This window comes from Lepus europaeus, chromosome 1 (genome assembly GCF_033115175.1).
Source record: "Lepus europaeus isolate LE1 chromosome 1, mLepTim1.pri, whole genome shotgun sequence".
NCBI lineage: Eukaryota > Metazoa > Chordata > Mammalia > Lagomorpha > Leporidae > Lepus > Lepus europaeus.
The window spans coordinates 4,311,556-4,598,472 of record NC_084827.1 but is presented as its reverse complement, the minus strand read 5'-3'; the positions used below and the strand labels follow the sequence as shown (position 1 = coordinate 4,598,472).

Sequence of the window (286,917 nt, the reverse complement as noted above, 5' to 3'; positions counted from 1 at the left end):
TCTCTCTCTCTCTCACTATCCACTCTGCCTGTCAAAAAAAATTATAAAGAGATACATGTATTTCATAAATAGAATTCTAAGAACATAATGAAATTTTCTTCCTCCTTTCTTTCTTTTTTTTTTCTTTCAATATTTGCAACAACATACTTTCAACTTACTTTATAATCACAGGCTTAATGGTCCACTAAATATAGTGTTCAAAAAGTAAAAAGTAGAAAGAGCACTGTTCTGCTGTACCATGGGACTATAGACAAGGACTGTAACAATAATCAAATCATGAGTCAGGTGTGATTATGGAGAGTCCAATATGGTGCATCAGGGAATGACATACTGTACTAGGCTTGGGATAAGCAGTAAAAAATAATAAGTGCAGGAAGTGCACTCTCAGCGGAAAATTGGAGAGAAAACTGCACAGGAAGTTCTACAAGAGGAAGAGGGATGCCATGGACCTGTGTGAAGGGTGCGGATGCATAGCATGGACATGGACTCAACCAACAACTGCAGCAGCTGAGAGCCAGAGCAGGCGGCAGCTTGAAGATGGAGGTGAGACTGGACTGCGGCAACCATGTTTATATAGCCAGAGGGAGAGCCTAGGGGCTAACTGTTGCTGGTGGTTGCCTGTGGACCAGTGGGAATAGAGGGGACACATTTAACTTGTCCCAACTTCCCCACAACAGTGCCTGCTGCCAGGCTGAGAAAGCACAGGCACCATTTTGGGTTTGGGCAGGAGCTGCAGAAGACTTTGTGCATACACACAGCAACTGACTTAGGTGCCATCTTCTTGACAGTACCAGCAGCAGTGATGGAGAGAGAGCAACACTTGGTCAGTGGTCTTGTATAGTGGTGTGATCCAGAGATTCTAGCAGAGGGAACAATCCACAGTCCCAGTGACTTTGATCCTGGCTGGGGGGTGGCTGGAAAACCATTTAGGATGGTGAGGCATCCACAGCCTCCCAGGATTAAGATGCCCAGGTGGTGCTGTCTTGGAGAACATCTGTCTCTCTGTTGATTGGGCAGGCTGACAGGGCAGAGAGAAACTCTGTACCCAGTGACTGTGGGAGACTTGTGTGCTGAGACCATGGTGACTTGGTGATTACATGAGAAGGTGCAAGGCATGGCTGGGTCTCTGAGCAATCACTGGGTGCAGCTTCACATGCTCGGAGCTCGTTGGTCCTAGAGCAGGTGTGTGCAGTGGTACCTGTGCTCCCGGTGAGGACTGGGCAGATCATTTGTATAGTTCATACAGTAGCATGGAACACACTGGGGGCTAACACCCTGGCATTGAGATCTACCACGCCCAACTGGGGTGTTACTCTGGATACTTGCCCCACCCTGGAGCACTGACCAGAGTTCCCTGGCCACACCCACCACACATCTATGGTATTCACTAAAGTGCAGACATTCAACTAAGCCACAAAGCCATAGCTCATGGGGGAGGTGCTGTGGCGCAGCGGGTTAAAGCCCTGGCGTGCAGTGCCAGTATCCCATATGGGTGCTGGTTCATGTCCCAGCTGCTCCTCTTCCTATCCAGCTCTCTGCTATGGCCTGGGAAAGCAGTGGAAGATGGCCCAAGTGGAGGGCCCAGGGGAAGCTCCTGGCTCCTGGCTTTGGATTTACGCAGCTCCAGCCATTGCAGACATCTGGAGAGTGAACCAGCAGATGGAAGACCTCTCTCTCTGTCTCTACCTCTCTCTGTAATTCTTTCAAATAAAAAAAAATAAATCTTAAGAAAAACCATAGCTCAAAGATAAAAGCCATCAGTGGATAAAAATAAAAATCAACTCCACAAATGCCTAAAGAGAAACACAAAAATTCTAGAAACAAGAATAAAGACTGCCCTCCCCCATAGGAACAGAACATTTCAATATTAGAATGTGAAGATGAAGAGATTGAAGAAATGCCAGAAATGAAATTCAAAAAATATATCATAGGATTACTAAAAATAATCAGAAGCAAATCCGTGAACTAGAGAAAACCATACGTGACATAAATGAAAATTCTTCCCATGAAATTGAGATTTTTAAAGAGAAATCAAAATGAAATATTAGAAATGAGAAATTCAGTAGATCAAATAAATAATGCAGTGGAAAGCCTTAACAGTAGACTTGGTGAGGCAGAAAAAGAATATCTGAACTAGAAAACAAATCTTTGGAAATCTATGGTTAGGGCCGGTGCTGCAGCTCAATAGGCAAATCCTCCGCCTGCGGCGCCAGCACACTGGGTTCTAGTCCCAGTCAGAGCACTGGATTCTGTCCCGGTTGCCCCTCTTCCAGGCCAGCTCTCTGCTATGGCCCGGGAGTGCAGTGGAGGATGGCCCAAGTCCTTGGGCCCTGCACCTGCATGGGAGACCAGGAGAAGCACCTGGTTCCTGGCTTCGGATCAGTGCAGTGCGCCAGCCGCAGCATGCCAGCTGCAGAGGCCATTGGGGGTGAACCAATGGAAAAGGAAGACCTTTGTCTCTCTCTCTCTCTCTCTCTCTCACTATCCACTCTGCCTGTCAAAAAATAAATAAATAAATAAAAAAGAAAAATCTATGGTTAGACAAAGAGAGGGCTGGGGGAATAAAATAGAAAATTTAAAAAGAGTGTAGGAGATTTATGGGATACTATCAAATGACCTGACATAAGGGTTTTAGGAGTTCCTGAAAGTATGGAAATAGAGAATGGATTGAAAGGTCTATTTAGTGAAATAATTATAGGAAACTTCCCTAATTTGGAGAAAGAAAGTGACATCCTTGTAGAGGATGCACACAGAACTCCTAATATGACCAGAAAATGTCTTCACCATAACACGTCGTAGTCCAACTTTACTCAGTAAAACATAAAGAAAAGATTCTAAAACGTGCACGAGAGAAGCACTGGATGATTTTCAGAGGATCTCCAATGAGACTTAGTTTCTGACTTCTCATCAGAAACCCTACAGGTTAGAAGGGCTTGGTGAGATATAGTCCAAGTCTTAAGAGAAAAAAACTGTCAACCCAGAATACTGTACCGTGCAATGCCCTCATTTATGAATGAAAGTGAAATAAAGACCTTCATTGAACAGAAATTGAAAATATTTGTCACCACTTGTCCAACCTTAAAAAAGATGCTTAATGATATTCTACATTGAAAATCATAATGCAAGAATGTTAAGGCAGAAAATCCCCCCAGTAAAATACAAACGCAATCCAAAGTAAACAATAGGAATCCTTATGGAAAAATTATCAGTAGTAACCTTGAATGTAAATGGCCTCAGCTCTCCAATTAAAAGATACAGACTGACAGAATGATTAAGAAACAAGACCCATCTATTTGCTGCCTACAAGAAACGCCCCTCAGCCACAAAGACACGTGTAGACTGAAAGTAAAAGGATGGAAGAAGTTATTCCATGCTAATGCAAAGCAAAAAAGGGCAGGTGTTACCATCCTAATATCAGACAAAATAGACTTTAACATAAAAACTGTTGAAAGAGACAAAGAAGGACACTATGTAATGATTAATGGATCAATTCAACAGAGACATAACTATAATAAGTGTATATGCACCCAATTACAGGGTTATTTAAAAGAAAATTTAATGGATGAAAAGGGAGATGTAGATTCCAATACAATAGTAACTGGGAATTTCAACATCTCACTTTCATCAGTGGACAGATGAACTAGACAGAAAATCAACAAGAAATAGCAGAGCTAACTGCCACTATGGACCAAGTGGACTTAACCGATATCTACAGATATTTTCACCCCCAGTTGCAGAATAGACATTCTTCTCATCAGTTCTTGGAATGATCTTTCTCTAGGATAGACCATATGCTAGGCCATAAGACAAGTCTCAGCAAATTAAAAAAATTCAAAATCATACATGCATTTTTGCCAACCAGAGTGGAATAAAGCTGGAAATCAACAAAACTCAAGAATCTCCAGAACATATGCAACACATGGAGACTGAAGAACATGCTCCTGAATGAACAGTGGATCACAGAAGAAATCAAAAGAGAAATAAGAAATGTTCTGGAAATAAAGATGACAATACATCATATCAAAACGTATGGGATACAGCAAATCAGTGTTAAGAGGGAAGTTTATAGCAATTGATGCCTACATGAAAATTGGAAAGGTACCAAATAAATGAGCTATCAGTGCATCTTAAGGACCTAGAAAAGCAAGAACAAGCCAAACCCCAAATTAGTAGGCAGAAAGAAATAATTAAAATTAGAAAAGAAATAAAATTGAAACAAAATTACAAAAGATCAGTGAAATGAAGAGCTGGTTTTTTGAAAAAATACACAAAATTGATACACCATTGGCCCAACTAACCAAAAAGAGGGACAAGACCAAAATCAATAAAATTAGAGATGTAAAAGGAAACATAACAACTGATAACACAGAAATAAAAGACTCATCAGGAATTACTCAAACAGCTGTATGCCAACAAATAGGAAACGTAGAAGAAATGGATAGATTTATAGATACATGCAATCTACCAAAATTGAGTCATGAAGACATAGAAAACCTAAACAGACTAACAACCAAGACAGAAATTGAATCAATGATAAAGACCCTCACAACAAAGAAAAGTCCAGGACTAGACAGGCTCACTGCTGAATTCTATCTGACACTTAAAGAAATATTAACCTCAGTTCTTCTCAAGCTATTCAAAACAATTGAAAGTGAAGGAATCCTCCCAGACTCCTTCTATGAAGCCTTCCTCACCTTAAATTTAAGCCAGAAAATGATGCAGCAGAGAAAGAGAACTGTAGACCAATATCCCTGTTGAACATGCATGCAAAAATCCTTAAAAAATTAGGTAATTGAATTCAGTAAGATATCAGAAAAATCATTCACCCAGACCAAATGGGATTTATTCGTGGTATGCAGGGATGGTTAAACATTTACAAGTCAATCAATGTGATAAATCACATTAACAAACCAAGAGAAAAAAACATATGGTTACCTAAGTAGATGCAGAGAAAGCACTTGATAAAATACAACATCCTGGCCAGTGCCGTGGCTCACTAGGCTAATCCTCCACCTGTGGTGCTGGTACCCTGGGTTCTAGTCCTGGTGGGGTGCTGGTTCTGTCCTGGTTGCTCCTCTTCCAGGCCAGCACTCTGCTGTGGCCCGGGAGTGCAGTGGAGGATGGCCCAAGTGCTTGGGCCCTACACCAGCATGGGAGACCAGGAGGAAGCACCTGGCTCCTGGCTTCGGATCGGCACAGCACGCTGGCCAGAGCGGCCATTTGAGGGTGAACCAATGGAAGGAAGACCTTTCTCTCTGTCTCTCTCTCACTGTCTAACTCTGCCTGTCAAAAAAATACAACATCCTTTCATGATGAAAACCTTAACCAAATTGGGTACAGAGGAACATAAGGCAGTATATGACAATCCCACATCCAGCATCCTATTGAATGGGGAAAAGCTGGAAGCACTCCCCCTAATATCTGGAACCAGACAAGGAGGCCCATTTTCACCATTACTAATATATATACTCCTGGAAGTTTTAACCAGAGTCTTTAGGCAAGGAAAAGAAATCGGAGTGATACGAATTGGAAAGGACAAAATCAAACTATCTCTATTTGCAGATGACATGATCTAATATATAGGGGATCCAAAAGACTCCACTAAGAGACTATTGGAACTCACAAGAAGTTTGGTAGAATGGCAAGATATAAATTCAAGACATAAAAATCAATAGCCTTTATATACACAATGTCATGGATGAAAAAGAACTTTCAACAAGAGCTCCAAAAAGAATTAAATATTTTGGAATAAATTTAACAAAGAATGTCAAAGATCTCTACAATGAAAATTACAAAGCACTAAAGAAACAGAAGACATTAAAAATGGAAAAATCTAAAAAAGAAATAGAAAAATCTTCCATGTTCATGGATTGGAAGAATCAATATCATCAAAATGTCCATACTACCAAAAGCAATTTACATAGCCAGTGCAATCCCTATCAAAATGCTAATGACATTCTTCACAGATCTAGAAATAATAATGCTAAAATTTATATGGAAACACAAGAGACCCTGAATAGTTGAAGCAATCTTATATAACAAAAACAAAGCCCAATGACATCACAATACATGATTTCAAGACATATTACAGGGCAGTTATAAGCAAAACATCCTGGTACTGGCACAAAAACAGACTTGCAGGCTGATGGAACAGAATAGAAACTTCAGAATCAACTCATTCTATGCATCTACAACCAACTTGTCCTTGACAAAGAAGCCTAAAATCAATTCCTGGAGCAAGGACAGTCTCTTTAACAAATAGTTCTTGGGAAACTGGATCTCCACATGTAGAAGTATGAAACCAGACCCATATCTTACATCTTATACAAAAATTCACCCAAAATGGATCAAAGACTTAATAAATTTATGACCTGGTACTGTAAAATTACTAGAGAAAATTGGGAAAACTATGCAAGACATTGGCATAGGGAACGACTTCTTGGAAAAGACCCCACAAGCACATGCAATCAAAGCCAAATTGACACATGGGATTACATCCAGCTGAGAAGCTTCTGCACTGCAAAAGAAATACTCAGCAAAGTGATGAGGCAACTGAAAGAATGCGAGAAAATGTTTGCAAGCTATGCAACTGATAAAGGATTAACATCCAGAATCTTTAAAGAGCTCAAGAAATTCAACAACAACAAAACAGACAACCTGTTAAAATGGACAAAGAACTTGAACAGGCATTTTTCAAGAGAGGAAATTCAAAACAGCCACTTGAGAAAATGCCCAAGGTCACATCAGGGAAATACAAATCAAAACCACAGTGAGCTTTCACCTAACTCGAGTTAGAATGGCTCTCATACAGAAATCAACAAATGACAAATGCTGGTGAGGATGTGGGGAAAAAGGTACCTTGGTCTACTATTGATGGGAATGTAAACTGATGCTGCTATCATGGGAGATAGTATGGATATACCTTTGAAATCTGAATATAGAGCTACCATATGATCCAGCCATCCCACTCCTGGGAATTTACACAAACCAAAAGAAATCAGCACATAAAAGAGGTATCTGTACACCCATGTTCATCACAGCACAATTCTCAATAGCTAAGATATGGAATCAACCATCAATTGTTGACTGGAAAAAGAAATTATGGTATATATGTATTATGGGCTACTACTCAGCCTTACAAAAAGAAATCCTTTCTTTTGCAACAAGATGAACACAACCGGAAACCATTAAACTTAGTGAAATAAACCAGTCCTAGAAAGACAAATATCATATGTTTTTTGTGATCCAAGGTAACCAATAGAATACCTAAAATGTAGTGTTATGGAGTGAAATAAACATTTTGAGATTCAATGAATGTTTACAGCCCTTGTCTCTTTCATTGAGGAACAGTATTTTTTTTTCTTTTTTCCTTTGTACTATTGGTTGAACTCTTTTACTTAGTGTAGGGTTAACTATATGATCATTAAACTGAAAATTGATCTTTGTAAAAGTTAAGTGTAAAAGTTAAGAATGTGTAGCACAGAACCTGTTTCCTCCCAGATCTGGGAAAAGGATTGGAAGTTTAGGAAGACAGAGTGGCAGATATCTGAAAGAAGCATAGCAGTTGTATTTACTTTACATTCTGCCCATGGACCTGTTCTGCCAAAGCTCAGACTCATGGTTTTAGGGACCTCTACCCTGGCATCAATCTCTGAGACAGATATTCTGTGTTTATTTGTTTGTTTATTTTTTGACAAAATTCACATGTAAATGCATTATGTAAATAGAACTTCCTCAAGCCATTTCTATGTTCACCTTTTACTGTTGTCAATGAAAATGCATAAAAATTTAAACAGACACAACTGAACTATTAGGGCAGTGATGCTCCATGTATGTGACACTTGAAATGCATTAGGACCAGCAATGTGTTGGAAACCGAAAGTTGTGAGGTGTGTTGAGTGTGGAGTTACAAAAGGTAGTGTTATGGTGAAGTTTACAGGGCACAAGTCAATGGTCGTGTGTGCTTTATTTTTTGAGGTTCAGACCCATGATAGTGCTAATCAGGTATGTGCCCTGGAGTGAGGGCTCCCTCTGCGCCATCAGTAGAGAACTGAGGGCACTGACAATGGCTGCCTCTCAGAGTTGTAGGAAGAATGAAAGGAGATAATGTCTGTGGAAGTGTGTGATCAAATTGTTGCTGTTGTGAAGTAGGGCAAGGAACTGCAAGGGAGAAGGATATGTAATTTCTGAGCTTTTTGGCATTGAAGCTATTGTCTTCGGTTGGTGGTGAAGTCAGGGAAGTTGATCTTGATAAGAACTGATGTGAAATTCATATGATTTTGCCATTCAGAATGATGGAACTCTTCTAATAGTGTTCCGTTGCTGTATTTTTTCATTTTTATAAGAAAATATAAAAATAAACATTGTTAATAATATTTTTATCATAAGCACACATATTCTCTGTGTGTTCATGTGTATGTATAGGGATATAATTACTATTTCATTATCGTGCATGTGTTCTCAACTTCTCATATTGGTCTATCCAACTTCTTGATGCTAATGCCCCAGTAATTTTATTTTTTCCAAATGACATGCTTTTCCTACCTTGGCATCCTTCTTTTTTTTTTTTTTTTTTGACAGGCAGAGTTAGGCAGTGAGAGAGAGAGAGACAGAGAGAAAGGTCACTTTTTTCATTGGTTCACCCCCCAAGTGGCCGCTACGGCCGGCGCACTGCGCCGATCCAAAGCCAGGAGCCAGGTGCTTCTCCTGGTCTCCCATGGGGTGCAGAGCCCAAGCACTTGGGCCATCCTCCACTGCACTCCCGGGCCATAGCAGAGAGCTGGCCTGGAAGAGGGGCAACCGGGACAGAATCCGGCACCCGACCGGGACTAGAACCCGAGGTGCCAGCGCCATAGGCGTAGGATTAGCCTAGTGAGCTGCGGGGCTGGCTGACATCCTTCTATAAGACAGAGGATCCAGTGTTTTCATCCAGGGTGATCCAAGGTCAGGGGAGTTCTTACCTTGTTGTCTTTGCTTCTGAATTGTTTGTGTCTAAAGCAACAGATGTCTGACTCATGGCTTACATTCCCCCTTCTCACCCCAGCATCCAGACTCCAAACTTTCAGGGATGCATTAAGCTCTGTGCTCGCAGGAGGGAAGAGAGAGTGCGAGCAATCATAGACCCCCAGAGGGCCCCGTGTGTACTCACTGTTGCTTCCTATCTCCCAGAGTTCACATTGACCGAACTGAGGATGGAGCCAGGATTTGCCCAAGTCCCTGTTCCTTTGCAAAGGAACAGAGAGAGCAGGGGCCCAGGTGAGCTAGATGGTCTCCATCCAGGCATTGTGCTGTGTTTGTTTGCTGCTGATGGCCCCAGTGGTACCCAGTTTGCAAACGTGCCTCCAGGGTCTTTGAGAGGGCCTCCTTTGCCTCAGTCAACCTTTTGTCCTCGCTGTGGTGCCCATTGGGTCAGAGCTGTAGCTCCTGAATTGGCTTGACCTGTTTGTGAGCCCCTAATCTGCTCCCCCATCTCTGCCATGCCACTTGCTTTGTCATCACAGTACTTACTACAGTTTGCCATTGTGAACGTACTTACTGCCCATTTTCCCACCTTTGCTATTCAGCAAGGATTGTTTCTTTTACCTTGTATTCTGAAGCCTCAGCTGTTCCTGGCCCTGACACAGACCACTGTATTTTTTCTGAAAGCAGGACTCCAGTGTTCCGGGTCCTCCTGCTCACTGCTTTCTGGCTGATTTGGGATGCAGCAATGAGTCTCATCATAAGAGAGCTCCACTCTTGTGTGCCCCTCCCTCTTGTGGAGAAGGCACCATACTCTTCCTCCCCTTCCTCAGAGACCACGTCAGGAAGCTCGGCCTTGGCTCCTGCCTGATGCACCTCTTCCCTCTGTTTGAGTCTCCCCAGAGCCCTGGGCAAGTGTCCTAACATGTGGTCCTCTTGCACATTCTTTGTCTGTAATTCTTGCTGCCAGTGTGCTGTTCACCTCTGTCCTCCCCCTGCCACCTACCTCTCAAAGACCTGGCAATAGTCAGGAGAAATTTAAGTACTTTCCTGCCCACTTCTCCGTGCCATGCCATTCCTCACTTCTGCTCACGTGACAAGCTCAGCATGTTTCAGGACACTGATGATGAAAATCACGGCTACAAAGAACCAAGGTGACAGGATTGCTGGGCCCTGTGCATTCTCCTGTATTAAAATGTCATTCTTTGGGGGGTAGGACAGTTGTTTTAGAAGTCAAAATGCACAGGGACACTACAGCCAGGAGAATTGAAAGGGTTGATGTGGAAAGGGAGAAAGTTGCATTAGAAGAGAACTTTCAAGTAGGCTGCAAGGCTTTGGAGAGTTACTGTCTGGGGACACATGAATGACCTGCTATTGGACATTTTAATAGACACCTGATTTGCAAAAGCTGCAGCATGGAGGATTTGTAGAGAGAGATGGATAGAATCTCCTATCAGTGAGACCCTTAATAGGAGTAAGAGAGGGAAACTGGGTGCACCCTGAGAAGTTCAGATGTCAGCTGCAGATAATGCATGACCAAAGCACCAGCGAAGTGGCCAGCCACAGCCATGAGCAGTGTGCTGTCTAATAGCCATAGCTGTGCTTGGCCTGTTGTGATTGCACTGGACTGTCTGCTGACTGGGCACAGTGAGTATCTGACAAGGGCCCCGAGAGAGACAGGGCATGTTCTGTGGCAGGGAGAGGGCATATTACAAGAGCTACCACAGAGTCTGCACTGGGGGCAGCCCATTCTGCAAAGAACTGAGACAGAGAAAAATCTATTCTGCCTTTGCTAGGCTAACTTTCTGTTAAGCAGTCAGTTTTGTGAATGGAAAATGTGGAATGTAAAATTATTCAACAAGTACAAAAGGTGTTAGAGCATACCCACAGGGGGCTCATGCTGAGATTCGTGGGCTCCCAGTGGTTGACTTGGAGCATGGGTGGGTTGTAAGCCAGAGTCTTGACACAGCAGAAAGAGAGACTGGCATGCATCATGGATGAAGGAGTGAGCACCAATGGTCAAACCGGAGAGGGGAGGCAAGATCTAGACCAGGGAGATAAAAGATTAAGGGGGGGGGGAAATCCCTGGTGGCTGGAATAGGGTGGGGAAGGGATTAGGGGTGAGAACATAATAACGAGGACTGTGCTGGTAGCTGGTGTGGAAAGGCTGCTGGCTGGTCTGGTATGGAGCCAGGACTACTGCACTAACTGTAGGGTTATTTATGAACTAATTCTTTGACCTCTGATTCAGATTTTAGGCATTTAAGACTGTAGAATCTCAGGATCTGATGTCAGAAAACCTGTCAGGAACAAAGATGTTGCTCTCTGTCAAAAGGTGACAAATAAAACTCAAAATGGGCGTGTGGGTTGAATAATTCACTCTGGATCAGGGGTTTATAGAACATAAATGAAACACATAAGTATGGGGACAAATGGGATGAGATCACAACCAGGGAAGTGATAATTGGAGAAATGGCAGCCTCTGGAGATCATAACTGATAAGGATTCCCAGTGAGAGACAGTGGGCTGAAGGCTGAGTCTATTTGGAGAAACTGTAATCCTATAATAGCACTGGGGACCCAAGTAAGATCCTTTCTGCCACTCTCCATCTTCTACTTATCTCTGAACATCACCAGATGGTCCTGGGAATTTCCGTGAAAACATTGCTCCAGTTGCTATTCATTAAATACCTTTTCTTTTCATAACTATGAGCAGTAGGATTTGAATCTTGTGTTTAGAGATTGACATAGCACTGTGTTTGATTGAAAAACTTTCTTATTCAATACATTTGAGTTTTGGTTGCAACAAATATGTCTTATCATTGAAATCCTGAAAAATCCTTCCATTTTCTTTTCTTTTTTAAAAACATTTATTTATTTACTTGAAAGGCAGAGTTATGGAGGGGGAAGGAGGGAGAGACACAGGCAAATAGAGAAAGATGGAGAGAAAGGTGTCTTCCATCCGCTGGTTCATTCCCCAGATGACCACAACAGCTGAAGCTGGGCCAGGCTGAAGCCAGGAGTTAGGTGTTTCATCTGGGACTCTCACATGGTGGCAGGGGTCAGAATACTTGGGCCATCTGCTGCTGCTTTCCCAAGTATGTTACCAGGAAGCTGGATCATAAGTGGAGTGGCCAGGACTTGACATGGTGCTCCTAAGAATTGCTGACTTTGCAGGCCATGGCTCAACCCACTGCACCACAACACTGACCACCTGTGATCCAGAGGTAGTAACTATTTCAGTGTGTCCTTATGGCATGGGAACCAATGCACAGGGGCCCTCAGTGGGCAGGGTCTACTCGTTAACATCCCTTGTCCATAATTCTGTGATGAAATGCTTTGAAAATGGGATATTCTTTTTAAATTCTGTGTCATACCAACTAGACAGATAACTCTCATCTAAGCTAATTAATGTGAGGCTAAGTCCAGCCTTTATTTGTCCCATTTTGCGTGAATATTCCTTTGCAGAAACAGTAGTGTGTTTGAGTACAGGGGGCTGTTCAGACCATTTGGAATTGGTCCCACCTTACCTTCCTGATTAAAAATTGTGAAGCTATGATTGCTTTCTACTAAAATCCACAATGAACGCATATAAATAATTTTTAACAAAAATGTGAGTTTCCATTCAACAAAATTTTCCTTCTCAGGAAGGCGTGAAAGTCCATCAGATGTGCTAATCTGTTGCTTAACCAATTTACTGTTATCTACACTGCATAAGACATGTTGCTAGGTATTGTAAAGACCATAAAGATGAAATAAGAGCCCTGCTGCTGGGAAGCTGGGAATCTGGAGTTTGGATCATGATGAGCACACAACTGCAATGCAAGGAAGAAAGCTCATTTCCCTGACTGGGGATCCTAGGCAGGATGACTCCATGTCTGGACGGGGGTGGGACGAGATGGGACGTGACAAAGGAGGGGACATTTGAGAGGGAATGGGTAAGTGATTGTTTATCAGACAAAGATGGCAGGACAGGAAATTCAAATTCAGAGTTAAAGGGAAGGGCGTGAAGGCAGGATGGAAATGACAATATTTGGCAAAAGCAAGTGGTCCTGTTTGGTGGTAGCACAAAGTATGTGGCAAGGAGGAGGTGAAGGTAAGGCTGGAAGGGTGGGTGGAGCCATGGAAAGCAGAGCTCCCTGTAGGGAGTTTGTCCTTGATTTGGCCATCAAGAGAAGGAATGCATACTGTTGTTTCAAAATTATTTTCACTTGAAATTTTTCTAAGACAGTAGATCTTAAGTTTTCTCACCACATGCAAAATGTTAGCTATGTGAGGTTATATATATATTAATTATCTTCAAGTTGACTGTAGAAATCAGTTATCTAGGTGTACATACATCAAAACATGCTTGGGTGGAGTTTTGCTACAGTGATTAAGATGCCACGTGGTACACCCACATCCCATGTCCGAGGGGCTTCCAATTCCAGCTTCCTGCTTACATACACCCTGGAAGGCAGTAGGTGATAGACCAAATTCTTGGCTCCTTCGTCATCTATGTGGGAAACTCTGATGAGCTCCTGACTTCGACCTGGCAGCCCCAGCTCTTGATAATCTGGAGAGTGAATCAGCATATGGAAGATATATCTGTCTGCCAGAGAGATCTGCTTTTCAAATAATAAATAAGTAAGTAAGTAAGTAAATTTTAGGGATGAGTGTTGTGGCATGGTGGGTTAACTTGCTGCTTGGGATACCTATATCCCATATCAGAGTGCCAGTTTGAGACCTGGCTACTCCACTTCCTAAGCAGCTTCCTGCTCATGCACCCTGGGAGAGAGCTGATGATGGCCTCTGATGCTCAAGTAGGAGGCCCACATGGAATCCCTGATTCTTGGTTAAGCCTGGCCCAACTCTAATTGTTGAGGTCATTTGGGGAGTGAATCATTGGATGGAAGATCTCTGTCTCTGTCTCTTTCTCTCTACATTTCAAGTAGATACAAATAACTAAGTAAATATTTTTAAAAAGTTCAAGCTATCATGCTACCTACATTAAATATATCCAATTTCAGTTAAAATTTAAAAAAACCAACACCAAGGGAAGTGGGCATTTAGCTAGTGGTTAAGATGCACCCGTCCCAGCAGAGAGTGCCTGGATTCTGTTTCCGGCTCCAGCTCCTGACTCGTGTTTCCTGTTCATGCCAACCCTGAGAGGCAGCAGTGACAACTCACGTAATTGGATTCCTGCCACCAACATGGAAGATTTGGATTGTATTCCCAACTCCCAACCTTGGCTCTGGCCCCAGCGCCAGATGTGGCAGGCATTTGGAGAGTGAGACAGCACATGAGAGCTCTCTATTTGTGTCTCAAATAAATAAATTATTAAAATTAAATCAAGTTGGCCGGCGCCGTGGCTCAACAGGCTAATCCTCCGCCTTGCGGCGCCGGCACACCGGGTTCTAGTCCCGGTCGGGGCACCGATCCTGTCCCGGTTGCCCCTCTTCCAGGCCAGCTCTCTGCTGTGGCCAGGGAGTGCAGTGGAGGATGGCCCAAGTGTTTGGGCTCTGCACCCCATGGGAGACCAGGATAAGCACCTGGCTCCTGCCATCGGAACAGCGAGGTGCGCCGGCCGCAGGTGCGCTACCGCGGCGGCCATTGGAGGGTGAACCAACGGCAACGGAAGACCTTTCTCTCTGTCTCTCTCTCTCTCACTGTCCACTCTGCCTGTCAAAAAAAAATTAAATCAAGTCCCATACCTAATGATAGCCATTGGTAATATTTTAATGCATCTCCTTGTATTCTTTCTGTGTGCAGGTAGATGGCTTAGTTAGCTCAATAAATTGGACTTTGATAGAGATATTTAAATACATCCACTTTGCCTCTCAGTCTGTGGATATAATCATTTAGACTAAACGTAACAGCAGTACACAGTATCTCCACTATCAGGAAATCTATAAGTAAGAAAGCCATTAACAATACGGTTGTAATGAAGTTCAGAGGAAGCAAATATTGAACTAGGTGGTAGCTATGGAAAAGGAAAGGCAAGCTGAATGGAAAGATAGTACTTCAAGGACAGCAAGCAATTCAGGTAGCTTAGAAGAAAATGAGAAAAACTAGAGAAGCCTACCTGTTTCCAGTCGAGATGACTGGGGAATTGGGGAATCATGAACATGATACAGGTTTTGAGGAAAGCAAAGGTTGTGTGTGTCTTTTCGGACAGTCTGAGGACATCATGAGATCTTCAGATAGTAAGAGATGTGAGCTGGGACTCAGAGAAAGGCCAAAAGCAAATTTGATACTCGCTTACACTTTCACAGTTGCTTTGGTTAAAGGGGAAAGTGAAATTTCTGAAGGAGAGAATAGAGTGATTAAAAAATGAGAAGAGAAATGGTAGGAGGATTCACACATAGAAAAATCACAGAAAGAGACAGAGATGGAGACAGACAAGGAAATATCAGATCTAGAGAACTTATTGAGTATAGGATCCTTGCAGTCAAGGTTGGCAAATGATTTCAAAAATGGATGCATTGTAGCCTGAAATATCACAGAGAATAATAAAATGAGAAGTGAGCACAAAAGGTAAAAAAATGAAGAAGTAATGTGAAAGGTACCCACACAGTTCCTTGGCACAGAGAAATAGCCCAGTAAAGAGCAGCTATTATTTAATCCAAAGATTATTCAATTTGGCAGAAAGGAGTGTTTACCACTTTATCACCTTCCAGAATGACAAGGTCATGGATCACTGAACAAGTGATCCAAAGGCTCCTCCTCAGAGACCCAGCAGCCCACAGAGGAGGGCTGGAGAGCACCTGTCCACTCACAAGGAGTCAGGATGCTCCTTCCAGGTACATGGGCTGGAGCCTTTGCATCTCCTCCTTCTGAGTCTCCCTGGCTTCCTCACCCTCATGTGCATCTCTGCACATACTACAGAGAGCTCCTGGACGTGCACCATTTGAATACCTGAGAGGCAGGTGCCTGTGAGTCAGGGGTGGGCAAGGAATGGATGATTTTGCAGGAGTCATTGAGTGGAAATGGTGGGATCATATCAGTTAATGAGATGTTCCAAATAAACCTCTTAGTACAGGGCCTGGTGCATGGTGAGGTCTCAGTAAATGTAGCTGTTATGTATTAAAATGTGCTATTCAAATCCTTCCCTCCCTCCCCCGGGTTGGCACTGTGATTTTGTTTACATTCCTTTATACTTTGTCTACAGTTTTTACTTTGGATGTGCTCCTCTCAGGACCTTGATTCAGAATCTAGGATAGGCTTCTAATTTTTTTTGAAGATTTATTTATTTATTTGAAAGGCAGAATCACAGAGAGGCAGAGGCAGAGGGAGAGAGAGGGAAAGGGAGGAAGAGAGGGGGAGAGGGAGAGAGGGAGAGAGAGACAGAGAGAGAGAGAGAGAGAGAGAGAGAGAGAGTGAGAGAGAGTCAGTCTTCCATCTGCTGATTCACTCCCCAGATGGCCGCAGTGGCTGGAGCTGTGCCGATCTGAAGCCAGGAGCCTGGAGCTTAGGAAGGGGTTCTGAAAGTAGGAGTGTCTGTAAGAACAGGCAGACCACAGCACAGAAGCCATGTGCCTCTGTCCCTGGCACTGCTCCTGGAGCAAAAACTCCACTCAGTACTCACGGTGCCCTCCTTCCATCTGGCTCCATGCCTGTGGGCCACTCTCCCAGCCTTCTCCCCAAAACTTGTGAGCATTCTTGTTTCCATGCATTCACGAGAGAGGGCAGAGCCGTATTTCCACTCTCAGGCTCCCTGCCTTCTCCTTCACATGAGTTACCACTTCTTTCTCTCCCAGAAGCTCAGATTCATGTTCCATGGCAGGACCCATTACGTAGGCCCTTGGAAGCTGGGTGCCCTGAAAGCCTCCAGGCCAGACTGCCAGGGCCTCTGGCTGGTAAAGCAAACATGGTGGAAGTTAGGGAAGAAGTGGAGTAGGACAGGGCCTGTGGGTGACATGTTGGGAGGGGTGGCCAGGTGATAGAAGTCATTCCTTGGATGTATGTGAACACGTAGGACGCCGTGGGGGAAAAGGCGGAGTAGGAAGAACTCTGGTGTCAGTTTTCTTGCACCAGGTTAGTCTGAACTGGGCTGAGATCAAAGCAGGGTAAAGAACATGTGCAACCTGCCTCTGGTTTCTGAAGCTGGCTCTTTCCCGCAGGATGCTAGAGGAGAGGCCCCGGGCATAATTTGCAGTCTGGATGGTCAAGGCATGGGGGCCACTCCCTGGAGCAACACTGGTAGAAGTGGTGCAGGGTCCAGAGCTTGTTATTGCACTTGGCTTCTTCCCCACTCTCCTCCCCTCTCCTAAGGTCATTTTCACACTCATGGGCCACACCAACGATGGGAAGATACTTCTGATTCTGCTGTAAAGGCCAACAAGGAAAGCCGTTTTTCATCCTGAGAACTTTCCTCCGCCCCTCCGGGGACTAAGTACTGTCCTCCTTGCAAACCTTGTGAACAACTGAAGAGCTGAGTGGGAGCAGTTGCCTCCTTCAGGAACGCAGACCTGTTCCTTTCCCTCCTGAGAGCACACGGATCCACCCGGAGTCCCCCACTGGGGGACGACTTCCACTCTCCCATCTCTGCACATCATCAACAGGCTGTAGCAGTCTAGCACCGCTTTTCACGGTATTTCCTGAGGAAGAGACCCTTGACCAGTCGATTTCTGATCTCCTGGGAGTGTGTCAGAAATGCACTCGCGGGCCCCTGGAGTCAGAATCTGTGCTTTCATAGGATTCCTGGGTGATTTCCAGGGACAGTAATATTTGAACAGCAATGATCCGGCAGTATGCTGTTGGAACTTTCAGTTAGGAAGAGTAAGAAAGTCCTCACCCCAGAATCACAACATGAGGGGTGTAGAAGAGGGAATTTGATTTACTATCATGGAAGCTAAGTAACCTTTATCCCATGGTTGGAAGACCTCTCTCTGTCTCTCCCTTTCTCTGTAAGTCTGCCTCTCAAATAAATAAATAAACCTTGAAAAATAAAAACATCCATACTCCTAATATTTTCATCTCTAACCCTTCCCACTTGAAGAGATAAATGTGGGGTTGGGCTTCCCCTGGGATTTGCACGTGGCAGTGGGGTCTTGTGTTAGCCTTCAGAACTCTGTGTCTTGGTGCTGGGCCTCTACTTCACTGAATCCCTGGGGCTGGAATGCCAGACACAGGGAGTGTGGTTGGGCAGGTATTTTGGCGTAAGTTAGGCATTTTGGTTGTGAAATTCTGCCCCCATTCTCCCTACACTAGTGTTAGTTTTCAGTGTTCTAAACAGCCCTGCCTTCCCACCACCCTGAAATTGTCTTCCAGGGTAAGCCACTTCTGAGTGGTGAGGCCATTGTCTTTAGACAACTACAACAAATGACCTCTTAGAGAGAAGATCAATAATTATCATCTCTCTGGAAATGTGGTATGGTGGCAAAGGGACTGTGTGAATCACTACACAATTAATATTGTACATGAACTGACTAAAACATTCAAAATAAAAATATTTGGCATATTTATTATTTAGTACCTTTGAAATATTTGTGGATGCCATTGTGATAAATATATAATAAGTCTTACAAAATGACATTGAGCCTGTGGTTGCTTTCTGTCACTATGTGTTTCTTTCAAGTGTTGGAAACTAAATATGCAACTACTGTTAGGAATGGGTTAGGAGAAATATTGTTAGATCCTGAGTCTTGGAGGAAGTTGATGTACACATGCTGAATAAGATACTGGAGGAGGCGAAACAGAATGGCTTCAGATTCTGGAAATTCCAACTTTTATTTATTTTTTATTTGATTTAATTTTCTTATTTGAAAGGCAGAGTTAGAGAGGCAGAGGAGAGAGAGAGAGAGAGAGAGAGAGAGAGAGAGAGAGAGAGAGGTCTTCTATCCACTGATTCACTCCTGCAATGTCTGGAGCTGTGCTGATCCAAAGCCAGGAGCCAGGAGCTTCCTCTGGGTTTCCCACTTGGGTGCAGGGGCCCAAGGACTTGGGCCATCTTCTACTGTGTTCCCAGGCCATAGCAGAGAGCTGCATTGGAAGAGAAGCAGCCAGGACTTGAACTAGCACCCATATGCAATGCCGGCATTGCAGGCGGTGGCTTTATCTGCTACACCATGGCGCCAGCCCCAAGATTCCAACTTTTAATCAATCCAACTTTTGATCCAGAAGGAAGTTCCCAGGTTAGGGATATGGAAAAGAGTTTGAGTAACCACTATAATGTCATCCTGCTGGTTTTTTTTTTAAAGATTTATTTTATTTATTTGAAAGACAGAGTTATAGAGAGAGGTAGAGACAGAGAGGTCTTCCATCTGCTGGTTCATTCCCCAGATAGCCGCAATGGCCAGATCTGCACCAATCCAAAGGCAGGAGCCAGGAACTTCTTTTTTTTTTTTTGACAGGCAGAGTTAGACAGTGAGAGAGAGAGAGACAGAGAGAGGTCTCCCTTTTCCGTTGGCTCACCCTCCAAATGGCCGCTACGGCTGGCACACTGCACTGATCCGAAGCCAGGAGCCAGGTGCTTCCTCCTGGTCTCCCATGCGGGTGCAGGACCCAGGGACTTGGGCCATCCTCCATTGCCTTCCTGGGCCACAGCAGAGAGCTGGACTGGAAGAGGAGCAACCGGGACAGAACTAGCGCCCCAACTGGGACTAGAATCTGGAGTACCGGGGCCACAGGCAGAGGATTAGCCTAGTGAGCCACGGCGCTGGCCAGGAGCCAGGAAATTCTTCCAGGTCTCCCATGTGGGTTCAGGGGCTCAAGGACTTGGGCCATCTTCTAGGCTTTCACAGGCCATAGCAGAGAGCTGGATTGGAAGAGGAGCAGCTGGGACTAGAACAAGTGCCCATATGGGATGCTGACACATCAAGCCAGGGCTTCAACCTGCTGAGCCACAGCGCCAGTCCTATTCTGCCATTTCTTTACCAATTCCTTTTTCCTTTCAGCTGTGGTTCCCATACCCATTAAAATATGTCAGAAATATGACTTGGCTACAGTCCATTAATCAGCATCTTCTTTCTGAGCTCTCATCACACTCTCACAGTCAGGAAAACCCCTTATCCAAATGTGTTGGAGTTGGTCATACAGTTCCTTTCTCTCCCTTTAAAGGCTAGTGCTGAGAGGAGTTTTTTTGCTCCTGATATGTGATGAATTGAATTCATATAATTGATTTACTATGAGAGTAAACGCAGATGTAAAGTATATGTGAAAGTGTGAAGGTATTATGAATAGAATTATTCCTTCTAAAATTTTATTTATTTGTATTTATTTATTTGAAAAGCAGAGAGAGATAAGGAAAGAAGCATACACAGAAAGAAGAGATCTCCCACTGACTGACTCATTTCCCAAATCCCCCAACATCTGGGGATGGGGTAGGCTGATGCCAGGAGCTTGAAACTCTATCCAAGTCTCCCAGTGGGTGGCAGAGACCTAATTAGTTGAGCCAGAAGGAGAGCTGGGACTTGAGTCCAGGCGCTTCAGTATGGAATGGGTGTCTCAAGCAGTGTCTCAACTGCTGCAACAAATGCCCGCCTCGGCAGAATTAATGTATCAAACATCCCTTCACTGACTCTCCAAATTCTGTTTTTGAGATGGTGAGCAAAGAATAATTAAAGAAAAAACTCAGTTGTTGCAACAAGCAAACAACAGAGTCATTTCTCTTCCAAGTAATTAAAGGACTAGCAAAATTCTGGACTAGAAACTGCAACTGGGAAGCAAGAGCTAGCTTCTGACTTGAATGAGGGCTGTCCCGGCGAGAATGCAATGAGCTCTCAGAAGGCCTGGGAGAGGAGTACACCACGTAGAAAGGGAGGGCCTGGCCTGAGGTGACCTGGAATGTCCCTCATGGGAAGCAATGGGCCGTTAAATGAGCCACACATCCACCAAGTGAGCCACAATTACTTATCCTGTTTACTTCCTCATGGTCGATTTTATAAAAGCTTGACACTTGCAGTAAATTAGTGGTGGCATTTTTTTGTCTTCAAATAAGTGGGGCTAGAAATGCAGTCTTTCTTGTAGTTTATATACAGCAAATTGGGCCATGTAGTTTGATAAGGTAGAGCATATTGACAGAATGATGTGGCAGAGTAAATTGGGACTGTTTTGGAAAATGCTAGATAAAAGAAAGAGAACACCATTATTCTGAGGTCAGAGCCACTGGAAGATTGTTAAAATTTCAGACTATGGGGGAGGGAAGGGCAGTGGAAGTGATGTTTTGCTCCAAAGGAAATAAGGGACAAAATGGGCTTTCAGGGATTTTATACACTCATACAGACGTGTGTGTGTGTATGTGTGTGTGCATGTGCGTGTGTGTTAAAATCTGTTTTCTATTGTGATTGGACAAAGCAGCTCACTGTGTTTACCACAGGCCAGCCTACAGGCGAACGAATGTTTAATCATGCAGGAGACAAGTTATCTTTCTAAAAACCCTGTCATTGTTTACTCCCTAGTACCCACATAATATCTGCATGACTTGTTCTTACCTCATTTTAAGTCCATTTTTCCATCCCCCCCCCGAAGTAGCTGATAAATTGCATTCTCAGGATGCCTGCCTTGCATCCATTATGTTACCCAGGCGGCCTCCGAAGTGACCCTTGGCCCCCCTCTGATCTCCATGCTGTTCTAACTGAGCTCATAAAACTCCTGGGAATCCACCGTTGCCCTTTCCCTGCCGTGGTGAATATGTCTTTATTATTCCTTCCTGTCACGTGGCAGGATAAGGACCATCTCTGCCTTCTTTACTTTTTTATCCCGCATTTGTTACAGTGCCCGATGCATAAAGTATACTCAGTACTGATGAAAGGAATGAGTAACCACATGAAACATCATGAACTCCAGAGATGTTAAAAAACCAGTGTTTTGTTTTGGTAATATCTGTTCCTCCCCTTGGTCCCCTGTAGTCCCAAGCATGTATGGTGCACACACTGAGCAGTGGGTGCCATGTGGAGAAGTAGACCCTGAAGACCACACATCTGTACACACACACATGCGTGCATGCTGGCGCTGTCACATCTTTTGATCAGAGAGCCCTCTTAGCGTCTCCTCCTGGAAGGCAGAGCCCGTGTTCTTCTATATCTGGAAATCCTTGCAGCTGGATCCTCAGGTTCTGGGCTCCCTTCAGAGTTCTTGCAGCTTCCAGGAGGTATGGGGAGCGCTTCCATGGTGGCCTTTGACAGTTTTGGGCCAGACAGGGTAGCACTGAGGGTTCACTGCAATTAGCCCTCAGAGGCACATAGGAAAAATCCCCAGACATTCAGTAGTGGTGCTCCCTCACATTGGACACTGTCTCCTCCTAGAACTGCCTGCGCCTGGTCAGGTCCCGAGGTCTCAGCACAGTGCTTTGTGAAGGCGTTTCAGTCTCGGCATCCACCCCTGGAGCACAACCTTGACCACCTCATTGTAGAAGGTAAGGATGAAGGGACTGAGGAAGGGGGCGAGGATGGCCATCACCAAGTTTCCACCCTGTTGACGTCCACAGAGTGTGCCTTGCCAGGCCTGCCATATGGGAAGATAGTGCTACTGTAGCTGATGTAGACCAGAGTGAATTAAGACGTACCTGTGGAGAAAGCCTTCTGGCAGCTGCTGCCTGAGGGGATTCTCGGCACAGTGGTCATGATGTAGCCCTAAGAGATGAGGGGCACTAGAAGGGAGCCAGGGCCATCAGAAAGTCCCAGAATTCCAGCAGGTGGTGTTTGAGCGGGACAACTGTAGCAGAGGTATGTTGTCACAGAAGTGGTTAATGATGTGGCCATGACAATAGTTGAGAGTTCCTCTCAGAAGGACAGTGAGGACCATGGCTAGGAAAGGGGTTGGCCAGGCAGCCCGCATCAGCCGAGCTCACACAGCCCAGTTCATCAAAGTACTGTAATGCAGTGAGTACAGATGGCCAGTAAGTGGTCAAGGGTGAAGAAGGAGGTGGAACTCAAGGAAAAGTAAAAGTGGAACTCGACCTTGCAGCCAGTGAAGGAGATGGCTTTGTTGGAGACCAGCATGTCTGAGAGCATCCAGGGTACCACCATCATGGTCACCATGACGTCCAGCAAGGAAAAATTGCCCAGGAAGAAGTACATGGGCTGGTGTAGGTGGGTGTCAGCTATGACCATGACTACGTAGATGGTGTTTCCCATGAAGGAAAGGAGATAGGGCCCACACAGAAGGACCTGCAGTTCCCCGAGGGAGGAGAAGCCCAAGAGGACAAGTTCAGAAGGGTAGCTCAGATTTGCCACAATCCAGGGCTGGGTCCCTGCAGGTACAGGAAACAAGAGACAGAGCAGGAGAGGAAAAGATAGAGAACCACCGACCATCAAACAGGGACAGAGATGGGACAGGGGAGAGAGGCCAGTAGGTAGTTGGTGATAAACAGAACAAAATGGGAACATGTAAGTCATAGAGAGACAGATTGAGGGGGCAGAGATGTGAGATGGTGCAAGCTATTGATAAAGGGAGAGAAAAGCGGAGAGGAAGTGGTTATGAAAGGCAACACAGCATCAAATCTCAAAAATTAGGAGGAAAACAAGAAAGAAACAACTAAAAATAAACAGAGCTAAAGATGATCAAAAGCACGGCAGTTGGAAACAGGGAATGACGGGGGAATGGGCCAGATGAAAAGAGAATTAGTGTTTATCACGTGTGCATTGGTGCTGGGCTCTGGTCTGTGCCATGACCAGAGGCTCTTAGAAGGCCTCTGCAAACCTTTCTGTGCTGTCTCTGAGGACCCTCCCTCCCCAAAACACCCGCTTCCTTCTGTGACTTAATTTCTGGAGCCTCAGCTTATCTGGGCACAAGGTAAAGTTAATGGTAGTACTCAACCCCTAGGTGTACTGTGAAGATGATATGGGCAGGCTACTTAGGACACATATGGGACTTAGTGCTCAACAAATACCATTTATCATGACTCTTACTGTCATCGCTGCCAGTGAGACTCCAATGTTCTTTCTCTAGACTTCCTTAGTGCCAGTGTGTGTGTGTGTGTGTGTGAATATCTTTACAGCTTCATGCAACTCTTTATAGTTTCAGTTCACCAAAGAGATCGTTGAAAACTTTTCAAATGCAGAAAAAACATACGTATTACTACACCGATGGTCAGGAATTTGAGTGTAAAGCTGCGTATTTGGACTTGGCCTTTTCTCTGGCCCCAACTCTAAAATCCATGTTCAGCACAGCCGGACTGCAAGCCCAGTACAGACATAAGTCCTGGGCTCCACGAATACCTGATAAGCACACACTGAAGCCACTCACCTCAGGCTGTGTGCAGTGTCTTCCTGGAGGAGCTGCTGTTGCTTAGACATTCACACCCCGAGATGCCTGCCTGTGACACAAGAGATGGGAAGCATGCAGTTCATGGCCGTTGGTTATTGCTTTGCAGCTGGCTGGGGTGGCAGTTTTGTGCACTGCCAGCAGGCTGACTCTACAGTTTAAACATTTTCAATCCTCATGCTGATCTCCTAATTCAAGACATATTCTGTCTCACTATAAGGTCTGGAGCAGCAATAGTGGTGTGGAGCTGGGAGATGGAAACAGAATCCTTCAGGACACCAGAGGGGAAAGGCACTGCTTCTGCCTCTTCTCTCCCGAGGATCAGTGTCCATGGTTCTCTCTGCTCCGTGTCTCCAAGGCTTTTGTTTCATGGTGATGATTAGAGCTGAGCTTATACTGGATATGAAACTTAGACTCCATAGCACATCCTCCATGGGAATGACAGAAAGGCAAGGAGTCCTCTGGGGACTATGGATATGTTGGTGTTGCTCTTTTTTTTTTTAATAATGTGAAACTTAGAGTGCTGTTATTTATTTCTTTTTTAAAAAAATTTATTTATTTGAAAGAGTTATAGAGAGGAGGTTGGGGGGGAGGTGTCTTCTATCTGCTGGTTCACTCTCCATTTGGCTACAATGGCCAGAGCTGCGCCAATTCAAAGCCAAGAGCCAGGAGCTTCCTCTGGGTCTCCCACTTGGGCCATCCTCACTGCTTTCCCAGGCCATAGCAGAGAGCTGGGTCGGAAGTGGAGCAGCTGGTACCCAAACTGGCACCCATCTACGATGCCAACACTGCAGGCAGTGGCTTTACCGGCTACACCACAGTGCTGGCCCCTGGTGTTGCTCTTTAGGCTAATGAGAGGTTTTCTCTTCTGAGTGGTTAACATTTCAGAAAATATCTGAATGAAACAAGGAGTGGAGAACTACAAACAACCACGTCACTAACTGGCTTAGCATCAGGGCCTCCGCCTGGCTGTTTCCTTCCTTCTGGAAGGGTAGGAATATGAGATCATGAAAACCAAGAGGCCGGTGCCACGGCTCAATAGGCTAATCCTCTGCCTGCGGCGCTGGCACACCGGGTTGTAGTCCCGGTCAGGGTGCTGGATTCTGTCCCGGTTGCCCCTCTTCCAGGCCAGCTCTCTGCTGTGGCCAGGGAGTGCAGTGGAGGATGGCCCAAGTGCTTGGGCCCTGCACCCGCATGGGAGACCAGGAGAAGCACCTGGCTCCTGCCTTCGGATCAGCGCAGTGTGCCTGCCGCGGCAGCCATTGGAGGGTGAACCAACGACAAAGGAAGACCTTTCTCTCTGTCTCTCTCTCTCACTGTCCACTCTGCCTGTAAAAAATAAAACAAAACAAAACAAAAAAACCCAAGAAAAACAAGAAAGCAGTTTCCCAGCTAGGATAGAATGCCAGCAGACTGGACACGTGGCCAGGGCTGGATCCCTTGTTTTCATCTGGAGATTTTTGTGGCCCTTGTAGATCTAGGGTTTCAGGATCTGGGAAGCAGACAAGCAAGGCCCTAAACCACAACACCTTGTTGTCTGGGTTATCCAAAGTGTCTAAACAGTAAGATTAAGAGAAATCTCTACCTCTTGGAGGCAGAGTCCCTGATACACCTTTCAGGACCTGGCCACACTGAAGGGCTTGCCTCTGATTGCTGTGAAGACACACATCTGGGGACAAAGATGAACGGGATACTGCAAGGCCCATTCCAAGGGTCAGCCTTCCCAGTAAGTGCTCAGTCACAGCCCTTCCTCTCCGAGACCTTCAACCTTCCCAGACGACACCAGCTTAATCCCACCCTCGTCTACAAACGGAAGTGATTGTAGATATCAAACAATGATGATAGCATGAATGAGCCCTGAATTTAAGAAGTTGGCCAAGTAACCTTTGTGCAGGACCTGATCCTGGAACTGAGCTTTTAGATCTGTACCTCTGATAGCAAAGACGTTAGGTCATCAAGGAGAGAAATGGAGGGCGATGTGGAAGGGAGCATATGGCAAACAGGGGGCCAGGCAGGCAGATGGGGAGGCTGGAAAAAACTGAACTGGAGGTAGGATATCTTGAGAATCGAAACACAGGACTACAGGCTTCAGGTCTGTGGTCCTCTATGACTGTCTGCGTTTTCTGTGGCTTCTGTAGCAAATTACCACACAACAGGTGGCTTCAGCAATGCGGCATTACCATGTGATGCGCTCTGCAGGTCAGAAGGCTGACACGGGCCTCAGGGTGTGTTTTCAGTGTGGTCTTTCTTTCTGGAGCCTCCTTGCTTATTCTGGCTTCTAGAGGTAGCCTACATTCCTTGGCCCATGGCTCCCTCTCTCCATCTTCAAGGAAATCAACGTTGAACCTCTCTGACCATGGCTCCACCATCACACACTCCTTTACCTGAATTTAGAGGGAGGTTTCTGGGAAAGTTTCTCCACTTCTATGAATCCGTGCAGTTGGGTTCAGCACACCTGGATAATCCAGTACAACCTCCACACCAGAAGTTCCTTAATTCCATCACATTTGCAAAGTTCTTTTGCTACATAAAGCAACATGTTCGCATATTCCAGTGGTTAGGGTATTGGCACTTTTGAGTGGCCCTTATTCTGCCTCTCACAATGGTGTCTGGTAAACCAACTTGCTGGTCAGATTCATGCATCATTCATTAATAACTCTGTTCATCAAGAAATGTATAATATTGACTCTGTCAAATGACCATAGCATGAGGCTCCTTCCATAATCTGGGAGCATAATCCTGAATCTGTCCCCATTCTTCTTTTTCTCTCTGGCTTTTCCAAAGAAAAAGAGCTAGCATTGAATGAACTAGTGGAATTATTCTAGGGCCACTGCTTTCTATCTCTTGCACTTCCTTGGCTTTGAAAAATCATGTCTTTTTTTTAACTTCTTCCTTTACTTGACAAGATTAATGGGAGATGCAGTGGTTCTAATGGTAGTGGTAGCTGCTAAATCTCCCATGGGTTTCTTCCTGATTCACCTCTCCAGTTCTTGCTCATAGTTAATCTTTTCTTCCCTCCCATCCTCCTTCTCCCTTCCCTCCTCACTCCCTCATTCCCTCCTCCCCCTGCCCCCTTCATTCCTTCCTTTGTTTCTTATTTCTTTCTAATGATTTTCTTTAGTTGAAAGGCATGGTAATGAAAGAGAAAGACAGAATGAGAGACAGAGAGAGAAAGATCTTCCATCCACTGGTTCACTCCCCAAATGCCCACAACAGTCAGGGCTGGGTCAGGCCAAAGCCAGGAGCCTGGAATTCCATCCAGGTCTCCCATGTGGGTGACAGGAAACCAAGCACTTGAGCCGGTACCTGCTGCCTCCCAGGGTGTCCATTAGCAGGAAGCTTGATCAGAATCTGAGGTGGTACTCAGTCCCATGCTCTGTGATATGGAATGTGTGCATCCCAAGTGGCAGTTTAACCTGCTATACCACAACCCCCAACTCAGTTCGTCTTTTTCTTAATGGATGCTTTCATTATTATTGCTTTTTTAAATCACAGTTATCGATTCTAAAGACAACATAATCTCCACTGCCCCTCAGCCTCTGACTGAAAGAAATCCTAGTTGTTGTTCTCACTTCAACTTCACCTGCGTTATGATCAGATACAGTAGCTGCTTTTCCTGATGTGTGAAACGCAAGCTAACGCAGGCAGCTGAGTACAAGAAGGTTTCCTTGTTGATTTTCATGGAAGCCTCCTTTTAAAAAAAGAAAAGGCTTATTTATTTGAAAGGGAGAGAAAGTGACTGAGCCAGAGTGAGAGAGTGAGTGGGAGAGATCTTTCATCCATCAGCTCATGCCCCAAATGGCGCGAGGCCAGGCCAAAGCTAGGAGCCTGGAACTCCATCCGAGTCTCTCATGTGGATGGCAGAGGCCTGAGGACTTGGGCCATCTTCCACTGCTTGCTCAGGTGCATTAGCAGGGAGCTGGCTCAGAAGCAGAGTGGCTGGAACTGAAGCCGTCACTCTTATGGGACTCTTCTGCTGTTGGCAGTGGCTTAACCCACTCTGACACAGTGCCAGCCCCAAGGATCCCTTTCCTGAACTTCTTCACTTTCACGCTCTGAGATAACAAAGTCAAAGAACTCCTTTGGGATGTTGTGGACATGGTTGTCAATTTTTCTTGTCAACTAGCTCTGACTTAAATCAGTTTTAGGTACAATCCTCATCATGGATGCTAAAATAATCTAGAAATTATTAACAAAAGTGTAAAAGTGTTTTATTTTCATTGTCAATTAGTATAAAGCCATTTCCTTAGAAGTGAGAAAGACACACACACACACACACACTTGTCAGTTACTGATAGTCTAAGATACTTCCTGTTATAGCCATTTTGTAATGCAATTATTGTGTTTTTGAAAATCTACAGGAATAAAATGCTTAAAGTGAGGCAGAATCTCGAGGAAGGAGATGTACATGTTCCCAGAGGGTGTGAGATTACACCATAATCTGCTCTAAATGTGCGTTTCTAGGAGAGAAAGAAGAGAGTCTGGTATCTTTGCTCTGTTTCCGCCCTATCATTTGCTGGGGTCCCTTGACATTTTTGATTACACTCTCAGACTCAATCTCATTATACTGTGCCTGGCCGTACAGACACAGATAATTCTCTGGTGCACTCTTCTCGGATGTGCAGCACTGAATCTTGTTTCTGTTGTTACTGCAAAGCATCTGTGTTTTTCTTCATGTTTTCACATACCACCAAGTTGAAGAAGCACAAGGGCAATATGGTGGGGAAAGGTTGGAGAGAGAAGATGAACATGTTTGGTGGTAGGAACAGAAGTATCTATGATCAAATTAAGTGACTACTCCACTTGTTGTCTTTTTGTTATTGATGAAGGAAGGAGATGAGTAAGGACTGAATGACTGACTCTAGGTGCCTGTATGTTATCTTTTCACATGCAGCAGGGAAACTTTGTCTTCAGGATGTCTTTTGGGTCCTGAAGCTCCATATTACTGCTCTGTCTCCTGATACCGTCTTGTTTGTCTGCCCCTAATCTCCAACTGTCTCTCAGCACATCTCTAGATTTTCACTGCTGGTAGAATGAGAATGGGAGTTCACCCCCTCAGTCCTGACTCACTAACAAATTAGGGAATAGAGTGGCTGCCTATTTATGCTGGAGAATATAAGATTGCTGAAGCTTCAGACTGACTACAGGAAAACATTCTCTCACATGATGATAACTGTAGGCTGTAGGCTGAAAGCAGAGAGGACATGGAATTTTCCTGAGGGTGGATGTGGTGTGTGGATGGGGACAGGAATTGAGTCCAAGCCGCTGAGTACAATTGTGTGACTCTGTACTGCACAAAGGTGCTGAATGACTGAGGGGGATGCATGGAGGCTGAAAACCTGCCTGTAACTATGTCAGCCATGGACTCCAGTCAGGAGCTATATCTGTTTGATGGAAGGACACCTTGTGCACAAAGAGACAGTTAATTCTCAAGGTTCATTCTTATCAACTGTGTTAACCCAGAGGGAAACATCTTCCTAATACTGGGGCACTGGTGTGTGAGGCACTGTGTGGAGTTAGCGAGGAAGAGCTGGAAGTTATTAGGAGGATGAGGATCCAGCCCTCAGCCCTTCCCTCCAGTCCCTTAGTAAATTACAACTCTGCATATTCTTCCATCCCATTGTCCCTGTCACCTGCCGTCGTCCGCCCTCTTTGACCCTTGTTTTTATTTTCTTGCTGACACTTCCTTCTCTGTCTACTTTGTATTTATATCTCCTTTTCTTTTTCTTTTTTAAAGATTTATTTATTTATTTGAAAGATTTACACAGAGAGAGGAAAGGCAGAGAGAGAGAAAGAGGTAGAGGGGTAGAGAGAGAGAGAGAGAGGTCTTCCATCTGATGGTTCACCCCCCAATTGGCCACAACGGCTCGAGCTGCGCTGATCCGAAGCCAGGAGTCAGAAGCTTCCTCTGGGACTCCCAGGCAGGTGCAGGGGCCCAAGGACTTGGGCCATCCTCTACTGCTTTTCCAGGACATAGCAGAGAGCTGGATTAAGTGGAGCAGCCAGGACTCGAACCGATGCCCATATGGGATGCTGGCCTTCAGGCCAGGGCATTAACCTGGTTCACCACAGCACCGGCCCCTTCTTTTTTATTTTTTAAATTACAAAATTTTTTAAGGCAAACAAATTTCATGATTATAATATATACAGACTTAGGAGCATAGAGATACTTTTCATTTTACCCTCCCTCCTGCCCACACTCCCACCATCCCTCCTTTTTCCTTTCTAATATGTTCTTCTTTTTTTTTGACAGGCAGAGTGGACAGTGAGTGAGAGAGAGAGAGAGAGAGAGAGACAGAGAGAAAGGTCTTCCTTTACCGTTGGTTCACTCTCCAATGGCCGCCGGCGGCTGGCGCCCTGCGGCCGGCGCACCATGCTGATCCAAAGGCAGGAGCCAGGTGCTTCTCCTGGTCTCCCATGGGGTGCAGGGCCCAAGGACCTGGGCCATCCTCCACTGCACTCCCGGGCCATAGCAGAGAGCTTGCCTGGAAGAGGGGCAACCAGGACAGATTTTTTTACAGTTATCTACTTTCAGTTTATTTTATACCCATAAGTTTAAGCCTACACTAAGTAAATAGTTACAAGAAAAAAAATTACAACACTGTTACTCAACCATAGAGAAAAGATGTGTAAACAATAGTTGAATCTCAAAATGTTAATTTCATTCAAATATATTACAATTTTTTATACTCTACCAGTTACCACACATCAGAGAAGACATATGGTATTTGTCTTTTTGGGACAGACTTATACTTCATTGATAATGGTTTCTAGTTGTATCCATTTTGTTGCAAAAGACAGGATTTCATTTTTATGGCTGAGTAGTATTCTATAGTGTATATATACCACTTTTTTTATCATTCATTATTGATGGACTTCTGGGTAGTTTACATACCTTAGCTATTTTGAATTTAGCTGCAATAAAAATAGGGGTACAGATGACTCTTTCATATGCTGACTTCATTTTGTTTGGGTAATTTCCCAGCAGCAGTATTACTGGGTCATTTGGTAGCTCTATTTTCAAATTTCTGTGATATCTCTGTACTGTCTTGCACAATGGCTGCATCAGTTTACAATAGATACCTTTCTCACCACATCATCACCAGCATTTATTGTTTGTTGATTTTTGTATGAACTGGGGTGATGTCAAATCTCATTTTTTAAATTGTCATTTCTCTGATGGTTGGTAATCCTGAGAATTTTTTCATGTGTCTGTGATCATTTGAATTTCCTTTTTTGAAAAATGCCTGTTCAATTCCTTTACTCATTTCTTAACTGGATTGTTTGGTTTTTGTTGTTGTTAAGTTTCTTGAGGTCTTTATAGATTCTGGATATTAATCCTCTTTCAGTTGCATTGCTTTCAAATATTTTCTACAATTCTGTTGGTTGCCCCTTCACTTTGTTGAGTGCTTCTTTTGCAGTGCAGAAGCTTCTTAGCTTGTTGTAATCCCATTAGTCTATTTTGCCTTGATTGCCTGTGCTTCTGAGGTCTTTTCCAAGAAGCTTTTAACTATGCCAATGTCTTTCACAGTTTCCCAAATGTTTTCTAATAATTTTATGGTATCAGATTGTAGATTTAGATCCCTCATCCATTTTGAGTTGATTTTTATATAGGATATAAGGTAGGGGTCACGTTTCATATTCTGATATGGAGATCCAATATTTCCAGCACCATTTGCTGAAGGAAACTATCCTTTCTCCAGGGGTTTAGCTTGATTGTCAAAGATCAGTTGGTTATAGATGTGTAGATTGATCTCTGGGGTTTCTATTCTGTTCCATTGGTCTACATGTCTGTTTCTGTGCCAGTACCAGGCTGTTTTGATTGTAATTTTCCCGTATTATGTCTTGAAATCTGGTATTGTGATGCCTCTGGCTTTGTTTTTGTTGTTTAAGATTGCTTTAGCGATTTGGGGTCTCTTGTGTTTCCATATTTTTAACATCGTTTTTTCTAGATCTGAGAAGAATGTCCATGGTATTTTGATTGGGATAGCATTGAATCTGTAAATTGCTTTCACTAGTATGGACATTTTGATGATATTAATTCTTCCAATCCATGAACATGGAAATTTTTCCACTTTTTGTGTCTTCTTCTATATCTGTCTTTAATGTATTATAGTTTTCATCATAGAAATCTCTTGTCTTCAGTTAAATTCATTCTAAGGTATTTAATTTTTTTTGTAGCTATTGTGAATGGGATTGATCTTACAAGTTCTATCTCAGCCATGGCGTGTCTGGGTATACAAAGGCTATTGATTTTTGTGTGTTAATTTTATATCCTGCAGCTCTGTCAAATTCTCTTATGAGTTTCAATAGTCTTTTAGTGGAGTCTTTTGGTTCCCCTATGTATGAAATATTATCTGCAAAGAGAGATAATTGGATGTCCTTCTCCCCAATTTGTATCTCATTGATTACTCTTTAGTGCCTAATGGCTCTGGTTAAAACTTTCAGGACTATATTGAACAGCAGTGGTGAAAGTGGGTACCCTTTTCTGGTTCTGGATCTTAGTGCAAAAGCTTCATTCTTTTCCCCATTAAATATGTGCTGGCAGTGGGCTTGTCATATTTTTTTTAGTTTGTGTTGAAGAATGTTCCATATATACCCAATTTGCTTAAGGGTTTTATCATGAAAGGATGTTGTATTTTATTAAATGCTTTCTCTGCATCTATTGAAATAATCAAATTTTTTTATTCTTCAGTTTGTTAATATCATGTGTTACATTTATTAATTCATGTATGTTGAACCATCCCTGAATACCAGGGATAAATCTCACTTGGTCTGGATGAATTTTTTTCTGATGTGTTGCTGGATTCCATTACCTAGTATTTTGTGAGGATTTTTGTATCTATGTTTATCAGTGATTTTGCTCTTTAGCTTCCTTTCTTTGCTGTATCTTTTTATGATTTTGGAATTAGGGTGATGGCCACATAAAAGGCGTTTGGGAGCTTTCCTTCCCTTTCAGTTGTTTTGAATAGCTTTAAAAGAATTGGAATTAATTCATTAAAGTACAGTAGATGGCCAGCACTGCGGCTCACTTGGCTAATCCTCTGCCTGTGGCACCAGCACCCTGGGGTTCTAGTCCCGGTTGGGGCACCAGATTCTGTCCTGGTTGCTTCTCTTCCAGTCCAGCTCTCTGCTGTGGCCTGGGAAGGCAGTGGAAGATGGCCCAAGTGCTTGGGCCCTGCACCTGCATGGGAGACCAGGAGGAAGCACCTGACTCCTGGCTTTGGATTGGCACACTGATGCAGCGGCCATTTGGGGGGTGAACCAACGGAAGGAAGACCTTTATCTCTGTTTCTCTCTCTCACTGTCTAACTCTGCCTGTCAAAAAAAAAAAAGTGCAGTAGATTTCAGCAGTGAAGCCATCCAGTCTTGGGCTTTTCTTTGTTGGGAGGATCTTTATTACTGACTCATTTCTGTCTTGGTTATTAGTCTGTTTAAGTTTTATATGTCTTCATGATCCACTTTTGGTAGATTGTATGTGTCCAGAAACCTATCCGTCTCTTCTGGATTTTCTGATTCGTTCGCATATATCTGTTTGTACTAATTCTGGATGATTCTTTCTATTTCTTTTTTTTGTTTTGTTTTGAGAGGCAGACAGTGGGAGAGAGAGAGAGACAGAGAGAAAGGTCTTCCTTTCCATTGATTCACCCCCCAAATGGCCGCTATGGCCAGTGCACTGCGCCAATCTGAATCCAGGAGCCAGGTACTTCCTCCTGGTATCCCATGCAGGCACAGGGCCCAAGCACTTGGGCCATCCTCCACTGCCTTCCTGGGCCACAGCAGAGAGCTGGACTGGAAGAGGAGCAACTGGTACAGAATCCGGCGCCCCGACTGGGACTAGAACCCGGGGTGCCGGTGCCACAGGTGGAGGATTAGCCAGGTGAGCCGCGGTGCCGGCCCTTTTTATTTCTGTGGTATCAGTTGTTCATCTCCTTTTTCATCTCTGATCCTATGGATTTGGGTCATCTCCCTCTTTTTTTATGCAAAGTTGGTCTAATCATGTATCAGTTTGTTTATTTCAAAAAAACAAGCTCTTCATTTCATTGCTCTTTTTTATTATTGTTTTGGTTTCAGTTTTGTTTATTTCTTCTCTAATTTTAATTATTTCTTTCCTCCTACTAATTTTGTGTATGGTATGTTGTTATTTTTCTAAGTCCTTGAGGTATGATGATAACTCTATTATATGATGGCTTTCCAACTTCTTGATTTAAGCACTAATTGCCACAAACTTCCCTCTTAACACTGTTTTGCTGTATCCATAAGTTTTGATATGTTGTATTGTCATCTTCATTCATTTCCAGGTATCTTTTTTATCTCCCTTTTGATTTCTCCTATGTCCCACTGTTCATTCAGTAGCATATTTTTCAGTCTCTATGATTCTGCTATTTTCTTGAGAGTCTTAAGTGTTATTTTCCAGCTTCTTCCCATGTGGTCAGAAGAGATGCATGATATGAGTTCAATTTTTTAAAATTTGCTGAGACTTTTTTTATGGCCCAGCATATGGTCTATCCTAGAGAAGGTTCCAAGCACTGATGAAAAGAAGGTATATTCTTAAACTGTGGAATGAAATGCTCTGTAGATATCAATTAGATGCATTTGGTCCACAATGTTGATTAGCTCTGTTGTTTCTTTGTTGGTTTTCTGTCTGGTTGATCTATCCTTTGCTGAAAGTGGGTATTGAAGTCTCACATTACTATTGTATTGCAGTCTACATCTCTCTTTAGATCTATTAACATTTGTTTTATTTTTTAAAAAAGATTTATTTATTTATTTGAAAGGCAGAGTTATAGAGAGGCAGAGACAATTGACAGTGATAAACACTTTCTCACTGCCAAGTTTGATAGTCTTTGGATTAAATAATAGCTGCTCTTTATTGAACTATTTCTCTGTGCCAAGGAACTGGGTAGGTACCTTTCACATTCTTCATTTTTTACCTTTTGTGACCATTTCTCATTTTGTTGTTATCTGTGATATTTCAGGCTACAAATATACATTTTTGAAATCATTGCCAACCTTGACTGGAAGGATCCTACATTCAGTAAGTTGTCCAGGTCTGATTTTTTCTTATCTGTCTCCCTCTGTCTCTCTCTTTGCCATTTTCTAAGTTTGAATGACTCTACATTTCTCTTCTTGTTCTTTTTTTAAAAAAAGATTTATTTATTTATTTATTTGAAAGGCAGAATTACAGAGAGGCAGAGGCAGAGGCAGAGGGAGAGAAAGGAGGGAGGGAGGAAGGGAGGGTAACAGGGAGGGAGGGAGAGGGCGAGGGAGAGGTCTTCCATCTTCTGGTTCACTCCCCAGATAGCAGCAACAGTTGAAGCTGTGGTCTGAAGCCAGGAGCCAGGAACTTCTTTTAGGTCTCCCACACAGGTGCAGGGGCCCAAGGGCTTGAGCTATCTTCCATTGCTTTCCCAGGCCATAGCAGAGAGCTGGATCAGAAGTAGAGCAGCCAGGTCTCGAATTGACGTCCATATGGGATGCTGGCACTGCAAGTGGCACCTTTACCCACTACACCACAGCACCATCTCCTTAACATTTGTTTTAAATAGCTAGGTGCTGTGGCGTTGGATGCATATATATTTTTTATAATCACATATTCCTGTTGAATTGATCCCTTAATCATTACATAATGCCCTTCTTTGTCTCTTTAACAGTTTTTGTGTTAAAGTCTATTTTTACCCCAATATTAGGATTGTTACCCCTCTCATTTCTGCTTTCTGTTAACATGGAATATCTTTCCATCCTTTCACTTTAGTCTGAGTGTGTCTTTTTTGGTGAGGTGTGCTTCTTACAGGTAGCAAATAGAGGGGTCTTGTTGTTTTCTTTTCAGTGATTCAGTCTGTATCTCTTCATTGGAGAATTTAGGCCATTTACATTCAAGGTTACTATGGATAAGTAACAACTTTAATTCATAAATGCGAGCTTTGTAGGGTACACTACGCTGGGTTGATGGGATTTTTTTTCTTTTAAGACTTGTACTGTGTCTCTCCGTTCTCTCCTAGCCTATAGGATTTGTGATGAGAAGTCAGCTGTGAGTCTAGTTTCAGATCCTCTAAGGGTAATCTGGCATTTATCTCAGGCACATTTTAGAATCTTTTCTTTATGCTTTACTGTGTAGTGTTTGACTACAATGTGTTGTGGTGAAGATCTTTACTGGTCATGTGTATTAGGAGTTCTGTGTACTTCCTGTATTTGGGAGTCCCTGTCTTTCTCAAAATTAGGGAACTTTTCTGTAATTATTTCACTTAAAGGCTTTAGTATACCTCATTCTTTCCACTCCTTCAGGAACTCCTAAGACCCATGTGTTGGGTTGTTTGATAGTATCCCATAAATCTCAAACACTGTTTTTAATTGTTCTAATTTCTGCTGATTTTTGGTCTGATTGTGATGTTTCCAAAGTTTTGTCTTCTTGCTTGGCTATTGTTTCTTCTCTCTCATCAAGTCTGTTGTTATGACTTTCCACTGTGTATTTTATTTGATATATTGAGTTCTTCATTTCTAATATTTCAGTTTGATTTCTTTTCAAAATCTTTATCTCACAGGAAAATTTTTCAACTATGTCATGTATGAATTTCTTTGACTCATGATTTTGCTTCTCATTGCTTCTGAGTAATCCTATGATCTTCCTTTTGAATTCCTTTTTAGGCATTTCATCAATCTCTGTCTTCACATCCTAATATTGAAGTGTTGTCCTGTTCCTTTGTGGATGTCATGTTGTCTTCCTTATTCTTGTTTCTTGTATTTCTGCATTTACTTTTAGGCATATGTGGACATACTTGTTGGTTTTTTCCTCTGATGGCTTTTTTCTTTGAACTATGCCTCTGTGGCTTGATGGAGTGTCTTCTCTTTCAATTAATCCCCAGAAGCATATGCTGGCTGGTACCAGGGAACTCTAGTTAATGCACAAGTATGAGAAGACAATCCAGGGTGACACCAGAGTTGAGCATGGTAGGTCTCTGTTATCAGCAGGAGAGAGGGCATGATCAGACTTCTTGGAATAATCAGAACCTCTTCTCCTCCTTTCCAAGGGGATCGGTGACCAAGGTTAGCCCACAGTGGTCACATCCCCCATCTATGCTCCCACATGAACTGCACAAGGATCTGTGTAGCCTTCAGCGTGAACATGAAACCTTCTGCAATGACACACCCCATGCCATCAGTGATCTCTGAACCTCTGACAATAGACACAGTGTTTGCCCAGAGACCCAGCTACACTTTACATCCTAGCATGCAGTCACAGGATCCCAACAATCACAGCACACAAATCTCCCAAAGTCACAGGATGCACAACAGCTGCTCTGCGCTGTTAGCCTGCCCCATCCACAGAGAGAGCAGAGGCATTCCCAGAGCCAGCTGCCTAGGGGTGCTCCACCTTGGCAGTTTGAGCCCGGCAGCCTGTGATATGTTGACAGGATGGGACACCTCAAAGTCCTATGTGGGTGTCCAGACCATTGTCAACCCTCCCAGTCAGACTCAAAGTCAGTGGGGAACATGGATTTTTCCCCCTGATAAAATCCCCTAGCCACACACATCAGTGAGAGCCACTGCAGCATCTACTGGTGTCAAGATGGCACTTTCTTCCTCCCAGTTGCTGGTTGCCTTTATGGGATGGAGGATTGGAGAGAAACTAACATGCTTTTCTTTTACTGGATTGGGTAGGTACTGGCTAGGGCTCCAGATGGACTCAAAGTCAGTGTGGCCCACAAGTTACTCTCTCAGGCAATATCACCAGTGGCATGGCTGCCACTGCCTGCTCTCACCTCATCTCAAATGCTGGCATTTCCCCCAGCCCCCAGCTTTGGGAGTCGTGTGTGATGTCCCCGCTCCCTGCTGTGTGTCTGCACCTTCCACACTGCTCCATGGCATCCTTCCTCCTTCTGTAGAATTTCCGCTGCAGTCTTCTCTCCAACTCCTCCTTGGGAATGCACGTCCTCCACTTCTCTTCTGCTATTTTCCCTTGGTCAAAAGCAGCATGTCTTGTCCCTATGCAGCCATCTTGGAACCCCCTAATTAATTTTATTTTTTCCTATATCTCCTTTTCTTTCCCATCTCCCAGATTCCCACAATTTTCTCAGCTTGGCTCCTGTGCCCCTATCTATCAAACCATTTGGTTCTACACAGCCTGTGTGAACCTGTCCTTTCCCACAATGCCTCAATGTCAATATTCTCGTGTTCGTCCTTCCACTCATTGTCCTCAAACAACTCTTAATCTCCTCTTTGTATTTAAAGTGGTGCAAGATTTAATATTTTCCTTTTAAATATTGCAGGAATCTATTTATTTACAGAAGGTTGTCATACATGAGGGAAGAATAGACCTGGTAAGGTAGAGTCTTGAGGATGGCAGGTAGACAAGGTTCTAGGTTAAGGGGAAAGATGTGATTTTTCAGTTAACTCTTGCTTACTACTGCTACACCAAAACTTAGTGACTTGAAAGAACTATGACTTTATTGTGTCTGAAAAATGTGTGAGTGTGGAATGTGGGAAGAGGTCATCTAGGTGATTCTTAGATTTCAAGTGGCCTCATTCAGTGGTTTCCATGGCAAATAGGCTGATCTGGAGGTTCTAAGATGTCTTTGCTCACATATGGGATGCCTTGCAGCAGAGGTGTGGAAGCTAGGATTAGCTAGGACTGTTGATTTTGTGAGCTTACCAGGTTGGTGATTTCAGAGTAGTTAGGCTCGTTACATAATGGCTCAGGGCTCCCAGACCAGGCACTTCAGCAAGAGGTTGATGGTACATGGCCTTCTGTATCCTAGTCTCAGCTGTTGCATAGTGTAGTGTTTGCCTTACTTTATTCATGAGGCAATGCACACTATGGCTTAAGTAGGATTTGCTCCCCAACTCATGCAGATGTTTCAGTCCTAAAGCTATAAGTTTATGTAACCAGAGAGGATGGAGGCTCATTCCAAATATGTTATTGGGAAGATGGGCCTAGTGGGAGATCCTTGCATCACTAGGGGCGTGAAATGGAAGGCAGGTCTTGAGAAAGTGTTGATTATATGAGCCAAGTTCCAACTGGCTCCTCTGCTTCCTGGCTCACACATAATTGTTCCTCAACATAAAATCCACTGTTGCCGACCTCCACACTCATCAGTTGCCAGTCTAATAAGTCTGCTCAATCTTGCCCAAGAGAGCATTTCAGGCATGGAAAACCAAGACACTGCGGCAAAATTACCTACATGAAGGATCTCTGTGAGTGAGATCCTGGTGGAAAGAAGGGGCCATCAAAGAAGGAGGTACCCTTCTCTGAAGGGAGGACAGAACTTCCACTTTGACTATGGCCTTGTCTAAATAAGGTTGGAGTTTGTGAACTCAAGAGGCTTCCATAGCCTTGGCAGCTCATGACAAGAGCCTCAGGTGATCACTGACGTCATAAATAAGAGTGTTAATTGTTAAATCAACAACAGGAGTCACTGTGCACTTACTACTCTCCATGTAGGATCTCTGTCCGTAATGTGTTGTACTATGTGAATTAATGTAAAACTAGTCTTCAAACATTTCTTTATACTTTGTGTGTCTGTGTGGGTGCAGACTGTTGAAATCTTTACTTAGTATATACTAAGTTGATCTTCTGTATATAAAGATAATTGAAAATGAATCTTAATGAAGAATGGGATGGGAGAAGGAGTAGGAGGTGGGATGGCTTGGGGATGGGAGGGCGGATATGGGGGGAAGAACCAGTATAATCCAAAAGTTGTACTTAGAAAATTTAAAAAAACCTGTGGTGAGTAAGCTAACAAAATCCTCGTGTTTGATTGCTTAAGCTATTCTGCTTGGAATTTCATTCTGAATGAAAGACATGTCACTAAGCCACTTTCCTCCCTTTACATCTCTTTACTCAAAAAATAGGAGGCTGTGATGTCTTTCTCCTTTCCCGGTCTGGTTATAAGGAAGGCAGACATACTACCCCACTGTGGGAACTGGGTACACTGTGTCACCTAAGCAGAAACAGCCAAATGCTGACTCCTCTATTATTAGTATTTCAAGGCCTTAAATACATCTTGCTTTGCCCAGTTTTACCCTCAGGACTGACCCCAGATGTAGTCTGTTTAGTTTTCTAAAAACAAATATTAATTATCATTTTTAATCTACTTGTCATATGAGCTTAACAACCAGAGAGCACATTCTTGATTTTTCATTTATCGCAATGCATCACTTAAAATGTGTGATAACTTTACTTGTCTAAAACATTATTCTGTAGAATTAATGCTTATCTTTAGGGTCACCTTTTTGCTCTTCAAATACTAGAAGAAAAAACATTGGTTTCAATAAGAAACAAGACTCATCTGTGAAGGTTTTCCTATAAGAAAGTGCAAAAGTTTCCCACCGCATGCTGTTTTTCCTTTCCAACACCAAACTTAAAGAATTGTTTGTGTGATATAAAAATTGATTTTCAAAAGATCTTTTATTGATGTTGTAAATTATCAGAATGAGAAAGATGCAGAGCCAGACAGGTAAATAATAAATGTATTGAGTTCTGATGTCAGCCATCGCTATACTGATGTTCTCACAGCTCACTTCAGTTCTCAACCATGTGGGTAAGAGCTACTGAAACTGGCCACTACCTGGCAGAGTTTGAATTTGAGTCAGGTATGATCCTAATGACTCTGCTCTCAAATTTTTAAAATTTTGGTTCATCAAGCTAAATTTAAACAAATTTTATATCATTTAGTTGACTGCTATTTATTTTTTTTTATTTGAGAAGCATATATGTTTAAATAGAGAGAGAGAGAGAGAGAGCGCATGCGAGGGAGATGTCTTCTATGCCAGAATGTCCACAACAGCCTTGGATGGGCCAGGCTGAAGCCAGGATCCTGGGACTCCATCTGGGTCTCCCATGTGGGTGGCAGGGAACCAAGTACCTGAACCATCCACTTGTGCCTCCCAGAGTACACATTGGTAGGAGGCTTGGAATTGGAAGGAAAAGCAGTACTGTATCAGGCACTCTGATATGGGATGTGGGCATCCCAAGTAGTGGGGTCTTAACCACTGTGCCAAGCACCTGCAATAATTACTGTTTATTTAATATTCTACTGCTGTTGACTCTGGAATTCACCTATGAGGGAAGAATGACTATATTCATTTTTAAGATAAGAACATGGACTCTCACAGAGATTAAGTAGCACCCAATGTCTCCAGCATTACATGTTGGAACTGAGACTGAAGTTCTGGTTTCACCAAGTTCATAGTCTGTGCTTTTCATATCATGACAAGAATGTAACACAATGGCTGTTTCAAATATTCTATAGCTCAGGGATGGCAGAACTGTGTGACTTAAATTACCCACCTTCTTTGTCAAGTTAAACTTCAGATTCGTGAGGAAGAGAAAAGTAAAAAAAAAAAAAAGGTACTATTGATTATCCATGTTTATTGCTCTTCCTGGAGGTGACTCTTCTGATAGGAACACCATGTATTTTTACTTCACTAAACTCAAGTGTGGCCAAGTGACTTGCTTCGGCTGGTGAGATGGGTGGAAGCAACGTGAGTCTCTTCTGAGCAAACACCTTTAGAGCCAGTATTTGATTTTTACCATTTTCCATTTCCTTGCTTTTGTGATTGTGGAAAGATGTGTTACAATGCACTTCTGTTGGTCTGTGTCCCTGAGGAGTAATCAGCAGAATCTGCTCTGGGCTCACAGTGAGAGACAGAGCATGGCTGAGAAATCAAGCTACTTGGGATAAGCCGCTGAAACTTGTGAACTGTTTGACTCCAGTATGCCTGCTGTAGCAGATGTTGTTGGTATTCCACACAGATCCCCTGAGCTCCATTTTTACCTTTTCAGTATTACACTCTGCTTACCTTTACAGTCAGAGTTGGAGAAAGGCAGAGGATTACAGGAGAGAGTCATAAAGAGTGAGCAAAATGTATTGTGAGGACTGTAAAAGCAGAGTGGGAGTTAGAATAGCAGTGATGGGGAGAGAAAAATGGAGAGAAACAGAAGATCCAGAAAAGCAGAAATAAAGCCAGCAGGGGATACAAGGCAGTTGGAGAGATGGCTAGCTCAGGTACAGGGATAGGAAAAAGCAGGAAATCTGAGGCTGAAGAAGGGCTATGAGGCAGGAAGAGTTAGAATTAATGGAGTCCCCAGAAGTCCCCAAATACGAGCTGGAGTGCCAGGATCCAGCATGGCCCTGAGGCTGAGTGCGGGTGCAGTCTGAGGCATCCATTTAAGGGTCAGCAGCTGCATTTGGGCTGAGAACTCCAGTTCCTCAACCATCAGGGAAGCTGGTCAGCAACTAGGAGGGGCAGAGCAGGGAGGCCAGGGTAAGAGTCCCATCGGGTGATATTACTGTGCATTAACTGTGCCTAGAGACTTAAAGCACACCAAGACATCCAAATTCAGGTCACAGAATCCAGGCGAGATCCATCGGATGCTGCTGCTCTCCCAATCCCACACGTAGGGACGTGTGGGAGTTTCACCGGGCTTCTGAAATGAGAATGCAGCATTGCACTACACACTTCTTCCTTGACATAGCTCTGTCTGGTACGGGGCTGACAGGATGTACCTTGCATAATTTGATTTAAATCCTGGCTCTACTAGTTGCCAGTTGTATGACCTTAGCCTTCTGCTAATCTTTTTGGAGCAGATTTTTTTTCTGCTGTAAAAGGAAAAAAAAAATGTCTCAGGCTCTATGTAATTAGCATCAAACTGGGTGGTGGCTGCCGCATAAGAGTTCAACAGTAAGAATTTTTGCTATTGTTATTATTGTCATGGAAGCTTCATTATCACTGACTGTCCTTACCTAATCACCCTTCTTTAAAGTGAAAGCATTGTGTTGTGTGCGTACAAGAGTGTTTATTTAGTTTATTTTTTTAAAGCCTTGCTCATTGATGGAGACTTTTTAAAAAAGATTTATTTATTTATCTATTTGAAAGGCAGAGTTACATTGAGTCAGAGGCAGAGAGAGAGAGAGAGGAAGAGAGAGAGAGGTCTTCCATTCTCTGGTCCATTCCCCAAAGGGATGCAATGGCCGGATCTGGGCTGATCTGAAGCAAGGAGCTTCTGGGTCTCCCATGTGGGTGCAGGGACCCAAGCAGTTGGGGCATTTTCCACTGATTTCCCAGGCCATAGCAGAGAGCTGGGTCAGAAGTGGAGCAGCTGGGACTCGAACCAACACCCATATGGAATGCCGGCACTGCAGGTGGTGGCTTTACGTGCTATGCCAACAGTGCAGTCCCATTTCTATAGTTCTGTATGTGCACATCATCATCTTTCTTTCTGGCTATATATTTTAATTACAGTTAACTGAATGGATCCTTTTATTTTTAAATTTTTATGTATCCATTTGAGACAGACACACACATTTGGGGGGGGGGAGTGAGAATGAGAGAACACTCGAATTTCTGGTTCACTCCCCAGATATCCACAATGGCCAGAGCTGCGCAGCCTGGAATTCAACCCAGGTCTCCCATGTGGGTGCAGGGACCCAATCACCTGAGCCATCAACACTGCCTCCCAGGGTGTGCTTCAGCAGAAATTGGCGTCAGGAGCAGAGCCAGGAATCACATCCAGGCATCCAGTTGCATGCAGGCTAAGTGCCTTCTCTGAATGGATATTTTAGATACACATGCACACAAAACAAAGCCAATCAGAAATGAAAGCAATAAACTTGACAGTAGAGCAAATGAAGCCCTAAGGACATACACTCTAGCTGTCTCTCCATAACCATGGTTGTTTTCCCAGAGATGTGGCCAGATCCCCAGCAGTGACATTCAATTGCAGAAGCATATCTGTCTCCCTCGATGGCAATCTTCAACCTTCTGACAAACCTTAACAGCAAGTTCAAAGCCTATCCACCCTTGAATGTATCTAAACCCAGTCCTTCTATTTTCACTTCTTCTAACTCATTAGATCCCTAGACATGGCCAACCCATCTTAGTTCATAAAGACAATGAACTTCTCTTGAGACGCTTACATTGGGTCATCTGTAGCCTCATGACTGTGGTACCCAGTTTTTGACATGCAGAAATCTTTAGGACTAGAGCAAGCAAGCCTGACACTGCTGGACAAGTGACTCCACAAGCAAAAATGTGTCAAAACCTTACACTGAGTCCCTGATGAAAAGACTTAGCATTTCCCTATATCAGTATCTAGCAGCAGAGTCTAGGATTGAAAGAGAATGGAGTCTTCAGGAAATAGATGAGAATGGTCCTCCTGGTGTCCTTTGTTCCCAAGGATTAAAGTTCGTAGTGCTGTTCACCCTCTCTATTTCAAAACCTTTGGAGTCTTGCTGATTTTTCAAACAGAGCTAAGCTTTAGATGAGAAACTTTGAACTCCAGCAGGATCCTCTTTGCAGAATGACAAGAAACCCTCAGGGTTCATATGATGTTGCTTCTGTGCTTAATCTAGCAATGGGTCCACTCTCTCATCCAGAGACACATGGGAACTGGGCCAGCCTTTGTCTCCAGTAGCCCACAGAGCTTATGTGTCTATGGCAAGACCCTCTGGAGTTAGGCTTGGGGTTCGAAATCTAACATTTATAGTGTGTTGAATGAATGCATCCCAGATAAAAATCTGGAATTTGATCCCACAAAAGTATTCCTAATGTCATAAGGAATTCTGATGCCTCCCTTATATATTTGTTTCCAGAATTAAATGAAGAAATCTTACATTAAGCACAACTGAGAATTTTCCTGGAACATAAAAGAGGAAAATAAACGTTAACAAGTTGAGAGCAGCAAGGCAAGCTGTGCTTAGTGGAAGATGTCCTTCCCTTGGCCTCTTCTGTCCTCTGGCAATTCTGGGCCATCTATCCCCATGTCACAAGCTGCATGAAATTCTGAACTTCAGGATCCCCAGTGTGAGAGCGCCTTCCCCAGGACACCCATAGTAGCTTATTGCCAAGAAGCTAAGTTTCATGGAGCCAATGTCCATCACATCCAGAGGAGCATTATTGCTATTGATGAGAATAATCCACATTCATTGCTGTAGTATTGAGCATAGGCTTTGTGCCAGGAAGTAACTAATTCAGCTTGAAGTATCTGCCTTTGATCATGCCATCTTTGTAGACAGAGTGATCTGCAAAAGCATATTTTTGGGTCTTAGAATTTCAAGTTTGTAGGATCCTTTGAGGTTACTCTAACCAGTCCTCTACCCAGTACATGAGAACCTGCTGGAAACAGCTTTCTCCACCCTGTAGAAGGCTGATTTGGGAATCAAGACTCCCTGGTCTCTCCAGCCCTGGTTGGCTGGTAAACGGCTACATCACCTTAACAAGTCACTCAAAGTGTCTGAGAGTCTGGCTCATTATATGTAATTATATGTACACATTATATTATATATTTACATATATTATATGTAAAATGTAGTGTTAGCAGTTCTGGCCATTGTGGCCATCTGGGAGTGAACCAGCAGATGGAAGTCCTTTCTCTCTCTTTGTCTTTCTCTTTCTCTCTCTCTCTGTCCCTGCCTCTCTGTAACTCTGCTCTTCAAATAAATAAATAAATATTTTAAAAAATAAAAAAGTAGTGCCAGAAGGCATCATCTTCCACTGCTTTTATACTCTAGCCCTTATTAATATTACTAGTCACTTTAGTCTGTTTGTTCTCCACATCTAAATACAGCACTCTCATTGCCCCAGTCCACACTGAGGTGGTATTTTTGCTTTGGTGGGTCTCCAAGACTCCAAGTTTTTTGTCCTTTTCTTTTTTTTCTGTTTTCTCTCCCTTCTCTTTATACTAGAACTATTTACTGCATTCACAGAATATCTGGAAAAACCATAATTCTGGATCTATACTCCATGCCTTCAAAAAGTAAAATTCCAGATGGCTCAACCAGATTTGAATGTAAAAAGCAACAAATGGGAATTTTTCCATTTTAAATTACTTTGGAGCTTTCCTAAGGAAAACACAGATCCAAGAGACTAAAAGACTGTTCAGTGTAACTACATAGGAATGAAATATTTATGCATGACAAAAACAAAATATAAAAGGAAAAATGCATGAAGTAAAGGTTTGTTTGATTTCTACATAAAAGTCTCTTACAACATACACATTCATTAAAGAGAAATAGGAGTGGTTTTTAAAAATATGAAGAGTTCAAGCTCTCTCAAAATCAAAGAGTGATAATTGAATAAGGATAGGTAGGTTTGAGTAACAGTCTATTTTCAGAGACTGTTCTGAAGATGCAGTAGTGGACAGAAAGAAGATCTCTCCCTGATGGAGTGCGTTTGATGACGACTGATATCACTGTGCATTATAGAAACATACATATATATATATACATGTTTATGATAGTGAATTATTTTGGGAAAGAAAATACATAGTTACCTTAGGTCTTGGAGTGACCCTTGAAAGAGGACCTGTGACTGTGAGTGCTATAGTGAGACTGAGTCTGGGGCCAGCACGTTGGCAGATGCGTCCTGCATTAAAACATGGGACTGGCGTCCACACAGCTGCATTATATAATTTGCCTCTGGTTGTAAGTTGCTTCAGAGGAAGAGCTATAATCTTGAGGGAGGCCTTTCTCTTTGACTAAGGCAGTTTCTAGGGAAGCTCTCAGCTGTGGGCTGAGGGAGGGAGTGTGTTGTTCCTGAATGGGCTTTGGAGTATTGAACACAGCACTCCCTGGATGCGTATGTGCCCAGCATCTGTTAGGGAACCTGCCATGTCTAGGGAGTTTGGGGCGGGCATCTAAAGGCAGCAGTCATTAACTGACCTCGGAGAACTAGGTGGGAGGTGGAACAAGCCCACTAAGAGATGGAGCCACAGGCACTAAAGCCCTAAAGAAACTGAAAGAGCTTCAAGATTTATTTTGTTACGGGCCCACAAGGGAGGGGTGCAAGACGACATCCAAGGAAAGCAGTTCTGGAAATCATGTAGGACCTTTTGGGGCCTGGAGCTTAAACATGGGGGCAGTGGGAAAGGTTTTAATCAAAAGAAAGACTTAATATAAATGGTGTTTTTAAAGATCTGACAGAATGGGAAAAACTTTTGCAAACTACACATCTGAAAAAGGATTAGTACGCAGAATACAAAAGGAGCTCAAGAAACTCGACAGTAACAGAACAAACAACCCAGATAAAAATGGCAAAGGATATAAACAGGCATTTTTCAAAGGATGAAATATAAATGGCCAATAGACACATGAAAAAATGCTCAGGATTACCAGCTATTAGGGAAATGCAAATAAAAACCACAATGAGGTTTCACCTCACCCCAGAATGATTATCATCCAAAAGTTGAAAAATAACAAATGCTAGTGAGGATGTGAGGCAAAAGGTACCCTAATATACTGTTGGTGGAAATGTAAACTAGTAAAACCATTATAGAAAACAGTACGGATATTCCTCAGAAAACTAAAAATGGATCTACATTATGACCCAGTTATCCTGCTCCTGCCCCCATGTTTATTGCAGCTGAATTCACAACAGCTAAGATATAGAATCAACCCAGATGTACATCAGCTGATGATTGGATAAAGAAAATGTAGTGTAAATACATGACGGACTATTATTTGACCGTAAAAAAGAACAGAATCCTGATATTTGCAACAAAATGGATGAAACTGGAGATCATTATGCTAAGTGAAATAAGGCAGGCTCAGGAAGACAAACATCACATGTTTGCCCTTATTTGTGGAAGTTAGTGTAGAGTATAAAAGTTGTGTGAGTGTTATATCATTTGGTATATAGTTATAAATACTGCTTCACCGAGTCATACCTTGTAGATAAAATATACCTTTCTTTCCCCATGTGATGATCATTTTCATGAATCTCTCATTTTGTGATATTAGTATCTCTGTTTTCAAGAAAAATAAAATAAAATGAAAAAGAAAAGTGTTACTCAGGATGCCCTGGGGAGAGCAGGTTAGAAGCATAGAAAGAAATCTTTCAGGAGGCTTTTGAGGACTACAAGTAAGGAGTGTTTCTTCTGGTGCCCTCCTTTGTGGATAGGATTATTATCCTTGGGATAATAACCACATCTGCAGTTTTATACACATAGAGAGACATGCACACACAGAGACTGTTAACAGAGTCACAAATAAAAGGGTAATCACCCCATCTATTCTGCCATGTCACTAACACAGCATCTCCTTTCTTTGCATCCTGATGGCTCTCCTCTTACCTGTGTTACATATGTGTTCATATGTGTGTTCATATGTTCAAACATGTGCCTGGGATGATTTTTGAGCTCAGAGGATGCTCACTCAACAGTTTTACTCACCTGTAAATTTGGTAATGTAGGAAATATCTATGTACTGGACCTGGTGTGGCCCTCAGTGGCCCATGATGTCATTTAGAGAGCTGATTCATGTGTTAGCTTTGTAGAGGGATCCGTTACAGGAATGAGTAGTTGGAAGATTCCATGGAGGCCAGAAATGCGCAGGCTACCATGAGCAGAAAACAAGGACTCACTCCACTTCTGCTCCTTGACTTTCGGCAAAGTCGAGTTGGAAGGAAAATTGCATATCATTTACATTTATGCCCTCATATTCCCCAAGAGAGGACCAAACCCAGAGGGACAGAAGTGCACACTGAACACACACAGCTGGTAAGTGTGAAAGGAGTGAGCATTCGTGTTGTCTGACTCCACTTTCCACAGTTAATTCATGACCCAACATTGCGCTGAAATACTTTCACTTCTGCCCAAAATGTTTGCACTTCCACGTTGTGCTCAGTGTTCAAGGCCCTGCAGATGGAGACACCTGTCTTTCTGTGAAGAAAATTCTCAAGGCCCTTACGAAAGTCACTCAAGAATACTTTAATGAACTCGACTGAAGAGACATCTGTTTAGGACGAGGGTCAGAGTTACTTGTCACACGCTGATATCAATTAGGGTTGCATAAGTTCTTTCCTGCAGGTTTCTCCTTATCTCTCCCACCTCCATCTCCTTCGCCACCCCACAGCCAGATTCTAGCTACCTCACTTTGTCTTGTTACTCTGATCACGTTCTGATCCACTCCAACATTATCTTTATCCTTCATCTGTCTTTATCTCACTTCTTTTCCCATCAGGCTCCCAGTGATGAACTAGAGCATCTGTTAAATATTTTTTATTTATTCTTAAGAAATATTTTCAGCTTCATTACATTTTTTTAAAATTTTTATTTATTTTGACAGAGTTAGACAGTGAGAGAGAGAGAGAGACAGAGAGAAAGGTTTACCCCCCCAAATGGCTGCTACAGCCGGTGCTGCACTATCTCCGAAGCTAGGAGCCAGGTGCTTCTTCCTGGTCTCCCATGTGGGTGCAGGCGCCCAAGCACTTGGGCCATCCTCCACTGTCTTCCTGGGCCACAGTGGAGAGCCGGTCTGGACGAGGAGCAACTGGGACTAGAACCCGGTGCCCACATGGGATGCCTGCGCTGTAGGTGGATGATTAACCTAGCGAGCCACAGCGCCGGCCCCAGCTTCATTAAATTTTAAATAATGATTGCAGCCACTCAATGAGTTTCAACCAATTTATACATACATCTGATCTCCATCAAAAATTATAGGACATGTTCATCACCTGAAATACTTCTTTGCACTCCTTATGAGTCAATTTTCAATTCTAACCTCAACCTCAAAGCAGCCATTTGCTTTATGTAACTGTACATTGTATCTTTCATTTGTTAAGTTTATTAACAGAATAATAAAGCATTTGGCATTTATATCGAGATTCTTTCACATAATGTAACATTTTAGTGTCTCATCCCAGCCCCATGACAATGCATCTATCAATAGTTCATTTTTTCTGTTGCCTAGTAGTCCACTATGTGGATATAGCAAAATTTATTTGTTCATTCATCTCTTGATTATCATTTGAATTGAATAAACCGATATCACTCTCTTAAATGTGTGTTTTGTGTGGCCATATGTTTTGATTTTTCTTAGGAAAATACCTACAGCTAGAATTACAGGTTTGTACGGTAGGTGTGTGTTTGACTGTTATTGTTTGTACCATTATAATTCCCAGCAGCAATGTATGAGTTTTCCAGTTGCCCTCTGTCTTCAACAACACAGTGTGGTTAACATCAGTTGCAGGGGGTGACACTGTGGCACAGCAAGCTAAGATGTGTTTCCAGGCTGACTTTATCCTGGCCCCACCACAGCAATTGTGGCCACTTGGGGAGTGAAATAACAGTTAAGAAATTCATGTTCACATTCTCTCTCTCCTTCAAATAAATAAATAAATCTTTTAAAAACTCAGTTGAAGCTCTATACTTGGGTCTATGTCTGAATTGCTTATTTTATTTGTCTGTATGATCATTGGTTTAGATGATATTATGCAAAAATCCCACCATCTTGATTGCTGTAACTTTATTTTAAGTCTTAAAACCAGGTTTCATCAGCCCTCCAGATTTCTTCTTCTTTTTCAAAATTGTTTTGACTACTCCAGGATCTTCATATTTGCATATAAATGTTAAAGCCAGCTTTACAATGTTAAGAAAAAGCCTCCAGGGATTTTCACTTAAATTGCCTATAATCTGTAGACTAGGAAATAATTGACATTCTAACAAAATTAAACCTCTGTTTCATGAAAATAGAATATGAATACTTCACCATCTATTTAAGTCTTCCTAATTTCTTTCAGCAGTGATTTGTTTTAAGTTTATAGTTCTTACATCTAATTTATTAAATATATCCTCTAATTTCCTTCATTTATTTATGTTATTGAAGTTGTATTTTTTATTTAATTTTAATGTAACTTTTATTTCATATTTCAATAGTTACATTTTAATGTAACTATTTTATTTGCTCACTGCTAGTGTATAACAATACCATTTTTTATAATAGATTATAATAGATTTTTATATGTTTATATGTTTATGTGTTTATGTGTTTATATGTTGGCCTTTTATTCTGTGACCTTGATAATTATACTTATTAGTTCTATTGGAATTGGGATGTTCAACATACAAGTTTATGTCTTTTGCAAATAGCAGATTTTTTTTTTTGACAGGCAGAGTGGACAGTGAGAGAGAGACAGAGAGAAAGGTCTTCCTTTTGCCGTTGGTTCACCCTCCAATGGCCGCCACGGTAGGCGCGCTGTGGCCGGCGCACCGTGCAGATCCGATGGCAGGAGCCAGGTGCTTCTCCTGGTCTCCCATGGGGTGCAGGACCCAAGGACCTGGGCCATCCTCCACTGCACTCCCTGGCCACAGCAGAGAGCTGGACTGGAAGAGGGGCAACCGGGACAGAATCCGGTGCCCCGACTGGGACTAGAACCCAGTGTGCTGGTGCCGCAGGAGGAGGATTAGCCTAGTGAGCCGTGGCGCCGGCCGCAAATAGCAGATTTTATTTCTTCATTTCCTAGCTGTGTTTTTAAATTCATTTTCTTGCTTTATTTCATTGGCTATGATTTCCAGGACATATGTAATGAAAGTGGTGAAGCTGATCTCTTTATATTTACCCTGTTCCTCATCTTAGAAGGAAAGTATTGATTGTTTCATCAGTAAGTTTGATGATACTGTAGGGTTTTTGCCTATATCCTGTTTATCCATTTGAGGAAGAATCTTTTTGTTCCTAGTTTCCTCGGGAGTCTTTTTTTATTTTAATTTCTTAATTTATTTGAAAGGCAGACACACATGTGCATGTGTGCACACACACACACACAAAGAGGGAGGGAGAGAGGAAGAGAGAGAGAGAGAAATCTTTCATCTGCTGGTTCTGTCTCCAAATGCCTGAAATAGTGAGGGCTAGGCAAGGCTGAAGCCAAGAGCCCAAAATTCAATAATAGTCTCCACGTGGGTGGCAGGAATCAAACTACTTGAGCCGTTATCTACTGCTTGCCAAGGTGCACATTAGCAGGAATTTGGATTGGAAGCAGAGGATCCGGAACTCAAACCAGGCACTCTGATATCAGATGCAGTTGTCCCGAGTGGCGTCCATCTGCTACACCAAATGCTTACTCCTTGTTGTTATTTAATAAATGGATGTTGACTTTTGCCAAATGCCTTTTCTACCCCTATTGGAATGATCACACAGTTTTTTGTTTGTTTGTTTGTTTGTTTGTTTTTTTGACAGGCAGAGTGGATAGTGAGAGAGAGAGACAGAGAGAAAGGTCTTCCTTTTTGCAGTTGGTTCACCCTCCAATGGCCGCTGTGGCCAGCGCACTGCAGCCGGCGCATCGAGCTGATCCGAAGCCAGGAGCCAGGTGCTTCTCCTGGTCTCCCATGGGGGTGCAGGGCCCAAGGACTTGGGCCATCCTCCACTGCACTCCTGGGCCACAGTAGAGAGCTGGCCTGGAAGAGGGGCAACTGGGATAGAATCCGGCACCCTGACCCCGGGATTAGAACCCGGTTTGCTGGTGCCACAAGGCAGAGGATTAGCCTGTTGAGCCACGGTGCAGGCCTTTTTTTTTTTTTTTTTTTTTTTTAGTTTTTTCTGTTTAATTCTGTACCATGGAGGCTTATAATGACTAATCTCCCAATGTTAAAACAAGTTTGCATTTCTTAAGAGCAGCAAGATGGCAGAATAGGAAGGTAGCACACTATTAGTCCGGGGGAGAGACACTTTAATAAAAGTGGAGATACTGCAGGGTCAAGGAAGAGTAGGGGAAGAAGAAACAGCAGAGGAAACTCTTCCGGAACTAGTGATTCACAGTGGACCTGCGTGGAGACGTGGGAGCCCAAGTTCGGGACACCAGCGGCAGAATCAACGCACCAGCGCTGGAACGCGCGGTGAACCGAACCTCAATAGCCCGAGACACCAGCGGGCAAGTGGAAAGAGGAGACTAGAGGGAACGAGGCTTGAAACTCCGTGGGGAAAAGTTCACCAGGCTAACTAGAAGAGAGAGAGGAAAAAAAAAGTGACCGATATGGACACAAGTTTCTCTCTCTCCGCTCACCTCTCAAAGGCGAGCAAGACAAAGAGCAGGTGCCATTTTGGACACACGTCATAAGCAGGGCGACCTCAGGTCTGCACCGGCCCTGAGCCTGGCAGAAAAACCTGACTCTGGGGGGAGGTGTGAAATAACAGGAGATTAGCATCTAACTTGGCAACCCAGTGGGAGACTGCAGGAGAATTGGAGCCCACACCGAGGGCAGCACAGATTCCCTGAGTGGTCCTTGGGAAAGAGCTTCCAATCTCTGGCTCCTGTGGGTATATCATTTGCCTGCTAACTACCTCCAATTCCGTTCAGCTGTGCGGAATTACTTCCCTTTTGAATCAAAAAAAGAAAGAGAGATTTACCACGCATAACCTGGGAGTGTCATCTTTGACACACCCTCAGCCCTGAGGAACCAAACACAGCTCTCAGTCCACACTCATCTCAAGCCTCTAAGGATCCACTGAAAGCAGACAGTCCACTTAATATAGAGCCATAGTGTAACAAGAAAAAACAGCACAGTGAAGAAACCAAATATCTCCAACATGCCATACAACAAACGCAAAAACCGAGGTAACAAGAACAAGGAAACACCATGACGCCCCCAAATGCAAAAGACACCCCAATTCAAGATTATGAAGATGATGAAATCGAAGAAATGCAAGAAGCGGATCTCAAAAAATTGATAAGAGCATTAAGAAGTTCTCAAAAACAAATTCTTGAACTACAGAAATCCTTAATGGACAAGATAGAAAATCTCTCTCGTGAAAATGAAATCTTAAGGAGGAATCAAAATGAAATGAAACAACTAGTGGAACAAGAAACTGTGATAGTGACGAGAAATCATAATGAAATGAAGAGTTCAATAGATCAAATGACAAACACATTAGAGAGCCTTAAAAACAGAATGGGCGAAGCAGAAGAGAGAATATCAGACTTAGAAGACAGAGAACAGGAAAGGAAACAGGCAAACCAAAGAAAAGAAGAAGAAATTAGAAATCTAAAAAATATTGTCGGGAATCTACAGGATACTATTAAAAAACCCAACATTCAGGTTCTAGGAGTTCCTGAAGGCATGGAGAGGGAGAAAGGATTAGAAGGCATTTTCAGTGAGATACTAGCAGAAAATTTCCCAGGTTTGGAGAAGGACAGAGGCATCTTAGTACAGGAAGCTTATAGAACCCCTAATAAACATGACCAAAAGAGATCCTCACCACGACATGTTGTAATCAAACTCACCACAGTGAAACATAAAGAAAAGATCCTAAAATGTGCAAGAGAGAAACGTCAGATTACTCTCAAAGGATCTCCAATTAGACTCACAGCAGACTTCTCATCAGAAACCTTACAAGCGAGGAGGGAATGGCGAGACATACCCCAGGTACTAAAAGAGAAAAACTGCCAGCCCAGAATATTATATCCTGCAAAGCTCTCATTTGTGAATGAAGGTGAAATAAAGACTTTTCATAGCAAACAGAAACTGAAAGAATTTGTTGCCACTCATCCTGCCCTGCAAAAGATGCTTAAAGATGTGTTACACACAGAAACACAGAAACATGGTCACCAATATGAAAGAAGGTAAAGGAAGGAAACCTCACAGCAAAAGATCACAGGAAGCTCAATTTCTCTTTGACATAGAATTAAACTCTGATGCTGTGTTAAAGCAATGTGTTAAAGTAATCTATTATGTTCTCTTGATGTCTGTTAAATTCTAATTGGTCAAAAACAGCTGAATTTTTATTAAGCTATGAGTTATTTAAATATGTGCTTATTTTCAAAGATTTGAATAATCACCTTGTAACAATGATCAAATTTGGTCTATGTTATGTCATGATTTTAAGAAATCTTATTTCAACCAGATATTTTGGATTTTGAGCCTTCTTGGCATTCTTGACAGGCATTCAAAAAATCAAAGTTTCAAACAATCTGGTCTCTAAAATTTCCAGTAAATCCTGGACTTTGGTTTTTCTAGTTTGGGCCCAACTGAAAAATCGAAGGACCTATGTCTCTCATCTTATAGAGACACCAACTAATCAGGCTATTTGGATTATATTAGAAGTACTGTCAGATGTGATGTGGTACCAAACTTTAAGTTTCTATAATGGAAAATGCTATTAATACAAATGTTTGAGAATTAAAAAGTCTAATGATCTTGTGTTACTAGACATGATAGTTATCTTAATGAGAAAGCCCCAGAGGCCTAAAGGGTTAAATACTTGTAAAATCCTACAGGTGCTTTCAAAAATACTGTGAAGTAAGCAAGTGCCTCTTGTTGGTTGATGAGTTTATAATTTTAAACATGGCGACTTAAAGTCTTTTGTCATCCACAGTTATATATGATGTGCTGCTCATAAAACTAAAGCATTGTTGGTTCTGTGTTTAGCTGTCCTCCTATAGGTTCCTATGGACTTTTTCCAGCCACTTCTATTGTATTCAGTACTTTGGGATGGCTCTGTAAACAGATGAAGCCAATAATGTATTAACAGTACCAACTGAGAGAAAGTATGGTTAACTGAGGTTACTAAAAACAAAAAGCAATTCAAATCAATTGGCAATCTACAAAAAGAGTTAAAGATTTTAAAAGCTATTATTAAAATTCCTATATTGGTCTACTATACTATGTTATATGTGTTGTCATATTGTATGTCCACATGGGGAAATTTTATTAAGAGTTTTATTTTAAATGGCTTATAGATAAGATTGTCCATAAATTTAAGCTGCTAAAATCAATCAAAGATACATTTTAATTTGTGTGACCTGAATCTCTGTATCATATGTTTTAAACTTGTTGGTAGAAAGAAACTAAAAACATTTTATATGGTTGTGCTTAAGTTTACTGGCTAAACAAACTACACCATGTTAGATATTTAAGAGGTGTTTTCAAATACATGATTCTTAAAATTTATAGAAGGCATTGGACCTTCTGGTAAATGTTTTCTTAAGTTGTTATCTAATGGTTGAAACTGTTTGCTAAGTATTCATGTGATATTGCTATTGTCAGTAAGCGATCTAGGACTTGCTCCCTCATTTCTCTATTCTAAGCCCAACTTGTTCTTTCATTTCTCTATTCTCTTCAAGGTAGGAAACTAATTCTATTATAAAGGAATCTGTAGGACGCACAATTTAATCTTTAGACCTTATAAAAGAGATGGCTAACATTTTTCTGTAATAGCATAGCCAAAATAAGAACTTAAATAATAATCTCATAGCTAGATTCACTTCGCCATCAGCGAAGTATACAGTAAGTAGAAAAAACCTCCCTTTCAGACCAAAGGGAAAGAAAGTTTTAAAGTGAGAATATAATTTTCCTCATGGGCATTGTCTACCTTAGAAAAACTACTACAGAACATGCCTGTGACTATAGACTTGTAGTTCAGGCCACCGAAGATTAGAGATGGGACACGGGCACTCCCTTGACTTGCATCCTCTGGTCTGCTTTAACAAAAAACCAGGAGGAAAAGAAAGCTAAGCATCAGAAGCAATGGGTGGCAGGCCTATTAATGGCTGATCTGTACAGTGATCTGCCCTCAAGGAGACCCAACAGGCCAGTCCACTGCAGTGGCTTTCAATGTGGTAAGCCTGGGCTTCAGCAGAAGTCAGCTTGTGAAGAGCCCTGGCAGCTCTGCCAAAAGTTGGATCACTGGAAATGGACCTGCCCTGGAGTCGAAGGATGCCCAGGTCAGAGCCATAGATCTTATTGGCTCTAAGCTGAAAAGCCCTTCACTCAGCCCAACTTCCAAAGTGACCACCGCAGCTGAGGGGATGGTCAAGTAGGGTCAGCAACATTGCAGGCAGAACTGTAAATTTCTTGTTAGAGATGCCCCCTGCCTTTACCTGGCCAGCTCTCCTCCCAGGCCAGCTAAGTAATGAAAGTCAACAGAGTGCCTTCCCCTAGGAGGTTCACACCTCCCTTAGGATATACCCCATGTGAAGAGATAGATAGGTCTGGGCCTCTGAATTTACAAGGCCTAAAGCCCACCAGATTATTATCAAGCCCCTTCTATCAGGTTCTATTTGCCTCTCAATCAGAAAACTTAATTGTAGCTTAGACAGCACCTTTCTTAGCTCCTCTAATAATGACTCTGTCCTTTGTTCTAGACCCTGTCTAGCACACTTGGGCCTCATTCCTTTGTAATCATAACCTCTACTCTACCACCAATGGCTCTACTCCCAACCTGGGTGTACTGATGGTCCTCTTCCCCACTTAATGCTGTATAATTGTTCAAACCTGGTAAATGCCACTCTTAGGATCATTGGTTACTATCCTCACCCTGTCTTTTATGACCTTGTCTAAATATGATCAGAGTCGGCAAACTTGGAAGGCTTCCATAGCCTTGGCAACTCATGACGACAGCCTAGGGTGGTTACTGGCGCCATAAACTAGAGTGTCAATTTGTTGGGTCAACAACAGGAGCCACTGTGCACTTGCTCCTCATGTGGGATCTCTGTCCTTAATGTGCTGTACATTGTGATTTAATGCTATAACTAGTTCTCAAACAGTATGTTTCACTTTGTGTTTCTATGTGGGTGCAAACTGTTGAAATCTTTATACTAAATTGATCTTCTGTATATAAAGAGAATTGAAAATGAATCTTGATGCAAATGGAAGGGGAGAGGGAGCGGGAGAGGGGAGGGTTGCGGGTGGGAGGGAAGTTATGGGAGGGGGGAAAAAAAGTTTGCATTTCTTAAAAAAGTTACCACTTTGTTGTGGTATATTATAATATCCTCCTTATATACGAATAGATTTGGCTTTTCTAACATTGTGTTTAGGAATTTTAAATCTACTTTCATAATCGATATTGCTTTTTAGATTTATTTTTTGTGGTATCTTTGTTGTCAAAATGATTCTGACCTCATAGAATGAATTGAGAAGTATTTCCTTCCCCTGAATTTTCTAGATTTTGTGTAGAATTGGCATTACTTCTTCCTTAAATGTTTGATGGAATATACAAGTAAAACCATTTGGATCAGGATCTGTAGTTTTATTATGTGGGAAGGTTTTTCATCATGAATTCAATGCTTTTAAGCTATATGGGAATATTCCGTTTCATTTAGTTTGAGTCAGTTTAGGTAATTTTTGTCTTTCAAAAGATTTCCATTTCATTAGGTTGGTCAGTTGATTTTTAAGATGTCTTTTTTTACTTTCTTCAATTTAAAATTAAAATAAAATTTTAATTAGAAATTCTGTTCATGGTAGGTCAGGAAATCAACAACTCTCCTATCATACTGCCTTAGTGATAGTGTAAATCAATCTAAAATCTTTGGAGATTAATTGATGGAAATAAAAAGCAGTGGCTTTAATGCATTTAAAGCTTGACCTAGAAATTCCAACTTTAGGGATTTATTCTAAAATATAATCATTCATTATAGTTATATATGAATAAGTATTTGTAACATCATTTTTCATAATAAAAAATAAAACAACAGAAATTTATCAGTGGACGTATCTGATAAAGAACACACATTCATATCATGGAATACTTTGCAAAAAGAGACAGGGCATGGCATGTGTATTGATATGGAAGGGATTTCTTTTTATGTTGGTAAGTGAGAAAGAGAAGGTTGCAAAACAGATTTTCACAGCATTTTCTTAAAATGAATATGGAAATACATGCTTAGAAAATTTCTCTAAAATTACATGGCAAGCTACTTTGGCTTGTGCAGTTTAAGAAATTGGAAAGAAGAAACTTCCCAATTTATACCCTTAGCCACCAGTTGACATTCTCATGTATAACAGGTGTGCTTAAAATAAAAGCCAAAATCTAGATAAATGTTTTATAACTCTCACTTTTTGTCTTACTCCAGCATCAAGCAGATTTCCAATTTATATGCTTTCACTTCTTGCAGGCTGTAAATATAACTGTCCCTCTGTTCCCGCACTTCGAAGTAGCCCAGCTGGTATCAGGGACACGCCATAGGAAAAAAGTGGCAGGAAGGATCTTGCTTATGCATAAGATACACGTATGTTCACAGGCGTGGAAACCTCCAGCAACACCTCAAAGCAGAGTGAGATTCGGGCACAGACTGCTCTGCTATATCCTGTGGGGGCCACGGGACTAGGAGAATGAGCCTCTGTACAATGAGTGAAGGAGTAATCAGGATTCAAAGGGATATTTGGGGAAGTTAAGGCTTTGAGACCAACATGTAGACTTCTGTGGGTGTTGGTGCAAGTTTTAAGGGGGATTATTGTATCTTCTATTGGGAGAAAAAGTTTAGTTTTGGCTTCAAACAACTAAGTGAATCCCAGGAAGAGCGTTGGCTGAAGGATGGAAGTGAACTGCTTTGAGTCTGAGATATTTTATGGAAACCTAGACTTAGGACCTTGGGGAAAGACAGCCCTGGTCCCTGGTATTAATAAGTTTCTGGCTGGTAAGATTCCAGGTTTTCCCACTAAACAAAAACTTTCAAAAGTTCTAAAACTTAATTGGTTAAAAATGGGAATGACTAAAAGTCTGTTCTTTTTCCTGGCTGATTGCTTAGGGGTTCCCTGAACTTGAGCTAGTTAAGAAGAGGTACCTCAGTGAGTAGATCCCCTTGGGAAAGAGGGGAGAAGGATAGAATGAGAAAGGGAGGGAGACCTTCAGCTTGCACAACACAGTAGCATTGCTATTTCTGGACTGTTTGCTAAGCTCCTCAGTGAGGACAGTTTCCTTCCCTACCACGAGTGGGGACAGCAGCAGGTTGCTCTGCTCTCTGTGCATGCCTCAGGACTGGGCTGCAGGTGTTAGCCTCAGCCACACCCCAGAACAGTAGAAATGAGTGAAGTCCCTCCATACTGGTGACTGTCTTCCCCACAGTTCTCTTCTGTGAAGGAGAGAATAGGAGATGAAGTGAAACGGAAGTGCTGACCAGGGCTGCCTTCTAGCACAAGGACAATGGGAGTGTGAAGAGAGGACTAGGGGAGTAGCAGAAGGCACTGGCTCATCCCCAGATCCCTCCTCCACAGCAGAGTACTTTCAGCTCTCTTTTGCCCCAGTGCTAGATAGATAGAGACATGGGTTTGACCATGGCTAGGACAAGTATCATTTAATCCCAGGTCATGCATCCATCATTCCCAGTTTTTCATCACTACTTACTTTTTTTAAAAAAGGTTTTATTTATTTGAAAGGCAGAGAGAAAGGCCTTCCATCTGCTGGTTCACTCCCCAAACATCTGTAATGGCCTGAGCTGGGCCAATCCAGAGCCAGAAGCTTCCTCCAGGTCTCCCACATGGGTGAAGGGACCCAAGCACTTGGGTCATCATCCACTGCTTTTCCAGGCCATAAACAGAGAGTTTATTGAAGAGGAGCACCTGGGACATGAACCGGCACCCATATGGGATGCCAGCGCTGCAGGTGGAGGCTTAGCCTACTACACCACAGCGCTGGACCCACTACTTACTTTTCTCAAAGAAAAGTAAATATACATACTTTTCCCACGCCAATCTCAGAATAAAGGTTGAATAAGACATATGCTTGCCCTCATAAGGTATATATGCTCATGTTACAGATGAATCAGAAATTAATGAAATAAAAATCCTATCCTCCCAAACTTTAGTTTTTCTGTTTTTTTCCTCCAGGACATGATTAATAAACCAGTATCTTACATGCCTTACTTATTGTCATGTGTATGGATAGCATCTGTACTCCCCTTGAACATACACTGCACAGGGTAGGTATTTTAAATGGTTCTGCCCCTGGCTACGATTTTTTAAACATAAATGAAGGTATAAAATAAACAATTAAGCATATGATATTAGGTATGACACGTGCTATGAAGAAAATTTAAGTGTAGTAACTAGTGTGCCTTTCCTGTTCCAGGGGTAGTTGGCAAGTGTCCTTTGAAGAGGTAATGTCTGAGTAGTGGGTTAAATGGAGAGAAAGGGAACCAGATATCCCTGGTAGCTAATGTGTTTGAGTCTGTGCCAGGTACCATCTCCTCCGAGGGCTATGCATGGGAAAGTGGAGTTAAGAGAAGAATGGATCTGGAAAATTAGAGTTTTCATCTGGAGATCTTAAAACTCTTTCTGTTTTTAAAGGTTTATTTATTTATTTGAAATGCAGAGTTACAGAGAGGCCAAGGCCAAGAAAGAGAGAGGGACAGAGAAACAGAGAGAGACAGAGAGAAAGGTTTTCTATCCACTGGTTAACTCCCCAGATGGCTGCAGTGGCTGGAGCTACACCAATCTGAAGCCAGGAGCCAGGAACTTCTTCCGGGTCTCCCATGTGGGTGCAGGGGCCCAAGGACTTGAGCCATCTTTCACTGCTTTCCCAAGCCATAGCAGAGAGAAGGATCATAAGTGGAGCAGCTGGGACTTGAACTGGTGCCCATACGGAATGCTGGCACTGCAGGTGGCTGCTTTACTCACTATACCACAGTGGCAGCCCCAGATCTTGCCACTCTTCAATATGGATTATGGATTTTTAAAATCTTGAACTAGTAGGGAATGCTGGTCTCATTTTTTCTTTTTTTTTTCTGATTCCATGGTGGTTTATGCTCCACCATTACAGATGAAGCCTGGAGCTCAAAGTCCCATCCTCTGAACATCATCTGCAATATCTTTGTTACCTAGTATATAATTCACCTAAGAGAAGTGAAGCAATCCCAAGACCAGAGGGGCCTCATTGACTCACCATCAAAACTAGACTATACAAAGGGTGTGAGCCTCTGCTACTTGTGAGAAAGCCCACTCAGTAGGGGAAAAGATAAGGAATGTGTTCCTCCCATCAGTAGGGAAGAAGGTGTCTTCACCCGTGCAGGGAGCTAGTTCCACCATAGAGCAGGAGACTCATGTGTGGACTTGAGGTGACATCCTTTAGCTCTGGCTGTGTGTGCAGCACGGTGGCAGGGGCATATCATACTGCCTGAACATCAGGTTGGAAATGGTTCCACATTCCAATCTTCCTTCTCTCTTGGGAGTAGCTCTCCTTTGGTCTCTAAGTTTCACAAGAAGCAGAGCAGGACTTGATAATGGACAGTCATTCAGGTGCCACTGAGTTCTGCCTTCTAGGCCTCCCTGCATCCCATGAACTCCATCAAGCTCTTTTCACTTGGTTCCTGTTCTTCTATTCAGTGACATTAATGGGTAACAGGGTGATCATCATCATCGTGTTGATCATCATCTGAATTCCTCTTGTATGTTTTCCTCAGCAACCTCTCTGTCCTGGAGCTCCTTGTCAAAACCATAATCATCCCTGTGATGCTGTGAGGATTGCTGCTCCCTGGCACATAGACAATATCTTTGGCTGGATGTATTGTCCAGCTCTTCCTGTACCTTTTTGGGGGGACCACAGAGTTCAGACTACTTGGAGCAATGACTGAGAAGTGTTGTGTGTCTATCTGTAACTCCTAGAGATAACTACATCATCATTAACAGCTGTAGCTGCATCTGGGTGGTCATTGCATCATGGGCATTTAGGTTTCTCTCTGAATTCTGGCCAGTCTATGCCACATTTCAATTTACCTTCTGCAAATCAAATCTGTTAGACCACTTTTACTATGATTGGGGGCAGTTACTCAAACTATCCTGTGATGACACTCTTTTTACAGAGTTTATTTTTTTCTTAAGGGCTGTTTCCATTATCATTGATTGTGTGATCTCACTAATTGTCTCCTACACCTATATCACTTCCACCATCCTCAAGATCACCTGAGCCTCTGGCCAGAAGAAAGCCTTCTCCACCTGTGCCTCCCACTTCACCTTTGTCATGATTGGCTATGACAGCTACTTGTTTCTTTTTTTGTTTGTATCTCAAAAATAAAACATTAGGAACACAGTAATTCTTCCCACCATACCTGCCCTCCACCCATTCTCCCCCTCCTTTCTCCTCCCTCTCTTATTTAGTTTGAGCAGAAAAAGAAAAAGAAGGAAAAAGAGAAAGAATGTAATAAAAAAACTAAGAGAACTGTTCCTCAATAGTCTAGACAAGGGCTGTTCTATGTTATTGCTTCTTGAAGGTGATTTTGCTCTCCCCTTCCTCTTTTCCCTTCCTTTCTCCTCCTTCTTTCTTTTTAGAAACCTAATTGTCTTTAATGAAGAGCCCAAGGATGATACATCTTTTGCAAGTTCTTAGACATAACTATAACTTAGAGATATAATAATATCCTCCATTTAATACACTAAAAGGAAGTGATTTTTGAGAACAGATTTTACTATTATGTCTCATGATACAACTCTTTGGGGACAGAGGTCCTGCACTGGAAATTAGTGCATAGTGATTCTTGTTTATTTAACAAATAACACTCTTATGGATGACATCAGTGATAACCCAAGGCTGTTGACCTGAGCAGCCTAGGTTCTGGAAGCCTTTTGGAGCCACAGATTCCTACAGTATTCAGAAAAGGTCATAAGCAAAGTAGAAGTTCTCTCCTCCCTTCAGAGAAAAGTACATCCTTCTTTGGTGGCCACTTATTTCAACTGGGGTCTCACCCACAAGGGTCCTTTATGTAGGACATTTTTTTGCCAGAGTGTCCTGGCATTCCATGCCTGAAACGCTCCCCCTGGACTTTTCAGACAGACCAGAATGCCTCAAGGACTGATTCTTTTTATTTATTTATTTATTTGACAGAGTTAGACAGTGAGAGAGAGAGAGAAAGGTCTTCTTTCCATTGGTTCACCCCCCCCCCACACACACACACACACAATGGCCGCCACAGCTGGAGCTACGCCAATCTGAAGCCAGGAGCCAGGTGCTTCCTCCTGGTCTCCCATGCAGGTGCAGGGGCCCATGCACCTGGGCCATCCTCCACTACCCCCCCAGGCCACAGCAGAGAGCTGGACTGGAAGAGGAGCAACCGGGACTAGAACCCAGCGCCCATATGGGATGCTGGCCCTGCAGGCGGAAGATTAACCAAGTGAGCCATGGCGCTGGCCCCAAGGCTGATTCTGAGGACAGAGTGTTACTTAACGCTTAATGCAATTGTCATTCTATGAGTCTTCTGTATGTACTGCTTCCCATGTTGGAGCCTTCACTCCTTTTTAGTTGTTTATTATTGTTTCCAAACACTTAGTCCTATTTATATGATCATTTTAACACTTGATCCTATCTATATGGTCACTTTACCACTTAATCCTATCTATTTGATCTTTATAACACTTCAGCTGCTATTTTTACCAGCCAGCTTAAGGGAATTTGGGTCCTATGGCAAGTTGTTAAGCTGTGCCCTTAGAAGTAAGTCCGTAGGAAAGTATGCAGGACTATGCTGCTTTGCAGTTACAAACTTCATACATTTCACAATTGCAACTTTAGGATCTTGATAATTCTTCTCTCCCACCCCCTTCTTCCCTTTCTTATTCTCATTTTTTACTAATATCTATTTTCAATTACCTTTATACATATATGGTTAACTCTGTGTGAAGTAAAGAGTTCAATATTTATATGAAAGAAAAAAGATAAGAAAAATATTATGAAGGAAAAGAAAAGATAAAATATAGACTAAAAAGCTGTTCCTCAATACTCAAGAGAAGGGCTGTTTAAAATCATTGATTCTCCAGTCCACACAGCAGACTCCTAGAATGACATTCACTGTAAATAACACTCTGACTTTAGAATCAACCCTTAAGGCTTCCTGGTCTGGCTGAAAGGCCTGTGAGAGCATTTCAGGCGTGGAAAGCCAAGACTGTGGCAAAAAATATCCTACATGAAGGATCTCTGGAAGATCTCAGTGGAAAGAAGGGGCCATCAAAGAAGGATGTACTTTTCTCTGAAGGGAATAGAGAACTTCTACTTTGCTTATGGCTGTGTCCAGATACTGATGGAGTCTATGGTCACAAAAGGCTTCCATAGCCTTGGCAGCCCGAGCAAGAGCCTCGAGTGATCACTGACGTAAATAAGAGTGTTAATTGTTAAAGTAACAACAGAAGTCACTGTGCACTTATTCCCCATGTAGGACCTCTGTCCTTAATGAGTTATACTATGAGAATTAACTGCAAATCTTGTTCTCAAACTGTACTGTACATGTTGTATGTATGTGAGGGGATGCAAACTGTTGAAATCAGTGCTTAACATAGAGTTGGTCCTCTGTATATAAAATCAACCGTGGCTCAACAGGCTAATCCTCCGCCTTGCGGCGCCGGCACACCAGGTTCTAGTCCCAGTCGGGGCACCGATCCTGTCCCGGTTGCCCCTCTTCCTGGCCAGCTCTCTGCTGTGGCTAGGGAGTGCAGTGGAGGATGGCCCAAGTCCTTGGGTCCTGCACCCCATGGGAGACCAGGAGAAGCACCTGGCTCCTGCCATCGGAACAGCGCGGTGCGCCGGCCGCAGCGCGCTACCACGGCGGCCATTGGAGGGTGAACCAACGGCAAAAGGAAGACCTTTCTCTCTGTCTCTCTCTCTCACTGTCCACTCTGCCTGTCAAAAAAAAAAAATCAACCTAAAAATGAACCATAATGAAGGGGATGGGAGAGGGAGAGGGAGGTAGAATGAGAGTCGGGGTGGGACGGTGGGTTTGAGGGAGAGAACCACTTTATTTCTAAAGTTGCACCTTTGAAAAATGGATTCATTAAATGAAAACTTTAAAATAAAAAAATCCAAAATCATCGCTTCTTAAAAATCAATTTTATTTCTACATGATGCCTTTTAGGTGCTCTGTTAGTTAGAATTTGTGCTTTTGGGCTGGCTTGTTTCACTACATATGATGTTTTCCAGTTTCATCCATTTTGTTGTAAATGACCGGACTTCATTTTTTTATTGCTGTGAGTATTCCATGGTGTACATATCCCATAATTTATTTATACAGTCTTTAGTTGATGGGCCTTTGTGTTAATTCCATGTCTTTATGATTGTGAATTGAGCTGCAATAAACATGGATGTACAGATAGCTCTTTTATATGCTGTTTTCATTTCCCTTGGGTAGATTCCCAGGAGTGGGATGGCTGGGTCACATAGTAGGTATATATTCAGACCTCTGAGATATCTGCACACTGTCTTCCATAACACCTTTACCAGTTTAAATTCCCAACAACAGTGGATTAGAGTACCTTTTTCCCCACATCCTCACCAGCATTTGATGTTTGTTGATTTGTGTATGTAAGTCATTCTAACAGGGGTGAGGTGAAACCTCATTGTGGTTTTGATCCATATTTCTCTGATTGCTAGTGATCCTGAGCATTTTTTCATGTGTCTGCTGGCCATTTGGATTTCTTCTTTTGAAAAATATCTAGCTCCTTTGCTAATTCTTAACCAGATTGTTTGGTTTTTTTTTTTTTTGGTTTAGTTTCTTGATCTCTCTATATATTCTGGTTATTAATTCTTTATCAGTTGTATAGTTTGTGAATATTTTCTCTGATTCTGCTGGTTATTTCTTTTCAGTACAGAAGCTTCTCAATTTGATGTAATCCCATTTGTCAATTTGTGCTTTGATTGCCTGTGCCTCTGGGTCTTTCCAAGAACACTTTGCCTATACCTAAGTCTTATAGGGTTTCCCCAGTGTTCTCTAATAAGTTGATGGTGTAAGGTCATAGATTTAGTTCTTTAGTCCATTTGAGTAGATTTTGGTGAAAGGTGTCAGGCAGGGGTCTTGCTTCATACTTCTGCATGTGAAAATCCAGTTTTCCTAGTACCATTTGTTTAAGAGATTGTCCTTGCACAAGGGATTGGTTTTAGCACCTTTGTCAAAGATAAGTTGGTTGTAGATTGTTGGTTTGATTTTGGGTGTTTCTATTCTGTTCCACTGATCTATCCATCTGTTTTTGTACCAGTACCAGGCTGTTTGATTGTAACTTCCCTGTAGTATGTCTTGAAATCTGGTATTGTGAAATCTCTGGCTTTGTTTTTGTTGTATAAGACTGCTTTAGCTATTTAGGGTCTCCTGTGTTTTCATATCAATTTCAACATCATTTTTCTATATCTGAGAAGATTGTCTTTGGTATTTTGATTGGTATCACATTGAATCTGTAAATTGCTTTCATTAGTGTGGACATTTTGATGATATTGATTATTTCAATACATGAACAGAAAGATTTTCCATTTTTTTGTATCTTCTATTTCTTTAATGTTTTATAATTCTCATCATAGAGATCTTTGACATCCTTGGTTAAATTTATTCCAAGGTATTTTATTTTTTGGTAGCTAATATGAATGGGATTGATCTTAGAAGCTTATTTTCAGCCATGGCATTGTCTGCATATACAAAGGCTGTTGATTTTTGTGTGTTGATTTTATATCCTGCTACATTTCCAAACTCATCTATGACATCCAATAGTTTCTGAGTGGAGTCTTTTGGATCCCCTGTGTATAGGATCATGTCATCTGAAAATAGGAATATTTTGACTTCTTCCTTCCCAATTTGTATCCTCCCTTTGATTTTTTTCTTGCCTAATGGCTTTGGCTAAAAGTTCCAGGACTATATGGAAAAGCAGTGGTGACAGTGGGCCCCCTTGTCTGGTTCCAGATCTTAGTGGGATTGCTTCCAACTTTGTCCCATTCAATAGGACATTGGCCATGGGTTTGTCATAATTTGCCTTGATTGTGTTGAGAAATGCTCCTTCTATTCCCAATTTTCTTAGAGTTTTCATCATGAAAGGATATTGTATTTGTCAAATGCTTTCTCAGCATCTATTGAGATAATCATATGGTTTTTGTTCTTCAGTTTGTAATGTGATGTATTACATTGATTTGTGAATGTTGAATCATTCCTGCATACCAGAAATAAATCCCACTTGTCCAGGTGAATGAACTTTCTGATGTGCTGTTGGATTCAATTGGCTAATATTTTGCTGAGGATTTTTGCATCTATGTTCATCAGAGAGTTTGGTCTGTAGTTCTCTTTCTCTGTTTTATCTTTTTTTTTTTGAGTTTAGGAATTAAGGTGATGCTGGCTTTGTAGAAAGAATTTGGGAGGATTCTTTCCTTTTCATTGTCTTGAATAGCTTGAGAAAAATTGGAGTTAGTTCTTCTTTAAATTTTTGGTAGAATTCAGCAGTAAAGCCATCCTGTCCTGGGCATTTCTTTGTTCGGAGGGTCTTTATTACTAATTCACATTCTTTCTTGGTCTGTTTAGGTTTTCTATCTTCATGGCTCAATTTAGGTAGATCATATGTGTTCAGGAATCTATCCATTTCTGCCACATTTTCCAGTTTGTTGGCATACTACTCTTTGTAGTAATTTCTGATTATTCTTTTTATTTCTGTGGTGTCTGTTGTTACATTTCCTTTTTCATCTCTGATTTTATTAATTTGGGTCCCCCCACCTTTTTTTTGGTTAGTTGGGCCAACAGTGTGTCAATTTTATTTATTTTTTCAAAAAACCAGCTCTTCATTTTGCTGATCTTTTTTTTTTTTTTTTTTATTGTTAATTAAACTTTTATTTAATGAATATAAATTTCCAAAGTATAGCTTGTGGGTTACAATGGCTTCCCCCCTCCCATAACCTCCCTCCCGCCCGCAACCCTCCCCCCTCCCGCTCCCTTTCTCCCTCCATTCGTGTAAAGATTCATTTTCAATTCTTTTTGTATACAGAAGATCAGTTTAGTATATATTAGGTAAAGATTTCAACATTTTGCCCATATAGCAACATCAAGTGAAAAAACTACCATTGGATTACTAATTATAGCATAAAATAGCAATGTACAGCACATTAAAGACAGAGATCCTACATAATTTTTTTTCAAAATAATTAATTTTCTATGCCATTTCCATTTTAACACCAGGTTGTTTTGTTTTTTTTTTTCATTTCCAATTCTCTTTATATACAGAAGATCACTTCAGTATATAATTAGCAAAGACCTCATCAGTCTGCGCCCACACAGAAACGCAAAGTATAAAAATACTGTTTCAGTACCAGTCGTAGCATCACTTGGCTTTAGACGACACATTGGGGACAGATCCCGCATGGGGTGTAAGTACACAGTGACTCCTGTTGCTGACTTAACAATTTGACACTCCTGTTCATGGCGTCAGTAATCTCCCTGGGCTCTAGTCATGAGTTGCAAGGGCTATGGAAGCCTTTAGGGTTCGCTGACTTTGATCTTATTCCGATAGGGTCATAGTCAAAGTGGATGTTCTCTCCTCCCTTCGGAGAAGGGTACCTCCTTCTTTGATGGCCCCGTTCTTTCCACTGGGATCTCACTCACAGAGATCATTCACTTAGGTCTTTTTTTTTTTTTTCCCATGGTATCTTGGCTTTCCATGCCTGCTATACTCTCATGGGCTCTTCAGCCAGATCTGAATGCCTTGAGGGCTGATTCTGAGGCCGGAGTGTTGTTTAGGACATCTGCCATCCTATGAGTCTGCTGTGTATCCCACTTCCCATGTTGGATCTTTCTCTCCCTTTTTGATTCTATCACTATTAGCAGATACTTATCTTGTTTGTGTGATCTCTTTGAGTCTTAGACCTATCAGAGCTATCAATTGTGAGCTGAAATTGATCACTTGGACTAGTGCGATGGCATTGGTACATGCCATCTTGATGGAATTGTGTTGGAATCCCCTGCACATTTCTAACTCCCCCATTTGCAGCCAGTCCGATTGAGCATGTTCCTAATTGTTTACCTCCTCCCTCTCTTTTTCCACTCTTAGATTTAACAGGGATCACTTTTCAGTTAAAATTTAAACACCTGAGAATAATTGTGTGTTAATTACTGAGTTCAACCAATAGTACTAGAACAACAACAACAACAACGAATACTAAAAAGGATAGAGTATTACATTGTACATCTAAAGTCAGGACAGGAGCTGATCAGTTCATTGTTGCTTATAGTGTCCATTTCACTTAACAGGTTTTCTCTTTGGCGCTCAGTTGTCACCGATCAGGGAAAACAAATGAAATTTGTCTCTTTGGGACTGGCTTAATTCACTCAGCATGATGTTTTCCAGATTGCTCCATCTCGTTGCAAATGACTGGGTTTCATTGTTTCTTACTGCTGTATAGTATTCTATGGAGTACATGTCCCATAATTTCTTTATCCAGTCTACTGTTGATGGGCATTTGGGTTGGTTCCAGGTCTTAGCTATTGTGAATTGAGCTGCAATAAACATTAATGTGCAGATGGCTTTTTTATTTGCCAAATTAAATTCCTTTGGGTAAATTCCAAGGAGTGGGATGGCTGGGTTGTATGGTAGGGTTATATTCAGGTTTCTGAGGAATCTCCAGACAGACTTCCATAGTGGCTTAACCAGTTTGCATTCCCACCAACAGTGGGTTAGTGTCCCTTTTTCCCCACATCCTCTCCAGCATCTGTTGTTGGTAGATTTCTGAATGTGAGCTATTCTCACCGGGGTGAGATGGAACCTCATTGTGGTTTTGATTTGCATTTCTCTGATTGCTAGTGATCTTGAACATTTTTTCATGTGTCTGTTGGCCATTTGGATTTCCTCTTTCGAAAAATGTCTATTGAGGTCCTTGGCCCATCTCTTAAGTGGGTTGTTTGTTTTGTTGTTGTGGTTTTTCTTGATTTCTTTGTAGATTCTGGTTATCAATCCTTTATCTGTAGTATAATTTGCGAATATTTTTTCCCATTCTGTTGGTTGCCTCTTCACTTTCCTGACTGTTTCTTTCGAGGTACAGAAGCTTCTCAATTTGATGCAATCCCAAATGTTAATTTTGGTTTTGACTGCCTGTGCTTTTGGAGTATTTTCCAGGAAGTCTTTGCCTGTGCCTATATCTTGCAGGGTTTCTCCAATGCTCTCTAATAATTTGATGGTTTCGGGTCGTAGATTTAAGTCTTTAATCCATGTTGAATGAATTTTTGTGTAAGGTGATAGGTATGGGTCTTGCTTCAAGCTTCTGCACGTGGAAATCCAATTTTCCCAGCACCATTTATTGAATAGACTGTCCTTATTCCAGGGATTAGATTTGGATCTTTGGTCAAATATAAGTTGGCTGTAGATGTTTGGATTGATTTCTGGTGTTTCTATTCTGTTCCATTGGTCTATCCATCTGTTTCTGTACCAGTACCATGCTGTTTTGATAACAACTGCCCTGTAGTATGTCCTAAAATCAGGTATTGTGATGCCTCCGGCTTTGTTTTTGTTGTACAGGATTGCTTTGGCTATTCGAGGTCTTCTGTGTCTCCATATGAATTTCAGCATCATTTTTTCTAGATCTGTGAAGAAGGTCTTCGGGATCTTGATGGGTATTGCATTGAATGTATAAATTGCTTTTGGGAGGATAGACATTTTGATGATGTTGATTCTTCCAATCCATGAGCATGGAAGATTTCTCCATTTTTTGGTATCCTCTTCTATTTCTTTCTGTAAGGTTTTGTAGTTTTCATCGTAGAGATCTTTAACGTCTTTGGTTAAGTTTATTCCAAGGTATTTGATTGTTTTTGTAGCTATTGTGAATGGGATTGATTTTAGAAGTTCTTCCTCAGCCGTGGCATTGCCTGTGTATACAAAGGCTGTTGATTTTTGTGCATTGATTTTATATCCTGCTACTTTGCCAAACTCTTCGATGAGTTCCAGCAGTCTCTTAGTAGAGTTCTTTGGGTCCCCTAAATAAAGAATCATATCATCTGCAAAGAGGGATAGTTTGAGTTCTTCCTTCCCAATTTGTATCCCTTTAATTTCTTTTTCTTGCCTAATAGCTCTGGCCAAAACTTCCAGAACTATATTGAATAGCAGTGGTGAGAGAGGGCATCCCTGTCTGGTACCAGATTTCAGTGGAAATGCTTCCAACCTTTCCCCGTTCAATAGGATGTTGGCCGTGGGTTTTTCATATATTGCTTTGATTGTATTAAGGAATGTTCCTTCCATACCCAGTTTGCTTAGAGTTTTCATCATGAAAGGGTGTTGTATTTTATCAAATGCTTTCTCTGCGTCTATTGAGAGAATCATATGGTTTTTCTTCTGCAGTCTGTTAATGTAGTGTATTACGTTGATTGTTTTGCGAATGTTGAACCATCCCTGCATACCGGGGATGAATCCCACTTGGTCTGGGTGGATGATCTTTCTGATGTGTTGTTGCATTCTATTGGCCAGAATTTTATTGAGAATTTTTGCATCTATGTTCATCAGGGATATTGGTCTGTAATTCTCTTTCAGTGTTGCGTCTCTTTCTGGCTTAGGAATTAAGGTGATGGTGGCTTCATAGAAGGAATTTGGGAGGATTCCCTCTTTTTCGATTGCTCTGAATAGTTTGAGAAGAATTGGAGTTAGTTCTTCTCTAAATGTCTGGTAGAACTCCGCAGTGAATCCATCTGGCCCTGGGCTTTTCTTTGTTGGGAGGGCCTTTATTACTGTTTCAATTTCTGTGTCAGTTATTGGTCTGTTTAGGTTTTCTATGTCTTCCTGGCTCAATTTAGGGAGGTTGTATGTGTCTAAGAATCTGTCCATTTCTGATAGATTTTCTTGTTTGCTGGCATACAAGTCCTTGTAGTAATTTCTGATGATTCTTTTTATTTCTGTGGCGTCTGTTGTTACGTTTCCCATTTCATCTCTGATCCTATTGATTTGGGTCTTTTCTCTTCTTTTTTTAGTTAGTTGGGCCAATGGGGTGTCAATTTTGTTTATTTTTTCAAAAAACCAGCTCCTCGTTTGGCTGATTTTTTGTAATGTTTTTTTGGATTCAATCTTGTTGATTTCTTCTCGGATTTTAATTATTTCTCTTCTCCTACTGGGTTTGGGTTTGGTTTGCTGCAGATTTTCTAGATCCTTGAGGTGACTTGAAAGCTCATCTATTTGGTGCCTTTCCAATTTCTTGATGTAGGCACCTATTGATATAAACTTTCCTCTTAACACTGCTTTTGTTGTATCCCATAGGTTTTGGTATGTTGTGCTGTTATCCTCATTTACTTCCAGAAAATTTTTGATTTCTCTTTTAATTTCTTCTATGACCCATTGTTCATTCAGGAGCATGTTGTTCAATCTCCATGTGTTTGCACGTGCTCTAGGGATTCCTGAGTTGCCAATTTCCAATTTCATTCCTTTGTGGTCTGAGAAGCTGCATGGTATGATTTTAATTCTTTTGAATTTGCTGAGACTTGCTTTATGGCCTAGTATGTGGTCAATCCTAGAGAGGGTTCCATGTACTGCTGAGAAGAATGTAAAGTCCTTAGATGTAGGATGAAATGTTCTGTAGATGTCTGTTAGATCCATTTGGGCTATAGTGTCATTTAAATCTACTGTCTCCTTGTTGATCTTCTGTCCTGTTGATCTGTCTATCTCTGAGAGTGGAGTATTGAAGTCCCCCAGTACTATTGTATTAGGGTCTAAGTCTCCCTTTAAGTCCCTTAACAAGTCTTTTAAATAGGCTGGTGCCCTGTAATTAGGTGCATATACGTTGATAATCGTTATATCTTCCTGTTGAATGGATCCCTTAATCATTATATAGTGCCCCTCTTTGTCTCTCCTAACAGTTTTTGTGGTAAAGTTTATGTTGTCCGATATTAAGATGGCTACGCCTGCTCTCTTTTCATTTCTGTTGGCGTGGTATATCTTTTTCCAGCCTTTCACTCTCAGCTTGTATGGATCATTGTTGGATAGATGGGTTTCTTGTAAGCAGCAAAAGGATGGGTTTTGGTCCTTAACCCAATCGGCCAATCGGTGTCTTTTAACTGGACAGTTCAAGCCATTAACATTCAATGTGACTATTGAAAAGGAGTAACTTTGCCCTGCCATTTGCCAAAGATATTTTCTAATATCTGGTTTGAGCTTCTTGTGATCTTTTGCTCTTAGGTTTCCTTCCTTTACCTTCTTTCATATTGGTGACCGTGTTTCTGTGTTTCTGTATGTAACACATCTTTAAGCATCTTTTGCAGGGCTGGACGAGTGGCGACAAATTCTTTCAATTTCTGTTTGCTGTGAAAGGTCTTAATTTCACCTTCATTCACAAATGAGAGCTTTGCAGGATATAATATTCTGGGCTGGCAGTTTTTCTCTCTTAGTACCTGGGCTATATCTCGCCATTCTCTCCTGGCTTGTAGGGTTTCTGATGAGAAATCAGCTGTAAGTCTAATTGGAGATCCTCTGAGAGTAATCTGGCGTTTCTCTCTTGCACATTTTAGGATCTTTTCTTTGTGTTTCACTGTGGTGAGTTTGATTACGACGTGTCTTGGTGAGGATCTCTTTTGATCATGTTTATTAGGGGTTCTCTGAGCTTCCTGTACTAGGATGTCTCTGTCCTTCTCCAAACCTGGGAAATTTTCTGCTAGTATCTCACTAAAAAGGCCTTCTAATCCTTTCTCCCTTTCCATGCCTTCAGGAACTCCTAGAACCCGAATGTTGGGTTTTTTAATAGTATCCTGTAGATTCCTAACAGTATTTTTTAGATTACTGATTTCTTCTTCTTTTTTTTGATTTGACTGTTTCCTTTCCTGTTCTCTGTCTTCTAATTCCGATATTCTCTCTTCTGCTTCATCCATTCTGTTTTTAAGGCTCTCTAATGTGTTTGCCATTTGATCTATTGAGTTCTTCATTTCATTGAGATTTTTTGCCAGTACTGCAGTTTCCTGTTCCACTAATTTTTTCATTTCATTTTGATTCCTCCTTAATATTTCATTTTCACGGGAGAGATTTTCTATCTTGTCCATTAAGGATTTCTGTAGTTCAAGAATTTGTTTTTGAGAACTTCTTAATGTTCTTATGAAATTTTTGCCATCTGCTTCGTGCATTTGCTCTAACTGTTCCTCTTCATAATCTTGCATTGGCGTGTCTTGTTCACTTGGGGGCGTCATAGTGCTATCCTTATCTTTGGTACCTCCGCTTCTACGTTTCTTGCTTGGCATGTTAGAGATAGTTTGTGGTGTTTTTGTTTTTGTTTTTGTTTTTGTTTTTGTTTTTGTTTTTTTCTCTCGTTATACTGTGCCTCTGAGTGAGCTGTCTGTTTTGTTGGAGCCTTAGGGGCTGTGATGGGTGTGGCTAGAGAGCTATGCTTGTTTCTTGAGGTTTAAGGCTGTGTAAAGAGCGACTCTCCCGGATTACTTGCTCCTTGCTGGGACGCTCTCTCTCTCTCTCTCTCTCTCTTTTTTTTTTTTTTTTTCTTTTGACTCAGTTGGGTGTGGAGTTGAGGGTAGTTGAAATCTAGCCTCTGTGGGTATTCGTTTGATTTATGCCTGGGAACATACACAGGGTTTATGCAGCCCTCAATGTGTTCTCCAGTTTCGCTAAAGATACTGAGTTTGGCTGAGCTTTACATATGTAAAATCGCGGTGCTCTTTGTTTTGCTTGGTGAGTGAAGGGAGAGGCCTCTGTTCCCCCTCCCCCCAGTGTCTCGGACTTCTCAGGTCTTTGTCTTACCGACCTCCGTTCCCGCGCTGGCGAGATTCTGTGGCTCTGGCTCCTCTCCCGCTCGACTCGTCTCGGTTGGTTTTCCACGCGGTGGGTTCCCTGTAAGTCCTCCGTGTCTCATCCACAAGATCCGGAAGCGTCTCTCTGCAGTTTTTTTTTTTTGAGTCTTTTCCTGAGGCTACAGTAATTCCACTTTTATGAGAGTTTATTTTCCCAAACTAAGGCACACGTCCTCACTATCCGCCATCTTGGCTCCGCCCCCCATTTTGCTGATCTTTTATATTATTTTATTGATTTCAATTTTGTTGATTTCTTCTCTAATTTTAATTATTTATTTTCTCCTACTAGTTTTGGGTTTAGTTTGCTATTGTTTTTCTAGGTCCTTGAGATTCATTGATAGCTCATTTACTTGGTGCTTTTCTAGTTTCTTGATGTGGACTCTGATTGCTATAAACTTTCCTATTAACACTGCTTTTGAAGTTTTGATATGTTGTATTGTCATCTTCATTTATTTCCAGAAACTTTGATTTCTCTTTTAATTCCTCTATGACCCACTGTTCATTCTGGAGCATGTTGTTCATTCTCCATGTGTTTGCATATGTTCTGGGGATTCCTGAGTTGTTGATTACCAGCTTCATTCCACTGTGGTCACAGAATATGCATAGTATGATTTTGATTTTTTTGAATTTGCTGAGATTTGCTTTATGGCCTAGCATGTTGTCAATCCTAGAGAAAGTTCCATGCACTGGTGAGAAGAATCTGTATTCTGTGGCTGTAGGATGTAAAGCTCTGTTGATATCTGTGAGGTTCATTTGGTCTATAGTGTCAACTAACTCTTGTGTTTCCTTGCTGATTTTCTGTCTTGTTGATCTGTCCATTGTTAAAAGTGGGGTACTGAAGTCCCCCATTATATTGTATTTGAGTCTATGTCTCCCTTTAAATCCATTAACATTTCTTTTAGATAGCCAGATGCCCTGTAATTAGATGCATATGCATTTATAATAGTCACATCTTCCTGTTGAATTCATCCCTTAACCATTATATTGTGCCCTTCTTTGTCTCTATTAATAGTTTTTGTGTGAAAATTTATTTTGTCTGCTATTAGGATGGCTACACCAGCTCTTTTTTGGTTTCTGTTAGCATGGATTATCTTTTTCCATCCTTTCCCTTTCAGTCTGCATGCATCTTTCTTGGTGAGATGTGTTTTTTGTAGACAGTAAGTAGATGGGTTTTGTTTCTGAATGCATTCAGCCAGTCTGTTGGTTAACTGTACAGCTGAGGCCGTTTATATTCAGGGTGACTATTATTATGTAATGTCATTGCCTGCCATATTTCCATTAATAGTCCTATTTTTTTACTTTGGGTTTCCTTTGTACTTTTACTGGGGGATTTTCTGCCTTCACCTTCTTTCATAGTGATGTTCCTGTTTCTTTGTTTCTGTGTGTACCACATCCTTGAGCATCTTTTATGGAGCTGGTCAGGTAGTTACAAATTCTTTCAATTTCTGTTTGTTATGGAAGGTCTTTATTTCACCTTCATTCACAAATGAGAGCTTTGTAGATATGGTATTCTGGGTTGACAGTTTTTTTTCTCTTAAGACTTGAAATATATCTCACCATTCTCTCCTAGCCTGCAGGGTTTCTGATTAGAAGTCCACTGTGAGTCTAATTGCAGTTCCTCTGAATGTGAGCAGGTGTTTCTCTCACACATTGTAGAATCTTTATGTTTTGTTGTGGAGAGTTTACTACTATGTGTTGTGGTGAAGATCTTTTCTGGTTGTGTCTATTGGGAGTTCTGTGTTCTTCTTGTATTTGGATGTCCCTTTTTTCTCCAAATTCAGGAAATTTTCTGTTACTATTTTGTTAAAAATGCCTTCTAACCCTTTCTCTCTTTTCATGCCTTTGGGAGTTCCTTACCCAGACCCATATGTTAGGTCATTTGATAGAATCTTGTAGATCTCTAATAGTGTTTTTTAGTTTTCTAATTTTTTCTTTTTTTTGTCCAATTGTAAAATTTCCAGAAATTTGTTTTCTAGTTCAGATGTTCATTCTTTTTCCTCACCTATACTGTTGTTAAGAATTTCCACTGCATTTTTATTTGATCTATTGAATTCTTCATTTCTAGCATTTCAATCTGATTTCTTTTTAATATCAATTTCATGTGAAAAATTTTCATTTAGTTTGTGAATTTGCTTCTGAAGGCTTCTAAGTAATCTGATGATTAAATTTTGGAATTCCATTCCTGGCATATTCTCTTTTTTTTTTCTACTTTTTTTTTTTTTTTTTGGTTCTGGCTTATTTCTTTTTTTTTTTTTTTTACTTTTATTTAATGAATATAAATTTCCAAAGTACAGCTTATGGGTTACGATGGCTTCCCCCCTCCCGTAACTTCCCTCCCGCCCGCAACCCTCCCCTCTCCCGCTCCCTCTCCCCTTCCATTCATGTAAGGATTCATTTTCAATTCTCTTTGTACACAGAAGATCAGCTTAGTATATATTGGGTAAAGTTTTCAACATTTTGCCCATATAGCAATACAAAGTGAAAAAAAACTACCATTGGATTACTAATTATACCATTAAATAACAATGTACAGCACATTAAAGACAGAGAACCCACATGATTTTTTTTTTCAAATTAATTAACTTTCTATGCCATTTCCCCTTCAATACCAGGTTGTTATTTTTTTTTTTTTCATTTCCAATTCTCTTTATATACAGAAGATCACTTCAGTATATCATTAGTATAGAGCTCATCAGTTTGTGCCCACACAGAAACGCAAAGTATAAGGATAAAGTATTACATTCTATATCTAGAGTCAGGACCTAAGCTGATCAGGTCATTGTTTCTTATAGTGTCCATTTCATTTCAGCAGGTTTCCCCATTGGTGCTCAGTTAGTTGTCGCCGATCAGGGAAAACAAATGATATTTGTCTCTTTGGGACTGGCTTAGTTCACTCAGCATGATGTTTTACAGATCCCTCCATCTTGTTTCAAATGACTGGGTTTCATTGTTCCTTACTGCTGTATAGTATTCTATGGAGTACATGTCCCATAATTTCTTTATCCAGTCTACTGTTGATGGGCATTTGGGTTGGTTCCAGGTCTTAGCTATTGTGAATTGAGCTGCAATAAACATTAATGTGCAGATGGCTTTTTTATTTGCCAAATTAATTTCCTTTGGGTAAATTCCAAGGAGTGGGATGGTTGGGTTGTATGGTAGGGTTATGTTCAGGTTTCTGAGGAATCTCCAGACTGACTTCCATAATGGCTTAACCAGTTTGCATTCCCACCAACAGTGGGTTAGTGTCCCTTTTTCCCCACATCCTCTCCAGCATCTATTGTTGGTAGATTTCTGGATGTGAGCCATTCTCACCGGGGTGAGGTGAAACCTCATTGTGGTTTTGATTTGCATTTCTCTGATTGCTAGTGATCTTGAACATTTTTTCATGTGTCTGTTGGCCATTTGGATTTCTTCTTTTGAAAAGTGTCTATTGAGGTCCTTGGCCCATCTCTTCAGTGGGTTGTTTCTTCTGTTGTTGTGGATTTTCTTGATTTCTTTGTAGATTCTGGTTATCAACCCTTTATCTGTAGCATAATGTGCAAATATTTTCTCCCATTCTGTCGGTTGCCTCTTCACTTTCCTGACTGTTTCTTTCGAAGTACAGAAACTTCTCAATTTGATGCAATCCCAAATGTTAATTTTGGTTTTGACTGCCTGTGCTCCTGGGGTCTTTTCCAAAAAGTCTTTGCCTGTACCTATATCTTGCAGGGTTTCTCCAATGCTCTCTAATAATTTGATGGTTTCGGGCCGTAGATTTAAGTCTTTAATCCACGTTGAGTGAATTTTTGTGTAAGGTGAAAGGTATGGGTCTTGCTTCAAGCTTCTGCATATGGAAATCCAGTTTTCCCAGCACCATTTATTGAATAGACTGTCCTTATTCCAGGGATTAGTTTTGGGTCTTTGATCAAATATAAGTTGGCTGTAGATGTTTGGATTGATTTCTGGTGTTTCTATTCTGTTCCATTGGTCTATCCATCTGTTTCTGTACCAGTACCATGCTGTTTTGATAACAACTGCCCTGTAGTATGCCCTGAAATCTGGGATTGTGATGCCTCCGGCTTTGTTTTTGTTGTACAAGATAGCTTTGGCTATTCGAGGTCTTCTGTGTCTCCATATGAATTTCAGTATCATTTTTTCCAGATCTGAGAAGAATGTCTTCGGTATCTTGATTGGTATTGCATTGAATGTATAAATTGCTTTTGGGAGAATAGACATTTTGATGATATTGATTCTTCCAATCCATGAGCATGGAAGATTTCTCCATTTTTTGGTATCCTCTTCTATTTCTTTCTTTAAGGTTTTGTAGTTTTCATCATAGAGTTCTTTAACGTCCTTGGTTAAGTTTATTCCAAGGTATTTGATTGTTTTTGTGGCTATTGTGAATGGGATTGATTTTAGAAGTTCTTCCTCGGCCGTGGCATTGCCTGTGTATACAAAGGCTGTTGATTTTTGTGGATTGATTTTATATCCTGCTACTTTGCCAAACTCTTCGATGAGTTCCAATAGTCTCTTAGTAGAGTTCTTTGGGTCCCCTAAATAAAGAATCATATCATCTGCAAAGAGGGATAGTTTGACTTCTTCCTTCCCGATTTGTATCCCTTTAATTTCTTTTTCTTGCCTAATAGCTCTAGCTAAAACTTCCAGAACTATATTGAATAGCAGTGGTGAGAGTGGGCATCCCTGTCTGGTGCCAGATCTCAGCGGAAATGCTTCCAACTTTTCCCCATTCAATAGGATGTTGGCCGTGGGTTTTTCATATATTGCTTTGATTGTATTGAGGAATGTTCCTTCCATACCCAGTTTGCTTAGAGTTTTCATCATGAAAGGGTGTTGTATTTTATCAAATGCTTTCTCTGCGTCTATTGAGAGAATCATATGGTTTTTCTTCTTCAGCCTGTTAATGTGGTGTATTACGTTGATTGTTTTGTGGACGTTGAACCATCCTTGCATACCAGGGATAAATCCCACTTGGTCTGGGTGGATGATCTTTCTGATATGTTGTTGCATTCTATTGGCCAGAATTTTATTGAGGATTTTTGCATCTATGTTCATCAGGGATATTGGTCTGTAATTCTCTTTCAATGCTGCATCTTTTTCCGGCTTAGGAATTAAGGTGATTGTGGCTTCATAGAAAGAATTTGGGAGAATTCCTTCTTTTTCGATTGCTCTGAATAGTTTGAGAAGCATTGGAGTTAGTTCTTCTTTAAATGTCTGGTAGAACTCAGCGGTGAATCCATCTGGTCCTGGGCTTTTCTTTGTTGGGAGGGCCTTTATTACTGTTTCAATTTCTGTGTCAGTTATGGGTCTGTTTAGGTTTCCTATGTCTTCCTGGCTCAATTTAGGTAGGTTGTATGTGTCCAAGAATCTGTCCATTTCTGATAGATTTCCCTGTTTGCTGGCATACAAGTCCTTGTAGTAATTTCTGATGATTCTTTTTATTTCTGTGGTGTCTGTTGTTATGTTTCCTTTTTCATCTCTGATCCTATTGATTTGGGTCTTTTCTCTTCTTTTTTTAGTTAGTTGGGCCAATGGGGTGTCAATTTTGTTAATTTTTTCAAAAAACCAGCTCCTCGTTTGGCTGATTTTTTGTAATGTTTTTTTGGATTCAATCCTGTTGATTTCTTCTTTGATTTTAATTATTTCCCTTCTTCTACTGGGTTTGGGTTTGGTTTGCTGCAGATTTTCTAGATCCTTGAGATGACTTGAAAGCTCATCTATTTGGTGCCTCTCCAATTTCTTGATGTAGGCTCCTATTGATATAAACTTTCCTCTTAGCACTGCTTTTGTTGTATCCCATAGGTTTTGGTATGTTGTGTTGTTATCCTCATTTACTTCCAGAAAATTTTTGATTTCTCTTTTAATTTCTTCTATGACCCATTGTTCATTCAGGAGCATGTTGTTCAATCTCCATATGTTTGCACGTGCTCTGGGGATTCCCGAGTTGCTAATTTCCAATTTGATTCCTTTGTGGTCTGAGAAGCTGCATGGTATGATTCTAATTCTTTTGAATTTGCTGAGACTTGCTTTATGGCCTAGTATGTGGTCAATCCTAGAGAAGGTTCCATATACTGCTGAGAAGAATGTAAAGTCCTTAGATGTAGGATGAAATGTTCTGTAGATATCTGTTAGATCCATTTGAGCTATAGTGTCATTTAAATCTGCTGTCTCCTTGTTGATCTTCTGTCCTGATGATCTGTCTATCTCTGAGAGTGGAGTATTGAAGTCCCCCAGTACTATTGTATTGGGGTCTAAGTCTCCCTTTAAGTCCCTTAACAAGTCTTTTAAATAAGCTGGTGCCCTGTGATTCGGTGCATATACATTGATAATTGTTATATCTTCCTGTTGAATGGATCCCTTAATCATTAAATAGTGTCCCTCTTTGTCTCTCCTGACAGTTTTTATGGTAAAGTTTATGTTGTCCGATATTAAGATGGCTACGCCTGCTCTTTTTTCATTTCTGTTGGCATGGTATATCTTTTTCCAGCCTTTCACTTTCAGTCTGTATGGATCATTGTTGGAAAGATGAGTTTCTTGTAAGCAGCAAAAGGATGGGTTTTGTTCCTTAACCCAATCAGCCAATCGGTGTCTTTTAACTGGACAGTTCAAGCCATTAACATTCAATGTGACTATTGAGAAGGAGTAACTTTGCCCTGCCATTTGCCAAAGATATTTTCTGATATCTGGTTTGAGATTCCTGTGTTCTTTTGTTGTGAGGTTTCCTTCCTTTACCTTCCTTCATATTGGCTACCGTGTTTCTGTGTTTCTGTATGTAATACATCTTTAAGCATCTTTTGCAGGGCTGGACGAGTGGCGACAAATTCTTTCAGTTTCTGTTTGCTGTGAAAGGTCTTTATTTCACCTTCATTCACAAATGAGAGCTTTGCAGGATATAATATTCTGGGCTGGCAGTTTTTCTCTCTTAGTACCTGGGCTATATCTTGCCATTCTCTCCTGGCTTGTAGGGTTTCTGATGAGAAGTCAGCTGTAAGTCTAATTGGAGATCCTCTGAGAGTAATCTGGCGTTTCTCTCTTGCACATTTTAGGATCTTTTCTTTGTGTTTCACTGTGGTGAATTTGATTATGACGTGACGTGGTGAGGTTCTCTTTTGGTCATGTTTATTAGGGGTTCTATGAGCTTCCTGTACTAGGATGCCTCTGTCTTTCTCCAAATCTGGGAAATTTTCTGCTAGTATCTCACTAAAAAGGCCTTCTAATCCTTTCTCCCTTTCCATGCCTTCAGGAACTCCTAGAACCCGAATGTTGGGTTTTTTAATAGTATCCTGTAGATTCCTGACAGTGTTTTTTAGATTTCTGATTTCTTCTTCTTTTCTTTGATTTGCCTGTTGCCTTTCCTGTTCTCTGTCTTCTAATTCCGATATTCTCTCTTCTGCTTCACCCATTCTGTTTTTAAGGCTCTCTAGTGTGTTTGCCATTTGATCTATTGAGTTCTTCATTTCATTGAGGTTTTTTGTCACTATCTCAATTTTATGTTCTACTAGTTTTTTCATTTCATTTTGATTTCTCCTTAATATTTCATTTTCACGGGAGAGATTTTCTACCTTGTCCATTAAGGATTTCTGTAGTTCAAGAATTTGTTTTTGAGAATTTCTTAATGTTCCTATCACTTTTTTGAGATCTGCTTCTTGCATTTCCTCTATCTCTTCATCTTCATAATCTTGCTTTGGCGTGTCTTTCTCATTTGGGGGCGTCATAGTGTCTTCCTTGCTTTTGTTACCTCGGCTTCTATGTTTATTGTTTGGCATGTTGGAGATAATTTATGGTTTTTTTGTTTTTTGTTTTTGACTCAGTTGGGAGTGGAGTTGAGGGTAGTTGAAATCTGGCCTCTGTGAGTATTCGTTTGATCTACCTCTGGGACCACACCAAGAGTTTATTCAGCCCTCAATGTGTTCTCCAGTTTTGCTAAAGTTATTGAGTTTGGCTGCGCTTTAGATATGTAAAATCGCAGTGCTCTTTGTTTTGCTTGTTGAGTGAAGGGTGAGGCCTCTGTTTCCCTCCCCCCTCAATGTCTTGGATTTCTGAGGTCTTACCCTCTTCCGTTGGTTCCCGCGCTGGCGAGGTTCTGTGGCACGGCTCCCGCCGCACACGGCTCCCGCCGCACACGGCTCCCGCCACACACGGCTCCCGCCGCCCGGCTGGCTCCCGCCGCACACGGCTCCGCTTCCGCCGCCCGGCTGGCTCCCGCCGCACACGGCTCCGCTTCCGCCGCCCGGCTGGCTCCCGCCGCACACGGCTCCGCTTCCGCCGCCCGGCTGGCTCCCGCCGCACACGGCTCCGCTTCCGCCGCCCGGCTGGCTCCCGCCGCACACGGCTCCGCTTCCGCCGCCCGGCTGGCTCCCGCCGCACACGGCTCCGCTTCCGCCGCCCGGCTGGCTCCCGCCGCACACCTTTTTTCTACTTTTATTTAATGAATATAAATTTCCAAAGTATAGCTTATGGGTTACAATGGCTTCCCCCCTCCCATAACTTCCCTCCCACCCGCAACCCTCCCCTTTCCCGCTCCCTTTCCCCTTCCATTCATGTAAAGATTCATTTTCAGTTCTCTTTGTATACAGAAGATCAGTTTAGTATATATTAGGTAAAGATTTCAACATTTTGCCCATATAGCAACATAAAGTGAAAAAACTACCATTGGATTACTAATTATAGCATTAAATAGCAATGTACAGCACATTAAAGACAGAGATCCTACATTATTTTTTTTTCAAATTAATTAATTTTCTATGCCATTTCCATTTTAACACCATGTTGTTTTTTTTTTCATTTCCAATTCTCTTTATATACAGAAGATCACTTCAGTATATAATTAGTAAAGACCTCATCAGTTTGTGCCCACACAGAAACGCAAAGTATAAAAATACTGTTTCAGTACTAGTTATAGCATCACTTGGCTTTAGACGACACATTAGGGACAGATCCCACATGGGGTGTAAGTACACAGTGACTCCTGTTGCTGATTTAACAATTTGACACTCCTGTTCATGGTGTCAGTAATCTCCCTAGGCTCTAGTCATGAGTTGCCAGGGCTATGGAAGCCTTTAGAGTTCGCTGACTTTGATCTTATTCCGATAGGGTCATAGTCAAAGTGGAAGTTCTCTCCTCCCTTCGGAGAAGGGTACCTCCTTCTTTGATGGCCCCGTTCTTTCCACTGGGATCTCACTCACAGAGATCATTCATTTAGGTCTTTTTTTTTTCCATGATATCTTGGCTTTCCATGCCTGCTATACTCTCATGGGCTCTTCAGCCAGATCTGAATGCCTTGAGGGCTGATTCTGAGGCCAGAGTGTTGTTTAGGACATCTGCCATCCTATGAGTCTGCTGTGTATCCCACTTCCCATGTTGGATCTTTCTCTCCCTTTTTGATTCTATCAGTTAGTATTAGCAGATACTTGTCTTGTTTGTGTGATCTCTTTGACTCTTAGACCTATCAGAGCTATCAATTGTGAGCTGAAATTGATCACTTGGACTAGTGCGATGGCATTGGTACATGCCATCTTGATGGGATTGTGTTGGAATCCCCTGGCACATTTCTAACTCCACCATTTGCGGCCAGTCCGATTGAGCATGTTCCAAATTGTACATCTCCTCCCTCTCTTTTTCCACTCTTAGATTTAACAGGGATCACTTTTCAGTTAAAATTTAAACAGCTAAGAATAATTGTGTGTTAATTACTGAGTTCAACCAATAGTACTAGAACAACAACAACAACAACAAATACTAAAAAGGATAAAGTATTACATTGTACATCTAAAGTCAGGACAGGAGCTGATCAGTTCATTGTTGCTTATACTGTCCATTTCACTTAACAGGTTTCCCCTTTGGCGCTCAGTTGTCACCGATCAGGGAAAACAAATGATATTTTTCTCTTTGGGACTGGCTTAATTCACTCAGCATGATGTTTTCCAGATTGCTCCATCTTGTTGCAAATGACTGGGTTTCGTTGTTTCTTACTGCTGTATAGTATTCTATGGAGTACATGTCCCATAATTTCTTTATCCAGTCTACTGTTGATGGGCATTTGGGTTGGTTCCAGGTCTTAGCTATTGTGAATTGAGCTGCAATAAACATTAATGTGCAGATGGCTTTTTTATTTGCCAAATTAATTTCCTTTGGGTAAATTCCAAGGAGTGGGATGGCTGGGTTGTATGGTAGGGTTATGTTCAGGTTTCTGAGGAATCTCCAGACAGACTTCCATAGTGGCTTAACCAGTTTGCATTCCCACCAACAGTGGGTTAGTGTCCCTTTTTCCCCACATCCTCTCCAGCATCTGTTGTTGGTAGATTTCTGAATGTGAGCCATTCTCACCGGGGTGAGATGGAACCTCATTGTGGTTTTGATTTGCATTTCTCTGATTGCTAGTGATCTTGAACATTTTTTCATGTGTCTGTTGGCCATTTGGATTTCCTCTTTCGAAAAATGTCTATTGAGGTCCTTGGCCCATTTCTTAAGTGGGTTGTTTGTTTTGTTGTTGTGGATTTTCTTGATTTCTTTGTAGATTCTGGTTATCAATCCTTTATCTGTAGTATAGTTTGCGAATATTTTTTCCCATTCTGTTGGTTGCCTCTTCACTTTCCTGACTGTTTCTTTTGAAGTATAGAAACTTCTCAATTTGATGCAATCCCAAATGTTAATTTTGGCTTTGACTGCCTGTGCTGTTGGAGTATTTTCCAGGAAGTCTTTGCCTGTGCCTATATCTTGCAGGGTTTCTCCAATGCTCTCTAATAATTTGATGGTTTCGGGTCGTAGATTTAAGTCTTTAATCCATGTTGAGTGAATTTTTGTGTAAGGTGATAGGTATGGGTCTTGCTTCAAGCTTCTGCATGTGGAAATCCAATTTTCCCAGCACCATTTATTGAATAGACTGTCCTTATTCCAGGGATTAGATTTGGATCTTTGGTCAAATATAAGTTGGCTGTAGATGTTTGGATTGATTTCTGGTGTTTCTATTCTGTTCCATTGGTCTATCCATCTGTTTCTGTACCAGTACCATGCTGTTTTGATAACAACTGCCCTGTAGTATGTCCTAAAATCAGGTATTGTGATGCCTCTGGCTTTGTTTTTGTTGTACAGGATTGCTTTGGCTATTCGAGGTCTTCTGTGTCTCCATATGAATTTCAGCATCATTTTTTCCAGATCTGAGAAGAAGGTCTTGGGGATCTTGATGGGTATTGCATTGAATGTATAAATTGCTTTTGGGAGAATAGACATTTTGATGATATTGATTCTTCCAATCCATGAGCATGGAAGATTTCTCCATTTTTTGGTATCCTCTTCTATTTCTTTCTGTAAGGTTTTGTAGTTTTCATCGTAGAGATCTTTAACGTCTTTGGTTAAGTTTATTCCAAGGTATTTGATTGTTTTTGTAGCTATTGTGAATGGGATTGATTTTAGAAGTTCTTCCTCAGCCGTGGCATTGCCTGTGTATACAAAGGCTGTTGATTTTTGTGCACTGATTTTATATCCTGCTACTTTGCCAAACTCTTCGATGAGTTCCAGCAGTCTCTTAGTAGAGTTCTTTGGGTCCCCTAAATAAAGAATCATATCATCTGCAAAGAGGGATAGTTTGAGTTCGTCCTTCCCGATTTGTATCCCTTTAATTTCTTTTTCTTGCCTAATAGCTCTGGCCAAAACTTCCAGAACTATATTAAATAGCAGTGGTGAGAGAGGGCATCCCTGTCTGGTACCAGATTTCAGTGGAAATGCTTCCAACTTTTCCCCATTCAATAGGATGTTGGCCGTGGGTTTTTCATATATTGCTTTGATTGTATTAAGGAATGTTCCTTCCATACCCAGTTTGCTTAGAGTTTTCATCATGAAAGTTTGTTGTATTTTATCAAATGCTTTCTCTGCGTCTATTGAGAGAATCATATGGTTTTTCTTCTGCAGTCTGTTAATGTAGTGTATTACGTTGTTTTGCGAATGTTGAACCATCCCTGCATACCGGGGATGAATCCCACTTGGTCTGGGTGGATGATCTTTCTGATGTGTTGTTGCATTCTATTGGCCAGAATTTTATTGAGTATTTTTGCATCTATGTTCATCAGGGATATTGGTCTGTAATTCTCTTTCAATGTTGCGTCTCTTTCTGGCTTAGGAATTAAGGTGATGGTGGCTTCATAGAAAGAATTTGGGAGGATTCCCTCTTTTTCGATTGCTCTGAATAGTTTGAGAAGAATTGGAGTTAGTTCTTCTCTAAATGTCTGGTAGAACTCAGCGGTGAATCCATCTGGCCTTGGGCTTTTCTTTGTTGGGAGGGCCTTTATTACTGTTTCAATTTCTGTGTCAGTTATTGGTCTGTTTAGGTTTTCTATGTCTTCCTGGCTCAATTTAGGGAGGTTGTATGTGTCCAAGAATCTGTCCATTTCTGATAGATTTCCCTGTTTGCTGGCATACAAGTCCTTGTAGTAATTTCTGATGATTCTTTTTATTTCTGTGGTGTCTGTTGTTACGTTTCCCATTTCATCTCTGATCCTATTGATTTGGGTCTTTTCTCTTCTTTTTTTAGTTAGTTGGGCCAATGGGGTATCAATTTTGTTTATTTTTTCAAAAAACCAGCTCCTCGTTTGGCTGATTTTTTGTAATGTTTTTTTGGATTCAATCCTGTTGATTTCTTCTCTGATTTTAATTATTTCTCTTCTCCTACTGGGTTTGGGTTTGGTTTGCTGCAGATTTTCTAGATCCTTGAGATGACTTGAAAGCTCATCTATTTGGTGCCTTTCCAATTTCTTGATGTAGGCACCTATTGATATAAACTTTCCTCTTAACACTGCTTTTGTTGTATCCCATAGGTTTTGGTATGTTGTGCTGTTATCCTCATTTACTTCCAGAAAATTTTTGATTTCTCTTTTAATTTCTTCTATGACCCATTGTTCATTCAGGAGCATGTTGTTCAATCTCCATGTGTTTGCACGTGCTCTAGGGATTCCTGAGTTGCCAATTTCCAATTTCATTCCTTTGTGGTCTGAGAAGCTGCATGGTATGATTCTAATTCTTTTGAATTTGCTGAGACTTGCTTTATGGCCTAGTATGTGGTCAATCCTAGAGAGGGTTCCATGTACTGCTGAGAAGAATGTAAAGTCCTTAGATGTAGGATGAAATGTTCTGTAGATATCTGTTAGATCCATTTGGGCTATAGTGTCATTTAAATCTACTGTCTCCTTGTTGATCTTCTGTCCTGTTGATCTGTCTATCTCTGAGAGTGGAGTATTGAAGTCCCCCAGTACTATTGTATTGGGGTCTAAGTCTCCCTTTAAGTCCCTTAACAAGTCTTTTAAATAAGCTGGTGCCCTGTAATTAGGTGCATATACGTTGATAATCGTTATATCTTCCTGTTGAATGGATCCCTTAATCATTAAATAGTGCCCCTCTTTGTCTCTCCTAACAGTTTTTGTGGTAAAGTTTATGTTGTCCGATATTAAGATGGCTACGCCCGCTCTCTTTTCATTTCTGTTGGCGTGGTATATCTTTTTCCAGCCTTTCACTCTCAGCTTGTATGGATCATTGTTGGATAGATGGGTTTCTTGTAAGCAGCAAAAGGATGGGTTTTGTTCCTTAACCCAATCAGCCAATCGGTGTCTTTTAACTGGACAGTTCAAGCCATTAACATTCAATGTGACTATTGAGAAGGAGTAACTTTGCCCTGCCATTAGCCAAAGATACTTTCTAATATATGGTTTGAGATTCCTGTGATCTTTTGGTGTGAGGTTTCCTACCTTTACCTTCTTTCATATTGGTGACCGTGTTTCTGTGTTTCTGCATGTAACACATCTTTAAGCATCTTTTGCAGGGCTGGATGAGTGGCGACAAATTCTTTCAATGTCTGTTTGCTGTGAAAGGTCTTTATTTCACCTTCATTCATAAATGAGAGCTTTGCAGGATATAATATTCTGGGCTGGCAGTTTTTCTCTCTTAGCACCTGGGCTATGTCTCGCCATTCTCTCCTAGCTTGCAGGGTTTCTGAAGAGAAGTCAGCTGTGAGTCTAATTGGAGATCCTCTGAGAGTAATCTGGCGTTTCTCTCTTGCACATTTTAGGATCTTTTCTTTGTGTTTCACTGTGGTGAGTTTGATTACGATGTGTCGTGGTGAGGATCTCTTTTGGTCATGTTTATTAGGGGTTCTATGAGCTTCCTGTATTAGGATGTCTCTGTCTTTCTCCAAACCTGGGAAATTTTCTGCTAGTATCTCACTAAAAAGGCCTTCTAATCCTTTCTCTCTCTCCATGCCTTCAGGTACTCCTAGAACCCGAATGTTGGGTTTTTTAAGAGTATCCTGTAGATTCCTGACAGTATTTTTTAGATTTCTGATTTCTTCTTCTTTTCTTTGATTTGATTGTTTCCTTTCCTGTTCTCTGTCTTCTAAGTCTGATATTCTCTCTTCTGCTTCGTCCATTCTGTTTTTAAGACTCTCTAATGTGTTTGTCATTTGATCTATTGAATTCTTCATTTCATTATGATTTCTCATCACTATCACCATTTCTTGTTCTACTAGTTGTTTCAATTCATTTTGATTCCTCCTTAATATTTCATTTTCATGAGAGAGATTTTCTATCTTGTCCATGAAGGATTTCTGTAGTTCAAGAATTTGTTTTTGAGAACTTCTTAATGTTCTTATCAATTTTTTGATATCTGCTTCTTGCATTTCTTCAATCTCCTCATCTTCATAATCTTGAATTGGGGTGTCTTTTTCATTTGGGGGTGTCATAGTGTCTTCCTTGTTCTTGTTACCTCGGTTTTTGCGTTTGTTGTTTGGCATGTTGGAGATATTTGGTTTCTTCACTGTGGTGTTTTTTCTTGTTACACTATGGCTCTATATTAAGTGGACTGTCTGTTTTCAGTGGTGCCTTAGAGGCTTGAGATGAATGTGGACTAAGAGTTGTGTTTGGTTCCTCAGGGCTGAGGGTGTGTCAAAGATGAGACTCCCAGGTTAGGTGTGGTAAATCTCTCTCTTTTTTGATTCAAAAGGGAAGTAATTCTGCACAGCTGAATGTAATTGGAGGTAGTTAGCAGGCAAATGATATACCCACAGGAGCCAGAGATCGGAAGCTCTTTCCCACGGACCACACAGGGAATCTCTGCTGCCCTCAGTGTGGGCTCCAATTCTCCTGCAATCTCCCACTGGGTTGCCAAGTTAGATGCTAATCTCCTGTTATTTCACCCCTCCCCCCAGAGTCAGGTTTTTCTGCTAGGCTCAGGGCTGGCGCAGACCTGAGGTTGCCCTGCTTATGACGTATGTCCAAAATGGCGCCTGCTCTGTCTTGCTCGCCTTTGAGAGGTGAGCGGAGAGAGAGAAACTTGTGTCCGTACCGGTCGCTTTTTTTTTATTTTTTTCCTCTCTCTCTTCTAGTTAGCCTGGTGAACTTTTCCCCACGGAGTTTCAAGCCTCGTTCCCTCTAGTCTCCTCTTTCCGTTTGCCCGCTGGTGTCTCGGGCTATTGTGGTTCGGCTCACCTCGCGTTCCAGCGCTGGTGTGTTGAGTCTGCTGCTGGTGTCCCGAACTTGGGCTCCCACGCTCTCCACGCAGGTACACTGTGAATCTCTAGTTCCGGAAGAGTTTCCTCTGCTGTTTCTTCTTCCCCTACTCTTCCTTGACCCTGCAGTATCTCCACTTATATTAACCTGTCTCTCTCTCCGGACTGATAGTGTGCTGCCTGCCTATTCCGCCATCTTGCCCGCCCCGGCATATTCTCAATCTCTTCATCTTCACCTTCTACAGTTGAAGTATTATACTGTTTAGGATTTTTTTATTGTCTGGTAGTTTTTATCTTGGTTTTTGTCTTTGTGGCTTAGTGGAATGTCTCACCAAGAGGTGTGTGCTGGGTGTGCCTGGGTGCCCTGATCAGTATTCCAGGGTGGAGCAAGTATCCAAGGTAAGGCCCTCATGGGGCTTTGTAGCTCTCCTCTAGTTATCTGGATGGAGGAGGGTGTGTGACCCGCCCTTCTCCTCACAGCTGCAGAATGCCCTGGTGTTAGTCCCTCATGTGTTCAGCACTCGTTCTCACTGCTTAATGAACTACACCTGTGATCTGTGGAGTCTTTCTTGGGCACATGGTTCCCCCTGTTATGAGTTGCTATAGGTCTGTAGGTATTGGATGAATATGCAGTGTCCCTGCCTACTGGATCTTGGCTCACTCCTCGTGGTGGGGGGTGGGCATGAGCTTCCCATAGGTGGTGCTGCCAATTGCTGTACAGCTTGCATTGGTGGTGGTGGGGAAGGAATTATTCTGAATTGCGTGGCCCTTGCTGTTTGGAGGGGGGGGTTGAGGCGATTCCTGCTATTGCTAGGCTCGCACATGGGAGGCAGGGGTGGCAACCACCTGCCAGCGTCCAAAAAACGAACAAAGGAGCAAAATGGCTTTTCCTGGCAGGCTACAGGTCTCTGCAGGGTGGGAGAGTGGGGAGGACGGAGGGGTTCCACCTCCTTATTTATTCTTTTACTTGTGTGGAACTTCAAAGGCAGTTCACCAAGCTCTCCCTCCCACTGCTGTCCACAGCTCCATGGGCCCGTGGATTCCCATCTCACCTGATCTGCCAGGGCAGGCATTTTCTTCCTCAGGTCTGAGCTTCCACTCTGTTTTTTTTTTTTGATATTTTATTTATTTATTTGAGAGAGTTACAGACAGTGAGAGGGACAGACAGAGAGGAGGGTCTTCCATCCGTTGGTTTACTCCCCAGGTAGCCACAATGGCCGGAGCTGTGCTGATCCGAAGCCAGGAGTCAGGAGCTTCTTCCCAGTCTCCCATATGGGTGCAGAGGCCCAAGGCCTTGGGCCATCTTCTACTGCTTTCCCAGGCCATAGCAGAGAGCTGGATTGGAAGAGGAGCAGCCGGGACTAGAACCGGCGCCCATATGGGATGCTGGTTGCCACAGGTGGAAGATTAACCTACTGCACGGCACTGACCCTCCTTTTTTATATATATATGCTCTTTCAGTGTGGACCTGGACCATCTCTGTGGTTTTTGCTGGGTTTCCTGCTGCAGATTTCCCATGGCTTTATCTTAGACTTGTAGTTTCTCCACCTCCGACCCCCCCCCTTTTTTTTTTGCCAGGCAGAGTTAGATAGTGAGAGAGAGACAGAGAGAAAAGTCTTCCTTCTGTTGGTTCACCCCCCTAATGGCCTCTATGGCTGGTGCTACGCAGATCTGAAGCCAGGAGCCAGGTACTTCCTCCTGGTCTCCCTTGCGGGTGCAGGGACCCAAGCACTTGGGCCATCCTCCACTGCCTTCCCAGGCCACAGCAGAGAGCTGGACTAGAAGAGGAGCAACCGGGGCTAGAACCCGGGGTGCCAGCGCCGCAGGTGGAGGATTAGCCAAGTGAGCCACGGCGCCAGCCTGTTTCTCCCCTTTTTAAATATTAATTTTGCCTTGTTTGATTTGGACTGTCCTGTTCCTATTCCACCATCTTGGAACCAGCTACTTGTTTCTTTACATGAAACCCTAGCAAACACAGGCAGCTGATTACAACAGGATAGCATCACTGCTGGTTTCCATGGTGATCCCTTTCCTGAACCCTTTCATCTTTATTCTCAGGAGTGACAAGGTCAAAGAGGCCATTTGATATGGGAGTGGGATGTTGCTGTCAACTCCTAAGAGATAAGCATTTCTGCATCAGTTTTGGTGGTGTGGTTCTCACTGTGGATTATTCTGCAAGGGAGAAAACCCTCATTCCTCTCTTCCATTATCATCACTGCAGAAATTAAACCGTATGCCCAAGTTCCAATTACAGCAGCCCAGCGGGTAAGGCAGGGGAAACTTAAATTCTCTGCCCACTGGAGTCTCTTAACCTTAGTTTCTGCTTGTTTCCAATCTTGAACCCATGGAGGCATATTCTTAGGATGTGGGAGGTACTAGTAAAAGAAAACACATACATGTTTATAAGAGTTCTGTTAGCCCAATTAATTTGTTTACAGTCTTGCGCTGAACCTGCATTTCCTGGGGGAAGAGAGGAAGTGGGTCTCCACATCAGAGTAATAGGTAGAGATGAGCTCTGGTCCTTCATTAACTGTTGCTTGCTTGTATGCTTTGTGCAGTTTTTTTAAAAAGATTTTTATTTATTAGGCTAATCCTCCACCTGCAGCACCGGTACCCCAGGTTCTAGTCTCGGTTGGGGTGCCAGATTCTGTCTCAGTTGCTTCTCTTCCAGGCCAGCTCTCTGCTGTGGCCCAGGAAGGCAGTGGAGGATGGCTCAAGTGCTTGGGCCCTTCACCTGCATGGGAGACTAGGGGGAAGCACCTGGCTCCTGGCTTCAGATCGGCGCAGCGTACCCGCCATAGTGGCCATTTGGGGGGTGAACCAATGGAAAGGAAGACCTTTCTCTCTGTCTCTGTCTCTCACTGTCTAACTCTGCCAGTCAAAAAAAAAAGATTTTTATTTATTTGAAAAGCAGAGTTACAGACAGAGATGGGGGAAACAGAGAGAAAGGTCTTCCCTCTGCTGGTTCATTCCCCAAATGGCTGCAATGGCCAGTGTTGAGCTCCCATCTGAAGCCAGGAGCCAGGAGCTTCTTCTGGGTCTCCCACATGGGTGTAGGTGCCTAAGCACTTGGCCTTCCCCAGGCCATAGCAGAGAGCAAGATTGGAAGAGGAGCAGCTGGGACATGAACTGACACCCATATGGGATGCTGGCACTGCAGGCAGAGGCTAAGCCCACTGTGCCACAACACTGGCCCCTGCAATTTCTTGAGATGAACATAAATACTTTAAGACTCCTTTTTTTTCTGGCTGTTGATTATATGATCTGGACCCCATTATGATTTGTTTTTTTTAAAGCTTTTATTTAATGAATATAAATTTCCAAAGTACAGCTTATGGATTACAATGGCTCCCCCCCATAACTTCCCTCCCACCCGCAACCCTCCCCTTTCCCGCTCCCTCTCCCCTTCCAATCACATCAAGATTCATTTTCAATTCTCTTTATATACATTAAGTAAAGGTTTCAACAGTTTGCCCCCACATAGCAACACAAAGTGAAAAATACTGTTTGAGTACTAGTTATAGCATTACTTCACATTGGACAACCCATTAAGGACAGATCCCACATGGGACGTAAGTACACAGTGACTCCTGTTGTTGATTTAACAACTTAACACTCTTGTTCATGGCGTCAGTAATCTCCCTAGGCTCTAGTCATGAGTTGCCGAGGCTATGGAAGCCTTTAGGGCTCGCCAACTTCGATCTTATTCCGACAGGGTCCCATTACGACTTCAAAGTAAATGTAACATCTTCTACAATTTGCTACGAAACCAACATAGGGTATTTTATGGGATCAGAATACTTGTAATTCAGCAAATGTTGGTGGCATTTAGTTAAAAGTATTTGGGAATAAGGGGAGGGAAAAGTTTCCTTTAAACTTTGGATTATTGCTTAAACCGTCTTATTTGTAGCAGGTGCAAGGACATGCGTAGAGAGAATTAAATGATTCATTTCAGAGGCAGCATTCTGTGTGCTATAGCTGCTTAAAACATGATTTCTGTTTATGCTTTTCTAAGACTTCAAACTTCATGATATATTTGGTTCTGTGTCTCCCAAACTCAGCACTATCAATATTCTTCTGTATCTCTCTTCTGTGGACAGAATTTTTTACATGAGATCCTATCCTTTTCACTCCCAGATCTTTAGAAATTCTAGGACTTGGCTATTTGGCAATGTAGTTGTGAAAATTTCACATACTCTGAAAACTGTCACCATGACTGAGTAGTTTGTGAGGTTAACAGCACCAAAGTGGTGAATGGGACCTTAAACTCAGCCAGCTCATGCTTTTGGAGCCAAGCATTCGGCTCTGATGGGACTATATTGGCTGGAGAAAGGGAGGGTTTTCCTTAAACAAAAGCACGCCTAATTTCCAGGAAGATCTCTTATGGTGATAGGAATACCATTTTTCTAGTTCCTTAACCAAAAGAGGGAGGCTTTTAAAAGATAAACAAACAGAATCTCAGAGAGGTTAAGTAACTGCTAGAGTTTACTTAGCCATTGGCTTTATTTCACAACTATCCAAATGGAAAAAATAAAGCTGGAGTACTGAGTGTTGGCATGAATGTTGGAGAATAGGAGCTTTTACCTGTTTCTGACAGAAATACAAAATAATATGGCTCACAAAGTTAGAGAGGAGCAAACTTAATAAACATAAGCTGTGCATATCCTATTTGCAAGCTTGTTAACTCATTATTCAGTTGTGTTGAGTGTACTGATGATTCCATGAAAGGAATCCTATATATCATGTTTTTTTATTTATAGCATTTTCATTAGATTTCATTGGATTTTTATAAAGGTTTGTGTCTCTGACAAAATTCCTCTCATTTATATATACTTTGCACCTTTTCCATCACATCTTTTAACATCACATTAACAAACTGAAGATCAAAAATCATATGATTATATCAATAGATGAAGAGAAAGCATTTGATAAATACAATGCCTTTTCATGATGGGTATAGAAACAACATTCCTCCACACAATCAAGGCAATTCATCACAAACCCACAGCCAGCATTGTACTGAATGGGACAGGGTTGTAAGCAATCCCACTGCGATTCGGAACCAGACAAGGATGCCCATTCTCGCCATTGCTATTCAATATAGTCGTGGAAATTTTAGCCAGAGTCATTAGGCAGCAAAAAGAAATCAAAGGGATTCAAATTGGAAATCCGGGGCAAGAACCAGTATATAAAAACCTTTCTCTCCCTTCCTTCCTCCCTCCCTCCAACAAATCTTTACACAAGCAAAAAAAAAAAAAAAAAACCTGTGACAAATTCACAAGAGGAAAAGCAGGCAACAGAAATGATATCTGAGAGAACAGACGTCAAATTTAACTTTAAAGTAGTCTCCATATGCACAAAGAATTAAAGGAAATAGTGCTTAAGAAACAAACCATGATGACAACGTTTCTCTGCATAGAGAATACCAACAAAAACACCAAAATTATTAAAAAGCCAAATGAAAATTCTGCAGTCCAGAAGCACAATAAATGAAATAAAATTTTACTAGATGAGTTCATCAGTTTATTTTAACTTCAGAAGAAAGAATTAGTACATTTGAAGATAAATCAACAGTAATTGAACCCCATGAATCAATGCAAATAATATGTGTCAAACAAATTTCAAATAAAAAGAAAAAGTGAGAATCAGAGACTGTATCAGTCCATCTTCTGTTGCTATAACAAAATAACTGAGGCCAGTGCCGTGGCTTAACAGGCTAATCCTCCGCCTGCGGTGCCGGCACCCTGGGTTCTAGTCCTGGTTGGGGCACCGGATTCTGTCCCGGTCGCTCCTCTTCCTGTCCAGCTCTCTGCTGTGGCCCGGGAGGGCAGTGGAGGATGGCCCAAGTGCTTGGGCCCTGTACCCGCATGGGAGACCAGGAGAGGCACCTGGCTCCTGGCTTCGGGCTGCAGCTACTGAGGGGGGGGGGGTGAGCCAACGGAAAAGGAAGACCTTTCTCTCTGTCTCTCTCTCTCTCACTGTCCACTCTGCCTGTCAAAAAAAAAAATAACTGAGACTGAGTACTTCATAAAGAAAAGATATTTATTGAACTCACAGCTCTGAAGATTCAAGAGGCACTGGATTCTGACTCTGGTGAATCTCATAGTGGATGGCATCAAAAGGGTGGGAGTGCATGTGGAATAGGTCACATAGTGAAACAGGAATCAAGAGAGACTAAGGGGGAGAGAGCTAGAGAATGCTAAGACAGCCAGATTGCTTTATAACCAATCATTCTCATAAGATTTAATCTAGTCTGAATAACCAGCATTAATCCCTCCCAAGGATAGTACCATGACCTAATTACCTTCTACCAGGCTCCCCATTTGAAAGACTCCACCACCTCTCACATTGCCACAGTGAGGACCGAGCCTCTAGCACGTGAATCTTTGGGGTGCACACTCATGCCATCTCCAAACCGTGGAATTGGGCCCTTTGATACCATTTAAAGAGAATTCCTTCCCTGAAGTCAAAGGGTAGTCAAAATGAAGAACAAACTTAGAAATTCACTGTAAAATAACAGAATTCACAGAAGATTCATTCAGCCTACCCAAGACTTCTACACCGAAGTCAGGCCTCTGGTGAGAACGAGTGAGATCCTTAGTCTAGATATGAAGACTTCTGGGTAAACAAAGTGAGGACCTTGAAAACTCATTCTTCTGAACAACCTTGGTTATAGAAATGTCTCCTGTTGAAAGAGACAGCCCCTACTCTTAGATTAGGAAGGCACAGAGAGGTCAATTAAGGAAGGAGCCTTACAAGACAATGCTCGGGCCGGCGCGGTGGCTCAACAGGCTAATCCTCCGCCTTGCGGCGCAGGCACACCGGGTTCTAGTCCCAGTCAGGGCACCAAATTCTGTCCCAGTTGCCCCTCTTCCAGGCCAGCTCTATGCTGTGGCCAGGGAGTGCAGTGGAGGATGGCCCAAGTGCTTGGGCCCTGCACCCCATGGGGAGACCAGGAGAAGCACCTGGCTCCTGCCATTGGATCAGCATGGTGCGCCGGCCGCAGTGCACCAGCTGCGGCGGCCATTGGAGGGTGAACCAAAGGCAAAGGAAGACCTTTCTCTCTGTCTCTCTCTCTCTCTCACTGTCCACTCTGCCTGTCAAAAAAAAAAAAAAAAAAAAAAAGGACAATGCTCGTCTTCTTCAGGATCTGTGTCCTCCTTATCTTCATCTACCAGATTCATGCCCAGGATTAAATCTCAACATAAACTGGAGGAGCCGCAGCTGCTATCAGAAAGCAGGTGTCACACACCAGATTTCCTACACCAAAACTAACATGCGTCAGCAGCACTGGGAGGGGATCCAGAAAAGAGTAGATCAAGGGGTGGTTGGAATATAAAGCTGGATAAAGGAAAGCTGTTGATAAGGAGCCACTCCCAATCATCCAAAATTTAACACTCAGGCAAGGAGACTGGAAATGAGTCTAATATATGGTATTTGCTGATTCATGGAAGTTTGGATAAAGTGACAGCATTCATTAAATTAACAGGAATGCCAGAAATTGCTTTGGAAGACTATGAAGGAAGCAACCAAAAGGCTTAGAAAAGTGAAATGCTATAATGGCTCTGCTATTGAAGACTAAAATACCAACCAGCTGATAATATTTCTACAAATCCTTGAGGACACTTTGCCTAGAAAGGTGATAAAAGAAAAGAAAAAAGAAAAATTAAAAAAACCATGAAATCATGTGTTGTTAAAGAGTGTATTGTTTCAAGCAACTCATATTACAGGACTGAGGTCCCCAATAGCAAGGGGACGCAGATAACCAGAAGAACAGAGGCCAGGTGTGAACACTTAACTGTAAGGTGCAAAGTGACCATGCTGACCCTGGTAGGCAGAAGAGCTGAAATGGCAGGTAGAAGGAGTCTGAACTGCATGATGTTTGGAGATGGCTAGTAGAACATGGTGTCCACAGGACAAGACATAAGGGCGACCAGCAAGATTACTGCTTCGTATACATATTTGAAAAAGATCAAGAAGGAACAAGACGGCTGAGGGCAGTCCCTCCAATGGAAAGTCTCCTGAATTGAGTCAGCTCTCAGACTTAGTATCTATCACATGGAAAGGAAGCTGGGGCACCAGAAATTAAGACCCAATGATACCGTGACAAGTAAATCCAGTAGTAACTGCCCCAGTCTTTCCCCAAAAGGTCTACCATCATATTCACGGGTAGCCATTACTGGAGAAGGAGAGGTGTTCAGACATTTTAAGGGCTATGCGACATAGTATGAGTGGAAACTACTACCCAGGAACCAGAGACATCATTAAAACACCCTTCTAATGAGAGGAACACAGGACAGTCAGGTAATCAATGGAGCACCGATATAGGCCCATCTCAGAGGGTTCCTCCAGGGCCTCTATTTTGCACTTTTTTTCTCTCCCTTTTCCCCCCTTCTCTTTTCTCTTTTCCATTCTGCTCCTATCCCCATTCCGCCCCATTCCCTCCTTCTCTCTTTCCTTCTTTCTCTGTCTCTGTTAGACACAGCCATACACCCACGCACCAGCTCATTCTGCATCAGGCCCTATGCTAGGTCCTCAGAATTCAGAGATGAAATGCAGGCTTGTTCATCAAAGAGCTCAGTTAGGGAGGGAGAGGGACAAGTCAGTGAGCGGCTCATTATCATAAGTTCCCCACCCCTAGAGTTGAATATTTGGGGTACAACAGCTCTGAGAAAAAACTTGTAACTCAACCAGGAGGGGGAAATAAATAACAGTTTCTCAAAAGCAGTGAAATTTGACTTCTTATTTGGAAGAAAAGTAAAAGTGTTATCAGGCAGAAAATGGAGACTCCCCTGTGTTTTTCTGCTCATTTTCAACTGGGACTTGGCTTTGCTCATGGTTAATTTCTTAGCATGTATTTCTAGTCATGTTAAAAAGACATTTTGTAGAAGACCCAGCTGGTGTTAAACCAACCATGAGAACATTCAGAAAGCTATCTTATGAGCAGAAGCTTCTCCCTCAGGAGTTTGGATTCCAGAAGGTAACACTTATGCCAGGTTATTTTACTTTTCTCTCACGGATGAGCTACCTTTCTGAAGTTAACCAGAATACTCTAAAATACAAGCACAGTGCTACCCTGTGGTTAGAGAAGTTGAACATGTGGAACAGTATTGCTGTTGGCCCAGAGACTTTCCCCTGAATTTCAGTGGCTCTTGGAGAATGGTTAATTAAAAGCAGGAATTTACAGTTAGATTTAGACTGAAACTCAGTTCTGACCTTAGGTTGATATCCAACCCTTCTGAATCTTATCATAAGCTGGAGAACATTTAAGCATAATATTTAAAGGAACAGGTGAATAGCAAAATAGGCTTCACGGATTTCAGAAGTGGAATAGCCATCTAAGACCACCCATCATTTTCTTTACATAAATCCTTGTCCAAATTCACATTATTAGCATCTTTGCTAGAATTTAAACTGAGGGTATACTGAATAACAAAAAGAAGGTGGACTGGGGAGGTAAAGGAGCAAGGGAGAGCACCCACATATTTAATAGGCAAGCTGATGGTAAGAAACACTGCAAGTGTGTTATAGTGTTCAGGGAACAATCTGAAAAGATTCATGGTCAAATTCTGGAAAGAATTTTCTTTTTCTTTTTTTTTAAAATTTATTTGAAAGGTAGAGTTAGACAGTGAGAGAGAGAGACAGAGAGAAAGGTCTTCCTTCTGTTGGTTCACTCCCCAAATGGCCTCCACAGCTGGCACGCTTCAGCTGGTGCACTGTGCTGATCCAAAGTCAGGAGCCAGGTGCTTCCTCCTGCTCTCCCATGCGGGTGCAGGGCCCAAGGACTTGGGCCATCCTCCACTGCCCTCCAGGGCCACAGCAGAGAGCTGGACTGGAAGAGGAGCAACCAGGACTAGTACCTGGCGCCCCAACTGGGACTAGAACCCGGGGTGCCAGTGCCACCAGGCGGAGGATTAGCCAAGTGAGCCATGGCACCGGCCCAAACCTTTTTTTAAATTAAAGATTTATTTACTTATTTTGAAGAGTTACACACACACACACACACACACACACAGAGAGAGAGAGAGAGAGAGAGAGAGAAAGGGAGAGGGAGAGAGGGATCTTCCATCTGCTGGTTCACTCCCCAATTGGTTGCAATGGTCCGAGCTGTGCCAAACTGAAGCCAGAGCCAGGAGCTTCTTCTGGGTCTCCCATGTGGATGCAGCAAGCACTTGGGCCATCTTCCATTGCTTTCCCAGGCCATAGTGGGGAGCTGGGTTGGAAGTGGAGCAGCCAGGACTCGAACTGATGCCCATATGAGATGCCATCATTGCAGGCTGGCTTTACCCACTATGCCACAGTGCCGGCCCCTAAGTATCTATTTTTTATGAATTACTTGCTCTTGGGTATTTTGTTATAGCATCAGAAAACAGCAGACCCAAAATGTTGCTGTAAAGATTTTTGTACCTCTCAAGAGAGAGAGAGGTAGTGTTTATGGTGATTGATGCTTCCAGAATATTCTGTAGGAGGGAGGAAGACAGGGCATACGTGATCTGGATACGTTATCACTGAGTTATTAGATGAAAGGAGTCAGTGTTATGAAAGGATTAGGTGTTAGAGGAAGTTCACAAATTAAAAAAAAAGAAAATTAGGAAAAGTTGACTATATCCAATGACATAAGTTGGCCAATGTCTTATTTATTTAAGGATTATATTTATAATCCTTTTCCTTAAGTTAAAATAAACACATTATGTTTTGGTGTAAATTTGAAATGTAAACTGGACTGATGAGGAAGGAGTGGGACACTAGACGGTGAATAGATATCAAGACAACTTGTGACTGTGGAATGTGTAGTAGAAAGAAGACTTGGTAACTGAGTAAAGATGGAAGGATAAACAGTCCTTGATTTAGAATGGTTTGACTTAAAATTTTTCAACTTTGTCGTGGTGTGAAAGTGGCGTGCTTTTAGCAGAGATGTATTTTGTATTTTAAATTTCGATCTTTTCCTGGGCTAGGAATCTGCACACCATACTCTCTTGTGATGCTGAGCAGAAGCAGGGAGCCACAGCTCCTAGTTAGCTGTGAGATCTCCGGGGTAAAACTGATACCCTATGGTGGGTTGGGTGGCCAGTGGGTTTTGGACATTATGTTTTTGTACTCCATCATGTCTACAAAATGACCACTTGTGTGTATCCATGAGATATTCAACCTTTTATTTGAAAACAGGCTTTGTGTTAGATGATGCTGCCCCACTGTGGGCTAATGTAAGTGTGTGTCCGAGTATGTTTAGGGTAGACAAGGCTAAGCTGTGACACTTGATATGCTAAGTGCATTGAATACACTTTCCACTGAGAATAGATTTATTGGGAGGTAACTCCACCATAAGTTGAGGAACATCTATACTTGATATTAGAAATGATGATTCTATTTAGAACAGAATTAGAGAAAACTTGAGAAAATAAAGGGAAGATTCATGGAAGCAGGACTTAGGGAGTGAGGACTGTAGGCTCAGTGGGGCTAGTGGAGCTGGGAGAGTTCATGTATACAGAGCTCAGGGGATGACCAGCTGAGCTGTCTGAAAACTCAGAGTCCAGTAGGAACAGGTGGGAGCATCTCTGAGCACCACAGATATAGCCAAATGCCCAGGTGTGAGATTTAGCTTTCCACAATAGCTACCACCATTGCCAACAGCATGATGAGCCTTCAACTTCAAAACATTGCCTACCTTGTTTCTAACACTAAAGAGATTATCTCCATATTCCAGTTGGAGAATATGAGGCCCACAGAGTTAAGAAACGCTATGAATGTGACCAAAAGTTAGATTAATTGGATTTCAACTAAAGTGTGGCTGACGGCAAAGCATCTTTCTGGTATGTTCCCACCGTGGTTATTGTAAAGCATTGCCACTAAAAATTGCCAACATACTGACTAAAGAATTGTTTAAAGGCACATAGTTGACACTCTGATGAATGAAATATGTTCTCATTGAAAAAATATTGTGATTTTGAGTGAATGTTCTCAACAGGGATATCAAAAGGATCCATTTTAGAACTTTTAGTGTCAAGTAGGGGATTCTCAGAATGCATCAGCATTAGAAAGGGAGTCCTGTTGTATAAAGAAATTTGGTAGCCATGGCATGCTGTCTATTCCAAGCCAACCACACCCTGCATCCTACTAGCCCATGTTGTGTATAATCTGCAGGCAAATATCATGCTCAAAGTAGACACTCCAAGGACCTCCACTGTGTGCAGAAAGACATTGTGCACTTTATGCAGATGCGTGGCTACAAAGCACACAGAGACCACATTATAAAATGAATGAGATGAAGCAGAGACTGGGCTGAGCCTGGGAGGTCAAACGAGAATCTGTGCCCAAGATGAAGCCCCTCTTCCTTGGATGCTCCCACTGCAGTGACCCAGAGGTAATAGGGAAAAAAGTTTGCTTACGATAGATCCTGCTCTCATGATATTTACTGCATTTTCCCAAGTTAATTATTATCCTTAAACAATTATTGTCAACCATCTGTGCTCCCAAATAGGAGCCTACAGAGGCCACATGGCCAAGTCATAGAGGTGTGTGTGTGTGTTTTCCCAGAGGTGGGTCTCCACCTCCACCTAGTGGCAGATCTAATTAATGCAGCAGGGATACCTGGGAGCTCCCAGGCGGCAGAGGGGGAAGTCAGACCCAGCAGGGATGATGTCAGAGGAAAAGAGAACCATAGCATATGCTCCTTTCCGGAGTGGGGAGAGGAGTGAAAAAAACACTAGAAAATGTTGGAGACATTTGGAAAACTTTAAGAGAAAATAGACAGTTCTGAAGCAGATTGAATTTCTAAAAATTGTTCGAAGGGGATTCATGAACAGAGACTCATTTCCTGAGATAATAATGGTTTATTTCCATGAATAGGAAAACACAATCTGACTGATTCTAGAGGTGGATTGAACTGTGGTCTTTAGAAGAATAAGTGAAGGGAATTCAGCATTGCATTGATTCCTCCTGGAAGGAATAAGAGCCGGGGCAAAGGTAGATGAAGTGGTTGGCACTGTAGAATCCAGTTGCTGTGCCTGGAGAAGTCAGGTTCGCAGATATGTTTGTAATCCGGAAATTGTATCAACATCTTATCTCTGTGGGGATTGTGTTATCCATTAAGCTGCCTTTACTGAATATATTGAGTGCTACCAATAGTGTGGCCACAGTTTGCACACCACAAGCCATGGAGTAAGTCAGCCAGAGGGATTTTAACTTGCTTTGTCTTCACCATAACCATTAAGTTAATTCTTCCTCGTGTTAAGGATAAGGAAGACAGCAATCCAGAGATATACAATCACTTGCCCAAGTTATCCTCAGTACTCAAAAGCAAATGTGAGATTAAAATTTAAGTCTCTGATTCCAGACCCTGATCTTTTCACTACTTCACACTTCTTTCTTTTGAAAAACATGCATTTAAAATTTAATTTTAAAGTTTATTGTAGGTCCTGCACTGAGGCATAATGGGTGAAACCACTGCCTGTAGTGCCAGCATCCCATATAAACGCCAACTCCAGTCCTGGCTGCTCCACTTCCAATCCAGCTCCCAGCTAATGTGTCTGTGAAAGCGATGGAGGATGGTCTAAGTGCTTGGTCCCCTGCCATCCACCAAACCCTCTGTCTCTCCACCCCTTTCCCTGTAACTCTGCTATTCAAACCAATCTCTCTCTTTTTAAAGTTTACTGTATCATTCAGTTTGGGGTGGGTGTTTTGTGCAGTGGTTAAGACACCACCCGAGATGCCTATATTCTATACCAGAGTGCCTGGTTCAAGTCCTGGCTTTACTTTTGATTCCATCCTCTTGTTAGTGTGAACCTTGGGAAGCAGCAGGGAGTATGGCCCCTGCTACCGACATGGGATACCTAGACTGAGTTCCAGGCTCCTGGCTTAAGCTTGGCCCAGCCGCAGCTGTTGTGGGCATTTGGAGCGTGAACCAGCAGACCGAAGTTCTTTCTCTGTCTTTACCTCCACCGCTGCCCTGTATTTCAAATAAAAGTAAATAAAATTGTAAACTACATTTATTTGTTGAACGATTAGTAAATTCATATGGTACAAAATTTTAAAAAGCATAAAGACATAACAGCAAGTTAAAATGCAGAAGGAGAAAATAACAATAATCTCTTCTCCTATCTCTAACCATCTAATTCCCTTCCTTGAGGCACTTCTCTTACGGAGGCTTGTAATCTTTCCAGAGCGTATCATCCATGTTTATGACTAAGACATGCTGTGGCTCTTGCTCCTGATTCCAGTTTTCTGCTCCTGCAGACCGCTGGAGCCAGAGGTGATGGTTGACGTGAGTGAGCTGGGAGACCCAGTTTGGGTTCCTGGCTCCAGCTCTGACCCGGTTGGCTATCGAAGGCACGCAGGGTGAACCAGTGGGTGGAAACTCTGCCTCTCTGTCTGCATATCTCTTTCTGTCTCTGTCTCTCAAATACATGTAGAAATTTAAAAAGCCTCCAATACAATAAGAAATTTTGTTTTTACACCTACGGTGGAAAGTCACAAGAGATTAATTAGTTTAAACTTCAAAATCAAAACTGCATTTCTTGTTCCAACAGAATTTCAAATTCAATCAAAAGATAAGCATAGAGGAATTCCAAAAATAAGAATGTGGTAATTCTCCAATCATTTGAATAGTTTTGCAAAGCTTTAAAATGTTTGCTTAAAATTTCCCTAAAGCTTATATGCATTCCCAAAACCCTGTTGGAAAGCGTCAAATGGTCCAGCGCCTGTATTCTTTCTCTTTCTTTTATTAAAAATGTTATTCTTATTCCCAGACCCTTTTCTTGGTTATTACATTGACCCTTAGCCAAGGAAGTTAATGGTGGCTAGACAGTCTCATCAGAAATGCCTGGCTGGACCTTATTTCTACTTGTGGGCAAGCTAGGTGGCCATTTCTCTAACGAGAAGCCAAGAAGCTTTAAAAATGTTCCCTAACTCTGCCCACATGTTGTTTTGTCATTGTGAGTCCAGTTTTCACATGCAAAGTGAATCAGCTCTATCACACTCAGTTTTAAGTACATTTTTGCGAGAGGCCCCATTTTTAGCCAAGTCACAGCTGAGCTTTACTTTCAACTAATTAGTACTTGTTCTTAAATTGGGCAGCTCTAACCCATGCTAGGAGATGAGATGCAATTTACTTCCTCTCTACTCTCCTAAAATTAACTGAGCTGTAAAATGCGTGTTCTCTTTTTTTTTTTTTTTTCCCTTTGTCTACCCCAGGCTGTGGTTCCATCATAAAGAATGCAACAGAAGTCAGAATATTTTAACCAAATTTATTGTTCAGATTTGAACAATAATGAGGTACTTCTTTTTAAAACCACAGCTCTTTGGTTGCCATGCCACCATTAATTTATTGCAAGCAGCTAGATTTAAAATTACTTATGAAGATTAAATACAACAATATTCTTTCCATGCTCGAAAATGTATACACTCCCAAAAAATAATCATAAGGAGTGCCTCTTGAGACTAGGAGAAGGGTTCTGCCTATTTCCTGGTGAGCTGTGTAAGAGTAGACTAAGGGAATATAGGCATCTATAGGTGTTACACAACTTGATTCCACACAATTGGAGAAGTCCCAGATACTGAAGATCCTTGTCCCTAAAGAGTGACATGAACTGGGAATGAGGTATAGGGTCCCTTGAAGGGCCCTGATGTCACTTCCATTCCTGTTGCTAGGCTGTGCCAACTTAATCCCTCTTTGCTATGTGAGACATGAGAAAATGTGTGTAATCGCTTCTCGGCCTTTTGGCTAAGATCAAGTGTGAGAAAATGTGTGTAGTCAGCTTATTAAATGAGCTAAACTTGGTGGGGTAGAAACAGAAAATGTTCAGTTTTCATTTAACCATTACCTCCAACACACTCCATCAAAGCTCCCTTCCCTTTTATTGTGTGACATACAGAGGAGATCCTGTGCACACAAGGACACTTCAGAAAGTTCATGGGAAATGGAACAGAAAGATGACTTTATTTTGATGCAAAAAAATTTTAAATCCATGCAAAGTTTCACATAATATGCATTTCCATGAACTTTTTGAAGAACTTGTGCATTAGAAATGTTGATATTACATCTAATTTATTTATTAGAAAGCTTTTATTTAATAAATGCAAATTTCACAGGTACAACTTTTGGAATATAGCAGTTCTTTCCCCCATACCCACCCTCCCACCCCCAAACTGTCCCACTCCTACTTCCTCTCCCATCCCATTCTTCATTAAGATTCATTTTAAATTATCTTTATATACTAAGTAAAGTAATTATATTTATATATTAAGCAAAGTAATTATATAATGAGTAAAGATTTCATTTAATTTAAGGAGTTTCTTCTTCCCTGTCCATATCTTACTGGCAACTTAGAGACCTGCAAATGGAAAGCTTTTACTCCTCCTTACTGATTTACTTGACGCTCTGGGTCTTACGATGTTAAGACATAGAAAGGAGATTAAGGGGGAGGGAGTAATGTCTTTCTAATGGCTTGGAGCTTTTTAATCCTTGGATTAGCTCATGTGGTTTGTGGCACAGGCACCCAAATGGTTTCTCATTGATACATTTGTAGATTCTTTAGATATCCTATGAGGACCCCTGCTTTTCACATTGCTTTGTGGTTGCCTTCACTGGCCATCTACCTTATGTCTTCTCAGTGCTGGGCTCTCCTCATTTGAGGGCGTAGCCTCTTGTGATCAAGAACTTTCAAGATGGTAACCTACCTTCCATGGCATCCTCTTAGCCCCTTTTGCCTGATAAGTGGTGGGAGTGAGACTTGCCATCCTTCCCACTATTATTAATCTTTCAGTCACTGGGGATGGTTGCACATTGCTTCCCAGGACTCTCTCATCTGCTGTTCCTCTGGTGGCACCAGAATGGGTCTGTGGGGCTTTGAATCCAGGGACTTGGGTAGTGTAATACCTAAGCTCCATGGGGTAATTAACAATGTAAATCTTGGGGCCAGCCTTGTAATGTAGCAAGGTAGAGCAGTAAAGCTACTACCTGCAATGCTGGCATCCTATATGGGTGCAGTTTGTGTCCTGGCTGCTCCTCGTCCTGTCCAGCTCCCTGCTTATGACCTGGGAGAAAGCATGGGAGGATGGCCCAAGTATTTGGGCCCTGTACCCTTTTGGGAGGCATGGAGGAAGCTCTGGGATCATGGCTCCTGGCTTTGGCCCAGCCCACCATTGGCTGTTGTGGCCATCTGGGGAGTGAATCAGCAGATGGAAGATCTCTCTCTGTCCCACTCTCCTTTTCTCTCTCTGTAAGTGAGTTTCAAATAAAAAATAAATATGTTTTTTAAAAAGATTTAAATCTTTGAGACTGCCTTTCTTGCCTCAGGAATGTGGGAGAGGAGCTGGGGTCTCCACTCCTGTGAATTCTGTCCCTCGAGTAAGCATGGTCCTTTGTCATTGCAGCCTGGGTGGGTGATAGTGAAGGTCAGTGGGTTTGCATGCCCTTTTAGCAAGTCTTGCAAGATTGCAACTGGGATTTTTTTTAATAATTTGCTGATTACTAAACACATGCTTCTTGAGCTTTGGCCTTTGAAGTTCTTTGACAATTACAATGTCTGTATGTCATTATAGAAGCAGCCCTAAAATGAATGACATTTCAACAATAGAAACAAAACCCTAGAGTATGATAACTGCTCTTCTTGGAGTCCATTGATTTTGCTCAGATGACCTTGTTTTACTTAGGTTGAAAACTGATGGGAAATCTGAATCAGAACAAGATCAAGGGTCATTTCAGGAAGACAAAGCGAGAGGAAGATGTGGTCAAGCATCAGGACCTGTAACCTGCAGACAAACTCTGGGGAGGAACCTTCAGGAGAGATGATGGGAAGGAAGGCATTTTTCTCCCATCTCACTGTTACAGGTGAAATGGCAGCAGAGAAAGATGACCTCGTTTCTTTGTTTCACATGAAAGAAAATCTCCACACGGACAAGGCAGAGAGAAAAATAAGATTTATTTAAGTCAGAAACCTCCTGCCACAGTGATCAGGAGGGAGATTTCAAGAGAGGGAGACCTGGCCAGCACCTTGGCTCACTTGGCTAATCCTCCACCTGCGGCGCCGGCACCCCGGGTGCTAGTCCCAGTTGGGGCGCCGAATTCTGTCCCAGTTGCTCCTCTTCCAGCCCAGCTCTCTGCTGTGGCCAGGGAGTGCAGTGGAGGATGGCCCAAGTGCTTGGGTCCCTGCACCCTATGGGAGACCAGGAGGAAGTACCTGGAAGTACGTGGCTCCTGGCTTCGGATCGGCGCAGTGTGCTGGCCATAACGGCCATTTGGGGGGTGAACCAATGGAAAAAGGAAGACCTTTCTCTCTGTCTCTCTCTCTCTCTCTCTCTCTCTCTCTCTCTAACTCTGCCTGTCAATAAATAAATAAATAAAGAGAGGGAGACCCAAGGAACTGTGAGGGTCCGGTCTTTTAAGCATACTTTTTTTGGGGGGGGAAAAAACCCGGAAGAGCTGTTAATCAGTTAGAGGGTGGAAACAAAACCCATCAAAGCCAGATTTGTAATCTTGCCTGTTCTGTCTAGTTTGCTCATGATAAAACCAAAAAACTATCAGAAGGCTGGGGTTGGTAAACTGAGAACTCAGAGTGGAACCACTGTGTGGTTGCTGTTCTCATGATAAAACTAGAAACTCCAAAGGAGTGGGATAGGCACTTTTATCTTGCTAGAGGTAGATTCTGGGGAGAAGCTGGCAGTGGAACTCAGCACTTCCATCTTGCTAAAGACAGCTTCTGGAGAAAGCAAGCACTTTGTACCCTCTTTTCTTCTCCTCATTCCAACCAAGGACCAACCAACCAAACTGCCTATTAGTCCATTTGACTGTCACAGTATCTTACAATTCTTCTCAAGGCCTTTCTATTTTATTCTAGGCTGGGTCCTCCAAGAAGCAGAGAATAAATGGGATCCTAAGTCCAAGAAGTTGCTTAGGAGAGATGCTGAGAAAGGGAGGGAGCCTGGGGCTATCAGGTCTCGGATGAATATGTGTGAGAGTTGGGAAGGACAGAGGGAGGTGTGAGGATTGGGTGGATGCCATTCGAAGTTCAACAAAGCCAAGGAGTTGTTCTGGATTCCGTTGCTCATCTTAGCCACCCCTGTCGTCTGGGAGCAAGTGAAGGATCTCAGAGCACAGCAGCTGGGACTGCCAGTTACTCCCTGCCAGCAGACCAATGAGAGGAGCATTTGCATGACCATCACACACCCTAAACAGTGAATGAAGGATGAATGCCTTTATGCATTTTCATTGTCTTAACCATTAAGTTACCATCTAAAACTATCTCTCCTTCCCAGCCAAGTTTTCTGAAATCCAAGAACATACCCACTGATATTACTCTATGCTTTCCACTTACTTCTTCATTCACAGCAAGACAAATTCTTCTCCCCCTGCCCACTGAAACTGCTGCTGCTAAGGCCATTGGCGACTTCCCAGTTGTACTATATCCAAGGAATGGTGAGTTTGGACCTCAGAAACGTGGTCCGTCAGGAAGAGAATTGTGAATGTAGGCATGTTTGACTAGCCAAACACGTAAGGAGGGAAGCTGGACAGATTTGAAAGTTTTATGCAAGAAGGAAGAAAAGAAGGAAACAGAGAGTTTAAAGAAAAGCATGGACTTTAAAAATGCCTTGTGGAACACTGAAAAATCATTTCTGACAGGTCGCCCAAGACTTCCTGTCCACATTAAATTGAAATAGAACAACAATCAGTCAAATCTGCCGTCTTCTACGTGGCTTCAGGTTTGCCAGAAGAGGTCAGCAAAGACATTAATATCCGTCTTTGCCATCTGAGAAAAGGTTGTTAGCTGGAAGGTGGTTTCTGCCCCCTACCGGGCCTTCAGGGACTCGAATGTCCAGATTTCTGCCTTTCTCTGGTCCTCCTCCCAGAGCTGAGCAGCTGCCTGTGCTCCTGGTGAATGGATGGACCAGTCAACCTGGACTGCACCACTGCAGGTTATGTGTCCGTGAAATGACAGCTGTTCAGCTTAAATTGGTACGCAAGGACACTTACAAATGTTTGTGGAAAACGGAATTAAAGTTTAAGGGCAGCCATTTGGCCTAGCTGTTGGAGATCCCGCTTAGGATGCCTGCAAACCACACTGGAATTCCTGGGTTTCAATGGGCTCCAACTCCTGATTCCAACTATCTGGTAATGCACACTCAGAGAGGCAGCGGGTGATAGCCTATGTTCTTAGGTTCCTGACAGCCACTTGGGAGACCTGGATTGAGTTCCCAGCTCCTAGCTTCAGTCTGACCTAGCCTCTACCACCACCCCCTCCCCCTGCTGCACTGCAGGCATTTGGGAGTGAGCCAATGGTTGGGAGATTTCTGTCTGTCTCTGTGCCACTCAAATAAAACCAAGCAGTCAATCAGTAATCTTTAAAAAGTTTATTTTGGTGTCAGAACTTTTCAAAATCTCTAAGTTCTGTCACTTTTTCATAACACAGATTCCTCATAAATTATTTGAAATCCCTTGTACTTTCTCTTTAAGTCTGAGTAAATTAATTTAAAACTTATGGCATTTTAGCCAGTGTGATTAGAGAAGAGGAAATAAATGTAGATATAATATTTTTAAAAAAGATTGTTTGAAAGGCAGAATTACACAGAGAGAGAGAGAGAGTGACAGAGACAGAAAGATCTTCCATGTTTTAGTTTTCTACCCAAATGGCTGCAAAGACCAGCCATGGTTGTGCAGGCTGAAGCCAGGAACGAGGAACTCCATCCGGTCTTGAGTGGGTGGCAGGGGCCCAAGTGCTCAGGTCATCTCCTGCTTTTCTGGGCACATTAGTAAGCAGTTGGATCAGAAGTGGAGGAGCCAGGACTTGAACCAGTGCTCATGTGGGTTGTAGGCATTACAGGCGGTGGCAACAATACCAGTCCCTGATGTGTTATTGAAAAGGAAGAAAAGATGAAATTAACTTTAATTCCAAATAATGTGTATATCTGGAAAACTCAAGAAAATATCCAAAAGACAATAAAAATAATTTAATAATGTGGCTGGGCACAAGATTTATATTCAGAATCAAAAGCCTTCACAGATAGAAAGAAATTCAATTAGAAAAATAAGGAATGGAAAAGACTTCATTTACAAAAGCAATAACAAAGAAATATAACATTATTAGGAAGACATTTAACAAGGAAAGATTTACATAAAAAAGCTTCACAATGCTCTTGAGAGGCACAGAAGACCTGAACAAATGGAAAGTGTAAAAGGATTCAGCTAGAGGAAATTGATATCAGTTCTCCTGTAAGTATCCATAAAAATGATTCAACCACAATTAAAAATATCAATAGCATTTTTAAAGCAAGACAAGCAGATTAAATTTTTATAAGTAAGAATAAAGTCAAAATATTCTGAAGGAGAAATATCATAAGGAAGAACTGTATCTGCAAAATAGATTATATAGCTCCAGTGAATACACTCAGGTATTTTTATTAGGAGAACAAAGATTACTTAGTAAATGGTGAAACAAATTAGGTGCCCATATAGGGAAAAATCAGTTTAGTCTGTTGCTGCAGGTATTATGCTGGATACATTTCAAATGAGTCAAAAAATTAAATGTAAAAAAATAAATTATAAATGTAATGTAAGAAATAAAGTAACATATGGGAAGAGATAAGAATTTTGAGTATTACATAAAACACAGACGTGCAAAAGAAAAGATGGACAAATCTGACTTATTGAGAATTTAAAAAAATCGCTGTGCTTAATACAACCCCAAAATAAATAGATAAATGAAAAACTGGAAACATGTTTAACCCACACCACAAAAAGTTAATTCCTAATGTATAAAGAGCTCTAAGAAGCAATAATGAAAACATAACTACACAGTAGAGAAATGGGCAAAAGACAAAAGTGCAGGAGAATATCCTCATCTTCATTTACAAGAACAATGTAATTAAAATTATATCAATACCATTTTCCACTTATCAAATTGTTAAGTATCAAAAGTTTTTAAATAGATTGTGGCAAAATAGACAATATAAAATGAAATGAAGGGTGATTCTGTAGTATCTACCAAAGTTATAAGTGCTCATTGGCCTAGCAATTCCTCTTCCAGGAAATGTCATTTAAATATTACAGGGAAGTAATCTGTGTACTTGATTATTAAATGCATTATTGGTTGAAAAAGCAATGGATTAAAGACAAATATATTGATTAGTAGGGAAATAGTAAACTATGGCACATTAATTTGGTGGAATAATTTGGAGCCATTCAAAAGGAAAAAGAAGGATGTCTTATGTATGGCTATAAAAAGATTTGCACAGTATAGTTTAATATAATATCATTTGTACAAAAAGGAAAATGTGTGTGCATTTGTTTATTCATGCTGTAATATCTCTGAAAAGACACATAAGAAATTGATGAGAGAGGTGGACATTTGGTGCAGTGGTTCAGCTGCTACTTGGGACATCCCCAGCCCATCATATCAGAGTGCCCCATTCTTTTTTTTTTTTTTTTTTGACAGGCAGAGTGGACAGTGAGAGAGAGAGACAGAGAGAAAGGTCTTCCTTTTGCCGTTGGTTCACCCTCCAATGGCCGCCGCGGTAGCGCACTGCGGCCGGCGCACCGCGCTGTTCCGATGGCAGGAGCCAGGTGCCTCTCCTGGTCTCCCATGGGGTGCAGAGCCCAAGCACTTGGGCCATCCTCCACTGCACTCCCTGGCCACAGCAGAGAGCTGGCCTGGAAGAGGGGCAACCGGGACAGGATCGGTGCCCCGACTGGGACCAGAACCCGGTGTGCCGGCGCCGCAAGGCGGAGGATTAGCCTGTTGAGCCACGGCGCCGGCCAGAGTGCCCCATTCTATGTCATATCCAGCGTCCCACTGGTATGCATTCTGGAAGGCAGGATGGCTCAAGCAGTTGGATACCTCTACCCACATGGGAGATCCAGATGGAATTCCTGACTCCTAGCTTTGATTTGGCCCACCTCCAGCTGATGTGGGCATTTAAGGAATAAACCAGCAGTTATAAGATTCTCTCTCTCTCTCTTTTCCTGTCTCTCTCTCTCTCTCTCCCTCCCTCCCTCCCTCTCCCTCCTTCTCCCCCTCTCCCCTTCCCCCTCTCCCCTTTCCCCCTTCCCCCTCTCCCCCTCCCTTCCCCCTCCCCCTCTCCCCCTCCCTTCCTCCTCCTCCCCCACCCTTTCTTTGTCTTTCAAATAAATATAACTAAATAATGAACTTAAAAATTGATAACTTTGGTTGCCTTAGGGTGAAGGAATGGGGGAGAATCAGGCAGTGCTAGTGGACAAGTGGGAAGAAAAGTGTATAAAAGCACTCTTTTATTCTGAACTACATGAATTCCTTATGATTTAACGCTTTAATATTTGGGTATGGGTTATATAATCCTTCGACATTCTGGTACTTTTAAAATGTCTGTTTGAGATACTCTATGAAACTAATTCCTCAACTATCCTAATGAAAATAGATATGTCTTATTCATCTTATTCATCCAAGATTCAATTATATATTCTTTCTAGAACATAGCTAAGAATCAGAAAATAGCAAAATAAACCAGCAGAGAAACAAAATAGATGTCACAAAGTCCAAGAACTACATAAAGCTTAGACATTTCATTCACAGGAAGTCTGTTAGACTTCCTTCAATCTCTTTACTTATTGGAGACAATTATATCAATCTTGATAAAAATGATATATTCATAGAAAGTAGATAAGAAAGGGTAGGGCATCCTGAGAACCAGGAGCAATGTGTGAGCCACAGTTAAGTCATGTTCATGGGTGGGGGTGGGAGGACTTTACAAAACCCAGCAAAGGACTAAAGATATACATGTAGTGCAGAAGCAAAATTTCTCTATGATGATTTCTGTATGCGCCTGATGTCCTGATGTTTGTCTTAGAGCATGAAGACATTCAGATGTGCTCAATAGGATCTATTGAGACGCTTCATGGCTGACATCTGAATTAAATAGAAAATAATTTGAGGGTTAAAATTCTAAAACTGAGGCTTTATGGAAGATAGGATGATACATTTAAGATTAGTGTTGTTTTAGAGTGTATTTTAAAAACATTAAACTGAAGATATCACCAATGGTGCAAGAACAACTTGTCAGAGATTTCATTTTCAAACCAATAAAATACTAACACAAAGGCTCATCAAATGAAAACATCAGCATTGGAAATTGGTAGTTGCTATGTGAAAACAAAGGAAAGAAAACCATTCTTATACAAGAAAACAATTTCAGAACATGTAGGAATGCCAAAGAAATTTCTAAATACTCTGCAACTGAATAATGCTAAAAATCATAATCAATATATAAAGAATTTATACTATCTGTTGACTAAGAAGTGAGAGGAATTGTAGTAGTCATGAATCCAGGATTGGTTAAAATAAAAGAAATGGTAATATAATGTTTAACCATAATAGAGTAATTAAGAATTATTTTGGCATACTCCTTGACCCAGCAATCCACTTCTGGGAGTTGTACTTCTAGTTATGCTTAAGTAAGGATAGATAGATAGATAGATATAGATATAGATATAGATATAGATATAGATATATAGATATAGATATGCAAATATATACCTTTACTGGATGTATAAATGTCACTTGCTTAAGAATAATGAGAGTGGAAGCAACTTAAACATCCAATAAAAGGGTACTGATTAAACAAATCCTGTTATAACCATACATTAAAGAAAAAGAGGGAAGACTGTATATGTGAATATATAACATGGATTACTTTTAAAATAATAAAATTGTGAAATATCACACACAATATTATATATTTTTTAAAAAATCCTGTGTGTGCATGCATATGTATTGTGTGTGTATGTGTGTGTGTGTGTGTATGATTGAGAAAAGGGTTAAAAATGGTACACAGCTTGGGATTCCAAGATGGCTTATTAAGGAAGACATGCTGATTTTTGATCACTGGAAAATACCAGAAAAACAGGGGAGGATATGTGTTCCTGAGAGATAGAGAGAAGTTTTCAGTGAAAAGCCTACAGAAAGAAGGAAGACTCTGTGGAACAGCAAGGATTGTCAGAAATGCAGCAGTTTGTGGGACACCATCAGCTCCTCCTGCAGCCATTGGTGGTGGGGAGGCCATCTTCCAGCGTGAGATGAGCGGAATCTGCAGAAGTTCTATGTATTCCATTGGTGATCTTGTCTAGGGAAGGGATTCATGGTCCTCACTGACTCTGAGTCTAGGAGGATGAGTTGGTCGGAAGCATTTTGCCCATAACTCTGTGAATGAGGGCACATTGCTTCTCTCCCCTTTTCCCACCAGAGTATCCAGCAATCATCTTCCCAAGATAAGGCAAGTGAAGGCTGAAGTAGCCAGTGTGCTACCAGTGGATTTTGTCAGAAGGAGAAATCTGTGGTCCCCACTGACTTTGAGTCCAGGTGGATGAGATGGTAGGGGAAGGTTGCCCACTTAAGTCTGTGAACAGAGGGTATATTCCTTTCCTATCCTCCCCCACAACCAAGGTACCTGGCTCAAGGACATCTTTTTTGGATAGGGAGCCTTGTGGGGTAGAGAATGGATCCCCTGAAGCCAATGAACTTGGCACTCTGACTGGGGGAACCCTGTGACTGTGTGATGGGCTGGAAAGTCAGTAAGGGTATATGGTATGGCTGGGTCTTTGGGCAATTACTGAACCTGACTCCACAAGCTCAGAATTCCCTGCGTTCTGGGGATGGACATAGTGGAGGGGCTCCATGCTTACACTATAGAGCATATAGACTTTTTCTATGGTTCATGCACCTGAGTGAGTCGGGGAGTGCAGGCACAGAGAGGACCACCTTGGCACAGAGAAGGGCAGAGGTAGTAATCCTACCAACCAGGACGATCATCCCATCTCTCCTCCTGACCACAGAGGAGAGCAACCAGGCATAATTCGAGTGTTACCCTGGACCTTTGTCCCACCTACAAATGCTGGCCAGAGCTCCCTGGCCCCAGCCAGCACACACCTTGGATGTCCCCAAAGGTGCAGGCATCCCACTGTGCCTAGAGATACATTCTAAAGAGCAAAGACCTCAAAGAAGATATCAAAAAATGTTTCTCCAGATGTGTAAAAATAAGTATAGAAATACAAGAAACGTGGAACAAGGAAGACAATAAAACTTAAATATTAGCCTGAATGAAAAGAAGAAATCTAAAGAGAAATTTAAAAATTCCTTGATACAAATGAAAATGACAACATGTAATACGTGATATAACAAAAGCAGTATTAAGGGGGAAAGGTTAGAGCAATTAGTGCCTACATTAAGAAATTGGAAAGACATCGAATAAATGATCTAACAATGCATCTCAACCTAAGAAAACAAGAACAAACCAAACCCTGAATTAGTAGAAGAAAAAAAATGATAAAAGTAGAAGAGAAATAAAATTTAAACTAAAAATGCCATACAAAAGATTAGTGAAATGAAGAGCTGATTTTCTTGAGGTAAAAAAACAAAATTGATAAACCATTGGCCCAACTAAACGCACACATAAAAGGGAGCAGAACCAAATTAAATCAGAGATGAAAACAATTGTTACAACTGATGCCAGTTAAATAAAATGAATCATTAGGACTTATTAAAAACAGCTTTATGTCAGCAAATTCAAAAATCTAGAAACTTGGGATTGATTTCTGCATACCTGCAGTTTACCAAAATTGGTGCATGAAAACCTAAATAGACTAATAACCAAGATGGAGAACCAATTAGTAATAAAGATCTCAATGAAGAAGAGCCCAGAACTGAATAGTTTCACTGCTGAATTCTACCAAACTTCTAAAGAAAAGCTTTTTAAAGAAGACGAATTCCAATTCTTCTGAGACTGTTCAAAACCTTTGAAATGGATGGAATCCTCCCAAACTCATTCAATGGGGCAAATGTCAACTTAATTCCAGAACCAGAAAAGAAACAAAAAAAGAGACTATAGACCCTGATGAACATTGAAGCAAAAATCCTCAAGATCCTGGCTAACCAAATCCAACAACACATCAGAAAGATCATCTACCTGGACCAAATGGGATTTATACCAGGGTTGCAGGGATGACTCAACATGTACAAATAAATAAATATGACACACCACATTATACATTGATAAATAAAACCACACGATTATCTCAATAGATAAAATACAACATCCTTTCATAATAATAATAAAAAAAAAAACCCTTAAGCAAAGTGGATAAAGAAACAACATACCTCAACACAATCAAAGCAATATATGACAAAACCCACGGCCAATGTCATTGAATGGGGAAAAGCTGGAAGCATTTCCACTAAGATCTGGAACCAGACAAGGAGGCCCACTTTTACCACTGCTATTCAATGTAGTTCTGGAATTTTATCCAGAGCCATTAGGCAAGAAAAAGAATCCAAAGGGATACAAATTGGAAAGGATGAAGTAAAATTATTTCTGTTTGCAGAGGACCTGATTTTTATATAGGGGAACTAAGATTCACTAAGAGAATATTTAACTCATAAGAGAGTTTGGCATAGTTGCAGGTTAGAAAAATCAACAAAGAAAAATCAATAGCGTTTGTAAACATGAACAATGCAGTGGCTGAGAAAGAACTTGTAGGATCAGTCCCATTCACAATAGCTACAAAAATTTTAAATAACTTGGGATAACTTTAACTCAGGGTGTGAAAGATCTCTACAATGAAAGTATAAAACACTAAAGAACAACATAGAAGACACACACAAAATGGAAAAAACCTTTCACGTTTGTGAATTGGAAGAATTAATTCAGTGCAATCCCAATCAAAATATCAAGGGCATTCTTCTTAGATGCTAAATTCATATGAAACAGAAGAAACCCCAAATAGTTTAAAAATCCTAAACAACAGAAACAGAGCCAGAGGTATCACAATACCAGATTTTAAGACATTCTATAGAATAGTTATAATCAAAATAGCCTGGTACTGGCACAAAAATAGACATGTAGACGAATGGAACAACATAGAACCCCTATAAATTAATCCACACATCTAAAATGAGCTAATCTTTGACAGTCAAGCTGAAATCAATCCCTGGAGCAAGGACAGTCCCTTCAACAAATGTTGTTGGGAAAACAGATCTATATATGCAGAAGTATGGAACAACACCCCTACCTTACACTCTATACAAAAATCAACTCATCATGGTTAAGGGATCTAAATCTAAGACCTGAAACCGTAAAATTACTAAAGAAAAACATTAGGAAAACTCTTTAACACATTGGCGTTGGCAGTGTCTTGGAAAAGACCCCAGAAGCACAAGCAATAAAAGCCAAACTAGACAAGTGGGATTACACTAAGCTGGGAAGCTTCTGCACAGCAAAGGAATCACTCGACAAAATGAGGCGGCAACTGACAGAATGTGAGAGAATATTTGCAAACTATGTATCTGATGAAGGATTAATATCCAGTATCTATAAAGAGCTCAAGAAACTCAACATTAGCAAAGCAAACAATCCAGTGAAGAAATGGGCAAAAGACATAAATAGGCATTTTTCAAAGATGAAATAAAAATGGCCAACAGACACATAAGAAAATACTGCAGATCACTAACATCAGGGAAATGCAAATAAAAACCATAATAAGGTTTCACCTCACCCCAGCTGGAATAACTCTCATCCAAAAATCAAAAAGCAATAAATGCTGGTAAGGATGTGGAGAAAAAAATATCCTAATACATTCTTGGTGGGAATGTAAACTTGTATAACCATTATGGAAGATAGTGTGGAGATTCCTCAGAATCTGAAAATAAATCTACCATATGACCCAGATATCCCACTTCAGGGAGTGTACCCAAAGAAAATAAAATCAGCATATGAAAGGGTTATCTCTGTCCCCTTGTTTGTAGCAGCTGAATGCACAGTAGCTAAGATAAGCAGTCAATACAGAGGTCCATCAACTGATGACTGGATAAAGAAAATGTATACATACACTATGGAATATGACTCAGCAGTAAAAAAAGAATGAGATACTATCTTTTTAAACAAAATGGATACAACTGCGACCATTATGCTTAGTGAAATAAGCCAGACTAAAAAGGAAAATGTTTTCTCTGATATTTGGCAGTTATATAGAATACAAAAAAAGTATAAGAATGAAACTGATATATTATAATTTGATTATTGTTTTTAGCCCTTGCCTATACTTTTGTGGAACAGTGGTTTTTCTGTTTTTTACTTGTTGAGTATTATGTTTAGTGGTAGCATTAAGCCTGTGATTATAAAGTAAATTGAAATTGTTGTAAAAATCAAAGGAAAGAAAAAAGAAGAAACGAGCAGTGATTGAGGAAGGGATGGAGGGAAGCATGGGTATCTTCTTAGAATTCTATCTATGAAACTCATAAAATCTGTTATCTTTTTATTAATAAAATTTTTAAAATATATACATCAAACTCATATCAGTTGACTGAAGGTTTGAAGAAATGGTCAAAAGGCCAGAGCATCACATTACCTTAAACATAGGAGCATTATTTGATTTAAAACATTTTTAAAAACACTGTTTATTTGAAAAGAGGTACAGAGGGATGCAGAGATTTGCCCTCTGATGGTTTACTCTTCAAATACCCATAACAAGGGAATGGCGGGCTGCACTAAGCCAGTGCCAGGAGCCAGACATTTAATATGGGTTCACCCATGTGTGTGTCAGTGATCCAAGTATTTGAACCTTCACCATTGCCTCCCAACATGCAATTAGCAGGAAGCTGGAGTCAGGACTGCTGCCTTGACTTGAACACAGGCACTAGGGTATGGAGTGTGGGCATCCCAAGCAGCATCTTTTACACTGCTCCAAGTGCCTATCCCTTATTTTACTTAGTAAGAATTATTTTGTAAATGCTAAAAAATCTTGTTGTTAACTCTGAAAAGTTAATTGAACGGATAGACCAGGAAATCAAACCCAAAGTATAATTGGATCAAAATGAAATATTAAAAATGCCAGAAGTTGAAAATGGTGTATTACAAGCTGTTTTGGTTTAATAAAAATTTAAATAGTTGTCAAACAAACAAAAGTTATTATAACGGAATTAGGGCTTATTGATTTTTCATATAACTCCTTCTGGGTCAGCACATGCTTTCCTTGGGAAATGCGGATTTCCCCTTTGCAGCATTTGGCTTAATGTGTATTTAATTTTCTTTACAAGGATATGCTACTTGCCAAAGGATAGGCCTAAACACAAGCATCTGTCCCAAATGGGGCCAACTATATCAGCACCGTATTGTCTCCAACATAATTGATGATGTAATTATCTACCTGACCAAGCAAGACCAATCACAACTCTTACAAACTGGATGTGGAAAAGGAGAGTTATTATTTTCATGATAGTGGCACTGAAAGGTTCAACCCTAGAGTTGTTACCACCTACTTGGAGGAAGCCACATTGCAAAGAAAATGACACAAATATTAGAAAAAGTAATAATGAAGAGATGGAGAGCAAAATCACCTGGCTATTCCATTGACCACTACCCTTCATGCAGTTGTATGAGAGAATAATTCTCTTTTTTGACTAAATTAGTTCAGGTTGAGTAGCTATTGTTTACAACCAGAAACATTCTGACTAGTAATAGAAGAAAATGGGAGAGTAGCTAGCACATCTATTTGCTTCCCACGTCTTTTATTCCCCTAGAACCGCCCCCCACCCAGGGTCAAGCTTTTTTCCCCTCAAAAAACCTTTTATTTCATAAATACAACTTTAGGAACATAGTGATTCTTCTCATGCTACCCACACTCTTAACTTTCTTCCTTCTCCCTCTCCCATTCCCATTCTTATTTTTTACTAAGATCTATTTTCAATTAACTTTATACATGTAAGATGAACTCTACTAACTAAATATTTCAACAGTAGTATGAAAAAAATGTTCCTCAACAGTAGAGACAAGGGTTGTTTAAAGTCATTGCATCTCAAAGTGTCAATTTCACTTCTATAGATTACTTTTTAGGTGCTCTATTAGTTACCATAGAAGGGAGAACATATAGTATTTGTTCTTTTGGGACTGATTATTTCACTAAGTATAATGTTTTCCAGTTGCATCCATTTGTTGCAAACAACAGGATTTTTTTAACCACTGTGTACATTTCCATGATACATTTATCCTATAATTTCTTTATCCAGTTTTCAGTTGATGGGCATTTGGGTGGTTTCCATATTTTAGCTATTGTGAATTGAGCTGCAATAAACATGCAGGTATAGCTAACTCTTTCATATACTGATTTATTTTGGTTTTGGTAAATTCCAAGGAGTGGCATGGCTGGGTCATGTGGTAGGCTATTTTCACATTTATTTCTTTTTTTTTTTTTTTCTGCCAGGCAGCGTTACAGTAAGAGAGAGAGACAAAGAGATAGAGTTATAGACAGTGAGAGAGAGACAGAGAGAAAGGTCTCCCTTCTGTTGGTTCACTCCCCATGTGGCCGCTACTGCCAGCACTGCACCGATCTGAAGCCAGGAGCTGGGTACTTCTTCCTGGTCTCCCATGCGGGTGCAGGGACCCAAGCACTTGGGCCATTCTCTGCTGTTCTCCTGGCCTACAGCAGAGAGCTGGACTGGAAGAGGAGCAACCAGGACTAGTACCCGGTGCTCCAATTGGACTAGAACCTGGGGTGCTGGTGCTGCAGATGGAGGATTAGCCGAGTGAGCCATGATGCTGGCCCTATTTTCACATTTCTGAGGTATCTCCATACTATCATCCACAGTGGTTGCACCAGTTTACATTCCCACCAACAGTGGATTAGGATACCCATTTCCCCACACCCTAATCAGAATTTGTTGTTTGTTGACTTCTGTATGAAAGCAATTCTAATGGGGCTAAGTTGAAACCTCATTGTGTTTTTGATGTGAATTTCCCTGATGGCTAGTGACCCTGAGCATTTTTTCATGTGTCTGTTGGCCATTTGGATTTCTTCTTTTTGAAATTGAAAAATGTCTGTTTAAGTCCTCTGCCCATTTCCTAAATGAGTTGTTTGTTTTGTTGTTATTGAGTTTCTTGATCTCTTTATATATTCTGGTTGTTAATCCTCTATGGTTGCGTAGGTTGCAAATAATTCCTCCCATTCTGCCAGTTGCCTCTTCACTTTGCTGAGTGTTTCTTTTACAATACAGAAGCTTCTCAATTTGATGTAATCCCATTTGTCAAATTTACTTTGATCACCTGTGCCTTTGGTGTCTTTTCCAAGAACTCTTTGCCTATGTCAATGTCTTGCAGGGTTTCCCCAATGTTCTCTAATAATTTGATGGTAGCAGCACATAGATTTATGTCTTTGATCTATTTTGAGTGGAGCTTTGCGTAAGGTGTCAGGTAGGGGTCTTATTTTATAATTCTGCATGTGCAAATCCAGTTTTCCCAGCACCCTTTGTGGAAAAGACTTTCCTTGCTCCAGGGATTGATTTTAGTTCCTTTGGAAAAATAAGGTGGTTGTAGAAGGGTGGATTGATTTCTTGAGTTTCTGTTCTGTTCCATTGGTCTACACATCCATTTTTGTGCCAGTACCAGGCTGTTTTGATTATAAATGCCCTGTTGTATGCCTTGAAATCTGGTATTGTGATGCCTCTGGCTTTGTTTCTGTTGGTTAAGATTGCTTTAACTATTCAGGGTCTCCTGTGTTTCCATATGAATTTCTGCAACATTTTTTCTATATCTGAGAAGAATGTCCTTGGTATTTTGATTGTTATGGCATTGAATCTGTAAATTGCTTTTGGAAGAATGGACATTTTGCTGATATTAATTCTTTCAATCTATGAACATGGGAAATTTTTCCATTTTTTCTGTCTTCTATTTCTTTCTTTAATGGTTTGTAATTCTCATCATAGAGATCTTTGATGTCCTTGGTTAAATTTATCCCAAAGTATTTGATTTTTTTGGAGATATTGTGAGTGAGATTGATCTTAGAAATTCTTCCTCAGCCATGGCATTGTCAATCTGTGTTTACAAAGGCTATTGATTTTTGTGTGTTGGTTTTATATCCTGATACTTTACCAAATTATCTTAGGAGTTTCAGTAGCTTCTTTGTGGAGTGTTTTGGATTCCCTATATATAGAATCATGTCATCTGCAAATAGGAATAGTTTGACTTTCTCCTTCCCTATTTGTATCCCTTTGGTTTCTTTTTCTTGCCTAATGGCTCTGGCTAAAACTTCCAGGACTATATTGCATAGCAGTGGTTGGAGTGGGCATTCTTGTCAAGTTCCAGATCATTGTGGAAATGCTTCCAACTTTTCCCCATTCAATAGGATGCTGGCCATTCTCACTTCTTTCCCATGACAATGCAATGGTGATATATGCATCTAAAATGAACTGATTATATTAAAGAGGGTATAGATAAGGATATCGACAACCTTTGGAAGCTAAATAATAAAATCCTGGAATAGGACAATATTTGTAAGTTTTTGAAGAAAACCTAGTTTCCCAAAAACTATTTTTCCAATTGTGAGACCATTTATTTTGAAAGACTAAAAAAGAGAAAAAATTTTTTAGAGAATGAAAAGCCCAGAGAGAGTGAGATTTATTGACCATATATCACATCTCCTAATATTTAAAAATTATTGTTTAATTTAAAAAAAATTTTGATTGACACATAATTATACACATTTATAGGGGTACAACCTGGTGTTTCTATATGTGTATACATTGTATAATTATCAGAATAAGTAATTAGCATGTCCATAACTCCATACATTTATCATTTCTTTGTGGTGAGAAAATTTAAAATCTTCTAGGTATTTTGAAATATCCAATACATTGTTAGCTATAGTCATCCTACTGTGCAATAGAATATGTAACTGTTTCTTCTAAACATGACATTAAACCTATTGACTAAGAAGTATATGTGTAAAAATGGCATATTTGTTAAAGCAAAATAAAATGAGAGACAGAAAATATTCAATAGCTTAGATTTCAGCCTTAATGACTATTTCTTAATAAGATTTACTTGTCAAAAAAAGTCTCATGCTATATTTAAAAGCAGGACCAATTTATAATTCTTAAAAATAGAAGGTCAAAAAAATAGAAGATAAGACACTATGAAATTAAGAGTGTAAGTGGTATTCCAAATAGAAGTCAATCCATAAATTATTAGCTCTAATAGTGACTATATAATGTAATGAAAATCACAATGAAAAAGAAAACAATTTTGCATTCAGTTAAAACTGCAACAGTAAAACATGCTATTGGAAAGCTGGCTAAAATAGAGAGGTCTGGCAGTCATCTGGGTGCTGGGTCTTGAAATCCATCAGGCTGCTCCTGTGGGATCTGAGGCCCAACCCATTCCCGGAGACAAGAGATTCCTCTGACTGCAGCTTAAACTGGAGACTGCCCAGTGATTCTCCCAAGACTTCTTAGACTGTGTGCTGGCCTGGAGAGCTTCCACTCACCTTCTCTCCCTCTGTGTTTCACACTGGGTCAGACTTGCCTTGTGGCTTAATGATTCTTCCCAGCCTTCCCTGGTCCCCTCCCCATACTCCTTCACGGCATTTCCCCTAAAAACATTTGCGTGGTCAATCTGGTTTTGACAGCTGCTTCTCTGAGGTCTGGAAAAACAGGAAAAATAATGCAGTTGGCTTGAGAGATTGGGGCTGCACTGTGTTAGCATGTGTGCAGCAAGATCAGGTAGCACACGTACTAGCGCCTCACCATTCCAGGTGCCGCAGGAGAAGGCAGGCAGAAAGAGACTCAACAGAACGACTCCTCAAGTTGGGTATCTCCCAGTGACATCCTGAATATTTTTGACAGCATTAAATGTGACTGAGAAGCTACTGAATAGTGGCGTCTCAAATGCAGGAGGCATCAACACCAGGCAGTAACTGAGGATGCACAGTTGTGGGTGACTCGTCACGTCATCCAGCTGCTAGGGATCAGGGAGCACAAACTGCCAGGGAAAGCAGTGGCACCAGTGGGTCTGAGATCCAGGGCTGGAGAAATTACAGCCAGCAATGGATGCTGAAGTTCTATGGCATCAATGTGGAGGTCATGGTAAAAAAAGAAAAGGAACAGTAATTCAGGACATTCATGCAGCCCCTACAATAACTTATCAGATCAGAACTCATCACAGACCCTTTGTACTAGGGACCCTGAACCCCTTGATGTAACTCTTTCTAGCCAAGCTCACCTCAAAAAGAATGGTGACTCTCGGGTGTGAAAAGCAGGGACAGACAACATCAACATGAAAAAACTAATTAATGAAAATATTGAATATTTAGATAATCTAGTTACTCTGGCAATTTTAACAAATTGTGAAATTAGATGACAAAAGTTGAAAATATATCTGTGTATAACTGTCGCCAAAAAAAAAATCCCAAGTAGACCATAAAAGTATTTTTAAAATATCAACCGCCAACCTCCTAATAGCAGGAATTCTGCCCAACACATGCTTTAATCATAACACATTTCAAGAAAAGATGAATAATGAAAATATTAATGAATTGCTTGATTTCTGGGTATATTAAAACAATTTTATAAGTAAAAATTGGCTTAGGAAAGAAATTAAGAATGCAATAAAAATCTATTTTCAAGTAATAATAAACACTGATCTACATATAAAAATGTGTTGGATTGTGGCCAAAACAGTGTTTAGAAGAAAATGTACTTATTTAAAGGTCTTTAGTAAGACATTTAAAAATATATTAATGAAAAACTAGTACAGTGTAAAATTATAAAACATAATGAAGTATTAATCTAAAGCAAAACAAGAAAGTAACATATGCGCATAAATTCATAACCTGAAAAATAAGTGGTATAACCAGAAAATTAAAAGGTGATTATTTGAACAGAAGAAAATAAACCCCTAATAGATATAATTTAAAAGATACCGGTTAACCTAATGCATACAGATTTCTTTATGGATACCCCAATGTGATATTTCCAATTAAATATCAATGCAACTCATGTAGACACATGTACACACACACAGATAAAAATCCCAACATTGCCCAAATAAATTTTTGCTGTTCTCTTTTTGGCCATCAAGTGTTGGAGGGTCCATAAATCTCCTGGTTCCTTGGCTTTAAAGATAATCTAAGGCTGGCACTGTGGTGTGTGTGCCCTTGTCCTCTCCACCCTTTCTACTGTTCTTTATTCAGAAATGACAGCTTCCAGATGACCTAGGCAAGAAGGCAGGGTGGAGATCTGGAGAACGCAGTGCATTGTCTGAAGCTTTGCTCAGAGACAGGCGCAATAAACACAGGATCACAGTTTTCACTCAGAACTGAGAAGAACCTAGAATTGAAACCTGGGCATTAATGAATACCTGCTGGAAATGAAGATGAGACCTGGAGGATATACCTGCCATTTATAAATATGAGAGTGAGAGTTGAAGGTCAGTCTACTTGCGTTATATTTCTACTTCCAGGGTGGAAGTGGGGTAATCTTTATTTCTCTGAATCTCAAGGTCTGAATGAAGCAGGCTGGTTTTAATCCATCTCTCCTCACAAGGAGGATCTCATGATAAAAAAGGATTGAAGTTACTTGGCTTGTCACTACTCCAGGCACAGCATGGAAGGAAGTGTGGGAGAGAAGCTGGAGGTCCATCATGGCAGCCTGTGGCCCTACAAGGAAACTGGCTGTCTTCAGGGCCAGTCCATGGAAGAACAGCATGTTTAGCCGGATTGCCAGAGACTCAACAGTAGTGGTCTGGACAAGTGCATGCCCCCTAGCTTCAGGCTTTCATAGATGGATTGCCTCTGTGTCATCTGTTTTTGGGTATCAGAGTGTGGTTCTGCCCCTTATCAGGAGCGGTTAGGTATTCCAGGTTCAAAGAACCCACCAGTCTTTTAAATATAGATAGCATAAATCCAATCACACTCTTAACATTTCAATCCAGCGTTGGCACCCAGATTCAGACTGCTGTACTAAAATCAAGTTACATCCGCCAGTTCTATATTTATGGACCACAGGCTTTCAGAAACTCAGAGGACAATCTGGAAATCAAAGGAAGGAAATTTCATTTCAAAGTAAGATTTGCTTGAAAGGTGGGTGTTGTGGCACAGTAGGTTAAGCTGCCACTTGGGGCACCCATATCTCCTATCAGAATGCTTGCTTCAGTACTGGCTACTTAGAGCTTCTAAGCTAGCCCTCTGCCTATACACCTGGGAGGAAACAAATAATGGACCAAGTACTTGATTCCTGCAACTCACACGGGAGCCTGGCTGGAGTTCTGGCTCCTGGCTTTGACCTGGCCCAGCCCTGGTTGTTGGGGACATTTGGAGAGTGAATTAGCTGAAGGAAGATTTTCTCTCTCTCTCTCTCTCTCTCTCTCTCTCTCTCTCTCTCCATCCATCCCTCTCTCCCTCTCTGTCACTCTGATAAATACATTTTTTAAAAAAATATAAGATTTTCTTGGGAGATTCCCAGTCTGGAGATCCTTTATCAAGACAGTCACACACATGTAGATCTAGAATAGATTCAGAGGTAAAATATACATTTTCCTGTTGTCAAATGAAAAATGTGTGCAAATCTTATTTTGTTCAGCTAAGTAGTGAAAACAGTACCCTGGAACTGATCTTTGAGAATCTGACCTTAAAAAGCAGGGGGCTGGTATTTGGCAGATAAGTTAAGATGCCACTTGGGACTCCTACATATTATAACACAGTGCTTGGGTTTGAATTCTGGCTCCATTCTCAATTCTGGCTTACTTCCAGCGCATACTTTGGGAAACAGTGGTGATGGCTCAAATACGTGGGGACCTTGCTGCCAGTGTGGGAGACCCAGTTTGAGGACCTGGCTCCTGGCTTTGCCTGGAGCCAGGTTTGGCTGTTGTAGGCATTTGGGGAGCTGGCCAACATATGGGAACTCTCAGCCTCTCAAATAAAGGAGAAAACAAATCTTTAAAAGTAAGTAATTTATTTACTAAAAAGTATAGCATTCTACCTGCAGTGATATGTGTTTTTTTAAGATTTATTTCTTGACTTGAAAGGTAGAGTGACAGAGAAAGGAAGGCACACACACACAGAGAGAAAGAGAGAGAGAGAGGGAGGGACAGAGAGAGAGAGAGAGAGAGAGAGAGAATCTTCCATCTTGTGCTTGACTCCCCAAATGGCTGCTACAGCCAGGATTGGGCCAGGATGAAGCCATGAGACTGGAACTCTATTGGGGTCTCCCAAATGAGTGGCAGGAGTCCAAGTACTGGAGCTGTCATCAGTGATTTTCCCAGGGATATTAGCAGGGAGTCAGATCAGAAACAGAGCAACCAGGTTGCAAACCAGTCCTCTGATAGAGGATGCTGGAATCACAAGTGGGGCCTTAGCCTACTGCACCTCAATGCCAGCCCTTACCAGTGTTTTCTGAACATCTTTCAATATTTGGAGAATTTCCCATGCTATAAACCCACTTGTCGGAGGTGGAAACCAGACCCTGCTCCCCTAGTCAGGCTCCTTTGCAGCCAGGCACCGGCTGTCACTTGGCTGTGTTGATCCGATGCACCTTCACTAGATTTCATTGCAAAGTGGAAGACAGGGGAAAGAGTGTGTAGTGTGGATCAGTTTTGGCAAACACGGTGCCAGGGCCTCTGGTTACTGTTCCCCCACGTCACTGAGAGGAGTCACAGAGTGTGGGCAGTGGTGACAAAGCCAGGGTGCTTTGACAGGAGCATGCTGTGATCCTGGCACTTTTGCTGTAGTAGTTCTGATTCTTTCTTTCTACCTGTCACAGATACTGTGAACTTTGAAATTCCCTTTCTTGCTAAGCTATCTAGGATAAAGAGTAGGCTAATGCATTACTATACTGATACTAATGCTAATACTATTACTGACCCATGCTCTTCACTCCATGGAGCAATTATGGAGCTGGTCTTGCAACTTGAAAATCCTTTCTTCAGTAAGCTTTTAATTTCCACATATTTGAAGAATCTCCGGGCAGTTATAAGGAATAATACAGGGAGACTTGCATACTCTACTGTTTTCCCCAGTGGTAAACTATAGCACAATTCTACAACCAGAATATTGATGCTGATACAGTCACAATACAAAACATTTCCCCGAGCACAAGCATCTCTCATGCTGCCCTTTTCATAGCCCCGCCCACTTCAAACCTATCTCCAATCCCTTTGCCTCTGGAAGCCACCAATTTGTCCCCCAGTTTTATACTTTTGACTTTTAAAGAATGTTGTATGTATTAACCCTACAGTAAAACACTGTTTGGATTTTTTTTTTTTCACTCAGCATGATCCTCTGCAGGTGGTCCAAGGTGTGTGTTTTTAGAGTTCATTCCTTTCTATCTCTGAATAGGATTCTGCAGAGCGGACGATCGTGGTTAGCTGAACCATTCACAGTTGAAGAACACAGCAATCTTTCCAGGTTGTCTATATGAACAACGCTGCTACAAACTGCTTTTGTACAAACTTTGAACATAAGCTTTTCTTTCTCTTTAAAACTATACAATTCACATTACACCCAAAAATGTATGTATTTCAGTTCCTCCACAAACTCTCTAGCATTTGGTTGTCACTGTTCATGTGAGCCGTTATTTCAGGTAGACAGTGATATCATTGCAGTTTTAATTTGCATTCCACTAATGACTAATAAGTTTGAGCAGTTTTCCAGCGTGCTTACTTGCCATATTCATATCTTCTTTGGTAAAATGTCTCTTCATGTGTTTTACTTATTTCTAATTGTATATTTATGTTGAGTTTTTAGAAATGTTAAAATATATATATATCTTTTAGATACAAGTCCTTTGTCACATATGTGGTTTGCAAATATTTTCTCTTAGTCTACAGTCTGTCTTTTAATCTTCTTAATGTGGTTGACTGCAGAGCAAAAATTTTAATTTTAGTGAAATCCAGTTTATCAATTATTCCTTTCACAGATTGCACTTTAGATGTCAAATCTAAGAAATCTTCCTGGGCCTATATTGCAAATATTTTCTTCTGTGTCTTTTCCTATAAGGTTTATATTTTCATGTTTCACATTTAAGCCCATAATCTGTTTGGAGAGAGAGAGGGAGGGAGAGGGGGAGGGGGCGAGGGAGAGTGTGTGTGTTTAAGAAAGTGATATATAGGCCGGCGCCATGGCTTAACAGGCTAATCCTCCGCCTTGCGGCGCCGGCACACCGGGTTCTAGTCCTGGTTGGGGCGCCAGATTCTATCCCGGTTGCCCCTCTTCCAGGCCAGCTCTCTGCTATGGCCCGGGAAGGCAGTGGAGGATGGCCCAAGTCCTTGGGCCCTGTACCCCATGGGAGACCAGGAGGAAGCACCTGGCTCCTGGCTTCAGATCAGTGAGATGCGCTGGCCGCAGCGGCCATTGGAGGGTGAACCAGCGGCAAAAAGGAAGACCTTTCTCTCTGTCTCTCACTCTCACTATCCACTCTGCCTGTCAAAAAAAAAAGTGATAGAGTAAAAGCAGGGGTGGGCATTGTGGCACAGTGGGTTAAGCCGCTATTCAGGATATCTGCATCCCGTTTCGAGGCCCCACTTCTGCTTCTGCTAGTGCACTCTGGGAAGCAGCAGGAGATGCTGGCCCGAGTACTCGTGTCCCTGCCAACCACATGGAGACTGGGATAGAGTACCTGTCTTCAACTTGTCACAGCCCCGGCTGATGCAGGCATTTGGGGAGTGAAGTACTGGATGGACTCTCTCTCTTGCTCTGCTTTTTAAACAAATAAATAAAAAATCAAGCTACCAATCAGCAGCATGTAGTTAAAAAAAAAAAAAAAAAGGTTGTCAAATCATTCTAGCACCAGTTGTTCAAAAGGTTATCTCTTTCAATGAATTGCTTTTGCACTTTGTCAAAAATCAGTTGGGTATACATGTGTGGCTCTATTTCTGGGTTTTCTGTTCTGTTCTCTTTCATGGGTCTCTGTGTCCCTCCAACACTTCCTCACAGTTTTAATTACTATAGCCACATAATAACTCCTAATAGCAGGTAGACAGATTCTTCCCACTTTGTTTTCAAAAGTGTCTTATCTTGCTTTCTATATAAATTTTAGAACAATTTTACCTATATCTACAAAAAATTTTTGTAAATTCTATTTGTTTGAGAGGCAGAGACATCAAAAGCTCCTATTTGCTGGTTAACTCCCCAAATGCTTAATCCAGGTCTCCCATGTGGGTGGAAAAGACATAATCACTTGAATCATCACCTACTGCTCCCCAGGACCCACAACAAGAATCTGAAATTGGAAGCAGAGCAGGAAGTTGAACCCACACCTCTGAAATGGGATGCTGTCATACTAATTATATAACTATGTAATATAATAGTTATATAATATAACTAATGTAACTGTATAATATAATAATATATAATAATATAACTATAAATATAAGCTAGCGGCAGCCCAATCATTAAGTCAAATGTCTGCCCCTAAATTCTTACTTCAGGCTGGTGCTGTGGCTTAACAGGCTAATCCTCCGCCTTGCGGTGCCGGCACACCGGGTTCTAGTCCCGGTCGGGGCACCGGATTCTATCCCAGTTGCCCCTCTTCCGGGTCAGCTCTCTGCTATGGCCCGGGAAGGCAGTGGAGGATGGCCCAAGTGCTTGGGCCCTGCACCCGCCTGGGAGACCAGGAAAAAGCACCTGGCTCCTGGCTTCAGATCAGCGCGATGCGCCGGCCGCAGCGGCCATTGGAGGGTGAACCAGCGGCAAAAAGGAAGACCTTTCTTTCTGTCTCTCTCTCTCACTATCCACTCTGCCTGTCAAAAAAATAAAAATATTTTAAAAAAATCTTTAAAAAAATCTTACTTCATATATTTTGGGGAATATTGCATCTTTTTTTAAAAATTTATTTGACAGGTAGAGTTATAGACAGTGAGAGAAAGAGACAGAGAGAAAGGTCTTCCTTCTGTTGGTTCACCCCTCAAATGGCTGCTACGGCCAGAACTGTGCCAATCTGAAGCCAGGAGCCAGGTGCTTTCTCCTGGTCTCCCATGCAGGTGCAGGGGCCCAAGCACTTGGGCCATCTCCACTGCCTTCCTGGGCCACAGCAGAGAGCTAGACTGGAAGAGGAACAACTGGGACTAGAACCGGCCCCATATGGCAGAGGATTTACCAAGTGAGCCACGGTGCCGGCCCCTAAAAATCTCTCTTGAGACTTCCTCTTTCCTCTATAGACGATTAAGAGACATGTTGTTTAGTCTGGTAATTTTTCTTCTTCTTTTGCTATTTCACTTTTAGTTTGATTTCATTATGATTGGTGAACTCTAAGATTTAAATTATCAACATTTTTGAGATTTTTTTTTAAACAACTCAAGATATCTTCTATCTTGATATATGTTTTCTGGGCACTTTGACAGAATGTCTATTCTGATAATGTGAGGTAGCATATGTTCTATAAATATTGATCAGGACTTGTTGAGTTGTTTTACATCCTAGCTAACTTTCCATCTAGAAAATTATAATTTGTGGAGAGAGGTGTTAAAGTCTCCAATTATAATTGTAGATCTGTCTGTTTCTTTTTACAGCTCTGTTTTTATATCACATATTTTTCTGTTGTTTGGTATGTATACTTTTAGGATTGCTGTGTCTTTGTAGTAGATTGTTCTTTTCATTATTATATAATGCTCTTCCTTTTCTCTGGTACTTTTCTTTGCACGGAAGTCTATTTTATCAAGTATTAGTAGAACTGATCCTGCTTTCTTTTTCCAATTGTTTACTTTTTTAAAAAGGATTTATTTATTTTATTTGAAAGTCAAAGTGACACAGAGAGAGAGAAGGAGAGGCAGAGAGAAAGTGGACTTCCGTCTACCAGTTCACTCCCCAACTGGCCACAATGGCTGGAGCTGAACGGATCCAAAGCCTGGAGCCAAGAGCTTCTTCTAGGTCTCCTACACAGGTGCAGGGACCCACTGACTTGAGCCATCTTCTGCTGTTTTCTCAGGCCATAGCAGAGAGCTGTATCAGAAGTGGAGCAGCTGGGACTAGAAGTGGTGCCCATATGGGATGCCAGAACTGCAGGTGGTGGATTTACACGCTATACCACAGTGCTAGCCTTCCAATCTTTTACTTTTAAGCTTCCCGTATAACTATAATTAAAGTGAATTTCTTGGAGACTGTACAGTTGGATGATACTTTTAAATTTGCTCTGCCAATCTTTTACTTGACATGTTAGACCACTTACATTTAATGTAATTATTATTGATACATTAAAGTATAATATTTATTTTTCACTTTGTTGTCTATTTAATTTCTTTATGAAAATATGGATTACTTGAACATTTTCAGATTCTGTTTTGATTTATATGTAGTTTTCTTTTTAGCATATCTTTGGGGACAGTTTATTAGTGGTTGCTCTCTCTATATATATATTTTATATATATCTATATAAAATTGATTACAGTTGTCCTATTTTCTCCAATGGTCTTAAATATTTTTGCTAAGTACATTTAGAACCACATCAGACATGTTATAATTTTTGCTTCAACATCAAACACAGTTACAAAAATTCACAAAACGGAAATTCTATTGGATTTCCCTATATTTTTGCTTACTGCATTCTGTCTTTTTGACATTCTAAGGTTCATATGTTTATCATTTCCTCTTTGTTGAAATAAGTTCCTTTAGCTAATCTCTTAGCATAGTTCTACCGATGACAGTTTCTCTTGGTTTTCCTTCCTCTGATCAATACTGACTTCCCCTCTGTACCAAAGCATGTTTTTTCCAGGATGTGAGTTTTGGGTTGACAGTCATTTTCTTTCAGTACTTGTAAATTATTATGCTAATTCCTTCTTGTTCCATGATTTTTAGAGAAACCAGTGTTATTTGAATTGCTTTTCCCATATAAGTGTCATTTAGCTTGCTATTTATAAGATCTTTCTTTGTGCCTAGTTTTCAGAGGTTTGCCTATCTTGTGTCTTTGGCTTTATCTTTCTTGGGATTTTCTCAGATCTTTAAGATGTTGGTGTTTGCCTCTTGTTAAATTTGAAGTTTTCAATTATTATTCGAGTTTTTATTATTATTATTATTATTATTATTATTATTTGACAGCTAGAGTTATAGACAGTGAGAGAGAGACAAAGAGAAAGGTGTTCCTTTCGTTGGTTCACTCCCCAAATGGCCGCTATGGCTGACGCTGTGCAGATCTGAAGCTAGGAGCCAGGTGCCTCTTCTGGTCTCCCATGCGAGTGCAGGGCCCAAGCACTTGGGCCATCCTCCACTGCCCTTCTGGGCCACAGCAGAGAGCTGAACTGGAAGAGGAGCAACCGGGACTAGAACCCGGAGCTGATATGGGATGCTGGCGCCGGAGGCGGAGGATTAACCAAGTGAGCCATGGCACCGGCCTGAGTTCTATTTTAGACATTGCTTTTTCTGATGAAATGAGTGTTATATCTTTCATTTAACTGTATGACTCTCTGAGATTTTCTTTAATATTTTCCCAATGTATTTTCTTTTCTTCAGATTGGGTAATTTCTGTTGTCTTCTCTTCTAGTACATGGCTTTATTTCTCTGTATCCTGTTCAGTCCATCAGTTGAGTTTTTAATTTTAATTTTAGTTATTTATTTATTTCAGTTCTAATTTTGAGTTCCAAAATTTCTAATTGATTTTTCTTTCTATCTTCTATTTCTTTGATGAGAATTGCTATTTTTCATTTGTTTCAACATGTTCATATTTCCTTATTTAAACCGTTTTATCATGACTGCTTTAAAATTTTTACTAGATAATCCTAATATTTCTGTAATCTGTATGTTGACATGCATTGATTATCACTTTTTTTCCTTTCAGCTTAACATCTTGCAGGTTGTTGGCATAATGAGTAATTTTCATATAACAAATTGGTATTATGGCTTATTTGTGTTATGTTAGAAGGATGGAGATTTTATTTGAAACTTTTAATTTGGCTGTCTTTTTCGGACATTTTGACTACTTTCTGAATGTAGAAGTTTAAGTTTCCCAATTGACCTGTGTTGATCTCTGTTGACACCTTGGTTGAAGGATCTTCATTACCGTTTGGTACAGACTCCATCTCCTTGCCTGGCCTTACTGATATCTCCTGTCTGGAAAGGGTAGGAATGCTTCATTATGGTCCCCACTGTGGCCTCCAGTGACATGTATGTGTGTGATGGAATTGCTTGTTACCACTGACCACTGACTGATGGTTAAAACCTGATTCCCCACTACTCTCTTCTTCTCTTCTTTCAGAAATGAGGATGAAAATCCTAACTCCTTGCCTGAACTTCATGTGGTGTGTGTGTGTGTGTGTGTGTGAGAAGGGGTATTTTGTGTGCTTTAATATAATACAGCCTTTCTTGTTTTAAGATTTTTTTTGTTTGTTTATTTGAATGGATGAGTTAGAGAGAGAGGAAGAGCCAGAGAGAGTGAGATCGAGAGTTTCTATCTGCTGGCTCACTCCTAAATGGCCACAATGGCCATTGTTAGGCCAGGCTGAAGCCAAGAATCCAGAACTCCATCTGGGTCTTCTACCTTGGTGTCAGGTGCCCATGCACTTGGGCCATATTCCGCTACCATGTCAGGCATGTTAGCAGGGAGCTGGGTCAGAAGTGGTGCAGTAGAGACTTGAACCTCTGTTCATATGGGATGCTGACATCACAGGAAGCTCACATGGGATACCAGCATCACAGGCAGAGGCTTGACATACTGCACCACAATGCCAGCCCCACAGTATCGCCTTTCAAAGCTGCAAGTCTAGGCTCACCACCACTTAGCCTTTGTCAATAGGGGTGGGAATGGAGATATGGTGTTTTCTGTGGTAGTCAGTTTGAATAGAATGCCTATAGAAAATTTTCTCTATTGTTAGGCTGCCCCATCCCTAGTCCTTTGGCTAGAGAAAGCACATGTTACTTTGGATTTTCACGATCTGAAATGCATTCCCTAGAGCCCTACAAATGAGCCTCATAATCCTATGTCGGTATTTGCTTATTTGTAGATCAATTTCCTCACCTCTTTTTTCATGCTGTGCTCCTTGACCAAATACATTTTGCAAGGCTCCTTTTCCTGTGACTTCTGCCAAGAGTGAACCAAGGAGAAGTAGAGTGGAGGAAGAGATGAAACTAAAGTGTTTCTTGTCTCCTGTGCTTCAAGTGGAAGCTCGAGTGGCAGGTGCATCTCCTCTGTGGCTCCAGCTTCAACCATTCAGCGGTCTTCTAAGGTCTTGACTTGAAGAGCTGGTGCAGCATGGTTCCATTTTCTACTGGAGAGCCTCAGCAACTGGGACCTGCTAATAATTCCCCTCCCCTTTGTTCTTCGAGCCTTATGATCTGTGGTAGATGGATTTTAAAAAAATAATTAGGGGGCTGTCAAATTTTGTTTCTCAACTTTTTAATTACTTGTGTATCCAGTCACATGTATTAAGTTTCTTCTGAAATACCTAGAGTGATTTTTATTTTCTTGAGAGGACTCCAACTGTTATAGACTCATAAAAATGATGCCAAGTTGAACAGCTTGAGCAAGAACATCCAGGTCTCTGAGTGAACCAGCTACAGTATAGAAACAGTGCAGCAGTATGAGATAAATTTCCTCTTTGGCATTATGCTAGTTGTTAGATACATGTGGCCCAATCCTACAGAAAACCCTATACATCTTAGTACATCTAATTGACATTTCATGGGCATTTGTCTCTAATACCCTTAACAGGTAGACATTTTCCAAACCTTATTTTACTTAGGTAGGAATATCTGCCTATTCATAAGGACTAGGGTAAACCCTGAATTTTAGAGACTACAGTAGCTTAAATAATACATTAATTTTCTTACTAGTAAAAGTCTAGTGAGAGGCAATCCAGGGCTGGTGATGCCACTCTTCTCCACAAAGTTCACAGATACCCCAACACTGGCTGTCTTCCAGCTCATCAGATTGCTATCCCTTGAGAATAATTTCATTCTTTTTAGGATTTATTTTTTATTATTTATTTGAAAGACAGACTGAAAGAGAGAGAGAAAGAGAGAGAGAGATTTCCCATCCACTGGTTCACTCCCCAAATGGCCTTGGCAACCAGATCTGGGACAAGTTCTAGGAATCCAGGAGCCAGGAACTCCATCTAGGTCTCCCAAATGTATGACGGGAGTCCATACACTTGGACCATTTCTGCTGCTTTCCCAGGGGCATAAGCAAGAAGCAGGATTGGAAGTGAAGCAGCCAGGACTAGAAGCTGCACTCCAGGGTGGGATGCTGGCATTGCCAATGGTGGCTTAACACACTGGGCCACAGTGTTGGCCCCTCACATTCATTCTTGTCCACCATAGAAGCTCCATAGAAGCGTCTACCTTCAGGAAGAATAGAGACAAGATCAGATATATAGAGAGAGGTGATGGAAATATGTCAATATAACCTAAGGAAGTTACCAAATACTGTCATATGACACTCTGCTCACATCTTTGGTCAGAAATTTCAAGAGTAGGCTTAATGGGATTTGGTGGTTGTTTCTATAATCTGTGGTTGTATTTAATGGAGAAAATCATTCTACAAGTGGGTGCTGGTGACCTGGTCTTAAACCTGTAGAGATTTCTATGGCCCCAAGGAAAAACAAATACAGACTAAGTCAGAAACTTAGAAACCTAGGCTTTCAGTGATAGATTTTATTGAGATATAAAATTAGATTTAAAAAATACCCAGCTAACCTGATTTCAAGACACACTATAAGGCAGTTATAATCAAAACAGCATGGTACTGGCACAAAAACAGGTTTGTAGACCAGTGGAACAGAATAGAAACTCCAGAAATCAGTTCATTCATCTACAACCAACTTATCTTTGACAAAGAAGCTAAAATCAATCCCTGGAGCAACGACAGTCTCTTTAACAAATAGTTCTGGTAAATTGGATCTCCACATGCAGAAGTATGAAACTAGACCCATACCTTACACCTTATACAAAAATTCACCCAAAATGGATCATAGACCTAAATACAGAAACCAATAACATCAGATTACTAGAAAGCATTGGGGAAACTCTTCAAGACATTTACATAAGGAAAGACTTCTTATAAAATACCCCAGAAGCACAGGTAATCAAAGCCAAAATTGACCAAGGGGATTACATTAAGCTGAGAAGCTTCCTCACTGCAAAAGAAACACTCAGCAGAGTGAAGAAGAAACCAGTAGAATGGGAGAAAATATTTGCAAACTATGCAACTGATAAAGGGATAACATTGAGAATCTATAAACAGCTCAAGAAATTAAGCAACAGACCAAACAATCCAGTTAAGAAATTGACAAAGGACTTCAACAGGCATTTTTCAAGAGAGAAATTCAAATGGCCAACAGACATTGAGAAAAGGCTCAGGATCACTAGCCATAAGAGAAATGCAAGGCCGGCACCGTGGCTTAACAGGCTAATCCTCTGCCTTGCGGTGCCGGCACACCGGGTTCTAGTCCCGGTTGGGGCACCGGATTCTATCCCGATTGCCCCTCTTCCAGGCCAGCTCTCTGCTATGGCCCGGGAAGGCAGTGGAGGATGGCCCAAGTGCTTGGGCCCTGCACCCGCATGGGAGACCAGGAGGAAGCACCTGGCTCCTGCCTTCGGATCAGCGAGATGCGCCGGCCGCAGCGGCCATTGGAGGGTGAACCAGCGGCAAAAAGGAAGACCTTTCTCTCTGTCTCTCTCTCACTATCCACTCTGCCTGTCAAAAAAAAAAAGAGAGAAATGCAAATCAAAACCACAGTGAGGTTTCACCTCACTCCAGTTAGAATGGCTCCCATACAGAAATCAATAGGCAAATGCTGTCGAGGATGTGGGGAAAAACGTACCCTGGTCATCTGTTGGTGGGAATGTAAACTGGTGCGACCACTGTGGAAGACATTAGGGAGACACCTCAGAAGTCTGAATATGATCATATGATCATATGATCCAGCCATATCACTCCTGGAAATTTACCCAAACTAGAAGAAATCAGCATATGAAAGAGTTATCTGTACCCCCTGTTCATTGCAGCACAATTCACAATAGCTAAGATGTGGAATCTACCCAAATGTCCATCAACTGTTGACTGGATAAAGAAGTTTTTTTTAATATGCATTATGGAGTACTATTCAGCTTGTAAAAAGAAAAAGTCCTGTCATTTGCAACAAAATGCATGCAACTGAAAACCATTATACTTAGTGAAATAAACCAGTCCCTAAAAGACAGATATTATGTGTTTTCCCTGATTCGAGGTAGCCAATAGAGTACCTGAAATGTAATGTATTGGAGTGAAATAGACATTTACAAGTTTGATGATTGTTTATAGATTTAGGGTTTTTTTTTTTTTTTTGATGAGGAGCAATTTTTTTCTCTTCATACTATTTATTGAACTCTCTTACTTAGTGTGGGGTTAACTATATGATCATTAAGTAAACTGAAAATAGACCTTTGTAAAAATTAAGAGTGGGAATGTGAGAGGGAGGAGGAGGAAGGTTTGAAGCATGGACAGGAGGGAGGGTAGGGTGGGAATTATCACTGTGTTCCTAAATCTGTATATATGAAAGGCATGAAGTTTGTATAACTTAAATAAAATCTAAAAACTAAATAATTTAGTTTATGAGAAATGGAAGACTGAAACCCAGTTTTTCTGATTGCAGGTCAGTGATCTCTTCAAGACATTTTGCATTACAAGCAAAGCTGTGTTTCTTCCTGTGGCATGCTAAATATGATTACAAATTATTTGAAGGTTCCCCTCACAAAAGGTGCAGTTAATTTTTGTATTCCTTTAATATCAACTGGTTTTATGGGCTTGCATTGACCAGTAGACTATGGGAAAAGTAATAGAACATGACTTCCAAGGCTAGGTTTCCAGAGCCTTTAGCTTCCACTCTTGTTCTCTTGAAATCCAGCTGCAACAGGAATTAACTTGAGCTATCCTGCTGAAGTCACTATATGGTAGGATGAGGGTAGGAGGTGAGGCAGAACTGAGGAAGCCAAATTCATAAAAGCACAACGCTAACACTTCAGCCGTACCTAATTTCCTAATACATAGAATGGGAAGCCAATAAATTTTTGTTTGTTTTTGCACAAAATTTTGGGGTTGTTCATTAGGCAACAATAAATAACCAGTATACTCCATAACTCCATCATATTATTTCTTAGGTTCTTTAAAGTCTTCACAAAGGGAGATCATACAATTTGTTCCATTTCTTTGTTTTCTGTTGTTCTGAGAGGGAAATTGTTGTCATTAATCCTTTATTCAACACAGAATACTTACTGAATATTAAATAGAATCAGGTAGTGCTAAATGCTTTATAGCATTAGTATTAATAGGATAGATTTAATCGATACAGTGCATAAATAGAATTCATTTTTCACATGATGAAAAACATAAATGAAATTTCTTCTTCTTGATCTTGTAATGTGATTGGTTTAACAATGGAGTTAGACTCAGCAGGCTGCAATTATTATTGCCTTTAACTCTTACAAGTATTCTTTCTAAACCTGCTCTGTCAGCTTGCTCATCTGGATGAAATCTTGGGCAAGTCACTTTCCTAGGTGCTTCAGATAATAAGAGGTCCTGTGGTCGTTTCCTGCAGATGAAAAGAGTACTCTCTCACCAAAGCCCTGGACTGTTATCTCTTTCAATGTTTCTCCCCTTCTGTTTTTGCATTTGTCTCAGGCTTGGAGACTGCAGTGGGAAATGCAGGTTACGGTCAACATCTTCTTTCTTTCCCTACTTACCTCCATTCTAATTTGCCACAGCAGTTCTGATGCCTTACAGATTGGGGCTTGGGAAAGGAAGAAAGGTAAGGGATAGAGCAGTTGTTAGGGTTTAATCTGATGTCTGAGAAAATGCGCATCCATTATTGTCTTCACTAGGAGCCTCTACCTAAAGTCCTCAGAATTAGATCATACTTCTCTGCATGCTATTCCTATCTTGCTCTAACTTGTTTATCCAAGAGTGTATGTCCAGCTTCTTCATACAGGATGGTCTTCCCCCTGGCAGAAAACCCTCTGTTAGTACATTTCAATTCAGTTCACAGTCATTTCCCTTCCACAGGATCCACATGGCACAGAACATGCACAGCCATGGAGGGACATCGGATGTCCAGTGCAGTGTTCTTGCTGTGTCAGTACGTACTCAGACACGGCCTCTTCTTTACAGTTTTCAGACACAAGCCACGTGGTGCTTCTTGATACATCAAGTTCTCTGGATTGTTTTCTTGCACTTAATTTGGCTTGAAGTGAGAGGTAAACACACTTGATAATGAGGGAAAGGAAAGCTATGGTATTCCCAAATCTCTAAGTCCACATTTTCCAATGTCTTTAATTTTTCAGTGAATTCTTAGCCTTGTCTTATATTTCATTAAGATGTTGGACAAAGCAAGAGTAGAAAAACTAGGCTCACAGTCTCTTATGCTTTATTTTTTTTAATTTGACAGGTAGAGTTATAGACAGTGAGAGAGAGAGACAGAGAGAAAGGTCTTCCTTCAGTTGGTTCACTCCCCAAATGGCCGCTACAGCAGGCACTGCACCAATCCAAAGCTAGGAGTCAGGTGCTTCTTCCTGGTCTCCAATGTGGGTGCAGGGGCCCAAACACTTGGGCCAACTTCCATTGCCCTCCTGGGCCACAGCAGAGAGCTAGACTGGAAGAGGAGCAGCCAGGACTAAAACCCAGAGCCCATATGGGATGCCAGTGCTGCAGGCGGAGGATTAACCAAATGAGCCACGGCACCGGCCCCTCTTACCCTTTATTGTATAGTTTATGCTCTGTCACATTGCTCCTGGAAATTCTTGAAACAACATAAACACGTACCAGTGATGATAGCCATCATCTGTTGTTTGCTTATAATACGCCAAGCAATGGACAAAACACACATTATTTAGTCTTTACATAAGTCTTGATAAAGAAAGCATGATTATTTTGTTTTACAGATGAGGAAATGGGAGGTACAGAGACTTTCCCAAGATCACACAAGTAGTAACTGAAAAAAATCTGAATTCCTATCAACTCAGGGATCTCTACATCTAACATTCCTGCTGTTCATGCCAGACTACACCACTTCTATCATGAAATACACTGAGTACACTTAATGACAATACTGGATGGAATGGAGAGCTTAGGCAGGATGGACCACTGGGATGATATGTCCAGGTAAGGTGCCAAGAGGCCTGTGAATTGTCCTGATACAAGTAAAAGAGGAAAGAGAAAAAGCCGGATGTGTCTCTCTCAATATTTCTAGAAAAAAAAATTAAAACTTAAAAATCAAGGAGACAGAAAGTTGAAACCCAGAAAGTATCTTTTTTGGATGAGGCTGTGGTGTGTGTGTGTGTGTGTGCATGTGAATATGAGGGTTCAGAATATGGGCCTTAAAGAACTGAATTTGGGGTGAAGAAAGGAAAGGAATTCACACCTAAGATAACAGATCCTGGGGTTGGAGATATAACTGTGGTTCTCAGTTTCATTTCATAAAAGCTTTTAATGGTGGTAAAAATACAAATAACATAAAATTTATCCACTTAGCCACTTTTAAGTATGCAATTCAGGAGTATTAAGTGCATTTGAATTGTGGAATTTCCAGAAGTCTTTTCATCTTGCAAAACTAAAACTCCAAACCGTTAAACAGTAACTCCTTATTCTGTCCAGCCCCTGGTCAACTCCATTCTACTTTATGTTTATGAATTTGACTACTCTAAGTTATTTGTATCAGTGGAATCATACAGTATTTGCAACAGGTTTCTTGAACTTATAATATATTTAAAGATTTGTTTATTTATTTGAGAAGCTGAGTTACACAGAAAAGGAGAGAGAAGGAGGGAGGGAGGACAGAGGTCTTCCATCTCCTGGTTCACTCCCCAAATGGCCACAACAGCTGGAGCTGTTCTGATCGGAAGCCAGGAGCCAGGAGCTTCTTCTGGGTCTCCCACATGGGTGCAGGGGCCCAAGATCTTGGGCCACCTTCCACTGCTTTCCCGGGCCATAGCAGAGAGCTGGATTGGAAGTGAAGCAGCCAGGACTTGAACTGGTGCCATATGGGATGCTGGCACTGCAGGAGTCAGCTTTACCCACTACACTCAGCCCCTTGCTGACTTATAATTGATATCTTAATATGATTTCATTTGGAAGTGTTTGGAAACACATTCTTTAATTAACCATTTTTTTGCAGTGGGACACCTAGGGCTTACATTAAAAATAAATAACATTGCAAAGATTAGCCTTACAGTAACTCTTTAGATACATGCATTGTTAGGATTTTTTTTTATTCAAAATAAGCTTCTCTCTTTTTTGTGCCAACACTATCAGTCAATAGCTAATAAATACTATCAGTGACAGATGTTTTAGAATCAGTGGATCAGTCCAGGCATAAGTGTGATTCTTTGGACTTCAAAGAGAACAGACCTAACTGACAGCAATCTATGCAAATTTCTCCACACTCCAAGATTAAACTTCTTCCTGAGCCTTATTTTCTTGCCAACTCCTACTATATTTTTTTCTATAGCTCTTGAACTCAACATATCTTGCTGATTGTTGGTATCTAAACTCATGCTTAATTTTGAGCTATTCTATTCTTGATGCCCTAAGGATCTCTATCTCTTATAATCCCTATTCAGAGTCTGCTTGGGAAATTAGCCAGCCAGTGTGGGGACTTGAGAATAAAGAGCTGTAGGTATATGGTTATGGAATCTTACCTCAGGCTACCAGGAGCTAAGGATCCAAGGTGTGAGTTTAGGTCAAAATGCTTAGAGTATGTACACCCTATGTATCGGGTATAAAAGGATAGGGGCTGGAGCTAATAGAAGAGAAACAACCAAGTGTCAGAACCAGAACCAGCAAGAAATAGGTCAAGTTCATTATTAAAGTAATGAGAATCTTAAGTTTTTGTTTTTGCAAAGGTAAGGTGGCATTTTGATCATTTGTCTGAGTACCTAAGCTGGTTTAAAGGTTCACAGATGAGAGAATACCATTTTACCATGTAACCTGAGATGGCCTGCAGTGCTTAAAGAGCACACAAAGCAAGGGCCACCACTTTCGTGATGTAAGCAGTTTTATGGGCATTCCTCACATGGGGGCTGATTCCATTTGGTTCCTGCCACTTCATTTCTGTGGAGATTTTTGTTGGTCTTATACCTTGTGCCAGGTTTTCTGCTGCCAAACAGTACAACCAAACCCCTCACCTTAGCTAAAGAGTATGTGAGGTTGTCAATAAAGTTTATGTGATGGTTTGGATTACTTACTTAGAAAATATTTACTACCTTTCCTCTTCCATTCTGAACAAAGTACACTCCTTGTCCATGGATGTTGAGGTTGGCCAGGTGACTTACTTTGGCCAGCAGAATGTTGGCACACATGGTAAAAGCTGTGTCTCAAATTGTCTTACATAGGTTGGCATAAGTCTTGCACTCTGGTGACCTTTTATAGATCTAACCCTAACCCTAACCCTAACCCTAACCCTAAAACATGACTTACTTACACTCTGCTCCTTGGCCAGGACCCCATAAAGCACACACATGGGGGAAGACCTGCCTGAACTTACATCTAGGATCGAAATAATCCAAATGCAAACTGAAGCACAAAGGGACACAGTCTAAATCAGCTGAACAACACATAGCACACCAATTTTTGAACACGAGAAGAAATGCTTGATTTTGTCCTCATTGAATCTTGAGCATTTTCATGGCAGTAGTTGACTGAGGCAGTGAGTTCAGCAAGATCTTATACAAATTCCTATTGAGGAGACCTAATGGAACTGATACAACTTACAACTGCGTGCAGAGTGCTGCGTTGGATACCTGTTGGATTGGGAAGAGGAGAGCAAGGAAAAATACTGATAGAAACTAAGGATAAGGATCGTCCTCTCAAAGTGTGTCTACCTCTACATATGTCAAACTTCAGTCTTTTCAAGTTTTTGTCATGTTTGTCAAGTGTGGTCCCAACCATTATCTGTTTAATATATTTTTAACTGATTATGTTTCTAGCCTTTCTCTAGTCATGTTTCTATTTAAGCAAAAAGTATTTCAAAATTAAAATATTTAAAGAGGCTTGTTCACTTAGCACTTAAAATATTTCAAAACTTACTTTGTGGACTACTGAACTGACAAGTTCCTCTTTCCCAAAGGTCATCTCTAACTCTCATGGGTGGCTTCCTTTGGAAGGGCAATTAGAATGGCCCAAACCTAGCCCCAGGGAAATGTGTCTTCCTCATTCCTATCAAAGTTCTCAGCTTTGCTTGCCACATCACAGATTACTTGAGTTCATTCATGATTGGGTTTATTGCTTTTCACGAGGTAGCTTCTTAGCTGTTATAACATAGTGGGGTAATCTTAGAAGGGAATTGCCACTGCTATACACATGAGGAAGTATCACAATGGGTAGATAATCACCCTGTACTCCATGTAGGTGCTACAGATGGTAGCTGGTTATAGTAGCTGACAACAAAGGTCTTGGGCTTCAGAAGATACAACTGAATGTTAGAGGGTTTGGAGGATAACAAAATCCATCACATCACAAGACCAAGCAGTGACAGAATGCATGAGGCTGTTTACTTTTGATCAGTTGAATGGATGCCAATGTCGATGTATGGGAAACTTAAAGCTTCTTCATGTATTACTTTGATTCATTTCTCTGTGGCATTTGGTGCAATAAACCTTTTGAATTTATCTTCTAAAAAAAAAAAGAAAAAAAAAAGAAAAGTTTAGGCAAAGGAATAGTTTGATGATGAAGAAACGTTTGAAAAGAGAAGCTGAGTAGCTCTAAGGCTCGATACTTGAAGCCTTGGCTCAATTCCCAGTTCTGATATTTACTGATTTTAAAATTGGGTGACTTTACTGTACTCCCATGTACTTCATCTTTATTATCTGGAAAATGGGGGAAATAATAGCTGTTCTCTCCCTTACAGAATTACCTCAAAAACTGAAGGGCAAAAATATATAAACAAAGCATCTAGCACATTCCTGACACATCCACAGTGCTCAGTCAAAATTACGTTATTGTTATTATTACTGTTATTATTTTGATAGTGTAATATCAAAGGATAGACCCTGGAATTAGAAAAAATGGGACAACTGGGAGGCAATGTCATCTACAAAGACACTTGTGGTGCCTGCTCATGAACCGGTGGCTGTTGACTTGCCTCTCCGTGCTGCCTGGATCGGAGTGAGGGCTGCTGTGCTCCTGGGACTGAGTATGGCTGGGGGTGATGACTCAACGCAGGGGAGGCTGGGAGATAAGGAGGAGGAGGTAGCTCCCAGAACAGCCCTCTTTTGCCTGCAGGAGGCAGGTGGGCAGGGAGGGTTGAACTCCCCGGTGGCTCAGCTTATCTGGGAGGGAGAGAACAGACTTCCGGCCACAGTGAATGCCACAGAGCACACTGCTCCTCGGTTTGTTGTTATCTGGTCTGAATTGCCCCTACGATCAGCTTCCTGGAGAAACATCAGTTCAGGGGACTGGGTTATAGAAATGGAGTGAGGGCAAGAGTATATGTGCAGCAAGCCAGAAGTTCCTGGGTAGAGCACTAGACTTCCTGGGGCAGAAGAGGTGGTGTATGAGGGTAGGCATGAGCGGTATGGACCCACATGGATGAAAAACCTCTGAAGTTCCAAATCATTGCTTCTGCCTCCAGTCGATCCCCACTCCTGCCCTCAGCCCAAACCCCACTTTTTCCATCACTGGCATCACTTTCCTCCTAGACATCCAGGGTACAACTTGGAGCTCATCTGTGTCTATTCCAATCCTCTCTCTCATTCAACCCATTTCCATGATTTTATTTTCTCCCATAAAGATTTTCTTTCTTTCTGCTCCCTCCCCACTACTGTGGCCCCAGTACCATTCCTCTAACACCAAAGGAGACACCATCACTAGTCTTATCAAATCAATACAGATCTTTAGCACCACACCAGCTCTTCTTAGATATTTATTTCTGTTAGAACCGTCCCCAAGCCTTATTTACCCCAAAGCCTTATTTTCTAATGTGTGAGCTTCTGGCTTCCTTCATGACTTTCACAATACTCTGTAATAAAGTCCCAGTCAACCCTGTACCCATGCTCCACTTCTTAGATTATGTGTCCATCTTTCCAGAGCCACTCTCACCCAGCAAATGTACCAGTCTAGCACAGCACTGACCTAATCAAAGAACATTGTCGTTAGGTTAACTGGCCTAATAAATCTCACTTTGCCTTGGGATGGGGAGTCAGGGGACAGAGGTGAAACACTTACTCTCAGAAGTGTGCTTGCTTCACGGAGATGGTAGGCGAGGGCTCAGCAGGATGAGGGAAACAATTTCTGACTTGGAATGTAATTCATGCCCTATTAATATGGATAAAACTTCTTAGGGGGATGATGAAGGAAGAAGGGACCCTGCGCCTACCATGAAACGGTTTCCAGTCAACAAGGAGATGAGCATCCAAGCTGCAGTTTAACAAACCTCCGAGCCCCATTTCTCTGTAGAAGATATGCAACCCTGGGAGGCAAGCATAGGAAAATATTGCCTTCATTTTCCAGACGACAAAGCTTGCTTTCCCACCTGAGAGTTCAAGAGGCCTGTTTATTGTCACAGGGCTAATAATTAGCAGATTTGAGTCTCCTAGTTGGGTGATCTTTTTAATGCATGCAGCCAGCAGGGCTATGAAGCACCTAGAAAAGCCATTAAGCATGGTTGGGAACAATGCGAATGAGCATGGGGTTCTGAGGCCTCCCGGGTAAGGTGACATTTGACCTGGGAACTGAAGGATACAAGAGATTTCAGAGAAAAAAAGAGAGGAGGAGAATGTTCTAGAAGTAAAGGGACTTCCTGAGCAAAGACTCAGAGCAGGACAAGAGAAGCAGCCCTAGGGCAAGATTGCTGGGGAGTGAGAACTCCCCCCTCTTCTGCTCTGAGGTGCCAAGATAAAGGAGGAGGAGAGGCCTGGGTGTCTCCCCACTGATAAACGCCCAACGCCCAGAGGCTAATAGTGTGTGTTTGGAGACAGGGTTAGAGTGGCAGCAGTGCCCCTTCTCCAGGACCAAGGATCTGGGGTGGGGGCAGGTGGGAGTCTGTTTCCTGAACCCCAGTCCTCAGGATCAGCACCTAGCACTGAACCAGGAAGAACTTTGGGAGCCAAAGTGAAGGACAGACAGATGGCAAGTCCCCTGGGGAGGACATCTTCATTTGGAGTCAGACGCCTGGGGTGTGGGTGCACCTGTTCCAGTTGGGGAGATGGGAGAGAACAAGAGGGAAGTGAAATGTGTGTGTGTGTGTGTAAGGGGGGGGGGGAGAAGAGAAAGAGAAAGAGAGAGAGAGAAACACATCCATGGTAGAAGGTCCTTAAAGAATTCTATCTGGGAACACTGCCTTGAAATGAAAATGGGGTGAGGTGTATAGGAGACGACAACCAAATGGCCTGATCAAGCTCTAATGCATCCCCCCTTCCTGAACCAGCTTCTCTCTCCTCCTCCTTCCTCCTCCGCTCACGTCAGGAGGGTGGGGACGAACGTGGGGGAGAGCCGCGGGGACACAGCCAGGCCAGCAGAATGGGGACTCCCTGGAGCCAGGAGGTAAGTGACGTGTTGGGGTCGTTCCTTCTAGCTCTGACATCCCACAGACCTTGCTTGCTGCTTGTCCATGACAAGTGATACACCTTGTTTTCTCCTCTTCCAGGGGTCTCGATAAGACTGGGTGTAGGGAGAATCGGGAGAGTGAGCTCTGCGCAGAGGGACCTGAGCACGCTGTTCGCTCTCTCTCTCTCTCTCCTCCTCCTCCTCCTCCCCTCTCCTCGGCCCCTGCACTGAGTGTTTTCCACCTCCCTGTTCCTCCCACAGAGCTCTCCAGATGAGGGCCAGCCTGCTGACTGGAACAGACCGCGGGCACCAGCCCGCCGGGTGCTGCTGGCTGTCCTGATTATCAGCCTGCTCCTTGGCTCTTCTGTGCTTTTGGTCTTCATCTTCCGGAACTGTGGCCCTCGTAAGCAAGTTCCCGTAGGCCCCAAACCCAGCTGGCTCTCACTCAGCCAGGGACCACTGCCCGTGCTCCCGCCTCTAGATTATCACTAGCTCCTTAGCTGACTTGTTAGCTGCTGATTTGAACTCTTGCATGCCCTTCAGTGACCAACTTGGTGACCTTTCCCCTCTCCTTTGTTCCTCATTGGGCATTCCTGTGCCTACCCCTAGGGGGAGCCCCTCTCTCTTTCCCTCTTCTGTACCTCTGAGGTGTTCCCCACAGGCCCCTGTGACACACCTGTGTGCTTGGATCTCCTGGCCCGTTATATGGCCTCTGGGAACAGCGGTGTGGACGCCTGCACTGACTTCTTCAGCTTGGCCTGTGGAAAGGCCAGTGGCACCAGTGATTCTTTCCGGGATCTAGCGGAGGAGAACAAGAGCCGACTCCGGAGAATACTAGGTGAGGAAAGGAGGCTGAAGGGATTCTTTCGGGAAGTGATGACTCGGAGCCTAGAGCAATGCTAGCTGCCCCAAGCTCTGTAGCTGGGGATTCGCTGGTCCACCCATCCTCAGTGGGCTTCTCAAGGCACGGCCTGAGTTTGCTTCTCTGTCGCCACTCCCGCTCACCTCATCTGCCTCTCTTTGTCTGTGTCTTCTGGTCCTTCTAGTCATCTTTGCTTTACATAATCCCCACCTTCCTTCTTCTTCTGTTTATCAATGACTTCTCCTTTTAGCATGTTCAAGCTTCTTTGTTATTTCCCCTAAACCTGTAGTTTCTGTCCCATGTTTCTTTCTCCACCACACATCCCACACTTGAGTCCTTTTCTCCAGCACTCTCCTCTAGCCCTCAAACCCTGTTGATTTCTCAACACCTCCTTGTCAGTATTGCCACGTCCTCTTCTTTTTTTTGACAGGCAGAATTAGTGAGAGAGCGAGAGAGACAGAGAGAAAGGTTTCCTTCCATTGGTTCACCCCCCAAATGGCCGCTACGGCCGGCGCACTGTGCCGATCTGAAGCCAGGAGCCAGGTGCCTCCTCCTGGTCTCCCATGCAGGTGCAGGGCCCAAGCACTTGGGCCATCCTCCACTGCCTTCCCGGGCCACAGCAGAGAGCTGGACTGGAAGAGGAGCAACCAGGACAGAATCTGGTGCCCCAACTGGGACTAGAACCCAGGGTGCCAGCGCTGCAGGCGGAGGATTAGCCTAGTGAGCCGTGGCGCCGGCCACCACGTCCTCTTCTTAGCACAATGATCTCTGGCTTCTCCACTGATACTTTGAATTGTGGCAAGCAGGTTGTGCTGGAACACATGGGATAACAGGAATGGATGACTGGAGATGATGGTGAAATGGAAGAGTAGGGTGAGATATGAGTGGGGCATTTCATCACTGCTGGTGCACCAGGGAGAGAATATGCATAGGCACAAAGGATATGCTGGAAGAAGCGGAGAGACAGGTGAAATGGCTCTGGTAGGAAAGGGCATTCTTTAACATGAAGGCTGTGAAGAAGGAAAAACAGCAGCCTGCCTTCAGGGAAAGCCACGAGGAAGAACTGGGGACATCTAAGCAGTTAGAAAGATGTCCCAGAAAGCTGGTGGATGGTGGTGAGGATTTGGGAATAGGAGCATATAAAACACTCATGCATTTCCAGTTCAAGAAAAACTCCAGAATGCATTGGATGGTATCATTTGGAGCTGAGAGAAGTAAATGAATCCCTCTGCTCTGCCGTTTTGATGGGGAAAGAGTGGGAGGTAGGCTGTCTCTGGGTAGAGAGATAATTTCAGTTGAGGCACAGAGATGAAAAGAAAAAATATGTTCAAGAGAAATTCTGTTATCTGCCAAGGAATAGAGCTGCCAGGGGACTTGGAGGGAGAGGGAGGTTGAGTTTTAAATGGAGGAGGACTCATGTGAAAGTGAATTTGGGTCATTCTAATGGGTCTGCTTATTTGTTTCTTGGAATAAATGGGTGAGGAGAATGTGGACTAAGAGAGCTGTCCTATTTCTTGTTTGCTAAATTCTTTTTTAAGAATTTTCTTTTTCTTTACCTTTTTTTCTTTTCTGAAGATTATATATTTGAAAGGCAGAATGACCAAAAGAGGGACACACACACACACACACACAGATCTTCCATCCTCTGCTTCTTCCCAAGTGCCCTCAACAGCCAGGGCTGGACCTGGCTGAAGCCAGGAACCAAGAACTATATCAGGATCTCCCACGTGGGTTGCAGGAGCCCAAGTACCTGAGCCATCATCTATTGCCTCCCAGGTACATTGGCAGCAAACTGGATTGGAAACAAAGGTACTGCAACTCAAACCAGGCACTCTGATAAAGGTTGTGGATGACTTAACCTGCTGCAACACAACACTTGCCCTCCATTAAGAGTGTTCTTTGCAATCTCGCAAAGTTTTCTAGTTTCCTGATTTTTTTTCCAGTCTTTCCATTCATCTCTCTACTGCCTTCTGTTTCTCCCCTTTCCTCTTTACCTATCCCACTTACTTTTTTCCATATCTTATTTTCCTCATTGTCTTCTCCATACTCCTTCATCCTGGTCTTATTCTTTTATTGGGTTGATCCACTCCAAATTGAGTTGACTTCCCATCTTCCCAATTTTCCTTACCTCCATTCTTCCCCTTCTCTTTATATCCCTGTGAGTCTTCCCTTTCTCTTTCTTTCTTTACTTGTCTGCTTACCAGCCTCCACTCATAACTCTTCAAAACTTCCTTTCTAGAAGCCCCAGGTTCCTGGCATCCAGGCTCTGGGGAGGAAAAAGCCTTCCAATTCTATAGCTCCTGTATGGACACTCAGGCCATTGAAGACGCAGGGACTGGCCCCCTCAGACAAGTTATTGAGGAGGTAAGGAAAGTGGGGGCAACAATGTTAGTCGATACGTAACATGTAGGACCAATAACGCCTGCTTGGGCTGCCATTGTTTGTAGGGGCTGGACCTCTTTCCTAGGGGTCCCCAAGTTCCTGGCAAGAGACAGAACATGCCAATGCCATGTGGAAGGCTCAGGACTGTGGGTGAGGGCAGAGAAAGCAGAATAGATGTAGAGTCCTGGAGGGATCCAAGGACTCAGAAACCATGGGTTATCAGCTATGTGCAGAAGGCAAGGTCAGGACAATGAAGGTAGCTCTCAAAGACCAGCATTATAGCTTCTTCTCTCTTCTTCTCAGCTTGGAGGCTGGCACATCTCTGGCAATTGGACTTCCATAGACTTTAACCAAACTCTGGCGCTCCTAATGAGTCGGTATGGCCACTTTCCATTCTTCAGAGCCTATCTGCGACCGCATCCGGCCCCTCCACACACACCAGTTATCCAGGTGAGGGATGGATTGGCACAAACACAGGTGCACTCCTCGAACTCTAACCTATCATCTCTTAGGTTGGGGAGACAAGACCAGTGTACAGTGCAGAGAATATTCCCACCTGAAAGGAAAATTGCTGATATGAGAGTCAGAGAAACCTGGTGACGGTGGGCGAGGGAGAGGCAGCGCCATCTCTGAGAGGATGCAGCAGACGCAGTCTTCCTACTGCTAGTTTGGATTGCTCCCAGAGTCTTGGAGCTAGTCTTCCCAGCTTCGGGATTGCCCTGGTCTCTTTTACTCTTTAGTTTCACTGGAGGGATCTTTTAAAACCAAGAACCAATGAAGATGCTGTCTCTGTTTAAAAGCCTTCAGCGGCTTGCCAGGTCAGCAGGATCTAGTCTCTAATCCTTAGCCAAGCCTTGCTAGTACCTTTATGATCTGGTCCTTGTACACTTCTCCAGCCTTATCTTCTGCCGCCTCCCTGCCCCTCTTAGACTCTCAGCTATGCTGACTCACTGGTAGCTCTGAGACTATCCCTCTTTTCTTTGCATGTGCTGCTTCCTTTGCCTGCAACAATGCCCCACACTCAGCCTGCAAAATGCTAACATATTCTTTCAATGCTGACATCCGATGCTGTCTCTTCAAGAAGTCTTCATAGACACCCTAGCCATGAGTTAGGTGAAGCCCTTATGTCCTCATGCTTTCAGCAGTTAACACTCTATTGATGATTGTGGGCCTACTCAGGACAGGACCAGACCTTATTCACCTTTGTTCTCAGGACCTAGTGCATGGCCAGGCAGCTAGGGGTCCTCACCAGGTGTGTGTTGAGTGAGAAAATGAGTATGGGAGCCATTGCTATTGTGGTAAGCAATGTGATGCTAGATATTTGGCCCTTGCTCTCAAAATTTCACAGTATCATAATAGGATGAATATACAAGAACAATTGATCATCAGTATGAGGTACGCTAAAATTTAATTTTTTGAAGGTTTTTATTTAATGAATGCAAATTTTCATATGTACAGCTTTTAGGGATATAGTGTTTCTTACCCCCATTCTTGCCCTCCCACCTGCACTCCCATCCCACCTCCCACTCCCTCTCTCATTCCATTTTCCATTAAGATTCATTTTTAATTGACTTTATATACAGAAGATCAACTCTTTACTAAGGAGAGATTTCAACTATTTGCACCCACACAGACACACACAGTATAAAGTACAGTTTGAAGACAAGTTTTACCATTAATTTTTGTAGTACAACTTATTAAGGACAGAGGTCCAGCATGGGGAGCAAGTACACAGTGACTCCTGTTGTTGATTTAACAACTGACACTCTTATGACATCAGTGATCACCTGAGGCTCTTGACGTGAGCTGTCAAGGCTATGGAAGCCTTTTGAGTTCACCAGCTCCATCGGCTTTTAGACAAGACCATATGCAAAGTGGAAGTTCTCTCCTCTCTTCAGAGAAAAGTACATCCTCCTTTGATGGCCCCTTCTTTCCATGCTAAAATTTAATTTTAAACAGTGTGCTCAAGAGTTTAACTCATGCGGCCTGAGGGCATTAGTTAAGATCTGAACTAGTTAAAGAAAAGCTCAGAGAGGAGGCTCGGCGCATAGTTGATATTTGTGGGTGAAGGTGAAGCTTGAAAGGTTGGAAGGAAAGTCTGCGGTGAGGGAAGAACCTGCAGTGATGTGATTTCTCTGTGGTGTCAGTGAAAAGAATTGTCTGTTTAAACAAGAATGTGGATATACAGATGGGGTGTGGTGGGAGGTAGCAGTAAGGCTGAAGACCTGACCTTGGGCCTGGTTATTTCTGTCTGCAAAAGCCAGGTAAATGTGATAACTGTTGACATAATAGACATAATAGAAAAACAGAGCTGCTGAAGCCTTTCAAACATTATGACGTGTGTGTGTGTGTGTATGTATGTAGAGCTTCAGCTGAGTAAGCACTTTTGGAGGTCAGCCTGGAGATGCGGAAGCTAAAAGGTAGAAATGGAAAGGAAAATCCAGGCCTGAGGATTTAGGTGACTTCATCCTGTAGGCGACGGTCTATAGAGTTTCTAGAGGAGTTGATGACTGAATACAAATGAAGGAGACAGAGCAGTCACCATATGACCCCATAGCTTTGCTTCCTGTGAACGTGAGGAGGGTGGGTACCATCAAGGGGAGTTTGGATGGACTCTTGGAGGAAGAACAAAGAGAATGGATGCAGGGGGAGCAGCCAATGAAGGATGCAGGGGCAGAAATGGAGCCCCCGAAAAGTAAGAATGGTCTGGGTGGTGCGAGTTAGACCAGCATGGATGGCTGGACACAAAGGGGAAGGGAGCAGCTGCCGGGAGAAGGAGCCATTGTTGATTCCAGAGACCGCTGAGCTCAGAGAATAAAGAATATGAAGAGAATCCTAGAAAGCCTGAGGTAGTGAGAAAACAGTTATGGAAACGGACACGGATTGCAGTTCAGCAGGAGAGTATGGATGTGGAAACAATGGACATTGGCACATTTGCATTCTTTAAACTTGGACAAACAACATGATGAAAGAATCAAGTGGCAATTTTTCCAAGGTAGAGTAAAAGTACATATCTTCAGGTGAAAATGGGATATTGAAAGTGGAGAAAAAGTGTAGGACCAAAAATCTTTGGAATAGAATCAAGGCACACTAAGGTCAGAAATGAAGTGAGATATGTGGGTACCTGTCTGGGGTGCAGAATTCTAGAAGATCCCCAAAACTCAGTACTGAGATAAATAGTATTAAAATAGAGTATCCTTAAACATAAAAATCAAGGCAGAAATATATGTTGAAAAAAATATCAAATTTTGGTTCATTGTAGATTTTTTGAAAAAAAGCTAATTTATTTTTTCAAAATAGAATAGAACTCTATTGTGAATACTTTTGAAAACACATAATTTTTAAGAAATCAAAAACCAATGTTGATTTTTTAAAGAGAGGTGTTTTTTCAAAATGAATCAAAAATATGTTGAAGAATTTTTTGAAAACATCAATTGTCTTTCAAAATAGATCAAAAATGCATTTTAAATTTTTGGGGGAATCTATGATAAAGCAAGATTTTAGTATTTAATTCACTATGGACTTTGCATTAATTTTTATTTTTAAAAATATATTTATTTTGATCATCTTTTGGTGCCTCTTACCTTTTGCTCCCAAGATGGGTATCCCATGCCTCCCTTACCCTAGACCTGGCTCTGGCATAAGGAATAGTTCCCTTCTGGACACTGGTTATTATGCTCTGTCTTGTGGAGTACACCCAAATGCGTTGTCATCCCCGCTGTCTCCTCACATTCCCATGTCTGGACTCTGTCTCTTGCTCCATCTTTGCCTACTCTTTACTCTCATCTCCAGATGCGATCTTCCATGGTGCCTTCCTTCCCCGCCACCCCATACCTGCCCTCTCCATCCCCCATGCTCCCACTTCTCTCCAGCCTCTCTTATGTCTAGATAGACCAGCCAGAGTTTGACGCACCCCTCAAGCAAGAGCAGGAACAGAAGATCTATGCCCAGGTAAGATGATGTGTGGACCAAGGCCCTGTCCTCAGAGGCCGGGAGAAAGCCAGGGGCCTCTGGCTCCTGTGGCTGAGGTTGCCCTCCCCCAGATCGTGCGGGAATACCTGACTTACCTGAATCAGCTCGGAACCTTGCTGGGAGGCGACCCAGACAAGGTGCAAGAACACGCCTCGTTGTCTATCTCCATCACCTCACGGCTGTTCCAGTTCCTGAGACCCCTGGAGCAGCGGCAGGCACAGGGCAACCTCTTCCAGACAGTCACCATTAACCAACTGCAGGTGCCTGGAACTGGGGTCCTGGGTGGGGCCTGTGGGCATGAGGGTCTCTCTCCAGACTTTCTTTACCCTGCCCTCTTCCTCTGTGTGCCCTCCATCCTTCTTCCATCCCTCTTTTTGGCTCTGTCCCCTCCCCAAGCCCACACCTGTCACTACTTTTATCTCAAACCCAAGGGGAAGCCCTTTCCCCTTCCTTCTTCTTCCTTTCCTTTCCCCCCTCAGCTTTGTGTCCCTCCTATAAGGAAATGGCCCCTGCTATCGACTGGTTGTCCTGCTTGCAAGCAACCTTCACACCCATGTTGCTGAGCCCCTCACAGCCCCTCGTGGTCCATGACCTGGAGTACGTGAAGAACATGTCACAGCTGGTAGAAGGGCTGCTGGTCAAACACAGGTTTGTCCCAAGTGGACTGGGGGTGGGGGAGATGGGAAGAAAGCCCACGGTTCACAGGTCTCAGGGGCCAAATGAGATCATGGGAGTGCAGGCCAGGATGGGCCTGCTGGGAAGGAGAGAGGCACTGACCACATTTGGGGCAGAGATGGGATGGAGTAGAGGGCACAAACCAGAATGGGGCAGACAGGTGTTCAGGGATAAGGGAGAACACCTGAACTGAAGTATACAAGGGCCAGCCAGACACACAGTCTGCTGGGCGTAGCACCTCCACCTGGAAGGCCCAGTCACTGGGGACGGCTCAGTTGCTGGGGACAGCCAAGGGCATTCATGTCTTTCCTGCAGCCGAGTGCTATGGGCAGGAGGAGGAGGCACGTGGGACAGGGAGCTGGAGCTGGAGAAGGCAGGGGTGCTCTGGAGGAATGATGTTGTGGGAGGGGCCATTTCCCAGTGGTGGTGAGTGGCTTCTGGAGCCTTCTTGGGAAAGAAATCCTAAGAGCATTCTGATGGGATCAGTAAGCCAAGCAAGGTGGGGGCCATGGGAAGATAGCTCTGCATTGAGCTGTGTTGCCTGCTACCTGTGTTGTCACCACTCTAAGGCAGTGGCTGCCTGCCCAGGAGAAGCCATAGAATACCACATTGTGCTGCTCAGAAGATGCATCTTAACGTGCACTGAGACCTCCGAAACTAGACGGAGCTGTTTTACATCCGAGTTGTCCAGCCGTCACCTAGCCTGGGTCTTTCTCTCCCTGCCACTTGAGAAGGCTGCCACGTTATATAGTTCCTTCTGTCATTCTCCGAACCCATCCTACCCCACACCCAAAAAAGCTCTTCTTGGCTTGTTTGCATGTCAAAACTGCTATTCCTTATCCGCGTGGAGGAAAAGGGGCTGCCCCAGGAGGATCAGGCTGACTTACCTAAGGGGAAACTTTCTACTGAGGGCTCCCCAGAACCTTGGGACGTGTGTGGGGTCCTTTTTGCCTTTGCAGGGACTTTCTGCAGAGCCACATGATCTTGGGGCTGGTGGGAACTCTTTCTCCGGCCCTGGATAGCAAATTCCAGGAGGCACGCAGATCGCTGAACCAGAAACTGCGGGAGCTGACGGAGCGACCACCTCTGGTGAGAGAGAAGGGATGTATTTTCCCAGATTGGGGTGAATGTTGGCACATCTCTATCGGTGAAGGGGGAATGAGAGTGGAGGGCCCTCGTGTCCGAGCTTTCCTTAGAGGCAGGCAGGTTGGGAAGACAGAGCTTGTCCAGATATCAGACTTGTAGGCTCACATCTCCTGGCCACTTCTCTGCCATTTGCTGGATATTAGAGTTTAAATATGAAACTCTGAAATCATTGAGGATTGCTCTTCGTTTGTCATTACCCTCAAACTCTGTCCAGTTGTCTGTAGTCTGTTCAGCTCTATGATGGGAGGACCCAGATCTAGAGCTTAGGTGGTCTTGGGATAAGAGACAGTTATGGCAAGCAGTGGCCTTCCTTATGTCTGAGTGATTCCACGTTCGAAGTGCTTCATAAAGAGCTGGTTTCTGACATGCAGGGCAGGGGATGAGTCCACTGAGCCAACGTGGGCTTTGTGGTGAAGCTCCTGATACATCTGAGGAGAGGGCTTTGTAACAAGTGTGTTTTGTTGGTCGGCCATTTTGGGGGTGAACCAACGGAAGGAAGACCAACTCTGTCTCTCTCACTGTCTAACTCTGCCTGTCAAAAAAAAAAGTGTGTTTTGTTAGCCAGTATCTATCATGTTGATTAAGATGCAAAGACACTCCTTTGCTGAGAACCTTGACACATCCAAAGGCAAATAGAAGTGTCTAGTGCATTTAATACAGCCAATCCTTAGTAAGGCCTTAGTCTGAAAATCAGTGGGTTTTCCCTTAGTAATTTGTGGTCTATGGTTCTTCCTTGGAGAAACTCTGCTTTGGCAGCCTGATCTATCTGTAGAATTCAGAGAGGGGAAATGTGTTCTCAGGGACTGGGATGCAGTTAAGGCTTATTAAGAGCTTATAATGTGCCAGACACTTCTAAATCCATTGTCTGTGAGCTGTCTTCATCCCTACAGTGCCGTGATGTAACATGAGTATGAATTTATCCTTGTTTTAAAGGTGGGGAAATGTAAGTTCAAAGGTTAAGGAACAGGAACAGATACAGAGGTTAATAGAGCTAATAAGTTGGTAGAATGAGAATTTGAACTCTGGTAGTCTGGTTCCAAGGTCTCTGCTTACTCATTGTGCTAAAAATCATTCCTCCTCAGGACCTTCAAGAAACTTCTTGAGGGTAAGTCTTCAAGAAATCTCTGCCCAGCCTGTCTCTAGATTCAGAGGAAGCAGAATAGAGACCCAGATCCTCTTTTTGGGGGACAGGGGTTGTTGTAAAATCCTTGGCCACAAACAGCTTCCCGCAAATCCGGCACCATGGCCTGACAGCACTTCTTGAAGTCTGTTGTGATGGTGCTAACATTGAGACTCATGCTCAAAGAATGCAGAAGCCTATAAATCCTGAAGTCATTATTCTTTCCATTAAGGTACATTAATGTCCTTGGGCTTAAAACTGAATCAAACTCTGCCAACAAATAGTTATGTGACCTTGCAGAAGCCACCTGGCCCTCCACAGCTGTAATACAATATGACACATAAGAGCAATGTTAGTACCTGATGCATGTTGAGTAGTCACTACTGTTTGTCAGCATTTAGCATAGAGTATTTTATCTAACACTCCTAGTAGCACTGAGATTTTTACTCTCCACTTTGCAGGTGCAAAAATTGGCTCAGAAAAAACAAGTAATTTTCCCAAGATCATGTAGCTCATAAATGAAGGAACAGATGCCAAAAACAGATTTGTTTGGCTCATGAGGTCATGTTTTTAATCATATACTATGCAAGATTGAGAAATAAGAGAGTGCCACAGTGGATTAGCCAACCTTTCTCCAAAGGGCACCATGGTAAACATGTTTGGTTTTGTGTTCCAGAGTTTGTTATAACTCAACTTTGTCCATTTTACCTTGATACAGTAAATTTTAAAGTAATCACAGATAATTTCCATTCAATTATTATTTATAGCCATTGTCTATATTCCTACCAAACTAGAGTCTTTTTGCTTTTTACATGTTATTCAGTGAAATATTAAGTCTTTTTACTGTAATGTAAATTTAAAATGTGTAATCTAATCTTAAAAACTAAAAAAAAGGAAGGGAGAAGGAAAGAGGGTGAGAAGGAGAAGGGGAGGGAGGGAGGGAGAAAGGGAATCTCATCATGTTCTTAGAAGATTTGTATCTACAAATATCTGCTAAAAACTAAATCAAATGAAAATAAAAATTAACTCAACTCTGTCCTCATAGCACAAAAGTAGCTGTACACTAAATGGAATGGTAAAACTGTGATCCTATAGAAGTCTGGTTGGGACAGCAGAAACACTTGGTGTTCCTAAGAGGGAGATATCAGGGAAGGTTTGAATGATCAGAGAAAGCTTGGTTGTGCAGGAGCGATATCTACAGAGAGCATGAGGCTTTCTAGCAGAGAACTAGGTGTCATGCATCCCACAGAGCAGGGTAGCTGAAACTTGATGCAGTAGAGGGAACCTCCTGGTGACTGGCTGAGATAACTTGGCTCGCATGCAAGGCTGTGCCCAGTGCTACTGTTGCTGGTGCATGCCCTGGGTGTTTGCTTGTTCCAGCAAGGAAACCAGGGCAACTGGAACACAGTAGGATAACACTGGGAGTGAATCAGAGAGGGCCATGGAGCAACTGGTAGGTCACTTTCAGGACTTTTGCTTTTCTCTGCATGAAATGGGCACATGCAGAGGTGTGGGATCTGATGTATGTTTTAGAAGAAAGTATTTTAAGGTAGGCAAAGTGATTTCCTGACTATCTATAAGTGGAATAATAGAATCAAAGACAACACCAAGGTTTTGCCCTTGATTTGGTCAACATTTTTGGTTCTAGTCAATGGCCATTAAAAACAGACTTTTGACCATTTTCTTCTGAGTGAATTCTAATTTGAAAGACCGCTCCACCCCATTATCTGACCACCTTTTGTTGTTTCGAATACAGTCAATGAAAATGGCATTAAGCCAAGTTTTCCTTTTTTTTCCAAGACTTATTTTATGTGAAATGCAGAGTTACACAGAGAGAGGGAGAGACAGAGACAGAGACAGAGAGAGAGAGAGAGAGAGAGAGAGAGAGAGAGAGTGGCTGCAACAGCTGGAGCTGGGCTGATCTGAAGCCTGAAGCCTGGAGTCTCTTGCGGGTCTCCCATGCAGGTGCAGTCGTCCAAGGAGTTGTGCCATCCTCCACTGTTTTCCCAGGCACATTAGCAGGGAGCTGAATTGGAAGTGGAGCAGCCAGTACTCAAACTGGCACCCATATGGGATGCCAGCACAAGTGGCAGCTTTACCCTCTATGCCACAGCACTGGTCCTAAGCCAGGTTTTTCTTTGCAAAACTCGTGAAGCTGTGTTTTAGGAATTAACAACAGGACTCCACATTCATATCAGTTAAAGGTGAATCATTTATATTCAACCCAACATCTCAGTTTGTTCAGGCAATTTTAACCTTTGTTTCAGTCATCCCTTCTGTTACTTTTCCTTTCCAATCTTAGGTCATTCACAGTTTTATTCAGTGAATCTTCATCCACACTACTGTTGAGATCCTGAAGAGTGAAAGGCGTCAGGTCATATTACTGAAAACCTTGCTACAGGTTCTTCTGTCATTTATGCCATGAGTATTTACTGAATACTTATTGTCCATCCCAGATACCTCTCTAGGCATTTGGGATACAGCAGGGAACAAAATAGCACGTATTTCTGTCTCTAAGCACTTTTATGCTATTGCAAGAAGAAGGACAATCAGTCAAACAGGTGATGTAATCAAGAAAGCAAAGTGAGAAGTGAAGCGAGGGAAGGCTAGTGGAGAGCGGTTACAGTTCTCAGTAGTAGTTACGATTCTCAGGGGAAGTCACATTAACTGAGTCACTCATCCTTGATGTCCAGTTATGGTTCAGCCAGATGAGCATCCCATCAAGTCATGCTATCATTCAGCATTGATTTCTCCATCTAATTCACTGGAACTTAATTTGTGGTTTTATCAAATGTCTTCACAAAATCAAGATAATGTAAACATATCATAGAAGTATTATAGAATATATAGAATACTTTCTTTTTTAAAAAACTTTTATTTAAAGAATATACATTTCCAAAGTACAGCTTATAGATTACAATGGCTTCCCCCTCCCACCCACAACCCTCCCCTTTCCCACTCCCTCTCCCCTTCCATTCACATCAAGATTCATTTTCAATTCTCTTTGTATACAGAAGATCAGTTTAGTATATATTAAGTAAAGATTTCAACAGTTTGCCCTCACATAGCAACACCAAGTGAAAAATACTGTTGGAGTACTAGTTATAGCATTAAATTACAATGTACAGCACATTAAGGACAGAGATCCTACATGATATTTTTTTAAAAATTGAGTAATTTTCTATACAATTTCCAATTTAACACCAGGTTTTTTTTTCATTTTCAATTATCTTTATATACAGAAGATCGGTTCAGTATATACTAAGTAAAGATTTCATCAGTTTGCACCCACACAGAAACACAAGGTGTAAAAATACTGTTTCAGTACTAGTTGTAGCATTACTTCACATTGGACAACCCATTAAGGACAGATCCCACATGAGATGTAAGTACACAGTGACTCCTGTTGTTGACTTAACAATTTGACACTCTTGTTTATGGCGTCAGTAATCTCCCTAGGCTCTAGTCATGAGTTGCTGAGGCTGTGGAAGCTTTTAGGGTTCGCCAACTTCGATCTTATTCTGACAGGGTCATAGTCAAAGTGGAAGTTCTCTCCTCCCTTCAGAGAAAGGTACCTCCTTCTTTGATGGCCCCGTTCTTTCCACTGAGATCTCACTCGCAGAGATCTTTTATTTAGGTCTTCCTTTTTTTTTTTTCCAGGGTGTCTTGGCTTTCCATGCCTTAAATACTCTCATGGGCTCTTGAGCCAGATCCAAATGCCTTAAGGGCTGATTCTGAGGCCAGAGTGTTATTTAGGACATCTGCCATTCTATATAGAATACTTCCAAGGTATCATTTCACATAAATCGGTGAGGAAGTTAGAACAGATATTGTTCTCATTTTTTATAGCTGAAGCACAAGGTTTAAGTTAATAACTCATACTTAGTCAATGCTGAATTCTCTATTCATTGGTAATATTGTGGTGGCATTGAGGATGAATTTAATGTGCAGATGTATCTCATTGGCCCTTACAGTCTTTTGCAAACTTTGGATTAATTATCAACATTCAAATATTAGGAATTGGCATACCAATATTTATATTTCAAGCCTGAGTGTATGTGTGTATGTGTGTGTGCGTGTGTGTGTGTGTTACAGAGAGTGTGTGTGTCCAGTCAGCATGGGGCCAGCCTCAAACAGTGGCAAACATTCACTTTGGCTACATGATGTAGATGCAGCTCAGCTTGGACCAGATCCACTTTCTCCAGTCCACCACATCGTGTGATTCTGATATGGAACTGTAGCTCTCAATTGTGTCACCACAGGACACCTTTCCTGCTATGCACCATTGGACGAGCCTTCTAACTGGAGAGATCTTCATTATCTTGGCATTATGTATCCTCCGTGATCCCACTCTGGCCATTAGCAGTTATACTTATTTTCAGAATTGTTCATAAATTTGTTTCACCTCTAAAATTCATTCTAGGATTTTAGAAATTATGTTATTTAACATAATTGACATTAGAGATTCCTGACTGAACTGTAATTGCTAAAATCTGCTTTGCCCTATTGAAGATTGGTCAAATGTTTGTTTCCTTCCAGACTCCCGGAATTTTCCCTAATTTCTATCCTTTCTCCATAATTATTATACCTGTTGCTGTATATGCACCTTTTTCAGAGCCTCAGGCAGCTTCTTATCTTGTGTTTGAAGTACACCATACATCCTCTGCATTTTAAAGACCTTTTTTCTCTGTTTCTCATTCCATCTTTTTGATCAGTGTGGTATACTCTGTCATTTGACATCTTGACAGACAGCCATAGTATTGCATTCTCCAGAAGCTGAATCCCAGAGCAAAAGATGTTGCAGAAGTGATCAGGCACCAGCAAAGAGAATCAGGGAGTAATTCAGGCACCAGGAGGTGTGAGAAAGGCAGGCAAGTCCACATCATGCCCTCAGGAGGGCTCCCCATCTGCTGGCCAGAGCCATGGTTGTCACAATTGTTTGAGTAATATTCCCAGAACCAAACTTGTGGGGAGGGGGAAGGACACTGACGGTGGTCAGCAGAGCCTCACATGACCCTGTCTTTGTCCTAGTCCACACCATCGAACTCAGAATTCTTCTCCACTCCTGTTCACTTTTTATGTTGTGTTTTAGAGCTCATCGTATACCACAGAAAGTCTGAGCCCCTCGCTCCCATGAGAGATAGACTTCGTGATGTGGGCTCGAGCATGCAGGTGTAGTCAGAGAGGTCAGGAGCAACCTTCCAGGGGATGAAAACTCCACAACAGACATGCTTAGGAGTTCCTTCTTCAACAACTGCCATATTGGCCTCCCCTCTCTCTTTCCCCTAGCCAGACACCTCAAAACCCTCTCTCAACCTCAGGACCAACCCAGCTCATGCTGACAGCATTGGTCTTTCTGCCTCCCCTGCCAGCAAATCTTTAGGAAGTAAATAAGTGACCAGAATGAAGTCTTTGGTTTCATCTCACCAAACCCAAGTTGGCACCACAGTACCTGGTTTTTGTTAAGTCCCACTTCAGCTTCCCTTAGGCAGTGCCTAACTCCTTTTTCCTGGCTGTTCAAAACTATCCAAGCCTACCACTGAAACTTTTTCCAGCCTCTCTCCACCCCCAGCTCCCCCTCCCATGTGTGTATTTTCTATTCTCTAGATCTCATTGTTAAAAAGAAAAAGGAAAAAAAAAAAAAAACAGCTCTCAGGTGCTTCTGCCCTGCTGAATTGCTAGCTCTAACACTAATGACCTTCATCTCATCCTGTTCTCCCTGATTTGGCTGATAGTCTCCTAGCTCTGAAATCGTACATGTGGTCTTCTGTTCTCTTGTAGAAAGCAATAGGACAGCTATGACCCAGTGTTCCTGGTAATCTTCTTCTTTGTGAAACCCTATGGTATAATACACAATAGCCCATTCCAAGAGTGGGCTGAGAGGCTGGAGGGGGAAGGCAGTCACTGCCCCTGATTTCCATTCAGGGAGTCATTGCTGGGGTCCTGAAGCTCGGTGTGTGGTGAGTGGGGACAGAGTGGTTAAGAGCTTTGACTTCTCCACTCTGCCTTCCCAGGAACCTTCTAGTCCTCCCAGGTCTACCTCCCAGGGACTGGATTTTCAAATTCAGTAGGAAATAAACAGAACAGTTTTCTTATCCAGGCTCAGGGACGATCCTAGAAGAGGACATAGACCCTTTTGACCGTCACCATGGGGGCAATACAGTGAGATGAAAGCCAGAAAGTGTGGTATGGAGAGGATGCTCTGGGGATGAAGTTGAGAGATAATTGACCTAGAGAAACAGGCAAGAAAAAAGCCACTCATTCCAGTTTTTTCTCTGCAGCCAGCCCACCCACGATGGATGGAGTGTGTGGAGGAGACAGGAACCTACTTCGAGCCTACCCTGGCCGCTTTGTTTGTTCATGAGGCCTTTGGCCCAAGCACCCAAAGTGCCGTATGTGAGAGTTCCTCCCAGCCCATGTCCCTCCAACTTTCCTACCTGGCCCACCCTGCCCTAGTTCTATGAATACTGCTCTTTTCAGTGGCACTCATGGTTGGGGAATCAGGCAACTGCGGAGTGAGAGTCCATGGAGAGAGAGAACCCAAGGCTACTCTGTCCCTTGGGTGAGCACAGTTCAGTTATGAGACACAAAGTATCCACAACACCCACTAATTTAGACACGTCACCCAACTTTCCTGGTCCTGTGTTTCTTCAACCATAAAATGAGAAAGTCGAACTCTGTGAACCATAAGGTTCCTCCCCGCTTATCTAAGATTTTGAGCAACACATGATATGACATGAGAATGGTGTGACGTATTCCTGAGGAGTGCAAATAAATAATTAATGAATGCTTTTTGAGTACTTGCCACATGCCCCGGACTTCTGTAAGTGTGATTTAATTCTCTTACCATATTTAAAGGAGGGGGAACTGAGGCACAGAGTGGTTACATGACTTTCTGAAGGTCACTCAGCACCGAAGCGCAGACTCGGGAAGTCTGATGCCAGAGCCCAGGCTCCTGAAAGTGCTCGTTTTTCTCCACTAAGGGGGAACATAGGGGCAGGCATTTGGCATAGCGGCTAAGCCAGGCAGGGAGAACTGCACTCCATGTCAGGGTGCTTGCATTCAGGTCCTGGCTCTGCTTCTGATCCATCTTCCTGGGAGGCATCAGGCGATGGCTCACGCACTTGTGTCCCTGCTACACGTGTGGGAGATCCGGCCTGCGTTCCTGGCACCTGGCTTCAGCCTAGCCAGCCCCAGCAGCTGCAGGCGTTTGGGGAATGAAGCAGCAGATGGGAGAGCTGCCTATCTCTATGTCTGTGTGCTTTTGAAGGAAATATCAAAAAGAAAGAGTATAGATAAGATAGTAGGTAGCTGGAAAAATAGAATATACACAATCGGGTTGCGAAGCTGAGAAGACGCCCACTTGTTGGGAAGTTACAGAGCTTAGGCTGCTGAGAAGGGGAACAGTGTCTTCAGAAGGGGGATGAACAGGGCCCAGAGAGCAGGGAAGTGATGCCAGCCTTCTTCCTCCTTTGTTTTCTTAGCCGCCGCTCAAGAGTGAGAACCCCATCGGGATTTCTCCATGTGGCAGGCAACCATCCTCCTCCTTCAGTGTTTGACTCTGACTTTCTATTGCTTCAGATCTTTGTACCCTGGAGGTTTATGGTCACGTAGGAAACATTCTCACCACCCACCCACCCCACCCCACCCCCCTTCTCTGCCAGCCTCTCTAACCCAGGCAGTTCCTTGGGACCTTAGCCTCTCCCTAAAATCAGGTGCTTCGGGTAGGGCCAGGGCCAAGGCCTCTTCAGATCTTGTTTTTCTATCCCTGACCCTCACCCCACAGGCCATGGAATTATTCACTGCAATCAAGGATGCCCTCATTGCTCGCCTCAAAAGACTTCCCTGGATGAATGAGGAGACCAGGAAAGAGGCCCAGGACAGGGTAAGGTCAGGGGCAAAGGCCAGTGTGGGAGCAATGTAGGGGTGGAAGCGAGTATTAGCTCAGGGGATGGTGATTGAGGGGACCCACAGGTGCAATAGCCAACACGAGGGCGAATTCTAAAGTTGTGGGAAGTGAAAGTGAAAGCTAATGCGTGTGTTCTTCAGTGTTTTGAAGATGCTGTATGCGCCGTGTGCACATCCCGGGGACAACGTCAAAGGCTGGGATCAGGCAGTGAACAGGAAAAGCTCCCTCTGGTAGACTCAGAGAGAATGCTAATTCTCTGCTACCTTTTGTGTCTTTCCCAGGTCACCCACCTGCAGGTGAAGATAGGGGCCCCAGAATGGGCCCTGAAGCCAGAACTGGCCAAACAAGGATACAGTGATGTGGGTCCCTGCCCTTTCCAGCTCCTCTTGAGTCCTCTTGTCACCTCTCTGGCTCACTGAGTCTTTGACAGACAATCCTTTGTTCCTGGATGATTCTAGCCGCCCGCTTCCCTGCCCTGGTGCTGGCTGGGCTCTATGGGGGGTGTCCATTGTATGAGTCTTGGCAGAGAATGGACTTTTTCAGGCGTGTAAGCCTTGAGTGCACACACACACAAAAGCATGCATGCATTCTATGGTTTGCTTGTCTGTGCTAATACATGTGAAGCCTATCTGTAACAAGGTGTGCTGAGTGTCTGCAGGTTAAGACTTATTGGTTTGGGTTCAAATGTACCCATCCGTGTATGTCAGTGTGCGTCTGTATATTTCTCTCTTCCTGCCTCCTTCACAGATACAACTTGGACCCAGCTTCCTGCAGTCCGTCCTGAGCTGTGTCCGATCCCTCCGGGCTAGAATTGTCCAGAGCTTCTTGGAGCCTTTCCCTCACCACAGGTGTGAGAGCAAGGGAGACGCAGATACCCCTTCCCAGAGACAACCTCTCTACAGTTAGTATGGAAGGAAGCAAGGGTTCAGGGCAGGCAGTAGGAACACTGGGAATAGTTGGGAGGGAATGCATATGCCTGGGTCGGGGGGAGTCCATGATGGAGCTGTGTTCATGTGTGTCCTTCCCACAGATGGCAGGTGTCCCCCTGGGGAGTCAATGCTTACTATTCGATACCTGACCATGTTGTAGTCTTCCCGGCTGGACTCCTCCAACCTCCCTTCTTCCACCCCGGTTACCCCAGGTACTGGCTGTTCCATTTGGGTGAGCAGGGAGCTTCCCAGATTGACTGGTATGATGGACAGGACTTGTGTTTGGGGGAATTGAAGGATTCTGGGGGCACAACAAGCTCTCGTCTCTCTAGAGCCGTGAACTTTGGCGCTGCTGGCAGCATCATGGCGCATAAGCTTCTGCACATCTTCTCCCAGCTCTGTGGGTAACAGGGACCACTGGGAGGTGGGGCCACAGGGGATGCAGGGAGAAAGGAGGTTATCTGGGGACTGCAGCAACTTTGCAGTGCTCCTGGGAGCCAGAAGAGCCTGTGGTGTCCCCTCCTGCCCCTCCAGTTCACTCTTTTGTCCCATTTTCAACAGTGCTCCCTGGGGGCTGTCTGAACTGTGACGCTGGTGCTCTGCAGGAGGCATCCCTGTGCCTGGAGCGCCGTTATGCTGCCTTCCCGTTGCCCAGCGGAACTTCCTTCAATGGCTCGACCACGTTCCTGGAGAACACTGCAGATGTAGGGGGGCTTTCCATTGCATTCCAGGTAACTCACCTGCCCAGGACCATGGGTGGTCTGGTCTGACCAGCTGAACAGACGAGGCTTGGGGATCCCTCTCCTACTTCATAGATCCCCATTTTGGAGGGGACATTTGTAGGTATTTGGACCAGTACCCTTCCTTCTGGCTTGGACTAGTGTACCAGTGCAGGTGTGGTAAAGAGGGACTAGCAGTGGGTTTGGGTATTGAGGACATCATAAATCCAAGTGTTTGTGGCCTGGAGCCCAAGAGCCACTCTGTTTCACACCCATACCAGGCATACAGCAGGAGTCTAATACGTCACCGTGGGGAGACCACCCTGCCCAACCAGGACCTCAATTCCCATCAGCTTTTCTTCCGAAGCTATGCCCAGGTAGGCAGCTGCTGCCTTCCACAGTAGCTTGCCTCACAGCAGATAAGTACCCTATTACTAATGCTCAAAAAAAACTCTCATTTCCCAAGCGCCTTCCTCAAATACCCACAACCCTCTGCCATAGCCACTCTCACTTGGCACCTTTCAAACCATCCTCCAGGCTACTTTAGGTTCTTCTACCACATTCAGCACCCCTCCATCAAAAAGAAGAAAAACTCTGCCCCCGTGTCCCTCTCCATGAGATAACCCTGACCTTTTCATACATGTCTGTTGGAAAGGAGCCTGCAGTGGGCTGTGTACCGTATCTCTCCTCTGAGACCTCACTCCCAGGTGTGGTCCCAGCCTGACATAACTCCCTTGAGTACCTGTGCTCTCTCAGCAGACAATCTCCAAGTCCCCACCAGGTTTAAAGAGTCCCTCAACCTCTCTGTCACTTAAGAATGTATTGTTACACAGCCCAGGCCCCTGGACTGCTAGCACCAGGTGAAATGAACTGCAGATGGGAAATACTCCATGTGGCCCTTGAGCATCCTGCACTGGCTCCCCCTTTGACTCCTCCCCCTCACCAGCCCCTGGTCACCAGGCTTGCCTTGCCCTATTACCCTCTCATAACCTGCTCCACTTCTTACCATTCCTTGGCCTCTCTTCCTCATCAGGTGATGTGTAGGGAGCCCAGCCCCCAGGACTCCCAGGATATTCACAGCCCTCCCAGTCTTCGCATCCATGGACCCCTGAGCCAGATCCCAGCCTTTGCCAGATATTTCCACTGTCCACGTGGTACCCTCCTGAACCCTTCCAGCCGCTGCCAACTCTGGTAACCTGGCTGCCTAAAGACTGCAACGCAAACGTAGCAAACCCTAGCTGGGCCTGCCAGGGAGTCAGGGCGATTCTTTTCTCTCCCTTCTCGTTCCCCAAATAAAAGCTGATACTCGGTGTATGCCTATTTTTGGTAACTCTTTCCTACTATGTTCTATTCCTAGAAGTCAGAAAAGATAAGAGGGGAAAATACCAAGAACAGTTCCTTGGACATTGTAAGCAAAGGAACCAGTTGTTGACGAACTGATGGGTCTGAAATTCAGCCAGTGGATCAGCAGTTATGCAGTTACACAGGCCAGTCATAGACCCAGGGCACGGGTGAAATCTCAGACAGCGCTCCCAATTGTTTATGAGATTTTATTGCTATTTTATTGTCCTGTCTGCTCCTCCTAATATGCTATCTTGAACAAAGCCAGGAGAAGTGTGGGGGAGAGGTGGGATGGGTCTTGAGTCTCTGGCCCTGGATGAAGCTGTGGTTGTGGGGAGGCAGTCAGGCAGTGGCGATGACAGATGTCTCTCATGCTGTACCCTGAGGTGAGACGCAGCCAGCAAGAAGGGGCAGGGAGCCATGTATGTGTCTCTTGTGGGAGTGGTGACCTGGAGCCCACTGGGGAGGTGGGGTCAGTAAGCGATCATGAAGCGGAGGTGGACATTCAGGTCCTCATCCAGGAACCAGGCCACCAGTTCAGCCTCAGCGTCCCTCATAAAAAAACCATGATGCTGGCCAGGTTAAAGCAGAAGGCTAGGTCAAAGAGGTGGTCGCGGATAACTGCGGACTCTGATGTCATGTCTTCCTCTTGCTGGGCCATGTCCACCACCTGCCAGAGTTCACCCACGGATGAGGCCACAAAGCGTTCTTCATACATCTCTTGGTTCTGGTCTGGAGCAGGGGAGAGGGGCAGGGATGGACAGCCCTGATCTGACCTGCTCCCAACCCAGCCCCAACCCAGACCAGAAAGGGGAAGAAAGAATAGGGGGGCACGGGGAAACAAAGGCCGTTTCCCGATTGCCACATTCCCTTGACCTTGACCACCCAGCCGATGCTCCATCCAAAGGACTCTTCTGATCTGGGTTCAGCCATAACTCCCACTCAAACTTACACACACCTCATTTCCAATGTGAGCTGCCTCCTCCAAAGTGTTACATCATTTAGGGAATGAGGCACCAACTTAAAACATGAAGAATACCAAAGATCTTCCTCCCATAAGCAGAGGTTGCATGCAATTTCCGCTGGCCCACAGTGTGTCCCTGGCTCAGAACGCCTGCTCCAGACTCTTACCTGATACTGTTATTTCACACCACAACAAGGGGGTGGGGGGCATGGTTGTGTCTTATAACCCAAGTCTCTGTTCCATCTACCTGCCCCATCAGTTATCTCTGGTCTGACCCTTACCTCCAAACACTGTGCCCTCCTCTTTGCCTACCTGCAGAGGATATTTGTTCTTCCTGGTTCTTCCCATCAGGGTCTGGGCTTCCCTTCTGAGTCCTCACTTCCCCCATCCACAGCAGCAACAGGATGGCTGCCAAGAAAGCAGTCCTGCAGAGCTGGGAGCCCAGGGAAGTCATGGGTGCCCATCCACCACCTGGTGCCTCCCCTGCTCCCCGCTGCCCAGCAGGCGCCCCCACCTCCCACCCCGTCCTTGTCCTGGTCCTCACCCTTTCCCAGTGCTGTCTTCTCCCCTTCTCTTCCATAGGACCTCTGACCTCATGTGTTCTGTGACATCACAGTCCTGGGCCAGACCCACATTCTAGCTCACCAGCACATTCCATGGCCAGGCAAGAGAATGGAGAGTGGCTGGCAGAGGCTCCTGGGAAGGAGCATAGTGGATCAGCCTGTAGGCAGCAACAGATACGACTTGAGTTTGCAAAGTGCTTTAACACCCACTTGTCACTGGATACACACAGAGCTGGACTCTGAGGTGGTAGTGTCCCCACGCCCATTAGATAGGTGAGGAACCTGGGGTTTAAAAACATAACCTTTCACTGAAGATCACCCAGATATCAAAGGACAGAGCAGGATCTTGATTCTAAATAAGACAGTCTTCCACATAGCCTTTCTCCAAGGAGAGTGGCTTCCACAGACGAAGCCCAGAGCAGTGCAGAAGCCAGTACCCTCAAGTCCTGGGTGAGAAACTTGGGTTGGTCTGTTAAAAAATGAAGAGTGGAGCTGGCACTGTGGTATAGAAGGCTAAGCCTCTGCCTGCAGTGCCGGCATCCCATATGGGCACCAGCTTGTATCCTGGCTGCTCCTCTTCTGATCCAGCTCCCTGCTTGTGGCCTGGGAAAGCAGGGGAAGATGGTCCAAGTGTTTGGGCCCCTGGACCCATGTGGGAGATCTGGAAGAAGCTCCTGGCTTCAGATTGGCCCAGTTCCGACCATTGCAGCCAATACAGGGAGTGAACCAGTGAACCAGACCTCCCTCTCTGTCTCTCCCTCTCTCTGTCTGAAACTGTTACCTCTCAAGGAATAAAAACAAATTTTCTTAAAAATGAAGAATGGGAGTGGCATAGGGACGATGGGAAAGGACACACCCTGTGTGTGTGTGTGTGTGTGTGTCTAAGAGAGAAAGAGACACAGAAAAAGTACAGGAAGATGGAGTACTTTTTCTCTCTGCCTCAGCAGAAATAATTCTCTCATTTTTTTTTCTTTTTTTTAAAGATGTATTTATTTATTTGAAAGGGTTGCAGAGAGAAGGAGTTATATATATAGAGAGAGATGTCTTCTACCCACTGGTTCATTCCCCAAATGACAGGGCTAGACCAGGCTAAAGCCAGGAACCAGGAGCTTTATCCAGGTCTCCCACGCGCATAGCAGGGGCTCAAGTACTTGAGCCACCCTCAGCCACTTTTCCCAGACCATTAGTAGGGAGCTGGATTGGAAGTGGAGCAGCCAGGACAAGAACCAGCAGCCACATGGCATGAAGGTGTCACAGACAGCCACTTTACCCACTACACCACGACCCTGGCCCACTTTCTCATTCTTTTTCTTATCCTCCCCCAGCTCTCCCCCTTTCCTAGCCTTTGACATCCTGTATCTCCAAGCTGAAACACCTTCTGTCCTCATTTTTCTTTTGAAAGAAAGAAAGAGACATAGCACCCATCAGCTGGTTCACTCCCCAAATGTCTGCGGTGGTGGAGGTTTTGCCAGGCCAGCACCAAAGCCAAGAGCTGGGGACGCAGTCTAGGTGCCCCATGTTTGTGGCAGAGACCCAGCTACTTGAACCATCACCTGCTGCCTCCCACAATGTCCGTTAGTGGGACATTGGAGTCAGGAGCAAAGCTGGGAATTGATCCCAGGCACTCTGATATGAAACAGGGACATCTTAACCACTAGGCAAAAAGCCTGCCCCCTCCTCTTTCATTTAATGTTGTCCTATACTCTTGGATACAGAGGGAAAAGCTCCTTGCTTGGTAGAAGAAGTTAGAGCTTGCAGGGAAGAGGCATGGTGGGAGGCTGAGTATTCCAAATAAAGGATGCCTATCCTGCCCGTGAACCTTGTGAACAGACTTGTTGGCTTAAGAGGGAATGGCTAATCACTACGTGCTTTCTGGAATAGAGATGGTTGTCGGGGGAGAGGGGAGACGGGATACAAGCTGGTGCCCATATGGGATGCCGGCACTGCAGGCAGAGGCTTAGCCTTCTATACCACAGTGCCAGCTCCACTCTTCATTTTTTAACGGAGCCTTCCATGCAGAACCAGACACAGACACTTGCCATGAGATACACATGTGCAAGGACAGGTGGGAAGAGTCTAATCATACGTGAACCACTGCAGCCAGATCACATCACCCTGCTCATCCTTGCATGCTGCATCTGGATGAAACATGCAAACGCACGTACAAGAATGAATGCAGCGACACATCCCCTCCTGCAAGGGGAACTGCAGATAAAAACACAACACGAGATTCCTCCTCACTGCGGTTTCCTGTGCTAGCAGAGCACACTCACACAAAGACTATCCTACATGCAGCAGGCACCATCTCTTGTGTACGATTCAAGCCAGGAGCAGGATGGCAGGTCACTAACAGTGAGGACGGAAAGATGCAAATAGGCGGGTGACCCTGCTCACCCCTGCCTTGCACCCATTGACCTGCAGATCCAGAGAACATGCTTCAGTGGAAAAGAAATATCTCCTCCTGGCTATTTTGGGGGAGGAGCGAGCCTCTTGGTTCCCTGGAAAGAGAGCAGCCCTCCCCAGCTCTAAGGGTATAAATGGGGAAGGCGGGGGAGGGAGTGTCTTGGGGTGGGAAGAACCAAGTCATACTGACCACCATTATTTCCATTTCCTCCCATCCACCTGTTAATGTCCTGTGTTGAAAGAAAGAAATCCTTGCAGTAAAATGTTATAAAAGTATAAAATAGAGAAAAGTACAAAAAATAAAAAGGCATAGTAGTCCCACCATCTGACAATAATCCCCATCAATGTGTTAAAGTGTAATACTCTACTCCTTTCTGTAGAGAGCTATGAGCATGGGAGTGGGAGAGTACTTCCCAAAAGTTGAAATGCAGACAGTATGTTTCCCCCTTCTCCTCACCAAGTCAAAAGAAGAGGTCAGGTTGCTTTGGCACCAAGGGGAGTGAGCTCTCCTGGGCACTGGCTGGTGTGACCAATATGCACTAGACTTGTGGGCATCATCTGTAGGACAGCTGCCTCCTGCGGTAGAAATGTTGTGATGTTGCCAAACAACGAGCCAGGCAGCTGTTAATTCCTGGGCTCCCTGAGGAGGTAGGAGTGAAGGTTGTTAGAAACTGAGATTGGGCCCGAGAGGCGCATGGTCAGCTCGTGTCCAAGCTCCTGGTTGGCCAGTGGTGCTCCTGACCTTCCTTTGATTGGTCAGTGGTGCCATGCTCTTTAGGGAATTTATGGTGACCACATGGGCTCCAGTTGGTCAGGGGGTTACACGGAGATAGCAGTTGCATTCTGCCAGGACCTGGAATTCTCCTACACAAACCACCCCAGGACAACACTGGCCATCAAGGTTCTTACCTATTGGATAAGCAAATGACTCCTTGCATCTGGTGATTAGAACCTTGTAGGGCCAGCCACATCACTCCCTCAAGTCAGTGTACTAAGGCAAGGACACCTTGGGCTAAGGGAGCCAGACAAGAGGCTGCGTCCTGCTTTTCCATTATAGTGGTGTGGTTTCAGTAGGTATCCTTGTGTGCAGAAAGCCGAGGGGGGGCTGATAAGAAAGGCAGGAGACAAAGGGAAAATGGCTGGTGATGCAGGGTATCGAGATGGGTGGTGTGTACCGAAGCCAGGGGAGAGAAGAGGATCCTTCTGCTGGGATGGGAGGGACAACTGGCTTCCCACCCAGGCTCCTTGTCTGTGCCCCTCGCATTGCAGAGGTCAGTGCAGGCAGAGAAGGGCAGTGGTAGGGGTGACATGGGACCCCCCATACCCTGGGTCGATGTCCTTGGTTGTGAGCCCCACACACCTGTTCTGGGCGGCTCTGACTGGGGCCAGCCTCCACCACCCCCACCAGCCCCTTCGGCTCCCACCCCCCTGGAGGATTAGCTTTATGGGTTGAGTGTTTCCTTGGCAGGTGCTCCTTTCCCAACCTGCCCCTGCTTATCTGCACATCTACAACCCCCACCTCAACCTTATCTTTCCCTCCATCACCTTCTACTGGAAGTCTTCAGGCTCCAGAGACCATTACCACCCACACAGCCCCAACCCCCAGCAAGGCAGAAAAATTTCCCACAAGGTGACCCCCTCCCCACTGCCTGGGTGAGATCAGTTTTCCTCCACATAGCAGGTGCCTCCTTTTCCATTCCTCACTTCTTTTCTGTACCATTCCTGTTCTTCCTTAAAGATTGCTTTGTCCATTCTTCAATCTCTGGAGTGGGTCTTTCTTACAGCAAAAGAAGGGGGCAGTCGCCCTGCGAGGACCCCCAGGGGACAGTCCCACACATGGAGACATCCCTGTAGCCAGAAGGCTCCCAAGAAGCAAGAAGTCCTACAGCCACTCAGAGCTGAGATCTCGAGTTCAGCCACTAGCCATGGATTCTGGATGATCACTCCTTCTCTGTACTCAGAGCAGGCAGGGCTTGTTTCCTTCACAGATCTCAGTGCCTCTTTGAGGATAAATACAAACTATCACGTAATAATGAGATGCTGTCTTTACACATTCTTCCTACTCTCTCATTCCTGGAAAGAATCCCAAACATGGAACCCAAGCTAACTGTACAAATGTATGGGGTGTAGTGAGCTGTTTGAACACCTACATAGGAATCAGGAGTTCTGTGCTCAGTTTCTCTCTCTTCTCACCGTGGAAACCCTGGGCACCCAGTGCCTCCAGGAAGGTGGATGGATGAGAAGCTTCAGAGAGGGATGACCTGGGAGGGGGCAGGCACTCTGCTGTGAAGTACGACCTGACAGGGCAGCAGGTTTGAGGACAGAGTTTATCACAAGACTGAGGTCAAAGAGGTAGGGCTCAGAGAAGTGTCACGAACAGCACTCCAATGCAGGCATTGCTGTAGAATCCCCACACTGAGTTGCTCCACCTGACACGCAGAAAGCAAATCCGTGACATCTGGGAGGTGGGAGAAAGGAGGTATTTGTTGTCAAAGTGCAGAGCAAGGAGCCAGGCAGCTATTGCCTAATTCTGGGGCTACCCAAGGAGTTGGGGTGAATGTTCTGACAGACTGAAATTAAGGCTGAGAGGAATGTGATCAGTGCATGTCCACATTCCTGGTTGATCAGTGGTGCTCATCACCTTCATTTAATTGGCCAGTCGTGTGTGCTCTTTCAGGAATTTATGATGGCCAGGTGGGCTCCGGCTGGTCTGGGGGTAACCAGAAGGTGGCAGCTGCATTCTGCCCAGACCTGGAATTCCCTCATACAAACCACCCCTGGACAACACTGGCCATCAAGGTTCTTATCAATTGGAGAAGCAAATGATTCCTTGAGTCTGGTGATTAGAACCTTTTAAGGCTAGCTGGATAACTCCCTTAAGTCAGTGATTTCCTTTTGATAAAGGATAGGCAAGGACACCTTGGGCTAAGGGAGACAAACAAGAGGCTGGGTCCTGTTTTTACATTATGGGGGTTTGGTTTCAGAAGCAGCCCCGTGGGGTCAGTCGCAGGGCAGTGCCCTTGCGACATGCTTTACAAACACTTCCAGGAGAGCGGGCAATTGCTATCCCAGTTTTGTGAGTTAAAAGACTCAGAGAGTTCACCCGCTTTTTAAGGAAAGGGAACCAGAATTTAGCCCTGGACTTGCCTTACTGTTGAGCCGAGACTTCACTTCCTACTCACCTGCATCCCATTCACTGGACACCTTGTTTGTGAGACTCACCTTCCCAGGTTCTATCCTTGTTCCCCTTCAAATTCCTCAGCCCCACCCCTCAGCCTCTCCCCAGCCCACTGCCAAGAACAGAGAAGTCCCGCCCTCCTCCTCCCAGCTGTGCCCCCAGGGTAGGTTCTGGAGCAAGCTCCTCCCCTCCAAGGAAAGCACCTCTCAGCAGGTAGGGCAGCCAGTCCTCTTGGTGCAGTGTACATGCATATATTGCACACACGCACACAAGACCACACAATCTCGCTGCACACACATAAGGGAGTCCAGACCCCAACAGACTCCGCCTCCTCCTCAGCCGCTACTATCTTAGACCTGTTCCTCTTACCACATTCCCACAGCCTGCCAGTGCCTGCAAGGAGCAGACATGGGGGCCTGTCCACCCAAGGCAAAGGGGCCCTGGGCCCAGCTCCAGAAACTTCTGATCTCCTGGCTGGTTGGAGAACAAGACTGGGAACAGTACCGGGACCGGGTCAATATGCTACAACAGGAAAGGTAGGACCCCTGGGATACTGGTGCCCTCCTCTGCACTGATCCTCAAAGCTCTCAGCCATTTGGGGATATTCCCTTGATATAGCACTAGGAATCCCATGCCCATCATTTGGGTATCCCCTTCCCTTCTGGCCACCCATTGCAAAACCACAGCTGGCCCCTCTTAGTGGTGGTAGGGGCTGTGGTCACATTGGAGACTTTGAGTATAGACCTGAATGACATATCTGGCTCTCCTCTGTCTACCTTGTCAAAAGGGGGTGGGAGGGGACCAAAAAAGACCATACAGAAGACGCAGAGGTATATGGGTAGTGTGAGCAGGCAGGAGCAGGCTGCTGGGCAGTGGATGGCTGGGAAAGGGGTAGGAGTCTGGGATGTTTTTAAAGATTTATCTCATTTATTTGAAAGAAGCAGAGAGAGAGACAGACAGACAGGGAGAGAAAAAGACTTCCCATCAGCTGGTTCACTCCCCAAGTGACCTCAATGAAGCCAGGAGCCTGGAACTCCATCCTGGTCTCCCATGTGGGTGGCAGGGGCTCAAGTTCTTGGGCCATCTTCTGCTGCCTTCCCAGGCACATTGGCAGAGGGCTAGGTTGGAAGCAGAGCAGCCAGGACTGGAACTAGCACTCTGACAGGGGATGCTGGCCTTGTGGGCTCTACAAGGCCAGCTGCAGCTTTTGGGTTTTGAAGTGCCTTGTTTAGAAGACTTGTAGATAGAACAAAGACTAAGGAATTAGCATCACTATGAACACAAGTTGCTTGCCCTGAAAATGGAGAGGAGAGCTTCCTGCAACCGGGGGAGCTGACCAGCTGAGGAGGGCAACCCAGGTGACCCTGCAGAGTCCTGAGCTCCACTGCTTTCCGTGAGCCTACTGTGTGCAGAGTGTGCCAGGCCCTGCAGACCAGTAGGTTGAGCAGGCTTCTGCTTGCTCTGGGGCACTTTCTGTTCAGGCACCTGAGGTAACCCTGAGCTCCAGCCCCGGGAAAAGCAGCCTGAGCTGGGATTTGCTGAGGGGGAGGCACTTGCCTCCCATCCCAGAGCTGCCTGGAGAGGCGAGGGGAGCAGACATCAGCCCTGTGCTTGGTTCAGGGCCCCGTTGTCACTGTCTTGAAATTCACAGTAATTTTGAACAAGGAATTCTGTCTTTAGGTTTACACCAGACTCAGCCCTGAGAACCTCTGGCTGGTTCTCTGCTTCCTCTCTCACCCCCACCTCAGGCCCTGCCTGGGACCTTTGACCTCCCCATCTCCGGTGTTAGAGGGCCAGTGGAACTGGAGAAATGGAGGGACAGGGGCTTTGTCCAGTGGCCTTAGGACAAGGGAGAACTCAGAACCCCAGTGCTGGCCACTCTGGGCTGGCCATGAACCCACGGCCCATCAGAACGGTGCGGAGACAGACAGGGCAGGGGCTGACTCCTGGTAGCACCTTCCTAATCAGACCTGAGCAGACCCCAGATAAAGACTTCTTCAAACAAAGCCTCTTCTTCCCCTGGCCCCTGGGGTTACTAGGAATAAGGAGTTCAGGGGAAGGAGGACGTCCGGGGTGCACTCACCAGTCTGCTGCCTTCTCTCTTCCTCCATGGCCTTCAACCTGCAGACCCTACACCCCCTTTGGAGCCAACACAATTGTGTCTAGCAGGATTGGCTCTAGCTTTATCTCGGGTTAGTTCCAATCCAGGCAGGGGCAGAAACAAAGATTAACCAGCAGAGGTCCCACAGGGTGGATAGCTCAACCTGGCTTCTCCCGTGCTGGGCCGCCCGATGCTCCCCCCCTCCTCAGTTACAGGGAGATGTGTAGGCCCTTGCATCTAAGCACCTAACGCCAAAGTCCAAAAGGCACTCTCCACCCCCTGTGGGGACGTCTATCTAAACAGCCTCAAAGAGAAGCCAGAACTCTAGTAGCTCACAAATACTGTGGATTTTGGATTCCGTAAGTTCTGACGACCTTTGCTGTCCTCCCTGGCTGTTCTGGTCTATCTCCCCCTGGCTGAAGAGAGCAGGTTGAGGAGACCTCGCCTCCAGGCAGCCCTAATGGGAATGCCCCTTCCTCCCACTGTTCTAGCTCTTCAGGTCCCAGAAATACGTGCTCAGCTTAGATGAAATGAGCCAGGCCTAGGGACCTCCTCCTGGGATACCCCAGCCAGCATTCCAGACCCCAGGCTGTCCCCCGCTGTGGACCCTCTGCATCAGGCCTACAGCCATGGAGCAGCTATCATGAACCCAATCATATGGGAAATCCGGAGGCCAGCCCTTGCCCAAGTGTGCCTCCAGCCCCTCGAGTCCAGGGGACAAGCCTTTCCAACGTGACTCTGCACACTGTATGAGAGTTGAGTCTGTCTTGGAGATGGTCTGATCCGCTCTGCTGCTGGCGTCCTGACAGCCTCAACCTCACTCGTGGCCATTCTCCCCCAGGATTCGAGATTCTCCATTGCTGCAGGCAGCCAAGGAAAATGATCTGCGTCTCCTTAAGATACTTCTGCTGAACCAATCCTGTGACTTTCAACAAAGAGGTGGGATCCGAGTTTAATGGGATGGAGGCTGGGGCAGAAGTAGCAGCACCTCCACCCCAGGTCTTTGACAGTTTTCACAAAAGGGCCTTGGAAATCTTGGAACCCCTTCCTCCATTCCCATCCTTCTCCGCTCCAGGAGCTGTGGGGGAGACGGCGCTGCACGTTGCGGCCCTCTATGACAACCTGGAGGCTGCCACGTTGCTGATGGAGGCCGCCCCGGAGCTGGCCAAGGAGCCTGCCCTGTGTGAGCCATTTGTAGGTGAGGACACTGGTAATTCAGAGCAGAGACAGGTAGGGGAGATCGGCTGCCATTTCTTAAAACAGGCCTCCGAAGGCTGGGCTTGGTAGTAGTGATGGAGCGTTGAGCAGGAAGGCTGCCTCGAGCTATGGAGTCCGGGGCTTGCCTTTGAGTGTCTGTGGCTCACTTCAGTCAAAAGACTTCCTTTGTGTCCTCCCATAGGCCCGGGAAACCAAGTCTCTATCTCTTTCTCTCATAGCAGCACTACAGTGATTATTTTTATAGCAGTTATCCCGCACCTTTGCCAATAGATGAGAGGTAGGGAAATTGATCTGGACACCTAAGGGACTGAGGCCCTCAGTCCCCAGCCACTCTGCAGAGCCCAAGCCCGAAGTCTGTACAGGGAGTGCCAGGGATCTCCTGTATGGGCCTTGAGGGAGTAGCGCCCCTGGGAGAACTGGACACAGAGACAGCCCCCAAGGCAAACGGTTCTCTCCGGGCCAGGTCAGACTGCACTGCACATCGCTGTCATGAACCAGAACGTGAACCTGGTGCGCGCACTGCTTGCTCGTGGGGCCAGCGTCTCTGCCAGAGCCACAGGTGCTGCCTTCCGCCGCAGTCCACACAACCTCATCTACTACGGTGAGAGCCAGGGCTGGGCGGGGAGCAAGGGGAGGTGGGGAGGTGGGCAGAGGCAGAGGGCCGGTAGACTTAGGGGGCCCTGCTCTCAGCTCTATCTGTCATGTAGTAGGAAGGGCTTAAAACCAGAGGCCAATTCCTCCCATGGATCTCTGCACCATCCATCCCTTCCTCTACTTCTGCTGGACAAGGGTCTCTAACCAAGCCTGAGCTGAGATGTAGGGTGCAGGAGGCGGTCACCTGGGGCAGACCAGCCCTCTGTCCTGCACCCTCCTGCCATGTAGCCCTCTGTGTCCCCAGGAGAGCACCCTTTGTCCTTTGCTGCCTGTGTGGGCAGCGAGGAGATCGTGAAGCTGCTCATTGAGCATGGAGCCGACATCCGGGCCCAGGACTCCCTGGGTAAGAGCTGGACAGGTGGTGGCTGGGATGCTGCAAGGGTGTGGGAGTGGGGCGGGAACAGGCTGGCCCCAGGGAGCCGGTGGGGCCACCGGGGACTCGGGCCAGTGTCCACGAGAACCCTCGTGTCCTCCCCCAGGAAACACGGTGCTGCACATCCTCATCCTGCAGCCCAACAAGACCTTTGCCTGCCAGATGTACAACCTGCTGCTGTCCTACGATGAGCATAGTGACAACCCTCAGGCCCTGGAACTCGTGCCCAACCACCAGGGCCTCACTCCCTTCAAGCTGGCAGGGGTGGAGGGCAACACTGTGGTGAGGGCACCCCCAGCCCTGTGCTGGCTCCGTAAGGACCCTTGTCCCCCAAGCCCCCAAAAGGGTGGTGAACTCTTACTTCCTACTGCATCAGTAACATCCTGAGGATTTGAGGTCACCTTAGAATATCTGCCATGGTAACCCTAAGGCCTGATCCCTTTGCCTCTCTTCTTCCAGAGCTTATGGGCTTGTGGGAAAGAAAGATTACTCTCCCCTCAAGAAAGCTTATACAAGCAGAGGTTTCCCGATTCCTCACCATCTGCTTGTCCCAGGGAGAGAGAGACTGGCCAAGCGCAGCCATGTTGTTCCCCCTACAGCAGCTTCTTGCCCGTTGGCCCTCCACCTACCTGTGTCCCTCAGATGTTCCAGCACCTGATGCAGAAGCGGAAGCATGTCCAGTGGACCTGTGGGCCACTGACCTCCACGCTCTATGACCTCACGGAGATCGACTCCTGGGGAGAGGAGCTGTCTTTTCTAGAGCTCGTGGTCTCTTCCAAGAAGCGAGAGGTATGGCTGTCAAGGGCGAACAGGGGCCATCATGTCAGGGGACTCCATGTCTGTGCAGAGCCTGGGCTCCAGACACTTCCCAGCCTCAGCGTAGCAGGAGGTGAGAACAGTCTCTTGGGTCCTGTGTTAAGAAATCCAGGCAACACTGCCTTCGGAACTGCACACTCCCGCTGCTCCACTCTAGTGCTTGCCTTCCTCATTCTAACATTTCGGCCAGGAGTTCTGCAACGGGGGAGCTGCTTCCTATCATTTACTCGTTCAGCATACGGAGTACCTGCTGAGTCTCAGGTACCACACCAGGAACTAGAAATACATAAATAAGCACAATTCTTGGCAGCCAACTTCCTCCATTTCTGACCCCTGACCACAATGACTGTCATGATGTGCAAGGTATGTCATAAGGGTGTGCGTACTCTCTACAGGGCAGCAGATGCAGGGTAGGATTAACTGGGCTGGGATGGGCTAGAGAAGACATCAGATTGGAAGTGCTAGCCTGGATCTTCAGGGAGGCGCTGGAAAGACGAGGGGCAAAGACAACCCTCCAGAGATGTAGCCGTGCATAAATCGTGCATGCAGTACTGAGTGTTCTGAGGGAAAAGAAGACTTGCTGAAGATTGTGATGTAAAACAGAAAGTGCTCCCAGCTTTCAGCCACTTCCAAAGTTGTGGCAAGTGTGACGTCTAGTGTTTCTCTGCCACGTGACAATTTCCTAGGACTCCACACAGAACAACATAGCACTGACGGTGGGTGAGGCTCACGAATAGAAGGGTGACTGAAAGAGCCCAGTTCGTGTGATCTTGCTCAGGGAATATTTCTGGAAACAGATATCCTCGGAACAGAATGTGTTAGGAAGTAAAGCCCCAGTCCCTCTATGTGGATTTCACCACACCTTCTTGGTCTTTGATTTCAGTGAATTTTGTCTTGCACCAGCTACTTTTCTTTTCTAGCCCTCTTTTTTATTCCTCACCACCTTCACCCTTAGTTACATCAGGAAACCCAAACTCTTACCTTATGGCGCAAATAGAGGCTGGCTGTCCATGGCCACCTCAATTCCCGCCCCGGACTGCCAGCCACACCTGAGAACTGCCCACTCTCTCTTTCCTTCCCTCCAGCTTCAATGAAAAAGACTCTTCTTCTTGCTAATGGTGAAGACCTTTGGCTGTGCTTTGAATCCGCTGCTTTCTAATTTTTTTGACACTTCATCCCATCCCTCATCCCCTTTCATTTATACCTTTAATCTCTCACTGTCTGCTTATATCAGAGCACCATCCCCTGTGGCTTAGATTATCGCCACATCCTACTACCTGCTGTGCGTCCTAGGGCTTTTCTCCGGTCTAATGGTACTTCTACCACAAATCAACTTACTTCCCTGCTTGAACTCCCCAACTACTTTCCATTTCATTAAAACTGCCTACCTTGACAGTCTTGTTGCACAATGGTCTGGCTGTTATCTATTTCACCCACTATAACTTCTGCCCTCCACTCCCTATGGATTCTCCCGTTCCCCCAGCCATGCCTCATCTGCAAACGAGCAAGGGTTTCCCATACTCTCCTGCCCTGGAGACAGCTGCTACTTCACAGAATGTTCTTTCTCAATTCTGCCTTCACTTAACTACTGCTCATCTGTTAAAGGTTAATGTTGCTATAGTGGCTTGTGTTTGCTTCTGTAGCACTGGCATAGGGCTAGCATATAGTAGAAATTGACTAGTTGTCTGCTTCAAAGAAATGACTGACTAACTGAATGATGGTGGCATATTGCTACCCTGTCCCTACTGGGACGCAATAGGAAGCTCAGCACTCCTCTCTCCGTTGGTCTCCCCAAGCCACCCTCTCCTTTTGCGGCAGGCTCGGCAGATCCTGGAGCAGACCCCAGTGAAGGAACTGGTGAGCTTCAAGTGGAAGAAATATGGGCGGCCGTACTTCTGCATCCTGGCTGCCCTATACGTTCTGTACATGATCTGCTTCACCACCTGCTGCATCTACCGCCCCCTCAAGCTGCGTGATGACAACCGCACTGACCCTAGAGATATCACCATCCTCCAGCAGAAACTGCTACAGGTAATTCTTCTCAGAGAGGGCAAAGGCAACTGTAGCACAAAGCGATGGTGCTGGAGACCAGACAAATGCTCCCAGCAGACGTTACCCACCAGCTCCAGCATTTGCAAGGTCCTGTTCACCCCAGTAGGAATGAGGAGGAGAAGGGGGCTGGGAGGCAGCTTCATGAGCAAGGTGCATTTTACCAGACAGACAGATGTGGACTCCTCTCACACACTTTGAAAAAATGCTTGGTATTTGTAACCCTCCCTTCACATTTGTGAAATTCCTTGTGATTGAAAAGAGGACAGCCCTTTCTTGAGGGATATTCGAGGGAAACCCTGTTGTTGATCTGAAGAGAAAAACTGTGCTTCAGGTCCAGCCGGGGTCCATTTCTGGTCCATTAGAGCAACACTGACAGCCCGTCTAGTTTGCAACCTCTTCAGTGTACTGTCTGTGTGGACACGTTGGTGACAGTGTGTCAGCTGTCTGACCACCTGCCAGATGTCTGGATTGCGTAGCAGGTTGAAGTAAGTAATCTCTCAGGTCCCATTGATGTTGTGGGTCTGCCATTCTGTGGTGTCCCTCAGAGAGACCTGGGCTGGTGCGGAAGGCTGAGACGAAACTTTGGAAGTAGAAGAATTTCCTTCGTGTGTAATGGAACGTGTAGACTCTAATGCATGCTTCTGAACATAAACATGTAAATTCAACAAATAGAGCTACCTTTGGGAGTGATTTTTCATGAATTCCTAGAATTATTTTTATCCTATGAGCTAAAAGTAGCCAACAGGAGGTTTACAAATTAGAACTGCTAGGAGAAGAATTTTGTAAGAGAAGTGGATGCTGGTTGACTGGAAATTTATGCTCTGCAGGATAGACCAGCCATAAGTGTATCTTGGCCCCTACTAGGAAAAAGGTTAGTCTCAGAAAGAGAACATGAACTTCCTGTATTCAAGAGGCAAAAACCCTGAGTTATGTTGGGCCAAAGTCAGTGGTAGGTAAGCATGAGAAAGAACAGGACAAAGAAGCTCTATGAACGCCTAGTTAGACATACACTCCATCTTTCCTGTTCCTGTGATTCTGTGTGTGTGTGCGTGTGTGTGTGCATGTGTGTGTACATACACAGTTTGTTCATGTTTCCAGAGCCTCCGGCTCTCCGTAAGTGGAGATTGCTGCCTGGGGAAGATGACTGAGTGTGTCGGAGGGAGACATGGGTCTCTGGAGGAGGGTGTGGTCCATGCACCTCCGTTTAGGCCTGAGGGGTGTTCCTGGTGTAGACACCGGGAAAGGGAGTAGGACGTTTAGGAGCAGCACATCTCAGGGCATTGGAAATGCCAGGAAACAAACTCCGCTGTCTATACGAGGCAGCGCAAACTACACTGGAGCTGGCACATGTACGGAGGGTGCTGGTTTATGCGATTCGGGGTGATTTAATGCCTCTAACACGCCTCATCGTGTAGCCATCCACGTTATGCTTTTCCAGAGTTTCCCAAGAGCCCTATTAATTAGAGTTCCTTTCCTCCGCGTTCAGTTTCTCCTCGGTTCAGTCAGAGCAACAGGCACTACCATACTGGTTCTGCTGAACTTCCAGGGAGTATAAAGTGCAAAGTCCAGCAGTCAGGCAGTCGGGTTTTAGTCCTAACTCTGAAATTAAATAGTTGTTCGACCTTAGGTAAATCCTTCCTCCTGTTAGATCTGTGGCTTTTAACTAAGACTGAACATTAGAAACCTGGGAAGCTGGTGAAAGGCAAGTTCTTTTGCTCTACTCTGTACCTAATAAATCAGAGTTTCTGAAGCTGAGGCCCTGGTCTTGGCACTTTTTAAAAGATTTTATTTATTTATTTGAGAGGTAGAGGTACAGACAGAAAGAGGGAGAGACAGAGAGAAAGGTCTTTCATCTATTGGTTCACTCCCCATATGGCTGCAATGGAGAGAGCTGAGCCAATCTGAAGCCAGGGGCCAGGAGCTTCTTCCGGGTCTCCCACATGGGTGCAGGGGCCCAAGCACTTGGGCCATCCTCCACTGTTCCCCCAGGCTAAAACAGAGAGCTGGGTCTGAAGAGGTGCAGCAGGGACAAGAACCAGCAGCTACATGGGATGCCAGTGCCACAGACAGAGGCCCAGCCTACTATGCCACAGCACCAGCCCCCAGGGTTGAGAATTGCTGCCCTCTGTCTTTGAGATCCATCTAGTCCCAGTCTTCAAGAATTAGGTCCCCATCTTTGTGCACAATTCAGCAAGGAGGGCTCCAATCTCCCATCATCACTTCTCCTTTGCCCCTTTCTTTCCTAGAAAGATTTCCCCAATTCATTTGTTAAACAAGTAATGATTGACAGTCTCAAAAGGACTGAACAGGGTTCTTACATTCAATAATAATGGTCTGAGCAAGGCACACATAGCCTTTGCCTTTTTGGGGATTACTGATTGGCATTCATCAAATGCCTGTATGAATGGCTCTTTCCTTACAACCTGTGATTTCATCATTGGCATTATTTCTTCTTATGACAAGGAAAAGGACAGGGTATGAAGAGAGCTTCTCCCAGGGGCCTAGTCCCTCTGGGAGGTCAGGGAAGACTTCTCCAGAAGGTATTGGAGCTGAGCGCTCAGTGGATTCAGGATAAAAGGGAGCTGCAAGCAGAGAAAACACATATGCAAAGGCCCTGAAGCAGGAAGGCCTGCACCCAAGGTCTAAGAACTGCAAGATGAACTAGGCACAGAGAGCTTGGTCAGGGTGGGGAGGTGGGGAGGGTGCCTCTGGGTGATCTTTTACAAATCATGCAGGGCCTTTGCTAATGATCTGGAGGACTTCACTCTTTATCCCCAGGTCAACCAGAAGCACAGAAGGCTCTTAAACAGAGGAGGGACTTGACCAGAGTCTTGGTTTAGAAAAATGAGTCTGCTTGCAGGGGGAAAAACAGTTCAGCAAGCAAGAAATATTGGTGGGCTGCTCTAGGGATGTGATGAGAAGGTGGAGTGAAGGGATTGGCACCGGGGGACTTACCGAAGGTAAAATCACCACTGCCTGTGATGAATCCGATGTGAAGAGGGAGGGAGAGCACAGTGCCAGGAAGAACACACAGGCTTTCATCCATTCTGTTAGTTTATTTTTAATATTTTGAAGGAGATTCCTTTTCTTGTTATTCATTTTTAACTTGAAAGGCAGAAATACAGAGGCAGAAAGAGAGCGAGGTCTTCCACATGCTGGTTCCCTCCCCAAACGTTGTGCAACAGCCAACACTAGGCCATGCCAAAGCCGGAAGACGGCAACTCCTTCCAGGTCTCCCACGTGGGTGGCAGGCACCCAAGCGTCTGAGCTCTTACATGCCGCCTCCCAAGATGCACCTGAGCAGGAAGCTGGGGCAGAGGTGGAGTAGCTGGGACTCTAAACAGGCCCTCTGATGTGGGATGCAGGCATCCCGAGCAGTGACTTGACTACTGTGTCAAATGCCCACCTCTTCGTGCATGTCAATCATATGCATGCCAGTTAGTGAGATCAGCTGTCTTATTGTTCTTCTTCTTTTTTTTTTTTTTTACTTTTTGACAGGCAGAGTGGACAGTGAGAGAGACACAGAGAGAAAGGTCTTCCTTTTCCGTTGGTTCACCCTCCAATGGCCGCCGCGGCCGGCGCGCTGCGGCTGGCGCACCGCGCTGATCCAAAGGCGGGAGCCAGGTGCTTCTCCTGGTCTCCCATGCAGGTGCAGGGCCCAAGGACTTGGGCCATCCTCCACTGCCTTCCCGGGCCATAGCAGAGAGCTGGCCTGGAAGAGGGGCAACCAGGACAGAATCCGGCGCCCCGACCGGGACTAGAACCCGGTGTGCCGGCGCCGCTAGGCAGGATTAGCCATCAGTCTGGACAACCTAATGCATCACAGCTATTAGAAAGCCCAAGTGATCTCCAGCCTTACACAACTTTATACGGGGTCTTCCCCAACTCCCTGTGAGGGGAAAAAACCCAGCAAATTACAGCAGGGGAAGTGATGAGGAAAAGCAGGGAACTGTGTAGGTGAAAATAGTAGCTACTGAGTGCCTCCTTGTGCACCTCCCATGCAGTTACCAGCACTCCTGGCATATGTTAACATGTATTTACTAACTGTAAGCTGCACTTCCAACCAGCCTCCAAGTGACTTATGTAATTCTGTGGCTCACCTTCGAGAGAGCAAAGCATTGTATCATTTAATCCTCTTGGATGTTCTAATGAGTAAATCAAATTATCACTGTTTCAAAAGTGGTAAATCTGAGACTGGCACTGTGGCATAGTAGGCTAAGCCTCCACCTGTGGCGCCAGCATCCCATATGGGTGCTGGTTTGAGTCCCGGCTGCTCCTCTTCTGATCCAGCTCTCTGCTATGGCCTGGGAAAGCAGTAGAAGATGGCCCAAGTGCTTGGTCCCCTGCACCTGCATGGGAGACCCAGAAGAAGCTCCTGGCTTCTGATCAGAGCCTTGTTCCAGCCTTTGCAGCCATTTGGGGAGAAAACCAGCGGATGGAAGACCTTTCTCTCTGTCTCTCCCTTTCTCTGTAACTCTACCTCTCAAATAAGTAAGAAATCTATTCTTTTTTGAAGTGGTGACTCTGAGGTCATAAGATATTAAGCACTTTGGAAAAGGCACTCCTAGCAGGGGCAGAACCAACACTGGTGGGCTAGGGCCAAAACTGGGAACCAGAAACACAATCCAGATCTCCCGGTTGGGTGGCAAGGTCCTGATTATTCGAGCCATCACTGCTGCTTCCCACTGCACTGGCAGGGAGATGGAGTCAAGAATCGCAGTTGGGTCATGAATGTAGGTACTCTGATGTGGGAGGTAGGGGTCTTAAGCAGATTTTTAATCAGGCTAAATGCCTGGCTCAGATCTCTTCCCTTTAAAAACCAAGGTAGGCCATTTCTCCCTCCAGGGCGATGTGTTAGATTTCAGTCTTCTTTCTGAGGGGATCCACTGCATGAGAAATTCACATCTCTGGGTGTTGAGCTAGCTAGAATCCATTATGCTCACCTTTATCAGATCACCTTTAATTTTTCCCTGTAAAGAGGAGGAGCACTGTAATGCTGAGTACAAGATCATGTATAAAGTGATTCAGCCTTAGCTACTGAACTGTTATCTAATCTCTAGTTTGATAATTGACCCTACTTTTTTCCGATGGTTGGCTTATGCAATACAGGGTGAGGGTTACTTTAAGGACACCTCTGATGAGAGTAGAAATTTCCCGATTTCATTTTCCTGAGAAAATGCAGTGACAAGGACATGGAAGTGGCCTTACAGGGGAGCCAGGAGCTCCCCCTCTAATTATGGTCCAGACATTTTCATCTTGGGATACCTATAAGATACACCTACAGAGCTTTTTCAGGAAAACAAAACAAATGATGCAAACTAACCCAGGGTTGGTCTGGGTACGTGTTGTGATCAAAATTTCCCAGTTGCTTCTGATGGGCACCCTGGTGTAGGTACCCATGTCCGGTTAGAGAAGAAGAGTAACTCTTCAGTAAGCAGCAGCAGGGTGTTTTCTGGAGCTTCAGTTCTTTGTAAGTCAGAGATCTTGGGGAGAAAAAGGAAGGAAGGTCTAGCTGGAGACCAGAGCTGGTCCTAAGACCCTCCCACTTCATGCCAGGGGTTGCTCATACTCACCAGACTTCCCTGCATAGAGCTGCAGGAGCTCTTTCAACCGAGCAGTGCCTCAGGCCCTGCTGTCCCTACCCTCTCGGGGCACTTTCTTCAAGGTAATGAGCTCAGCTATCTGGTAAGTAAGAGCAATTTCATTGGCCCCATTTCCCATGAAGTATGAATGACTACCCTTTGCAGGGGATTTTGTTGTTGACAACTCCAGAATTTCCAGGCAATGTGTGATGTAAAAAATTCCAGTCATTGTTGGAAGATATTTATTTTTTAAAGGGGTTAGGGTGGAGTATGTTCTCAGAGCATTATTAGCCAAGCAATTTAGGTGAGCTTGAGCTAGGAATCTGGAAATACCAGAAAATCCCAATTATTTGTCATCTTTTTCACCTTTTGCCTCCAAAGAGGTTTTCCCATTTCCACTTCTTGATTTTCTCTTTATCTCCTTTCGGCAGCCATGTGGTAATACTCAGCTTGGACCTGCTTTCTCCTAGCCTTCCTTCCTCCTTTTCTTTCTTATTGGTTGAGTTTCTACCACAGTGTCATACTTTGTGGGTCAAAAGTTGCAATGAAATGTCTGGGACTATGGGTGAGACAGGGAGTACCCAGGCCCTTCAGTGTGCTAGGGGAGGGCTGTAAGCATAGAGCAGCACCAGGAGAGATTCCTGCCCTGGGCACCCAAGGGCAGGAAAGGAGACCCAGGAGGAGTGCTGGCCTGACCTGAGCCTGGAGGCACCAAGCAACAGTGAGGAGGAAGACAGGATATAAAGGATGCTCACAGGAAGGGGTGTTTAGCCTGGTGCTTAAAGTGCCTGCATCTCAAGTTTGAGTGTCTGGATTGGGTTCTCAGCTCCAGCTCCTCACTCCAGCTTTCCACCCATGTAGACCCTGGGAGACAACAATGATGGCTCAAGTATTTGGGTTCCTGCCACCCACAGGGGAGCACCTGGATTGAATTCCTCCTGCCCCTAGTCTTGCCCATTATGGTATTAACTTTCTCTGCCTGCTTGTCCCCACCCTCCTTGGTTCACCTTTTTCTCCCTGCTTCTCAAAGAAATACAATCAAGGAAAAGGTGCAGACTGCAGGGAGGCCTGAATTAGGCGCTGTGCAGCTAGAGCTCACACAGAACTCAAAGATAGAAGGACAAGGCCAGACCAGCAAGGGTTTTGTACCTCAGATTTGGTAATCTGCATAGTATTTTTTTTATTCTTGTCTCACAATACGTTTTTCTAATTTAAGGAACACACACACATATGATTTCAGAGTCAGATGATGGAGCTGATGAAGAGCTCAAGCCTCATTCCCTGGGACAACCAGTTTTTACCTCTTTCAGCTCCTCATCCCTGTTGTCACCTCCACATTGCTTGTATAGTGTTTCTCTCTCCACTTGTTAATCAAGCGTAGAGACTGTCTAGCAAATTTCTGTACGATGATGATTTAGAACACTTCTGTTGTCACCTGCATCCTGAAGGCATTGAGCAGCTAGGAATGCTGGCAAACAGAAAAGCCATGTGATGGTATTGGCATGTTAGAAAACCCAGTTCAGAAGCCTGGGGGGCGGGGGGTTTCCTGAAGAAGGGGAAAATAACTGCAGGGTAAACAGGATGATAGGTGCCAGGGGTCTCCCCTAAGGCAATAGTGCTGTAAAGGTTGCATTGCCTGACTAGAGAATGGGGAGACTAGGGGAAATGAACTGAGAAAACAAACTTGAGAAAATGGCATCTGACAATTTGATTTGCCAAGCATACCCTTGATCTTGATCCCAAAACCTTTTCATAAAAACCACAAATCTAGGGAACTGCCAATCAACCTCTCTATATAGGCAGAAAATCCCCTAAGAATAAAATTCTAAAAATTAAAAGGAAAATTCATTACGGTTTAATTCCGGAGGCTCAAGGGAAGTTGATTAAAAGAGAATCCCCGGGGCTGGCATTGTGGCATAGCGGGTTTAGCTGCCGCCTGCAACACTGACATCCCATATGGGCACCAGTTTGTACCCTGGCTGCTCCACTTCTGATCCAGCTCCCTGTTGATGGCCTGAGAAAACAGCACAAGATGGTTGCAAGTGCTTGGGCCCCTGCCACCCACATGGGAGACCCAGTTAAGGCTCCTGGGTCCTGGCTTCAACCTAGTCCATCCCATGACTGTTATAGCCATCTGGACAGTGAACCAACAGGTGGAAGATTCTCTCTCTCTCTCTCCTCAAATACATAAATAATTTTTTTTTAAAAAAAAGAGAGAATCACTTCAGTAGGCATCAGAAAGTCAATCATGAACGTTCAATGACCCTTTCCATTTTAAAAACACTAAACTCTTTTTAATCTTGCAAAGGGTATCTATTCTAACCCAAGAGGTAGCATTCTATATCAATGACAAACACAACAGTTCCACTTAAAATAAGAAGAAAAGCAGTGTTTTAAAAGCCCAACACTCTCATTACTTTCACTGCAACTTTCACATACTTATTTTTTGTTTGTTTTTTAGAGAGAGCAATTGAGGGAAAAAAGCAGCAACAAAACCCTACAAAATACCTGTGCTGCTCTTGGTGGGCAGCAAGTAAGGGAGCTGTTGGGTCCTCTTCAGCCTGGCATAAGGGAGGGGACTCCTGGGGACAGAGTGCTGGAGGCAACCACTCCAGGGCAGTCACAGACCAGGCAGATCTCTGGCAAAAGCTTGGGTTTTCTGTACCATGTGATCACTCGCTGGTGAATCTGTGCAGAGGAGTGCCTGCATGTGAAGGAATCCATTGGAAAAGCAGAGGAGCTGGAGAGGGGAAGCTAGCAGGGGATTTTGGTGACCAGAACTGTTCTGAATGGTTTCCGTTAGTTGTGGTTTCAAATTTTTAGCTAGAGGCAACAGCTAGTGACACTCCCTTGCTGGCCTCTAGGGGCACTCTGATCTTCATAGCCCTCCCAGCCAACTTGTGCAAAGTGCCTGTTCTTCCTAAGAAAGGTTGGTAGCATTTTTTTCAGACATACACAACCAAAATAAAAAGTTTTAATATTTACAAAAATTTTGTGCAGATATATGTAGCATGGATATAGTTATCTTATTTCCATATTTAAGGTTATTTTGTTTCAAAAGTTAACATATTTCTCATTTATTGTTTTACTTACTACCTGTATTAGTTTATTTTTCATTATTTCACAAAATTCCTAAGACTTGGTAACTTTGTAAAGAAAGGAGGTTTATTCTGGTCCATAGTTTTAGACTCAGGTTGAAGATCTGCATCTGATGATGGACTTTCTACTGGCAGAGTCCAGAGGTGGTGCAGGGTATCACATGGTGAGAGATAGGTAGTACACATGTGTGTCTCATCTAATCTCTCCCACTCTTCCAGCGTTCAGCCTTGGGGGCCCCACGCCAATGATTCTACCCAACCCCAATCACTTTTCAAGGGCCCCACCTCTAAACACCAGAGCTGGATTAAGTTTTCACCCTCTGAATACCTCACAATGGAGATTAAATTTCAACAGATGAACACCTGGGGACACTCAAAGCATATCTGAACCATGGCACTGCCTGACTCTCAAAAGGAGTTGGCACGTTTTGCAATAACGGTCAGATGCTATAGGAACATTAAGATAAACAGCCAGTCCATGAACTGAAAAGAGGGAATTCATAGATAGTTTTTAGAGCTAAGGACAAAAAAGAACTCTAAAAGCAGCCTAAAAATGAATGAATGTGTTGAATTTACTTGTACAATTTCATAGTGGAAATTGTGTATACAAGAACAGTTTTCCAGAAAGAGAGTCCACAGAATTAATTATATTCTCAGACAGGATCAGCAATTAAAGAAAAGTTAAGGATTGTTGACATTGAATTCTCTTACTACCCTTGTGTAGTAACTTTCACTGAAGTAGGTTGGCCTTCATCTTACCTTGATCTAGCATATTCTTCCTATATCTGCTACTCAAGACAGATGAGAAGGGGCTCTTCTTCTGAAGTAAAGTCCATATAGTGTCTCTTGCCCCATTTTCGCCCTATTCTATATTGCCAAATCATAATAAAATCACAATTATTTTGTTTATGGTGCTTTATAATTTATAAAGTCCATCCAAATACATCATCTAAAGTGACCTCTATGGTAACCCTGGGAGCTAAGCATTAATGTCTCTATTTTATAGATGAGAAAACCTCAAGTTCTAAGGTCTTCAACAACATGTTCAAGGTCTCACAAGAGCTAATGGGTCATGGCTGGGCCCATCCTGCAACCTCAGTTTTTTTATATACTGACAGTGTGTCCTACCCATTGGGAACCACAATGAGGTTGGAAAAGCTGAGCTTTGTGGATGGGTGAAACCATCCCGAGGCACTAAAATCTCTTCCCTCTGGTTTAGCCTTCTTTACACAACGCTCTGAAATGTGTCCTCAGCAGCTCAGCACATACATCATAAAACGCTGCTCACACATATATGACATTGGGGGATGGCAGCTCAAGCCATTAGCATATGAACATACACGAAATGTTCCATGATTAGATTCATGCCCTGGTCAGAGTTAGCCATAATGGAAAGTAGACTGGGGATCATGGTGATGGTGGCAGTAAGGGGATCTCTTCTTCATCTTGCATGACCCTGGCATCTTTAGACCACTTCTACCCATCAAAAATTTTCATTCTGGATTTCCCCCATAGGAGGCCTACGTGACTCACCAGGATAACATCCGACTGGTGGGAGAGCTGGTGACCGTGACAGGGGCTGTGATCATTCTGCTCCTAGAGGTGAGTGCAGGTGGGATCTAGGCCGAGGCATCCACCTGAGGCCACAGGCTGAGGTCTACATTTGCCTCTTCCTAGATCCCAGACATTTTCAGGGTCGGTGCCTCTCGCTATTTTGGACAGACCATCCTCGGGGGACCCTTCCATGTCATCATGTGAGTGTCTCCTCCTTCTAGCCCTCTGCCTTTACCCAGAATTGCTCCAGGTCTCCAGTTCATCCTATGGGATTTAGGCCCCAGGTGACCCTCACAGAGGGAATTTCTCTCCAGTGGGCTTGTGTGAATGACTATGGGTGTGTGTGAGGTGTTAAGGTCAAGGTTGTGTGGGATAAATGTGGGATACCACCAAGTCACCACCATGCTGTAGGGGACCTGGAATATTCCTATTCCACCTCTTACTCCCTGCTCTCCCCCCTCCTGCCCCCAGCATCACCTATGCTTCCCTTGTGCTCCTGACCATGGCCATGCGGCTCACCAATATGGATGGGGAGGTGGTGCCCTTATCCTTTGCCCTGGTGCTGGGCTGGTGCAGTGTCATGTACTTTGCTCGAGGATTCCAGATGCTAGGCCCCTTCACCATCATGATCCAGAAGGTCAGTGTTTCTCCAACTTTCCTCTGGTTCAGCTACAGGACTTTGCTGTAGGGAGGGGTGGGGTAGGTGCAGACAGGAGTAGCTGCTCAGAATAAAGCCGGTAGAAGTATGGGACCCCCGATCTGTTAATGATAGCTGACCAGAGACAGTAGAGGGTCACCCCACCTTTGTTCCTTTCCTCTGTTTTCGATAGATGATTTTTGGAGACCTAATGCGTTTCTGCTGGCTAATGGCTGTGGTTATCCTGGGATTTGCCTCAGGTAAAAGCGCTACTTCCATCGTCATTAGATCATTGCGTTCAGCTCTCTGGAAAGTTCACTCTCACTCCTGCTCAAAGTTCTCATTTGCACTCCATTTTGTTATCTGTGTGCTTATTTTCCTGTTGGAAAGTAAGTCTAAGTAAGGTACCTGCCAATATCCGTAGGGTCAAGGCCACATGGATTGACCTAGAAGGTAGACTCATGGATTCTTGGCCAATAGCATTCATGTTGACTAATAGATCTGCAAGACCTCTAAAGCAGAGACAGAGAAAAGTCTTTGGAGAGAGAGAGACATTAAACAAAAGAGACTGGCCAGTTGTAGATCTCTGAAAACTCTGTGGGCAAACAGACAATGTGAGGAGTATCTCTCTTGTGTTTACTGTTCAGAAGAAAAAACATAAAGCATTCAGTTAGATAGAAGTGTCCCTTTTTTATGTACGGCCATTTAAAGTTGAGAGATCAGGAAATCATTTTACAACAGGGACAGAGAAAGAATACTTCTGGAGAGAGATGCAGGAACTCAGTCAAAGCCCAGTGGGAGAGTACCAGGGAGTGGAAGAAAGGAACAACACAGGGAGAGAAAACAGGCAGAGAAAGAGCCAAAGGATAGAATGGTAATGAGTAGAAGCAATTTTAATGGAAGAGTGAAGAGGAAGTCCAGATCTGAAGAGTAAAAGCCAGCCGCTTGACTTCAGCCCTCAATGTCTGCAACAGATCATCCACCAGACAAGAGGAGCTACTAGAAGGGCTTTGAAGACCACCCCCAACCAATTTCAAAGGACTGTGACAGGGTACAGAGGACTCTGTTACTGTCCTCAGAATTGCCCTGTTTAATGGGGGATTTCCTCAAAACAGTTGATGAGAAAAATACAGCAACATGTAAAGTATGACAAGATTAACTCTGACAGTCTGCCTGTTTGGTGAACTCCACTCTCCTGAGCCTTCATGTGCTCTTTCTCTTCACACCCTGTTTTATCTGCCTCCATGCATACACAAACTACAAAGTACAGTAATGATAACAGAGTAGCTTCTACAGACATTCCATTCTAGAATCCCCTAAACTATCGCTTACTGGTCATCGTGTTTGCTTCTTTCTTCAATAAAGAAGCAATGATTTGTCATAGACCCTATTTCTGCTTTTGGAACCACCTTATGTTTTTGTTCTTGTACATGGATAGGCCCTTTAAAGAGTAGTACTACAATACCCTCTACCATTCTGTAGGCTGTACACTGCACAAGGATACCTCTCTGTGATGATCCAGGCTCACTCAGGGAATCTCAGAGTAGATGGTTATCCAGAGGCCATCAAGATAAAAAGGTGTTCTCCTTTCAGGCTTTTCATGTACTCTTTTAAAAATTGTTGGAGATTCCGTGCATTCTTGTAACAACTTGACTGTTAAATATTTGGTTTTCTGAAATGTAAAAACCAGTTAGGTTACTTATTGCACACCTACACACACAGAGGCATAATTTTTTTTGACAAATGGCTAAGTATGATCATTATCCAGAGTGATGAACTTCCTCATAGGGTATCTTAGGGTTGGTGAGTTCCACAGTTGACCACATTTGTGGATACATAATTGTGTGTACATGTGGAAGTGTGGAGATGAATGTATCAGAGGTGGAGTGAGTGCTAACCAGGCTCGAGCTCTTACTTACTGTGATAATTCCATTTCCCCATCTCCATGTCCTCCTCCTGGGGTGGGGAGCAGCGTTCCATGTCACTTTCCAGACAGAGGACCCTAACAACCTGGGGGAATTCTCTGACTACCCCACGGCACTGTTCAGCACCTTCGAGCTGTTCCTCACCATCATCGACGGCCCCGCCAACTACAGTGTGGACCTGCCCTTCATGTACTGCATCACCTACGCCGCCTTCGGCATCATCGCCACACTGCTCATGCTCAACCTGCTCATCGCCATGATGGGCGACACTCACTGGCGGGTGGCCCAGGAGCGGGATGAGCTCTGGAGGGCCCAGGTGAGTTGACTAGTGTTAGACTTGCTGAGGGGCAGGGGATGCAGAGAAAACTCAATCTTTTATGTTTTGGTGGACCACTCTTAGGGGAGTCATAGAAGATCCCAGTGGGGAGATCAACTCCACAGACTTTCATGTGAGTCTGAGTGACCTGTGGGTGGATGGAGGATGGAAGCAGAATAAAATAGGGCTGCAATCGTAGGTGAAAAGTTGATCCAGGAGCCATCCTCAAGTCCCCTGGGAACTGTTCTGTTCTTACATATTCTGGTTTTGCATTTGGACTTATCTTCTGTTTGCCTCTGCAAATCATTTTTTCTCTTTTATATCATCATAGGCTAATAAAATATTAGAGTTGGAAATGACCCTTAGTGATCCTGTGGTGAACATCCTACTTAACATAACAATCACCTGTTGGTCAGAGGGCCCTTCGGTACCTTCTGTAATGCCTGATAATGTAACAGTGTACATTGGAGTAGGTGACTGGAGGAGGGGAGTTTTTCCCTATTTCGAAAGTTTCCATTATAGAAACCATTGTGTTGCATTGAACTGAAATGCAGTCTTCCTACAATTCTGTTCTCTGACCCGTTTCCCCTCTCATGTAACACAGAACTCATCCTTCCATATGAGTTGCATTCAAATGTTTGAATGCATCCCTCATTTGTCCCGTCAAACTTTTCATTCATTTAGCAATAATCATTAGAGACTTCTCTGTGTTGGGCAATGTTCAGGAACTATGGATACAGCACAAACACAACAGATATAATCTGTCCTCTCATGGAGCTGACAGCTTAGTTGTAAAGACAGATTTTAAACAAATGACTCCACAGCAATCTGTAAGATTGCAGTCGTTCAAGTGCCACAGAGAAGGTCTGGGCGCTACAAAGAGGAATCTGGGAAGTTAGCAACTGCTTCCAGGGAACATGACATTTAAGATGAGACCCTAAGAGGCAGGTTTTGACGCAGTGGTTAAGATGCTTCCTGGGACAATTGCATTTCATATCACAGTGCCTGAGTTCACATCCCAGCTCTACTTCTGATTCCAAATTTTGGCTAATGCACACCCTGTGAGACAACAAATAATGGCTCAAGTACCAGGGTTCCTGGTGCTCACAGGGGAGAACTGGATGGAGTTTCAGTCTCCTGACTTCAGCTTGGCACAGCCCCAGCTGTTGAAGGCACTTAGGGAGTGAAGCAGAAGATGGAATATTTTTTGTCTCTCTTTCTCTCTCTCATTGTCTCTCTGTCTTTCAAATAAATAAAAATAACCAAATAATCAAATAATTTTTAAGAAGATGAAACCCTAAATATATGTAAGAATTAGCCGGTGGAGAGGATTGATGAGAAAGTGTAGAGGAGATCAGAGTTTGTATCAAATAGGTTGCAAGGACAGAAAAAAACAAATTCAAACATTTCTTTAAGCAGAGAGAAAAGACTGTGTTAGTACCTGTAAGTGGAAAATTTAGAGAATTAAACTAGCTTTAGGGATATCTGGCTAGACCCCAAGTCTCATTCTCACACATTCTATCAGTTTCTCTGTAATGCTCTCCTTTCTCTGGACTATTTTCTAAGCCATGCCCTTTTATTATGTGATTAAGATAGCTGAGAGAATTTCTAAATGCCCAAAAGGATGAGCAGGTACACTACATCACATAATTCCTTGGGCTCCATTCTTGCTGTATCCTGACTCTCCTGATGCTGGACAGTACTGTGGGGTTTAAGAGAGTGTCTTTCTCCCTCAAAATTCAATCTGAATTCCATCTCCTTGCAACAAGTTGGGGGTTTAGGCCATCTTTAAATTTAAGGTAAGGTCAAGGACTAGATGGTGGTGGGGGTTGTTGGTGGTGATGAAGTGGGGGCTTGGCAGAGAATAGACTTAACCAATGAGAACTGTGCACAGCCAGCATGCTCTAACTAATGTACTGAGAGCGGTGAAGGAGTGAGTTTTAAAATAAATGATGTGTGCTGTTACCAGAAAAGAAAGAGGGCTGAGTGATATAGCACAAGAAGAACAGTAAAATTTGTTTACAATGGAAATAGAGTGCTTTCTGGGAACAGAAGATAGAATATTGGAAGTCCTGATGTAGAAGGGAATTTTGTTCAACCAAGAAAGCAAGGGAAGTATGGAGTAAAGAAACAGGAAGTGGAGAACATAATGAAGAGGACTGGCCATTTTAAGGACTGCTGTCTTGTCCAATGAACAAGTCCTATTGGTCCCAACCCATGCTGAATATACCTTCTGTTCAGGTACTAATAGATCATGGCTTTCAAAACTACAATGGCTCCTGATATGATTGGAGCCATATAGTACTAATAGGCGTTATGCCTTTCCTTACTTTGTATGTAATACTATTATTAGTAGCACTTAAAATTGGGTCATTTTTTTTTAGAAAATATATACCTGGCTCTTATTAAGCCTAAGGTCCACTAGAATCCTGGCATCTTTATGACGTGACTTCCTTAGTCTCTCTCTTTAGATGTAAACATAGGGCCTCATGGTTGGTTTTCTTAAATTTCATGTTTTTGGGCTTAACCAGCATTCTAGTTTGGTGAGATAATTTTATATAGGTTTTGTCATTCCACATACTATATATCCTTTCCAGTTTTGTGTCACAGGCATATTCTATAAGCTTGTCTTCTGTGTTTCACTGAAGAAGTTAATGAGCAATGGACAGAACACAGGACATGTTACTAGAATTTCCCCCGCCAAGTACACTATCATTAATCAACCTTTCCTTCTTAAGATATGAATATTTAATTTGCTGCAAACTCTCCGAACTGGAGAAGCATCCTCGAGTACATAGAGGTTCTTAAACATTTTATTTCAATCAAGGTCATTGGTCCATGGCTTTCATATGAAAAAGGATGTTAGACTAGCTTGGAATGACTCATTTTCCACAAATCAGAATGGCAATGTAGGGCTATTTTATTAATAAAAGACCCTTTCTCCTTTCCTAATGGACATGGTGCCTGGTACAGGCCAGCGTCATATGAATAGCCGCCCTGACCACTGGTCTCCGGTGTGTTCATCTCACCAGGGACCAAATTTTAGTTCTCTCTGTTGGTGGCTTCAGCATCTCTGTGAACTTCACAGCTCTTTCTGAGTTCTTCCTCTCTCACCTCCTTCTAGGTTGTGGCCACCACAGTGATGCTGGAGCGGAAGATGCCTCGCTTCCTGTGGCCTCGCTCTGGGATCTGTGGGTATGAGTATGGACTAGGAGACCGCTGGTTCCTGCGGTGAGTGACAGCAGAGTGTGCGTGTCGACTGCAGATGGGGGAGAGTCATGGGAGCCAGGGCAGTAAAGACACATCCTGAGAGTGCATCTGCCTTTTTGGGGGAGGGGCGGAGCTGAGGTGGAGACATAGAAAGAATGCTGACAGCAGGTGCAGGCTCTGTGTGCTTCAGGGTAGCTATGCAGGGGAGATCAAGTCTATGTGACCGTGCTCAGGCGTGAGTATGGGTCTCTCGACTTGTGTTACTCCTGTCCCAGGTGACCCCCATTTCCAGTATCCTCTGTGTTGGCTCTAACTGCCTCTTCCATGCTCCACTCTCATCTAACCTGGCTCCTCTCTCTCCTCACGTCTTTCCTGAATTGCATCTCCTCACTCTTGTGACACAGTTATCTCTTCATTGCCTCTGTTTTTTCCTTCACATTCCCATCCATTAGTAACACACATACACACTCACACTCACATACACTCAACACATGTCCTAGTACCCTCCAAATCCTGATTGCTTGACCTCTTTAGCTTCCACTCCAGTCCATTTAGCTTCCACTCCAGTCCCCTTCTCCTTACTTGATCCTGGAGGCTCTTGTTCCTTCAACGCTTGTCCCTCCTTCCTTTCCCTTAAATCATCTATTTTCTGGGTTCACCTCTGCATCTCCTTGTGTCCAACTCTCACCTCCTTGGCTGAGTACTTTCTTTTTCCCCTCAATAGGGTTGAGAACCATCATGACCAGAATCCTCTGCGAGTGCTTCGCTATGTGGAAGCATTCAAGTGCTCAGACAAGGAGGATGGACAAGAACAACTTTCTGAGAAGCGGCCCTCTACGGTTGAGAGTGGGATGCTATCCAGAGCCTCTGTGGCATTCCAAACTCCCTCCCTATCTCGAACCACATCCCAAAGCAGCAACAGTCACCGGGGCTGGGAGATCCTTCGTCGAAACACCTTGGGACACTTGAATCTTGGACTGGACCTTGGTGAAGGGGATGGAGAGGAAGTCTACCATTTCTGATCAGGATCCCTGTTACTCTTGACCTGACTCATCTCACCCTTCACATCAGCATTTCTGGAGATAGGCATGTTCACCTATTGTCCACACATCTGCACTGTTGGAAGTTCCACATTTTGTGAAAAAGGGGTATCTTTTTGAACATAGTTGGACTTGGTAACTGAAGACATGAGGTAGGGATGCTAGATTAATGTCTGGACTATCTTTTTTCTCTCTTATGTGGGCACTGGAAAGTAGAAAGCCCTGCCTGGTTCCACAGGGCTTACTGTGAGAAGAGCCAAGCATGAAATAGAGGTTGTGGACTTTCCTGTATTGCTGGCATCTTGTAGGATTTTTCTCCATACTAGCAATCAAACCTCAACTACAAAACCTCCAGAAGAAAGATTCTGTATTCTTACTTTATTTACATTTTCTTTTATTTCAGGAAAATACAGATAAAATATACTGTTTAAACCATTTGTAGATGTACCATTTGGTGGTATTAAGAACATTCATATTGTATAATCATCTCCATTATTCATCTACAGAATTTGGTCATGATCCCAGACTGAAGCTTCTCTTATAGCCATTAAACAATAACTCCCCACTGATCCCTGTCTCCAGCCCCTGATAACCAATATCCTAACTCCTTCCTATGAATTTCACTACACTAGGTAACTCATCTAAGTGAGGCCATGATAGTCCTGTTGAGTCTGGCTTATGGCACTTAGCACAGTGTTTTCAAGGAGTCATCCATGTTGTAGTACTTATTCAGATTTCAGCCTTTCTTAAGGCTGAATATTTTATTATACAACGGTACTTCAAAAAGTTCAGGGGAATTGGAATTAAAGGATAAGCTTATTTTATGTAAAAAATCTCAAAATCCATGCATAGCTTATTCTTTGACCTTTTTGAAGACTCCTCCTTTATGAAAAGTTCATGAAAAATGTGTATTATTCTACATTCCCTCCTATTGAGTCTGAAGTCATATCTCACTGTAGTTTTGATTGCCTTTTCTAAAGACTAAGGATATTGAGTATCTTTTCATATGCTGATTTATTAGACATTTGTGTATCTCCTTTTGAAAAATGTCTATTCAAGTTCTTTGCCCAGTTTTGAATTGGGTTGCTCTGTTGTTGTTGTTGAGTTGCCTCCTCTTTGCTTTGTGAGACTCAGAGTCTGAAGTTTTGCATCTCCTGGTGTGTTTTTTAAGTATGTGTGATAAATTATGTGTCCTATGTTTGAATGGCTCAGTCATTTCTTCCATCATTCCTTCCTTGCTTGATCCCGCAAGTGCTTCATGGCCTCTAATTATCCTTGGGCCTGGAGGCAACAGGTTGTTGTTTTGTGTCCTGCAGTCACCATCCTCCACTGCCATCTCCCTTTGCTCCTATACTGACTTGTGAAGTGAACAGCAACAATAGAATACAGGCCATTCCTCAGTAAGAAAGAAACTTAGAACCATGTGTCCAAGCACACATTATAGAGTCTCATGTGCAATCTTCCTCTTGTCCCTGGCCCTTTACTGCCCATCCTATCCCCATCAAAAGTCCTAACAACTTTTAAGAGGTCTGTGGCCTGGAATCCCAATGATCAGTGGGATTTGTGGAACCATAGGCAGGTTCATTCAGATACACAATGCAGAACGGAGTGTTGAGCAGTAGACATGACACCGACATGCACACTCACATGTGCTGGTAGATGCTGGTGACATGTTGTTTTTAAGTGCTCAGTCATTATGATTTCTCTTTCTCCTCTTCCCCAGGGGAAGTGCTCCCACACCCATGCCAAGGGAATGGCCCATCTGTGCTCCAAATCCAGTTCTCTTTCTGCCTTTTCAGACCCCAGCGCTCTGCAGTGTCTCCTCTGACTGTTCACCTTGCGTACCTCCAGTCTCTGTCTGCACTAGCTCTGTTAGCACAGAAACATGCTCTATTCTTCTCCATTCTTAAAGCTGAGAACACTCTCCCTCAACCCTGTTGCTGTTTTACTTCCATTTTTACTCCTTGTTCAGCCTCATAAGTCCTAGTGGTGGACTTCACTGTCTACTGGCTGCCTACTGATTCCTCAAGCCCTTGTGATCTAACCTTTCTCCTCCACGCTGCTGATGCTCCTCTTGTCAAGATTATCTACCTGCAGGTAAACCCATTGAACAATCTTAGTTTTGCTTGGACTCTACAGCATTCAGACTATTCACCACTTCTGAACATGTCTAGTGCTACAAATTCCTGTGACCCTGGCTGCTTCTCTTCTACCAATCGCTAAACATTTTTGGTCCAAAAGGCTCATTGTTTTCCTCCGCACCTGGGTAGTCCCACTTGCTTTCATAGATTACCACATGGAATTTCATGAGTCTCCACTCCCTGTCTTCTGTTGTGATTTGTCTTCTGGCGTGAACAGCTTGGACACCTATCTGTTGGCCTGCACTACCTGGATATTTCATAGGCAGCCCAAAGTCGGCATGTCCTAAATCGAACATCTTTTCTTCCCCCACCAAACCTGCTCCTCCAGCAGTGTTCTCAGCCAAGTAGATGGCTCAGTAAGCAAAGTGGCCTGGACCAGGGTTCTGGGCATCACACTCAACACTTCCGTCCCCATCCTCATAACAAGTATGTGTCAAGTCCTATTCCCTAAAACATCTCCTTTGAAAAACAACAGAAAAGTAAGATTTCTTACCAAAATAATCTTTTTCTGGACTTTCCACCTCTCCTTTTCTGCCTTCCAGCTTTGTAACATTTTGTCTACCCTATTGGCCTCTGCTTAAAGATTCCACATTTATTGTGCGTGGGTGCTCGTGTGTGTGTGCTCTAGGGTGGTCTCTGACCCCAGAGCTGGATTATAGATCTCTTGCTCTGTTTCCAGAGTACCTGTATTTTCTGTTTTACTACACACCCTACATTTACTTCTTGAAGCTTCTGTTTTCCTTCGTGTAAGTAAGGTCCACAAAGACAAAGATAGTGTCCATCTTATTTACTATTGTATTCCCAGTAGCTGGCACAATTCCTGGTACAATCTATTGTGAGGTATATACTCATTAACTGATTCTATGAATGATTGACCTGTTTTTAATCTAACTTCTACCACTGAACACACATACTTCACTTATTTTTTCTACCTCCTAAAGGTAGTAAAAGTACCTGTTTTTGACTGGCATTGTAATAAAGATGAGCACATAACATGGATGAAAAGGCTAAAACCAATGCAAATGTAATTATTGATAAATTTTCCAGCTAAAATATACTTATAGGTGTATGAGAGAGTCAGAGAGAGTGTCAGGGAGAGAAAGAAAAAGAGGACGAAGGAGGAGAAGGGGCAGGAAGGGGGGACAAGAAGGTGAAAAAAGGAGGAAGAGAGAGAAGTTGCTTGCCAGCAGCTTACTGAAGTCACTGGGTGTGTGCAGTACCCTCCGTGAGAGGTGGTCTGCAAGACTCCACCTCTGCCCGCAGGAGCCCAAGTAGGAGGGAAGAGAGAACACGCAGATGTCACGGTGCTGCAGGCAGCTGTGGCAGCAAAGTGAGGGCCCAAGGCTCAGACCAGATGGTAGCTCTTGTCCCAGCAGGCAGCTGCCAGGCTCCTGTACAGGGCTCCTGAGGCTGGCTGTGAAAGAAGCACTCATAGTCCTGCCTCAGGAGTGTTCCCCGCATTTCTAAAGTCACCATGTGCCCGTCACTTCAGTCCGTTCACTGGCCAGAGACAAGGGGATGATGGGAGTGATGGTTTGTTCTCACCGGCCCCACTGACCTTTAAAAACAGGTCCCCTTCCAGGTGTTCACAAAGTATGTATTGACAAGGTTCGGGATCCTGGTCAGAATGGTGGAGTTGCACCTGAGGAATGCTCTGCTTGTAGCCTTGGGAAAGAGGGCCAGAGGTCAGTGCCCCTCCCCCTGTTTTGTACCTGCAGAAATGCAAGATAAGGTCTGGGGTACTGGAGTTGAGGGCGAGGGAGAAGAGATTGGTGGAAGGAAGGGCTGGGTGGTCCCTGGGGCAGGATGGGCATGGCCAACACGGGGCAGAGCAATGGAGCTGGAGAAGGAAGGGCAAACGCTGGCTCCTTGGCACACCTTAGATCACTCAGGGAAAAGCTGAGAAAACTTTGACGTGGGGTCAAGGATCATTTATTCCTCTGAGCCAGGCCCTTTCTTAAAGGTTAATGAGGAAAAGATGCGAAATGAGCAAGGAAAGAAATACTTTGACCAGGTAATGTCTTATGGTGTCACAGTGACAGGGAGAGGCTGGGCCAGTGCACCCCACCCCCCACCCCCCACCCCCCACCCGTGCCCTGGGATAGCAGCCAGGCAGGAGCCACCTGGGGAAAGACTGGACACACCTTAATTTGGCTTGTACCTCTTCTTTGTTATCCCTGGGCTGGAGGCGGCAGCAATTATGGCCCACTGGGCCCGAGGGCTTATGCAAGGCCGGGCCTCAGCGGGAAACACTGAGTGTGTGTGTGTCTGCACTCAACCAGAGCACGGCCAGCTATCCGAGACAGGGCTTCTGTTTAGGGATTCCTGAGAGCTACTCTCTTATCAGCGAAGCTTTCTCGCCTTCCTTCTGCTTAAGCTGCTTTCCTGACTGCCTCCTGATCAAGCCCTGGAGTCAGCTGAGCGGCCCGGCAGGCCATCCTCGCTCTGGCCACAACCGTGGGCTTCCATGACAAGTGGCCCTCGTGCATTCTGGGTTAACCTGAGGCCATCTCAGCTAGCGGCTGCTTCCTTCCTCAGCCCTGAGTGCCACCCCCGAGATCCAGGGCCCTTGGCGGCTACGGTGTCTGTGCACACCCTGTTTCAGTCCCCAGCTCTGCATGGTGTCGGCTGAGGGGACTTGTACATTAGCATTCGATGACAAGAATCCCTGACCTGGCTGCCTGACTCGCCTGTGACAATAAAACAGCAGCACACCTGTGAAAGGACTCAGGTTACTAACACTTGACTGACATTAGGGGTCACTGCACTCTCCTAGCCTGCCCCGGGTTGCTTTTCTTGTGCTCTTGCTCCCTTTGCTTTTCCCCAGCCCTGAACAGATGCTGCTTCCCAGCTCAGGCATCAGAAGGTGAGACAGAGAGAGCCAAAATACTAAAAACTTCTGCATCTGGTGCTGCGGCATAGTAGGTTAATCCTCCGCCTGAAGCGCCGGCATCCCACATGGGCACCGGTTCTAGTCCTGGCTGCTCCTCTTCCAATCCAGCTCTCTGCTAAGGCCTGGGAAAGCAGTGGAAGATGGCCCAGGGGCTTGGACCAGGCAGAGGCTCATGGCTTTGGATTGGGCCAGCTCCAACCATTGCGGCCATTTGGTGAGTGAACCAGCAGATGGAAGACCTGACTCTCCCTCTCACTGTCTGTAACTCTACCTCTCAACAGCTCAAATAAATAAGTAAACTCTTAAAAAAACAAAAAGCTTTGGCCCTGTGAAGGTGACCTGGCAAAGTCCTCCTTGGCTATCTTGTGTCTCTGCGGTGGAGAGGTTCACCCCCTCCCCTCCCCCATAGCAAGTTCCTTCTCCCAGGCCCTCTCAGCAGTCCCTCTTCCTGTAGGCCTCGGGGCCCCTCCCTTCTCCCCACAGAATCCACATCCAGAGAACACAGCTGCCTTTCCCAAGAGCGACATCTCTGTCTCTTCCCATTCTCTGTCCCTCTATGCACAAATCTGGTGGGCAAGAGGGAAGCAAATGGCAGTGCCATGGCGTCTGTTGTAGCTTCTCTGGGTCTTCATTTGGTGATGGCTCCCCCCACCCCCATATCCCAGGCAAGCCAGGACTGGGGGAGCTCAGGACATGCGGGTGGGTGTGGCCGGGGACACAGGTGCCTTTGCTGCACACACCACAGCCCACACTTCACCCCAGCTGCTGCTCCCTTCCACCTTGTCTCCAAGCCAATAAATCTTTCAAGAGCAGATGGTCTCTGGATGGCCATTTCCCTGTGTGTGGGCTGCGGGTTGACCAACACCCCCCACACCCAGCGGGGGCTCACACCCATGCACTCACCTCCTGATACCTTGTTTTGACCCCATCACCCTCTGGGCCCCTCTGTTGCACACTGTCCTACCTTTGCCCTTGGGGCCTCTGAAAGGAAATACATCTACTAAATGACTTGCAATTTCTTTGGCACAGCTTGCTCTTCTCAAAGCACCGTGTAACATACACTCTTGGCCAGGTGCTCTGATGGGGGAGAAAGAAGATTACGATGTGGCTGAGACTGTGCAAGTGGAGGAAGCTGGCAAGTGCAAGGAAGATGCTGACACCGTGGGATGGAGCTTCACACTCAGGCAGGAGGGAGACAGGTGGGAGCACCGAGGGACCAGCCCAGCTGGCTCAGGTCAAGCGCGGAGCCGAGCTGCAAGGGATACCTGGGGTTTATGAGCCAAGCTGTCTGGAGCATCTTCCGAGCTGGAGCAGGATGCACCCGGTTAGGGAGCCTGGTGTAGGGGACACCATTTCTTCTTTACTCAACTGAACAGTGAAGAAGTGACTTAGATTTACAGTCTCTCCAGGAGCAAGAAGTGAGGTCTCCGGGTGGGTGATGTAGCAGCTCACCTTGCACAGGTGGGGCAGCCTGAGGTCCCGTGGAGTAGGGGATGCATGGTTTGCTCACAGAGCTGCACACTGTGCCCCAGGTCCCCATTAAGTAAGTGGATCACTGGAAGGCCCCCAGGACAGAAAAACAGCCAAAGAAAAGAAGACCGAGGCCGTGACTCTACCTTCACTATAGACCAGGTGCTCTGCACACCTGTCACCTAATTCCCTTGAACCTGTAAGTCAGTTGTGTTTATCCCCACTTTGCAGGCAGACAACTAAGGCCCAGAGGATGAGGTCCTTGCCTAAGGTCAAGTGACTGCTGCTGTGCTCGTGTTGTAGACTAGGAAACGGGCTCAGAGAGGTGGACGAATTTGCACGGGATCACTCAGCCGGTGATTAGCAGGCTGACTCTGAACCTACACTTACTTGGCCCCAGGGCCTGTGCTTCCACCACAAGGTTTGCAGCCTCTGATATAAGGCAGTTCTGGTGTCTCCACCACAAAGCTATTTCCTAGATGTGTTCCATTTCAAATACTCCCACCCAAGCAAAGGTGAGGGCAAACAAAGACCTGCATTCCATTCCACTTTTAGTAAATAAAGTTTTTCCATGCCCATTATCTTTTCATCCTTACATCAGCCCCATACGGTAAATAGAGCAAGGTCAGTGTTCCCATTTTGCAGACAAGGAAATTGATTCTCAGAGAGATTATCTGATTGCAATCACAGATCTTACCAGTACAGAGCAGGACGGTGACCAGGACTAGCCGATCCCCAAGGGCTCCATCAAGCATGTGGACAGGTGGATAGATCCAGAGCCAGGTGTGGGAGGGGCCACCCTTCTCACGAAGTCTGCAACAGAGGCAGACATGGCGAAGGGAACTCAGAGGCAGCTCAGCACAACGCTAGGCTCACGCACGGTTGCGTACGTCTGGCCAGCATGTGCTTTCCTCACTGCGCTAGCCACCCTCCAGGACAGGAAGCACACACCAGCTCCTTCAGGGTTGGCTCTGCCCGGCAGCCCTGTGCTCTGTTGGTTTCTTTCTGGACTCTGCTCCGTGTGCAAGGATTTTAGGCCACATCTCACTGCAAAAGAGCGCTTGCACTTCCTGGCAGCCAGGAGACTCGCAGGGCCCTCAGACGCTCCAAAGTCGGCTCCTGGAGTTGGGAGTTTCAGCAAAGCAATAAAGGGAAGGCGTGAGGGGGCAAATGGGGACCTGGGGCACAGTGTGCAGCTCTGTGACCGTGAGATGATTGGGCGAGAAGATCCCTACCGAGATTGTTGTCTACTTCAGCGAATGCCCACACCCTGTGCCCTACCGCACCTCACGCGGCCCCGTGCATGTATGTAGAAACACATCCCAATGGCGCCTGCTGACGTCCACACTCCACGTGGATGGGGCACCCAGAAGGTCATCGTGTCCCCGGCCCAGGAACCTCACGTACACTGGGGGCAGGGGAGGTGGGGGAGCTGCAGAATAGCTAAGATCTGTTTTAAATGTCCTCCTTCCTGTTATTTGAGCGGCTGGCAAGGGACCTATGCTCTGGGTGCCTACGTAGATCCAGAATTGCCCAGAAGTCAGCTGGGAGAACATACTATTTGGCTTCAGTCCCTCCTTTGTACCCAGCTAGGAAACTATCACCTGCCCCCACTGGCCCCTGCCTCTCCACCGTCAGGAGTCTCGGCCTCTCACCACACCCTGCTCAGACATCTGCCACAGCATCTGCCCAGCCTCTCATGTCCCAGTTTGGAGCTGCCTGACAGTCCAGGGGCATGGGGCCCAGTCACTCCCTCCCTGCCACTGCTCCATCAGAGATGAAGCTACAGCCCAGCCATGGGGCAGGGAGAGGAGGCTAGCACCCCATGGCCCACCCTCTCAGTGTGCTCTGTCCACCTCTGTTCTGTCCTTTCCTGTCCTGCGTCTCTGTCCTGGACCCCTCAGCCCCAGACATTTAGGGAGAGTCCTCCCATGGTTTGTATGTGTCCATGCACATGGAAGCTCACCCCGCTCTCCAACAAGTCTACCATTTGGCTTGGTTTTTATGATGGAGCTGGTGGGGTGTTTGGGTGCATGCTCACGTTAGTAGAGTTTGAAAGATTCTGATCACCTGCTCCCCTTTCACTGACCTTGTTGGGGTGGGGAGAGAGAAAGAATAGGAAGTACAGGTGGGGACAAGCTGTGGGGAGATCGATGGTAAGATGCTGCCGCAGCAGGCCTGCTGCTCCGGAAGGCTCTTGTTCCCGGACGAGCGCCTGCTTTTGGGAAAGGACTTCACTTGCAGGTTTTGGCAGATATAATGCGATTTGGCACAACAGCTACATCCTGTCTCATGAACCCCAATAATATTGTTTATTCTGAGCTTAGTGGTCCCTTGCACCCTGTGGCTGAGACCACATGGTTCTTGCAATGTAGAAATAGTCAGTGGCATTGGAACTGTGAGTCTGGGGCCCCTGGTCTGGAATGGAGAGCCAGCCCGCATCCACCTTGTCCCCTCTCCTGTCTGGAACGGAGAGCCAGCCCACATCCACCTTGTCCCCTCTCCTGTCTGGAACGGAGAGCCAGCCCGCATCCACCTTGTCCCCTCTCCTGTCTGGAACGGAGAGCCAGCCCACATCCACCTTGTCCCCTCTCCTGTCTGGAACGGAGAGCCAGCCCACATCCACCTTGTCCCCTCTCCTGTCTGGAACGGAGAGCCAGCCCACATCCACCTTGTCCCCTCTCCTGTCTGTGGCTTTCCAGAGCTCTAGGGGAGCCCCACTCTCTCTCCACCCAGAGCTGGAGGATGATTGGAAGCCTTGTGTGCCTGTGTTCTGCTGGTCTTCTCTCTCTCCCCTCCGTCCAGAGGAGCAACTCGCAGGGAGGTTCAGACCTCAGAGCAGCCATGGACAGAGCTTCTGGTGGGGTGATGGTCTGAGCCATCCTGCACGCGGAGGCTGAGAGGGGACTGCCTGGGGAACAGAGTGGAGAGAGGAACGGGAGAGCTGAAGACGTGCCGTCCTCGGTTTGCAGGAGGCTGGAAGGTCAGTGACCTGGCCACGTTCATCGGAGGAGTTTCTGGTGGATTCGGGCTAGAATACAGCAGTCCTGACCGCAGTTGCTGTGCCCCCAGGAAGCCAGTCTTCCTCAGCATATCCGGCAGAGTTGTTGAGCTCCTCAGTGGGCTGTGTGACCTCCCATGGACTCTCATTCTGGGCCACTTGGCGCCTGCAAGAGAAGAGATGAGGCCAGCGACAGTGGGGGTGAAAAGGATTGGGGTCTGGCAGGGAAGAGAAACAGAGACCGTAAGAGGCTTGGGGAAAGCAAGGCGCTGCAGGACCCGAGCTCGGCCCAGGGGAAGGCTGTGGACTTTGACACCTCCTTCATACACCGTATCTCTCAGGGGCCCCATCGGGGCTCTAAGCCAGCACTCCAGCCTGGGGCTGGCTGGATGAGGTCAGAGCTCCGTGGGGCCCCTGGGGCTCATGGGCTTCCTCGAAAGCTTTGGAACCCCTCTTACAAACCCATGAGAGCCCGCATCCTTTCTCCCCTGCCCAGTCCTCAGTCACTATCCTGATGTCTTCTGAGTAGGGGACCTATGAGTAAGATGCTCAAGTTCAAGGGGAGGGTGAGAGAGGGGCCCCAAGCGATACGAGCTCTTAAGGTGGGCACAGTCACCGGCTGCAGAGGTGGATGGGGAGGGTGAGGAGTGAGGATTCAGTCAGTGCAGGGAAGTGCATGAGAGGAAAGGAGAGGCTCCCAACCATGTGTGCATCTGTGGCCTTTGGGAACATTCTGGAAGGGGATCAGACTCAGGAAGACTAAATGCCTGCAGACTATATGTGAGGAAGTCCACACACACACACACACACACACACTCCCCTTCTAAAACATTGCTACAACTTACTGATTCACTCTGGCATAAAATGCAGCATGCATCAATGCATGTCAAGCATCAGGCAGGTGCATATCTGAGAAGGTGCAGCTGGCTGCATGGTGCTGTTTGGCGTGGCCTCTGCCCCCCTGCCCCCACCCCAGGTCCCATTCCCACCACCAACTCCGCCTGTGAACCCTCTTCCCCTTGGCCTTTCCCCAGGACTTTTCTAGGGCGCCGTATAGGGTCTGAAGCTCGTCCTACGAGGACCCCATGGTGTGCAGGCTTAGTGGAACCTGGTGGAGAGGGTGCAGGAAATGAGGACTCAGGTCAAAGGGGACAAATCTGCAACTGGCAAGCGGGACGAGCAAGGCGGATGAGGGCCTGGAGTCACATTTTCTGGAAAAGCTCGTGACCGTGCTGCAGAAATCAGACTCCTGACCGTGGGCGCTGCAGTGGCTGTGTACACGTGGAGCCACTTGACACTCCTATTTCTTCAGACTCTCGGGTGTTTTTGTGGAAGGTTGGAGGATTTCTGCACACAGCACCATTCAGGGAGCGAAGCCGGCACTGCAGCCCAGCTCCGCAGCTCCCAGCAGGTACCCCAGCAGTGCACTGTCCTCCCCGGCCCAGGGCGGTGCTCTGCTGGGTGTGTGACCCACTGATCCATCACCGGGGCCTTTACAGGCTTTATGAGCTGGCACTCAGAGCTTGTGAACCCAGTGACTGGAACAAACTCCAAGCTGGGCGCGTGGAGATTTTGACCTAAGTGCTCCAAGCTGGCTCCATCCTCATGACCCCTGGCCTCCCTCGCCAGCCCTGCTAAGGACCGCAGGGCTGAGGGGACACCTGCAAGAGGGCCAGTAGAACCAAGAGGACGAGGGTGCAGGGCTGGGAGGACTGGACTCCTGTAGAGAAGGGAGGGAACAAGAGACCTGGGCTCCTTGGAGACCTCAGACTTGTAGACGCAGGCACACAGGCACACGCACACCTGCACACACCACAAAACCCACACATTTCCATACACTACACAACACACACAGTTCCATATAAAACGTGCCAAACACACATAAAACTCTACACAACGCTGTACACACACAAAACACACAATACCACATATATACATCACTCCACACAACACACATGTGCATACAAGACTTGTACCTCGCATACCATATACACAAAACACGCAGCACACAAATGTTCATATCACAACATATGTGCATGCTACATAACAGACACTATACACAGCATGCCCACCACACACACACACACACACACACTAGCAGAGACTAACACCAAGGGAGCAGAGGCAGTTCATGGGGAAGAAAAGAGGCAAACACAGAAAGACACAAAACAAGCACAATATAGATGAAGTTAGAAACAAGCACCCTGTTTTGGCTTTAAATCAGTGGTTTTCCATTCAGGGCCCCTCGGGTGGTGTTTGAAGCCCTTTTGTTTGTGGCACCCGAGGGGAGAGAGGTGCTTCTGCTGCTAGTGAGTAGGGCTCTCCCTATTTGCTCACCCTGCAGTGCCCAGGACTAGGCGGTCCCCACCAAGAAGATCAACCATGCCCAGGGCAGGAAAAGGCCCCAAATGTGGAAATGAGCGTCTAGCCCCGCACGTCCTGACCCGTGCACCCACCAGGAGCCTCTGCTGACTACCTCCAGCCCCGCTGCCGCCACGGCTGGGGCCCTGCAGGCCGGCCAGGCACACCCAGTGACCTGCTGCCCAGTTGACTCCTGAGGGCCTCCCTTTGGCTCAGAGCTTGAGGCTCAGCCTGAGGCAGGAAGGATTGGCTAGAAGAGCCCCTCCTGCACATCTCAGCCTGTCACCAACACGTCGAGGAAGATCCTCAGTTCTCCCAACGCCGGTGGATTCAGACCCCTTCCCTTCCCCCCAGGGCTTGCCTGGAGATCACCATGTGGTCAGGGCCGATGGCGGTCACCAAGTTCTGGTGCTCACTGTCGGGGAGGGGACCATTGCAAGGGAAGGCCCCCCGTGCGGCACCACAGGCCTTGAATTTGGAATCTGAGCAAAGAGCTTGGAGAGTCTCAAAAGTTGAGGCCAGAGCCTGGGACTGCCCTCCCGTGCCGTCCAGTCTCCCTCTCATTCCCCTCCCACCCAACACTGACAGCCGCCCAGACGCGGACCCTCCTTGCTTCCACATTACAGAACTGATCCCTCTCAGGCCAGGTCAGGAGCTGCTGTCCCCTGCCATTCTCCGGGGAGACAGAGGGCCCGGACATTGTCATCCTGGGGACCAGGAATCCAGGGGGCACAAGGTACATAGCTTTCAGCCGTGGGCCTGCGAGTGAGTGGAGGGGATGCCATTGTTAGTCCCTGCGAGGAGTGCCACTGTCCCATGGCCCCCCTTGTCCCCCTGTCCCCAGGACACAGTGTTGGGTCCAAGGACTGAGAGCGAGCACGTGGCTGTATCCGGCAAACTAAGATCCATTCCTACGCCTCCATGCTCATGCCTGCTTTGAGTCTGTGCTGTTTCCCATCCATGGCTGATCCTGCAAGGGCAGCACCAGGTGGAGGCAACTGGGGAAGGGACTCAAAGGTGAACACAAGATTTCCTCCTGTCTTCCCTCCCCAGCATGACAAATTCCTGGTCCCCTCCCCAACCGGATGGGGTCTTGGCCTGGAGCTGGGTGGCATAGAGAGGTGGGTGGGTCATAGGCAGGCAAACACTGGCTTAATGAGCACAAAGGTCCTGGGTTCAAGGTTTGGATTCTAGCACCTCCCCCTCCCAGCCTGAACCCACTGACCTGGGTGGGTGGGGAAGGCAGCTAATCCGAGCACACTGTTTACTCAGGGCTGTATGGCCTGGCCTAAGGCCCAACGGTAGGAACACAAGTGGCTTTCCGTTTGAAGGTGTCCCTTCTGCACTCCATCTAGAGATACCCACCCTGAACCCAGGTGGCCCCTCTCCCTACGCAACTGCTCACGCATGCATATACACACAGCACACACCCCACAACAGCCACCCACATCCACATATGTACACAAAACAACACACCCGATACACAGACACTGTAGACACACACACACACTAAACACACCACACACCATGCACACCATGTACCACACATAGCATGTCCATTTAGAAACACAATTTGAGGACATTTCCAGAAGTTCACGGGGAATGAAATTAAAAGAATGTGCTTTTGCCATGAACTTTTTGAAATGTCTTTGCGATCAGGTACCACATTCACCACGTACCATAGACACATGTACACATACCAGTTACACCGTAAACCTGCCCCATACACACCACACTTGCACACAAGCACACAGATCACACACAACATGCATATACCTCACATACATCCCACCCACACCATACACACCCTCGTCAACACTCCTTCAGACAGGACAAAACAGCCTGAAGCTCGCGACTGGCCCCCTCTCTGGGGACTCTACCGCCAGGCCCCTGGCCAGGGCCACCCAGTCCCTGGCTTGCAGGGGGACATTGGGTGAGCCACAGCCTCCGTTTCTTCCAAATGGGAAAGTTAAACGGAAGGATTCCCACGGTGGCTCCAGCAAGCTTGCCCAGAGCTGTGCTTTGTGTGTGTCTCTCCCATGTGCCTGCGCCTGTCAGCTCTCTTCAGTGCAGCCTGTCATTGGGGGGGGGGGGGGCGGAGGGAGGAGGTGGGCTGGGTGGCAGAGTGGGTCTGAGTCTTGCCCCTGCCACTTCTGTGGCCTCAGGTGCTTTGCTTTGGTTTTCTTGCTGGGTAGGATGGGACCACAATACCTGCCTCACAGCTTCTCCCAGGGTTATGAGCGCACACTCAGTTAAAGGGCCCCCTGCACAGCAGCAGGTGAGTAAGCCTGCCTCTGCTGAAAGGCTGCTGATAAAATGCCTGCAGAGTTTGGGGCATATTCTTTCTGAAAAAGCTCTGTGTATTTGAAGTTTTAAGTTAACTGCATTGTGTCTGGTACCCCACTACATAGGCAGGTATATGGTTTTGGGCTGGGGTCTCTAGGCCCCAAAGCAGGGGCTTCCACAGTTAAATTTTGTGCCCTGAGTAGGGAGCTCAAAGGGAATTTTCCAACTTTAAAGGACTGTAAAATAAGCAAAAACCAAATAAGGATGCACATCAGAGGTGGCGTTTGACTTGCAAAGCCAAGTCTTTACATTGACCACCTGGAGGAGGGGACTTGGTGGGAACAGAGAACCCAGGCTATTTGTACTCCTGTTCCGGTCCAGGCAAGAATTAAAACTGGAAAAGCAGAGACTTTCAAGTTTCCAGGACCTGAGCAGGGGGAGGTTCTGAAACTGAAGGGGGAGGAGGCAGACAGAAAAGTCACAGTGAGAAAACAGGGACCACTTTGGGGACCCTCCATCCCGGGAGTGGACCTGCTCTGACTCCTCCCCCTCCCTGCTCACTGCCTTGAGTCTGACCTATTTGGGCCCTTCCAGAAAAGGTCACAGGCTGTCCCAAAGTCCAGGGGAGAGTGCTGTAATCTCTTTGAAGGCCTCTCCTGCAGTGACTGGCCTTGGGGCAGGAAGAGAGACCTGGGTGGAGGAAGAGTTGGAGTTGACGTAAGCCACCCCTCCACCACCAGTTGGCCGGTCTGTAGGGCCTGTCTCTTTAAATCTCAGGTAATTTGGGAGGAGAGAGGGAGTGTCCCTACAGCTCCTGCTCACTCCCAGCTGGAGCTCCGGAGGGACAGGACTAGCCCAGCGGGGCCCTGGCCCTGCCAAGTGTAACAGAATCAGAGCCCTCTCCAGCGCGACTGGAGAGGCCACAGGCAGACTCGCAGGGCCTGGCGCGGAAGTAGGAGGACACGGGGCCTCTACAGCGAGAGGGCACGTCAGCCCTTGGGGGGACTGATGTGGTCCCAAGGCTGAGTTCAGTCAGGGTCTGGCCTTGGCCTCAGCCCCCCAAGGAGCCGGCCCTACACTCCATGGGGTTGTCGCTGCCCAAGGAGAAGGGGCTAATTCTCTGTCTGTGGAGAAAGTTCTGCAGATGGTTCCAGAGACCGGAGTCGTGGGCTCAGAGCCGAGACGAGCAAAACCTGCTGCAGCAGAAGAGGTAAGTCCGCAGGCTTGCACGCCCACCTTCACCCTGCCGGCTTCCTGTCTGCTGGACTGGACAGATGGTGCTCCCAGCTCTGCGCTGGCCCCTGGGGAGCATTTTTTTGTCTCTGGTGTGTTGGCCCGTGGGTCTAGCGCCCCAGGATCCCAGGTGAGAGGAGGGGCGGGGATGCGCACAGGTGCTGGCTGTCTTTACGAGCCCATTCAATTCTGCAAGCCTCTTTGTGAGTACTGCCCCAAGTACAGGTACCTGCCCCAAGTACAGGTACCTGCCCCAAGTACAGGTACCTGTCCTGTACAGGTTACAGAATCCCAGCCCCCCTCCATACACCTCCCCCAAAAGGTGCTGGCAGGGACGGCAACACCTTGTCTCTGCTCCCTGCCCTAGAACAGTCTCAGGCAGAAACCCACAGTATGTGTGTGTAGGCAAGGGGAAATAAACGAATGGTTGAATGAACGACACTGCAAACACAAAACAAGACCGTGCACATAGTCACCACTCCTCATCGCGCAGCGACGGGGCTGTACTGTATGAGAGGCGCTGGGAGAAGCACGAAGAGCGGCCAAACTTGCACCTAGAAAATACGAGTTGGTTCTTATTTTCTGTTGGTGAGAGGTGGCACGGGTACTGGATGCCAAGTGCCGCATGTGCTTAGGACCAGTGCTCACCCACTCTGTCTGGCAGGTTGGGGAGTTTGAGGCTTTGAGCTCTAGGCTCCGAGTTGCTTCCAACCCCTGGAAATGTTCCTAAACACATCTGATGTCCCCTCTGACGGCTGCTTAGAGTGCCAGTTAGGAGCAGGAGAGGAGGAGAGTGCTGGGAGCCCTGCCTGTGGGCTCCTCTCCGTGGTCTCTTGTAGGCTTTCCCACTCAGCTGTGGCCACTGGAAGGACATCCTGCCCTGGGGGACTTTCCTTAAGCAGGCAGATGGAATGTCTGTTCCCAGCGCAAAGCCTCCTGTTTTCGTGTCTGTGAGCTCAGAAGGCGGGGGCCTGCCGTACACCGAGCCGGGGGCTGCCAGGGACCCAGAGTTTGCTCTTTGCTTAAGGATTCCGGGCTGTGCTACTGCTTTGAGTTGGGGCTTCATGTCTCACACCGGTCACCCACTTATCTCCCCCCAGGCCTGGGAGAGTGGGTGCTGGGGTGCATGTCTGACTGATGACATCTTGGAGAAATAGAATGGCATTGTTGTTTGAGTCGAGGTCGTCACTGATCCCACACATCCTCTTCCCACTCTTGGGACCATGGGGCTGGGGGCACCAGGCACAGAGCACAGACAGGCCTGGGGGTTTGGAAGGGCGGGAGGAGGTTCCCTGTGGGTTGCTGGAGGGGGCGGGCAGAGTGAAGACTGAGCCTGGAGCAGGCATCCACAGGTCCTGTCTGCCCCCGTGTCTTCCCCAGCCTATCCATGGGGGCCCTCTGCAGCCTTGGGCTAGGAAGGCCTGATGCCCCCCCCCACTCCCCGCTCTCCCCATCTGCTCCCACATTCCGGAAGCCTCTTCGTCCTGGTGCCTGGAGTGTTGGCTCCTCTTTGGGTGGGTCTTTCCCAGAGGATGCTGACAATGCCTGGGAGGGGAGTTTCCCAGTCAGACAAAGGGAAGGCACTCAGACAACCACACAGGTGTGGGGTGCCCCTGTACATAGGGACAATGCAGACTGTGAGGAGCTGGTGCAGAGCTGGTTACCATCAGCTGCCTTGTCCCGGATAATCCCAACAACAGCTCCCTGTGGGAGGAAGCTCGTGTTATCCCCACAGGAGCTGGGCAGGCCCCGAGCCCCAGTGCAAGTAAATCCGTGCTATGGGGGATGCAGCGGAGGGCTTTGCAGTGGGGTTGGGTGGGACTCCAGGAGCGGAGGTTGGAGAAGGAAAGGCTTTCGGGTCTCTCCAGCATGTCGGGGAACCCCACATCCCTCTCCACGGCAGACTTCTCTTGGGGCTCAGTCGTGCAGCCTCCACTGCTTAAGCGCAGATTGTTGAGCTCCAAGCCGTACTTCAACCGTCTCCTGGTCCTCCCAGATCGTCTCTCCCTCGGGCTTGTGTTCTCCCTTCCTGCTGGTCAATGCAACAGGACACGCCTCTAGGTTTTCAGAAATGAGCATGACAGACCTGCGGCGCTCCAGGAGCTCCCATTCTGCGGGCCAAAACCCACCAATACGCATTGCACATGCAGTTGCTCCTCTGACACAACCCACCACGGATGGAAATGCTGAACAATAAGCATTTGCTTTTTTTGGACATGGACAATGCAGTTAGGCCTGTGATGGCCGTGTCTGTACTGAACATGTGTGCCTTTTTCTTCTTCTTGTGATTCCCTAAAAATATAGTGTAGCAATGGTTCGCATAACATTGACGTTGTAGTAGGTATTATAGTAATCTAGAGGTGGTCTAAAGTTGGCAGGAGGATGTGTGTGGGTTGGATGCAAATGACCTTTTATATGCAGAACTTTTGCTTGTGGATTTTGGTATCCCTGGGGCAGGGGAGTGGGGGGTGGGTGTGGTCCTGATATCACACACAGATATCTGGGTGACTTTTTAAAAAAATTTATTGTCTTTTAAGATTTATTTATTTATTTGAGAGGTAGAGTCACAGACACAGAGAGGGAGAAACGGCTGGTTAACTCCCCAGATGGCCACAATGGCCAGGGCTGACCCAGGCCAAAAGCTAGGAGCCAGGAGCTTCATCTGTGTCTCCCACGTGGGTGCAGGGGCCCAAACAGTTGGGCCATCCTCCACTGATTTTCCCAGGCCATCAGCAGGGAGCTGGATCAGAAGTGGAGCAGCCGGGATACAAACCGGTGCCCATATGGAATGTTGCTACCTCAGGCGGCGGCCTATCCCACTGCGGCACAGCGCCAGCCCCAGAGGGTGACGTTTCTGAGCTAAAGGTAACTGCATCGAATGTCACAAGGTTATCGACCAGTGTTATGGGAGCATAGAGGAGGAAGCCCTGGCATCTGACTTTTGGCTGGTGTGAAGTTGGAGGGACAGCTTCAAAAACCTGACTCCCCCAGCTCCGCCTCTCCCAAGCTGGCACTTTCTCTCCCCAGGGACAGTTTGGAGAGGAGGCGCACGTGCTGGAGATACTCCTGTGGTTAGGGAGATAACTGTCTGAATGCCTATGAATGTAAGAGTGTAAGAGTGTTAAAAATAAGCCCTGGGACTCTCCATCTCAGGAAACCACACACACACACACACACACACACACGCATCACCACCTCTACACACACGGGTCTCCTTACGTGCATAAAAGGAGTTGCAGCAGTTAGGAAGACCGCGGCTAACAGTCACTTTCCCTGGGGCTTTAGCTTCCTCATCCACTCACCAGGAACCTGAGCTGGAAGGAGGTGGAGGGAGGTGACCCATAGTACCGATGTCTGTCTCCTCCCCACACATGACTGATCCCTCAGCACAGCCCTGGAGTCTGTCCCCCACCCCCGAGAAAAATCAGGAGGAGCCACAAAACAAGAAGAACCACATAATTGAGATGCGAGAGCCTGGGGCAGTGTTCTTGGCCCGGCATTGTGCCTTTAACTCTGCAATCTTCTGGCGATCATTCGGCCGGCCCCTGCTACCCTAGGTTCCTTTTCTGAAAAATGGGAGGCCTGCTCTGCCCACGGGACAGGGCTGTGAGGAGCAACAGGGATCACAAGAGAGAAGCTGCTTTGGAAAATAAAAAGCACATTGGCAAATCAGGGGCTGGCGCTGTGGTGCAGAGGCTCGAGCCGCGGTATGCAGCGCTGTATCCCATATGGGTGCTGGTTCGTGTCCCGGCTGTTCCAGTTCTGATCCAGTTCCCTGCTAGTGTGCTTGGGAAAGCAGCAGAAGATGGCCCAAGTGTTTGGGCCCCTGTCACACACACGGGAGACCCAGATGAAGTTCCTGGTTCCTGGCTTTGGTCCAGCCCAGCCCTGGCCGTTGCAGCCTGCAGATGGAAACTCTCTTTCTCTGTGGCTCTCTTTGTCACTCTGCTTTTCAAATAAAATATCAATCTTTAAAAATCAACCAGTTACAAGGCAACTGCCAGTGATTCTGGAGTTTGGAGAGGCTGTGAACTCTCCTACAGACATGTACCCACTGAGGAATGTGTGTTCCAAGTGTACCACTCCCAACCCCACCCACAGAGCACACTGGGCTGAGACTTGGGGAGAAACCAGCAGGACCCATGCGTGCCCGTGGACCCCTTGTGTCTTCTCTAACTCTTCTTCCAAGCCTGGGGACCAGAGCGTGGGGAGGGAGAAGTGGCAAACAGGACACTCGTCAAGGCTAGGCCCCCCCGCTTCCTTGACCAAGTCACTCCAGAGCTCCAGGCCGCTTTCTCTGTTGCATGCACAGGTTAGACTTGCTAGCCCTAAAATTCATATTTGAACTTTCCTAAAGACTCTTTTGATCCTGCCTTGTTCCCCAGCAACCAAAACGTAACCGGGCTCTCACACGTGGCACACACAGGCAAACACATCCCTGAGAACCCGGGGAGCAGAGGAGGGGTGGGGTGCAGGGAACAGAGAGAAGGCAAATCAGGGACCGTGAGGGGGAGATCACCGATCCATTAACTCAACCAGCGATGTGCTGGGTTCCGGGCCAGGAAGCCCACAGTTGGATTTCCACCGGCTGAATATGGAACTCAGCTGTTCAATTTTATAATTGCCCAGGAAAATAAAAATTGTAGATCCCAGAAAGACCTTTCATATTGTTATAATTTCAGATTTGCTCCCTAATTTCTTCTTGCTACTTAATCAGCAGGAACTTAAGTCTTCATCTCTGCTTCTCCTTTGTTGAGTCTTTAATGATCTGTTAGAAAACAATTTTATGTATAGGGAATTTCTAATTCTTGTTCATGTGAAGAATCCTTTTTCTAAAGTGAATTATGAATAATTGCTCCCCTAAGTCTGGGTTTCTCCACCTTGGCATGACTGACGTTTCCGCAGGTACATTCTTAGTAATGGGGGGGGCTGTGCTGGGTGTGATGTTAGTGGTGCCACTGCCCTCCACCCACCAGATGCCAACAGCACCTGCCCTGTCACCCCCGAACTGGGACCTAAACTCCTGTTAGGGGCTGCTGTTGACAAAGCACTCTGGCCCCAAGCACAAGCCTCTCTGGATAACTACTCTTTGAACCCTCTTTGTGGAGCCGGAGGATAGTCTGCTGGTTGGGGGGTGGGGGAGCAGTCTGCTTTACTGCTAAGTGAGCTAGAGCTTTCTCTTCTGTCCCCTTGTGGTTCCGTCATGTATTGCAAGTCATAACTGATACCCTAGGGACCCATTCCATAACCCAACCCTCATTTTCTGGATTCTGGAGTTTGCAACCAGAGGAAACCTTGTAGAACTGAGTCATAAGCTGGTACTTGGCCCATGATGCAATCCGACTGTACCACCAGATAAAATACAAACACCAATTTAATCTGGATTTCCCATAATGAGTAAGTTGTTAGTATGTCTCAAATATTGCATGGGGTATACTAACACTATGAAAAAGCTTATGTCTCTAAAATGCACATTTACCTGGGCATCTTGTGATTTTACTTGGCAAATCTGGAAAGCCTGGGTCTGACACTAGATCTGTGTCCTCTGCAGGCCCAGGGCATCAGCAGAGGCAAGGCAAGGAACACACAGAGAATGGAGGTGTGCGGGGGGTATGCGTGGGTTCAGAGTGGGTTAGGCCTAGAAGGGAAATCTTTGGTGACCTATTGTAAAGCAAGAGATACGTACACAGTGCTGAAACAAAAGTAAGACCAAAGCAAAGACTTACATTTCCTGGAGTGTGTGTGTGTTGTGAGGTGTGTGTTGTCTGTGTGTGGTGTATAGCGTGAGTGTGATGTGTGTGTTCTTTGAGTGAGTGTGGTACGTTTGTGGTTTTTGTGAGTGTGGTGTGTGTGGTATATATGTTGTGTGTGTGTGTTGTATGTGTGTGGTGTGTTTGAGTATATGGTGTGGGTTGTATGATTGTGGCGTGTGTTGTATGTGTGTTTTATGTGTGTGGTGTATGATATGGTGTGTGTTGTGTGATTGTGGTGTGTGTTGTATGTGTGGTATGTGTGTTCTGTGTGATTGTGGCATGTGTTGTATGTGTGTTCTATGTGTGTGGTATGAGTATGATGTGGTGTGTGTTGTGTGAGTATATTGTGTGTGGTGTGTGTATGATATGGTGTGTGTTGTATGTGTGTGGTGTGAGTATGATATGGTGTGTGTTGTGTGAATATATTGTGTGTGGTATGTGTATGATATGGTGTGTGTTGTGTGAGTATATTGTGTGTGGTGTGTGTATGATATAGTGTGTGTTGTGTGGGTGTATTGTGTGTGGTATGTGTATGATATGGTGTGTGTTGTATGTGTGTTCTGTGTGTGTGGTGTGTGTTTGTGTGTGATTGTGGTGTGTGTTGTATGTGTGGTATGTGTGTTCTGTGTGTGTGGTGTGTGTTTGTGTGTGATTGTGGTGTGTGTTGTATGTGTGGTATGTGTGTTCTGTGTGTGTGGTGTATAATATGGTGTGTGTTGTGTGGGTGTATTGTGTGTGGTATGTGTATGATACGGTGTGTGTTGGGTGTGTGTGTGTGGTGTGTGTGTGGTTGTGGTGTGTGTTGTATGTGTGGTATGTGTGTTCTATGTGTGTGCTGTGAGTATGATGTGGTGTGTGTTGTGTGGGTATATTGAGTGTGGTGTGTGTATGATATGGTGTGTGTTGTGTGTGATTGTGGCGTGTGTTGTATGTGTGTTCTGAGTATGATGTGGTGTGTGTTGTGTGGGTGTATTGTGTGTGGTGTGTGTATGATACGGTGTGTGTTGTATGTGTGTTCTGTGTGTGTGGTGTGAGTATGATATGGTGTGTGTTGTATGTGTGGTATGTGTGTTCTGTGTGTGTTGTGTGGGTATATTGTGTGTGGTGTGTGTATGATACGGTGTGTGTTGGGTGTGATTGTGGTGTGTGTTGTATGTGTGGTATGTGTGTTCTGTGTGTGTGCTGTGAGTATGATGTGGTGTGTGTTGTGTGGGTATATTGAGTGTGGTGTGTGTATGATACGGTGTGTGTGTTGTGTGTGTTGTGTGTGTGTGTGTTGGGAAAGCTTTGCCTCCCCCCGCCCCCGTCCTAGGGCCAGCCCTACAAGCTCTGTTAGGAGGGTTCGGGCAATTGTAGAAGCGGTGGTGGTGAAGAGGGTGCAGGACACTTGTTTTGCAGCTGTGTTTGCATGCCGTGCATACTGTTTTCACTTAGATTATACGTTTGCTCAGCGTTGTCTTGGAGAGTGGCTGATGGAGATAATACGGAGAGGCAGGAAAGCCAAACCACCCCACTGCCCTGCTGCTGACTCGCTTGCCCCATGGCCAGCAGGAGTGAGACTCAGTCCCATGTGAGGTGTGCAAGCGTGCTTCAAAACATTTGTGCAAAAACAGAATTTAAAAAATGAGTTTATTTTGGTGCCAAAAATTTTTGCTGAAAACCAATGTTTTTGTAATACATGGAAAAATGTGATGGAAAAAGGTTGCCTGTATTTCAAAATTTGTTACACCAAAATAAACTCATACTTTTAATTCCATTTCTTTCCATGAGCTATTAGGAGTCCCCTGGTGTCCATCAGTATGGGTGTTCAACGCAGACAATGAACAAGCACTGGGGTGGGGGTTGCGTTCTTGGAGGAAGGATCCCTGTGGGCACAGGCGTAGGGTGTGCACTGCAGGGCTGAGGCATGTGGCCAGACCGAGAGGCTGGTGGAAGCAGTGTGTGGGAAGAACAAGGGACGTAAAGAACCTCTGTGTGCCTCTCCTGGGGTATTGCAGGGCCCTGGGACTTGTGTGAGCTGTAGTTGCATTTGCCTCTTAGAGGAATTATCTTGGCAGCATCCAGAAGGGTGGGCTGGGGGTGGATGGGGTGCAGGGAAAACAGTTAGGGGAACACTTTGATAGCGCTGGGCTAGGGAACAAAGACATGATGGAAAAGCAAAGGACTGAATGCAGAGGGAACTCCACTCATTGGGTTAACAAAGGCTGCTGGTGAGACCTGCAGGGGAGGGTGGGCTGTATTTGGAGGGATGTGCGGCTCACTTTTCCCCTGATCACACTCCCACCCCAGGTCTTGCAGTGTATTTCTCGCCGCTGCCAGCATTTTCAGGAGCTCAGAAGGGTGTGAGACCCCGTCTGTGACTTCTTGTGTGTCACATAATTGGCCATCTATGGGTAAATAGGGTTATTTCATCCACTCCCGTAGCAAGACCAAATGGCTCCAGACTGAGAGAGAAAATTGGACCAAAGTGAACCAAGTGTCTTAAGATAAATTCTGATTTTAAGAGAGATTTTTAGTTCATTGTAAGATGATTTGGGAGTCAGAGAAGAAGAGCAGCAGGTAATAAGTAAGGGGAGACTATAATCTGACTTAGGGACCAGCTATTAACAAAAAGGATCTATGAATCCAAAACAAAATAAACCCAAGAAGGTCAGAAGGTAGAACAGAGGCACTCACAGCCACACAAATTTCAATGGACGAATCATCTCGTTGGATTTCCCGGTTTCTCTGCACCTGTCACTGTGGACCATAATTTATATCTCCAAGGTGCTAATAGCTGAAATAACAAGGCATTTATGGCCCTCGACATAGCTGCTCTGAGCACGATGGAGAACATTGTTTCTCAGAATTGAATGTGCACTGCTCGAAAATGGACACTCCCCAGCTTGCTCTGATTTATTATCTCAGGTGTTCCACATGCAGGAACCACACTGTGGCGACTGGCTTGAGCAATGCTTCCCAAACATGAGTATGCCTGCATTTTCCGCAAGTGTCCATGTGATGCCAATGACCCATTAAGTCATAAGTGTTCAATTTAGTGCCTATTCCAAATTTCCGTAAGTGTATAATTACTGCTCAGTTGAAGTCTTTATAGGTACCCTGCATATAGGAAGATGGGGCATAATGTGTGAAGAAGGAAGACTGTAGAGATTAAGATGTGAGAAGGAGGGAGAGAGGGGGAGAGAGGGAGGGAGAGAGGGGGAGGGAGAGGGGGAGAGGGGGAGAGGGGGAGGGGGAGAGGGGGAGAGGGGGAGAGGGAGAGAGGGAGAGAGGGGGAGAGGGGGAGGGGGAGAGGGGGAGAGGGGGAGAGGGAGAGAGGGAGAGAGGGGGAGGGGGAGAGGGGGAGAGGGGGAGAGGGAGAGAGGGAGAGAGGGGGAGGGGGAGAGGGGGAGGGGGAGAGGGGGAGGGAGCGGAGATTGGGAACCAGAATGAATGAGCACCCAGGTGATAGAGGAGCCTAGAGCCAGGCCTCCAGACTTTTTCTCATGGGCCACTGTTGTTTCTGAGTGAGCCCTAAAGCTGTCAGTGGAAAGAAAGTTCCAGGATCCAAGGGTTTGCTGAGAAGGCGGGATAGGCAGAGCATCACGCAACAGGAGAAAACCTGCTCACCTCCGCATATTGACTTCCTTTACAAACATGAGGGAGGAATTCCTTGCACACCCAGTTCATGCAAAACAAGGCTTATCCTGTAGGGCAATCTCAGGGCACCTGGTGAGGATTGAGCAGGGCCACTCCAGAGGTAAACTGGTCTGCAGGCGAATGCATGCCGAAGTAAAACCCCACCCGTCCTCACCTGACACGCACAGATAGCCCATTCACACACTGTCTGCTCTGGTCCCAGCACCCGGGGGTCAGGAAACCAGGCACTGGCAGTCTCCTCCAACACAGGCGAAATGAGCAGGCACTGTGTGTTACCTCTCAGCAGAAGAGAGAGCTAGCGACCTTTGCGCTGCAGAGGCCTTGCCTGCCTGGATCAGGGACCACAAGGCCCACCGGAGATTAAGGCACACGTGGTGCAAAGCCACCACCTTTCGTTCTGTTAATGAGACTGCTCACTATTGCTGCCTTCCCCATCCCGTTCTCTGTCAGGATCTGGGAGTCTCCTCTCCTTCTAGCTGCCAAAGAGAACAACGTGCAGGCTCTGAACAAGCTGCTCAAGTATGATTCCTGTGAGGTGCACCAGAGAGGTAAGGAGAACGGTACCCAGATCACATGGGGCTCCCAGGGCTTGGGATCCTGCTGGTCCACAGAAGCCATGACCCTTCTCTCTATAAATGCCAGGAGCCCTGGGGGAGACGGCACTGCACATCGCGGCCCTCTACGACAACCTGGAGGCCGCCATGGTGCTGATGGAGGCCGCCCCAGATCTGGTCTTTGAGCCCATGACATCTGAGCTATATGAAGGTGAGAGCCAGGGATGGAGAGAAGGGGTGGCCTGTTGGCAATTTCAAGCCATCCCTATGGGACACAGCTTGAGGGAAATGAAGAGCAGATCGGCGCCTCTGTACACTTGATTCCATCTCTGGAAGTCCTCCTGCTTCCTTGGCAGTCACAGTTGCCCATCATTGGAACACCTGGCCCCTGCAATGGCAGGGGACAGGCAAAGGCAGCAGCTGGAAACCTGGGGACCCTGAGTGTCCACGGGGTCCTCGCATTCCGTCCCAAGCTGCCCTGCAAATGAGCATGGGTACATGTGGGAGGGACCCCTGAAGGACCCTGCAGACAGACCATGACTGAAAGCTGTCTCTGGGCCAGGTCAGACTGCACTGCACATCGCTGTCATGAACCAGAACGTGAACCTGGTGCGCGCACTGCTTGCTCGTGGGGCCAGCGTCTCTGCCAGAGCCACAGGTGCTGCCTTCCGCCGCAGTCCACACAACCTCATCTACTACGGTGAGAGCCAGGGCTGGGCGGGGAGCAAGGGGAGGTGGGGAGGTGGGCAGGGGCAGAGGGCCGGTAGACTGAGGGGGCCCTGCTCTCAGCTCCATCTGTCATGTAGTAGGAAGGGCTTAAAACCAGAGGCCAATTCCTCCCATGGATCTCTGCACCATCCATCCCTTCCTCTACTTCTGCTGGACAAGGGTCTCTAACCAAGCCTGAGCTGAGATGTAGGGTGCAGGAGGCGGTCACCTGGGGCAGACCAGCCCTCTGTCCTGCACCCTCCTGCCATGTAGCCCTCTGTGTCCCCAGGAGAGCACCCTTTGTCCTTTGCTGCCTGTGTGGGCAGCGAGGAGATCGTGAAGCTGCTCATTGAGCATGGAGCTGACATCCGGGCCCAGGACTCCCTGGGTAAGAGCTGGACAGGCGGTGGCTGGGATGCTGCAAGGGTGTGGGAGTGGGGCGGGAACAGGCTGGCCCCAGGGAGCCGGTGGGGCCACCGGGGACTCAGGCCAGTGTCCACGTGAACCCTCGTGTCCTCCCCCAGGAAACACAGTGCTGCACATCCTCATCCTGCAGTCCAACAAGACCTTTGCCTGCCAGATGTACAACCTGCTGCTGTCCTACGATGGGCACGGTGACCACCTGCAGTCCCTGGAACTCGTGCCCAACCACCAGGGCCTCACTCCCTTCAAGCTGGCAGGGGTGGAGGGCAACACTGTGGTGAGGGCACCCCCAGCCCTGTGCTGGCTCCGTAAGGACGCTCATCATTCTCAGTTGGCCCTGGGAGGAAATGGATGTGAACACACATCCCTGGTGCTCAGGTCCCCTGCTCAGTTCAGTGGGGCCTGCTCTCTCTGTCCCCTGTTCCCTCTCTTGCCCAGTTTCTCTGCCCTGAGTGTTAGTGTAGATCTCAGGTGGGGACCGCATGAAATGCCCAGACCTCCTGACCCCTTCAGCCCTCAGAGCAGGAGCCCTGTGGTCTCTCACTTCCTTTCCCAAGCACTGGCAGGAGTCCTAGGGAGGAAGGGGTCCTGCTGCCCTCCAGAGACTGTGGCTGTTAGCTGCGTTCCCCTCTCCTCTCCAGTGGTGCCGTGCCATCCACGCTCTGTGACTACTGCCTTGACTTACTGCTGCTGACTCACCTCCACGCTGTGCCCCTCAGATGTTCCAGCACCTGATGCAGAAGCGGAAGTACATCCAGTGGACGTACGGGCCGCTGACCTCCACGCTCTATGACCTCACGGAGATCGACTCCTCGGGGGATGAGCAGTCCCTGCTGGAACTTATCGTCACCACCAAGAAGCGGGAGGTACGGGGTCCTCCGAGCAGAGGGGAGCTGGGAGCGCCGCCCGTCGCCTGCAGCTGCCCGTTGTACTCATTCGGCTGCAGGCTCGACACATCCTGGACCAGACGCCAGTGAAGGAGCTGGTGAGCCTCAAGTGGAAGCGGTATGGGCGGCCGTACTTCTGCGTGCTGGGTGCCATCTACCTGCTCTACATCATCTGCTTCACCATGTGCTGCATCTACCGGCCCCTGAAACTCAGGACCAGCAACCGCACCGACCCCCGGGACAACACCCTCTTACAGCAGAAGCTCCTGCAGGTGAGAGCCCGGAGCAGTGATCAGCTGGACGACACTGTGCTCTCTGGTGCTTCTCGGACTGGTGTTGCCTCCCTGGTCCGTTCCCACATCCCTTCCCTCAGCTGCGTCTTAAGCACACGTGTATGTAGACACGCTCTCTGTCTCTCTCCCCTTCTCCTCCTGAGAGTAGTTTGGGAGTACGACAGATGAACAGAATCTGATGGGGCTGGTGGTCCTAGGCACTGGGGGAGGCCAGGCAGGGACCTAGAATCTGAGTGCTTTGACCGTCCCTCCCACCACGCGCAGGAAGCCTACGTGACCTCCCGGGATGACATCCGCCTGGTGGGAGAGCTGGTGACTGTCATCGGGGCCATGGTCATCTTGCTGGTGGAGGTGCGTGCCTGGCACCCAGGGCGAGGCTGTCTGCTCCAGGGAGGGGCCTGTGCCCTGGTCTAGGAATTGCCCGTGTGTCTCTCTGACTTCTCCAGATTCCAGATATCTTCAGGCTAGGGGTCACTCGCTTCTTCGGACATACCATCCTTGGGGGCCCATTCCACGTCCTCATGTAAGTCTCCCTGCTCCCTCGCCTCCATACGTTCCCTCCCAGGACTCCAGTGGGTGGATTTCTGGCCTCTTAGAGGACCTTACCTCCAGAGGTCCCTCTCCAGTGATGCGCGTGAGCCCCTGCTTGTTGAATGTCTGAAGGCTGCGTCTGCATGTGGGGTGCCAGCCCAGTGACGCGCCTGCTGTCAGGCTCCAGGGTGACCCCGGCCCGCCTCTCACCACCCCGCTTCCTGCTCTCCCCTCAGCATCACCTATGCCTTCATGGTGTTGATGACCATGGTCATGCGGCTCACCAATACAGACGGGGAGGTGGTGCCCATGTCCTTTGCCCTGGTGCTGGGCTGGTGCAATGTCATGTATTTTGCCCGAGGATTCCAGATGCTAGGCCCCTTCACCATCATGATCCAGAAGGTCAGTGCCTCCTCTCTAGCTTCCTAGAACTAAGTCCTAACCAAGGACCGAGTATTTCTTTTTCTTTTCTTTTTTTTTTTTTAAGATGTATTAATTTACTTGAAAGGCAAGGCACAAAGAGGAAGACACACACATACACACACACCAACAAAGAGAGGGGAAGAGAGAGAGAGAGAGAGAGAGAGAGAGAGAGATCTTCCATCTGCAGATTCACTCCCCAAATGGCCACAATGGCCAGAGCTGGGCCTGGTCAAAGCCAGGAGCCTGGAGCTTCATCCAGGTCTCCCACTCAGGTGTAGGGGCCCAAGTACTCAGGCCATCCTCCACTGCTTTTCCCAGGCCATTAGCAGGGAGCTGGGTCAGAAGTGGAGCAGCTGGGGTTTGAACTGGCACCCATATGGGACGCCAGCATCATAGGCAGTGGCTTCACCTGTTATGCCACAGTCCTGGCTCCATGTATTTCTATAAAATGTTTCTACATTGTCACTGTTTCAGGCGTTGTGAGGCATGTGTGTTTTTTTTTAAATCACGTTTTCTGCTTCTTTTTGATTTTTAAACAATCTTTGAAGGTAAAGTAGAAACTACGGCCATATCAAAACAGGCAGGCAGACTTGACCTGCAGGCCATAGCTAGCCAAGCCCTGTCCTGGAGGGTGGATTTGTTAGACCTATCGCGGTTAGGCCTGTTGGCACTGGATGGGACAATTGCTCAGGGAATGTGTGGTGTTCTCTCTGCCTCCTCCACTCTAGATGATTTTTGGTGACCTCATGAGATTCTGCTGGCTGATGGCTGTGGTCATCTTGGGCTTTGCTTCAGGTAAATTACCGGTCCATGGGCAGGGGTTGGTGGCAGAGGAGGGAAGGGTCCGGGTGACTGGAGAGTGTAGAAGGCCTCTGGCTAAGCGAGGGGGAGAGGGAGGCAATGGGATGTCCCTCCGAGGTGAGGGACAACCAGCAGTGTTAGGGAGAGACGGCTCTTGGGATCAGGAGGCGGGACCTGTAGAAAGGGAGCATAGGAATCTGGAGTGTGGAGTGTTGAGAGGGCTGGCATGGTGAGCTAGAGACAAGGGCACAGGACTAATGCGTAGCAGGGAGCTGGCGGGGGGCTGGTCACCGCATGCTTGCCGTATAACTCTCACTCCCTTGGGTGGAGCAGCCTTCTACATCATCTTCCAGACGCAGGACCCGGATGAGCTGGGCCATTTCTACAGTTACCCCATGGCACTGTTCAGCACCTTCGAGCTGTTCCTCACCATCATCGACGGCCCCGCCAACTACAGTGTGGACCTGCCCTTCATGTACTGCATCACCTACGCCGCCTTCGGCATCATCGCCACACTGCTCATGCTCAACCTGCTCATCGCCATGATGGGCGACACTCACTGGCGGGTGGCCCACGAGCGCGATGAGCTCTGGAGGGCCCAGGTGAGCCCCCTGGTGGCTGGCGGGGTTCCTGCAAGCCATTCCCTTCCCACCCCAGACTGTCTAAGCTCAGAAAGAGGTAGGATGTTTTGACCCTACTTGTTTGGACAGTTACTGTACTGTATGCAGACGTAATGCAAATGTATGGAAGAACTGGATTAGGAACACCACCGAAGAGTACTGGAATCCCTGGGAGAATTCCTCACAGTTTTCTCAACAATTAGAACCTCTGCCTTTTCGAGAATAGACAACAAGAAATAAATCTAAGGGTGGTAAAACTTCCTTCAGTGAATTTTGTTCCCAAATAAAAACTGGAGTATCAAGTCTCCTTGACAATAGTGAAATCTGCAAAATTTGACCCAGAAAAACGGGACGTGTTAAAAATAATGTCACAAAAACTTCCTACGGTAGCAGGAGCTATCTTCAGGCACAGCACCAGGGTGGGGATAAAAGACAATGAGATGAATCAAATCCTCATTTAAAAATATACTTAGAAAATAATTTATCTCAACAAAAATAATTCCAGCAAAATAAAAATGGAATTTCCCCAAACTGGAAGGCATTGAAGTGTGGTGGGTAGAAAATACAGCAGAGAAGCTAAGCTGGCAACGTGGGGTTGGCTCAGGAAAGTATTTTTCCCAAGAAAATGTACTGAGATCAGGTCTCTCAGTAGGATGTTTGTATCTGTAAGCGACTTGTAGGTCTGGAGTCAGCATGCCCTGGGGCCTCAAAGACCGTTTCTGTTTGCTTTGCCCTCCTCCCAGCTCTCCTTGCAGCAATCTGCCTCCTGCATCCTGCCTGGCTTGGCCATGGGTGCCAAGTCACCGGGTGAAGACTTGTGGGCTCAAGTCCCATCGAGTCTTTCCTACAAGGAGGCTTAACAAAGGTCACAGCACCTCCCCAGGCCAGGAGTGTGGTTCATCACCTCAGAGGCCCAGGGGCTCCCGGCATCCTCCCTTCCCTTTGTCCCCTCTTCTCAGGCTACTCGATTCCTTTCTCAGTCTGTGCCCGGCCTCAAAGCTCACTGCCCTGTCCTTCCCCACCTGCAGGTTGTGGCCACCACTGTGATGCTGGAGCGGAAGTTGCCTCGTTGCCTGTGGCCTCGCTCTGGGATCTGTGGACGCAAGTACGGCCTGGGGGACCGCTGGTTCCTGCGGTGAGTGACAGTGTGGGGGTGGGCATCCCCTGAGCTGTCCTGTTGGCACTCTCACTTTGCTCAACCTTCCGCTCCCAGGGACCCTGCGGCTTGGCCTCCTTGCCTGAGCTGTGGCTGCTGGGCTTGAGCCCCTCTGAGCGTCCTCAGGGCAGTAGGCCCAGAGCCTGCGGCTTGCGGAGGCCTGGCTGCCTGCCGGTGGACTGGAACCCCTTGTGCCGTGCTAGCTGCAGGGAAGCGAAACAGCTCACACCAGTGGCTGGGGTGGGGACACAGGACACGAGCACTCTCTTAGCCCTGCTCTTCAATGCCTGCCGTGTCCTACAGGGTGGAAGACAGGCAGGATCTCAACCGGCATCGGATCCGGCGCTATGCGCAGGCCTTCAACAGCCTGGGCTTCGATGACTTGGACAAAGACTTGGAGGAAAAACCGGAGCTGCGCCACCCGCTGGGCCCCCGCCAGCCCTTCCCTAGGTCCTCGTTGTCTCGAAGCGCATCCCGCAGCAGCATGAACTGGGAGAAACTCCGCCAAGGGGCCCTAAGGAGAGACCTGCGGGGGGTGATCAACCGGGCTCTGGAAGATGAGGAAGGCTGGGAATACCAGATCTGAGCACAGCACATCCCGGAGGCCGGGTCTCCCAGGGCCAGCGAGAAAAGGAGAGGAGCAAGACCTCCCAGGGCGGCCCGCTGGGGGTGGCTGCCGCCCGCCCTCTCCACCGAGGCTGCGGTGCACAGCGCACCAGGCAGGCCTTGTCCCCGACGAAGTCCCACTGCACAGCCGAGCACTTTAAGGACACGCTCACCTTCTCAGGCACCCGTGCCCACCCCCGTGGCGCCAGTGGGAAGGGAGGGAGTCCTTCCCAGGCGTGTGGGAAGGTGGATGACGGCTGGAAGGCATGCCCCGCTCCCGCTGCTGGGGTCGGGTAGCTGCGTGCAGTCTTGCCACCTTCCACCTTCCAATAAAGTTACTTCCTGCTCCCCGTCTGGCTCCCCTCCGTGTCCCTGCCAGGCCGCCAGCCCTCTCCGCCCCTCCGCTCCTCTGTGGGTTCCCTAGCCCCTTCCTGCCCACTGAGGTCTTGACACACGAACTTGCAAATCCCCCTTTTTGCCTTTAATGTGGGAGACGCTGGAGGGGCAGGGGGAGAGGGGCTGCAGAGACAGCAGGGCTGGAGGTCGCTGCCCGCTGGCTGTCTCTCTCGCAGGCCCAGCTCGAGCCGGGCTCGCAGCGCACAGGGCCCTCCTGGGCCTCATCCAGGGCTGGGTCACGGGCGTCCTCAGTTCACCACATCCCGCCCGGGCCTCAGACCTCCACCGAGCCCGGCTGCCTCAGGTGCTGCTGCAGTAGCTGGATGTTGTGTAGCAGTTTCTTCTGGTGACCAGCCAGGGTGACACCCAGGGCAGGCAGGTCTCTGGGGGGGGGGGGGGGGGGGAGGCAGGGGTCACACCTGGGCCGGCTTCTCCAAGGTCCCAGACACGACCCCTCCTGGGCTCCCAGAGCCTCCACCCCCCGCCCCACCTCTCCCTGCTTACTCCAGGCTGAGCTGAACCACATCACTGAAGGTACAGAGGCCAAACTTGGAGAAATTGTCCTGGTAGCACTCCAGTCCAATGGCCGACAGCCAGGCCTGGGGCGAGTCCAGACAAGGAAAGTCCAGGGCCACAGGGTTCAGGAGGGCCTGGGCAGGTCTAAGGGGGGAGGAGCAAGCCGATCAAGCCTCCTCTTCCTCTTAGTCCCCTCTCCTCACTTTTCCTTTCGGCTTGCATCAACCCTCCCTGGGTTCCCCGAGCTCCATCCCTAAGCTCCAGACCTGTCCCCGGGGCCCCCCTCAGCCAGCAGGGTGTCTGGCTTGCGGATCATCTTGTCAAATGCAGCCACCAGCTGGTCAAAGTGAGGCCGCCGGGCACGGTCCTTCTGCCAAGTGTCTAGCATAAGCAGATGTAGTCCAGGTGGACAGCCTGGAGGTGGAGGCAGCCGGAACTCCTGCTCTATGGCATTTAGTACCTGGACAACAGAGGAAGAATACGATGACTGGAGGTATTGTGTGTGGAGGGGAGTACTTTGTTTTTTAGGTAAGGGGTGGTTTTTAGATATCAGATGGTGTATGTGGTTGGATTGGGGTAGGAACTCAAAAATACGCAATGTGAGAGCCCCGGGGTCTCGGAATGTGAATGGGTTAAGAATGGAGAAGGAAGGAGCCCGGGGGGAGCAGGGGCAGGGAGTCAGCGACATCTGGCCACGTGCTCACCTCCTGGTCGCTCATGTCCCAGTAGGGCCGTTCTCCATAGCTCATCACCTCCCACATCACTATCCCAAAGCTCCAGACGTCGCTGGAGGTCGTGTGCTTCCCATGCGCTAGGACTTCGGGGGCTGCCCAGCGCAGCAAACAGCCCGGGCCCTGGGGGTTGGGTGGAGAGCAGCAGCAGCACCAGAGTCACACTGACTGGGCAGCTGCTGTGGGCACTCACTGGACCCTCGCGGCAGCCCAGCAGGGCGGGAGGGGTGACCCTCCGTTTGCCAAGGCAGACGCTGAGGCACGGGAGACACTGACCTCCCGCAAGGCCGTGGGGCTGCAGTGCACAGCAGTAGGACTTAGAACCAGCTGTGCTGACCCTGGAGCTTGCGCACGAGGTGGGTGCAGGTCTGTGACGGTCTCCTGCCCGCACTAGCCCCCTTTCCTTGCCGGTCTGGAGATTCCCTCCATCCAACCCCAGCCCAGGCCTCAGTCTCCCCTCGCCCAGGAGAGCCTCCACCCCCTCCCACACTGCCGGCTCACCCGAGGCCCTCCCCCGGACTCCCGTGCATCCCCCAGGGCTGCACGCTCACCTGAGGACTGTGGCCAAGCCGGGCCACCTTGCACACCAGGTGGCTGTTCACCAGCACACTGCGGGCTGAGAGTGCGCGGTGTACAAAGGCAAAGCTGGACAGATACTGCATGGCGGCCGCCACTCCCCGCTGCATGGCCACCAGCTGCAGGCTGCTGAACTGGCCCTCCCGCTGCTGGGGGGGCAGAGGGCGGAGGTCAGCCGGGGGTGGACCTGCTGCACGGCAGGCATGGGCATGAGCAGAGGGCAAGGGTCAGATTTGGGAATTGGAAAATTAAGGAGAGAGGGAGGGCACAGGAGGAGGGGCAGTAGAGAACAGAGGAGTTGGGGTCTGTCTCCCAAGCTTCCCCGGACCCCAGGACCCTCCTACTTCAGCGAAGCTGGACTGACCCTGAGGAAGCTATCCAGGGGGCCGAGCTCCATGAGCTCTGTCAACACCATGAGGGGGCGGCTCTTGGTGACCACGCCCTCCAGCCGCAGGATGTTGGGGTGCTGGAACTGGCCGAGCACGGCAGCCCGGCCCAGGAAGGTCATCTGTAGGCTCTCAGCACCCCCAGCCCACAGGGCCTGGATGGCCACGGGCTGCTCCCGCCGTCCCCGGGGCTGCAGTCGGCCTCGGCGCACTTCTCCGAAGGAGCCTGGGAGAACAGACAGGGGTCAGAGGCAAGCGTCCGCCCTGCTGTCTGCAAGGGGTCCTGGCCAGGGCAGGCTGGAGAGGGCATCCCCGTTCCCTTGTGCCCTCCTCGCCCTTGTGGTACCTGCCCCAATGACCTCCTCGATCTTGATATACGCAGGGTCTACCTCCCGGGCAAGTTCCCGGATGGCCTGGTAGGGGTCCTCGTAGGTGGAGGGGTCGATGTAGCACTTCACCCCGAGCCCTGCTGGGGTGGGAGGTGTGTATTATGAGGCCCTCTCATTGCACCAGATGGTTCCCGGGGTGGGGGGCTCCACCTTGGGGGAAGCCGGGCTCCCCTGGCACGTACCCCGTCTGGGCTCCCCACCCCAGGCTCTTTCCCTCCGCCCACCCTGACCTGGGCTATTGTACTGCTGCAGGTGCTCCATGTAGCCTGTGCCTCGCCGCTTCCTGAGGGAACAGAGGCCTGGGATAATTCACCCATCTCCATCCCCTCACCACCACCCACCCTGCCGGCACAGGCTGCCCTCCAGCTGTGGATCCACACAGGGGGAGGACGGGAATGGACACCGGCCGGGGCGGTGGGAAATGGGCACCAACAGACAGCAGCCACCACTCCCAGGACCAGCTGGGGCCAGGGGACCTCACCGTTGGAAGACGACAGCGAGCACGGTGATGGCGGCCAGCAGAAGGAAGGCCAGGGCCCCCAGGATGGAGCCGATCACCAGGGAGAGTCTCTCTGGAAGCTGGGAGGACAGCTCACCTGAAGGACCAGCCGCCAGGGTCACAGACTGCCACTCCCCCCAGGCACCAGCCATGCCCACCTGCCTGTCTACACACACTACATCCCTTTCACAGCACGCCCATGCACATATACTCTGCCGACGCCTGCACCCTGACATACGTGCACACACAACAGGCGTGCGGCCCTACTTCCCTGAACACACCACACACAGCACCCCTAGGCCCCGAGCTCCACTGCCCAGCCACAGCAATGTCCTATAGCCTTTCCCACAGAGCCTCCAGGCTGGAGGACACTGGGGCAGGGTTCCAGGCCCGGACGGGGCCCCCGCCTCTCCTCACTACCCCTGGGACCTCGGCCAGGCCCCTCCGCACCTTGAGGCAGTGTCTGGAAGTAGACCTTGCCCCCGTAGGGGCCGTGGCCAGCAGCGGTCCGCGCCCGCACCTGGAAGCCGTAGATGTGCCCGGGACTCAGCCGTGTCACAGTGGCAGTGTTGGTCTCACTGGTCAGGGTGAAGGAGTGGGACTCGTCCTCGGCCTGGGGGTAAGGGCTGCTCACTCCCTGCCCAGCCGGTGCGGCCCCTCCCACCTACGGCCCCCACGGCCCTCCCCCGAAGACACGGTGTCGGTGCTGCAGGTCCCTGAGCGTCTCTTCTTGTCACGGGGTTTCCTGCCCACCTGGTCGTAGTAGCGCAGCTGATAGTCGAGGATGTTTCCATTGGTCTGGTCAGGCTGTGGCCAGGACACGGTGATGCTGTTGGCGGCCCGACTCACCTGGTGCACCACAGGGACTGCAGAGGGCACTGGGAGGTGGGAAGGGGTGAGCAGGGGGATGCGGTGGGAGCGCTGGGATTACAGGACCCTCAGCAGGCGGGCTGGAGAGCAGGGCAGGTTAGGGGGTCCGAAGGTGGGGGAGGCAAAAGGCTCACCTTCATGGCTGGTGCTGACGTTGATGGCCGCCGCCTGCGGAGGGTTGGGGCTGAGCTCAGACACTCCATTGACAGCCTGCACCTCCAGGATGTAGGGCACATGTGCTCGGAGGCCCCCCACTAACACTCGGCTCTCAGTCAGGCCCCTCTGACGGGGGTCGAAGTGCACTTCGTCCCTACAGCGGCGACAGGTGGCACCGCTGCCAGGCTCCTGGTGGCCTCCACACTCCTTGCACACAACATTGAAGAGCAGGTCCCCTCGGCCCCCCAGCTCCTGAGGCAGGCGCCAGTGCAGCATGGTCGCTGAGCCTTGCACCTCGAACCAGAGCTCCCTGGGAGCTGACGGAGGGCCTGGCAGCAGGGTGCAGGGTGGGACAGGGACAGGAAGGGGGGGGTTGTGGAGCGGAAGTGATTGAGGACAGAAGTGGGTGGGGAGGGTGGACGGCCCAGAGGCCAGGGAGTGCATGTGTTTGGGGGGTGGGTAAAGCAGCAGATAGCAGAGACAGGTGGGAGGAGGGAGGGAAGAAACCAAGGAAACGGGAGAGAAAGAAGTCACTGGAAATGCGAAGGACCCCACAGTGGTGTCCTCCCAGACAATCCACTCCCAGCCCCTCTCCTATGCTGGGCTGGGTTGGTGGGGGTGGGAGGGTAGAGGGGAGGAACTCACCAGTGCAAGGGGCCTCTGGTGGGTCAGAACTGGCCCGGTAGAAGCCCTCAAGGCAGGGGCAAATAGGGGCTGCAGGGATGGGGGCGTGGCTGCGCGCAGGGCAGGGTGAGCAGGGGCCATTCCCAGGCGAAGCCTTGTAGAAGCCCCCAGGGCAGGCTAAGCAGGCAGAGAGGAGAGAAGAGGCGTCACACTCACATCAGCCATCCACCCCGAGCTCCCCAGAGCCCGTTCTCCTAATGTCACCCTCACTTGCTCCTCCCTCCAGCAGACTAATTCTGCCACTCACTGGGCCAGACCGCATTTCCACTGACAGAATTGTGCGGAGCTGGGGGCTTCAGGCAAGCCAGGCCCCGATGCAGGTGTTCCCGGCCTGCTTGTATAACATTCCTCTGCAGAGGTCGCCCGCAGCGGCTCCGTTCTCCTTAGCCTTACCCACAGCCGCCTCCTATCGGAATCCTGGCCAGCTGGCCTTGCAACGAGCCTTCCCCAACTCGGTGGCAGATGGGGGCAGGGGACCCCACCCGAGGGTAACCTACGAGTCTAACAGCTTTTGGTCTCCAACACTTCTTGGGCCTGAAACCCTAGAATTCCTAACATTTGTTACGGAAGGCTCCAGACATCTCAAGTGAGTGAGAGCGAGCTTGTCTACTTCGGGGGCTGGCTTATTGCTGACTGTTGGGGGACAAAATGAAGTCTGGGCTTCCCAGGAGTGGGGGCTGAAGGTCCTGGGCTCTCACCTTGGCAGGCCTTGTCTCCACGAGCAGGCTGGTGTCCAGGCTGGCAGCGGCAGCCCCCGACGGCTACCATCCACTTGCCCTCCCCGTTGCAGTGCAGCCTTGGGGGGCTGCCCCCGGCTTGGCCCCCCACTCCATCCTCCTCTGGCTCTGCATGAGCCACACAGGTGCCCACAGCTGCCACCAAGGAAGCCCCCCCGGCCCCACTGGCCTGCGTCTCTGGAAAGGAGGCAAAGGCCCGAAGCACAGCGGGGCAGGTGTACGAGAAGAGCTTGACGGCTACGAGGGCCAGGCAGGCCCCGGTGTCCTGGAAGGCCACGTAGAAGCCGCGCTGGGTGAGAGGGCCGAAGCTGCGCTCTTTGACGTTCAGCTGCAGCCCAGTCCGCGGCCCCGCCCTGTGGGCTCCCTCTGCCCACGCAGAAGCGGAGGACGCCGCGGCGGAGGCGGGGAAGCTCTCGTCGGCCGCGATCGTGTCCACCTTGGTCCAGCGCTTGAGGTGCCAGGCTGTGGTGCCCTCAGGGCTGTCGGGCTCCTCGGCCTGGCGGTAGTACAGGGTGAAGGTCTCCCGGCAGGTGCCCCCGCTCACACCCAGGCTGGAGCACGCCCGCACCGAGAAGTGCAGCCGGATGTGTGCCCTCTGCGCCCCGCGGCGCTCCACGAAGTGTGTCTGCAGCCAGTTGTCCTGCCCGGTGCCCGGAGCGGCCCCCGCCACGTGGCACGCCTCAAAGGTGCGGGTCAGCCGGCGCTGGTCATCCAGAACGCTCACCTCGTCCCACTGCAGAGGGGCCAGGGACAGTGTCAGCCGCCCAGGCTCTGGGGAGGGTGGGAGACTTAACAGTGAGGACAAGAAAAGCAGGGAGAGGAGACCCTGAAGTCCTGCTCCACTGGTGGGAGGGGGTCTCGTCCCAGCCATCTTTCCCAGGGAGGTTCCTCCCAATTCCCACCCTCGGGGAACCGCCAGGGGCAGGGGCAGGGACCTGAAGCAGGACACTCACCCCACCTGGAGGGTAGGTGAGCCAGCCAATCTCAGACGTCTCTCCTGTCGTGTCCAGCAGCACTTCTGCCCAGAGGTAAGAGGGGCACATGGTGGCCGAGCCTCCAGCCAGCGCTGTTAACCCCCATGCATCCCCGCAGGGAAGAAATGAACACCCCTTTCTGGTCCATTTAGTTTGCCAGCAGGGGCACAGCTGTCTGTCAGAATCCTGGCTCCAAAAAATCTGACCCGGTGCCGGGGCCCCTCCCTACATCTTTCCCTCTTTAGATGTGTTTCCTTTGTTCTGAAACTTTCCTGGGTCTCCACTGGCCACTGGGGGTGGGGGGAGGGTTCTCCTGTCTCCCACCCCCCTCTTACCTTCCAGAGCCAAAACGGAGGGCGCCAGGACCAGGACCCACAAGCTGTACACCATGCCCACCACTCCACTGCTTGACCAGGCAGCTCCCTCAGTAGCCATGGGGCATCTTCAGGGCTCCCACCATGGCCCTGGCCACCACCCTGCACCCAGGCCGGGCTGTGGCTTTAGCAGCCGAGCTTGTTTCCTAGGGAGACACACAGGCCCGCAAGAGGCAGGTGGGAGGGGGGCTGCATTTTCATAAACAGCCCAGACCCATACAACTCTCAAGCTACCCCAGCTCCAACCACCACGCAGGAGCAGCAGGGGACAGACTGCAAATTCCCGCATCCTGGAGAGTCACCTGCCAAGCCAGTCATTGCCACCTCCTGCAGGTGTGCAGGTGACGCAGGTGCATTCCTTTCTTACCGTTCTCCCAGCGTTTTCTCTGCCTCCTGCCTTCCTCCAACAGCACCTGGCTAGGAAGTTAGAAGATTCTTCTCACTAAAGGCAGGTGGGTCAGAAGCGGATGATCACAACATCTGCCTGAAGCCCTGCAACACTCTGGGCACTTCTGGGGCAGGGAAGCAGGAGGGACAGAGAGAGATGACCGTGGGGCACGGGCGGAGGGAGCGGAGGACAGACGGAAAAGGAACACAGTTCCTGAAGATTCCGTCTGATAAATGAGGCAGCGTGGAGAGGGGGTCAGACCAGGCAGCCCTGGCAGGTGCTTTGTGAGCGATGGTTCTCTGCCCCGAGGGGCTTGTTTCCTCCTGGAGCTTAGACAAAAAATAAACGCACGGCCCAAGCCTATGAGAAGACGCTCCTTGTTTTCTCACCATGAAGGAAAGTGTATTGAAACAGGGATAGGCCACGTGCTATGGAGCGAATGTTGCTGCCCACTCCCCCTTGCAGACTGAAATCCCAACCCTCATGGGAGGGTGTTCAGGCATGGGGCCTTCAGCAGGCCATCGGTGCCTCACGAAAGAGACCCCAAGGGCTTTGTCAACCCCCTCCCAGCACAGTGAGGAGAGGGCTGTGTCCAGAGCCTGGCCTCCAACTTCCAGCCTCCATAACCATGACAAGTGGAATGCTATCATCTACAGGTCACTCAGGCTGTGGTACTCAGCCTCGTCTACAGGTCACTCAGGTTGTGGTACTCAGCCTCGTCTACAGGTCACTCAGGTTGTGGTACTCAGCCTCGTCTACAGGTCAATCAGGCTGCGGTACTCAGCCGTAGCTGCCACAAAGGACTGAGATAACATCGAGACAGATAACGCAGCTGTTGGAGGACTTTCGGGAAGTGGGTTCTCTTATGTGCACCAAGCTTATGAGTTCACCTTATACACTGTGTGCCGAGTTCAAATGCAGCTTCACTTCTAAGAAGTGCTCCAGGTACCGCACACTTGTATTGGTTTGCACAGACATTTGAACAATGATATCCATGTGAACTGTGTACAAGGAAGAGGAGTAACCTAATTACTCGTCAACAGGAAGATGGTCAAACAACGATGGCTCATCCTTAAAAAGCAAGCAGGGCTACTGCTGACGTAGTGACATGGAAATCACTTCTGCGTGAGAGTGGCACAGCGGAGCATGGTGCAGAGCAAGTGCTCATCGTGGCCGGAGGAAAAGCACCTGCATACTCACGAAAGAACACACAGAACTTGGCCGGCGCCGCGGCTCACTAGGCTAATCCTCCGCCTGTGGCGCTGGCACCCCGGGTTCTAGTCCTGGTCAGGGCGCCGGACTCTATGCTGGTTGCCCCTCTTCCAGTCCAGCTCTCTGCTGTGGCCTGGGAAGGCAGTGGAGGATGGCCCAAGTGCTTGGGCTCTGCACCCGCATGGGAGACCAGGAGAAGCACCTGGCTCCTGGTTTCGGATTGGCATAGTGCGCCGGCTGTAGCGGCCACCTGTTGGGTGAACCAACAGAAGGAAGACCTTTCTCGCTTTCTCTCTCTCACTGTCTAACCCTGCCTGTCAAAAAAAAACCAAAACAAACAAAACAAAAAAAAAAACAAACACACAGAACAGCAAAAGGAGAGGACTGGGGGCCGCGCAAGAGAAACTTACATTTTCTGTATTTTCTTTGATTTTTGTATTTTTTAAAAAATCTTGCATATGTATTTTCTTTTCTATTAAATCATTAACCAAAAGCTCCTTTAAAACTGTAGATAATAACTGTTAATAAAATGAATCAAGATAGTGTTCAGTCCTCAAAATGATTTCAGAGAATTACCTAACAAGCTACCGCTTATGGAGAACCTTCCTGGGCCTTGAAAGGGCGCGGCCCTTGCTCATGAGTGAGTGAACAGAGGCGTGGGTGCCTCCTGGGCCACTGTGAAGATCTGCAGGCTCAGTACCTCCTCTGCTGCTTGGCCTGGGGATGCTGGGTCTCTAGCTCTCCCTGTGACTGTGTCTCGAACGCCTGTGGGTTGCATGCACAGGAGCAGTGGAATCCATGTATTTCTGTTGAGAGGAAAAACAAGAGGCATTGTTGCATGGATGGCACAGAAAACAGGACTGAGCCCTCCCCCTCGCCCCCCCCCCCCAAGTTAACTCTAATGGAAGCTGAGATCTGTTTCCTCCTAGATATGCATGCTCCTGTGACACAAAATGGAACTGAAAACTACATATCACAATGAAAATGAAATCAAACTAGGCAACTATATTTAACTGTGATCAATAAATCCTGATTTTGTCCCTTTCAATCTCATTTTTTTTTTTTTTTTGCAACACGGGCTGTATAATAAAATAGTCTTTCATGTCACCCCCAGGAGGTTAAGAAGTTGCCAGGGAGAGAAACCCATTTCTGCAGATGTACGGGCTGACATGGAGTGGGCACCTGACAACTGGCCACTGTTCCTTACCTTTCATCCCTCTACCACCCAGAAGCCTTCCCACAGGACAGTCTGTTCCCAGGAAGCAGAGCGCTTTGCAAATTCTCCCCCAGATGCTGTGAGGATCATTCGCAGGTTAAGTAAGTGCTTCACAGAAGAACGGGGAGGCCATGCAGTAAAGAGCATACACAGCTCTTAACCTCTGTAACACAGGAGCCGTCACCAAGGGCTGTGTAGGAAATCTCCCAAAGCCATTCACGCTGAATCCCTCACCCAGCTTAATGTGGAGTCAGGCTTGATACAGCAAAGCCAACCAGATTCTGTCCAGAGGAACAGTCTTTAGGAACAGGGTTTTCAAGAACGGAAAATGCCAGAGGCAAGTTGTTTTTTTGTTTTTTTTTTTTTTTTTTTTTTTTGACAGGCAGAGTGGACAGTGAGAGAGAGACAGAGAGAAAGGTCTTCCTTTTGCCGTTGGTTCTCCCTCCAATGGCCACTGTGGCCGGCGCGCCGCACTGATCCGAGGCCAGGAGCCAGGTGCTTCTCCTGGTCTCCCATGGGGTGCAGGGCCCAAGCACTTGGGCCATCCTCCACTGCACTCCCAGGCCATAGCAGAGAGCTGGCCTGGAAGAGGGGCAACCAGGACAGAATCCGGCGCCCCGACCGGGACTAGAACCCGGTGTGCCGGCGCCGCTAGGCTGAGGATTAGCCTGTTGAGCCACGGCGCCGGCCAAAGAGGCAAGTTTTTGAACAATGAGGGTTATTTTACCATTTTCCCAGAAGATATCCTTTAAAGAGACTTTTTCAGTCAGAACATGGATGGATTCTATAACCTACATGAAGAAGAAATGGTGAGAACTGTGCCTTCCTAAATTTACAACTAGACAAATAGTCAAGGAGAAAGAATAATAAGTATTTTGGAAACATCTCAATGAACTATCTTTGAAAGATGGAAAAACAAGATAGACAAGACACACTGCTGATAATATCAGCTGTAGCATAAGGAACATTCTAGAAGATGAAAAATGGCCAGGTATTTGCTTGGATGACCCACAATTCTAGCAACACATTCACTTCGGGCTGTAACACAGGGTGCTTGTACAGCCTTAGCATGCATCTTAATGACAACACGAAGCTGGCCTATCTCCAGAACACCCAGAAAGAGCAAAAGCAATTATGAAATATGTTAAAGCCACTCAGTTCCCGTCATCAAGGAGAATCAGAGAGAAAAGGATCCAATGGGCACACTGCGTGTGGATTGCCACTTGAGTAATTTTTGGGAAGCTTACTGAGAACAAAGATAATCATTAAAAAGAAATGGTTGAGGATCTTAAAGTGCCCAGAAGTGTACTTTTGATATTGGATGAGGACTTCTTTTAGATTCAGATCCAGAAGACTGAAGGTGATAAACACGTTTCTTCAGGAAAAAAAGAAAAAAAAAAAGAAAGAAAAATTGTTGCTGAGTCAGGTGAGGGAGGTAGGTCAGTTCTCGCTTATCAAACAAACCAGATAAATTCAGGTCTTTTTTTATGTATAAAAGAATCTGAGTGTACCTCTATTGCAAGATGAAAATAGGAGGAAACTTCATGAAGATGTGGAATAAATTGCTGTCAGCTAATTCCTACCACTGCAGATTCTTTTGAAGCAAGTTTCAAAGGCAGAAACCTAAGTGACAAGAACACGGCTGCTTGGCATGCCTGGAATACTAACCAAGCAAGACCCAGAACTTGATTTTCAAAGGTGCCTTCGATGGTTTCTGCAGTGGGTCCAGGACAGCCTTCTGGGTGTGCAGCCGGTACATTCCCGCTGCCGGAAGAGGTGAAGAGGCCCTGCAGGGCGGGGCTTCTTGCTCCTCAGACCCTGAGTGAGTGGTTATCTTCTCCAGCTCACAAAAGGGAACTGACCAGGGTTTAGACAATTCTAACACAAGCCAATGCAGAAAGTGGATCTCCATCAAGAAAACACTCCAATTTCAGATGTGTATAAAGTCTTAAAAATACGAAACACTAGCAGCAGCACAAATGTGGATATAAAGCGATTGCTTAGAATACAAGACTGATCAAAGTTTCAGGTGACAAAAATTGCATTCTATGACTTATTTCTTCCCTCACATCCTCTGAACACGTTACTTTATGGCTTTGTGATACAATGGGCATGATACAGTCACTTTTTTTTTTTGTTTACAGAACAAAGGATTTCTCTTGGGCCTCAAGGTTGTATTTGGTATTCAGAAATTGGCAAAAATTAATTTGTAGATTCTTAGCTTATATAAAGTATATCTTATGAAGTGGTTATCTATGAAGGTAAAAGATTCAAAAACAAATGAGTAAATCTTCAAGAATTTGAGACAATTAACTCTGCTCAAATGAAATGCTAAAAATGATACTTTCATAAAAAAATCAACTTACATAATAGTTGATGCACCTGAAATCACAAAGTGAATTTCTACAAATATAATAATCTAAGCTAACTGAGCTTGGAGGAAGGTATGGCAGAAGATATGTTAGGCTGTTAAAATTGATTACTGTTGGAGGTAGAAATAGAGGAGGGTGAGTGGGCAGTGGCTAACTGTCTCACACATATCTGAATTGTCTTTCTTGTTATAATAAGCACACCTTATTTTGTAATTAAAACAATCTCATAATTAAAAATCTTAACAAAACAGAAGACATTTTAAAAATCTAGGCAAATAGGGCCAGCGTTGTGGCTCAATAAGCTAATCATCCGCCTTGCAGCGCTGGCACACCAGGTTCTAGTCCCGGTCGGGGCACCGGATTCTGTCCCGGTTGCCCCTCTTCCAGGCCAGCTCTCTGCTGTGGCCCGGGAGTGCAGTGGAGGATGGCCCAAGTGCTTGGGCCCTGCACCCCATGGGAGACCAGGAGAAGCACCTGGCTCCTGGCTTCAGATCAGCGCGATGCGCCGGCTGCAGCACACCAGCTGCAGCGGCCATTGGAGGGTGAACCAACGGCAAAGGAAGACCTTTCTCTCTGTCTCTCTCTCACTGTCCACTCTGCCTGTCAAAGAAAAAAAAAAAAATCTAGGCAAACAGAGCAAGTGTTTAGATTTTATCTCCTGTTCCTTTTTTCCCCTCTAGGTTTTAAAATATCTAGACATTTTCATCAACAAGAAACTAGGGATGGCGAGATAGGAGGAACTGAGAGGGAATGAGGGAAATAATGTGGCCAAGAAAAACAGATTAACTTTTATCCCTAGATGTTCTTTAAGCTTCTTTCCCAAGCAGTTCAAACTGTCCCAGGTGCAACATCATACTTCTCTTCCACGATGCCATGCAAAGGGCTGGGACGACCGCGGAAAGCAGGGGAACGCTTGCAACGCGTCCTGAGGAGCATCTTTGCAAAGGGCGCCCCGCAGGCTGCAGAGTCAATCCAGTGGGGGGGGGGGGCAGCATCCCAAGGGCAAAGGGCCACAGGGTGGAGGTCTGGCGTGCTGCTGGGCTGCTTCTCACACCTGTTAGCCACAGGGTCAGAGTGGGAGGGATCAGCACCGGGGCCCTGTCCTCTGCCCTGCTCTGCAGCTGCTGACCACCCAGGAAATGCCAGGGTAATCCTGCTTGGCTGACTGCTCAGCCCGTACCCTTTCATCTCCGCTGCACAGATCCACAGCTCCCTCTTCGTGCTCTGGCCTCCTGCCTCGAGAAGCGGCCCATCAGTCGTAGTGGCAACATCCAGGGAGGAGGAGGCTGTCTTCCGCCCCGGTTGGAGGAGCCAGTTTATGGATTACCTAGCCCAGGCCAGTCCTGTGTCCCTCGAGCCCGCCAGGCTCTGAGAATGTCCCTCAGAGCACGCCCACTCAGACAGGCTGTGGAGCCGGGGGAGGCTTTTAAGATGCAGGCAGTGTCTGGGTCCAGCCAGCCAGCCAGCCACGTAGAATGAGCCACTCCGCGCTCAGAGCAGGGACATCCGTGGCTCAGGAGAAGAGCACGGGGAGGTGCGGGGGCCAGCAGCAATTGATGAGCAAGTGCAGGATGGTGGGAGGAAGCCCCGACTGCCAGAAGCAGAACCTGTGACAGGCCACCAGAAGATGGACACACCTGGCAGGGTGGATGAGGCGGGCGGGCGGGAGCAGCGAGTGTGTGCCCGGGCACGTCCCTCCGCAAGGGCTCCCACAGGCCCTCTCCCTCACCCTCAGCCCCTGCTCCCCCCCAGAAGGTTTCCTGCAGAAACCCCCGGGCTAGCTGGCAGAGAAAGGGAGACCTGAGGCTGCACAACCCCTCCAGGCTCTGCTGCCCACTTCTCCTTCGAGTGGGGTGGGGACACAGCGCCTAGCGCTCACGATCAGGAAATGGCGAGGAGTCAGAAGAGTTGCTGTCCCGGGAGGGGGGTCCAGCCTCTCCCAGGCTCAGGCCTCCCAGGCCGTTGCCCCCCAGTAACTCAGTGGTCATGGCCAGCCATCTCGCAGCCCAAATGCACCAAGAGACTGCAAAGGAGCCTTGTTCCCAAGGCCACCAGGACCGTCTGCAGGATCTCCTTCCACACTGAAGGGCCACTGAGCTGACAGAACCAGCTGCCCCGCTGAGCAGCACTCAAGCTCCCACCCTCTCAGCACCCCATCACTTGGGCAGCCTGCCTGGACTGCAAACAGCTCCACATCGCCTTCCCACCGGTCTCTCAGCTCAGGCTCATCATGGCCTGAGTCAAGCTCGCCTGGTGGGTGGAGGGCCAGGGTTAACTGATCGGGAACAGGCTGGGCTGCTCCTCTCCACGGGCACTGCCAGGGACGTTACAACATCGGCTATGCTGGGCCCAGGCCAGCTCCCCCAGGGATGGGAGGAGAGAGGGTGCCAGACGGCCGAGATCAGCAGGTGGGGTGGGGGACAGGCAGGGCCGAGCACCCAAATGCAGAGGTGGAGGTGTGGCAGGCCAGGCAGGAGACTTTGGTTGCAACTGGAGTATTACGGCTGGGGACCTGGCACCAAGCCTTCACCCCACCTCCGAGGCTTGAATGTGGTGATGGGGGGGGGGGGGGGGGCTTGGGTAGCTGGGGCAGGTGTGGGATCAGCCTCTTGGCTCCTCCCAGCTCCGAGGGGATTGGAGAGACGCCACTGGAGTCAGAGAGACGGACACTGTTTGGAATGCTGGGAGTCCGGCCTCTGAGAGGAACCCCCAGCCCCAGGGCAGGACCGCCAAGCCACAGCCAGAGCGGGGCCTGTGGGGACACCGTGGGAGCGATCCTTACAGCGTCGCTGTAGGAGGGGCGTCGCTGATGGCTGTGGTGGTGTGGTGGGGTCAGGTTGGCCAGTTCATCACCCCTCACGAACCCAGCTCTTGCCTTGGGGAGGACTACTCCGTACTCCCCGAGGAGGCTCCCCAGGATCTGCAGAGGCCCTGGGTGGGGGGCCCCTCTACTTTGGCAAACCTCAACCCATCGGTTCCCAAGCACACCGGTCCGCTGACCCCCACCCCCACCCCCATGCAGTCGGCGACCCCAGGGCTCACCTTCCCGCTGGCCGAAAGCTCCGCAGGTCTGCGCCCCCGAAGCCGCCCGCGTCCTCTCGGGTCCGGGCACCCCCTGCCCCGCGGCCGGGGTCCGCTCGTCGCCGCGAGTCTCCGACCCAGGGGCTGCTCCGGAGGCTCGCGCAGGGCCCGCGCCGCGATCGCCGTCGCCGAGCCGGCTCGCGGGTGCCGCCGCCCGCTCCTCCGGAGCCAGCGCAGCCCGGCCCGCCCCCTCCGCGCCGGCCCGCCCCTCCCGGTCCCTCCGGCCGTCCTCTCTCCTCCCCTCTTCCGGGGCGCCGAGCCCGCCCTCCCGGCCCCGGCGGCGAGCGCGCGGGGGAGAGCGCGGGGCGCGCCCGGGGCCCCGCCTGTGCGCCGAGGAGGGGCGGCCCGCGGGCGGTGCCGGGGGCTCTAACGCCCGCGGCGGGCGCCCACGCGCGTCCCCGGGCGCCCACGCGCGTCCCCGGGCGCCTGCCCGGCTCCGGGGCTGGGACGCCGGTGTGGACCGCGGTGGGCGTGAAAGAAGGGACGAGAAGGGGGCGGCGGGGCGGGGAAACGGAGCCCTCGCTGCGGGGCGGCGGCGAGGCAGGGGCGTGCGCGTAGGGGAGCGGCTCGGTGCGGGCCCAGAGCTCGGCTCCCCGAGGGGCAGGGGTGCCGTCCCGCGGTGGGGGCCCGGCTCCGACCCGGGCTGGCCAAGCCGCCGCACCTCGGGGTGCCGGCGCCTCCTGCGCCCGCGCTGCGGAGAGCACCGGCCCGGCCGCGGGAGAGGCGGCGGGGGGTACTCCCTGGGGTGCGGGGGCGCAGGGGCGCCGCGAGGAGGCCGGCTCCCGCCCGCCCTCACCTCTGAGGGGTCGGGGGTCTTTTGTTTCGGGGCTGCGGGGCCGGGCTGGGGTCTTCCCACAGGCGCTGCTACCACCTGCTGGCTCTTTCGGGGAGCGCGGGCGCCCGGCGGGGTTCTCGGGCCCCCTGCTCGCCCCATCTGCTCCGTCCCGCCGCTCTCGCCTGTTGAAGGCGGGGCTCGGGAGGCACCTGCTGGAAATGGGCAGAAACCGGAGAAAACTGGGAGAGGTCTGCGAGCCCAGTAGCGGGCACCTGGGGGACACAAGCAGGACGAGCGATGGAGGGGAAGATAAAGGCGACTCAGCGCGGTTTGTTCACTCACTATCCGGAGTCGGGTCATGAGCCCGATGATGCTTCATACTTCTGCAGGTGGACGTCAGTAACTCCACTTGCCCTGCTGGACCTAACTCTGTCTGTGTCTTCCCCTTTCCCTGGAACTCAGTGGTAGAGGGCTCGCTTCGCTGCCTATCAGTTATGTGAAAAAAAATCGGAATTTATACTGTGTCTAGTATTACATAACTCAAGATCCTAAATATACTAACATGCCCATTGCCAGAAATCTGTGGGTACATTGGGAACCTAAAATAGCAACAGAGCACGTAATTAAGTTATATGAACATAAAAGCATCCACAAAGCTAAAACCAACGCGGAGGTTTCTTTACAAAGCCCGGCAATCCCGGTAGTAATTTGCAACATACCGCGTGTTGACATTGTGGTACAGACACATGTGTTCCTCTCTGTTGTATGACTTGTGCCATTGTGGGTGCCTGTAGTGTGTATGTGCCATTGTAGGTGCCTGTAGTGTGTATGTGCCATTGTGGGTGCCTGTAGTGTGTATGTGCCATTGTAGGTGCCTGTATTGTGTAATTAAGCTTTTGCTGTTCAAGGCTTATGCAATTAGTTATTTTTCTCTTGTTAATAAAGTTTGAGAGGCATCTGGCTTTTAAAGAAAGCACCATGATACTCGTGATGCAAGGAGGTTCAGATTTGTCATGGCAGTTGGCCTTGTATTATTGACGTCTGTGTGTTTTCAGGCCGTTTTAATAGTAGGTGGGTAGCAATGGACTGCGTTGTTGAATCATGCAGCAATCTGCATCTGTTTAAAAAGCGAAGCAATAAATTCCTTTATAAAGTTGGACATAAATTTTGCAATAATGTACTCAGTTCCTGGCACACATTAGGTGCATAGAAGTGTTTTAGAAAGAATGAATAAAAAACATATTCAAACTTGTTGTGTGCTGAAAGGCCTGCCCTGGCCAAGTCTGGCTCATGGGATTCGTCATCTCTGGCACAGTTATCTGTAATGTAAATTAGGAGCCTTCAGGAGCTCCAGGTGGGATGAGGCAGCTTCATGATTTGTTCTACCTTGTTCGTTGTTGTTGTCACTGCGTTTTTGCCTCTTTCTTGGGGTTTTCTTTTTTCAGTGTCTGTTACTCCTCAAGGAAGCTCCCTTTTCTTCTTCCTTATTTCCCCTTAGAATAGCTAATGCAAGCTGACGTTACTATAAACAAAGAGCTTTGCAAGTAATTTCAGCAATAAGAATTCTAGTGGAGCAATAAAGGAATTTCTGAACTTCCAAGATGTTACTTATAGCTCCTGTAGCTCCCAAGCCCTTCTCTGAACTGTCTGGAGGCCCTGTGGTCTCTGGGTGTGATCCTGTTTCCTAAAACTGGAGTTTGGTTTTACCAAATAGTTTGCCATTGAAAGTATTGGATTTCTACAACTGAGTCTTTTTTTCTTTTTCTTTTTTTTCTTCAGTAACTTCTAGAGTGTTCTGGGGTTATCCTATGGAACTCGTTTCCCTAAAAGACAAACCCAGATTACAGTGTATCTGTATACCAATGGTGATTGATACCCTAGATGGTGGTTTCTAAAGATTCCCCATCATAGCCTTGTGTTTGGTATTACTTTATAATATTTATTATAACACAACAAAATAACTAATAAAAAGGTATTCCAAGGTATTATTGGATAGAAAGAGAGTAGCTCTTCTCTCATCTAGAATATGATCTCAGTTAGGGGCCGACTTAAGTTACAATCAACAGAAAAATTGTACAGCGATGGCTTGAACCAATTAAGTCACACGGGAATGCTATGATGGCCCCAGTCAGCGAGACTCCATGTCTAGTGTGAAGCCTTGTTCTCAGGGTATCTGCCAGGACTCCAGTTATGCTATCTGTCAATTTCAAGCAAGAAAAAGGGAACGCCACTGCAGAGATAGAGCCAGCTGAGTTAGTGCTGTTCAAAGGAAGTTTCTGGGAAGTCCACCCAGGGACCTCACCTTATATAGAATGGACCAGGACTGTGTCACATGACCGTGCAAGACATTGGGAAAAACTTTCTGCAGCAAATCAAACCAAAGTTCTGTTAGTAAGAGAGAAGGAGAGAAAGGACATTAGACAGGCACCAAGCAGCCTCTGCCACAATGAGATGAAATGATCACAATTACGTCTTTTCCTGCCATCAGCAGCGATGGAGTCTTTTCAGAGGACATGCTTGCTGTCCTTTCCTGCTCAAGCCATCATCTCAATACCAGTTTTCAGTGTTCACAGAGATTTCCCTGAAGTTAGTGCAGTGATTGGAAATGGTAGGTGCCTCCTTTGTCTAAAATAACTATGGCGCTATCTCAAAAGAAAAGTAAGAAATGGGCCGTCACTGGTACAATGAGAGTTGATGACGTTCTAGGCTTCAGTAAGGATTCACGCGGCCTGCACATGCAGAACAGGAGTGGTACCTGCCCCACGGCACTCTGCTGCTTTCCTGGCCTGTGTCGTCTCCGTTCAGGTCCAGATGGGAGGTAGATGATCTGTAGGGAGGAGTGTGTGTGTGTGTGTGTGTGTGTGTCACTGCAGTCGGCTCTAGCTGTGATCCCATTCAGGGCTCTCTGAACACATCTATGTTCCCAAACAGGAAGGGTGCCCTGCCTTCCCGAGAGACCTATCTTCTAGTCTTATATTTGCCTGGAACATTTTCCAGTTCTCAGACTCCTGGATAATCCCTTGTTTTAGATGATAAATCTCTGTCTACCTTCAAACAGGATTCTGAGAATACATCCCATCAGCAGCAGAGTGGAACAAGTCGCTATCAAGAGTGAATAGCAGATCTTGTAATCTTTTATAAACTGGAGGTGGCCCTTCAGTGGCAGTAAGATTTCTGAGCTTCGTATTGAAGCGCCTGGGCTCAAGTCCCCGATTTGCTTCCAGCGCCAGCTTCTTACTAATGAACACCCTGGGAGGCAGCAGGAGATGGCCGCAGTACTTGATGTCTCTCACCCACATGGGAAACACAGATTGGGTTCCAGGCTCCTTGTTTTGGCCTGGTCCAGCCCCAACTGTTGTGGGCATCTGGGGAGTTAAACAATGCATGAAAGATATCTCTCTCTATCTCTGCCCTTCAAAAAACAAAAAAACAAACAAAAAAAAAAATGGAGGCAAAGTGGAAAATGAGTAAAGAAGAAAGAGTTTAAAGTTTTCACTTTATATTCTTAACAAGTTAAAAGCAGATGTGGAGCTATTTTTAAAGATTGAGATATAAATGGTATATATATATATTTAAAAAAAGACCAGCACAATAGTTGAAATAAAACCTCAGCCATGCAGAAAAAAAATAACTTACCACAAATCAGTGATATATAATATGAACCTGGAAGACATTCAAGGTGTGAACCATAAATGACATTTTTAAAAATAACAGAGAAGGCTAAAGGTCTGGAAAATACAAAAGAGAATTCTAGCTTTAAAATAACAATAATTCCAGAATGTAAAGATCAACTACACAAAAGACAAAGATGAAATTAATTTATTTTAGCACCTGGCACATATTAAGTACTTAAAAATATTTATTAAATACTTTAAGATTTATTTGGAGAGTCATGAGATTAAACATTTAGAGATTTTGCCATCTCCTAGTTAAAATGATAAGCAGAAATCAATGCCAAGATATATTCTAGCAAATGCTTTCCAGTCAGTACCTTATAAATGTATTCACATACTTAGTGTTTATACTTAACAAGAGTTAAAATTAAGATAGATTCACATTTATTTTCTGGAGTATTGATGAATAAGCAACTCAGAGTTTCCTGAGGAAAAGGAAAACATAGCACTATTGAGTAGCTTCTCCAAGACTTCCAATTCTTTCTCCTTTATTTTAAGATTTATTTTATTTATCTGAAATACAGATTTACAGAAAGAGGTAGAGCCAGAGAGAGGGAGAGATCTTCCATCTGATGGTTCACTCCCCAGGTGACCGCAACAGCCGGAGCTGAGCTGATCTGAAGCCAGGAGCCAGGACCTCTTACAGGTCTCTCATGTGGGTGCAGGGACCCAAGGACTTGGGCCATCTTCCAATGCTATGCATTCCCACGCCATAGCAGAGAGCTGGATCAGAAGTGGAACAACCTGGACTCGAACTGTCACCCATATGGGATGCCAGCGTGCAGGCTGGGGCTTTAAACCGCTGCGCCACAGTGCTGGCCCCCCAATTCCCTCTTAGCTACGTCAGTGTTGAGGCTGAAACACTAAATAACGTGCCTCCTAGCCTTCCATACAGTTAAGAGTTGATACAAGACTCAATTCTGATTTCTGAGAAGACAATAAAATTCAACTGTGGGCACCCCTGGGAAAGCTTTTGGACCTTTGAGACAAAGACACATATGTGAAAATATGAAAGTACTCCCGAAAGTTTGAAAAGTTCATGGACAATGCAATTAAAAGATCAGGTTTTTTTTTTTTTTTTTTTTTTTTTTTTTTGGTGCAAAAAAATTTGAAATCCATGTGTAGTGTTTTTACAATATGTGTTTTCTGTGAAGTTTTTTTTTTTTTTTTTTTTTTTGACAGGCAGAGTGGGTAGTGAGAGAGAGAGACAGAGAGAAAGGTCTTCCTTTTGCTGTTGGTTCACCCTCCAATGGCCGCTGCGGCCGACGCATCATGCTGATCCGAAGCCAGGAGCCAGGTGCTTCTCCTGGTCTCCCATGCGGGTGCAGGGCCCAAGGACTTGGGCCATCCTCCACTGCCTTCCCGGGCCATAGCAGAGAGCTGGACTGGAAGAGGGGCAACCGGGATAGAATCCGGCGCCCCAACGGGGACTAGAACCTGGTGTGCCGGCGCCGCAAGGCGGAGGATTAGCCTGTTAAGCCATGGCGCCGGCCTTCTGTGAAGTTTTTGAAGATGCCTTGTATGTGGTTAGTGTGGCCCTTTCTCCTCTGCCTTGCTTTGAAATAACCACCTGGACATTGCATTGGTTTCCTCTCAATGCACAACAATCAAAACAACACAGATTTGTCTGCGTAAAGTTGTTGGTTGGAAGTCTGAAGCAGGTTTTGCTGGACTGAGATCAAGGCGTTGGCAGGGCTGTGTACCTTTGAGTCTCGAGGGAGAATCCACCGCCTTGCCTTTCCCAGTGCAGCTTCTAGAAGACACCACACCCAGTGGCTCCCGGCTTTCTGCTCCATGTTTTCAGCCAGGGACCTCAGGCTGAATCTTGCTGCTGTCCCTCCATCGTCTGTCTCCCTTTTCCATTTCTAAGGACGCTTATGCTGATGGTAGACCCACCAGGACAATCCAAGATAACCTTCCCCAGTCAAAGTTAGCTAATTGGCAAACTTCATCCTCTTTTCCATATGAACTTGCATGTTAGCAGGTCCCAGGATTAAGATGTAGACATCTTTAGGGGCCATTATTCTGCCTGCCACAGACATGATGGCTGGGGCTACAGCCGCATGTCAACATACAAACCAAAACTAACAGCCATGTACCTCTAGGCTTCTTGACACCGGGAACCAATAAACACTTGCGATTCTGATTTTTATTACCTGCAGCTGCATACATCTCTAAATGACACGCACTCAACAAAATGGAATTAAAAGATGATTTTATTTTGATGCAAGGACCGTTAGAAATCTGCATAGTTTTTTTCATAACACGCATTTTCCACAAACTCTTGAAGATCCTTTATATATCTCTAGCTATAGGCTATTGTTTTCAAAAGGCAAGATAATATTGTTTTCAGATCTTTAGTTCTTAGAAAATTTGCCATTCTGCACTCTGTTTTTAACAAGGCACAGTATAAATGTACTCTGAAAAATTAAGCAATGAATAAGCAATTGCAACCTTTATAAGGGAAGTTATGATTAAGAAAATGTGGTTATAATTGCTAAAGATGTGTAAAATTGTGAGATAAATAAATCACAAAACAAAATGCAAACCTATAAACCACAGACCAGTAATAAGGGGGAATTAAGTAATTGAGAACAATTATAGCAACAAATATAAAATGCCAAATGTAAATATAAAAAGAGTCTTTTTTTAAATGAGATTTAAAACTCTTAAGCTCCAGGATAATAGTATGCAAAATATGAAAGAGAAATAGCAAAGATGGAGATGTCGTCAGTGCTAAATTCCCTGACATCCCTCTAAGGAAGTCAGTAGTTATTATTGACATAATTAGGTAAAAGAATTTTAATGCCCTAGGATAATCATGCAAGATTATCTTAAAAACCAAATGTTAACCTTTCAAGTCATAGATAAAAGATAAAACCATGGACATAGTGCATTCATCTAAAGGCAAAGTAGATAAGAGATAACAAGGAAGCACTAACACCTAGACAGCCTAGCCAGATAGACAGATGTCAGGCCAAGGGCAATGTCCTAGTCAGCACAATATTCTAGAACAATTCCTGTGGCAAGTCAGTGGAATAAGTACGTGTTGTGAAATTTCTAAATGTAGCAAGGAAGAAAAAAACTCTTGCATTTTGTAACATTCATAAATGAACTACTCTATTGAGTTTCTGAAAATATTTATACAAAGGAGGTGTGAACTTTTGGGAGTACTTGACCCTTTAATTTTTCATAACAATGGAACCATCAGTGACAGTGCAAATTAACACTTGTTAAAATTGAATGCCGAATTTAGAGCTATTTAAACCATGGGGTTTAAATATACACGTGCACAACTGGAAGGAGAAAATTGCCAGGTTTGTCATGTTTCCCACCTCCCTACCTCTCCTCTCCATCTCTTTCCTGCCCCTTTATAACCTAAGGAGAGATTGGAAGATGGTGTTGACTATGGCCCTGACTAGGCTAAAGCAATACTTTTTTTTTTTTTAGGTTTTTCAAGTTTTTTTTTTTTTTATTTAATGAATATAAATTTCCAAAGTACAGCTTATGAATTACAAAGGCTTCCCCCCCACAACTTCCCTCCCACCCGCAACCCTCCCCTTTCCCACTCGCTCTCCCCTTCCATTCACATCAAGATTCATTTTCAATTCTCTTTATATACAGAAAATCAGTTTAGTATATATAAAGATTTCAACAGTTTGCCCTCACATAGCAACACAAAGTGAAAAAATACTGTTGGAGTACTAGTTATAGCATTAAATAACAGTGTACATCACATTAATGACCGAGATCCTGTATGATATTTTTTAAAAAAGATTGATTACTTTTCTTTTAAAACCACATCTGGGTTTTTGTGTAGCTAAAGCAGCAATCATAAAAAGGTATAAAACTTAGAAATGAGCCTAGTTTTATTTATTGTAAACCTACGAAGGTGCAATGTGAAAGTGGAAATGACTTAAAAAATCATGGTATACTAACATTAAAATTCAACCAAAATATAGACTTAAAGACTTTACTCACTCTAAATGAAGACATGGAATTGTTTATTTCCATATTGGAAAATAAGGCAAATATCTTAACTGGATATGTTAATTCACTGTGTTCAAACTAGATTAGCAGGGAAGAGACATTTTGGCAGATAATATAAATTCTTACATATAATCAGTGTAACTCACAGGAATTTCCCACAATGACTCTCATTAAATGCTAACAACACCAACAACCCCTTCTTACCCACCCAGAAACCTTCTGTGGCCTGGAAGGAGCTTTGTCAATGGTGCTCTTCAGAGTAGCATAAATACTAATTTTATTGTAGCAAGAGGGGCTTCACAAATTGTTAGATTATTAGGTTCTTCCTCCTCAAAACTTTGTTTCGTACTATTCCTGAGAATTCTTATGCAGCCTTGGGAGTTGTGCTTTTCTGAATCACTACTATCTGTGGGAACTCAAAGGAAAAACATGGCATATTTATGATTCGTGGTGGGTTTTTTTTAAAGATTTTATTTATTTATTTGACAGAGTTACAGACAGTGAGAGGGAGAGACAGAGAGAAAGGTCTTCCGTCCATTGGTTCACTCCCCAAATGGCCGCAACAGCCGGAGCTATGCCAATCCGAAGCCAGGAGCCAGGAGCTTCTTCCCAGTCTCCCATGTGGGCGCAGGGGCCCAAGGACCTGGGCCATCTTCTACTGCTTTCCCAGGCCATAGCAGAGAGCTGGACGGGAAGAGGAGCAGCTGGGACTAGAACCGGCACCCATATGAGATGCTGGCGCCGCAGGCAGAGGATTAACCTACTGCACCACGGTGCCGGCCCCTCATGGTGGTTTTAAGATAGAGAATGGATTTAGTCCCTCCCTGAATTATTCTGCTGGAGACCCCAGAGTAAAGTGTATAGCTCAGAATATTCCCCCAGAAGAGACTTTTAATGCTAGATTAGGTCAATGGGCTATGTGTAAGAAAAATGGTAAAATGAGATATCATTAAAGCTATATTCCTTGACATTCATAAAAGGAAGTCAGTGCCGTGTTGTGTACGCTAATCTTTCTGCTTAGAGAATTTTTCCCTCTCTCTTGTTATCTACCAACTCTTATTCACCCTTAAAGTACCATCTCATAGCTCAGAAATGCAACCTCATAGCTGATTTTGTTTATGAAGTACATGCAAAGTCTATGAAACATATACAAAGTATATGAAGACCATTCAATGGGAAGTCACAGTCTTTAACAAATTGTACTGGGCAAACTCAATATCCACATGAAAAAACTGATGAACTGATGTGAGGCCCTGATATAACCCTTATACAAAAATTAGCTCAAAATTGATTATAGTTCTAAACTTAAGAGCCCAAACCATACCACAAAACTATTTTTCTAAAAGATTTATTTATTTGAAAGGCAGAGGCAGTGAGAGAGAGACACAGACAGAGATAGAGACAGAGAGGGGTCTTGCATCTGCTGGTTCACTCCCCAAATGGCCAAAATGGCCAGAGCTGAGCCAATCTGAAGCCAGGAGCCAGGAGCTTCCTCCGGGTCTCCCATGTGGGTTCAAGGGCCCAAGGACCTGGGCCATCTTCTACTGCTTTCCTAGGCCATAGCTGAGAGCTGGATGGGAAGAGGAGCAGCTGGAACTAGAACCGGTGCCCATGTGGGATGCCGGCACTGCAGGTGGCAGCTTTACCCGCTACTCCACAGCGTTGGCCCTACCACAAAACTGTTAAAGGAGAACATTGGTTACAATATTCATGACATTGGATTTAGCAACGATTTCATGGATATGACACCAAAATCATAGGGAATAAAAGAAAAAATAGATAAATTTGAATTCATCAAAATTAAGAACTTGTGTTCATCAAAAGACACCATCAATAGAGTAAATTGACAGGATGAAATGGAGAGGAATATTTGCAAATCATTTCTCTAATAAGGGAATAATATACAGAATATATAAGGAGCTTTTAAAAATAATAACCAAACAGCACAACTCAGAAGTGGGCAAAAGGCTTGAATAGACATTTCTCCCAAGCAGATGTACAAATCCCAATTATTGTAAAGAGATACTCAGCATTGTTGACCTTAGGGAACTGCAAATTAAAGCCACAATTAAGTAGTACTTCATAGCAACCACGATGGTTGTTATCAAAAACAAAACCAAACACAAATAAAACCGAAAAGTAATAATTTTTGTGGAGAAGAGGAGAAATTAGAACCCTTGTGCACTGCTGGATGGAATGTAAAATTATAGAGCCCACTGTGGAAAACACCATGGTGATTCCTCAAATAATTAAACATAGAATTGCCATATTAACCAGTAATCTCACTTCTATGCATATACCCAAAATAATTGAAAGCAAGAGCTAGAACAGATATATGTAGCATTATTCACAATAGTCAAAATGTGGGAACAGGGGTTGGCTTCATGGCACAGCAGGTAAGGCTGCTGCCTACTATGCTCACACCCTATATGGGCACCGGTTCGATTCCTGGCTCTTCCAGGTCCCTCCTAATGACCTGGGAAAAGCAGTGCAAGATGACCCAAGTGCTTGGGCCCCTGCCACCCATGTAGGAGACCTGGAGGAAACTTGTGACTCCTGGCTTTAGCCCAGCCTAGCCCTGACCATTATTGTCATTTGGAGAGTACACTGGCAGATGGAAGATCTCTCTCTCCCACCTCCACTCTGTAACTCTGACTTTCAAATAAATTAATTAATTTTTAAAAAGTGGGAACAACCCAAATATCTACCAACAGATGACTGGACAAACAAAATGTTGTTTATCCATGCAATGGAATATTATTCAACCATAGAAAGTGTCCTCTGTTGAGTGGAATTTGTCGCCTAAAACTCATGTAGCTGTTTATACTCTGATGTCTTAATGTTAGTGGTTGATTGACTAAGGGTGGAGACTAGGAGGTGGATCGGTGGGAGGTCTTTGGGTCGTGGGGGCATACCCTCAGAGGGTAATTCTTGTGACAGCTTTGGTTACTTAAGCTGCACATTTGGCCTGGGTTTTCTCCTTTCCTTGTTCATCATGTGATTGTTGTGTTGCTGTACCCACCATGACCAGCTGCCATCAGATAACCCACTCTGGAATCTCAAACTTTAGTAGACATTTGCTTTCCCAAAGAAGTTCCTCTAGGATATTTCAGTTAAGGTAACAAAAAACAGACTAATACAAAAAGGAATGAAATTTTGATATATGCCACAGCGTGGGTATATTGGGAACATTATGTGTAATGAAATAAGCCAGAGACATGACAGACGCACTCATGATTGTCAGTCCATTTGGGCTGCTGTAGGAAAATATCACCAACTACGTAGCTCACGAACAACAGGAATTTGTTTCAAACCGTTCTGGAGGCTGGAAAGTGCAAGATCAAGGTGCCAAAGATACGGCGTCTGAGGGTTGAGGGTTTGCTTCCAGACTCATAGATGGTTGTCTGTTTTCTGTATCCTCACATGGTGGAAGGGATGAGGGGACTTTCTCAGGCCTGTGTTAGAATGGCACTAATCCCATTCACGAGGCCTCTGTCATGTCAAGCACCCACCTCCTAATACCAGCACCTTGGAGCTTAAGATTTCAATAAGAAATTTAGGGAGACCCAAATATTCAGACCACAGTGACCAGGTACTGAGAACAGGCAAATTCCCAGGCACAGGAAAGACAGGAGATTACCAGGGCCCACAGGGAGAAGAGAAGGAGTTGTTGCTTTATGGGCACGGGATTTTTATGTGGAGGATGAAAAAGTTTTGGGTACAGATAGTGGTAATGTTTACATAATGTTGTGAATGTATTTAATGCCACTAAATGATAAATATTAAGGAAGGTCTATTTTACCACAATAAAAGGAACCATCAGCTTATGGGTTGCTGTTTTAGGGACACTTTCTGAAATCCTGTTAGTCTCTGTGTATTCCTATTACACAGAAGACTGTGTCTTTTCTTTCATCATGGTCATCTTAGTTTGTAAACATAAATTTACTTGTGTGGTTTCTAAGGAATACCTTTCTCCTCCCAACCAGTGATTCCTTAATGATTTCCATATCAGATGAGCTTACTTATCTCCTAGAGCATTGAAATATTGCAGTAAAAACAAAATTTAGTGAATTAATTTCCTGGTATTAAGAAAGGACATTAAAATACCATCTTGAGTATCACATCCCTTGCAATTATCTAAGTCTTTTCTAGCCATGACATTTATAGAGTTGACCAATTTTAATAGGTCGTTTATACATATAATTTAGCCAATGCGGCCTGACTGAGCCACACACAAACACAGAGAGAGAAATGAGTCTAATTATTCTATTGTTACAACACATAAGTATCCATGATCAAATTATAGATTGTAGAAAGGATAATTATCCCTAATGGTTTCCAAGAACTATCATTTTCTTTAATTTGAATTTGGTAGGAATTGTGTGAGGTAGCTGATTAGGGAGGAGTGCAGTACAACGCAATCGGATTCTGTTAATAATTTGTTCTGAAGACTAATACTGATGGTGAGTTAACAGAGTTTCCTGAGAGAATCTAAAAATCTTGTAATGAGCTTCAAATAAGTAGCAGAGTGGGATGTATTATGGTCTTTTATATCTTATAATTTAAAATAACATTTTATGTAACTGCTAATAGTTTCAGGGGTGAACAAAGAAGGATTGAGGTTTGCTTCTATTTCTCTTTTTTTCTTCTCATTTCACACTGGAATATTTTTGGAATAACTTCTTTGGTGAATGCATTAAATTCTGAACACCCAGAAGAATATTGGCAAAATTTATTCTTTAAAATTCTTTTAATTTTTTAAAAATTTTTATTCATTCAAGAAGCAGAGAGAAAGACAGCTTCCAGCTATGTGTTTGTTCTACAGATGCCCACAGCAGGGCAGGGGCTGAGGCAGACAAAGCAGGAGCTGGGAACTCAATCCAGGTCTCCCACACGAGTATCAGGGGCCCAACCACCTGCCCTTTCGTCTGCTGCTTCCCGTGGTGTGCATTAACCAGAAACTGGAGCCGGAAGCCCAATCTGGGACTTGAAACCAGGCACTCAGATATGGGGTGCTGGTGTCCCAGGTAGCATCATAACCTCCAGATCAGACCCCTTCCTCTCTAGAAGCACCTTTTTTTTTTAATTTAGTAAATATAAATTTCCAAAGTACAGTTTATGGATTACAATGGCTTCCCCCCATAATTTCCCTCCCACTCGCACCCCCCCATCTCCCGCTCCCTCTCCCATTCCATTCACATCAAGATTCATTTTCAATTATCTTTATATACAGAAGATCGATTTAGTATATATTAAGTAAAGATTTCATCAGTTTGCACCCACACAGAAACACAAAGTGTAAACATACTGTTTCAGTACTAGTTATAGCATTAATTCACATTGGACAACACATTAAGGACAGATCACACATGAGAAATAAGTACACAGTGACTCCTGTTGTTGATTTAACAATTTGACACTCTTGTTTATGGCGTCAGTAATCTCCCTAGGCTCTAGTCATGAGTTGCCAAGGCTATGGAAGCCTTTAGAGTTCACCGACTTTGATCTTATTCAGACAGGGTCATAGTCAAAGTGGAAGTTCTCTCCTCCCTTCAGAGAAAGGCACCTCCTTCTTTGATGGCCCCATTCCTTCCACTGGGATCTCGCTCACAGAGATCTTTCATTTAGGTCTTCTGTTTTTTTTTTTTTTTCTCCAGAGTGTCTTGGCTTTCCATGCCTGAAATACTCTCATGGGCTCTTGAGCCAGATCCAAATGCCTTAAGGGCTGATTCTGAGGCCAGAGTGCTATTTAGGACATTTGCCATTCTATGAGTCTGCTGTGTATCCTGCTGGAAGCACTTTTATAAAGTGATGCTCCTTCCAGTCACACACTTGTTTCTCCCCTGGCCCCAGGGGGAACAGGGTCCTTGAAGACAGGGAATTTCTGTACTTTACCTTTTCTATATTAAAGTTGCTTTATTATGTGTCAATGTCTTTTCCTGCTTAAGCTGCTGTATTAGTAAAAAAAGAAAAAAATCTCCTCCAGTTACATCCTTGGCCCGTTTTTCCAAATGAAAACAAACAATTTCATGTCTTTGTAAATAAATGATCAGGACCTTGAAGACTGTTTTTGTTGGGTCTCAGATCTAAGTTTGTGTATGATTATGTGTGCCTTTTTCTGTGATCTTGGGGTTTTCCATCTGCTAAATGCTGCTGAATAATTTCCAAAAAAAAAAAAAAAAATAACTACTAGGAAACTGGTTGGCAGAGAGACAAGTCAGTTTATGAAATATTCAGTCAGAAGAAGTTAGCATGATATTATAGGGGATGTTGTTGGCTTTTTTCTTCTTAGCAGCTGGCTTGAAATTTCTCATTGGTAGAGTTGTTTTGTTTGGAGGACGTGTGTTGGTGAGGCATTTGGGACAAAGAAGACTACAATGACCTCGCATACATAAGTTTTTTTTTTGTTTTTTGTTTTTTTTTTTTGACAGGCAGAGTGGACAGTGAGAGAGACACAGAGAGAAAGGTCTTCCTTTTCCGTTGGTTCACCCCCCAATGGCCGCTGTGGCCAGTGCGCTGCGGTTGGCGCACCATGCTGATCCAAAGCCAGGAGCCAGGTGCTTCCTCCCGGTCTCCCATGCGGGTGCAGGGCCCAAGCACTTGGGCCATCCTCCACTGCCTTCCCGGGCCACAGCAGAGAGCTGGACTGGAAGAGGAGCAACCGGGACAGAATCCGGTGCCCTGACCGGGACTAGAACCCCGGGTGCCGGCACGGCAGGCGGAGGATTAGCCTAGTGAGCCGCGTGGGCCACATACATAAGTCTTACAAGATACTGTCCTTTAGGCTCAGTAGTTAAGTCAGGTTGACTGCTGCCTTTTTTCAGTTGGTTTGTTTTTTAGCTGAATTTTGTGTGCCTATGTAAATTTGGGTATAGAAGCTTAGGCAGAGCTGAATTGCTTTACATAATAAAAGAGTAAGTGGGTAAGAGTTTGTGTTTATTTTTTTAAATAGCAGTTAGATGGAAATTTCAGGACGCCAAAAGAGAGAGAGAGAGCAAAGAGAAGAGCAGTCACTGTGGGTCACATGGCATTTCCTTTCAGTGACTATACTGATCAAAAGAGACCCAGCCAGCAGCCACAGCACTCCAGGTCGCCAGGCTTTATCAGTGACTGGTGGTGCAGGGTGGGTGGTGACAACAGAGGAGTTGTTGTTGGCCTAGAGCGGGGTCTCTGCAGGCTCCTGATCCACCAACAAAAGAAAGGTGTATCAGGGCCATTGATGTGAGACTCCCTGGGGCAGGGTCCTCTGTGTGCTTCCCAGGACTCTCACATGAAAACCCACTAGCAATTATTTTTGCCTTATTTGAGCTAGTAAAGGACAGCTTCCTTTGCGATCTATTAGTGAAGCAAAAGTGTGAGTAAACATGATTCTTAGATCTCATTAATACCGAGTGATGGGGGTCTGGCTCATTCTCCCTCAGCACAGACAGACACTTATCTGTAAGGAAAGGGCTCAAGCTCCTGAGTTCTCTTTCTTGGTAAATGGTCACCATCTTCATTATTAGTACATACTTTCTGTTCTTTTTTTCCTAAGATGTCAAAATCACCATATGGCCTTGCCTGGAGGGCCACGTGGAGATGTTCATGTGGAGGAAGACCACGAGAAGACACAGGAAGCTGGAAGATGAGGGGGTGAGAGACAGATGGACACAGACACAGAGATATAACTAGTTCTAAGAGCCTCGGGTTCTCCCCAGGGTTTGCAGTCAGAGACAATCTGTGACAGCTAGGCATGCTTTTTCTGGTTTTGCTTTCTTTTTTACCAACCATGCACACGCATAGAAAGGTCTCAGAAGGAACATTTTAAAAATGGCAGATGGGGAAAAACAGTATCCTAGTTACTGAATTACTCCTTGTAAAGGCAACTCTTATCAACCAAGAACAAGCACTGCGGACTTTATCTGAACAAGATATAAACTTCTACCACAGCTGTGCTGTTGCACACTTCAGCAGCTGATGCTACTTTAAGAATGAGTATACTCAATGTGCAGATTGCTGTATGAAGAAAGTACACTGTGTGTGGGTGGATGCAGGCGGCTAAGGATCAGGGCAAGCAGGTATCTGAGTTGCTTTAAGTAATCAACAGAGGTGGGAATTTGGTCCAGCAGTTAAGATGCTATTTGGAATACCTGCATCCCATAAGGGAGTGCCTGGGTTCATGTCCTAGCTCCGCTTCCTGCTCCCGTTCAACCAGGGAGGCAGCAGATGGTGGCTCTAGTACGTGGCTCCCTGACACCATGTGGAGGACACAGAATGAGTTGCTGGCCCCCAGCTTTGTCCTGGCCCAGCCACAACTCTTGCTTGCATTTGGGAAGCAAACTGGCAGATGGGAGCGCTCTCTCTCAATAAAATAAAATGAAACCTAAAGTGTGAGCCACAATTCCTGGATTCCTTCCGGAATGTGCACATTGCAAGACAGGGAGGAAAAGAAAGCACCAAGTAATACTGAACACGGCTGCCTCCCTGGCCGCGAGATCTAAATTAATAATCACAGCCACCTTCTGCCTCCCTCTCCCCTAGTGGCACCTGCGCAGCACAGAGTTAGTTTTTGGCATGATGAATTTACTTCTAGGGGAAGTGGGTCCCTGGTCCTTGAGGTCTTGGCTTCCTTGGCAGCTGCTATTTTCCCTGTATAGAAGTATTAGAAAGGGGGCTGCTAAGAGGCACCCCCAGGGGAGGCTCTGGCCGTCAAGTTATGTAACAGCTACCAAATTCCCCACGAATGGCCACAGGGATCATTCACTCAAGCCAATAGACACCTTTGCTGCCTCTTATTTTAGCAGCATCATGAGCTCCTAATGCCAGAGGAAAGGCTCAGCTTCCCACTAACCAACACTAAGACTTGATTTCTTCCCAGAAACATTTCTCCCTTGGATAGAAATGAGGATAAGGTGTGGAAAAGGAAATAAAGTTCCTTTGATGGTCTATAAGGTTTATAGTGAGAGAGGTCACTCCTTATTTCCTGGACCTGAGTATTCTAACAATGATATATAAAGCAGTACATTGTCCCCTAGGTTAAGACACATGCCATGTTCTGAAGAACACTGGCCCAAAATCTCAGAGGGCTGCCTCTTAGCTGGCCCTGAAACTGGCTCCTTGGCAGGCCAGGCATCTTTCCATCAGGCAAGCACTTCTAGTGGTGGCAGGCAATATAATAGAAGAGAATATCCATTGGTGCAAGTCTGTTTCTGCACCCATAGCGCCATCAAATGTGTTTTTTGTTAAAGACGAATAAGGCATTCAGTAAGTCTGAGAATGATGGCACCAAGAGAATCATTACGGACAAGGAAGGGAAATCCTCCTTGAGGATCTGCACCTGCTCCTCTGGAAGCGACTTTCATGATAGAAGCTCTGTCGTGATGGAAAGGATCCAAAGTAATTAGGCTATTGGGAGGTCTCCCAAACTCCTGGGGATGGTGCTCGTACGGACCCTGTAACCTCGGGTCCGCCTTAGAGAGGGAAGCCCACATTGATGAGCCCATTCATAACTTCCACTGAGCCTTTTGGAACCGCTTTGTATGCAGGCTCATGGAGCAAGCCTCTAGATGGGGTATCTATTCACCTTCTCATTGGGGTCATTCATCTCCCACGGTATGCTATTTTTTGCAAAACTATATTTTCTTCCTGATAGTCTATTGGAGTGCTGTTTTTCTTGTTCTAAATTGAGCTGTTTAATCCTTGGTCTTACTATACAAGCACTACTATTTTGGTTATCCTGGAATTGCTTTTAGTTCAACTTTTGGGTTTGTTTCCCTGTATCTTATATCTCCTGTATGCATCTTTTTGAGGGTTACATTTCATTTTTCTGGAGTTCATGTTTTAATACTTTTATAGTAAATATTACATGTCTGAAAATGGCTTTCTTCTGTTTTCTTGTTTTATTCATTATTTTCTTTAGGTATATACTATGGTTTGGATAGGCTAGACTCTCAAACTCATATAGGTGGTTAAACCTTAATCTTAAAATCATGGTATGGGGCCAATGCTGTGGCATAGTGGGTAAAGCCACTGCCTGCAGTGCAAGTATCCCTTATGGGTTCCAGTTCAAGTCCCGGCTGCTCCACTGCAGATCCAACTCCTTGCTAATGTGTCTGGGAAAGCGGTAGAAGACGGCCCAGGTGCTTGGGTCCCTGCACCGGCATGAGAGACACGGAAAAAGTTCCTGACTCCTGGCTTTGGATGGGCCCAGCTCCTGCCGTTGCAGCCATTTAAGGAGTGAACCAGCATGGATAGAAGAGCTCTCTCTCTCTAACTCTGCCTTTCAAATAAATTAATAAAATCTTTTTTTAAAAAAAGAATGAAGATTAAAACAAAGAAAAATAATTGTACAAAGAAGGGAAATGAAATTCAGTTAGGTGATAACAGGTAGTGCCTAGTGGTTGAGCTTTGGTTATTGGGAGTGTGCCCTGGGAAGGTGATTCTCATGCAAGGGTTGGTTGTAAAGACTGGGAGGGCTCCAGCCCTGCCTCGGCGTGTCACTCGGTCCTTCCTCTGTCCTCACCCAGACTCCACCACTGCTGCCCTCATCACAAGCCCAACCAATGGGACCACCCAACCTTGGATTTTAAACGTCGAAACTATGAACCAAAGTAGAACTTTTCTTCCTTCATAAGTAGCCTCCTCGGGTATTTCATTGTGGTAACAGAAAGGTGACTAGTGTTTGAGGTGTGAAGCATTTTTCTGACTCCATTTACTTCTGGTATCTAATGTGGTGGCTGCTAATCTAACTCAAAGTCCTCTGTAAGTAACTTATTCTACCTAAATTTTGTGTATTTTCAGAATTTCCTTTTGATCTTTGTAATTCTGAAATTCTCTGAATACATGTAAAAATATTTACCAAATGTTGCTTAATTTTCCTTTCCATATTTTTCATTCTTTTGTGTTTTCTGTTAGTGTTTTTTTTTTTTTTAAATTGTTGCTTATTTTTCATTTTATTTTGGTAGAGAGACTGAGAACTCCATCCAGGTCTCCCCTGTGAGTGGCAGGGACCCACGTGCTTGAGTCGGCTGTTGCCTTACAGAATGCACGTTAGCAGAAAGCTGGGCTGGGGGCAGAGTGGCCTACACTTGAACGAGGTCCTCTGCTGTGGCAAGTGGGGGTTTAACTAATGAGTCAAATACCTGCCCTGTGGGGCCTGTGCTGTGGTGTAGAGGGCTAGGCCTCCGCCTGCAGCACCAGCATCCCATATGGGCACCGGTTCGACTCCCGGCTGCTCCTTTTCCAATCCAGCTCTCTGCGATGGCCTGGGATAGCAGTGGAAGAAGACCCAAGTCCTTGGGCCCCTGCACCCACGTGGGAGACCTGGAAGAAGCTCCTGGCTTCTGGCTCTGGAACGGCCAACGTGCTCCAGCCGTTGTGGCTATTTGGGGAATAAACCAGAAGATGGAAGACCTTTCCTCTCTCTCTGTCTCACCCTCCCTCTGTCTGTAACTCTACTTTTCAAATAACTAAATAACTTTTAAATATCTGCCCTGTTTGTGGTTTCTGTTTTGCAACTTTTCTCCTGGAATTTTCATTGAAGCAATGCTTTTCAACGTCCAGGAATTCTCCCTTATTACATGTTTTTTCTGTTGTTGTTGTTCTACTTTATTCTTTTCCAATTGAATAAATACAATGCATTCACAAACCTTTTTTAAAAGAGGAAAAAAGGCCTAGGATTTAACTACAGCCCTATTTTTTCCCTGAATTATTTGTTTCCTTTGGAGTCAATGTTCTGTTTGATTACCTGGGTCTTTTATGCTGTTGTAATAGTAGGGACTATTATTATAATAAACAGTCCCACCTGTCACCTGTCCCATGAGAGGTGGCTCAGAGATGCAGGACTCCATAGTCCATGGCTTCCCGTGGTGGCCACAGAGGGTGAGGGAGAGGAAGACAACATGGAGGAGACCCAGGGTTTCTGGCTGAGTCTGAAAGTGGCATATTTTTCTGCTGTCATCCACTGTTCAGAAATAGTCATTTGGCTCCATCTAGATGCAAAGGGATGGGGGCCTGGGTTTTCCCTCTTTTCCCAAGGGGATAATAAAATGGTTTGTAGAATTGTCTTTGACGTAAGTTTTTCAAAATCAAATGTCTGCTAGTACTCAGCTTTCCAGGCTGTGCCTGGTGAAAACACACTTGGTTGTTGCCGTAGCTGGCTGGCTGGTAGTGCCCTCTTCCCCGTGTGAGGACCTGGGCTGCCAGCTGTCTGGTTTTGGGTGTGGTGTGCAGCCCGGCAGGCTTTTCTCTGAGATAAGCAGACCAGCAGCCTCTAGGAGTCCTTGCCCTGACACTGACAGTCCACTTAGTCCACTTAGTCTCATATAATAGGTGCTCTACTTAAGCTTACTTACGTAGGTGGTGGTCAGACTGCGTGAAGAACATACGCTTCTTCAATCCATTGTCACACGTTGGGTCCTTTCTCCTGCTCTGACTGTATCCCCTTAGACTTAGGGAGCGCTGTGAAAATAGCTCTGCTGCTCGTGCTGCTTGTCTCTGCCTGTATTGACCTGTGACTCTCTCCAATCTGATTTATGCTCCACTTTGGCCAAAGCCATCTCTGGTCTTTCAGAAACTCGCAAAATGCTTCCAGCATTTGGTAATGGCATTAATTTTTCCTCTTTTTACACTGTTGTATGTGTTTTTTTTTTTTTTAATAAACTATAGCTTCTATTTCAACAGTTCATAATTTTCTGGAGGAGTGAATAAAGGTAAATTTGTTTTTCAATCTATCGTCTTTTTAAAAGAAGTTTTATTTATTTATATATTTATTTTAAAAGGAGAGAGAGAGAGAGATTGTCCCTTAGCAGGTTCACTCCTCGGATGGCTGAAATAGCCAGATCTGGGCCAGGCTGAAGCCAGGAGCCAGGAGCTCCATGTGGGTTTCTCACATGGATGACAGGAACTCACATCCTTGAGCCATCGTCTGCTACGTCCTAGATTCGCTACCAGGAAGGTGGGATCAGAAGAACGGCTGGGGCTCCAACCAGCCTTCATGGATGAGATGTGGGCTTTACAGGCAGCAGCTGTGGGTTCACAATGCTGACCCCATCTCACATTTTTAAAAATGTTTGTTTATTTTTGTTTTCCATCTACTTGAAATGTAGCACAACAGAGAGACAGGAGACAGAGAGAGATTTTCCATCTGTTGGTTCACTCCCCACCTGCCTGCAGCAGCCGGAGTGGGGCCTGGCTGAAGTCTGGAACCTGGAGCTCTATCTGGGATTTCTTGGTGGCTGGCAGGGCCACAAGCACTTGAGAAATTGTCCCCTGCCTCCCAGGATGCATTAGCAGGGAGCTGGAGTGTGAGCAGAGTAGCTTACTATCACTGGCACTCGGATTATGGAATTTGGTTGTTGGAAGTGGCAGCTGAACCCACTGCCCCAAAACGCCAGCCTCTAATCACCTAAAACTAAAAGCTTGGCAATAGGGGCTGGCACTGTGGTGCAGCGGATTAAAGTGCAGGCCTGCCTTGCTGGCGTCCCGTATGGGCACCAGCTGCTCCATTGCCAATCCGGCTCCCTGCTAAGGCAGAGGGGAAACTGTGGAGGGTGGCCCAAGTCCAGCAGACGGAAAACCTCTACCTCTTTGTCTCTTTCTCTGTAACTCTGTCTTTTAAATAAATAAAATAAATCTTAAAATAAAGCTTTGCGATGTATTTTCACTGAACAATATACAAAGGATCTTCAAAAACATATGAAAAATTATGCATGATTTCAAATTATTTTACACTAAAATAATCATTTAACTGTGTTTCCATGAACATTTTGAAATAGCCTCATATTATTTTCCATGCCAGTGTTATTGTTTTCTATATCATTATGTAATCTTCTAAAATGTTTTGAACTAGAAAAAGCTTTGCATTTTTTTTATTATTTTTTTCTTTTTGACAGGCAGAGTGGACAGTGAGAGAGAGAGAGGCAGAGAGAAAGGTCTTCCTTTGCCGTTGGTTCACCCTCCAATGGCCGCTGCAGCCGGCGCACCGCGCTGATCCAAAGGCAGGAGCCAGGTGCTTCTCTCCTGGTCTCCCATGGGGTGCAGGACCCAAGCACTTGGGCCATCCTCCACTGCACTCCCTGGCCACAGCAGAGAGCTGGCCTGGAAGAGGGGCAACCGGGACAGAGTCGGTGCCCCGACCGGGACTAGAACCCGGTGTGCTGGTGCCGCAAGGCGGAGGATTAGCCTAGTGAGCCGCGGCGCCGGCCTACTTTGCATTTTATGATATGTCATAGCTTACTACTAAGTTTTGGTATTTTTCACAATTATAGGCAGTGCTGCAGAGGGCATTGTTACACTCTATGTCTGATGATTTTCTGAGCTCAAATTTCTTGAAGTTGGTTTGTTGACTCAAAGGGTATTTGCTTTTTTATCACCCTAAATATGTATAGCAGATTGTCCTCCAGAAATACTGTACTGTCTCATAGGTCCATCAGCAGTAGGTATTATTGAAAAATGTCTCATTTATATCAATAGCACTAATCAGCCAGGTATTATAGTTTCCTCAATGGTAAAATATAGTCTAGGGATTGAGCTGTTGTAAGGATTAAACATGTACCATATACTTGCTTAATAGAAACTAGATATGCAGTAAGTTTTGTTTTTAAAATGATAAATTATTTTTTTTTTTTGACAGGCAGAGTTAGACAGTGAGAGAGAGAGACAGAGAGAAAGGTCTTCCTTCCGTTGGTTTATCCCTCAAATGGCCACCAAGGCTGGTGCCACGCCGACCAGAAGCCAGGAGCCAGGTGCTTCTCCTGGTCTCCCATGCGGGTGCAGGGCCCAAGCACTTGAGCCATCCTCCACTGCCTTCCCGGGCCATAGCAGAGAGCTGGCCTGGAAGAGGGGCAACCGGGACAGAATTGGCGCCCCAACCGGGACTAGAACCCTGGTGGCTGGTGCCACAGGTGGAAGATTAACCTAGTGAGCTGTGGCGCCGGCCGATAAATTATTTTTTAAAAAGAGAGTCAGATGGCTGTCTCTCGGGTTTTTTGTGAGGATTAAAAGAGACAACGCACCAAAGTGTTCTATAAGTCGTATGTAAGTGTCAGGTGTTACCATCCTGCAGCCTTCTTATCCAGGGCTCCTGAGTGTGAGAGTGACCTAAGTCCCAGGATTCTAGCAAGAACACAGGGGGGGGGGGGGGGGCTCACAAATCCCGTGCACAGCATTTGGGCTGCGGGTGGGCGGGTGGTAGGGCTGACCCATTACTGAGGAGGATCAAAGAGACCAACAAAGGATGGACCTTGAGGGTATGTACTTCCCCTTGACCACGCATCAGCTTTCCTTTTGATTACAGAGTCATCTGGGTAGCTGTGAGTGAGCAATTTATCCCCAAGACTGCTGTCATCGCCTGGTACACTGTCGGCGGTCTGTGTGGCGTAAGTGATTCTCTCCTCACCCTCACTCCCACTGGGTCTGTCTGCGAACGTGACCTGGCACACAGAGAACACGTTTCTGGTTCACGCGAGGGCGCTGCGGGCTTTGATAACAAGCTAAAAGCAAGGGGCACGGTTTTGAAAAGAATAAAGTGAAAAGAACTCAAGTAATAAACGCTATTCATCTGGAGAGATGAATAGAAAATTGTTGTAAATTAGCTTCTGAAACTGTAGGATGAAAGAGAACTTGGATTGAGTGGGTGGATTGTTTGTAGACTTGTGCCTCAGTCTTGACCTTTCCTGTGACGTAGGCTCTTTGGGAAGAAATGGTAGCTACATGGAGGACTTTACATTTAGAGCCCTATTTTCTTTTTCTTCTCCTCTTCTTTCTCACACTGACGTTCATGTCCTGTGAAACTACATCGTGTCCAGCTCTAAAATCTGATTACGAGTGTGTCGCTCGGGCCTCTCTAGCAGTCCTCATGCCCTGCTTTGTTCCTGCACCTGTGCAGCCTTCCAGGCTCTGCTTGGTGCAGTCAAGGAGCCGGGCCAGCATCCAGAGCAAGGACACCCTCTGTGGTTCTGCACCAGTCAGCCTCTGTGCGCTTTTTCCTGCTGGTGAGAGATGTTGAACAATCAGGGCTCCAACAACAACAAAAGTGGTTTTTGTTTCTGATTTCTTTGTGGCTTGCATTTACATAAAAGAGGCCCAGAGTGAGGCAGTGTTGAGCTGCTAATAGGGTTTGGGGAGGCCTTGCCAAGGTAGAAGTTTGGGGTTTTTTTTATCTGTCACATAAAAGCCTGACCTAAAACAGCTGAGTGCTTTAGTCTCCTGGAGAGCTGAGAGTCCAATACTGAGAGCGAGCATCCGGCTGCCAAGAGGAAATTAGACAGAAAGGAAAGAATAGGCACATAGACACTTTTAGGACCTTTTTTTCCCCCCCTTCAAGTGCTTCTGGGGGTTCCTTTCCATTTCACAGGTTTATTAGTTCACATATTGCCATAGTAGCTCTGCTAAACATTCAAGAAAAACCCCACGGGGCCAAGAGCCCCAGCAAGGTCAGGCCTGCCCCACTGCCTGCACAGGGCAGCCCACAAGGGTGCTGAGGGGAAGACCGGAACAGTTAGGCCCCGGAGTCAGTACATGTACCTGTTAGGTAGGAAGTCAGTTATGAGCTTATGTGTGTGTGACAGGCCTAAAGAGAAGACATCTATGTCCAGCATCTGCATCTGCATCTCAAAGTCATCCCGATAATGTTTCTGGGGCAGCATCCTGCCCTGCCCTGCCCCCTTCTGCCTGACAAGCTTCCACAATCTCCCAGGTGCAGCCCAGTATCTGCATCTCAAACACCCTGCTCCCTTCCTCCTGTCTGATAACATTTGCATCCATAAAGTCCTTTGTTTCAGACCTTCAAGAGAAGTTTTTCTATTTACATCCAAAAAGCCCTTTGTTCCAAGAGGAGCAGAGGTGGGGAAGCAAGACCCATCTCCTTAAAAACCCCCAGCCTCAACTGGCCTGCGCGCTCAGCTCTCTGCATCTTTGCTGAGCCACCTGCCTGGCCTGGTCAGGTGTAATCTCTGCACTCCTTCCTCCTCCCCAGTCTCTCAGGCTCTGTCTGGAGAGGTGCCCATCCGTCCTTACGGATGTCCCTTCCTAATAAACCTTGCTATTTTACCTCCCACTACTCTCTGTCTCACGCCTGAATTCTTTCTTGCGTGGAGACAAGAACCCTGCAATTTCTCCGGTAACATACCCAGGAAGCCTGCCGAGGCCAAGCCACAAGGTGTCCGCCCTGCCGCTGAGACAGAAGCACATCTCCAGTCGCCTCCCTGCTGGCTGCAGACTGGACCAGGAGCCGCTCATCTCAGATCAGCCGAGCACTTCCTGGCTGTTGGGGGTCATCAGCTTGGACTTTCTCTCCACACATGGTCCCTTTGTCAGATATTGCCCCAGCAGGAAGGGCTCCCTGGTCTCGTCATCCCCCACAGTGCTCTCCTCATCCTTGGACTGGGTGATGCGCTGTAGACACAGGTGGCAGGGACAGCCCAGAACAAGGGCTCCAAGGAAGCGGTGGCAGTGAGCATGCTGATGGAGGTGACCAGGCTCCTGGTGGCTCTGTGAGCCACAATAGGCGTGGTCAATGCTTGAGGATTCCCCAGCGGGGAGCTCTTGGGGGTGGCCGGCTCAGCAAGGCTGGGACTCAGGGTGGACACGAGAATCCATGGCGTGGCTCATGGCCTGCCCCTTTTTCTCACAGCAGCCCCGTGGCCCAGCTCCCCTGCCAATACACACCATGGGGACGCAGGGGCCCTGCTCTGTAACAGGCTCTTTTAGAGTTTTTAAAAAAGGTTTATTGATTATAATCACAAGCACATTAGCAGGGAGCTGGGTTGGAAGTGGAGCAGCTGGGACTCCAGTGGACACCCACATGGGATGCTGGCTCTGCAGGCAGCAGCCTTACCTGCTATGCCACAGCACCAGCCCTCTCTTTTAGGATTCTTAATGAATGTTGTGCTCAACACTGGACCCTACCTCCCGTGACCAGAGCTAAGTCACATGACTATGCCTGGCATGAGCAAATTGGAAGATGATTGTTTGTTTTTACTTCATATGTTTATGTGCACAACTAAATTTAATTTTGGCTTATTAGAGATGAAGTAGAGACAAATTTTGGGGAACAACTAGCAGTTTCTACCACAATAGGATGTTTTACTTGGTAGAGAGCAGGAAAAAAATAAATAAATCAATGAGGTCAATTATTATTATTCAGAAAACTGAATTTAAACTCCAGGAAAAATTGATAAAAGTTATACAAGAGAGTAGCAGCAATTATAACTGTATGCCTGTATAGTAAATAATTATTTATGAAGTCATAATATTGCATATAAATACCATCTAAATTTTCCAACTTTTTGAGTCTACTTATAGACAAGGCACAAAAATACTTTATTATGCTTCAGAAGAGTATATAAATACCACCAATCTTAACAATGGGAAAGTAAAATTATAGATGACAAATTTATTGCTCAGAAGGAAGGAAAGCAAAGGGGAGGTTTAGAACGGCAATATCATATTATGAAGTGAGGAGCCAGGAGCTGCTATGGATTTTAAAAGGATCAAAGAATAAAGGTGTAAGGATCTGGGATTATTCCTTAGAGGTAAAAAAGTAATTAATGAAGATTTTTTTTATAAATAGTGATATAACTATGGGAATATTGCGGCTTAGTTAAGAGAAGAGATAAGCACAGCAAATATTCCTCTGTTAAGGTCCTACCATCATACTCTGTCTCGGTCTCCTTTCCTAGTGGAGCAGCGTTCCTGGTTTTTAATATGACTGCGGGGGCGAGAGGATACATCTGTGTGCCTGTGCATTGAGGAGGTTGCTAAGAGGAGGTCACTATAATCTGAGTAGATAATAAAAAGAAGACCTGCAGCAGAGAAATGGGTGATTTACTAAGTGGACCTTAATGCAGGAGAATTGTCTTGTTTTAGCAGATGCATCAGGTTCATTTAGCCTAACAGAAACTATTTGAGCCATCTGTACTTTCCAAGTGACCTTCCAGTTACCTTTGCTGCTACTTCTTTTTTTTTTTTTTAAGATTTATTTATTTATTTGAAAGTCAGAGTTACAGAGAGGCAGAGGCAGAGAGAGAGAAAGAGAGAGAGAGAGAGAGAGAGGTCTTCCATCTGCTGGTTCACTCTCCAAATGGCCACAATGGCTGGAGCTGGGCTAATCTGAAGGCAGGAGCTGGGAGCTTCTTCTCGGTCACCCATCTGGGTACAGAGGCCCAAGGATGTGGGCCATGTTTCCCTGTTTTCTCAGGTACTTTGTCAGGGAGCTGGATCAGAAGAAGAACAGCAGAGACTTGAACCAGCGCCCATTTGGGATGCTGGCATTGCAGGCAGCAGCTTCACCCGCGGTGCCACAGCGTCGGCCCCTTCCTTCTTATCTGCCTTCTCTCCAGGACAATTACATGCTGGCTCAAGAGGATATCCCCAGAGCTCATGCACATTTTATTTTTTGTTCTAAATTCTAAATTTGGCATTTCACTACCTTGTTGTTGTTTACTTAGCAAACTTTCTTTGAAGTTGAATGGATCACGAGAGACTGATCCACCTTTTCTGTGATGGCACAAGGTTATGAGTCTGGAAATTGAGGACTGCGCTTGGGCCATGGTGACCTCTCTGCAGCGTGGTAGAGAAATCTTTGGATGTGGAGCAAAGCAGATCTCTCTGGAGACGGCCCTGTCCTTGCCTTTCTCTCATCTACATGGGTTTTTTTTTGTTTTGTTTTTATTTTTTTTTTTAATCTTTTTTTTTCTTTGACAGACAGAGTGGATACTGAGAGAGAGGGAGAGAGAAAGGTCTTCCTTTTTGCCGTTGGTTCACCCTCCAATGGCCGTTGCGGCCGGCGCATCGCGCTGATCCAAAGCCAGGAGCCAGGTGCTTCTCCTGGTCTCCAATGCGGGTGCAGGGCCCAAACACTTGGGCCATCCTCCATTGCCTTCCCGGGCCATAGCAGAGTGTTGGCCTGGAAGAGGGGCAACCGGGATAGAATCCGGCGCCCCGTCCGGGACTAGAACCCCGGGGTGCCGGCGCCGCAAGGTGGAGGATTAGCCTGTTGAGCCACGGCGCCGGCTTTTTTTTTTTTTTTAAGGAAGTTAGATCCTTACTCTCGTTTGGTGAAGCCGGGCTTCATTGAAATTGCCTTCTCCCGTTGGCCCGCTGAGCCTCTCTCTACGCTCCTTGGATGTTCTGCCACCACCCACCCTGCCCATACGGCTCTTTGTGCCCCGTCTTCCTTCCCAAGAGGAATGTAGTTCTTCACTGTCGTCTGCTTCTGTTCCAGCTGCTCATTATCCTAGACTCAGATCTTGTTTTCTCCACCCAGGGGCAGTTGAGTTTAAATGCTGCCTCTACCAGGCTATGGGTGTCAAGTGAGGAAATTGACCTAACAACTTTAGGACTTACTATTTCACTCCGAAGTGAATCAGCTGACCTTAATGAACTATGAGGAATTTCCACTGTAGGAAGTCATGAATCCGTGGACTCTCAGCAGACTGGAAAGACTTACTGAAACCAATGGTTCCCAAAATAATCAACTGAAGAGATGGTTTTATTTGTTGCATAACTATAATTAAAGTGTTCCAAAATGATGATGTTGTTTTATTGATTCAGTCTAGGAACACTCTTTCAAGGTTTGTAATAACTGCCTTTGCTAGGAGCCAGGTGTCCTCCCTCTTGTATGTCCCGCTGACCGGTGCCATTTATTTAATGGGGTTCTCAGTCATCCATCCTTCCTGAGTCTGCACACACATACACACACACACCTTCACTTGGAACTGATCCCAGTGCTTGGCTCTCCGCCCTCTGCTGATGTGCTCAGTCTCACTTGCACCTGCTGTGTCCTTCTTTTCCTTCTTGTTTGGTTTTTCTATCCCTTTCTATCTGTGGTCAGCATGGTCAAGCTGCATTTTCTCTGGTTGTCTGTGTCTCAGAGGTTACTGATTTATTTATCTATACGTAGCACATCGCGTGAGTTCTGCCCGTGCCTCACAAGCCACGTGGCCCCAAAGTTTATTTACCTTAATGAGCTTTCATGTCTCTACAGCTGACTCCAACATTCTCAAACATAGTGACACATGCATGAGACAAGTGTCTCCAATGACCTCTTCCTTGGTTTTCCACTATAGTAACTTTTTGGAAGAGTCCAGAGCAGCTGTGCTGTCCCAAATTCATCTTTACCTCCCATCCTTTCCTTTCCCCAGACTTGGGACATTGCTGGAAGGAAAGTAGAGGGTTCCCCTGACTTCGAGGTTGTAATTCTTTCAGACAAGCCTCTGTTATTAGGGAAAAACCACAACAGGGACTTCCTTTCCGTAGTGTTTTTTCTTCCTAATTATAGCTTCATTAAGCCTGGAGGTAATGGCCACACCTCCAGCTTTGATGGAGCATGCAGGAGCCAGCTCTCTCTCTCAGGGTGTATGTGTGTGTTCTGCACAGTGACACAGCCTTCTCCTAATAGAGCTTGCCTCAGCTATTGCACCACGGGCCTGAGGGATGGTTTAGAGAGAACCGAAAGAGGCGGACCTATCAGTGACAGCTTGTCGTGAGCCTTACTCATCCAGTAGAGGGACTTGCCTCATCTTAGCCCTGCCTATCTTCCCAAATCCATAGGAAGGTTTGGAGCCTTCCTCCTCAAAGCCATGCCCAAGCTGTGCAGGAACTGCTGCGTTACTCTGATCATGCTTCCACAATGTACCGGGTCATGGTAAAAGTAATATTTGTGGGTTTTTTTTTTTTTTTGCATAAGGAGATATTGCTTTTAAATAAACTTCAGAGATAAGTAGATATTTTTAAAAATGACCCTTCCCAGACATTCTTACATATTATGCTCATTGTTTTCCACTACTGTGATCTAATGAAGTCATGGCATATTTGGGAGGCCTATACCTTTAAAAAAATAAAGAGAAGAAGCAGGTCCTTTGTCAAGGTGTATCTCTTTGGGCCCTATTCGGGTTCTGAGTAGATCTCTTACTGAATCACTGTTTTGTCTTTTAAATATTATGTTTATGTATTTGAAAGGCTAGAGAGAAAAAGAGACAGAGATAGGGGGAGGGAAGAGGGGAAGAGGAGGGAGGGAAGGAAAGAGAGAGAGAGAGAGAGAGAGAGAGGAATCTCCTGTTCCCTGGGTCACTCCTCAGTGCGAACAGCAGCTGAGATGGGACCAGGCTGAAGCCAGGCGTGAGAAACTCAGACCAGGTCTTCCATGTGGGAGACTTCAGCCTCCCAGTGGGGCATCAGCAAGAAGCTAGAATTGGGAGCAGATCCCGGATTCAAACGGGCAACTCTTAGGTAGGATGGGAGTACCTCAAGCAGCAGCTTAACCACTATGCTAAATGCCCCCCGCCCCGTGGCATCTTATATTTCATTAATTCAGCTGGCATTCTTTAAACAGTGTTACTAACACCTTTGCTTAATCTCCTTGCTTTTTCCAAGTTGCTAAATTCCATACAAGCACATCATAGATTTCCTCTATCTACCTGTGTGTGTGTGTGTGGTATTTGCTCATTATAATCAATTCTTCAAGCAATTTGTTTATCTTACTATGCTCTTAGGAATCTTGTTTTATTTCTAAAATTATAGAATTACAGAGTTCAAAGAGTAGAATCTTTTTAGTAAAGATTTATTTATTTATTTGAAAGTCAGAGTTACACAGAGAGAAGGAGGGGCAGAGAGAGAGAGAGGTCTTCCATCTGCTGGTTCACTGCCCAGATGGCCGCAATGGCCGGAGGTGTGCTGATCTGAAGCCAGGAGCCCCTTCTGGGTCTCCCACGTAGGTGCAGGGGCCCAAGGGCTTGGGCCATCTTCTGCTGCTTTCCCAGGCCACAGCAGAGAGCTGGATGGGAAGTGGTGCATCTGGGACCTGAACCGGCACCCATATGGGATGCTGGCACTGCAGGCAGCAGCCTTACCCACTACACCACAGCACAGGTCCCGAATCTAACTTATTTAATAGCCTTTTAGAGTGAATTGCATCTACTGTGGCCTTAGTGGGCGGTAGAGTTCGATCTTCATCCACCAGCAGCTGACTCCATGTTCTGGAGCAGGTTCTGGTTGTCCTGCGTGGAGGAGGATCCTCTCCGTCTGTAAAAGGTTCTGGCATGTGGCAAAAACTCAGTGATTGTTTATTATTGGTTACTTGTACTTTGATTCAGCCGACTTTGAATGGTTTTTCTCTCCTCTCATTCTCTGATTTCTTCACAAATGTTCCTTTGAATATTGTGGGTCTTAGCACAGGGGCCTTAAGCTCATAAACTCATTGGAGAAACCTGAAATCTTTAAATTCTATGAACTTCCCATTGCCTTTCAAATAGTTGAAATTCTTACGACTGCAAATGTATATGCTAAAAGAAAATCCAATTATGTTGTTACGTTTTCTGCTCAACACTTTTGTGATGAGGAAAATTTAAAAAATACATTTCATCTCTCGTCTGTGATCCAAGGTTTTTCTTGTTTCTTCAACGAATTGGGAAGCAAAACCAAACATGTACCTTGAAGTGGCTCGGCACCGTCACTGAGTGCTTCGGAATCAGGTTGTGGGTTCCCCGGGTTGGCATCTTGGCTCAGCTACTACTAATCTTGTGACATGGGATGGAATTATCTACCCCATCTGTGCCTCGGCTTTCTTCTCCACGGAGTGAGGTGAGATAAAGCACCTGCGGCACAGGGGCGCTGTGGGGAGAACGCTGTGAACGTGGAGACCGCGTGTGAGGAACGAGAAGCACGAATGGTGATGAGGAAGACGTTGCCTTGCTTCTGCGCCGCAGCTGCGGGAAACCCTGCTGTTCCTCCCCAGTGTGTGGATTAAACAAACGGACTCTGTAGTCAGTGGGCTTTACACTGCACCAGATGCTGCCTGTGGCAAGCGATCCAGTCTCTCCAAGCCTCCGTGCCCTCATTTGTTGATGGACCAACCCCAGTCAACTCTCAGGATTGTGGAGCTTTGCTTTAGGGTGGCAGTGGATGCAAGCCAACACGGCAAGTACTCAGCATGTGCTGTCTGTTAGAACAAGAAATCATCTATTCGTTCCATCTTTTCTATACATTAAATTTTAGAATTTATTTTGAGATATCTCTGTCACTTTTTTCAACGCGCATATAAAGTTTATTGCTTTTCCATAAGACAATTCCATGGAGAGCTCTTCACTTGCCTGAAGTTTTTCCAACTTGCTTCTGTCTCAACTTTAGTAAGCGACAATCCACTTAGGATCTAGCACATAACTTAGCAGGGCACAGCAAGATGCTAAATGGAGATATACAATTAAAGTTTCTCACATCCTCAATCCTCTTAGTAATAGAGTTGGGAATAAACACACTCGACAGGTCGAGTAATTGTTGCTATTGGGATGACTCATTACCAGCCTTACATTTGGAATCTTAGGGTGTGTGTATGAGAGAAAGTGTGTATGTATGTGTGTGTCTGTCTTGAACTTGATTTTCCTGCTTTGACTCCCTTGACCTGGGAGCGACAGCCACCGGACACCCGGGTTCTCATACTGACTTTCCTTGAAATGGCTCCCCTTTTTGCTGCCTGCCCAAATGCTTCCATTATCCCCATTAACCACACCTGGAATTCACATACCGGCCCTTCCCCGTGGCTGTTTTGACTTGGTTGGTTGTGGTTAGCCACCCTGGTAGTAGCACTTGGTCTCCCCCCTGCTGTCTTTCACATTTTGCTGTTGTTTTCTGCTCTGCGGTGTGGACAGTTCTCTTTGCCCCTCAGTTTCTTCCCAGTTCTCCTCCTCGCCCTACCTGGATCGCAGCTCTCCTTTTGGGTGCTGTGTGCCTCCCACTTTTCCCTTCCACCGACAGTCTCCAAAGCCAACACCGCAGGAGAGGCCATGGCAGGTGGTGCTGGGACTGGCCACACTTTCGGCCATCTGTACTCCCCTTGTTCTGCTTGTCGTTCTTTGAAGTCTTTGCCTTTTGTGCCCACAGCCCTCTTGAAATCCATGGCTTCACATCATCTGCTGACCCATTTTCACATCCAAAGAGGATTCGGTAACTGATTCATGGTCTCTCCTCTGTTTTCCCCCTCTGGACTTCATTTATGAGGACAGTCTAGCTATTTAGTAGCTCCTCAAGGTCTTAGATCCTATACCATTCAAAAATATAAACACTGCAAATCAAACAAAGGCTCTCAACACTTGCTGTCTTACGCCCCAAAAATAACCACTGTTATCTCTCCGGTGTGCATTTTTCCAGCCTCTTTTTTTTTTTTTTTTGACAGGCAGCGTTAATGAGTGAGAGAGAGAGAGAGAGAGAGAGAGAAAGGTCTTCCTTCTTCCGTTGGTTCATCCCCCAAATGGCTGCTAGCCGGCGCGCTGCGCCAACCTGAAGCTAGGAGCCGGGTGCTTCCTCCTGGTCTCCCATGTGGGTGCAGGGCCCAAGCACTTGGGCCATCCTCCACTGTACTCCCGGCCACAGCAGAGAGCTGGAGTGGAAGAGGAGCAACCAGGACAGAATCCAGCGCCCCAACTGGGACCAGAACCCTGGGGTGCCGGCACTGCAGGCAGAGGATTAGCCAAGTGGGCTGCGGCGCTGTCCCCAGCCTCTTATTTCTATATACATTTGTATTCCCTACTAAAATTACCTACATGGAAATGTATAGCAAGAACCCATTGAGTGAAGGAACAGTTATACAGGTACGTGTTTTACACACACACACACACACACAGCTAAACTGTTTTGTGTATGCGTTTTTTGGATGTTTGGATAGAAATCATAGTGCTTTATACCTATTATTCAGTAATTAACTTTTCAATTGAATGACCTATCGGGAATTTTTCCATATTGCCGCAGATTACTCTACTGTATTCGTTTTTATTGCTGCGTAACAGTATATTATAGATATTTATTTGTCCCCCCTTTTTTACTGATGAATATGCATACATTTCTTCTACAAGGAGGTATTGAAAAAAACTTCACAGAAAATGTGTATTATGAAAAAAACTACACCTGGTTTCCAACAATGTGTTGCACCACAATAAACATCTTTCAATTTCATTTTTCCATGATGTCTTTGAAGTGCCCACAGATCTTGCCATTTGTAAACCATGCTATAACCTAACGACTGGCAACACTTGCTGCGCACATGTACATGTGTTTCTAAGGAACGGCCTCTTTGTGGGATGAAATGCTCCGTGCCTTTTACGTGAACACTGTCAGGCTGCTGCTGCGGTTCACCCTTCTGTGTTGGAGGGGGGGCATTTCCCGACATGATTCCCCACGTTACCAAGGATTGGCAGTGTTGCCAATCTGTTGGGTAAAATGGTGCCTTTTTACAGAATTGACATTTCGCTGACCACTAGTTAAATAAAGCATCTTCCCATATGCTTACTAGGCCTTCTCATCACGAGTCTGCCCTTCCTCAGGTCTCTAACCGCCCCCTCCCCTTTGTCCTGTCTCGCAGGAAAGGATTCTCTCTTCTGGGGCCCGAGAATTAATTTCTGCATGCTTCTTGTTTTCTCAGCATCTCTCTCTCTCTCTCTCTCTCTCTCTCTCTCTCTTTTTGCCAGGCAGAGTTAGACAGTGAGTGAGAGAGAGAGACAGAGAGAGAGAGAGTTATAGACAGTGAGAGAGAGACAGAGAAAGGTCTTCCCTCCGTTGGTTCACTCCCCTAATGGCCAAAACAGGGCCAGCGCTGAACCCATCCGAAGCCAGGAGCCGGATACTTCCTCCTTGTCTCCCATGGGGTGCAGGGCCCAAGCACTTGGGCCATCCTCCACCACACTCCTGGGCCACAGCAGAGAGCTGGACTGGAAGAGGGGCAACCGGGACAGAATCCAGCGCCCCAACCGGGACTAGAACCCGGGGTCCTGTCACTGTAAGTGGAAGATTAGCCAAGTGAGCCGCGGCGCTGGCCAGTTAGCATCTCTCTTTAGCATCTTCAGTTATCCCATCTTCACCAATGTCATCTGCTTGGCTTTTCAAGACAGTTGGATTTTAGTGATCTTGGAAAAAAGATCTTATTCAATGCTATATTCCCTTTAACCACCTACATTCTTATCACCCCCAAACTTGTCAGTTATCTACTGCTCTCACCTCCTCTAGCCCCGGGTATCAGTGATTTTCCCATGTTTGTTTGTTTGTTTGTTTTACAGGCAGAGTTAGAGAGAGAGAGAGAAAGGTCTTCCTTCTGTTGGTTCACCCCCTAAATGGCAGCGTGCCGGCCCGAAGCCAGGAGCCAGGAACTTCCTCCTGGCACTTGGGCCGTCCTCTACTGCCTTCCTGGGCCACAGCACAGAGCTGGAGTGGAAGAGGAACAACTGGGACTAGAACCCGGGGTACCGGCACCGCAGGTGGAGGATTAGCCAAGTGAGCGGTGGCGCCGGCCTTATTGACTTTTTTATATCTTCTTAAATTTCATTGCCACTTTTTAAAAATCAGTCCTCTATTCACCTCCACGCTACCATGCCATTTCTCTTCTTGCCTCTAAACTACCTTCCTAATATCTCAAGAGGTTTTTTTGTTTGTTTGTTTGTTTTTCTTTCACCTTATGGTCTGGAAGTTCAGTAATTCCTGTCTGTTTTTTTTTTTTTTTCCCTTCGCTTGTTTCTTTGGAGAGCTCACCCATGCAAACATTTCAGATATTACCTCTCCATAAATGACTTCCAGATTGTTGATGTCTCATCATAAGCCTAGTCTACTGGGGCAGGTGTTCATTGCCGTGGTGAAGACACAGATTAGGATGCCCACGTCCGTATCAAAGAGCCTGGGTTCAAGTTCCAGCTTTGCTTCCAACTCCACCTTGGGTCACTGCCAGCCACATCTGGCACCCAGATTGTATTCCTTGTTCCTGGCTCCCGTCTGGCGTAGCCTTGGCAGTTGTGGGCATTTGGGGAATGAACCAGCAAATAGGAGATCTCTCTTTGTGTCTTTCAAATAAATAGGCAAGTGGTAAATACACACAGATGTAAGGTTTCCCATGGCAGCAAAGAGCTCTAACTTTTTAAAATAATTTTTTACTAGTATTGTTTCCCATTGAATGGTACCATTGTAGTTTCAAAAATAAAACATTAAATGACACTTAATATGTCTCTCTCTCCCAAACCAATTCCTGTGATTTCACTGTTTTGTGTTTGTGTATGCTTAATGAGAGAGAGAAAATCTTATAAGTAGTGACATTCTTCCAGTTACAGAGGCTTATTTTGCCTGTGTATTCTTTGGTGAGTTACTTTGGACAGAGTGGATCAGATAAGGATAATAGATAGCAGACAATAGTAAGGACTGAATTTATACGATAAGAGGTGGTTATGCAGCTGTTTCTAACTTGGGCTGATCTGCTAGTATGCTTTGTTTCAATGCATGTACTTTCCACGAGCTGAACTCTCTGGGACTATACTGAGGACTGGAGTGGTTCTGGAAAGAAAGAAGAGGAAAAAGGTAGCTGGGGCATAGAATGGAAATTTGGCAAAAGAACAGGAATGTGAAAGAGGAATTTTGTGAAGTTTTGCCCTGACGTGTACATTAAAAACACTTTTACTTATCTCGGTGGAAAATCTTCAGCAAAAACCCCATCTGTCACTGATGGATTGTGATTAGTGTGATTAATTAATTAAAGTGTTATATTAGTTATGGTGCTGTCCTGCTGAAGCACTCCCAGGTCTTCTGTTCAGACATTGAATTAAATATTACTCTCTTACAGCTTTATTATGGCGGCTTGACAAACAGTACATGTACTGAAAACGCATGACGTGATGAGTTGTGACATACGAAAAGCCCTGGGAAACCATCGCCAAAGGTAAAATAGTATCATATCACTTCCAAAAGTTTCTCATTTTCCTTTGTACGCCCAGCTCTCCCTCCACACCAACTCCTGGCAAACACTGATATGTCTTTCTGTTATGTAGTAGATTTCCTTGCATTTGCTATAATTTTATGTCATGCAATCACAGATATGTGCTTCATTTGGCCTCTCTCATCTATCACAGTCAAGTTATGACCAATATAAAAGTTCATTCTTTTTTACTATTGAATCTTATTCCATTGTTTGGATACTTTCCTTATGTACTCATCCATTGATAGACAAGTGGGTTGTTTCAGGGCTAACATAACAAAAGTAAAGTTGTATAAATATATAAATAAGTATATAAATATTCATATACAATAAAGTTGTTATGAATGTGTCTTTGTACCGGTGCCTTCATTTCTCTTGTTCTTTGGGCCTAGGAGTGGAATGGTGGGGTTGTATGTGGGTATACATTGGATTTTTTTTTCTAACTGTGAAACTGTTTTGTAAATGGGTAGTATCATGTAAACTTCTATCAATAATGTGTAAAGCGTTCAGTTCCCTTCTTTTAAAATTTTCACAAAATTTTAAAAAAACAGGGTGATTAGTGTTTTGTAGAGTACCTTGATAGATTTCTTTAAAATTTTTATTTACTTATTTATTTATTTGAAAGAGAGATCTTCCATTCACTGGTTTACTCCCCAAATGCCTGCAACAGCTGGGAGTAGGTTGGGCCAAACTCAGGACTTTACCTAGGTAAGTGGCAGAGATCCAAGTATCTGGGCCATCACCTGTTGCCTCATGGAGTGTGAATTATCAGAACTCTGGAGCTGGAGCTGGAGCTGAACTAGGAATTCGGGCAATCCAGCGTGGGATGCAGGCATTTCAAGAGCTGTCTTAACCACTGTGCAAGATGCTGGCCCTTGCCTTGTTAGATTTTGGTCTTCATCCTTGTTAATCAATGCAGG

At 45.4% G+C, this 286,917-nt stretch overlaps 7 protein-coding genes across 12 annotated transcripts; 4 read left to right on the top strand and 3 right to left on the bottom strand.

Moving 5' to 3' along the window:
• Positions 1 to 22,214: 22,214 nt before the first annotated feature.
• Positions 22,215 to 28,243, bottom strand: LOC133761868 (olfactory receptor 6V1). Its single transcript, XM_062194789.1, is given in 7 exon segments — positions 22,215 to 22,345; positions 22,348 to 22,539; positions 22,542 to 22,574; positions 22,577 to 22,765; positions 22,768 to 23,130; positions 25,729 to 25,796; positions 28,143 to 28,243. Coding segments are annotated over 7 exon segments (1,077 nt in total).
• A 33,598-nt stretch (positions 28,244 to 61,841) lies between these two features.
• On the top strand, positions 61,842 to 147,670 carry LOC133761864 (olfactory receptor 9A4). Its single transcript, XM_062194774.1, is given in 4 exon segments — positions 61,842 to 61,987; positions 61,989 to 62,217; positions 62,219 to 62,617; positions 147,584 to 147,670. Coding segments are annotated over 4 exon segments (861 nt in total).
• Positions 147,671 to 148,745: 1,075 nt separating this feature from the next.
• Positions 148,746 to 169,696, top strand: KEL (Kell metallo-endopeptidase (Kell blood group)). Its single transcript, XM_062197760.1, has 18 exons — positions 148,746 to 148,784; positions 149,049 to 149,190; positions 149,449 to 149,625; positions 151,889 to 152,013; positions 152,335 to 152,481; positions 155,920 to 155,982; positions 156,075 to 156,263; positions 156,503 to 156,651; positions 157,638 to 157,767; positions 165,226 to 165,336; positions 166,731 to 166,829; positions 167,135 to 167,212; positions 167,601 to 167,701; positions 167,884 to 167,994; positions 168,115 to 168,182; positions 168,344 to 168,513; positions 168,783 to 168,878; positions 169,535 to 169,696. Exons 1-18 carry the CDS (start codon positions 148,761 to 148,763, stop codon positions 169,694 to 169,696), a joined length of 2,142 nt encoding a protein of 713 aa, XP_062053744.1. The 5' UTR covers positions 148,746 to 148,760.
• A 699-nt stretch (positions 169,697 to 170,395) lies between these two features.
• LLCFC1 (LLLL and CFNLAS motif containing 1) lies at positions 170,396 to 171,260 on the bottom strand. The gene is made up of 2 exons (XM_062197746.1): positions 171,119 to 171,260; positions 170,396 to 170,574 (listed from the first exon to the last, which is right to left on the bottom strand). The coding sequence occupies exons 1-2, from the start codon at positions 171,258 to 171,260 to the stop codon at positions 170,396 to 170,398; spliced, it is 321 nt and encodes a 106-aa protein (XP_062053730.1).
• Positions 171,261 to 177,358: 6,098 nt separating this feature from the next.
• TRPV5 (transient receptor potential cation channel subfamily V member 5) lies at positions 177,359 to 201,602 on the top strand. The gene is made up of 15 exons (XM_062197734.1): positions 177,359 to 177,486; positions 179,893 to 179,990; positions 180,127 to 180,249; positions 180,733 to 180,870; positions 181,168 to 181,266; positions 181,403 to 181,578; positions 181,939 to 182,085; positions 183,931 to 184,143; positions 194,360 to 194,446; positions 194,522 to 194,598; positions 194,870 to 195,035; positions 195,229 to 195,295; positions 197,008 to 197,276; positions 200,401 to 200,507; positions 201,211 to 201,602. Exons 1-15 carry the CDS (start codon positions 177,359 to 177,361, stop codon positions 201,506 to 201,508), a joined length of 2,193 nt encoding a protein of 730 aa, XP_062053718.1. The 3' UTR covers positions 201,509 to 201,602.
• A 15,143-nt stretch (positions 201,603 to 216,745) lies between these two features.
• Positions 216,746 to 233,285, top strand: TRPV6 (transient receptor potential cation channel subfamily V member 6). Its single transcript, XM_062197721.1, has 15 exons — positions 216,746 to 216,888; positions 226,754 to 226,851; positions 226,946 to 227,068; positions 227,420 to 227,557; positions 227,855 to 227,953; positions 228,090 to 228,265; positions 228,708 to 228,854; positions 228,935 to 229,147; positions 229,433 to 229,519; positions 229,615 to 229,691; positions 229,936 to 230,101; positions 230,851 to 230,917; positions 231,257 to 231,525; positions 232,572 to 232,678; positions 233,003 to 233,285. The coding sequence occupies exons 1-15, from the start codon at positions 216,761 to 216,763 to the stop codon at positions 233,283 to 233,285; spliced, it is 2,178 nt and encodes a 725-aa protein (XP_062053705.1). The 5' UTR covers positions 216,746 to 216,760.
• Positions 233,286 to 233,779: 494 nt separating this feature from the next.
• On the bottom strand, positions 233,780 to 248,910 carry EPHB6 (EPH receptor B6). 6 transcript variants are annotated; one of them, XM_062197682.1, is made up of 19 exons: positions 248,824 to 248,910; positions 242,894 to 242,999; positions 240,961 to 241,010; positions 240,555 to 240,739; positions 240,199 to 240,263; positions 239,207 to 239,978; positions 238,470 to 238,625; positions 237,803 to 238,153; positions 237,552 to 237,676; positions 237,249 to 237,411; positions 236,781 to 236,895; positions 236,530 to 236,582; positions 236,257 to 236,379; positions 235,889 to 236,136; positions 235,500 to 235,673; positions 234,922 to 235,071; positions 234,484 to 234,677; positions 234,206 to 234,361; positions 233,780 to 234,084 (listed from the first exon to the last, which is right to left on the bottom strand). In XM_062197682.1, exons 4-19 carry the CDS (start codon positions 240,652 to 240,654, stop codon positions 233,976 to 233,978), a joined length of 3,054 nt encoding a protein of 1,017 aa, XP_062053666.1. In that variant the 5' UTR covers positions 240,655 to 240,739; positions 240,961 to 241,010; positions 242,894 to 242,999; positions 248,824 to 248,910; the 3' UTR covers positions 233,780 to 233,975. The 6 variants fall into 6 exon arrangements, with proteins under 6 accessions (XP_062053666.1, XP_062053662.1, XP_062053695.1 ...); XM_062197678.1 differs by having other exon boundaries at positions 240,961 to 241,006; XM_062197711.1 differs by having other exon boundaries at positions 236,257 to 236,376; positions 240,961 to 241,006.
• Positions 248,911 to 286,917: the final 38,007 nt, after the last annotated feature.

Coding starts and splice junctions, on each gene's coding strand:
- KEL (XM_062197760.1), top strand. CDS start 148,761: ATGGGGACTCCCTGGAGCCAGGAG. Junction 168,183..168,343: donor GCACATCTTCTCCCAGCTCT/GTGGGTAACAGG, acceptor CATTTTCAACAG/TGCTCCCTGGGGGCTGTCTG. Junction 168,879..169,534: donor TCTTCCGAAGCTATGCCCAG/GTAGGCAGCTGC, acceptor CTTCCTCATCAG/GTGATGTGTAGGGAGCCCAG.
- EPHB6 (XM_062197682.1), bottom strand. CDS start 240,654: ATGGCTACTGAGGGAGCTGCCTGGTCAAGCAGTGGAGTGGTGGGCATG. Junction 236,896..237,248: donor CTTCCAGACACTGCCTCAAG/GTGCGGAGGGGC, acceptor CTGGTCCTTCAG/GTGAGCTGTCCTCCCAGCTT. Junction 234,362..234,483: donor GAGGGGGGCCCCGGGGACAG/GTCTGGAGCTTA, acceptor CTCCCCCCTTAG/ACCTGCCCAGGCCCTCCTGA.
- TRPV5 (XM_062197734.1), top strand. CDS start 177,359: ATGGGGGCCTGTCCACCCAAGGCAAAGGGGCCCTGGGCCCAGCTCCAG. Junction 179,991..180,126: donor CTGTGACTTTCAACAAAGAG/GTGGGATCCGAG, acceptor TCTCCGCTCCAG/GAGCTGTGGGGGAGACGGCG. Junction 194,599..194,869: donor GGACCCTTCCATGTCATCAT/GTGAGTGTCTCC, acceptor TCCTGCCCCCAG/CATCACCTATGCTTCCCTTG.
- LLCFC1 (XM_062197746.1), bottom strand. CDS start 171,260: ATGACTTCCCTGGGCTCCCAGCTCTGCAGGACTGCTTTCTTGGCAGCC. Junction 170,575..171,118: donor AGAACAAATATCCTCTGCAG/GTAGGCAAAGAG, acceptor CCCCTGCTCCAG/ACCAGAACCAAGAGATGTAT.
- TRPV6 (XM_062197721.1), top strand. CDS start 216,761: ATGGGGTTGTCGCTGCCCAAGGAGAAGGGGCTAATTCTCTGTCTGTGG. Junction 227,558..227,854: donor ACACAACCTCATCTACTACG/GTGAGAGCCAGG, acceptor CTGTGTCCCCAG/GAGAGCACCCTTTGTCCTTT. Junction 229,520..229,614: donor TGGTCATCTTGCTGGTGGAG/GTGCGTGCCTGG, acceptor TGACTTCTCCAG/ATTCCAGATATCTTCAGGCT.